The 236,004-nt window shown below is 57.6% G+C and overlaps 9 protein-coding genes across 14 annotated transcripts in view; 4 read left to right on the top strand and 5 right to left on the bottom strand.

The window, feature by feature from the left end:
• Positions 1–10,198, bottom strand: part of SLC38A3 (solute carrier family 38 member 3) — a 13,183-nt gene extending 2,985 nt beyond the window's left edge. Inside the window, exons 1-11 of the mRNA XM_070391305.1 lie at positions 10,131–10,198; positions 3,175–3,317; positions 3,009–3,090; positions 2,750–2,865; positions 2,147–2,220; positions 1,980–2,072; positions 1,798–1,879; positions 770–852; positions 621–679; positions 122–274; positions 1–44 (exon numbers count right to left, since the gene is read on the bottom strand). The exon at positions 1–44 is cut by the window's left edge and continues 36 nt beyond it. Of these exons, the coding sequence (XP_070247406.1) occupies positions 1–44; positions 122–274; positions 621–679; positions 770–852; positions 1,798–1,879; positions 1,980–2,072; positions 2,147–2,220; positions 2,750–2,865; positions 3,009–3,090; positions 3,175–3,275 (887 nt within the window). The 5' untranslated portion in view covers positions 3,276–3,317; positions 10,131–10,198. The remainder of the gene's footprint in view (positions 45–121; positions 275–620; positions 680–769; positions 853–1,797; positions 1,880–1,979; positions 2,073–2,146; positions 2,221–2,749; positions 2,866–3,008; positions 3,091–3,174; positions 3,318–10,130) is intronic.
• Positions 10,199–15,237: 5,039 nt separating this feature from the next.
• Positions 15,238–18,705, bottom strand: GNAT1 (G protein subunit alpha transducin 1). Its single transcript, XM_070390986.1, has 7 exons — positions 18,666–18,705; positions 18,396–18,537; positions 18,139–18,296; positions 17,932–18,060; positions 17,633–17,762; positions 17,305–17,458; positions 15,238–17,198 (listed from the first exon to the last, which is right to left on the bottom strand). The coding sequence occupies exons 1-7, from the start codon at positions 18,668–18,670 to the stop codon at positions 17,008–17,010; spliced, it is 909 nt and encodes a 302-aa protein (XP_070247087.1). The 5' UTR covers positions 18,671–18,705; the 3' UTR covers positions 15,238–17,007.
• A 4,454-nt stretch (positions 18,706–23,159) lies between these two features.
• SEMA3F (semaphorin 3F) lies at positions 23,160–53,247 on the bottom strand. 4 transcript variants are annotated; one of them, XM_070391302.1, is made up of 19 exons: positions 52,788–53,247; positions 48,959–49,117; positions 33,704–33,864; positions 33,555–33,617; positions 33,324–33,443; positions 32,547–32,639; positions 31,006–31,099; positions 29,730–29,849; positions 29,439–29,578; positions 29,163–29,277; positions 28,515–28,584; positions 28,220–28,364; positions 26,876–27,098; positions 26,247–26,335; positions 26,089–26,130; positions 25,771–25,928; positions 25,540–25,607; positions 25,216–25,349; positions 23,160–24,435 (listed from the first exon to the last, which is right to left on the bottom strand). In XM_070391302.1, exons 2-19 carry the CDS (start codon positions 49,068–49,070, stop codon positions 24,025–24,027), a joined length of 2,358 nt encoding a protein of 785 aa, XP_070247403.1. In that variant the 5' UTR covers positions 49,071–49,117; positions 52,788–53,247; the 3' UTR covers positions 23,160–24,024. The 4 variants fall into 4 exon arrangements, with proteins under 4 accessions (XP_070247403.1, XP_070247401.1, XP_070247404.1 ...); XM_070391300.1 differs by lacking the exon at positions 52,788–53,247 and adding an exon at positions 52,531–52,579; XM_070391303.1 differs by lacking the exon at positions 52,788–53,247 and adding an exon at positions 49,552–49,613.
• A 25,546-nt stretch (positions 53,248–78,793) lies between these two features.
• On the bottom strand, positions 78,794–102,163 carry RBM5 (RNA binding motif protein 5). Its single transcript, XM_070391297.1, has 25 exons — positions 102,065–102,163; positions 100,818–100,897; positions 99,117–99,282; positions 98,262–98,417; positions 94,633–94,702; positions 94,093–94,166; positions 91,662–91,745; positions 90,804–90,864; positions 90,294–90,359; positions 89,864–90,024; positions 89,347–89,444; positions 88,678–88,765; positions 88,476–88,553; positions 88,321–88,393; positions 87,617–87,702; positions 87,147–87,231; positions 86,859–86,950; positions 84,442–84,603; positions 83,792–83,941; positions 83,630–83,701; positions 82,448–82,627; positions 81,753–81,827; positions 80,362–80,459; positions 80,155–80,284; positions 78,794–79,354 (listed from the first exon to the last, which is right to left on the bottom strand). The coding sequence occupies exons 2-25, from the start codon at positions 100,832–100,834 to the stop codon at positions 79,229–79,231; spliced, it is 2,448 nt and encodes an 815-aa protein (XP_070247398.1). The 5' UTR covers positions 100,835–100,897; positions 102,065–102,163; the 3' UTR covers positions 78,794–79,228.
• Positions 102,164–107,360: 5,197 nt separating this feature from the next.
• RBM6 (RNA binding motif protein 6) lies at positions 107,361–175,019 on the bottom strand. Of its 2 annotated transcripts, XM_070391293.1 has the most exons (21): positions 174,918–175,019; positions 164,962–165,069; positions 161,089–162,367; positions 159,545–159,634; positions 158,401–158,470; positions 145,876–145,949; positions 121,155–121,229; positions 120,697–120,757; positions 118,512–118,787; positions 117,978–118,138; positions 117,055–117,152; positions 116,371–116,407; positions 116,147–116,228; positions 115,861–115,946; positions 115,351–115,497; positions 114,703–114,798; positions 112,783–113,043; positions 111,203–111,277; positions 110,087–110,184; positions 108,524–108,647; positions 107,361–107,603 (listed from the first exon to the last, which is right to left on the bottom strand). In XM_070391293.1, exons 2-21 carry the CDS (start codon positions 165,003–165,005, stop codon positions 107,478–107,480), a joined length of 3,360 nt encoding a protein of 1,119 aa, XP_070247394.1. In that variant the 5' UTR covers positions 165,006–165,069; positions 174,918–175,019; the 3' UTR covers positions 107,361–107,477. The 2 variants fall into 2 exon arrangements, with proteins under 2 accessions (XP_070247394.1, XP_070247395.1); XM_070391294.1 differs by lacking the exons at positions 145,876–145,949; positions 159,545–159,634; positions 161,089–162,367; positions 164,962–165,069; positions 174,918–175,019.
• A 6,465-nt stretch (positions 175,020–181,484) lies between these two features.
• MON1A (MON1 homolog A, secretory trafficking associated) lies at positions 181,485–188,570 on the top strand. Its single transcript, XM_070391290.1, has 6 exons — positions 181,485–181,567; positions 184,339–184,478; positions 185,547–186,032; positions 186,604–187,369; positions 188,066–188,213; positions 188,304–188,570. Exons 2-6 carry the CDS (start codon positions 184,352–184,354, stop codon positions 188,442–188,444), a joined length of 1,668 nt encoding a protein of 555 aa, XP_070247391.1. The 5' UTR covers positions 181,485–181,567; positions 184,339–184,351; the 3' UTR covers positions 188,445–188,570.
• A 5,832-nt stretch (positions 188,571–194,402) lies between these two features.
• Positions 194,403–206,767, top strand: MST1R (macrophage stimulating 1 receptor). 2 transcript variants are annotated; one of them, XM_070391289.1, is made up of 20 exons: positions 194,403–195,862; positions 198,542–198,730; positions 198,809–198,937; positions 199,075–199,245; positions 199,512–199,672; positions 199,908–200,073; positions 200,218–200,312; positions 200,645–200,806; positions 200,899–200,992; positions 201,161–201,370; positions 201,464–201,610; positions 201,688–201,850; positions 202,016–202,117; positions 202,191–202,397; positions 202,718–202,798; positions 202,896–203,077; positions 203,170–203,279; positions 203,543–203,708; positions 204,074–204,210; positions 205,769–206,767. In XM_070391289.1, the coding sequence occupies exons 1-20, from the start codon at positions 194,609–194,611 to the stop codon at positions 206,019–206,021; spliced, it is 4,179 nt and encodes a 1,392-aa protein (XP_070247390.1). In that variant the 5' UTR covers positions 194,403–194,608; the 3' UTR covers positions 206,022–206,767. The 2 variants fall into 2 exon arrangements, with proteins under 2 accessions (XP_070247390.1, XP_070247389.1); XM_070391288.1 differs by having other exon boundaries at positions 200,176–200,312.
• An 8,693-nt stretch (positions 206,768–215,460) lies between these two features.
• Positions 215,461–219,012, top strand: LOC138992585 (uncharacterized). Its single transcript, XM_070391440.1, has one exon. The coding sequence runs from the start codon at positions 215,461–215,463 to the stop codon at positions 219,010–219,012; it is 3,552 nt and encodes a 1,183-aa protein (XP_070247541.1).
• A 3,082-nt stretch (positions 219,013–222,094) lies between these two features.
• CAMKV (CaM kinase like vesicle associated) lies at positions 222,095–234,768 on the top strand. Its single transcript, XM_070391286.1, has 11 exons — positions 222,095–222,270; positions 230,631–230,739; positions 230,834–230,965; positions 231,130–231,204; positions 231,393–231,531; positions 231,654–231,774; positions 231,935–232,010; positions 232,103–232,239; positions 232,393–232,471; positions 232,651–232,738; positions 232,979–234,768. The coding sequence occupies exons 2-11, from the start codon at positions 230,645–230,647 to the stop codon at positions 233,504–233,506; spliced, it is 1,470 nt and encodes a 489-aa protein (XP_070247387.1). The 5' UTR covers positions 222,095–222,270; positions 230,631–230,644; the 3' UTR covers positions 233,507–234,768.
• Positions 234,769–236,004: the final 1,236 nt, after the last annotated feature.

The following is a 236,004-nucleotide window of genomic DNA, read 5'->3' as shown; positions in this document are numbered from 1 at the left end:
TGGCACACAAAGGCGAAGGCCATGATGGGGATGGTGTATGCCGTCTGGGGGAGCAGGGAGACGGTCAGGGCAGCCCCCTCCAACTCCCCCGGCCCTGCCCCCACCCTGGGCCTGTCCGAACCTGTATGTTGAGTGTGAAGTAGTTTGGGGTGCAGGAGTCTGAGCTGAAAGTCTCCCCCAGGGGCGGTGTCCCCTCCCCAAGGCTGGAGTTGCTTGTGATGTTGGCAGAGTTGGAGAGCAGTGGGCATGGCACCTGGAACTTTTTGTAGATGACCTGGTGGGGGTGGGGGAGGGGAGGGGAGGAGAGTATCAGGGCCTGGGAAGTCGCTCTGACCTAGACCAGGTGGGGACCTGGCAGAGACCTGCCTCCTCCCTCTGACAGGGGCCCTAGGGGACCTGCCTCCTCCCTCTGACAGGGGCCCTAAGGGACCTGCCTCCTCCCTCTGACAGGGGCCCTAAGGGACCTGCCTCCTCCCTCTGACAGGGGCCCTAAGGGACCTGCCTCCTCCCTCTGACAGGGGCCCTAAGGGACCTGCCTCCTCCCTCTGACAGGGGCCCTAAGGGACCTGCCTCCTCCCTCTAACAGGAGCCCTAGGGGACCTGCATGGAGGGTGACTCACTGCAACTAGGAAGAAAACCATGCAGGTGAGCGAGAAGCCGCTGGAGTAACCCAGGTAGCCTGTGGAGTCAGGGAAGGCGCTGTGAGACCGGGGCTCCTCTGGCATATCCTTCCAACACCCCCTCCCCGGCCTGGCCCTGTCACACTCACCCAGCTGCCGCATCAGTGCCAGGGGCAGAATGATGGTGACCGAGACCAGGATCACCAGGTAGTTCCCATCCATGTACCAGTCCCTGCAGGAGGGAGTGGGGGGAAGGTCAGAGCCCATGCAGCCCCGAGTGGCGCCGCCTGGCTCCACAACCGCCGGGTTCACCAGTGGTGCCCTCCCGGCACTGAGGCCCCCTGTCCCTCTGCAGCGGGCAGCCCGTCACGCTCTCCTGGGTGAGGCGAGGGCCCGGGCCCCACTCCATCAGGCTCCGCTGTTTTCTCTGGACCCGGAGGTCTGGTCTGGCCTCCCCAGGGGGCGGCCCCAGGGGCCAGGAGGCGGCTGGGATGAAAGAAGCTGGCTCTGGGGGTGGGGCCTTTCCCCTGGGTCTCGGGGACTTTCCAGCCACCTGAGCCCCTGTGGTCCCTCCTGGGGCGTGCCCGGCACCATCCTCATCCTGCAGGGAACTAAAGGGACGAGGGACAGGACCGTCCTCTGGGCAGGCCGGAAGGCCAGCTCCCGGGGAACAGCCCTGGGGAGGGGGTCCGCTATCCCCTCTTCCCAGACTGCTCTCTGCGTCAGCCCCTCTGCTCGCTGGCTGTGGCGGAGGGCACGGCCTGTCTTCTCCGCCCGACTCACCAATGTGGCTGAAGCCATCGGCTGAACCGATGATGGGCAACTGGGACACGCTGGGCTTAGTGTCCTGGGCGGGGCTCACCCCAGCCACAGCGGGACTAGCAGGCGCTTAGAGCTAAGCCGAGGCTCCCGGGTCCTCCCTGCTCACAGGCTGGGCAGGGCCAGGTGGCCCGTGTCCTCACCCCGCCCACGTGGCTCTCCCGGGGTCCCCCTAAGATCAGGTGCTTCATGGCCGGGCGTGGCTGATGTCAGTCCTGCTGGCAGCTCTCTGCCCCTCCCCCAGCCATTATGGGGTCTCTCCCTCTAGCCCCACCTGGGCTCCCAGGGCCGGGGGTGGACATGCGGGGGTAGACGGGGCCTCCCACCCTCACCCAGCCCACCCCACCCTGGGGCTCACGAAGTTTTCTCCTCCAGGTTCAGGAAGGTCTGTATGACCAGGGGCAGCTCGGACTTGATGATGTACAGGTAGCTGGACATGGCTGGGGGAGGGGCGGGCAGGCACCGGGTCAGCGGCCCGCCCTCCCTCAGACCGTGCCCCTCACCATCCGCCTGGGCCCGCCCGCCGCCCGCCCGCCGCACCTCCAATGTTCTGCAGCGTGATGGCCAGGGCGGCCGCCAGCTTGCCGGGGGTCCCGAAGGCGCGGTAGCCCAGCTGCTCGTAGGCACGGATCCCTGTGGGCCAAGGAGCCGGGTCAGGAAGGCCCTTCCCTGCCCCCCTCCCTGCTGCAGGCGGGCCCGAGGCTCACCCACGACCCCCGAGGACTTGAGCAGCAGGTGGATGGAGTAGCTGGAGAGCAGGGCCACGGCCGTCAGCAGGAACCTGGGGCGAGGGAGAGAAAAGAGCCTGGCTCCCTGGCCAGCGGAGGCGAGGAGCCCGGGAGGCCTGGGGGTGTGGGCTCGGGGACCAGGGCTGCACCCCAGAGGCACATGCTCAGCAGGCCCCAGGGGGGCGAGCCCCGGCTGGTTGGACCCAGAAGGACCGTGACCCAGAAGAGGCCGTCAGCCCGCCGCTCCTCGAGTTCTCGGAACAGACGTGTGTCCCATCGGCTGCGAGGCAGACTCCCCGGTGAGGACACGTGTGCACACAGGCCTGGCCACGGGGCTCCATCACGTGTCGCTACAGAAAGCGCAGTGGCCCCGCCGGCAGCTCAGCGGTCCGCTGGGAAGTGAGGCGCACTGGCCTGGCCGGGTTGGTCGGGCCATGGTTTGGGCTGCGTGTAGGTGGCCATGGTTTGGGCTGCGTGTAGGTGCCCACCCCTGCCACCTGGGCCTCGGGACAGGAAACTTGGGGGTCCTGGGGGTGGCCTGCCTGGGGCTCCGTCTGGGGAAGGGTGGCAGCTGGCACTCACAGGAAGAGGATGATGCCCGTGTTGGCCATGGCGAAGGCCAGCCCCAGGATGCCGCTGCCCATGATGGCGTTGCTCAGGTTGAACACCGACATCCCAAACGAGGTCTTCCCCTCAAACTGCGGCACCGCATGGGCGGGAGGGGGCGGGTCAGCATCCCTCCCTGCCCCTCGGCCTCCCTCACCCCTCCCTCACCGCCCTAGGCACCCCCTCCCTGCCCCCTCCCCCCCCAGGGTGCCCTAGCCCCTCCCTGCCCGCTCACGTCGGTGAAGTGCGGCTCCTTGCCCGGGCTTTTGTGCACGAAGCCTTCGCCCTCCACGTGGCTCCGCTGCGGGCCGTGGACCCTGCAGGCACAGGCCAGGGGGGACAGTCAGCTCAGCCCCTGCTCTGCGCTGAGCCCCGGCGGATGTGGTGCCCCCGTGGCTCACCTCTCGCTGCCCGCGGTGGGGATGCCCGCGGAGTGCAGCCCCTCCGAGTGCTTGCCGTTGGGCACCAGCTCCACCATCTCCGTCTGCAGAGGCGCCTCCATGGCTCAGGGAACAGCCTCGCTCTCACGCCGACACTCAGAAGCCTGCAGAGCGGACGGCCCCTGGGTTACCCCCGTGCCCAGGCCCAGGCCCAGCTCCCACAGGAGGTCTCAGCCCAGCACCTCCCAGGGCCACCCAGGGCACAGCGCCAGGCCACTCTGCCTCCGGCCCCTCTGGGACCTGCCTGTGGGGGACCAGAGCTTGGACGCCTGGGGTCGCCATGGCGTCCTGAGGGGCACCTCCACCGGTACCCAGGGCTCCACCCACACCCCGACACACACACAGCGGCCCAGCCAGCCCTCAAGGCCTCAGTTTCCCCATCTGGGAAGCGAGGTCAATCAATGCCCTAAGTTCAGAGCCCAGCGGCGCCAGGATGCTGAGTCCCTGGCCCCCATGTCCCACTCGGGGGGGGGGGGGGGGCCTGAACTGTCTCCTCCCTGAAGTTAACGCTGGGAGACGGTTTCCTGTGCCCGCTCCGTGTGCCAGGGGCCTCCTGGCCAACCTAGGATGGCACGGCCCGACGGCTGAAGGCTGGAGAAAGGGTGAGGGCTGTGGGCCCGGTTCCCAGCCGCCCGGCGGGCACTGCTGGCAGCCAGAACAAAGGCCCCTCTGTGGGCTCCGAGCTGGCGCTGGGAATGGCAGGCGCGGAGGCCACCCCCTCGGAGCCAGGAGGCCTGAGGCAGTGCTGGGTGCTGGACACCTGGGCCCTGCCCGCCCGCCACCCGCAAGGGGGCCCTCGGGGCCCTTCCAGGAAACGGGTGCCCTGGGCCCTGTTCTCTGGGCCACACAGGCCTCACCCTCCACCAGCCCTGGCCTCAGGCCCCGCTTTCCCTCAGGCCTCTCCTTCCCTCCAGGGAGCCCCCACCCTTAGGTGCCCACTGCCAGGGCCTTTCGAGCAGCCCCCCCTTCCTGGAGCCCCAGGCCAGCGCTCAGGGACTTACCAGCTGCAGAGGCACCTGGGCCTCGGGACCAGCCCCCTCTCCTGCCTTAGGGCGTGGCTTCGCTGGGGTTCATGGAACTAGCCCCCCATCCCCGCTCCCCACAACCAGCCTGCTCACTGCCCAGACAACTCGCTGACCCCTGTCCTGACCCTGGGGACAGGAGCCACCCACCTATGACCAGAAGGCAGCAGGGCACAGCGCCCTCAGGATCTATAAGGCCACGCTGAAGGCCAGTTGGCCAGCATGAGAGCCGAGGCCAGAGTGGTGACCAGGGAGTGGACAGCACTGCCAAGCAGGTCAGCCAGAGCTCCGTCCTGCCGCCACGGCACCCCTCTGCTTGGGAACCCTGATCCGGCCCTGAGCCCTCTGTCCCCACTCAGAACCGATGGTCTTGGGGTTGCTCTGGCACCTGGAGCACCAGGACCTCAAACCTGGGAATAGGGGAGGGGAGGGGAGGCCAGGCTTGGGCCTCGGGCCCCGTGTCCTGGGGGCCGCAGCCACACAGAGCTGATCAGAGTTCAGATGCCAGACATGTTGTTCCGGGAACCCACGCCCGGCCCTCGGACGCCCTCAATCTGCCTCTCCTTCCTCTGATGCTGGCGTCCGACCTCCTCTCCTCCAGCCCTGCCCACCCAGGGCCTTGGGTGTGAGCGTCTCTTCTCAGATCTCGTCCCGGGACCAGATCCCTGACGCCAGCCTGCTTCACGCTGCTGCCCGAGCCCCGCCACCCATGCCCTCCAAGGACCCCAGCTGCCGTGGAGGTGCCAGCACCTGGTGTCCTGAGTCACTCCAGATGCCCCCGGCTCTGAGCTGGGGTTGCCCGCCCGGGCCTCCCACCCTGGGCAGGCTGGGCCAGGCCCTGGGTGCGGAGTTGGCAGCCTGGACCAAGCGCCCTTCTCTGCCCTAATATCCCTCCCTCATAGCCAGGCACTGTCTCCAGGGAGACCACAGCCCCCAGCATGGTCATGGCCACAGTGCTGGGGGCCAGGCTCCAGGTTCCTCACCCCCAGCAGGACCTGAGCTTAGACTTTCAGGGCCTATTACTCACAACCAGGCCACACGGGTTCTTGGGCTGGCCTGGGATCCCAGAGAGGACATGGGTACGTGGACCCTCGACTGGCTTTCAGTCTGGACAAACCCCCAAGACCCTCACCACCACCTTATGGCTCTTGCTGCAACTGAGTGTGACCTGCACAATGCTGGGACTCAAAGAAGGGGAGAGCGAGGCATCACGGAAGGCTTCCTGGAGGCGGCGGCTGCGGCTGCGAGGGAGTCAGTTCTGAAATTCCAGTGGGAGTCCCCATGGTGGGGAAATAGGAGAGAGTGATTCAAGCAGAGCACACAGCTATGGGCAAACGCCCTGGGTGTGGCGTGAGGCAGGCTGTGAGGGGGAGCGAAGGTTCCATGGCCACAGGCAAGCCTGACAAAGCCCTCACGGCCAAGTCAAGGAGTCGGTACTTCATTCTAGTGCAGGGCTAAGGGCTGGGGGCCCAGGGTGGACATGAGCACTGGCCTGGCACGCGGACCCCCAGCCATCCCCTGAGGCCGGCCGCCATTTCTGACACCCTCCCCGCTCACCTCGGGCCTGCCACCTCCCAGGCTTCTCTCTACCAGGGGGTCAAGTGGACTTGGGTCTGCGCCCCCCTAAGGAAAGCGGCCCACAGACGCTCTCTGGGGAAAGCTGAGTGCACTCTGCGTCCGAGGCTGACCGCCCTGCCTCGCTGCGTGGCCGCGGGCCGGGGACTCCCCACTCAGGACTCAGCGTCTGCCCGTCCTCCTGGGGTCCCGTGAGGTCTGACCAAAGCTGGGGACACAGTGAGGAGCCTCCCTGAGGCCTCTGCCCCCAGAGCACACCCCGGGCTCGGGCTTGGGGAGTCGGGCTCTGGGCGGGGCGATCGCTGTGACCTGTGGTGGGTCATCAGGACGGCATCTGTCACGGCGAGCATGGGCTCGGGCAGGAAATCGATGGCCAGGCCACTGCCCCGGCCTGTTTGCTCTGCGGGGAGATAAGGGCGCGGGGACGGAGCAGCAGGTGACGCCCGCCCACGGCCCACGCCACCAGGGTGCGAACTCGTCAGGCGCCCTTTGCAGGTGCCAAGCTTGGCTAATTAAAGACTCCAGGCCCCGAATCAGGGCCGCATGTGTCAGCCGCTGTGGGAAGCGTTGCCTTCCTCCCGACCCCAGCGCCGGGGGCGGAGGCAGCCTCCCCGTGCCCCTTGCTCCCGTGGCCACAGCCTGGTGGATGCAAAGCCCCACGGAGCTGGCTGCCACGGCCCCCAGCCTCTCGGGCCCGGGCAGCCTAACCTGGCCCAGGGCTCCGAGGAGAGGCAACTGGCCTGGAGGGTCCTCTGTGGCTACTCCTGGGGTCTCAGGGCTGAGGGCGGCCCCAGTTCCAGCTCCCCCATCCTGATCCCTCACCCCCTTGGCTGAGACAAGGTGCCCCTGCCAGCCTGGCACCCCTCTGCCACCTGCTTCCCCAGCCTTCAGAGGGAAACACCTCCTAGGCAAGCTGCCGGCCAGCGGGGAGACGGGCTCCCGCGTCTGGATTGCGTGTTTTCAAGGCGCAACCACGTGGATCGAGGGGATCCTGCTGGCTGAGGTCAGGGGCCAGGACCAGGGCACGTGGGTGCGTGTCCAGAACAGGGAGGTGTCACACACCCGCCCCCCCCGCCCCCAGCACCGCAGCTCCCGATTTTGACCCCAGGAGACCCAGTTCTCCGTCCACGACTCCCTCCTTGTCAACAACACTGGGGCAGTGGCCAGCCTATGGCCAACACCAGCTGGTGGCACGCAGGTGGCACGCTGGTGGGCAAAGGCCGGTGACCAGAACATCGCTGCGGTGGCCACATCGACCCCCCTCCCCTGGCTCCCCGGCCCTGTGCCTGGGGCTGCGCTTCTGTTTTCTGGGCGTCCGGAAGCGGGGGCCGGAAGGTGGACTTTCCTGTGTCGGGCGGTTTTCTAGACACTCAGCTGATGCGTCGAGCTGGGCCTCGCCCCAGACACCTCGGCCTCCCCGCCCACCCAGCCCTGGACCCTCCCCGCTCAGGCTGACCCCCGAGCGGCTGTAGCTGGAACCTCTTGGCTCGAGACGGGACCGGAGCCAGCAGCAGCCCCCGCCCCGCTGCCAGCCCGCTGAGAGGGACGTGTAGCCTGGGACGTGTAGCCTGAGGCCCAGCTGAGGCAAAGGACAGGACATCACATTCCTGGGGCCCCCAGGAGCAGGGAAGACCCCGCGCCAGCCAGCCCATCCTCCTCCCTGCTGACCCGGAATCCCCTGGAGGCGGCCAAATATTTGGACAGCCGGACTTCTGGCCCCAAAGAGAGCTGGAGCAGGGGCCCGGGGCAGCTCAGGACGCACCGGAGACCCCGATGGGGGGGCTGACGGCAAGGTCAGCTTGGAGGAGAGGCTCCATCCAACGTCCAGAAGCAGCAGAGAGAGGCAGAGGGAGGGAGGAGAGGCAGAGAGAAAACACGCCCGGACACATGCTGTCCACGCACCCTGATCCGGACAGGGATAGGGGGTCGGAGAGGGGCGGATGGACACAGGGACGCAGAGAGAAGGACACAGAGGTAGGCGGCTGGCCATTCAGACAGGGAGAGGGAGACGGACAGCCAGAGCGGCTCAGCAGTCAGTGACGGCCGGATGGAGAAAGAGACAAGCGAGACAGCAAGGGACAGCGAGGAGAGGCAGAGAAGGGGAGAGGCAGCCAGAGGCCCAGGTGAGCGGGGAGCAGGCCAGGGGGCCCTGCAGGGGTGACCCGGCAGGACCCTGGAGGACCCACACAAAGGCTGCCGCTGCGTTTCCAGGTTCCCACAAAGCGGGTTGTGCCCCCCTCCGCCAGGTGCAGGGACATCCGGAGGGTGGGGCTGAGCCCACCGGGGCCGCAGGCCGGGCCCAGCTGGAAACACCGCCTGGCCAGCACCGCATCGACCACACACAATGGGAAAGATATACGGAGCCGGCGGCAGTGGGAGTGACCCCAGCCTCAAGGCCCACACGTGTGAAGACGTGCCAGCTGAGGGCTGTGCAGGACGTGGCCTGCAGAGCGGAAATCCAAAGCCCAGCCACCCCTGCCCCAGCAGCTGGGCCTTCCTTCGCCCCAAAGCCCCGCCCGGTCCCCTAGAGCACCCCACCCATCCCGCATTTGTCTTCATGTTCAGAGTCAAAGGCCAACCCTCCACCCTGCAGGCTGAGTGTGCGCAGGTCACACAGTAGGTGCTCAGTAAATGTTGTTAAACAAATAAAACGGTTCAAGGTCCTTGGCCAGCTCCCAGCCTCTCCCCCGGCTGCAATGGCAGCTGCCGGCCATGCCTGCTAGAGCATCCTCCCACAGGGCCCGGCCCACGACGGCGCAGGCCGCCCCTCCCCGCCCCCCAGGCTTCTGCACACAGACGCCAAACTCCCCCAAAACATGTCCCCCTCAAACTGAGTGCCTGTCCCACACCCAGCCCAGACTTTCAGCGTGCACTCCATTCAGCTCAAAAACCTTCCCTGGCCCCACCCACACACCATGAACCACCTGCCTGTCCCATTTCGCCTCAGTTTCCCCATTTGTCTGGGACTCTAAGCAAGCAGCCACTAAGACAGGAGCAACCAACTCTCTTGGTCGGGCCTCCCGGAGCCCTGGACTGGGGGGTTTGTGTGCTTTGGGCCAAAGGAACCAGCACTGAACAGAGGGGTGGCCTGAGAAGCCAGCGAGGGGACAGGGGCTCTCTGGGTCCAGGCAGAACAAAGTTCTGAGACACGGACCCCCACCTCCACCAGAGCCAGTCCCCGCCACCCCATGCCCAGGAGTCAGAGTTTCTCACTCCCGCTCGTCACCCCAGTCCTCTTAGAGGGGCGTCAGGCCTGGCCTCCTCTGCCCAGCTCCTGCCACCTCTGGTGCTTCCTACAGGAAGCCTTCCAGGCTTGTGCTGAAGCTGCCTCCTATAATGGCACTGTCCCCGGTCGCTTTCTATGCTCCAGACGGAGCGCCTCGGAGCAGGTGTTTGCTTTCCAGAAGGAAGGAGCCCATGCCAGCCTATGCAGGGGGGGGGCGGGGGGGCGCCCACAGGCCTCCAGGGGAGCCAGGGACCCGGGTCTTCATGGGAGGAAAGGCAGGCCTGGGAGTCTGCAGGAACGATGCCCCTGCGCTGAGGTGTCCCCACAAGGACCTGTGCCTTAGCTCCCCTCAGACCTGGAGCCTATACCTGGGCTTAGGGCTCAGGTCAGTGTGGGGGCGAGAGCGGGTCCCCACAGGCCCCGCCCCAGGGCCCCCCTCCCAGACCCGGGTGTAAACAAACGCGCATTGCGTTGGCGGCGGCCACTTCTCCCCGCCGGGCAGCGCCTGAGCCCCGGGTGGAGAGGGGCGCACCTCGAGCCCCGCCCTCACATTCGGGAGCCACCAGCGCCCGGTGCCCGCATGCCGGCCGGCCCGGCTGCAAATGGCACGGGCTCTGCAGACAGCATGTGCCCGCAGCTCCCCAGGCGGCCCGGCCCGATCCGCCCTCAACCCCCTGCCCGACGCAGCTGCGTTAAATGGACCGGCTCCCCGCCTGCGAACCGGCCGGAGTGCGCCAGGTGCCCGTCGGGGCGGCGCTCCGGGGTGGCTCCGGGCCCTCTTACCCCCCTCGGCCCGCTCCAGCCCGTCCGCACAGGCCGGGCCTCGGCAGCCCATCGGGTGCCGCCGACCTGCTGTCCCGCCCGGCCGGCCCGGCCCCGAGGCGCCCCTCCCGGGACACCGGCTCCAGCCCCGAGCGGAGTCCGCACGCGGGTCCCGGCCGGCGTCCCAGCGCGCGGGGCTGGGGGCTCGGAGGCTGGGCGCCTGCCGAGGCGGGCGGGCGGGGGAGCGGCCCGGAGCCGGCTCCGGACGGAGGGTGGACAGCAGGCTCGGCCCGTGCGGCGCCCCGGGGCTGGGTCGGGGCCCCAGGCCGTACCTGGCTTCGCGGTGGGGACGCGCGCTGCTCCGCTCTCCGGCCGCTGCCTCTGCTCCGGCCCCACGCGCTGCAGGGGATGAAGGAGCCGGCCCCGCCCCCGGCCCGGCCCGCCCCCCGCCCGCCAATCCCCGCGGCCCGAGGCGGGGCTGGTCCCGGAGAGGCCCCGCCGGCGGAGAGCAGCGTGAGCTCTAGGGAGCCCCTTCCGCGGTTCTCAACCTGTGGGTCGCGACCCCTTTGGCGGTCGAACGACCCTTTCTCAGGGGTCGCCTAAGACCATCCTGCATCTCAGATATTTACATGACGATTCATAACAGTAGCAACATTCCAGTTAGGAAGTAGCAACGAAAATAATTTAATGGTTGGGTCACAACATGAGGAACTGTATTTAAAGGGCCAGAAGGTTGAGAACCACTGCAGCCGCTGCTGGGGCGGGGGTGGGGTGGGGGTGGGATGCTTTTGTCCAAAGCAGACTCCCTGGGAGACCCCTACAGTGGTCGGCAAACTGCGGCCCCTTGAGTGTGGCTCTTCCACAAAATACCACGTGCGGGCGCCCACGTACAGTGCGATTGAAACTTCGTGGCCACACTCAAGGGGCCAAAGAGCCGCATGTGGCTCGAGAGCCGCAGTTTGCTGACCGCTGCCCTCACCTCCCTGAGCCGGATGGGCCCTCCAGCCAAGGGGAGTGGGGTCTGGGAAGGGCGACGGGCTCAGCCCAGTGAGAGACGCATGAGCATGGACTGGGGCTTACAGACACCCCGCGGCCACAAAATGCCCTTCTGCCTCCCACCTCCTCACCTCGCCAAGCAGAGGTGGGGTAGGGGTGCGTGCGGGGGCGGGGGGGGGGGGTGCCCTGCATTAATTCTGTCTTCATCCCAGACATTCAGATGCGACTGAGGCTAAACAGATGGGACAGGAGCTGCGGGGACAGAGGGAGCCAGGCTCGGCTTGGGCCTGGCTGCGCCTGCCTTGCTGGGACCCCCCTGGCCATGTCCCCCTTTCTTGATCTGAGTAGGAGACAGCTGTCGGTCTGCCCATGGGAAGTGGGCCTGGGACTTGGTGCCCTGGAACAAGGGGTTTTGGGGTGGCCCTGTTTTGGGCTGGGGGCTCCCATACCACCCTTCCCTGCTTCCCACCCAGGACTTTGGTGCCCAGAGGTGGGTGGCGGGTGTTAAGGCCCCCAGGCCCAGCCGGCAGGGAGCAGAGGGAGGCCTTGACCTCGGAGGTGAGCTGGGGGGTGCATGCCCAGAGCAGTTGTGTCCTTGCTTCTCAGCCACTGGCTCTGACCCTATGAATCCCGTGGCCTCCGCCGTCCCCAGCCTGGGTGCCTCTGTGTCTGGGTGCCCCCTGCCCTGGTGCTGGGGGACGCCTAACCCCTGTGCTCCCTGTGCGGGGAGTCAGGACTCCCGGAGTCTCTTCCTCCTGACTCACAACCTCTCTGCAGCCCAGTCTCAGTGTGCCTCAGTGTCCCTATGTCGCAGGAAACGGCTCCGTCTTTCCCATGGCCTGAGGGGGCGGCGGGAGGGGAAGCTGTGAGGAAGGGCAGGGGATCTCCTTTGGCTGGAACGCCAGAGGCCTGGGAGGCTAGAGATAGGCACCAAGGAGGGGCAATGCCTGAAAACCGCCCTCCCCACCCCCCCACTCCGCCCTCCCTCAGCTGAAGGATGGAGGGACCGGCTTTCCTCTTGATCTGGAGCTGGTGAAGTTCCCAGATCAGAGCTGACTTGGTCATGAGGGACCCCAAGACTCTCACCCTCCCAAAGGGCTTGAGGACTGCCCGGGGGACAGAGTCAGATGGAGAGGTTCTGACCAGGGTCTCGGGGTGGCCCATCTCCACCCACAGAACCCTGGGTGCTCACGGGAGCCATTTGCAAAGGGCCGGTACTTCCACTAGGGCCAGGCCTGGCCTCAAGGTCACTCAGCGTGTGGTGTTTAGGTCCTCAATCCAGAGTGCAGGGGCGGGGGGCGGCTGGGCCGGGCTGCTGTGGGAGGCCGCCCGGCATGATGTGGGGTCCCGGGGCCAGGCCAGGCGGGGGGAGGGGCTGCCTGTTTGTTGATGCTGGGCCTGGGCTGGGGCCAGGGCAAACACAGCTCCCAGCCTTTCCCGCCACCTGCCCAAGCTCCCAGCCCAGCCTGTGGTGGCCGGACAGCTGGCAGCCAGGATGTGGCTCAGAACGGCCGGCGCCTTCTCCCAGGGACCAGAGGGAATGTCCGTCTGTCCCTGCAGCCGGGCGTGGAGGTCAGCCGCCTGGAGTGGAGGCCGGGGCGGAGCTTTATGGCTTCGTCTCAGCCTTCAGCCCAGCCTCCCTCTCCTCCCCCATCTCCGACCAAGAGCCTGCCATGCCCTGAGGCCGAACTCAGGGTCCCAGGATCGCTCGGCCCTCCTTCCAGGGTCTGGACCCCTCGCTCTTATGTCCTGTGGGCCTCTGGGTAGACAGCCTCCTCTCGCCATGCCACCCTCCCCTGACACCACCATGCCGCCCCCTCCCTGGCACACCAGCCACACTCTTCACCCCACTGGTCCTCCCCAGAGCCTAGGGTCATTCACTGACCCCTCCCACAGGACCCCTGCAGGCACCCCCTCACCCCCCCCTCCCTGCTCCTCCTCCTAGTTGGCCTCTCCACCTTCACCGCCCAGCCCAGCAGGCAGCCACTTCCACTTCTGCCTTCACTTCCCCAGGCCTTTGCCCTCCTGTTCCCCACCCTATCTCACTTCCTGAGCAAACTCTTACTCATCCTTCAACACCCAGATGAAGGTCACCTGTGAGAACCTCTGGCTGTTCTCCCCTGCTGTCCCCCACAGCCCAGCCTCAGGCCTCTCTCTCCAGGCGGCTGGAGGGAGGCCCCTGCAGGTGGGCAGAAAAGCTGCTGCTGGAGGAGCTGGGGGGGGGGGGGGGCTGTCTGGGGGGCCGGGGGGCCGGGTGTGGAGGAAACAGCTCGGCCACAGGAAAACGGGAGTGTGAGCCGGGATGAGCACCCACAGGTGCAGGGCTGTATGCTGGGCAGGACATGGGCCTGGAGTCACGCTGGGGGTTTTTGGGGCTCCACGCTCCCAGGTTCAGGACCCACGCCTACAGCTCCTGACCACCCTTCCCTCCTGGTGCCTGGGACACTCCTCCTCCAGCACGAGGAGGGGCTGAGCTGGCACCACTCAGGGGAGGAGAGAGGGGACCCTCCTCTCGTCAGTCCTTCCCCAGCCACAGTCCCCGCTGGTGACCTCGTGTCCTCCAGGCTTGCGTGCCCTCCCTCTCTCCCCCGAGACCTGGCCCCCAGCTTCTCTGGCCACTGAAGCGGCTTAATGAGCCCAAGTCACACGGGCCAAGCGAGTGCCTGGGGAGGCCCAGCCCCCAGCGGCTGCCCAATCGGATCCTGACGTCAGTGGCCTTCACCGTCCGCCAGGCGCGTCTAATCTCTGCTCAGCGCTGGGCCAGGTGAGTCCCGCCAGAGCCAGAGCTGAAGGCCGCCAGGGCCCTGGGGCACCTTGACGTCGCAGGTCGGGCCGGATGGTGGCGGCCTGAGCGCCTGCAGTGGACGCCCCTGCCCACATCACCGGGCGTGGCCAGCTCGGAGCCTCTGCCGGGCTGTGGACCAGGGTGTAGTTACACTGGGGCTCTGAGTGGGCCGCGGAGGCCTGCCAGCCACGACAGGGCATTTGAGGCCAGCTATCGGCCCAGCCCTGGGACCCGGGAACAGGGGTAGGGCCAGGCATAGGGGTGAGGTTGCATGGGGGGGATCCCTGGATGGGGGTCCAGCCTGCGTGGTGTTTGGGCTTCGCTCTGAACCCCGCCCAGGAAGGCTGGGGAGCTCACTACCTTTCTTCCAAGAGCAGGCGGCTCTGGGGAGACCCCACGGGCACCCCTCCAAGCCACCACCTCCAGCTCTTCACAGCTTCGTCCTGTCCCTCCAATGAAGCCCTGGCCCGCCCACCTCACTCCAGCCGCTGTGCAGGCAGAGGGGCCCGGCTGAGAGGCGGAGACGACAGCCCCGCTCGGCCAGGCCCAAGACCACCCCGCGGGGGCCCTCACCCACTGGCCCGAGCCCCATCTTCCCCTCAGGCCTTTGAGCAGCACCAGCGTGGTGCCCACGTGTGTCCTGGGCTCTCTAACCTAGTGTCCCCCGACCCCGTCCTCAGATCCAGGCACCTCCCTCTCCCCTCTAGCCCCCCACGCCACAGGCTCACAGGCCCCCCCCCCCCGCCCCCCGCTCCAATAGCCAGCGGCCTCCTGGTTGGTGTTTCCCGTGAGCACAGGCCTGGCCATCAGCCCCTTCAGTTTCCTCTGTGGCCCCAGCTTGCCGGGGGCGTCACGTGCGCGTGGCCAATGGACCCGGATGCTATCGCTGAGCCCCACTCCTGCGGATGCTGGCCCCACGGGGGAACGAGGACACGTCTTCCCCATGGCCCCCCGGCCCACGCACACCGGCCCCAGGAAACATGTGTGCCCCTATATGTGTTTTCATCAAAAATTTTAATGGTTAGTTTCTTCTAGAAGCAGATTTGGAAAATATCACTGATGATCATGTTTGCATTAAAATCAGGAAAATAAAATTATACATGGTTTTAGGTGTAAGTGAAATATTTAAGCTTAAAGTAATATTTTACATTTTAATATACCTACTGTCAAGCGAAAAAATATATATACCTACTGTCAATTATTTCCATGTTTTTTCCAACTAAAGTTACGCGAGAAAATGAACCATTGAAAATGCATGAGCGCATACAGGAGGGTCCCCTCTCCCGCCTGGCTCCCACCTGGCGCCCGCAGCCGCCCGGGCCTCTCGGATTCGGTCTTTGCTCAGGATTCTGATATTTGGTGCACATGGGTTTTTTTGCAGCCGTTTTGATTTTTTAAAATATCGCATTAACGCATGATTTGATTATTGACATTTTTGGCCCAACCCTACCTTTCGCACCAGAGGTAACGCCTCGCTTGCCTCCCCCAGCCCCAGCCCAGCCCAGCGATGGTGTCCTCGCTTCAGGGGCTTCCGAGAGCCAGCGTCCTCTGCCGCCCAGGCCCCGGCTGGCATTTGGCACTTCCCGCTGTCCCCACCCCATGCCCCTTCCCTGCTCCTGCTCCAGGGAACTGTGTCCCCCACCCCCACCTGCCCCTGGGCCGTGTCCGCCCTGCTGTGCCCTCCAGATGCGCTTCCACCTCAAAACTCCCTCTTGACCGAAGACGGTCCCTGCGAACATTGCCCGTGGCTCCTCCTCCCCTGAACCCCCAGCAAGAGGCACCCGTTGGTCCCTGAGTGCCATGGCAGCCAGGTGCTCCCACCTGGAAGGGCCGGTCTCATGGCCGCCTGGCACCGGCACCAGCACTTCATATACACCCAGGACTCTCGATAATTAACACCCCCCTCGCCCCAAGAAAGGACAGCGGGCCGATGCGGAGGTTTACTGCCAGTGCGTCTAGCTAGGGGTGGGAGGTGAGGCCGGCCGCCAGCTCGCGGGCCGGAAGCTCCTGCCCTCGCCTGCAGTGAGGCCCGGCCCACGGGACCAGCAGGGCCGGTGCTGGAGAGAAGTCGGGGTGGGGATGAGGGGACATGGGGCTTTGTCCCTGGCGGGTCCGGCATGGCGCTGTTAAGCCTGCCAGGGAGTGAGCCCTGAACCGAAAGGGCGAGAGAAGCTGCTGGCAGCCACCAGGGTCACCTGGTTTGCTTGTGACCCCACCTGGTGGACCCTCGGGGCCTCCATCCTGTTCCAACTTCTCTGCCGGGCTGATCGATGGAGCTGGACTCTGCCCCAGCCACCCCTCAGGACAGTTCGGCCATTGGCCACCGTGGGTGTCAACAGCACCCTCCCTCACAGGCCATCCCCTTGACCGGCCGGCCGGGAGCACTGTGGGTGGGTGGGTGAGTGGGGCAGGGATCTGGTGTCCAAGGACGGAGGGGGCAGAGCTGTGGGGGAAGGGCTAGGGGCTCCTGTGAGACTGGCATGTGGGGAAGGGTCCAGCAGAGTCCCTCCCTGGCACCCAGGGGCTCCAGGCCTGGCCCCAGTCACTCATTCATGTGCAGGAGCTGCCCGGGCCAGGGCTGGCTTCGACTTTGGACCCCTGAAGCGGCTGGGAGGGACGGTCACTGGCCGCTGGGCAGACAGGTGTCAGACTTGTCACATGGAGGTGGCAGGCTGGGCCGGGCTGGTGATCAGCAGGCGGCTGGGAGGAGGGATCCCGCCTGCCCCCTGCAGTGCCTGGAACTCCGCGTGGGAGGGCTGTTTGCGGAGCCCAGACCCACCGGGTGAGTCACGGGCCCCCTGGGGCGGGAGGGCGGCAGGGGATTGGTCAGCCGGCCACTGCTGAGTCACTGTGCGCTCCAGCTGCCCCGAGTCCTGCTGGCTCCTAGCTGGGGCTGGCTGCGGTGGGTCCTGCAGCCAGTGCCGCCAGGCCGTGAAGGGCAGAGCTGGGCTTGGGGGCACCTGGCTCTGGGAGGCCCGGGAGCCTCAGGGGAAGGACAAGACTTGCAAGCTAGTGGGACGCAGGGTTTGGGGTCTGTGGCTGATGGGGCCACAGGCTGGGGCGGGTGGGGGGGGGGAAGGGGAGGGGGGGACTGGGCGACAGGGTCTCGGCACATGCATGGGTTCAGGGACCTGATCAGCACCCCAGCCCCCACATAATTGGGCTGCGGCTGAGACACTGTGCAGGTAGGTTTGGAAGCAAGGACACCTGGGGCACTGGGGCCAGGTACCAAGAGATGAACTGGGTGGGGCTTGTGGGCCAGGGGCGGGGCCTGCGGCAGGGGGTGGAGCCTGGAAGCAGAGCGGGCGGGGAGTTGGGGGTCCAGGCGGTGGAGTGGGTGGGCTGTAGTGAGGTGGCTGGGGAGTGGGGATGGGCTGGGCGTAGAGGTCAGGGGGCCCGACAGGGAACGCGGAGGGCGGGGGCGCACCTCAGAAGAGGCCGCAGTCTTTGAGGTTCTCCTTGATGATGATGTCGGTGACCGCATCGAAGACGAACTTGACGTTCTGCGTGTCGGTGGCGCACGTCATGTGGGAGTAGATCTCCTTCACGTCGCGCCGCATGTTGAGCTCCAGGAACTGCACTTTGATGTAGTTGCCCGCGTCCTCGTACGTGTTGGGCCCTGGTTGCGGGGGGAGGGCGCTCACTCCCAGCCCCACTCGCCCCGTGGAGGAGCGCGGCCGCGGCGTGGGGAGGGGCGCCGCCTGGCGGCCGGGCTGGGACCTCACCGTCGTAGTCGGGGAAGCAGATGCTAAGGTGCGCCTTTTTGATCTTCTCGGAAAACACGTCCTTCTTGTTGAGGAAGAGCACGATGGACGTGGTGGCGAAGTAGCGGTGGTTGCAGATGCTGTTGAACAGGTGCAGGCTCTCGTGCATGCGGTTCTGCGGAGGCGGGGCTGTCGGGCACCGGCCGCGGGCCGCCCACCCCTCTGCGCGCCAAGGCTTGGGGCGGCCTCCCCCTCCCCCAGCCCCTCCGCGGGGCTGCTGGCTGCCTCCGCTCCTCCTCGGACGGCGCCGAACGCGGTCCCTCCCACGCGGGCCCCGCTGGAAACCCACCACCTCGTCGTCCTCCACCAGCACCATGTCGTAGGCGCTCAGCGCCGCGATGAAGATGATGCACGTCACGCCCTCGAAGCAGTGGATCCACTTCTTGCGCTCCGAGCGCTGCCCGCCCACGTCGAACATCCTGCGGGCGGACGGGGCCTGAGCCTGAGCCTCGAGCCCCCTGGACACGCCCACAGGCCTCCCCTCGCCTCCCGAGGCTGGCGGGGGCGCCCCCAGGCCCGGGGACTTTGCGGGCGGGGCCCCGGAGCGCGGACGCCGGCGCGCGCGCGGGAGCGGGGGCGGGGGGGTACCGGAAGTTGAGGTCCTTGAAGGAGAACTGGGTCTCGATGATGCCGGTGGTCTTGACACGCGAGCGCAGCACGTCCTGTTCGGTGGGCACGTAGCCCGGCGTCACCAGGCGCTCCAGGTCGGAGAGGTAGCTGCGGAGACCCCGGGTGGCTGGGTGGGTGCAGGTGCCCCGGCCCCGCGCCCCGCGCCCCGCCTCGCCCGGCGCTCACTAGCCCGCCGAGTCGTTGAGCTGGTACTCCGAGGCGCGCTCGAAGCAGGCCTGGATGCCCGAGTCCTGCCACAGCCGCTGGATGATGTCCGACATCTCCTTGGGCATCGTGCCCTCCTCGATGGTGTCCGCCATGTGCACCAGCTTCCGGGCGTCATCCTGGGGACACAGGGGGAGTGGTCGGTCGTGACCCGGACTTGGGCCCGGGCCCGCGCCTCGAGTCCGCGGAGGCCCTGCCCAGCCCGCGCCCTGGCGCACCTGGCGCGCGGAGTCTCCGTACTGGATGTTGAGCGTGGTCATGGCGCGCACGATGGCCAGGATGGACTGCAGCGTGTTGCCGTAGATGATGGCGATGAACTCCAGGCACTCTTCCAGCGAGTACCCGTCCTGGTGGATGATCCTGCGGCCCGGGCGGGCCGGGGTCAGCGCCTCCTCGCGGTCGGGTGGGGAAGGACGGGCCCTGTGCGCACGCCCCGCCCCACCCGACCCCACCCGACCCCCGCGGCCTCCCACGGCAGGGACACTCACTTCATCTGCTTGACAATCGTGCTCTTCCCAGACTCGCCAGCACCTGGAAGGGAAGCCCCGTCGCTGAGCCGCGCTGACCGCACATCCCCCCTCCCCCTCCCCCTCCCCACCCCTGCTACCAGGCCCGGAAGACGGTCAGGCCGACCCAGAGCGCCCACCAGCCCTCGGTCCCACCTGTTTCCCCCTCACTCCCAAAGTAAGGCCCTGACACCCTGGCAGGAAAACGATTGTAAATGTCAGGAGTGTCCGGAGAAGCCTGGCGGAGGGGACTCCCCACGACCTCCGCTGTGCGGGGCACCTCCAAACCCCGGGGACGCAGGCTATTAGTTCGAGACCCAAAAGAAAGCCTGGAGCGCCACCTTGTGGACATAGTTGGTACCGCAGCACGGGATTATTTGAGCCGGGTCAGCCCAGCTTCTCCCCTGGGGGCGGGGGAGTGTCTCCCTGAGGCTCAGAGGGCATTGGCACCTTTGGGTGGGAGGGAGGGCAGCTGACAGCCCCCATAAGCCTGTTCTTGCCAGGGCGCTGGGCACAGTTAATGGGATTTCTGGCTTAGTCTCTGGATCCAGAGTGCCTGGGTGGAGCCTGCACCCTCAGAACATCTCTTCCCCTGGGGAGTGGCAGAGGCCTCCAGGCACTGGGTGCACCCCTTGTCCCCTCACTGCCATGGAGCCGTGGGCTCATCCATTCCCCCTGGGCCTCAGCACCACTCCTCCCCCTGTAGCTGCTCTGCAGGTCCACCTACAGTAAAGCTCTGGGATTGTGTGTGGCTCTAGAGAGTGGTTCTCAACCTTGGCTGCACATTAGAATCACCTGGGAATCTTTTTAAAATCCTGATTTCTGGGCCTCATCCTCCAGAAATTCTGTTTTCTTTGTTACTAATGTTGTGGCCCCACCCCATAACAAAGAAACAGAATTTCCGGAGGATGAGGCCCAGATATCAGGATTTTAAAAAGATTCCCAGGTGATTCTAATGTGCAGCCAAGGTGGAGAACCACTGCTCGAGTCTAGGTGGTTCCAGAGCAGCAGTTCTCAACCTGTGGGTCGAGACCCCTTTGGGGGTCGAACGACCCTTTCACAGGGGTCGCCTAAGACCATCGGAAAACACACATATAATTACATATTGTTTTTGTGATTAATCGCTATGCTTTAATTATGTTCAATTTGTAGCAATGAAAATACATCCTGCATATCAGATATTTACATTACGATTCATAATAGTAGCAAAATTGCAGTTATGAAGTAGCAATGAAAATAATTTTATGGTTGGGGGTCACCACAACATGAGGAGCTGTATTAAAGGGTCGCGGCATTTAGGAAGGTTGAGAACCACCGTTCTAGAGGCTGCCCACTCGCGGGAGGACTAAGACCTCCTTCCCAAGGGGGCAGCCCTGTTGTGGGCTTCCCCTGGTTCCTGAGCCCCAGCCAGAGCGAGTGTGCCCGTCACATGCCTCTGCAGGAGTGGCTAGAACACACTTCTCCAGGGCGGCCGCCTGAGGTGGGCCCTCCGGAGGGGGTTGCAGGGCATGCCCAGCCTGGGGGAGCCAGGGTGCCGCTGATCAGGGCCGGCCAGGGCCCCCACTCTGTTCCCTGCCCTGTCACAGGCTCACTCTGCTCCCCAGGAGGGAGGCTGCCTGCCCCCAGGCCTCTGACCTGTGGCGGGGGGGCCCCCCTGGGCCCACACCCCTACCCAGAAGCAGCAGCTTCACGGTTCGGGCGTCCTTCTCGGCATCTTCCTTCAGCTTCTTCTCTAGCTCCCGGGAGTGCTTCTCCTCGGCGCTGGCCCCAGCCCCCATGGCCCGCAGCCGGGAGGAAGCAGTCTGTCCGTAGGCTCTTCCAATGGAGGGCTCTCCAGAGCCAGGCTCAGGCCAGCCTCCAGCTCCCGGGACACCCTCTGGCCCCGGGACTATGCAGGCAGTCGACTGGCTCCCCAGAGCTGCGCAGGCCCTGGGGGGGGCTGCTTAGTGGATTTGGGGGCTGGGGGTACCCAGGAGCCAATCAGAGACAAGGACAGGTGAATCGAGCTCAGCCCCAGCCCTTCTAATCGGGCTAGCGTGGCCCCAATCCCCCAAATGCTGACTCTGCACCCCACTCCCCTCCCCACATCCTCCAGGAGAGACCCTGAGAGCGTCCAGCCCCTGCGTGGAGCAGGGAGACTTGTCTGTGGGGTCCAGGCTCAGAACGGGGAGCCAAGGGGTGGGGGCCGTGGGGCAGGGCTGGCAGCAGGGAGTAGAGGGAGAAGCGTGCACAGCACCTGCCCCCTGCCCAGCACTGGGCTCTGCACTCTCATTGTGTGAGCTCATGCCTGCCCTGGGGGACAGCGCCCACATCATCAGTGCCAGGTGCCAACAGAGGGGAGGGGCCGGCTGAGGGAGCTGAGGGAGGAGCTTAGGGAGCTGAGGGAGGAGGAGCTGAGGGAGGAGGAGCTGAGGGAGCTGAGGGAGGAACCCAGGATACCGATGGAGGTGACTCCCACGGGAGGAGGTGACTGACAATAGTTGGGTGACTGGCATGAGGCAGTGCTCTCCAGGCGTCAAGAGGCAAAGGCGGATATTCCGAGTGTGCCACATGGAGGCTGGCGGGACCTGGCGGCTCCCCGACCTGCCCTGATGCCATGGACTGGGTGGGGTGCACGCCTGCTATGTGTGCCTGGCGGCCTGTCTATCCTTTACTGGCACCACGTAAGGCAATGACATGACACACGTTTGCCCGTCTATACTTTAGTGCACATGTGTGCCTTTGAGTGCATGAGTGCCTATGCACACCTGTTTGTGTACAAGTGTGCATGTATGTGCTTTTGTACATTTCATGCACAGATGAGCTTATACACACGTGTGGATTGCCCTGTGTGTACGGATATATAAATGCATGTACATGTGCATGTATGTACGCATGTTAGCATGCACTTGCCTATGTGCCCGTGGGCATGTACATGTGTGCGTGTGAATACTCGTGTGCATGTAGTCACATGCCTGTTTGCATGTGTACTTCAGTGCAATATGGTCTCTGACCAGCAGGGGTGGCCAGGCTCTTCCAGAGACTGTTTTATGGGTCTGTTGTCAGCGGGTGGGGCGGGGAGGGAACAGTCCCGGGGCAGATCTGGCCCCCCATGGGGAGGGAGGGTGGGGCCATCTCTCTGCTCCTGCTCTGGACCCTGTGGTGCTCGGGACCCTGCCTAGGGGTCTCCGAGGCACGCAGCTCCGGGGTTGTGGTCTGTGCCGTGGGTTTGGGCGGGACAAGTCACGCTGCTGGGATGGGGTCCCAGGCTCTGGAGACTCCCCACCCCACATCGGAAGACCCAAACCTGGGCTCCCAAGGCTCCCTCCAGGGCCCGGAGCCTCCCGCCTGGCTCCCTCCGGAAACCTGGCTGCTTCCTCATGCCTGACTCTGTCTGCCACCAGGAGACTGAGGCGGCCAGGGCCCCGCTCAGCACTGAAGACGGTGCCTGACACGCACGTGGGTGTCGGCTCCCCACGGGTTCACCATCTCTCCTGTTGGGGGCGGGGAACCTGTCCGGGAGCCAAAGGTCATTTGTTCCATTTCAGCCTCAGATTTCATCCACCCTCCACCTCCACCCCCACCTCTGCCCAGGGGTTGGGGTGCAGGAGCCCAGGATGGTTAAGCCGCCACAAACCTGTTTTCTGCATCTTGAGTTTATTTAAAGTGAGGCCAACCCACTGCCTTCTGGTCCCCCCCGGCTCCCTGGCCACCAGGTAAGGCCTTCGCCCTGCTGGACCCACGGGCCTCCCAGAGCTTCGCTGTGGCTGCCGCTGCCGGGCTTACAACCTCTGACCCGGGACCCCAGCCCACTTGCTCCTCTCCAGGCCTCCCTCCCCAGCCACCCCGTCTCCCACCTCGGCATTTGCTCAGGCGGGACCCTCTGCAGAGCCTAGACCAGTGGTTCTCAACCGTCCTAATGCCGCGACCCTTTAATACAGCTCCTCATGGTGTGGTGACCCCCAACCATAGTTACTTTCGTTGCTACTTCATAACTGTAATTTTGCTAGTTATGAATCGTAATGTAAATATCTGATATGCAGGATGTATTTTCATTGTTATAAATTGAACATAATTAAAGCATAGTGATTAACCACAAAAACAATATGTAATTATATGTGTGTTTTCCAATGGTCTTAGGCGACCCCTGTGAAAGGGTCGTTCGACCCCCAAAGGGGTGGCGACCCACAGGTTGAGAACCGCTGGCCTAGACGCAGGCAGGCAGGATGGGGTTCTGCTGCTGGGGTGGGGCTGGTGGGGAGGGCTGTGGCTTTGCCTCGCCTCAGGGCTGGCACAAGGCTGGACACAGCTGGGTGAGGCGAGCTGGAGGATCGGACACCTCAATGAGGAAGGGAAGCCCCTGCAGGAGAGAACGTGGGAACCGGTGGCCAGGCTGCACAGGGTGTGTGTGTGGGGGTGGGGGGGCAGCAGGGGCAGATCCGGGCATGGGCTGAACCCCCACCCTCCTGCCCCTGCCAAGGAGAAGCCGAAGTCCAGTCCCAGAGCCAGTGTTTATTAACAAGATGGAACCCAGGGCACTGTGGCCAGGAGGCAAGGGCCTCCGGGAGCCCCGTCCGCCTGCCCAACTGCCCCCCAGAGCTATGTACACCCCTCATCTGAAGTGGGGGCAGGAGGGAGCCCCGGGGAGCCCCTGCTGTCCCCAGGCCTCTGCCACAGCCCCCTGTGCCCGCAGCCCCGCTTGTGCCAGCCCCTCTGCTATTCGCCAGCCCCTGAGCCAGTGGCACAGAACAGCCAAGAGGAGGGAGATGGCCGGGCAGGGAGGGCTGGACGGGCTGCCCCACCCACACAGGGTTCCTCTCCTCATCCCCAATAAATAGAGAATAAATACCTGGGCAGGGGCTGGCCTTGACCGAGTGCCCCCGCCCAGGCAGGGCCGTCCTGTGGTGGCCACACACCTTCCCTCCCTCCAGTGGGCTGCCCCCTCCCACCCCGTCCGCGAGCAGTCCTCCATCCATGGCGATGCCGGCGGCTCAGGCACAGCGCACGTTGGCGAGGGCGTATAGTCCGTGCCTGTCCAGCGCCGCTCGCTCCCTCCGTGTCCCGTGGATCCCAGTGGGGGCCGTGGAGCGGGTGACTCCCAGCTGCGTTGGGCCGTGCAGTCCTGGCCCGGCTCCCCGGCTGCTGGGCCGGCGGCCTGTTCTCTGCCGTCTCTGACCAGCACGGGGCTGTCTGCCGATGCTGCCGCCTAGGCAGGCTATGTACAACCCACCAATAAATACTGTCTCTGAGGGGCAGGGTGTGTATAGAATATAGATATTTTTATATATATATATATCTATATATCTTTTATATTAAAAGGGACAGGGCGAGGGTGGCCCGTGGCAGGGCTCAGACAGCCGCCTCATGTGTCCGGGGCGTGGTGGCGGCGATTCCGGGGCTTTTTCTGGTCCTGGGGTTCAGGGGGCCTGGGTGCCCCCGGGGCCTCCCTGGGGCTGGGGGGCACGTGGCGCCAGTAGCCCTGGCAGTACTGGTGGATGAGGCCCACTTCCGGCTGGGCCAGCAGCTGGGCCAGCTCCTGGTACGAAGGCGTCGGGGGGCCGGCGCCCGGGGGCGGCGGGGCGCTCACGGCCAGCGGCGGGAAGAGGGCGGCGTGGACGGCGTCCCGGCCCAGGACATGCAGCTGCACCCGCGTGACGATGTGCTTGAAGTTGTTCTCGGTGGCTGTGCAGGAGTACAGGCCGCGGTCGCCCAGCTGCAGGGCGCGGAGCAGCAGGCCCTGGTCCGTGCGCAGGAGGCGCTCCTCCGCGCGGATCTGCAGGGTGGGAGCGGGCTCAGGGCTGGGCCCCCCTGCTGTCCAGGCAGGGAGCGGGCTCAGGGCTGGGACCCCCTGCTGTCCAGGCAGGGAGCGGGCTCAGGGCTGGGACCCCCTGCTGTCCAGGCAGGGAGCGGGCTCAGGGCTGGGAGCCCTGCTGTCCAGGCAGGGAGCGGGCTCAGGGCTGGGAGCCCTGCTGTCCAGGCAGGGAGCGGGCTCAGGGCTGGGAGCCCCTGCCACCCCGCAGCTCTCGGTCAGGCCACCTGCGGCCATTCCATGCGGGGCACCCTGAGGAGTTCCCATAGAGCCAGAGAAACCCACAGGAAGGGTTTAACACAGAGCATCTGAGTGAGGCATCGCACACTTTCCCTTTCAGGAGGTGACCGTGGGGTTGTGTACGATGAGGATTGGGGAGCACACACGGAGAATGTCTATTCCTGAGAACACCCCCTGGGGCTCCCTCAGAGAATTTCCACATGAGGAGGGCGCCCCCGGGATTCCTATCCACTGGAGCTCACCAGTGCCGGCGCCCTGCCTGGGGGGCCCTCGGATGGTACCGTGCGGGGCTGGCACGCAGAGGCCGCCTGTGAGGCCTCACGCTGTGGGACCCCCCCCCGAGTGCCCATGTGACTCATTCACCGGTGATTCCTCCCAAGAGGGAGCCGGCGGCTTTCTTAGACAGGGGCTGCCCCAGATGGGCTCCTCCCACATTCACCCGCGTGGGATTTCCACGCACAAAGGGCTCCCGCACCACGGGGCGGGGCGGGGGGGGGCAATCACCTCGCGGCGCCGGTCGCTGGGGTCGCGCTGGAACAGCCACTTCACGGAGGCCTGGGGCGAGCGGGGCTGGCACTCGAGGAAGGCGGCGCTGCCCGCCACGCCGTACTGCACCGACTCCACCGCGTTCTTGTTGGCTGCGGGCGAGGGCAGGCTGGCGAGGGGCGAGGCGCGCGGCGCGCGGGCAGGGCCACCCACCCACTCACCGTGTGCTGGGACCCCAAGCCCCTCACCCCTGCGGGCCGTGAGACCCCTTCCCCTGGGCCCGGGAACAGCGTGGCGGCCGCGTGGGCTTTATGCTGGGGGTGGGAGGGGGGGGGCGCTCACCGTTGGAGTTGAAGCCGCGGCACTGCCTGATGGGGTTCCCGTGCCGGACGTCCTGCCGGCGGCTCCGCCTGGGTGAGGAGAGCCGCTGACGGAGCTGTCTAGGGAACTCGCCCTCCCAGGCCCTGCGCCCCGAGACCAAGGCCACAGACTCCCGCTGGGTGACTTCACCTCCACCTCCAAACCCCCAGGGTGGGGCCTGGGGCTAGGACCCCCTGGGTCTGGGGTGCACACCTCTTGGAAGACGCGGTGTAGCGGGAACAGGCCTGGCCGTCCCAGGCGCAGTAGGGGTCCCGGGCGAGGCAGCAGTCGGCACAGGCGGCCCCGTAGGCCTGGCAGCGGTGCAGGCTCAGGTGCGTGACGCCCACAGCAGAGGCCACGTACAGTTGTTGCTGGGGGAGGGGGTGGGGGGAGGGGTAGGTCAGTTCCCTCCCCCAGGCAGCCCCTTCCCTTCCTGTTCTGTGCCTCAGTTTCCCCACCCCTGTGCCCAGGGCACGACCCCAAAGGGGAGCGGGCGCCATCCTCCCCGCAGCCCGCCCCCCTGAAACTCACCCTCTTGGAGGAGATGGTCATGGTCTTTACGGGCGCTGGGTCCTGGGAGGAGAGAAGGGTCAGCCCGGGGCTCTGGGGCCTCCCCGGCCCCGCCCTGGGCTCTGAGGTCGGGCGCTGGCACTGAGGGCCCCGCGAGGACAGGACGGGGCCACACCCACCTTGAAGACCTGCACCTCCTCCAGCATGAGCTCCTCCATTTCCTGGTCGTCCTTGGGCAGCACGATGACCTTCTGCACTGTCCCGCGGTCTGGAACGGGCCGGGCAGGGCCTCAGTGGGCTGAGGGCACTGGGGAAGGGGCACCGGCCTCAGCCCCTTCCCCACCAGGGCCCGACCCCGGGGGCAGTGGTCAGCAGCTCTGTGCCAGGGCTGAAGCCTCCCCGATGGCGGGGAGGGGTCTGAGAGGACTGGCCGGGGTTGAGGGGCGCCCCTCCACCAGACCCTGGCTGGGCACCGCTCAGAGCAGGCGCTGGCGGCCCGTGCAGAGGTTGCTGGAGCTATGGGGGGTGCACTTCACGTAGTATTTGGACCCACATATCCTGGAGGTGTCTGCCATGTCCCTCCTCTCCTGCCCATACAGGGTCGCCTGTCCCCCAGGGATGAGAGTGGGGTCTGCCCACCCCTAGTCTGCTACCCTGGCAACAGGGAGGAGGCTCCACAGGATGAAGGTGGCAGAGCTGACCTTGACCAGCCTGTAGCAACCCCAACAGTGTAGGTCCCAGCCCCATGGAGAAGCCCCCTCCACCCCGCGGGCCCAGCGCAGGAGGGGCCGGGAACAGCAGTGGGTACCTGTGCCCAGGAAAAGCACCTCATAGCGCCCGTCGGCTGCATCCACCTGGTCCACGGCGACGGTGGTGAGCCGGTAGGGGGCGCCCGTGCGGACCACCAGGGGCCGCCGCTGCAGTGGGTACACGGGCTGGTACATGAGTGGGTGGCTGCGCATGAAGTTGATCACCTCGTCGGGGTAGTCCTTGGTGGACTTCATGGACGGCGTGAAGGTCCCGCCCGGGCACTGCAGGCAGGTGAGCGCATGAGGCCCAGGCCGCCCGGCGGGGCTCCCTGGACCCACGGCCGCACGAGGCCTCTGTCTGTCTGTCTGCCCACCACCTCGCCTGCTCGCTCCTCAGTGCGGCCAGGCGTCTGCCCTGTGCCAGCCCCTCTGCAGGGCCCGCTCCAGTGGAGGCCCCACGGCCACCTGCCCGGCCCCATGAGCCAGGCCTTGTGGCCACCTTCTGTAGAGCTGACCACTCCCTTTCCACGCCCCCCCCCCCCCAGCCCCCTCACCCTGTGGTCTCTTTCCTCTGGATGCTCCTCACCCCGCCCCACCCGGCCCCACCCGGCCCTGCTCAGCAGGCCTGCAGGCCCTGAACTCTAATGCCCGGCTATGCCCTCCCCTCCCTACCCCTCCCCTGCCCAGCCTCCGAGTTCACCTCCCTGACCTCAGCTGACCGCATGGAGCGGTACTGCCCGCTGCATTTAACACCCCAAGATCAAGCGAATCACCTCCCACCACCCGGCCCCTCACCTACTGTCAGCTACACGCTGACCAGCCCGCCTCCCGCTTCTGCCCTGAACTCTTCCCTCCAGCTTCCAGCTCCGGAGCAGCCCCCAGGAGCAGTCCGTCCCCCAGGAGCAGCCCCCAGGAGCAGTCCGCCCCCCAGGAGCAGCCCCCCAGGAGCAGTCCGCCCCCCAGGAGCAGCCCCCCAGGAGCAGTCCGGCCCCCAGGAGCAGCCGCCACACCGCCCACCAGCTTTGTTCCCGGACCCTGGCTGAGCTGTGTCACAGCCTGCACAGCCGTGTGTAAATGGTGTTTTTTAAAAAATTTCAGCTTTACGGTTTAGCTCAGTGGATAAAGCGTTGGCCCATGGACTGAAGGGTCCCGGGTTCAATTCTGGTCAAGGGCAGGTACCTCTGTTGCAGGTCCCATCCCCGCCCTGATGTGCGGGAGGCAACCCATCAATGTGTCTCTCCCCCTCCCTTCCACCCTCACTAAAAATCAACGGGAAAATACCCTCAGGTGAGGATTAAAAAATAATACCGACGTTTCAGCTTCACGGAGGGGGAAGGTGGGTTACTTGTGTGTGTGCTCACCTCCCCCCGGCCTCCCAGGAGGGGCAGGAGGGGCGTGCTCACCGTGCCGGGCCGCGGGTAGGGCATCTTCCCCGAGAAGGGCATCCACTGGTAGTTGGGGCCCTCCTTGTGCGCGAAAGGCCCGTTGAAGACCATGCGGATGTCGGCCATGGAGTAGACGCACACGGCGGAGCCGCGGAACACGGAGCTGCGGGCAGGGCAGGCGCTGCTGGCACCGGGCCGACCCTGGGCCCAGGCCCGCCCCGGCCCCCCACCGCACAGCTCCCCGCGGGGCGGGGTCCTCCAGGCCCAGAGCCCCCACCCCCGCCACACCCTGCTCTGCGGCGCCCGGCCTCACCCCGAGGAGGTGAAGACGGCGTAGATGACCGGGTTCCTCACGTCCTGCGTCTGCTGGACAAACACGTCCTCTGGGGACAGAGGGAGCAGCCGCTGGGAGGGACCACGGTGGAGCCCAGGGCCTGCCCACTCCCGCCCAGGGAGACCCCCCCAAAGGGGCTCTGACCAGCCTCCGCACGTCCCGCCCCGCCCCCAACGCCCAGGCCCTGCCCCCAACGCTCAGGCCCCGCCCCGGCACATAGGACCCACCCCCAGGCGCCCAGGCCCCGCCCCCGGCACATAGGACCCACCCCCAGGCGCCCAGGCCCCGCCCCGGCACATAGGACCCACCCCCAGGCGCCCAGGCCCCGCCCCCGGCACATAGGACCCACCCCCAGGCGCCCAGGCCCCGCCCCCGGCACATAGGACCCACCCCCAGGCGCCCAGGCCCCGCCCCGGCACATAGGACCCACCCCCAGGCGCCCAGGCCCCGCCCCCGGCACATAGGACCCACCCCCAGGCGCCCAGGCCCCGCCCCGGCACATAGGACCCACCCCCAGGCGCCCAGGCCCCGCCCCCGGCACATAGGACCCACCCCCAGGCGCCCAGGCCCCGCCCCCGGCACATAGGACCCACCCCCAGGCGCCCAGGCCCCGCCCCCGGGACTCACGGAGCTCATCGAAGTGCGTCTCGATGCCGTCGTGGCCGGGCACGGAGCACACCAGCCGCGCCTTCAGGAACGTGCTCCACTTGTTGACCAGGCAGCAGTGGCCGCCGTCGTCATTCTGAGGGCGGGCGGGGGGGGGGGGCAGGGCTGGTCGGACCCGGGCACCCGTCCCCACGCCCCTGCCCTGCCCACCGGTCCACACCGGTCCCCACCCGTCCCCACCCCCTGCCCCTGCCCTGCCCGAGGAGACGGGCTGTCGGGTCGGGAAGGGCCGCCTACCAGGCAGATGCGCCCGATGCGGGCGTACACGGCGGGGCTCTGCGGCGCCTCGGCCGAGCGCTCGCGGAAGAAGAAGTACAACTTGTCGTCGTTGCGCTCCGCGCTGTCGGGGATGAGCTCCGCGTGGATGAACGAGGGGTCTGCGGGCGCGCGGGGTCAGCGGGGCAGCCCTCCCACCGCCCCCTCCCCAGATCCAGGAGCACCCCGACTCCCCACCCCCCCAGGCACTGGGCTGGGGATCCCCGCGACATCCCAGACCTGCCCCCGCCCTGGGCTGGCGGGAGGCCTCACCGTTGAGCCAGCGGGAGTTGTGCTGGTCCGTGCGCATGGCCGTCTGCTTGCCGAGGGTGCGGAAGATGGCCGCGTCCGTGCCCATGAAGTCGATGTACACGCCCGCGTAGAGCTCCTCGTCTGTGGGCGGGAGGGTCATCAAGGGCCGCCCTTTGCCAGGACCCAGGCGATGTCAGGAGCCCACGTGACCTGCAGGGCAGGCCTGTCTCCCTGGGCTGCCCAGGGCCCTGGTGAGTGGGTGCCTGGCAATGCCGGTCGGGCCCTGGGAGGCGGGGCTTCATCTGCAAGGAGCTCTGATCAGAGCCAGAGCCCGTTTCTGGGGGAGAAGCTGCCAGCCCGGGGGAGGCCCACACCGCTCACAGCATTTCCACCCACAGGTGGGCACAGGCCAGCACCCTCAGGAGCAGGAGAACAGTGAACTGTAAGGTATCAGGAAGCAACGAGCTTCGAGTGCATGTGCCTTTTAAAAAGTAACTGAGTTAATTGTAACTTCATATAATTTAACTTTTAATAACAGCTCCGCCCCGGAGATGCTGACATCGGGCTCACAAAACACCTGGAGGCGTTACCCAGCCGGCCCCCAGTCTCGCCTCCAGCCTCCGGGCAGGCCCTGTCCCCGCAGCCTCTACCGTCCGGCTAGGACCTTCTCACTCGCCACGATGGGAGGAAAATGCCCATCCCCTGCCCCAGGGCCTGGCACCGCGGAGGTGGCACGGTGCCCAGCAGCTGCTCCGAGAGGCAGACTGGGGTGGGCAGCCAGAGGACAGGCACCGTGCAGGGACCAGAGTCAGCGGGGGGCTCTGGGCAGGGGCAGCAGCTGCTCCTGAGGCCCAGACAGGACCCCTCCTCAGAGAACATTCCCCCAATGCCCCCAGACACCTGGCCAGACCAAAACACTCCCCCAGTGGGTCATGGGGCCAGGAATCCCCATGGGTGCCCCCCGTCGGCCTCTCCCAGCCTCCCAGGCAAACCGAGGACATGCGATGGGATTATCGACCACCCCTACCCCCCCTTATGCCCCCCATATCGACTCAGCCTGTCCGTCCTCTCCTCCAGGTAGCCCTCGGCCACACTGGATTGCAGGGTGGGATCTGGCCCCTCCACACCATCTGCCCAGTCTCTGCCCCTCAGCTCACTCACACTGGGGTCTGTCTGTAGCCCTCTCCCCACCAGGTGGGGCCCACTGCGGGGTTCAGGGCCAGCATGTCCCTGGGGTAAGCAGAGGCCACACTTTCGGGCTGTAGGACGGGGGGGGGGGGGGGGGGCGGGCACTCACTGATGAGGGCTGAGGCTGTGTCCAGCTTGGGGTCGTATGGACACTTGCCCTTCCCTGACTCGAGTCTCTCGGGCTCCAGGTAGAAGATGTAATCCTGCAGGGCAGAGGGCGGCTCAGCATCCCAGGCCGGTCCCATGGCCGAAAGGAAGGGCAAGGTCAACAGCCCAGGGTTACCCTGAAGCCACCGCCCTTCACTCCCCAGATCCCGGGGTTTGAACTCTGTCCAGCCAGGCGGCCCAGGGCAGGGCCACACTGCAGGTTCCCAGGGAGGCGCTGCCCGGTCCCAGGTCTGAGCGCTCTGCTTTGGGGGCCACGAGAAGGGCATGGGGCGGGCTCACAGGGCTGAAGCCCCTCCACGCCCACTGGGTCAGGAAGACTGAGCTGTGGCTGTCTGCCCTGGGCCCAGGAGGACAGCCGCCTGGTCAGGGCAGGGGCACCGGCCAAAGGTCCTGTCCTTTGCCATCAGGTCCCACCAGGTCAGAGGGCTCCGAGGTCACCGTGCCCCAGGCTTTGTGCCGCACCCGTGGTCCTCAGGACCGACTAATAGGCCACGGCCTTCTGCCTGCCCCCCTCCCCCCAGGGCCTCCAGGTCTCCCCAGGGAGCCAGGCATGGAAGGGTCCCGCCCAAACCACATGGAATTCACAGAGCCTCCCGCCCTGCCCCGCAGATGCCAGGAGAGAGGCTGGTGAAGGCACGGGACCGGGAGGAGCTCCTGGGAGGAGGAGGGAGAGGAGAGGCGCAGAGGCAGGAGGTGCAGCGGGTGGCGGGGGAGGTGATGGGAGGTGTGCACAGGCCCGTCTCCAGTTTCACTCTGCACACGCGACATCCAGCACACATGGGGCTGCACACACAGCTGGGCACGCTCACTGCAGCTGCACACACGGCTGGGCACGCTCACTGAGGCACACGGCGCCCACTGTTCACACGCTGGCACACACGCAGTCCGACGGTCCCCATTCTCAGTACTGCCCGCCACAGACACACGTGTTCTCGACCAACTGCTCTCATTCACCGGCAGCCCCTGGCCCCCTGCCCGCCCCTGCCCAGCCCCAGCCCCCAGCCCCGTCCCAGGTCAGGATCAGTGACAGACAGCTCTGCCCCTCCCACCCCTGTGCCGACCGGGGACCCACGGAGGCCCGGGGCACGGACCCCTGAGAGAGATGCCGGACTGCACACATGTGCCATGTTCTCACTCGGGTGCTGAGCAAGGTGTGGGCTTGAGAGCAAATGTGTGCCCACATGTATGTTGGCATGTGCTCATGCATGTCTACACACATGTATCCTGAGGGCTCAGGCATGGCTGTCCCCAGGCTCCCGTCTTCCCCACCTGGTGGCTTCATGATTTCTCGCCTGCGGGGTGCACACAAGCGGACATGAATCCCGCTGGGGCCGTCAGAGTCACTGCAGGGGAGGGGCTGGGAGGGGCACAGAGGTAGGGCACCCTGGCCTGGGCACAGGGTCCTGGCAGGAAGGCCGGGCCCAGGAGGAGCTCAGGTCAGAGGCAGGGCTGCCTGGCGTGGGCCTGGAGTGATGAGCCCACCTGGCGTGGGGCTGTGGGCGTCGGGCGGAGGGCACCGTCCGTGGCTCTGCTGCCTCGGCCTCTGACCACCTGCATCTGGGTCCAGGGCGTGGCCTGAGGAGACGAGGAACAGGGGTTAGAGCCGGGGGTGGCAGGGGCTGGGGGAGCGGGCTCGGGCTGCCAGCCTCTCACACCACACACGCCAGGAACACACATGAGTACCTGGGCCCCCAGAGTACATAGATGCGCCTGTGCGTGCACACATACACACAACTTGGCGCACACCTGCACACACGTGCCCCTAGGTCCAGACACTCTTACATACGCTCTACGAGGTCACGCCAGCCACACACGTGCCCACATGGAAATGGAAAAGGGCAGAAGCGGGCAGGGTGGGCAGAGCTGGGGAAGGGGCAGCTCCCCCCCCCGCTCTCCCATCCCCGGCGGAGTGGCAGGAGCTGGCCCAGGCATCCGGCCTCCTGACACTGAGGCCCCGCCAGGCCCCTGGCTGGGCTGCAGGCACCATCCGCAGGCACAGCCTGGGAACCGCTGCCACGTGTGGAGCGGGTGCCTGCCACGTGCCAGGCACGTGCTAAGAGCTTTGGGAGTTAGCTCACTGCCTCCTCCTCACACCGACCTATGAGAAAGGCACTATGAGCCCATTTTCAGATGAGGAAACGGAGGCTGAGGGGCGAAAGAGGTCACTCACCCAGGGTCACGGGGGTTCACGCCCCTCCTCCCATCAGAACCCTGGATGGAGCCTCCGATGGGGACAGCTCAGGGGGTGGGCAGGCTTACCTGAGCCCGGCGGCCACGGTTTACATAGGTGCACATGGGGTTGTAGGCGCCAGTCCCACACACGTACAGGTGTGTTCGGTTCCAGGGCTGGATGAGCCTGACGAAGTTCCCGCACTCACCCTGGGGCCGGACGGAAAGCCGGGAGGTACCCACGTGCCTGCCTGGCCCCCTGCCTCCCGGGAGCCCCTGCCCGCCGCCCCCTCCCCCGCGGGCCCCACCGCACGCACTCACGTTGCCATCCTTGCCTGAGAGCACGCACTCCTCGATGCGCTGCGGGGAGGCCGCCCAGTGGATCTGCCGGACACGGGGGTGAGGTGCGGCCTGCGGGACAGCCCCTGCCCCGCGCCCCACGCCCCCCTCCCGTCTGGGCTGGCCCTTACAATGAGGGGCTCGCGGTTGATGTCGTGCAGGTCCAGGGACAGCACGTAGTCCTTGCTGCCCACGTACATGCGGTCGTGGTCCTCGTCCTTGAGCAGGATGCGGTAGTCCGTGGTGTTGAGCAGGAAGTTGAAGAAGTGGGCAGTGCCCGTGGCCTTCAGCTCTGTGGGCGGGGGCAGGGCAGCAGTTAGGGCCCTGGAGACCATCCAGTCACACCCCCCTTGGCAGAGGGGGTCCCCCACCACTCGGTCATCTTCATCCCCTGCCTCACCTCCAGGGAGCACTTAGCTTCCTCTCTAGTCCCTGACTTTATATATGTTTTTTATTGATTTCAGAGAGGAAGGGAGAGGGAGAGGGAGAGAAACATCAGTGATGAGAGAGAAGCATTGATGGGCTGCCTCCTACACGCTCCACACCGGGGATCGAGCCCGCAACCCGGGCATGTGCCCTGACTGGGAATCAGACTGTGACTTCCTGGTTCATAGGGCGATGCTCAACCACTGAGCCACACCGGCCGGGATCTAGTTATTTAGTTCAGTGGTCGGCAAACTGTGGCTCGGCAAACTTCGGCTTGCGAGCCACATGCGGCTCTTTGGCCCCTCGAGTATGGCTCTTCCACAAAATACCGACTTCTGCGCATGGGTCACGAAGTTTCAATCACACTGTACGTGTGCGCCTGCACGTGGTATTTTGTGGAAAAGCCACACTCAAGGGGCCAAAGAGCCACATGTGGCTCACGAGCCGTGGTTTGCCGACCACTGATCTAGTTGCTGACTTGCTGGGAGGAGAAAGGGACAGGTGGGTCAGCAGAGAGGGGCCACACCCAAAGCTGAAGCCCTGACTCCTCGGCAATCCCGCAGGCCTGGGCCCCACTGAAAGGACAGTGGGCGGGAGCCAGCGAGTGTGGCGGCATCAAAGCGTCTGCTCTGGTCAGGCTGATGCCAGGGCGGGGCCAGCGCCCGCAGGACCTCAAAGGGTTAATGAGCGGGCGGTGAGGGCAGGCGAGCTCAGGACAGCCCGCAGACGGCAGACGTTGGCACGGAGCCGGGTGCCCTGTCCTCACCACCAGACAGAGGGCAAAGCTAGCACTGTGTCTGAGTGGGTTAGCCAGGCCACGGGCACGCCCGACTGCGGCCACACTGCCGGACGGACGGGGCTTCCCCAGGCCACGGCTGCTAACGGTGGGATTCTCAGGCCGCTCTGAGCAGCCAGGAGCGCTTTCTCGGGAAAGAGGCCCCGGGACTGCGGCAGCCCCGGGCGGGGACAGGGGCCTCGGTTTCTCTCCTGCGTGAAGCCGGCAGCTTGGCCCTGCCTCCCCCAGGGAGCTGGGGAAGTCCTCCTCCCGGGAGGGAAGGACAGGAGGGAACTTGGCCAGTGACAGGCCAGTGGCACGCACAGGACTCAGGAAACTCCGGGAGGGAGAGAGCCAGGGGTCCCCTGGCAAGCACCCCTCCACCCCCCACCCCCCAACTATTCTTAGCTCAGCAGGAGAGGGAAGGCAGTGAGGATGATGAATATCACCAGCAGGGAGGCCTGAGATGGCAGCACACAGAGCAATGCGTGTCCGCACGGGCCCAGGCACGCACAAGTGCACACACGTCCTGAATCGAGTGAGGCATTCACCCAGGGTCAGGCCGACCCGTCTCCCTGGCTGCTAGCCCACCTCACAGCTGGTTACCCGTCTCCCCGGCTGCTAGCCCACCTCACAGCTGGTTACCCGTCTCACAGCTGGTTACCCGTCTCCCCGGCTGCTAGCCCACCTCACAGCTGGTTACCCGTCTCACAGCTGGTTACCCGTCTCCCCGGCTGCTAGCCCACCTCACAGCTGGTTACCCGTCTCACAGCTGGTTACCCGTCTCACAGCTGGTTACCCATCTCACAGGTGGTTACCCGTCTCACAGCTGGTTACCCGTCTCACAGCTGGTTACCCGTCTCACAGGTGGTTACTCATCTCACAGCTGGTTACTCATCTCACAGGTGGTAACCCATTTCACAGGTGGTTACCCGTCTCCCCAGCTGCTAGCCCACCTCACAGCTGGTTACCCGTCTCACAGCTGGTTACCCGTCTCACAGGTGGTTACTCATCTCACAGGTGGTTACTCATCTCACAGGTGGTAACCCATTTCACAGGTGGTTACCCGTCTCCCCAGCTGCTAGCCCACCTCACAGCTGGTTATCCGTCTCCCCGGCTGCTAGCCCACCTCACAGCTGGTTACCCGTCTCACAGCTGGTTACCCGTCTCACAGCTGGTTACCCATCTCACAGGTGGTTACCCGTCTCACAGCTGGTTACCCGTCTCACAGCTGGTTACTCATCTCACAGCTGGTTACCCATCTCACAGGTGGTTACCCGTCTCACAGGTGGTTACCCATCTCACAGCTGGTTAGTCATCTCACAGCTGGTTACCCATCTCACAGCTGGTTACCCACCTCACAGCTGGTTACCCGTCTCACAGCTGGTTAGTCATCTCACAGGTGGTTAGTCATCTCACAGCTGGTTACCCGTCTCATAGCTGGTTACCCATCTCACAGCTGGTTACTCATCTCACAGGTGGTTACTCATCTCACAGGTGGTAACCCATTTCACAGGTGGTTACCCGTCTCCCCAGCTGCTAGCCCACCTCACAGCTGGTTACCTGTCTCACAGCTGGTTACCCGTCTCACAGGTGGTTAGTCATCTCACAGCTGGTTACCCATCTCACAGCTGGTTACCCGTCTCACAGGTGGTTACCTGTCTCACAGCTGGTTAGTCATCTCACAGCTGGTTACTCATCTCACAGCTGGTTACTCATCTCACAGGTGGTTACCTGTCTCACAGCTGGTTAGTCATCTCACAGCTGGTTAGTCATCTCACAGCTGGTTACCCGTCTCACAGCTGGTTACCCGTCTCACAGGTGGTTAGTCATCTCACAGCTGGTTACCCATCTCACAGCTGGTTACCCGTCTCACAGGTGGTTACCTGTCTCACAGCTGGTTAGTCATCTCACAGCTGGTTACTCATCTCACAGGTGGTTACCTGTCTCACAGCTGGTTAGTCATCTCACAGCTGGTTACCCATCTCACAGCTGGTTACCCGTCTCACAGCTGGTTACCCGTCTCACAGCTGGTTACTCATCTCACAGCTGGTTACCCATCTCACAGGTGGTTACCTGTCTCACAGCTGGTTAGTCATCTCACAGCTGGTTAGTCATCTCACAGCTGCTAACCCATCTCACAGCTGGTTATTCATCTAACAGGTGGTTACCCATCTCACAGCTGGTTATTCATCTCACAGGTGGTTACCCGTCTCACAGGTGGTTACCCGTCTCACAGCTGCTAACCCATCTCACAGCTGGTTATTCATCTCACAGCTGGTTATTCATCTCACAGGTGGTTACCCGTCTCACAGCTGCTAACCCATCTCACAGGTGGTTATTTATCTCACAGGTGGTTACCCATCTCACAGCTGGTTAGTCATCTCACAGCTGCTAACCCATCTCACAGCTGGTTACCCATCTTACAGGTGGTTAGTCATCTCACAGGTGGTTGGTTACCCATCTCACAGGTGGCTACCCGTCTCAGATCTAGGAACCCATCTCACAGGTGGGACAATCAAGTGGGAGGCCTGGAGAGGGAGAACAGCTGGGATCCAAGGCCCTAAAGGGCTGCCGGAGGTGGGACCAGTAGGTGGCCCCATCCCATCAGTCAAGGTCACCTTCAGGCAGCTGCCTGGAATGGCTGGCTGCCCTGACCCCTGCTGTGTGCTGGGAGCAGCGCTGGAGGGGCCGTGGCTGAGGGCAGCCTTGGACAGAGCTCCCGGATGTGCTGGGAGGGGCCTGAGGGGGGACGGCAGCCAGGGGACTCCCTCAGCCGACCCAGAACCCACATCTGAGGGCTGAGGGCGGGCAGAGGCCTTGCCTGTCCAGCCTGACGGTGCGGCGACAAGGGAATACAGGTGATGACCTCGGCCAACCTCTGGGACGCAGGGACGCCGAGGGATCAAAGGGCCGATCCCGGCCTGGCTGCGGCCTCGCCCGCCGGTCCGGCGGCGCCTCTGAAGTCCTGGGCAGGGCAGCCTGGGCACCTGTCCTGCACCTGTTGTCGGGCCACTTGGAGTCCCCCGCCTGGCCACCCAGCCATAGTGACAACAGGAAAGTAAACACTCCCCCACCCCCAGAGCCAGGAAGTGGCCAGAGAGGAAGTGGGGCTGCCAGCAGAGCCCCCCCAGCTGGGACAGCCCGCCAGGGCTATTTATACCCTGGCTGGGGGCATGGCTGTGCCCATCCCCGTCCTGCTGGGACAGGGGGTGTTTGGGGGACAATGGAGGGGAGGGAGGCACAGGCTCAAGCTGGCACCTTCAGACACACACACTGGGAGCGGGGGGAGCTCCAAACATTTAGACCCAGGGACGCAACCAGCCACAATCCCGCCACCGCTGCCCAGCCCTGGGCCTCCAGGATCCAGGCCCTCCCGCTCGGCCCTGCTGTGGTTCCCCATGCCCGAGCCCCAAGTCCAGGTCCCCCCCTGGCTCAAAGCCCCAGCACTCCGGGCCCCACCCCTGCCTGTGAGGGGGGGAGACCCCTCACCCAGCGATGACGAAACTGACAGGCGGGCGGGAGACTAGCCTTGATCTGACATCTGCCTCTCAACTCAATTCACAGACGAGGACAGGAGGCAGATGGGAGGCGGAGACAGGAAGGTGACAGCCAGAGGGCATGGAAGGCGGGAGTCCCATCGAGGCCACGGCCCTTTGGACAGGAGGAGGGTGGCCCGGCCAAGCCAGCCCTGGGGGGGGTGGGGGACAGGACTGCCCAGGGGACAGCCAGGGCCGGAAGGTGACTGTCCTCCATCAACAGGGCACATGACTCAGGACCCTGGGAGGCTCCCAGCGGCCACGGGATGTGGCGTCAATGGCTCTGTTGTCACAGGACGCGATGTTTCGGGGCCTGGAAACTGTGGGGAGGCCTGTGGGTGGGGCAGGGGCGGACACAGGGTCAGGGACCTGGTCTGATGTGGCTTCGTGACCACGGCCAGGCTCTGCTGAGCCTCAGGTTCCCACCTACACCGTCTCCTGGGCGTTCCTAGCACCGACATTCAGGGGCCCTGGGGACAGGAAATGCTAGCGCTGAGCATTCCCCCCCCCATCCTTCTGGACCATCTCTTTCTATGGGGGGGGGGGTCCTTCCCATGGAAGCAGCCTCCTGGGGTCACCATCTACCCTGCCCGTCCCTGCCCCCACGTCCTAGTGCTGGCATGGGGAGTGCAGAGGGCAAGGGGTTCCTGCTGACGCAGCCCCGCTCTCCCTAACTCCAACCTGGCTCTCCCCCATCCGACCCACAGGAGCAGAGCAAGACCCCAAACCACCCAAGGGAGACAGGGAGAGGGCGGGAGTTTCCCAAGGCCCCAGGGTGGGTGCGGTGGGGCTCTGGCCTCGTCTCCTGGCGGAACGTTCACCCAGATCCTGGGAGAGAATTAAACAAGGCCCGCCACAGCCAGCAGGCCCGGCTCCCGGGGGGCAGTGTGCTCCCCTCAGGTCACAGCGGGGAGTACCACTGGGATCCTGTCCCCACTCCCCACCCTGCCCAGGGCAATGAACCTGGGACCTTCATTCCTCCAAGGAGCCCAGGGCAGGGCAGGGGGCCCCAGCCCAGCCCAACCTCCTGCTCTGACCCTCTGGCCGTGCCGTCAGCAGGTGTCCCAGCCCCCCTAAGGGGCAAGGACTTGGGCCAAGGATCTGGGGGCCAGGGGACATGGGTGTGTGCATGGCGGCCGCGGACCCAGCCTGGTGATGTCCTCAGGCCAGTCCCTGCACTGGTCCCAGGCCCAGCTCTGATGGCAGGGGTGCCCCCCAGGGCAATGCTGAGGGAGGGGCAGGGGTGCAATCAAGGGCTCTGTGGGTGTTGGGACTCAGCCTGGATAAGCTGTGACCTTGGGGAGGGAGGGCGATATGCCGGGGAACCTCCCGGAAGGGCGCCCTGCCCCCCGCCCTCACCCGGGCTGGGCACAGGTTGCGTGGGGCAACATCCGGGAAGGCTTTTCCCGTCATCAGGGAAGGAAGAGCCTCTTCTGGCATCAGACACCTCATTTCCGCAGCGTCCGCCTACACCTCCCCCACGGCCACTGGACGCTCAAGGTCCCAGGGTCCCGCCCAGGACGCCTGGCGAAGGGCCGCTGGCAGTGGCGGGGCTGAGCCCGGGGTCCCCGGGGCCTGCTCTCTGGGAGCCGCTGATGCTGCCTGACTTCGAGGAGGCGGTGGGCGAGGGCGGCGCTGAGGAGGCGTGTCCGCAGCCCTCCCCGCGGACCCCAAGTGCAGGGGCCCCGATCCCTGCTGCCCGTCTCCAGGACACACAGAAAGGGGCTCTGGCCGCGGAGGTGGGCGTCCGCCCCCTTGGTTACAGCTCCACAAAGCAGCGGGCGCTGACTGACAGGGCCCCTCCCCCGGCTGTGCTTGGTCCTGGGGGTGATGGACAGGTCCCCGCAGCCCAGCCTGACCTCTGACCTCACGTGGGCTGGTGCAGCCCTAATCCTGAGCTGAAAGAAATGAGGCTGGGTGCTGGCCAGGGCCTCTGAGGCCTCATCCCCTGCCCTTCTGAGGGAACCGAGGCGGACATGGAGGCGGTAGCAGTGACAATAGCATGAGTGGCAGAGTGCAGCCAGGCCCCACTAGACACCCCGGGGGCCCTAGGGAGGGGTGGCCCCCAACCCCTTCCTCCCTCCCCGACAGCGGCGAGGGGCCCCAGCCTCATCCGCTTTTACTGAGCGGCCAGCCGGAAGGCCTCAGCCCCTGGCCACAGCCCTGCAACCCAGGGAGCCCTGGCCCCTGAGCTGGAGGCAGGGCAGCCCCAAAGATTTGCACGCAGCTTCCCCCTGCTCAGCGTACCCACCCCGACTCCGAGGCCAAGACTCCAACACTGGCCAGGCCAACCCAGCCCCAGCATCCCAGGGACAGGCCAGCGGGCACCTGCCTTGTGCGCCCAGGGGCCCTCCCTCGGGCTTTCCCAGCTGTTCAGGTCCAGGTCCCCATGCTCTAGGGCAGCGGTTCTCAACCTGTGGGTCGTGACCCCTTTGGGGGTCGAATGACCCTTTCACAGGGGTCGCCTAAGACCATCGGAAAGCACATATATAATTACATATGGTTTTTGTGATTAATCACTATGCTTTAATTATGTTCACTTTGTAACAATGAAAATACATCCTGCATATCAGATATTTACATTATGATTCATAACAGTAGCAAAATTACAGTTATGAAGTAGCAATGAAAATAATTTTATGGTTGGGGGTCACCACAACATGAGGAACTGTATTAAAGGGTCGCGGCATTAGGAAGGTTGAGAACCACTGCTCTAGGAGCTGCTCTCCCACCCCACCCCCCACCATGTTCTGGATGGAAACCCCTAGAAGCCAGATCCAGGGGTTCTGCCTTGGGTCTGAGCTGCCTCCTTAAGGGCATAGGCTCTGGCCCCAAGTCCCTCAATATCTGTGCCCTCTGACCCCACCCCTGAGCCAGGCTCTCCAGACTGGAGACCCAGAGGGCTCCCCAGGAGCCACCCACACTCGCCCCCCCTCACCCCCAAGCAGGTGAGCCAGGTCGGTGCCAACAATACCAATTACAGCCGCTCTCACCCAATTAGCAACTAATTATGGCCTCTAGTCCATTCAACATAATTAACATGTAAATGACTCGGCGTGTTTATGTTCAATAACTACTCTGATTGAATTTAATTTAAATGTCTGAACTGGGGATCCAGTTACCGTATTTCACCACCTAGAGCTGCCACTTCCTGGGACTGTCTTCTCCTGGGCGGGGGGGATGGCGGAGGGACCCAGGGCCAGAGTGGAGGGGGGAGGGGCAGGGCCTCCACACTGCCAGCCTGGTGAGGGCGGGGTGGGTGCCGCCTGCTTCCCTCACATGCCTGTCCCCGGTGGAGTCCTCACGATGGGAGGCCTCTGGGATGCGGGGCCCCTTCTGAAGGGCTCTGTAAACACCCAGCTGCTCAGTAAACAGGCGGACAGGAGCCTGAGCCAGGAGAGGGCAGGCTTCCCTCCCGCCAGGAGGCTGGGGTGTGGGGCTAGGGTGGGGACTGGGCCTGGGGGCTGAGGGTTGGGGGCTGAGGCTCGGCCTGGGGTGGGGCCAGGGGCTGGGGCACGCGGTTCCCACGCCCGTTCCGCCCCAGCGCCCACCTGCTCCACCCAGGAGAGGGGAGGCAGGGGCACAGGCCAAGCCAGGAGCGAAGGGGCGCAGGGTCACGCCCTGGCACGGGCCAGCGGAACCGGAGGTCCCACCCTCTCCCCGCAGGAAGTCAGTGACTCCCCTCTGTCCCAGCTTTGGGTGCCTCCAGCCCAGGTGCCTCCCGGGCCCGGCCCACCGCCAGGCCCCAGGGCACCTGATGGGCCCAGGGCTGGGCTGGTGGCCCCAGAGGCCAGGGATCCTCGAGGGGCCACTCGGTGCGCACAGTGATGGGGGGAGCCCTGTGGGCATTCGCGGGCCAGGCAGAGGCCAGGGCCTGCCCAGCCTGGAAAGGGCTCGGTCGGCCCAGGGAGCTGCCGGGCGGAGAGTGGGAGGACGCCGGTCAGGCGAGCGGCTCGCCCAGGAATGTGCCCCAAGAAGTGGGGGGTGGGGGGTGAGGGAGGGCTGCACTGACCCACTTTCCAGGTGGGGATGGAGCCTCCAGTTCCACAGGCCGGGCCCTGCCCCTCCTCCCACATTCCAGCCCGGCCCGGAAACCCCTCGCTCCCTCCTCAGCACCTCCTCCCTGTGGCTGCAAAAGACAACAAACTCTCCACGGCTCATTTGCCATAAATCACCGCGGGAGCTCAGCCCCCCCTCTGCTCCGTCCTCCCCTTCTGCGGGGGTCCCTGCAGGATTCCCAGGTGCCCCCACGGCCTCAGCCCCTGCCCCACATCTGGTGGGGAAACGGAGGCGCCGCACAGGCAGATGTGTGCTCACGGCCGCCCTCGGGGGTGCAGTGAGGCTGAGCTCGGAGCCCACGCGGGAGGCCCGCACTGACACCGGAAGGTGCTAGACACAGGACAGTGGGCAGCCTTGGCAGAGGCCCCGAGTGCCAGCCACTGGGCCCGGCGCGAGGCCCCCACGCAGCTGCTGTCCCGCCGATGGTGCCCGGCCCACAGAGCCCCACGCAGGCTGAGCAGCGGGGACACCCCGCCTGGGAGGGATGTGGGGCATCGGCACGAGCCTGAGCGGGAAGCACTGAAGCCCTGGGCTGAGTGGGGAGACCTCAGAGGAAAGAGTGTGTCCGGGTAGGAAGCCAAGGACGGGTCAGGGTGCCGGTGAGAGGGGGGAGCGGGGGGGGGGGGGGGGAGGAAGGAAGACTGGCGGGGGGCGGTCTGCAGCTGAGGCCTCCCGCTCAGAGGGCTTCCTGGTCCCCAGAGGGGCCGTTGCTTTGGGGCTGTCCCCGCCTGTGGAGAGGGAGAGACAGCCCGTGCCTGCGGGTGGCCCAGTGCAAACGCCACACACAGGTCTGCCCGCTGAGGCCTCCCCCGCCCCCCCCCCCCCAACAGGCCGGCCTCCTGGGTCCTCCGCAGCCAGCACCCAGGCCCGGTCTCCGCTGGGTCAGAGCCAGGGGTCAGATCTGGAGCCACTCCGCTGCCCGGGGGCTGCAGACCCGGCAAGCTCAGGCGCCAGCTGAGCTGGGCTTGGGACTCAGACCGAAGCCTTCTGGCATCCAGGCCTCTGGCAAAGGCCCTCTTGCTGTTTCTAAGAAAAATGCAGCAGGAATCTTCTCTGCTTCTCAAAGCGCCAAGGGGCCCCTCGAGGCGGGGCTCGGATTCCCAGGCCAGCGCCAGGCCAGGCCAGGCCAGCTCAGGCCAGCGCTCCCGCCCAGCCATGCGGATGCCCGGCGAGCAGCCAGGCCTGGTGTCCCCGGCACAAGCTGCAGGAGCCAGGACAGCGCCCCAGGAGGGGTCCCTGCAGCGGATCGCGGGTCCAACCAGACTGGCTGCCCTCCAAGGCTTCCCCTCCCCCCACGCCTTCCTAACACTGGATTTTCCCCACAGCGGATGTCACCTCCGGGATTAAAGAGAGCTTAAAAGTCACAAGGACAAGTACAGACTGCGCCCTGGCACCAAGAACGAGACCCCCGCCAGCAGCCCCGTTCCCAGGTGCCACCGCACACACCGCCTCTGCTCCCGCTCTTCCCTCTCCCCATCTCCCTTCCCCTATTGAGACGTAGCCTCCTCCACGAAGTCTGCCAGGATGCCCACGACAGCCATTCTCCTCCTGACCCCCCTCCACCCACAGGGCTCAGGGTCCTGCCTGCAGTCCTTTCCAAAGGTCAGAAACCGGAGGGAGGGGTGAGGCCGTGCGGGGCTCCTGGGCACCCCGGACCGGCCCTCACCTGTCCGCCTCCCGCAGGGAGGCTCCCCTTGCTTCCTTTACTGGGGCCACAGCTGGACTCACGGCGAACCCTCCCAACAGCACCATGAGGTCGGTACCGCGTGTACCCCGTTTGTACCCCCATTAGGAAGTGGGGACACAGAGGGACTCAGATACTTGAGGCCCACCCATGGCCAGGATGCAAGCAGAACAGCCCGAGCCGTCGAGGCCCAGGGAGGGACCAGGGATGGGAGAGGCGAAGCCACTGGTCCGAGGTCACACTGCTGACTGACGAGGGTAGAATGGGGTCTGCCTGCCTTCCGGGCCAGTCCGCTCAACCACCACCACCCGCACCCCTGCTTTCTACCCACTTTCAGTGCCTGCTCCCTGCCCTGGGGGGCAGGGGGGCGGGGCAGGCAGGAGCTGGAGGTCTCCCAGGAGCTAGGAGCCAGGGGGCAGGGTTCTGAAGGACCCCCCCCCCCCCCCGCCCCCCGGGCCCACCCCGCCTCCGGAGGGTCACAGGGCTGGGATGCGCAGACAGGTGCAGACAGCCAGGAGCCCTCTCTCCGGCGGCTGCCTCCCAAGCCACAGGGTGAAGGATGCTTTTATGAGCGGGGTGAGATTCTTATCTTGGCGGTTTCTCTTTAAATTCTTTACGATTATGAAGCAGCGGGGGCTGCCAAGGAACATGATTTACTCCCCGAGCATGCACCAGCTCCCGCCCGGTGCCAAGGAGGGCGGGCGGGCGTTGTACCAGGGAACCCGAGACCAGGCCTGGGCTGCTGGGTCCCTGCCGACGGCAGGCCCGGCCGAAGCTTGGCTGGACCCGGCGGGCCCACAGCTGAAGGCCCAGCCCCTGGCCTGGCTGACAGGCGGGGCTCAGGCAGGACCTGTCCCTGCTCCCTCCGAGGGCAGAGGGGAGCCAACTGAGGGGCGGACGCCAGCCCCCAGGACCTGCCAACTCCCCAAGTGGCCATTTCCCAGCTCCCCCTCCGGAGGGAGGCCGCTCCCACTGCCAGGAAAGCTGATCCCAAATGCAGGGATCTGGGCTCAAGTTCACGCGTTGGGTCTTCCTTCCTCCCTCTTTCTGGCTCATCCAGGAACACACGCCCATCCTGCTGTGCCGCTCCAGGTCCCCGTGGCTGTCCCAGCACCTGAGCCTGCCCAGCTCCCCGCGCCGCTCCTGGCCTCGAGGCTCCGAAGCTGCGGGCTCCTCACCACCTCCCCTGCAACCTGGGGCTCCACGCCTGTTTGGCTGGCCCGGGAGCTCGGGGCGGGGGATGGGGGGGCCGCACGGGTGGGTCCTCTCACTCCCCAACCTCACTCCACGCCTGTGCATCAGGCCTGGGACTGGGGCAGTGCGCCAGCCAGCGAGGCTTGCACAACCCCCACCCACGGTGACCCCTCCTAACCTCCCATCTCATCCTCTCCTAACAAGGAAAGTGCAGACTCCGGCTTTCGGCTGCCACATGCAAATGATGTCAGTGGTGGCTCCGGGCGGGCGGGGCAGGCCAGCAGGGCCTCGCTGGCCCAGGAGACCTTGCCCCTCTGGGACCCGGTTTCCCTTCAGAAAAGGTGAGAGTGTCCTGGAGGGGCGAGAAGCAGCCCACAGAGACCCCAGGCCTTTCCTGGGGAAGGAGGCTGGGAAGGCGAGCGGCGCTGCAGGGCCCTGGAGCCTTGTCCCCACCCAGCTCACGGGACAGGGCTGTGCCGGCATCCTCCCGCTGCCCTCGCTCCTCCCGGAACAGGCTCCCCTCGGTCCTGCTCCTGAGAGGCCCGGGAAGCCTCCGGGTCCCCAGAAAACCAGGGGGCTGCCTCAGTTACTCCTATTGTGGGCATCTTTCCCGACCTGCTTTGGCGAGATGACCTTCTGCTCCATCTCCCTACCCCTGCCTCAGTTTCCCCAGCAGTCCAGCCCCTCATGTCATCACAAGACCTCTTTCCCCCACGGAACATTTCTTGGCCCCAAGTCCCGGCCGAATGCGGCCCAGGCAGCAGCCGTGTCCTGTGGGGCGGCTCCCTGGCACAGCGCGCATTCCCCAAGCGGAGCAAAAGCCCTGGCAGGGCCAGCACCTCCCCGCGGCAGCCAAGGTGGTGCCCTCTCAGGTGCGGGGAGGGGAGCTGTTCTCCCAGGCGCGGTCGGTGACTCTGGGGTTCCGGGGACCCAGGCCTGGCGAGGAGGGCGGAGGACAGAGGGGCCTGCGGTCCCGGCTCTCCAGGCCCGGCACCCTGACCTCAGAGAACACCCTGCCTGCTCCCGGGGTCTCCCCACATGGCCCCTCACTTCTGCCCGACCTTGGCTGTGCTGCTGATGGAAGCTCAGGGCTGGGCCACAGGAGCCCCCGACTCCGACTGAACCCCGGTCCCTTCTCCCTTCCACCCTCTTTGCTTGAGGCTTGGCAGGGGGTGCCCAGGCGGACGGGCAGGCAGCTAGCCCAAGTCTGGCCCAGTTCCTGCCTTTGTTCCTTTATCTGCCCTGGGCAGTAATGCCCCGTATGCCAGCGCCTCCCAACTGCAGCCAGACCGAGTCCCTGAGGCCTGGAGCCAGAGTGACCACCAGTGCTTCTGCGAGCAGCCCTCTCTGTGCCCAGGAGGAGCCCCCACTTTCCCAGTGCACAGCCAGGCTGTGGGACCCCAGGTTCTGCGGGAGCTGGCCCCCGCTCTCACTCCACAAACCCTCGGCGAGGACTCACTCCTCAGCGAGGGCCACTCGTGACCTGGCTGAGACCATGCAGGGGCCCAGCGCACAGTCAGAGCTGGGCTCCCAGGTGGCACAGGCGACAGGGTGCCCACTGTCTTCCAGCCGATTTGACGGCAGGTACCCCGTCCTGTTCACTGCAGACTCCCCAGGGCTCAGCACAGGGCCCGGCGCACAGTAGGCACTCAGGTATCTGTTAAACCAAGTGACGTTAACCATCAAACCAGGACATGTGATCCAGTGGAGACCAGGAAAGGCCGTTCAGGGCAGGGACACCTGCGTGTGCAAAGGCCCCGAGGCCCGGGCATGGGTGGCCCCGGCTTCCCGCAGCCCCACCCCGGCGGCCGGGGCAGTCAGCACTCCGTAGGCCGCCTGCCAGGAGCTGGGCTTTTAGTCACCGCGGTGTTGGCTTCAGAGCTAATTGAGAGCGAATCGACCTGACTGATGTGGGCGTCAGGCGTCGACAAGGCCGGGACACCAGGGTTCTATTTCTGGCCTCGCTTCTGCCTCCTGCGCGACCTTGGCCTTGCCCTTGCCGGAGCCTCGGTTTCTCTCTCTGGGAAACAGGAACAAAAGCCTTTGCCCCTTTGCCCCCCGAAGGCCAAGAAGGTTTAAGAGGAGCCTGCAGAGGGCCTCCCTGTGCGTTGTCCCTCCTGCGACCTCCCATGGTCTTCAGGGTGATGACAAAAATAACCCAGAATGGATGCCGGGCTCCAGGGTCCCCGGGGTGTGGAGACCAAGCCACCCCACCCTCGTCCTATGGGGGAAGGGGATGGTCTAACCCCCTGCCTGCACCCTGGGCTGCTGGGAAGGGGGGCAGTGGGGGAATCAGGCCCCTTCAAGATTTATTGATCTGCTCTGAGGAATTCCACCAGGAAAGGGTGGGGGTGTCAGCAGAATAAACAGCTCATCTCCCGGTCTAGGAGAGGCGCTGCCCGTTCCTCAGGCCCTGCACGGGCTGCCCTCCAGGCTCACCCTCAGAAACCCGTTCCCCACTAACCCATCCCCCCACTAACCCATCCTGCTGCCAGGGCCGGGAGGGGCTCGGCGGGGAACACGGGCACACGGTGAGGCGAGGTGAGGCGAGCTGGGCTGCAGCCAGGCTTGAGGAAGGAAAGAGCCCGGCCCAGCCTTTCACCCCGACATGTGTGCCCGGAAACCTGGCCAGCCAAGGCTGAGTCCGCCCCACCCAGGGCCGGCGGCTGGACCGAGTGACCTCGGGCCAGAGGGGGCCCACGGCTGAGAACTCGGGAGTGACCCAGGCCCCGCGGGCCCCAGCGTGGCCACTGGCCCTCACCCAGGGGCACAGGAGACTTCTGATCGCACACCCCTCCGAGGAAGGGCCCGTGAACCGCGCGTGTTCGCCTGCGTTTGCCTGCCCGGTGCCTCAGGTGATGGAGCTGCGGGGGCCGCTCTCACTCTGCAGACCCCAGCCCGTCCCTGGCTCCTCCCAGGCACTTCCGAGTGCTCACGGGGGATGCAGGAGCGCGGGCTTGTCACCACAGCACACGCTCTGCCAGAGCTCGCCAGGTGGCCTACCCTCCGGGCACAGCCACAGCACCCTCCCCAGTTCCTGGGAACCCTCCCACCTCCACCCACAGGGAGGCTCCTCAGCGCCCGCACCCCTGCAGAGCAGGTCCTGCGCCTCCACTTCCTGGAGTCGGTGTCTGCTGGTGTCTGACCCTCCACCCGGGGCTGCCCAAGGCAGGACCAGACGCAGAGCGGGCGCCAGGGCTTCTGCAAACACAAGCTGGGAGGGTGGCAGCGCCAGCGTCCAGTTCCCACTCAGAGGAGCCCCTGCAGGCCCGAGGCGAGACTCCCCTCTGCCTCTAGAACAGCGGCTCTCAACCTGGGGGTCGAACGACCCTTTCACAGGGGTCACCTAAGACCATCGGAAAACACATATATAATTACATATTGTTTTTGTGATTAATCACTATGCTTTATGTTCAATTTGTAATAATGAAATTGGGGGTCACCACAACATGAGGAACTGTATTAAAGGCTCACGGCGTTAGGAAGGTTGAGAACCACTGCTCTAGAAGGACCCAGACTCAGGACCCTGCTCCAGAATGTCTGAGTGGCCCAGTCCCCAGCCTTCCCAGCAGCCCCACCTCCTGTCCCCCCCTCACCCCCAGGCCCCCCACGCGTGGTCCTTGTTTGCAGTGACCTCTCCTCTCCCCCGTGCGGGGGGCCAGTGCTGTGCACAGAGGGGGCTGCTGGGGACCGCACCGCGGCCTCTTACCTTGGAATGAGAGCCGGACCCGGGGCGTGGCCGGCGGGTGGTCCTGGACGGGGGTGGCTGGCCAGGCCCCGGTCACTAGGGAAGCCCAGAGGAGGAGACCAGCCACAGGCATCGTGGGAGGGGCCAGGGGCCCAGGACGCAGCTCAGCGGTCTGGACACCTGGGAGGGCAGAAGCGAGATTGGAATGTGGGAGCAGACGGGGGAGCCCTGCCCCACCCACAGTCCCCCATGTAATTCTGCCAAGGACCTCAGTTTCCCTATCTGAACAAATAGGGCGACGTGTCTCCGCACTCACACCCTCGGCCCCAGTACTCAAACCTCACACACTTCCTTGTCCCTGTTTCGTCTGTGTAACCAACGGCCCTGAAGACCAGGCGGCCAGGTGCAGCCCCAGGTCAGCAGAGCTACAGGGGGCGGGCACTGGAGACTCACTCTCCCAGCCCCGGCCCCAGCCCCAGCCCCGACTGCACTCCCCACAGGCTCCTCCTCATGCCCACCCCCCACCGAACGGGCCGCCCATCCCTCTCCCACCTCAGGCTGGAGGAAGAGGGGGCCCACCCTGCCCGCTCCACCCAGTACAGGGAAATCTGGACCTGGTTATCGGGCGCGGTGCACGGAAGAGCGGAGAATGCGGGAGGCCCGCCTACGCAGCCCAAAGTGCAAGAGCGCAGCAGCCAGGAAAGGAGAAGACTCCTTCTGCTGAAACCACAGCAGGAGGGATCCAGGTCAGACCTACGGAAGGACTTCCCGCAGCAGCCTGGGCGGGCCTGCAGAACTCCCGCACCCCCGGCGGGTCCAAGTCTCAGTGCGATGTTTTCCCAATGTTGTCTCCCCAGGCAGACTGGCTGTTGGGTAAACGCAGCCCAGCACCAGTTGTCGGAACATATTGCTCCCTCCCGGCAAAAAGCAGCGCCAACTCCCCGCCCCCCCCACCCAGATGCACTGGCGGTGGGGGCACCAAGATGACCGTGCGAGCCCCACCCCCTGACCCGCTCTGTCTCCCCCTCTGCCCGTGGGAGGCAGGCCCAGGTGAATGCTGGGCCCTGGGGTGGGGTGAGGGCCTGGCACTGGCTGACACATGCTGGGTGAGGCCCCACAGGCCCCATTGGGCAGACCTGGTGCCCTCCGCTGACCCGCATCCCCAAGCCGACCTCTCCTGCCAGGGCCAACCATTCGTGGTTCCTCAGACAGGAAGTGCCCTGGGGTGGAGGAAGGCCCTCTCCTGGGAGCTGGCGCCTCTCTGTCCCCCCCCCCCCCCAAATCCCCATCACAGACGCCCCCTCCTGAGGAGTTGGGGGGAGGGGGGGTTCAGAACCAGCCCCTTCCCTGCCTGCAGGGGCACCAGGCTGGTGCTGGCTGAATGGCAGGCTGAGGGGGGCAGGTGGGGAAGGGCTGTGCAGCCACACCCCCTCGGGGTGCACCGGGAGGCCCCACTAACAATTGTGGACACACACACACACACACACACACCCTCACGTGCATGCCCACACATGTTCACACAGGCGTGTGTTTGCTCAGAAACTTGACCTGCTAGTGGGGTGGGGCTCAAAGAAGCTGGGAGACATGGTCCTGGCCTGGGAGGAGTCCCTCGGGGAGCTTTGATGCCATGTACGGGGGCAGGGGGGGTCCGGTTCTCTCCCCTCCCCTCCTCTCCATGGCCTCACTTCTCCTGCCTCCATGTTCATGGTGACAAGGTCAGGGTCACCGAGGACAGTGTTGGAGTCCCCCAAGGTGTCCACGGAGGTGGAGGGCTCTGCCCTCCCGGGCTCCTACAAGGACCTCCCACAATGCTCTAGCCCTTTAAAGGGGTGAATGTGGGAGGTTCGAGTCTTTTGGGGCCTGAGGCCCAAGTCCAGGCCCCCTCTTTAGCAGCCTGGGGTTGGAGGAGAAGAGAGGAGAGGAGCAGAAAGGAAGGAGAGGACAGAGGGAGGGTGGGGAGGGCGTTTCTGTCGTCACTCCCCCTGGCCAGCCCCTGGAGGCATCCCACTCAGCCCCAGCCCCAGAGGCTCCCCAGCAGCTGGCCCAGGTGGGTGGACAGAGGAGGAGCAGGCACCGCCACCTGGGAGCCCACCAGGAGGAGAGCAGAGAAGGAAGGAAGGAAAGAAGGCTGGTGGGAGGGAGCAAGGGAGGAAGGCAGGCGGGAGGGAGGAGGAGGAGAGAGGGAGGAGAGAGGGAGGGACAGAGAGAGACGCTCAAACAAAGAACCGAGGAGCTGGGGCTGGCAGGGGTGCAGGGAAGGGGCGGGAGATCGAGGGGGTCCGGAGGTACCTGGGGTCGGGGCGGGGGCGAGGTGGTAGAATTGTCTAGCCTGCTCCAGACCTCCCAGGCCGAGGGGGGGGGTGGGGGGGTGGACAGCCTGCCTCAGGGAAGGGAGCTTGGCTGCTCAGAGCTGGGAACTGCCTGGCTGCGAGGGAGGCAGGCGCAGGGGCTGCGGGGAACATGGGGAAGAAATTATTAACAGCACCCCACCCCCTCCCCAGCCCCTGGGTCTGCCCCCTGCGCAGGCCAGCGCTCCCCCCAGCTCCGAGGCGTTCCCCCTCCCCCAACACCCCATGGGCCAGGAAGCAGAGCCACCCCAGCAGAGCTGGGACTGACCTCCCCGCTTTCGCTCTTGGTGGGGGTTTCCCAGTCAAGGTCACCTGGGCTTGGCTCCATCCTCCCCCTCAAGGTATGCCTCGCGGAGCAGGGGGGCCGCGGGGCACCCCTGGCCCTCTCTCCCCACAGCCACACTTCCCAATCCGGCTCCTGACCTGCACTGAGGGGCAGTAGTAAGGGCAGCCGGGCCCAGGGCCCTGGCTTGCAGGACACTCCCTTGGTGACCTGGGAAAAGGCTCAGCTCATCTAACCTCCCGGCTGGGATGAGCCCCCACCCCTGGGTGCAGGTCCCGGGTCTGGAACTGTACAGAGGCTTCTGGGTGAATTCAGGACAGGAACCCCCGACCGGGCCCACCTCCAGGGCACACACACCAGTGCCCTGAGTCGGCCCCCTCCCCCAGGTGCTCTGGGCTGGTGTTCACAAGACAGTAGCTCAGGAATGAGAAGTTGTCTACCCAGCCAGGCCCAGCCCTCGGTCCAGCCCCCCTGCCTCACTCCCAGGCCAGCCTGGCACTTCCAGGTCCCACCTGCTCTAGGAGAGCCCCTCCCGGTCCTGGGGCCCCCGCCCACTTCACCACTGGGGCCCAGCGGCCCAAATGCGGGCTTGACTGCGGGTCTCCAGCTCACCCACACCCCACACACAGCTGGGTCCCTAATGGAGCAAGACTCGCTGCTGGAGAAGCAAACCCGCGCTGGCAGCAGGGGGTTCGGGTTGGCCCGGTGCTGGGAGGAAGGCCGCGGGGCTGGGGTCCCCCATGCCCTGGACCTGGGAGACCCTCCGCGTGGGGGCAGCCAGGACAGCGCTTCCTTTGAGCAGAGGACCGTCCGATGGGGCCACTGAGGCAGGCGGCGCACCCACCGGGCACAGCGCTGCCTGCGGCGCCAGTGGGAGAGGGCTGAGCCGGGAGAAGCGGCGGCCGGATTCCCGCTCCAGGAACGTGGGAGTGGCGGAGGGGGCAGGGGGGCACCCACCAGACCTTCTGGGAAAAGTTGCTCTGCACCGGGGACCCCGCAGGCCGCATCCTCCAACATCCCAGGTCGCCCCGAGGCAAAGGGTCCGGGCAGACCGACAGGTACCGCGCCCGCTCCGGTCGCGTCGCCCCGAGTCCGCGGGAGCCCCCCGACCCCCGACGCCCGCGCCGCGGACACTTCCGCAGAGTTGCAGCGCCGCGGCTCCCGGAGGACCGCGAGGTGGCCGGCCGCCGCCGCTCCCTGCCGTTCCCGCCGCACTCACCTCTTCCGCGGCGGCGGGGCCTGGGCTCCCGGGCGGGCGGCCCGCGCTAGCGCCTCCCCCGGGCCATTGCCCTGCCCGCGCCCTCTCGCCGCTGTGCCTGAACCGGTGTCGGTGCCGCGCCCCGGCTTAACGGGTTCCGAGGGCTTCGAGCGCGTCAGCAGCCGAGGCCCCGGGCCCCAGCCCGGGCCATGGGAAGGCTCAGGGGCGCTCGGGGCCGCCTCCCCCCGGGTGGGCTGCGGGCGCCCCCTGGCCGGCGCGCCGAGGGCGCATTCCCCGGCGCGGGGCGCGGGGCGCGGGGCGCGGGCGACGGCGCGCTCAGCTCCGGGCGCTGCGCTCCGCTCGCTCGGCCGGATGGCGCGGTGCCCGCTCGGTTGCTGGGCTGGGGCCCGGCGGCCGCGCGGGGGCTGCGCCGCTCCTCGCCGCACGCCCCGGCCTGGCGCTGCGCTCAGGGCTCGCCGGACCGCGGCCGATCGCTCGCTCGCTCTGCTCTCGCGGCCGCCGGCGGGACAGGGTGCTCCGAGCCGCGCGGGGAGCGCCGGCAATTGGCCGCCCGTGGGCGACATTTGCATAGCGCGGCCCCGCCCCGCCCGGCCCCACCCCCGGGGCGGGACCCGCCCGGCCGCCACCCCGCCCCCGCTCCACCTGTCCGCGGCTTCGGCTGGGGTCTCCCGGGCCGAGGGCCGCCCGCGCCGGGGAAGGCTGGTCTGCACCCCGCGCCCTCGCCCCGGCTTCGCGGGCGGCGCCCCCGCCCCGCCCCGGCTTTGTCTCTCGGTGGCTCCACCGCGCACTGCGCCTGGTGTTTACCCGGGCGCTCAACTCCCAGGCGGGAAGGGCGGGCGCGCCTGGCAGCAGGGAGCCCGGCTCACCTGCGCACCCCGGGCGGTGTCGCTCCTTCCCACTCCCCGCCGGCCGGCCGCGCGCGAGTCCCGCAGCGCAGGACCCAGGACTGCCCCGGACGCTCAGCAGGTGGCGGTGCAGCCCTTGGGACGGCTGGCACCGCTGGTGCTGCCCACACCCGCCAGCCCCCGCCGGTCCGGCTGTCCAGCCACTCGAGGGCTGCCAGCCGCCAGCCTATTCCAAGCCAGCGGCCCCAGGGACCCACCCTGCATAGTTCCATGTCCCAGAGCAGCCAGCCAGGCTGGCCTCCCCTCCTACCGGGAACATTTGCTGTCAAATGGCCTCGTGATGACCCCAGGGCCCTCCAGCCCACTCCCCAAGGTCACGGCCTCACCAGCCTGGACCAGTCTCAGCCCTGCCCAGGCACTCTGCTAAGGTCCCAAGGGGCATGGGCCCTCCAGCCTCTCCCTCCTTCCTCCCCCTTCCTCCTCCTTCCTCTCTCCTCTCTCCTTCCCTCTCTGCCTTCCCTTCTCTTTCTCCTTTCTCTCCTTTTCCCTCCTCCTTTTCTCCCTCCCCCTTCTTCCCCTCCACCTACTTTTTCTTCCTCCGGTCCCTCCTCTTCCTCCCAACTCCTTCTCCTTTCTCTATCCCCCCTCAGCTCCTCTCTCCTCCGCTTCTCCTCCTGGCTGACCAGACCCTCTAAGGAAGGCCTCCCTCCCTCTGGCCCAGTGGCTGCTTGACTGCAAAGGTGGAGTGGGGTGGGATGTTAGGGATCCTGCCCACCAGCCTCGGAGTGTGGCCCACAGGCTCCATCCGGCAGAGGCCGACCATTTGAGGCCGGAACCCCCAGCTGGAGTTACATGGCTGCAGTGACAGCACCTGCACCTCTCCTCCCTGTCACATCTCATTTAAAACACAGTGACAGCCCTGGCCGGTGTTGCTCAGTGGATAGAGCGTTGGCCTGCGGTCTGAAGGGTCCCGGGTTCGATTCCGGTCAAGGGCACATGCCTGGGTTGCGGGTTTAATCTCCTTGGGAGGCGTGCAGGAGGCAGCCGATCAATGATTCTCTCTCATCATTGATGCTTCTATCTCTCTCTCCCTCTCCCTTCCTCTCTGAAATCAATAAAAAAATATATTTTTAAAAAATAAAATAAAAACATAAAACACTGCGACAGCCATCTCTCCTCATCCCCACTCCTCTGTCCCAGGGTCACCCCTGAGGGTACCACAACCGAGCCTCCATCACCAGTGCCCCGTGTCACCATCGCCATGGATTCCAACGCCACCATCCCTTTCACCACCCCCAGCCCCGACCTCCCTCATGGCCCAGCCACCTCTGTCACCACCCCACACGTGATCAGCGTCGCAGTCACTAAAGCAGAACTGCTGGGACTTGCCAGTGGCCCCAGGGTGCTGGGCTGGGAAGGAAAGAGACTCAGTTGATTTGTCCATGGAGCTCCACTCACAGGCACAGAAGAGGCTGCGGGGGCGGGGGCCATGGACAGGAGAGGGAAGAGGCTACCGTTGAGCATGGCTACACAAGAGGAATGCCAAGCCTCCTCTAAACAAGGTGAGGAGGCCGAATAATCAATCTAAATAGGACCATCATGGCCGCACAGAGTCCGCCCTGCACCCTCGCCTGTGTCTGGGCTGGGCTACGCATTTATATCACTATATGTTGTTCTAAATCTAGACCTTATCTATGCATATAAAGTATGTACTAGTGGGAGGCAATTGTAGAGCCTCCCACGATTTTTGCCTTCCATGTCAGAGCCTGGAAGCCAGCCCAGTGCCAGGCTGGGGCCCTGTGTGCCAGGTGTGTGGTTATTCAGCACGAGGTGTCCCATGGCACTGAGGAGGCGGGAGCCTGGGAGAAGAAGGGCAGCCGCGGTACCGGTACCGAGAGCGCCGCCTTTTGGGAGCCCCCGGAAGGCTCCGGGAGGGCAGGGCCAGGCCCGAGGCCCAGTGGAGCCAAAGGCCTGCCACCCAGCCTGGGGCTCGGGGGCTGGGGGCTGGGGGCTGGGGGCTCAGGGCACTTGTGGGGGTCAATAGTCTTTATTGAATGAACAAGAGAGCAAATCTCTGCAGCACCCGATGTGAGAAGGAACCCAGCCAAGAGCCAAGTGGCCGGGAGCCAACTCCTCGCCCTGAGACCCAGCCCCCTGGACCGCTGCCCCACCCCATGCTCTCCCTGCCCCCCAGTGTCCTGTGTCTCCCCTCCAAAGGCCACTCAGCGTGCTGGCTCCACCTGAGAGCCACCCAGGACGCCTGCAGAGCGGCCCCCTGGCCCGGCCTCCCGCCTTCCTCTGCTCTGCGGGACACAGGGCCCAGGCCTGCCTCTCCAGCTCCCCCGCAGCCCACCTGGTGTCAGTCTGGACATACAGGGCACTTTGGGGGGAAGCGGGGGGCAGAGATGGCTAGGCCAGGTCTGGTTCACCCACTGAGCCAGCCTCTGGGGTCCTCCTGCTGGAGCTCCCTTCCCAGATGGGCTCTGTGTGTCTGTCACAAGGCAGGCCCTTGGGGTGACACCCTGACTGTGTGGCCCTGGGCTCCTGGCTCAGCACCTCCAGGAACTTCTGAGGGGCCGCATGCCCGACAGCGGGTGTGGCCAATGGGGAGGAATGGGCCCTGTGTCTCAGCACCCCTGGGTGACAGGTCTCCCGCGCGCACACAGCCCCCAGCCCTCAGCCTGGGCCAGTCTGTGCTGCTGGCAGTGCTCCGCCTGTTTCTTTTCCTTCTGGCTCTTCCCGGCTGAGCTGTGGGGCCTGGAGTGCAGCCCCGGCCTCCTGCGGCCTGACCCCCTCCCTCCGTCTGCCCTGTGGCCTCCTCCTCAGGTGGGGAGGGGCAGCCGCTATACTGGTGACCTTGAGACACACTTCCCTTCCGGCCTCGGCCTCTGGAAGGCTGGACTTGGGGGGCCTGGGCTTCAGAGGCCCGCATGCCCCCTGGATGAAGGTGGCGACTACAGCAGCACCCCCTCCTCTGGCCCAGTCTCCAGGGAACCTGTTTCCCTGGCCTAGCCCGCTCGGCAAGCCCCGGCCCGCCCAGCCGCAGCCCCAGCCCCAGCCCCAGCCCCAGCCCCAGCCCCAGCCCCAGCCCCAGCCTCAGCCCCAGCGTCGCTGGCTCAGGTTTCCCCTCTTTCTGGTTTTCTCATCTCCCCTGCCCCAGGCGCTGCCTGCTCGCTGGCCCAGCCCCCACTGCCGGAACTGGATCCCAGAGAGGGGGAGTGCTGAAAGGGGGCCGGGGAGGGGTGCGGAGGCTGCTCAGGCAGCGCCGGGAGGGGCGGGCACTGAGGAGTCACCGTAGCCCAGAGCGAGGAGGGGTTCGGCCCAGCGCAGCCTTTTCCTGCCCAGCCTGCCCCAGGGGCTGGCTCTGAGCCGATCAAAGCTGGAGCGACCCACCTCCTGGCAGGTTCCCAAAGCCGCCTGCAGGCCTTTCTGCTGCGTCCCCTCCACCGGGATGCTCTTCCCAGCCTCCAGTGCCAGTGTAACCGCGATTCCTCGAGCCCAGAGCCCGTGGCCACCTCCTTCCCCCACAGACACTGTCCCTTCCTGCACCAGGGCCTGGCCGCCCCTCCGAAGGCTGCCTCATCCTCCCTTCCCCACTGCAGCCTGCGGGTACCCCAGCCTCTTCCAGGGGCTCTGCACGCTCATCTCTGGTCGTTGCACACGCCAATCCGTGCCTGGAACGCCTTTCCTACTTCCTTCTAGATCCTTCTAGATTCTGGCACCCTCCAGACACTCAGAGACCCTGTCCGGCCCGGCCCCTCTTCACTCCCCCAGCGGGGCCCCCCATGCACCCATCCGATCAGCAACTGCTCCTCATAGGACGTCGGGGTCAACAAGAGAGGGGGAGTCAGGGCAGTGTGTCACCCACCCGCACCCTCTCCCTGGGTGCGTGCTCCTGCCGGGGGCTGAGGGAGGTGGGGGTCAGGCGGGCCCAAGCTCGGCTGGCTGCCAAGTGACCCATGACCGTGGGCCGCCTAAGCGTATCCTGTTTAGACAGAGGCCAGACGCACTCACCCAGGCCTGCCCGGCCCCTGCTGGGAGCCCAGGCCTTGGGTCCAGAGCTCAGTCCTCATCTGGTGGCAGAGAGGCCTCCTCACCAAGTCGGATGGGGATTCTGGGTCCCTGTCCGAGGGCCTGGGGCCTGGGGCCTGGGTGGGTGATGGCTGGGCAGCCCCAGCCACGAGGGCTCAGGTGGAGCTCGGCTGAGGAGACGGTCGGTGTGGAAAGCCTGAACCAGCCTGGACTCTCTTCCACTCACAGTTGCATCCAAACCATCAGCAAGTACTTGCAACTTTACCTTCAAAATATGGGACAGATCAGGTGACCACTTCCCGGCCAGCAGCCTGCAGCCGCTGTCCATGCAGCCACCACCTCCACAGGCGACCGGCCTCCCGCCTGACAGCGCAGGAGCCTCCTTACGCACCCCCCCCCCCCACCCCTCTCCTGCAGACTCTGCAATCCAGTCCCCCGGGACCAGAGCGACCTGCCAAGTGGGAGCCAGGTCACGTCTCCTGCCCAAAGCTCACGCTCCTGCTTCACTGGGGGTCACAGCCAAGGCCCCACCGGGGCCATCCCGTCCCCCCAGCTCCCTGCCTACCTCTCCGACTCATATCCTGCTCTGGGCTACGTCCTCCTCTCTCTTCCTCCCACATGGGCACACTCCAGCTCTGGGCTCCTGCTGACCGAATGGGAGGGGGCGCAGGCCGGGGCCCCTCTGTCCTCTGACCGGGGTCTGGGAGCTGCTTCATCCGGGGGCCCTGCTCACATCACCAGAGCTGAGGATGGAGCCCTTTTGCCGTTCCCTCCTCACCCAAGAGCTGGGCTGACCAGAGAGCGTCTCCGGCTGCAGCAGCAGGACCTCCAGGTGGACTTGGCCTTGAGTTAAAAGGCAGCGAAGTCCCAGCTGGGAGCCCCCAGGGGCAGGGAAGCCCCCGAGGCAGAGATGTCCTGAGAGCCGGAGGCCTTGCAGCCCTCGCCTCGCTGACTGCGAGGGGCTCCGTCCTGTGGGGTTTCTGGCTGTCTCCCAGGCCCACATCTGCTGCGCACACCCTCCATGTGTCTGTGTGGCCCCGGTCCGGGGGGAGGGGGCCCACGGAAGGTCCTGCAGCCAGGCCTGCGAGTGGGATCTGGACTTACTTAGCTCCAAATGACTGGGGAATGTCCCCTCGTGACAGCGGTGAGTGGCCTCCCCTGGTCCCTCACTCCAGGCCGGGGAGTGGGCCCAGGTGAAGGCAGCCCCCCGGAAGGGGAGGGGCTGGAGGGCAGACCCTGGGCACCCTGCCGCCTGGCCTCGTTGCTAAGCCTGGTTCCATGTCCTCCCCAAGGAAGGGCTGTAGTAGGAGGTCCCTGTCTGCACCCTCAGACCAGAGGCCTAAGGCCAGGGCATCCCATCTTGGCCTCCATCCCCCTTGAGCCAGGAAGCAGGATCCTGACCAGCACGGGGCGGGCCTGGGGTCTGGGCTGCAAGGCTCCCGGGGGGGCGGCACAGCGGCGCTGGGACTGGCCAAGGAGAAGGGCGCCTTGCAGAGAAACCCCCTCACAGCGCCTGGTGTCAGAGCCTCGGGGGAGGGTCGCAGGGCTAATGCCAGGGGGCGTGGAACCGGGCCTGCCCTGGCAGACCTGGTGCCAGCTAAGCACTTCACCCGCGGATGCGCCTGCTGCTCCCTGGGCTGCGGTTGGCGGGCAGCGGAGCCCAGCCCGGGCTCCCTACCCCGGGTCAGGTGCCTTCCTGTCCTGTCAGGGTTTGATCTCCGAACGTAACAGGGCCGATCCCATGGCCATCCCTGACCTCTGACCCCGCGCCCAGGGGCTGGGCCTCCATGTGTGCTATCTATGGAGTCCTAGGGAGGACCAGGCCTCTGGTTCACCTTGGCTGGAGCATCATTGTGAGCCCATTTAGCAGAAGGGAATACCAAGACCTTGAAGAGCAGGGGGCCTGGGCAACGGTGTCTGGGGATCCCAGGCCCCCTGGAGTGTTGGGGTGCAGCTTCTGATTGAGAAAAGGCCCAGGGGTGGTGAGGTGTGACATAGTCTGGTCTAGATTTTATAGGGTCCCTCTAGCTCCTAAGGGGCCACAGGGAAGCTATAGGCCTGAGAGAGAGAGGACAAGGACTCAGCCGGAGCACTGGGGGTGCCGCTGAGTAGCCTCAAACTCAGCAGGGCCCCTCATCTTGCCCTGGGAGACCAGCCACCAGATCTCACCTGAGATTTTGGGGTGGAGAGAGGCTCCTCGCTGGCCCCTGTACACCCTCCACGTAGGGCCTAGCTGGCGGCCTCCCTGCCCCCTCTCCTGACACAGTGATTTAGGATGGAATCGGAGGACAAGTTTCTGCAAAACTCATATCTGCCCCAGGAAGGAGAGGGACCAGCCTAGATGGAGGGATAAGGGAGGAGGCCAGGCCCACAAAGGAGAGATCAGGAATCTGCACTCCACCCTCAGGCTGTCTGCTCCAGCTCCCCCAGACGAATGCGGGGGACCTTGCTCCTGCTCCCAGAAGGATGCCCTCGTGTGTGCACAGCCTGCCTGAGCACCTACTGTGTGCAGCCTCCTCTTGTGAAGGTCACACCGTTGCCCCACTGGCTCCTGCCCAGCCTATGTCTGAGTCCCCGGGAGCGCCTCAGCTCCCTCCCGAGGTCAGGCTGTGGCCAGCCTCACCCTCACCCTGCTGTCCCTGCCCTCCTGCAGCTGCCCCTCAGCAATCCTGCCTCCCAGCCAAGGGCATCTGCAGCTCAGCCTGACCCGGGTGTGAATCCTGGGGGGGGCCTGGAGGCCTACTTTTCCAGCCGAGGGTCTGGCTGGGCCCTGTTCCGTGGGAGGGGCAGGCAGGGCTGGCGGAGGCCTGTTCTCTGAGTAACACTTGCCTGGCCGCGTGCTCCCTGGGTCCCTCAGGGTCCGTGCTGCCCCGGGACCTTGCCCAGGCCAGTCTCCCTGGGAGTGTCTCCTGGTCTTCCTGGCTGTCTCCCCAACAGCCCCCCGATTCCCAGCCAGTCTCTGTCCTCTGATCTTCTGGCGAAGCCCTCACTCTGCCTTGTGTCTCAGTCAAAGGCCATCCTTCCTTCCTTCCTCGTTCATCTTGCAGACATCCTGGCCCCCCTGTGCCGGGCTCTTGCCTGTGAACTCCGGGGCGGGGGGGCGTGGAGTCTCCCCTGGGCTAAGGTGCACAGGGGGCTCAGGAGGGCCGGTGGCAGGGGCTGGACTGCCACTGGGTGAGGAGCCACCAAGTCCCCACCCCCCCACTGCTGCTCTTCCAGCCCCATTTGGCCTGAAATTTAACCACATTGTCTCTAAGAAGTGGCCCCGGGAGCAGGTGCGAGGAGCGGCATGGAGGGCGCACTGCCCGCGTCACCTTTGTCACAACCCCTTGTCCATCCGCAGTGGGTGAGAGACCCTGGCGCCATCACGGGGCCCAGGGCTGGCCCCGGCCGCTCTGCACCGCTGGGCGGGTGTTCGCCTCTCGTCCAGCAGAAGGGTCCACTCAGGAGGGCGGCCTTGACCCACTGTCCCGCCATGGCCTCTGCTCACCCGGCGTCCGGAACCCGCGTCAGCACACACGCTGGCCCCGCCGAAGCCCCTACCCGCACAGGCGGCCTCGCTGGCCCCAGTGGGCTCCTGGGGTTGTCCTGGGAGCAGCGCTAGCACAGGAGGCCACCGGGACTCCCAGGACACACCTCCCTCCCTCCTCAAGCAGCAGCCCCCCCAGTAGTCCCCTCGTCCGGTCTCCCCCTGCCTCCCCTCAGCCCGGGCCCTGTCTGCCCACAGTGCCTCCAAACATGATGAACCAGTGCTGCGGTCAGTGAGGGGATGAGGCTGCCAGGCCAGCAGGCAGGGATCCTGGCAGGTGTGTGCTACCCAAAGGGCTAGGAGGGAGGCTGGGGAAGGCCATGTCGGGGAGGTGATGCTGCCGCTGGGCCTTAAAGAGCCAATTAGCGATCTCCCAGCCTGATGGATGCAGGCGACCTGGGCGGGAGCCTGGGGGCAGGACCTGTCACGGTGTGTCCTTGAGCAGGACTGAAGCGGCTAGTGGGGGAGGGAGGCAGTGGGGGGAGGAGAGGGGCAGAGGGGCCCACTCAGGGCCGAGGAGTGGCCACGGCTGAGCTAAGCAAAGAGGCACATGTGGGCCCTGGGACAGTCCCTAGGGAGGCCCCAGCCAGAGGAAGAGCCGTGAGGGGCCGCCACTGGCCCAGGCAGCTGGCGAGCTAGTCAGAAGGGGAGGCAGAGCTTCGAGGAGCCAGGGCAGCCCTACTCAGGGGCTGCTGGATCCCCGGGGGCTGGGAGCTGGGGGCCTTAGGCTGCCAGGAGCTCACAGCCGTGTCCCTCTCCAACCTCCTACCCTCCCAGCGTCCCAGCGGCCTCTACACGCTGCTGCCGTTCCCACACCTGTCCAGGACCCGGAGGCCTGGCCACTCCTCCGGACGCCCGCACACAAGCGGTGAAGGTGCCTCGGCTTTGAGGTGCCTCAGCCCTGCTCGGCCCCCTGGCCCTGTCCCTTCCCCGGCCTGGGGTTCAGAGTCTCCCCATCCAGGAGGTCCCCCCGCTGCCTGCTTCCCTGTGAGACCCCCTCTGTGCCCCTGGCCTGCTGCCTGTGGGTGAGGGTGGTCCTGTGCCCTCGGCCTGCGGACTCCCTGTCCCGTGGGTTGGCTGAACCAGGTCAGGAGAGATGGGGAGGGGCGAGGAGAGGGGCAGTGGAGGGTGCCAGCCTGCCCCCCAGCCGGTGTGTGCTCTGGGCTGCCCTGCCCCCCTCGGGTGGGGCTTCCTGCACTCAGAGGCCCTTTGTCCCTTATCTTCCCTGCCTCCTCGGTGGCAGGGCCCAGATAAGCATCCCGTTGGGGCTGAAATTCCAGCCCAGCTGCCCCCCCCCCCCCCCACGGGATCTGTGACTTGCCTGCTGAATGCTTTTCCCGGACTCACCCCCAGGAGCCCCCAGCTTTCCCAGACCCCCCCCCCCCGCCCCCCGCTTTCCCAGACCCGCCCCCAGTGCACAATCCACCCAGGAGCCCCCGAGCTGCACGCTTTCCCCGGACCTGCACCCACCTGCACCCTCGGACCTGCACCCACCCTGCCTCACGGTCACTCCCCCTGCCCCGTGGCTGACAGTGAGCCACTCTGAGGCACCCCCCACCCCCCCATCCCCCCCACCCCCGCCCATTCCCACTCTGCAGCTAGAGCTGAGGGGGTGGGAGTTCGCTGACAGCCCTGACCTGCCACTGGGAGCCTGAAGCTAAAGAGCTGGCCCCGGCGTGATCCCAGAGGCCCCCACGCCACCCCGGGCACACCCCTGGGCTTCCCGACCACCCCTCTCAGGGCTCCCTCCATCTCACGGCCCCACTCAGCCTCTCTCCTTCCCCGCTCCCCTCCCCCCTCATTAAGCCTCCTAAACCCGCCAGCTCCCTGAAGCAGGAAATTGCATTCTGCCAAGATTAAATGGACTTGAACGCCCTGCCTCTGCCCGCCAGGGAGGGAGCTGACAGGAGCCAAGTTTGCTGGGGGTGGGGCCGGGACAGGGATCGCAGGTTGGGGAGGGAGGTCCAGAAGGTGGGGTACTTCAGGGTGGGGTGGGGGTCCCTGAAGAGCCGAGGGTGAGGACAGGGACTTGGGGAGGCTGGGGCCTGCGGGGGGGCTCCCTCCTCTGCGGGAATGAGATGGGGAGAGGAAGCCACTCTGTGGGGTGGCACGTTCTGAATTGGTAGCGGAGGGGGAGAGAGAGGGGGAGGCGAGGGGAGGAGAGGGGAGGAGGGCGGTGGAACGGTGATTGGGAGGTGAGAGGGGACGCCTGTCAGGTTGAGACCCGACCTACAGGAAATGGGAAATGAACCTGGGGGCTGCGTCCCGTCCCGCTTGTTGGAGTTCCGGGGCGGGGCTGGCGCACCTCACCCCCAGGCCTCACACCAGGGCAGGCGGCTGTGGGGACCCCTGTGGGCCCGTGGGTCCTGGGGAGCTCCATGCAGTCCCTTTCAGGAGGCAGCAGCCCCGACAGGCCCTCTTGGGAAAGATGCACTGAGGTCCGGGCACCCCCTGCCCTCACCCCGAGGCAGCCAGCAAAGTGGGGGCCCGAGCGCGCGGGCTCCGGGCAGCGAGGCCCAGGTCCACTGTCCACAGCACCCCCAGCCCATGAGGTCCGCCCCCCTCGCCGTGGGCGTGAGCGCCTGGTCCCCAGGTCCTGGCGGCGCGTCATTCATCCCATTTCTCAGAGGGACCGCGGCCCACAGAGGCCGCTCCTCCCAGGCCACAGGCTCCCGCAGGGCAGTGCCCGGAGGAGCCATGACCTTCTGGACTGCGTGTGGGCCTCAGACTGGCATTCACGCCTGGGCCCAGCCCCCAGCCAGTCGGCATCAGGCCTGGGGCCTGGTGAAGCCACTGGTCCAAACTGATTGGGCGTCATCCCTGGGCCCGCTCACCCAGAGCCATGACTGCAGGCCACAGTGCTTGCTGAGCCCCCCTGGGCGCCAGCCTGGCCTGGGCCCTGGGGAGGCCCGCCAGCCCTTTGGTGTGGGGGCAGGGAAGGAGGAGAAGACAGGCTGTCTGGAGGGTCCGAGAGGCGCTGAAGGCGGTGGCAGTGGTCAGCGGCGCTGAGGGCTGGGAGGCCAGGCGGTCGTAGGCAGCCTGGGTGATGCACGGCCGTGGAGCTCCTGTGCCAGATGCTGGTGCCCGTTTCAGGCAGCCCGAGCTGGGCAGGTGGCTCCCCAGGACGGAGGCTGGTGTCCCTGGGAGGTGGGGCAGGTGTACGCCTGGCTGGTGCCCAGGGGGTCACCCTGGCAGGCCCCGGGGGAGACAAACCAGTGTCTGGGGATGGGCTGCCGCCCACGACAGCTGCGCTGTGCCTGTTGGGAAGGGACACACCTGAGTTCAGACAAGGCCCAGGTGCCAGTAGCCTCTACAGCCTGCTCCCCAGTGCTCCTGGCCTGAACGGTCCCTGCTCACTTCCTGGTTGGGTCTCAGTGTCCAGGCAGCTCTGTGGAGCCAGCGGCCGGTGAGATCTGAGCTGGCCTGTCCTCCAGGCCACTGAGGAGCCGTAACCCGAGGCCCTGCCACTGCCAGTCCTGGCTCCACATCCCCAGGCCATGCATGTGGACACGAGGTGCCTCTAGGCCATACATGTGGACACAGGGTGCCACCACGCCATACACATGGACACGGGGCACCCCCAGGCCATGCATGTGGACACGGGGCACCCCCAGGCTGTGAATGTGGATACGGGGTGCCCCCAGGCCATGCATGTGGACACAGGGCGCCCCCAGGCCATGCATGTGGACACAGGGCACCCCCAGGCCATGCATGTGGACACAGGGCGGCCCCCAGGCCATGCATGTGGACACAGGGTGCCCCCAGGCCATGCATGTGGACACAGGGTGCCCCCAGGCCATGCATGTGGACACAGGGCGGCCCCAGGCCATGCATGTGGACACAGGGCGCCCCCAGGCCATGCATGTGGACACAGGGTGCCCCCAGGCCATGCATGTGGACACAGGGCACCCCAGGCCATGCATGTGGACACAGGGCACCCCCAGGCCATGCATGTGGACACAGGGCGGCCCCCAGGCCATGCATGTGGACACGGGGTACCCCAGGCCATACATGTGGACACAGGGCACCCCCAGGCCATGCATGTGGACACAGGGCACCCCCAGGCCATGCATGTGGACACGGGGTGCCCCCAAGCTATGCATATGGACCTAAGATGCACCCCTGCCCCCTCCACTGAGACCTGCCTCTGGGAAACCTGGGGGGACAGCTCCAGCCACGGGGCTCTTCCTGGTCCTGATGTGCCTGACACGCTGGGCTGCTGACTGGACACTCCTGGGTCCGGCCACTCAGCGCAGGGTCTCTCCTTAAAGAAGCCACCTGTCCCTCCTCGGCATCTCAGAGCAGGGCCCGCCCTCCCTACCGCCCTCCCTACCGCCCTCCCTACCGCCAGGCCTCTCTGTGCCTGCCTCGTCCGCCTCGCCCAGGGCCAGAGCCTGGGAGGGTGGAGACCACCGCTGTCCGGCACACTTGTCCGGGTAGCGCTCAGCCACTGGCCCCGGGCACAGGCTCCCGAGGCTTTAAGGCAAATGCGTTGCCTCCTGCAGGGAACAGCCTGTGTGCCTCTGCCCGGGACCTCGGCGGGTGGCGGGTGGGGAGGGGGGTGGACTTTAGCCAGATAATGGTTCCTGCCTGCACAGGGCCCAGCATCTTCCCGGGGGACAGGCTGGGATGGAGGGAAGAGGTGCCCAGACAAGCCCAGAGAGACCTGCGATGGCTGGGCTATCAGAGCACCAGGGCCAGGACCGGGTGGGTGGTCAGGGTCCGGGCTCAGGGGTCAGGGGTCAGAGATGCTTCCTGCAGGGGCTCCATGGAGGGCGCAGTCATCAGGGGGCTGGAGGCTGGCCCTGTGCTCCGCCAGCGGCCCGGCCTCAGAGCCCCGCCCTGGACTCAGCTCTGCCTGTTGCTGGGCCACCTCAGTCGCTGACAGGACAGTTCACAGCCTCTGCTCCTTCGCCGCCAGCGACGTCCACCCCCAGATGGTCTGAGCCTTCGCTTCGCCCGGAGGCCTAGCCAGCCGCCCTCTCATTGACCAGCTGCCACCGGGGCCACAGCCCTGCCCTGGCACCTGAGTGATGCCCCTCAGCACCCTGCCCGCCACGCTGTGCCCTGGGTCAGGCATTGTGGGCAGATCCTGGGGGCGGGTTGGGGGGCTCCGGGTTCAGTTGGGCCTCCTGTTCTTTCTGAAACTCGGGGCCTCCCAGCTGTGGAGTGGGACCCTCAGCCCTTGGCGGGTGTGGGCCCGAGGGCACGTGTCCTGGATCCCGGCTGGCAGACACTCAGGCTATAAACATCGCTGGCTGGCGTTTCTTCAGCTTCTCCTTTAAGTGGCCCCTGGGAGGCAGCCCTCTGGCTCCTGATTCCTGGTCCGCGGCCCCAGGGACCCCTCTCCACTGAGACAAGGCAATTCGGGGTTTCTGGGTGTCAGGGGTCAGGCCGGTCCAGGGACCCCCCCCGTCAGTCTGAGTCCTGCTCCCGCAGGCGTGTGCACATGCGGGGTGGGGGACAGGGTGCTGTTCTGACCCCAGAGGAGAGGAGGTGCAGGATGAGGGGGGACGCCTGACCCGCATCCTCTGAGCCGAGGCTGGACCCGCCCTGGCCCCCTGGGCCTCACTGCACCTCCTCTGACTCTGACGGGGGCTCTGTGCTGCCCCAGCCACCAGGGCACAGACCTGCTCCCAGGATCTGCCCAGCCGGACGGGCTGTGATGCCGAGTCCCCACAACGCCTGCTGCTCACGTAGGAAGCCGCGGCCCTGCCCCGGGACCTCAGCCTGGTCCCCAGCGTGGGGGCCCTGGCGGGGCTGTAGTGGGGCTCACGGTCAGTTCCTAGTACCACAGGCTGGGGCCGGGGGGTTGGGGGGGGGGGGCAGCTCAGAGAGGAGGCGCCCAGGAGGGGAGCAGAGACTCCCAGGTGCCTGCCCACTGAGCACTGGAAAAGGTTCCAGGACCAGGGTGTCCCCATCTTGGACACCCCCACTCTCACTAGGGTTGATCCGGGCTCCCTCCTTGCCTAGCCTGGGGCTTCCCTCGTCTGGGAGCCTGGGAGGAGCAGGGGCAGAAAGAAAAGTGGGCAGGTGGTGGGTGGTGTCCACACACTCCGCTCCTCCATCCTGCCCGCCCCCACCCCCCCCCCCAGCTCTCCCACCGGCTGGGAGCACAGAGGAGACTTCACCATGTCTGCCCCCCAGAACCCTGTGGCTTTGTCTGTGCCAATGGAGCCTACGGGGCTGGTGGGAATAATAACTCAAGAAAAGTGTCCGACACAGACTTCATCATCCCGCGTGGGGGCTGCACACAGGTGTTCAGCCACTTGCGGACCCTGACGGGCCTGTGGGCAGACTCGGGCCGGGCTGCTGCTTCCCGGAGGAGGAGCGTGGGGAGGGCCAGGCTTCCGCAGACAATGCTCTGGCCTCCGGTTCCGGTTCCGCCTCGGGTCAGGGAGAAGCAGGCGTGGCAGGGCCTCAGGCAGCCTGGGCCCAAGCAGGGTTCTCTGTAGCCCATCTGTGACCCCAGCAGAGCGGTTGCTACAGGGTCTTGGCCCTTGAGCCCAAGGGCAGGGAAGCTGAGCGACTTCCCTTTGGCCTGGACACCCACCTGTCCATCCTGGGCTCTCAGCTCCTCTCCTCTCCTGCAGCCAGGAGGCTGGTGCGGGTAGGGAGGGGACGGGGCCTCATGAATTCACAATGAGCAGCCTGATGGGGCTGGAGCCTGCGAGGGCCCCAGAGGGGAGGGGGCATCAGGTAATGGACAGCGTCTGCATCCTCTTCCCTCCAACCTCAGACGCTGGCCACCCGAATCCTGCCGGTCGGCCCGGGGCCACCGGCTCAGCTCCTTAGCGCCAGGGCGCAGCATAAACAACACCGGCCCCTATAGTCCGGGTCTGGGCCAAGGTGCCTGGAGAGCCCCGCTGAGCCCTGGGGACACAGGGACACTTCGGGGCGGCTGGGGAGGGTCCCTGCTGTCTGCCCCCCCTCCCCACATAGGCACAGCCAGACAGGCTGCCCACCAGACTTCCCAGGCACCTGGCTGCCCAGCCATGAGAGCCCACACCTCTCCCTGCAAACCTGGGCCTGGAGCGGGAGCAGGAAGAGGCTGCCCTGTCCCCAGGGACCAGGCTGGCTGAAGGGGTCAGGGAGGACTGGGGCTGCGTCTGAGTTTCCCACCAGCCTCTCCGACCCTCCAGCTCTGGCTGGTGGCGGGTGTCCCCAGCCCCCTAAGATTCAGAGGGAAAAAAGAGGAGAATGAGGTGTCTGAGGATGCGGATTGAGGGGTGGAAATTACCTCAACTGAATTTTAAAAACCCTGGCTGGTTGCCATGGTAACAGAAAGGTGCATCCCATTGCTATGGCAACAGGCAAACACCGAGGTCTGCTGCTGGGATTGGGGATTTGGGATGTGGCCGGAGGGGGTGGGCGGAGGCGGCTGGGCCTGGTTGTATGTGGGTGGGGGGCGGCTATGCAGCCTGGAATCACGAATCCCCAACTTTCCAGGAGCCAGAGGCAGGCCTGGCACCTCCCCCGGCAGTGGTCTCAGAGGAGAAAGACTGTTGGGAGTAATCCCCTAGGACCCCATCACCACCCCAACCTCTCGGGTCGCCAGCCTAGGAGCCCCGGGGGACCCTGAGCCTGCTTAGCTGGGCTCCTCGCTGGGCAGAGCCATGCACTTTGCTCCTGACCTTAGGCAGTGGCGGCTGGGGGTCACATCAGTTGCTGCCCCGAAAAAGAAACGTGCACGGCCAGGAGTCAGCTCAATGAGGCCCGGAGGACAACTATGGATGCCCTGAGGACAGCCACACACCTGGAGGGTCACTGCCACCTGGACGATGACCACACACCTGGAGGATGGTCATACACACCTGGAGGAAGACCACACACCTGGAGGGTCACTGCCACCTGGACGATGACCACACACCTGGAGGATGGTCATACACACCTGGAGGAGGGCCACATACCTGGAGGATGACTCACACCTGGACGATGACCACTCACACCTGGAGGAGGACCACACACCTGGAGGATGGTCACACACACCTGGAGGAGGACCACACACCTGGAGGAGGACCACACACACCTGAAGGAGGACCACACACCTGGAGGATGGTCACACACACCTGGAGGAGGACCACACACCTGGAGGAGGACCACACACCTGGAGGAGGACCACACACCTGGAGGACGGTCACACACACCTGGAGGAGGACCACTCACCCTGGAGGATAGTCACACACACCTGGAGGAGGACCACACACCTGGAGGAGGACCACTCACCCTGGAGGATGGTCACACACACCTGGAGGAGGACCACTCACCCTGGAGGATGGTCACACACATCTGGAGGAGGACCACTCACCCTGGAGGATGGTCACACACACCTGGAGGAGGACCACACACACCTGGAGGAGGACCACACACCTGGAGGAGGACCACTCACACCTGGAGGAGGACCACACACCTGGAAGAGGACCACACACACCTGGACGATGACCACTCACCCTGGAGGATGGTCACTCACACCTGGAGGAGGATCACTCACACCTGGACGATGACCACTCACCCTGGAGGATGGTCACTCACACCTGGAGGAGGATCACTCACACCTGGAGGAGGACCACACACACCTGGAGGATGACCACTCATACCTGGAGGATGACCACTTGCACCTGGAAGATGGCTCCTCAAGGTGACAGTCGCCCCCCAGGACCTGGCCTCCAGGACTCCAGAGCCTCCGCAGGACCCGGTTCAGTACGAGGCCCAGGGAGGGGCAGAAAGGCTCCTGTCTCTGCACCGCGCACTCGGGAAGCCAGGCCACACTGCACAGGGCCTGGTGCAGGCGCAGGACTGACCTGTGAGCCATTGGTCTCAGCTGCCCTGTCACGTCCACAGGCTCCACGGACACACAGGCTCCCTGCCCCGCGGCCTGAAGCCATCATCAGTCTCCGGGGCTCCCAGCGACGCCACGAACTGCTTGGGAGACACACCTGGGAGCCTCTTGGCTCCATCTCCACTTGTCCATTAATGCATTAGCGCCGCAGCCAGAGCTGAGCGGACCCTGTAGCCTCGGAGACCTGGCTCTGTGTGCATGTGTGCATGCACACGTGTGCACGTGCGTGAGTGCACATGTGTGCATGTGTGTGTGCGTGTGCGTCAGCAGAGGAGGTGGGTGTCTGCCTCCCCACCCCGCCAGCCTCAAGCAGGCTTCTTACAACCAAGGCTCCCAGGCCAACTCCCAGTTTCCTTCCGTGAGAGCGTGGCCTGGGCACCGCATTGGGGAGACCTGGAGCGCCAGGCGGGGCTGCCGGGGTGGGAGAGGGCGGAGCCAACTGGCGAAGCCACCCTCACGCGGGTCAGAGTGCCCCCTGGCTGCCGGAGGAAGAACCCCCTCCCCAGGCCGCCTGCCCCCCAAGCGCTGCCTTGGCTGCCCTCCCGGAGGCTGCAGACCGGCGGGTGAAGGGAGGCATTCCTTCTGGGCACCCCAGCTCCAGGGCAGCTAGTGCTTCAAGCAGCCCCCACCCCACCCCACCCCACCCCTGCAGCAGAGCTGAGCCCACAGGGGCCGACCCTGTCCAGCGCCTCCTCCCAGGCCTGGGAGGGGCCCTTGGCCCAGGGCTGCCTGCTCAGGGCTCTCCCTCCCTCCCTCGTCCAGGTTAGCAAACTCCAGGGGCCCGTGGCGACAGCCATTCTGCTAAACACAGAACCGTCCTGCGGCCCGTGTGCCCCCCACAGCGTCCCGATGGCCGGGCGGGCACTCATCACCCGCCCGGAAGGCAGGCTGGAGCGATGGCTGTGGGAAGGGGGCGCTGACCCTGACCTTCCTCCGTGGGGGCGGGACCCGGGGCACCCAGGCCATGCCTCTCACGGCCACTCCACACCTGGGCACGCGGGCACAGGGACTGCAGGCACAGCTCGGGGGACCGCCAGGACTTGGGGCCTCTGGCCTCAACGCACTTCCCACGGTGGCCGACCCTCTTCAGAGCAGGCATGCTCTCATTCCCACCCTCGCCCAGCGGGTGCGTCCCTGCAGCCCCTGCTGGCATGCGGCTGCCATGTGCCCATGGGACCAGAGAAAGCTGGCCTGGACCTGAGGGCCCCGGCCCTCCCCGGTCGCCTCGGCCTCCACCTCGCACCTAAGAGAGCCTGGTGATCCTTCTCAGGGCGGGGCCAGCAGCACCCGGCTCCCAGGGACCCAGGGGCTCCCAGGCGCTGGTGGCAGAAGCCAGAAGGAGGTGGGCTCCACCCCAGGCCTCCAGGCCACCCCACCCCCTCGTCACCAGCCTGGGCCCCGGCTTGGCAGAGCTAGGCTGGCTGCTGTGGGATGGCACCCTGTGGGCAGGTTTGGAATCTGTGGGCGACCTCATGGATCGCCCCCCACCTCTAGGAATACAGCCCGTGTCTACCCTGGAGCAGGAATTCAGTGTGTCCCAGGGCGTTGTGTCCCCATGTCCCCAGGACAAGACCTGCCAGGGCGGGGCGGGGGGCGGGGGGCAGCCTTGGCCAGTGTGCACCTCGGAGGCAGTTCCCTCGCTCAGCCCGCAGTCCCGAGCTTGGCTCCTCCCAGCCCCTCCCTGGGATGGGCCGGCAGCCTAGTGCCCCAGTCAGGCCGCCCGACCCAGAACCCAGGGTCCCAAGACCCAGCTCTGCCCCCTGTGGCTTTGACCCTGCCCCTCGCTCAGGACAAAGGTTTGGGCTGGGACCCGGCAGGTCCAGCTTATTTTTTTAAAAATATATTTTATTGATTTCTTACAGAGAGGAAGGGAGAGGGATAGAGAGTTAGAAACATCGATGAGAGAGAAACATCCATCAGCTGCCTCCTGTACACCCCCCACTGGGGATGTGCCGCAACCAAGGTACATGCCCTCGACTGGAATCGAACCCGGGACCCTTCAGTCCACAGGCTGACGCTCTATCCACTGAGCCACACTGGTCAGGTCTCAGCTTATCTCGTCATAAATATTCATCAGGCTCCAGGGGCCAGAGCCTGCAGCTGGCGTGGGGGCGGGGCGGGGCAGATGCGCCAGAAGGTTGGGGCTCTTTCCTAATGAGGGTGCTGGGAGGGGAGTGCCACCTGGCTCGGGGTCCTTGGGGAGGGGGACAGATGGACAGCGGGACATCCAGCAGCCTGGGGACACGTGGCCGTGCTCCAGCCACCAGATCCCCATGCACCCCAGGAATGTGGGGGAGGAGCCAGAGGAGGCCCTGGACCCCCTCCCACAGGGGATCCCGAGAGCCCTGCTCCCCCCACACACATGGGCCCAGACTGCTCGCTCTCACAGGGCTCCCATGGCCTGAGAGCAGTGCGCCCACCCTCCTGCCTGCATCGTCCTCCCAGGGCGGTGCTCCTGCAGGGTCCCTGGCTCTGCAGAGGGTGCTCCCGGGTGCACAGTCCGCACAGAGCTGTGCCCCACGCACACTCTCCCCACCCTTGCCCTGGAGCTGGGCTCCCTGCACCCCATTCTCCCTGAACCACGCACCTCCTCTCAGCCCTCTGAGCTGTGCTCCCCAGGCGTCAGGACCCCTCACCCAGAGGGAGGCCCTCCTGCTCAGCCTCAGCCTCCTGAGCTCTGCCCCCTGCCCCCTGCCCCCTGCCCCCTGCCCCATGGCGTGCAGGTGGGACACGGGGCAATCAGCCCTGTGCTCACAGCCCGGCGGCCAGGGAGCTGGCCCCGCACCTCCCCAGTCCTGGGGCGAGAGCCAGGGGCAGAGAGGGCATATTTGGGGGCGCAGAGGCGCCTCCTCACTGCCACAGGCAGGCGCGGCTGCAGGTGAGGGGGGTGCCTGAGCCACTGAGCACCCCAGTAGCTAATGAGGGGCTGCGGGGGAAGGGACAGCCTCAGGCGTAGCCTGGGGGACGGCTGCCTCATTAGCACCAGCCCGGGAGGAAGGCGGCTAAGTGGGTCAGTCCCCTCCCCCAGCCGCCTGGCAGGTGTGGGTGGGAGCGCGGCTTGTCAGCCTATTGTCCCCACTGGAGCCTGTCCCTCCACCCCCTCCTGAGCCCTGCCCCTCCCAGCGCCCCTGCCTTCTCCCCGCCTCCCCCTTGGAGCCCCCTTTCCCTCCCTGAGCCCCCCTCTGGCCTCCTTCCCCTTCCTGAGCCCCCTCCCCACTGTCCCCATCCCCCCGCCCCAGCCAGCCTCCCCAGGCCTCCCCAGGACGGAGCGGAGCGCACCTGGGAGACACTGAAATCCTAGACGTTCTGCCGCCGGCGGAGCCCACAGCCCCGGCCTCCCCGAGGGGCAGTAAACCCGGCTCCACGGGCCCAGGCTGCGCCAGAACAAGCATCCAGATGGGGGGGTGGGTGCGGGCTCCCGCCCGGGCCCCTCGCCCACCCCCACGCCGACCCGCTCTGGGCCTCCACTTGGTCACCAGCTCCCCTCTTCGCCCCAGAGTTGTGAAGCTAATTGTCCTGGCAGATCTACCTGGGAGGGGGAGGGCGGGAGAGACGGAGGTGCGTCCTAGAGGCGGGAGGCTCAAAGAGGTCCAACCCGAGCCAGATGATGGCTGCTCTGCGCCCGCGGTGTCACTGTCCCGGCGGGACAGGTCCGGGAGGGGGCTGACGGCCTGTGTGCCCGGCCCCACCCCCGCCCCACGAGGCCGGGCCACTGCGCCTGATGGGTCTCCGTCGGCTGCACAGGAGTTAATCTCAGGGTGCCCCCACCACGTGTGCACAGTCAAATTCCAGGAACGCTTTCCATTAAGGACGCCTGGAGCAGACTTCATTTACATTAATAAGAACCAGAAAAGTGTGTGGGGGGTGGGCCGAGCCCGAGCCCGCGGTGGCTGCTCAGCTCTGCCTGAGTGTGGAGGAGCCTGAGCAGCCGGGGAGCTGGTCTCCGAGAGGCCCGGCCACGCCAGCGCTGCGGCGCCCAGTCCGAGGGAGGAGGCAGAGGCCACCAGCCTGTGGGGATCCCAGTCTCTCCCAGTCGGAGGGGCCGGCAGAGCCCGTCTTGGTGGGTAAGGCCCCACCCAGGGAAATGGCGAGGGCAGAGGCAGGCGCCCTGGGTGTCCAGGAGCTGCTGCTGGACACTGTCAGCCAGGGCTGGCTGCTGCCCGCCTCCGAGCCTCAGTTTACCAGTCTGCGTGGGAGGCTGCTCCCTCTCTCCCCACCAGGGGTGGCTGCAGGCTTTGGAAGGGAAGGTTCTGAGCTGAGCCAACCCACTTCGGACGCACACGCCCTCCCCCAGCCTCCCTCAGCCTCCCTGCCTCCAGCCCTCACTCTGGACCCTAGAGCTGAGCAGTGGGCCCTGTTCCAGAAGCCGGGAGCCTGGTGGGGGTGGAACCCCCAAGATCCCTCCAGCGAAGGAGGGAGTCCGAGTGACTGCATGCGTGCGTGAGCCTGCATGTGCCTGTGCCAGCGGCGCTTCCCCTTCCCGGCTCCCAGCTGGCTTCCTTCCTTCCTTCCTTCCTTCCCCGGGGCCGCAGGCTGCAGTGCGCACAGGTGAGCTCTCAGGGCCCCACCTGCGCTGCCTGTGCGGGTGGGCAGTCGGAGGGTATTCATTCGGGCACTTGCACGGTTGGCTCACCCATGCAGGCGGGCGGGGTGGGGCGGTCCGGGTCTGCAGGCATCTGCGTGTCCTACCCCAACACACACCTAGGTGCTGGGGAGACACGCCTGCTGCGCGGATGACTTGCAGGCCTGTGCGTGCATGCGTGTGCCTGTGAGTGCAGAGGGCTGCCCCTCGGCCCAGCCAAGGAGTACGGTGCCCCCACGAGTCAGGATCGAGCCCAGCCCTGCCTGTTGGCCCACACATCTTGACAGGGCATCCTGGGCACTGAACCCAGCCTCTGCCCCACCCCAGGGCCCAGGTAAAGAGGTGCAGGGGACACAATTACAGCCATGAATCATTCTCCAGCAGCTCTGTCCAGCCGGACTCGGGGTGGTGGGACCTGCCTGGAGCTGGGGCCCGTCCTGTGTGCATCAGCTCCAGGGCCTCAGTGGGCAGGAGAGCCGGCGGGGGTCCTGGCCCCTCCTGCCTCCCCTCTGCCTGCTGCAGCCTGGCCTGCCTATCAGCCTGCGGAATTCTCCGCTGCTACTTGCTGTCGTAGGCCGTCTTATCTGGCGGCAGCCGGGGGTGGAGCAGATCCGACTCCCCCAGACCCAGCGGCCCCCACCCTGCGTTATCTTGTCCCCGCAGCCTCCTCCCCCCCCAGCAGCCTCAGACCTTTCCGCTCCTCTTCCCAGCATCCTCTCGGCCTTGCTTTGTCTGCAGTTGTCTTTTTTCTGCCTCTCCCTGCCTGTCTTCTCTCTCTCCCCAGGGCTTTGGGGTGGGGGGTGGGCCTCCCAAGGCTGAGCTCACTCCATCCTCAACACAGCAGCTGGAGCACGTCTTGCCCAAAGCTGGAGCCAGACCCTGTGCCTGCAGCTAGGGGCCCATCTTCACCCGGTGACTCCCTTCGGCTCAGAGCCAGCTGTGGGGGAGCGGGGTGGGGTGGGGGCATCTGGGTCAGAACCAGACTCAGCACTTCCCAACCTGGTAGCCTCCAGCAGCTGCTCTTCTCTGAGCCTCAGTTTCCTTTTTAAATCAGATGGCTCAGCTGGCGTGACTCAGTGGCTGAACGTCGACCTATGAACCAGGAGGTCATGGTTGGATTCCTGGTCAGGGCACATGCCCGGGTTGCAGGCTTGATCCCCAGTAGGGGGCGTGCAGGAGGCAGCCGATCCATGATTCTCTCTCATTACTGATGTTTCTGTCTCTCGCTCCCTTCTTCTCTGAAATCAATACAAATATATTAAAAAAATAAACCGGATGAAAGTGGTGCAGGGGCTAAGCGGGAAGGGGGCTGTGCTCCTGGCTTGCACCTCCTGCGGGACCCCCTCCCGTTTCAGGAGGCTGGTGAGAGCGGTGGGCACCCCGGTCTCCATTGGAGAGCCTGGCAGCTCAGCCCCAACTCGCTGGGCTGTAGAGACAGAGGCTGTGGGTCAGCTGTGGGCCCTGCCGGGGGAGGATTCAGTCATCGGGCAGAGGTGAAGGCGTGTGAGGGGCAGAAATGCACTTTATCGACTGGACTGCAGAAGTGGCCTCCCTGTGTCGGAAAGAATTGTTAAGAGCCTGAAGCACTTAATGCGGGCCTGGCTCTGGCTCCTCAGCTGAGCAACTACCCCTTCCAACCAGGGGGTCCCTGGGGGTAGGAAACCTGTCAGGAACACGCAGGGTCAGCCAGGCTGAGTTCCAGCCAGGTTCCCCTGAATCCCAAAGACCCTGGGACCCTGGGCACCCCGACACCCCGGGACTGGGTGAGAGCCTGCTCCCCACCTGCACCAGCATTGCCCAATAGGTGATGGAGTGCTGCCACCTGGTGGTCACTAGCAGCACAGCCCCCTCCTCCAGGGTCCCGTCTGGGCAATCTCCCCCACCATGCCCCCCCTTGCTCTCCCCGCAACGCACACCCCACCTGTCTCTGAGGGTGTTCATCCCTCGGGAACCAGGGTGGCTGGTGGCTGGGCTCCGGGTGCCCTTGAGACCCCCCAGCCAGACTGCGTGCCTGGGGAGCTTAGCTCAGGCCTGGCTGCTCATCTGGGCTTTGAAACTCGTTTGATGCGTGGCCACGGCAGCTGCTCCTGGACGGCCCTCAAAGCGCACTCGCGGCAGCTGTCCCAGTCAAGGGCAGGCTGGGCTTGGAGCCCCTGGGGTTCCCGCTAGTTCAGCAGGAGACCGTCCAGATTCGGAATCTGGGTTTCCCTGTGCTGTTCTCGCCTCACCTCACCCGTTGGGCGGGGAGGGGCGGGGCACCGCCCACCCATCCTGGGCGAGGGGCGGGAGCAGACCCTGATGAGATGCGGGGGTGGCTGGCCCTTGGCCTCAGGTGCTCAGGGTGTGAGCCATTGCACACCTGCACCCGCAGGATCTCCGGAAGATGGTCTCACAGGAGATCTGGGCCAAGTGCAGCCTCGGGAAATGGGGCGCTGGTTCAGGTGCGAGGTGAGGGCCGCAGTCACGGGGCTGGGCATGTTGGTGGAGGCAGGAGAGGGGCCTGCGGCCTCCCTGAGGGACAGACAGGACCCATGTCCATAGGAAGCCTGTGGCTGAGTCCATGGGGCCTGGAACCGAGAGGGGCTGTCAGCTCCAGGCGGCGGGGCGGACTCAGATGCCTCTCCTGGCGTGGAGCCGCCGCTTTGATTCCAGGGCTGTGAGGCCTGGTTCCCTGGGGCTCCCAGGCGGGAGGCCCACCCTGGGCCTTTGCTGGGCAGGGTGGTCCCCCCCCCCCCCCCCCCCCCCCCGGGCCTTTGCTGGGCACATCCCTGCGCTCACTGGACGAGCCTCCTGGGTGGCTGTCAGGTGTCTAACAAGCTGCTTGACTTACTCAGGTGCAGGGCAGCTCCCCCGTGCTGCTCAAGGGCTCCGGGGGGCTAGACTCTCCCCAGGGCTGACCTGGGAAGACGGGGATCCCTATGTAGGTTGGACCCTCATTTGTGAGGCTCCCAAGCCCCACTCCCTGAAGCCAACTCGGGGCTTCTGCCTGTGCCTCCACATCTGCCTAGCAAAGTGGGGCTCAATCCCCCAAGGCACCTGGGAGGTGGTGGGGGGGGGGTGCCCTCCTGAGCATCTCCATTCTCAGGACCAGGCCTGCCTGAAACTAGGAAAAGGTGGCCATCCACAAGCCATGGAGTTCTGGCTTCCAAACAAGTCCCCCACCCCCACCTGACCACGTCAAACGTGGAGCCCAGCACCAGTTCAGCCAGATGGGCAGCGCGGTGCCCCATCGCCATCCCCTCTTCTGCTCTTGCTGGGAAACGAGAGGATGGTGCCATTGAGAATGGAACAGGGCGCGGTCCCTGGCACCGCAGCAGCTTAGGTGAGTGGAGGCTGCAGAGGGAGGGCCGCCTTGGCACCTGTACCTTGTACCTCGGCAGGGGCCGGCCAGGCGTCCCGTCACGGCCTGCGGAGCTGACACCCGCCCCTGCGCACCTGCAAGAGCCTGAAGCCTGGAGAAGCACAAGTGCGCACTCGCTGGTCTTCAGGGCCGGATGTGGGAATGCTCAGTTGACCGCATTTCCATGAAGTTTTAAAACTAAAACCTGAGCCTGAGGACACTGAAGTATGCGGTCGTCTAACCACTATGCTGTAGACCTGGAATAAATACTTTACGTTGGCCTGGCCAGTGTGGCTCGGCTGGGCTCGCAGGTTCGATTCCTAATCAGGGCACATGCCCAGGTTGCAGGTTCGATCCCCAGTGAGGCGTGTACAGGAGGCAACTCACTGATGTTTCTTATATCAATGTTCCACTCTCTCTCCCCTTCTCTCTAAATTCAATTTTTAAATATAGTAATATTGGCCCTGGCTCGTTTGGCTCAGTGGCTAGAGCGTCAGCCTGCAGACTGAAGGGTCCCAGGTTTGATTCCGGTCAAGGGCACAAGGCCGGCTCGATCCCCAGTGTGGGGCGTGCTGGAGGCAGCCAATCAATGATTCTCTCTTATCATTGATGTTTCTTTCTCTCTCCCTCTCCCTTCCTTTCTGAAAACAATAAAATGTATTTTTAAAAATAAGTAAAATATTGAATGTAAACTGTAATGGGGAAAAAACATCTGAGCATGACCAGAGCATGGAAAATAGTATAAAACAGCACCTCTAAGGAACTTACGTCATCACAAGGCCCGACTGGCTGACACGCTTCACCCACCCCGTCTCCCAGGAATAAAGAGACACAGCCACTCATTTTTCAAGGTATTTCTTCTGTAAAGAAGCCAGATTGGCAACTAGACTGAAAATCTTCCAAAATTCTGTACAAATGTTTAATATACAAATATACACAAGGCTTTTGCCAAGAAAAAACACAAGTAACGAGGCGGCTTTGGTGTCGCACACCACCTAGGGCATCGCCACGCCCCCGGGAAAGCGGGGCTGGCGGCCCACACGCAGGCTACACGTAACACAGTACGTGACGCTATGTACACGGAAGTATAAAAGACCAGTCCCTCGCCCGCTCACAAGCCTCCGGCAGGAAGGAGGAAGGCCATTCACCCACATCCCAGAGGGGCTCTCGGGAGCGGGGAACAGCGCAAGGCATGCCCTTAGCGACAGGAGAGTGAACTGGGCGATGGCCCATCCGTGCCCTCGGAGCTCCTCATTCTCTCTTCTCTCGGAGTCTCACTCCATCTCCGTGAAGCGGGCAAACATGGCCTTCCGGACAGCATCTTTGTAGGAATCTGCACCTGACAGTCCATATGCGCTGCCCTTGGCCCCGAGGCCAGCTCCTTTTAGCCGGACTTGAGCCTGGGGGCAGAAAACTGCTGTCAGCGCTGGCAGGCGATGGGCCGTCCAGCCCACTCCCTACCGGGCAGGACCACCCACCAGGCGCCAGAGACCAGGATTTCTGCACTGGAGACCTGGAGCCGGTATAGGGACCAGGGAATAAAATGGGCCAAGGAGACAGGCAGACTGAGCCGCCCCCTCCCCCACGCCCAGTGTCTGCTGAGCAAGCATCGGCGCCGGAAACTAGGCCCCAAGCACGACCGAAGCCGGGGAAGGCCTGGTAATTAAGGGCTCAGACAGCGGCAGGGCGGCCTGGCGCCAGCAAAGCTCCCTGCAGACCCGGCCCAGGAAGGTGTGACCTAAGTGGTGGCGCAGGTGGGGAGGGAGCGGGGTCTTGTCTAGAAGGCCAGTGGGTGGTGCCCTGATCCTGGGACTGAACCTCAATCTCACCTCCGACCAACTAGAAGATTTCTTCTCGTGAACAAAATCCTACATTTTAACTTGCTTTATGACGAAACAAAACCACTCGGAAAGAAATGAAAGCACGATACCTTTCAATAACCCAATGGCGGCTACAGGGGTCTGCGTGGTGGTAAGGGTTTGTTTGTAACCAAGGACACAGAAATACAGTCCTCAGGAGAAAACAGGTCTACCCTTAGGACAACACCAAACACCAGAGAACGCGAGCATTCCTCCCAACGGCCATCTCAGCAGAGGCGGAGTCAGGGAGGCGCAGGGAGCAGGACCCTCGTGGGGAGACCGCTGTTTTGTGTCAGGTCGCTGCCCGGGTCCCAGGCCCCGGAGCCCCGCCCCAGGCTCACCTCGATGGGGGCCGTGATGCCTTGACACTTCCTTCCGAGGCCCGAGCCTTCCCGCCAGCCCATGGCCTGCAGCATCTTGTTGCCAATGTTACTGTGGTCGATGCCGTCTTTGGTGGGCTGCTCGTAATTCCTGCCAGCGGCAAACACAGAGTTACTGAAAGGGCTCGAGCCCCCGCGGAGGAGGCGGGACGTGCTCACGACACATACACGGTGCCCGCATCCAGCTGCTTCTTGCGCTTGGGCTCTGGCGGCTCGGGGATGCCGTACTTCTCCCGTCTCTCAGCGGCGCGGTCCCGGTACTTCATCTGCGCGAGAACAAACACAGCTCGGACACCAGGCTTCAGCCTACGGCAGCCACACTCCAGGGCCTCACCAGTGGCCTGAGAAACCGCGGGCCCTGTGGAGAGCTATGTCCCCAATGAGCAGGCTTATTACTGGCCACCATGCGGCACAGCCCGCCACAGTCCTGGAGGAGGAGGAGGAGGAGGACAGAGCTATCCTCTCCCCTCAGCACTTGGACAGGCCCACCCCCGGGCCCGAGACCCGCCGGCAGTCCCTGGGGAGCTGGCACCATAAACAGTGGGGAAAAATAGGAAAACAACAAAACAGAAAACCAGCCCCTACCTACAGAACCTCCCGATTACTTGCGGGGGGAATTTCAAGTGACTTGCCCACGGGTTCATTTCTTTCTTTTTAAAAATATATATTTTGCCGAAACCGGTTTGGCTCAGTGGATAGAGCGTCGGCCTGCGGACTGAGTGGTCCCAGGTTCGATTCCGGTCGGGGGCGTGTGCCTGGGTTGCGGGCACATCCCCAGTGGGAGATGTGCGGGAGGCAGCTGATCGATGTTTCTCGCTCATCGATGTTTCTAACTCTCTGTCTCTCTCCCTTCCTCTCTGTAAAAAATCAATAAAATATATTAAAAAAAAAATTTAAAAAAAAATATATTTTTATTGATTTCAGAGAGGAAGGGAGAGGGAGATAGAAACATCAATGATGAGAGAGAATCATTGATTGGCTGCCTCCTGCACGCCCCACACTGGGGATCAAGCCCGCAACCCAGGCCTGTGCCCTTGACCGGAATCGAACCTGGGACCCTTCAGTCTGCAGGCCGACCTCTATTTACTGAGCCAAACCAGCTAGGGCCCACGGGTTCATTTCTAATCTATAGGCTTCCATTCTCCCTGCCCATTGCTGGCTGCACAGGCTTTCTGCTGCCTTCACCTGAGCCCCACCCACTGCTTCCTCCACATCCCCTGCAACCACTCAGGCCCTGCTGCCTCCTGGGCCTAATGTGAAGCCTCAGCATCGCCCAGGAAGGCTCCCCCCACTGGGCCAGAGAGAGCCCCCTGCTCCTTCCTCAAACCCGGGTCCTTCCCCTGCAAGTACCTGGCATTCAGGACCCGCGAGCAGGCCTCAGGACACCTCCTGAAGGGACCATGCACGTGTGGCCTGGGTCCCGTTTCACGAGCCACAGTGGCCGCTAAGTGTATGATCACCTTCCCTACCTTGCCCTGGACCTGGAACCAAGTGCTACCAACAGAAGCTCAAGGCAGAGGCCCCGAGACACTCTCTCCAGCAGCACACACCCCGCTCACCTCTCTCTCCCTCAGCTCCAAGGCTTCCAGCTCCTGCTCACTCAGCCTGGATCGCCGGTACATGTCCATGTTTTGCTGCAGAAGAGATTTGACACAGTTAAGAATTCAGACCATCCTCAGGTGAGACCTCCTAACGTCATCCATGTCTGCTGTGTTCGAAGCTCAACGACCCCAGCCTGAAAGCAGAGGCAGCGTGCACGGAGCCCACGCTCCTGCCCTCTCACTCCGAGGCCGCCACAAGCAGACCCAGCGCTTCAGGTGCTGACTTTACAAACTGAAGGCGAGGCCCCCGCCAGCAAGAAGCTCACAACTCGCTTCGTTGCAGTGGTCCGGAGGGACCCCGCAGTGCCTGCGGTCGCCTGTGACCAGGAACAGCCTCTAAAAGGCAATCACACCCTGGCTGGTGTGGCTCAGTGGATCGAGCGTCGGCCTGCGGACTGAAGGGTCCCGGGTTCGATTCTGGGCAAGGGCACATGCCCAGGTTGCAGGCTCAGTCCCCAGTAGGGGGCATGCAGAAGGCAGCCGATCAATGATTCTCTCTCATCACTGATGTTTCTCTCTCTCTCCCCCTTCACAATAAAAAATATATAAAAAAAAGGCAATCACACATCGTGGGCATCCACTGCGCTTTCACGGCCAGGCCCCCCAGCGCCCGGCCGCCCCCCTCCCACCCCAGAGCTGGGAGAAGCAGGCACCTTGTGCAGGTCTGAGAGCTGCTGGTGCCGGACCAGCGCGTCTCTGTTTGGGAACTGGCGCCGACAGAGCAGGCAGGCCATCTTCTTCCAGTCGGCCAGCTTCTCCTCCTCACTCTCCAGTCTCTCCACCAGCTCCTCTTCATTGTCACTGTCACCACTGTAAGCAGCCACCAGACCCCTCTGGGGACAAGAGGAGGAGGGTCGTTGGCAATGTACAATGGGCGGGTAGTATGGCTAGTATCTGGAGGCAGCAACGCATCCTCCATGGCTCTGTGCCACACCTTAAAGCAGTGGTTCTCAACCTTCTGGCCCTTTAAATAAAGTTCCTCGTGTTGTGACCCAACCATAACATTATTTTCGTTGCTACTTCATAACTGTAATGTTGCTACTGTTATGAATCGTAATGTAAATATCTGATATGCAGGATGGTCTTAGGCCACCCCTGTGAAAGGGTCGTTCGACCACCAAAGGGGTCGCGACCCACAGGTTGAGAACCGCTGCCTTAGAGTCAATCACTCTGCACCACTGCATGGAGCAGCCAGGGCCCGAGTGCTGGGGACAGCCTTCCTGGTACAAGTTCCCAGATGGCTGTCTTCAGACTACTGACTGCACAGGAAAACCCCAAACACAACAGATCAGAGACACAGCCCACACAGCCCAGTATCTAGCAAGTAAAAGACGTTTCTCACTCCGGCTGGTGTTGCTGAATGGTTAGAGCACCAGCCTACACTCTGAAGGGTCACAGGTTCAATCCCCAGCCTGGATGTGTGCATGGGAGGCAACCAATCGATGTGAGCCTCACATCTATGCTTCTCGCTCCCCCTCCCTCCCTCCCTTTCACTCTCTCTAGAAATCAATGGGGAAAATATCCCAGGGTGAGGATCATCAACACAGACATTTCTTCTTTATTCTCTTTCCACACCAAAAACTATTAACAAACGCAGTAAAATGCAATGAGCTGAGCTTAGAAACTCAGGCCTCCTTCCCGCTCCATCTCGCCTGCTCCCTCAGGGAACACAAAGCCCCGAGCACGAGTCCATGCAGAAGCCGCCACACACCCGCCCCAGCGACCACATCCTGCATCCCGCATCCCGGGTGAAGCAGGAGTCACAGCAGCCGAAAGCCGGCCACGCTGCCGAGTGAGACACAGACTCAGCCTTTAAACCCTGGCGAGCTCCTTACTTTCAGGGGATTCTCCTCGTCTCCATTCCGCACCAACTCAGGGATCAGCTGCTGCCTCTCGGCCAAGGCTCCCTGGGAAACACAGCACGTCATGTCATCAGCCTCCCGTCCCATCAGCCTCGCGTCTGAGGGAGCGCCCGCTGCCCTCCCCGCCACCCTGACCTTCTTCTCGAACAGAGCAAAGCCCGCGTCGGCTGCGGCGCTCTCTCTCCTCTCTTCTTCTCGGGAGGAGCTGACGGGCTGGAAGCTGTTTTTGAAGTTCTCTTTCTGCTTGTTCAGACTCTTAGCCCAGCGCTCCATGTCCTTGGCGATCTAATGTCCAAACCACCACCACAGAGAAACAGGCAGAGACACTTAGCATGCGCCGCACCAGGGGTCTTAGCCACATCTCTTAAAACCGCTTTTGCTCCTACTTCTAACCGCAAACCTCTCCGAGTCACCACATGAACACTGCTCCACAGTCTGAGGCCCCAACATGTCCCAAGTGCACAGGCAGCCTGACAGACACTGGCTGGTACCACTAAGATATGCAAAACGCTGGCCCCGGCCGGGCCGCTCAGCTGGTTAGAGCGCCGTTCCAATACGCTAAGGTTGCGGGTTTGATCCCCGGTCAGGGCACATACAGGAAGCAGCCAATGAATGTTCAAATAGGTGGCACAACAAATGGATGCCCCCCTTCCTCTCTCTAAACATCAACAAATCAAATTAAAGGAAAGAAAAAAAAGAATCGGACCAAAGGAAGCGGACCTAAATGCCACAGCCAGAACCCAGGATATCTCGCCCAGCGCGGGAACCGGCTGGCGGCACCTCACCTGCTGGGCCGTCTTGCTCTTGGGCTTCTCCTTCTTCTCCTTCCCCTCCTTGGCAGGAGGCAGGCCCGCCTGCTGGTGGGAGCTGGACTCGGCGGCCGGCACGTAGGTCTCCTTCTCCCCGTCCCAGTACAGGTACTGCTGCGTTAGGGAGTTGTAGTAGTACTAGAAACAGACACAGTCAATGCAGACGCTCTGCTGTCCAACAGCTTAAAGAAACAGTTTGTCAAAAGACACATCAAAGTTACTTTAAAAAAAAACAAAAATAAACATAAAACATGTTGCGGAGATCACACCTCCTGCCCACGGGGAGCTGCACAGCGTGGTGGATGAGGGCGATGAACCAGCCAGCGAAAGTGTGAAACTTCTTGAGTGAAAGTATAATCTGGTTTCTTCTCAAGAGTCTAGTTCCCATTCATTAACCCGACTCCTTTCCACAGACCGTTGAAACAAACCAAGAGGCCAAAACACATCCCGTGACAACCAGCTAACTGCTCTCAATCGGTTCAATCAGGCACAGCACTCGGACACCGAGGCCACCAAACACAGGGCTGCCAACACCAGCTCGGGGCCCGGGAGGCGGTGGCAGGTGAAGGAACCGGATCCGAAGACCGTGGGAAAGACGAGTTGCCCAGCGGAGGCGGCACCTCTCTCTCCACTTTGTTCCCTCGTCTGTCACTCTACCTGCTCAACAGGGACCCACAGCAGGGTCTGGTATGACTCTTGCTGGGAAGTGGGTGGGTCAGACACAGGCCACACCTTCTGTGTCCAGCAAGGAGAGCGGCCTGGGAAGGGGCCAGACTTCACGGAGAGGTGGAGGCAGCCCGCAGACTCGGCCTGCTCGGCCTCACACCTCGCTCTCAGACACATGGGCTCTCAATGCAAGTTCCTGTTAAAAGCACTTCTTTTGTATTCTCTGGCTCCAGCTCCTGATCATCACAGTTTTATTTACAGAGTGTTAAAGCTGCTTTCCTCTTTAAAAATCACATACACCACCCAAAATAAAACATCACTCCACAAACCTGCTAACTTCTCCCCTGAGAATGCAGAGAGGCTAAGAAAAGAAGCTGGACACAAGGTCACATCTGATTCCATTTATCTGAAATGGGAGACCAGGCAAACCCAGAGGCAGGAGCAGACAGGTTCCCGGGGCGAGGGACAAGGGCAGGGGTGGGCAAACTTTTTGACTCGAGGGCCACAATGGGTTCTTAAACTGGACTGGAGGCCGGAACAAAAGCATGGATGGAGTGTTTGTGTGAACTAATATAAATTCAAAGTAAACATCATTACATAAAAGGGTACGGTCTTTTTTTTTTTTTTTTTTTTTTAGTTTTATTCATTTCAAACGGGCCGGATCCGGCCCTCGGGCCATAGTTTGCCCACGGCTGGACTAGGGAGTGGCTGCCTAACGAGCACAGGGCTTCCATGGGATGACGGAAATGTTCTGGAATTAGATGGCGGCGATGGTCGACGACAGAGATAGACTGTGAGCACACACACCACCACTGAGCTGTACACTCTAAATGGTTAAAACAGTGAATTTTATCTCAATTAAAAAAAGATGTGGAAAAGACATACAACTGCCAACTTCTATCTGGGTCTTTTTTTTTTTTTTAAAATATATTTTTTATTGATCTCAGAAAGGACGGGAGACAGAAACATCAATGATGAGAGAAAATCACTGATCATCTGCCTCCTGCCGCCCCCCATTGGGGATCGAGCCCGCAACCCGGGCATGTGCCCTTGACTGGAATCGAACCTGGGACCCTTCAGTCCACAGGCCAACACTCTATCCACCAAGCCACACCGGCTGGGGCTCTATCTGGGTCTTTACAGAAAGGTTAAGAGCCACCTATAATGTTACTGGACAAAAGGATCCACGGTGAGAAGTCAAAGCAGCAGTGAGAGAAGGGGGGTCTTGCCATATGCTAGGGCTGTTCTCCCCTGTGCTGGTTGGTGTATGAGTGTAAACATTCAGAGAACGGCACACTTCAGTTCTGTGCATTTTTCTGTATGTATGTTATACCTCAAAACAGTTCTTCTAACCTATAAATTAAAAACTTAAATCCTTGAGCCCTGGCCAGGTGGCTCAGCTGGTTAGAGCATCATCCCCATAAGCCAAGGTTGCGGGTTCCATTTCCAGTCGGGGTGGGAGGCAATGGATCGATGTTTCTCTCTCACATCTATCGCCCGCTTCTTGCAAGTTCCCCGACCTGGGATTGAACCCGCCCCTTTGGTTACAGGATGACACTCCAACCAACCAAGTGAGCCACACAGGCTGGGGCTCGATGGCTGTGGAGAAGCTAAAACGAATCTGGGTCACCTGCTCCTTTGCAGGGGCTACTTCATCTTATGCCTCATCCAGGGACTCGATGACGCTAGGATGTGCTGAGTGGAACCAAGGAGAACAGAGCAGTTACCTGCGAGTTGGGGTCGTAGTATAGCCCTGTGGTGGGATCGTAGTAATAGCCCGAAGACTCATCGTACTGGTAAGTGGACGTGTCCGGCACCGCTGCAAAGGCAAAACCAGCAACCAGTCAGCAGGCAGACACCGCTGCACTCCAGTTCTCGGCCGCCGAGATGCAGCCATCACCGTCTTCTCTCACATCCCCAAACGTCCCTCCGACACCCACGAAGGGAGAGGAACTCGTCAAACAAAGGCAACAACCAGGACCTTCTAACTGTCAACAGCCCCACGGCTGGCTTACCGTATTTGGTACCGGGAACTACACCAGTCGGGGAAGCCGCAGGGGCCTGGGTACTTGCACTGGTGCTAGGCTGTGCTTCCTCAGTCTGCAAAGAACAGCGGCTCCAATGAGTTCACTGTACAGTCTCTCAGGATGCAATCACCACCACCCGGGAGGAAGGGACACACACACACACACACACACACACACACACACACACACACACGATGCTCTAAGGCAGCCCTGGAGCCAGACGCACGTAGCTACCACTTTCTCCCTGAAGGTCGTTAAGGCGAAGCATGCAGAAAGCACAAATACACCGTTTGGAATCTGACATTTAAAATACATGCGCACATTATTTTATTATCTAATAGCACCAGACAGAGAGAAGTAAGGTTGGGGTGTGGCCCCTGCAGCACGAAAGGATGATACTCGGCCAGCAAAACAAAGTCGCCCAACAGGCGCTATCTGCGTCTGGGAGACAGGCTTACCGGAGAGCTGGGCGGATTCGAGGTCTGATTGTAGAGCTGCGGGCTCTGGGACACCACAGCGGCCGAGGTGGTGGTCACGGCTGTGCCTGTGGCAGAAGCCCCGGGTTAGGGAGAGCCAGCACGGACGGCACTCGGAGCCGAGCATCTGCACCGCGATGCCCAGCCCAGCCTCTGTGTCTGTGCCTGTCAGATCTTAATGACTCCCATACATGCCCTGACCTACGGCCATTCCACTTGCACACCCTGCTAGAGTGAGACACAGCGCAGCCAGCCTGCTGCTGGTGCTATAAAGAAAGGAGGAGAGACCATCTCTACTCTGGAGCGGAGGAAAGATCGAGCTCCAAGGCTCTTCTGATTCTGGAACAAAACATAAGCGGAGGCCTCTAGTAGTGACCCTTCTGATGGATGTCTGGGGACCAGGCTCCGGGTCACCCTCTGTCCCGACCCTGCGTGGACACTCCTGCTTCCCGAGGACACAGAGCAGGCAATGGAGGTGAGTCCAAGAATGAACCCTCATCGAGACACGCTCTCTAAGAGGCTGTGATCAGATCTTGGTGACCACGAGCACCCTAATCTTCCCAGGCCCCTGACAACCCTGAACGTGCCCCCCAGCGTGCGGGGAATGGACTCGGAGCTCTGGGTGTCGCTGGAACATGTAGGTGCCTCTCCTCAAACAACAGAGAAAAGGGAGACGAAGTTTCTACCTGATGCAGATGCCGCATCAGATTCCAACCCTCCAGCTTGTTGCTGATAGAACTGTTGGTAGTCCTGCGAGTACTGAAGAGAAGTCCACCGTTAAGGCTGCTGTTCTCAGAACCCTCTGGAACCAGAAGTGGGATCGGTCCAAGCTACCACCTACCTGGGCGTACTGCGCATAGCCGTCCTGGCCGGGCTGCAGGTAGCTGTAGTCGACATTGCCTCCTTCGCCACTTTGAGACTAGAAAACACCAAAGACAACAAACAGACCACCTTAGTGGACACCAGGAAGGGAAATGAGGAAGGATTCCCTAAAGCCGTACGAGAGCTTCTAAGGCAGGCACCGCGGGGGAGGGCCACCGTACCTGGGTGGACGACCACTGGGCGGCAGCGATGGCTGTGCTGGCCACAGAGAAGGCGCTGACCCGGTTGCCATCGGGGAGGACCAGGTCTCTAAAACACAACGACCCAACCATGTGACCCCTCAGGATGCTCCAGGCCATCACCCCACAGGCCATGGACACAGTGATTCCCTCCAGCCTTGGTGGGAGGTCTCAAATGCCAGCAAGGCCACCTTGCAGAACGGGGAGGGGTCTCAATGGGCAAAGTCCTCAGTGGGCAAGTGTCCCTGTTCTACTGCGTAACCTGCCATCCAATGAGGCGTCTGCTGGGCGAGCAATGACACTAGACACCGGAAACCTACATGCCAGACGGGGCCCCATCCGCATGAAGCCTGGCCCGCCAGCCCGGGAGGAAGGGATTCTCTCCAGACAGGTCTGCCCTAACGCAGCTGGCACAGCCCTCACCCCCCCCGCCCAGCCCGCCCGTGTCCTGCTCTCAAGTCTTCTGGCAACTGGTGACAGAGGCCAGAAGGTACCGAGCTCTGAGGGGAGACAATGGTCTCCCTCTTGGCCTGGGTGACCGGGGAGGGGAGTGGCTCAGCGTGGAGACGCAGCTTACGGGACCATCAGCAAAGCATCCCGGACAAGCGTGCGCGGACAGCAGTTTGAAACAAGGATGCTGAAGCCACTCACTTTCTGGCACTTTTTGCAAAGTCAACCCCAATAGTCTTGCCATCAATTTTCAAAGGTGGGTGGAGACTCTGTAATATCTGCAGCAGCTGAGAAGCGTCCTGAAGGAGAAGGGGAAGAAGAAACCAACTGTGTCATGTAATTGGAAACCTCACCCTACCACCCGCCGCGTTGGAAAGAACAGAGCTTTCTCTTAAAAAAGAACAGCAGTTCATTACTGTCTGCGGCTGTGAAACCTGGAGAAAAAAACCACCTCCCTCTCCTCCAGGACAAGGAGGTGCCGTGCTATTAATGGAGTAAATGCGAAGTCAACCCACAGCAAAGCCCAGAGGACTCACTGGGGCTCAAGCATTGCCCCGCCCGCATCACACTCACCCAGGGACCGGCCTGTGACTTAGACTGCCACACGTCACTAGGTAGCCTTGAACTCTGGGCTCACAATTTATTATCACCACGGGATGAACCCCATTGCCTCTTGAGGCTCAGTTTCTTGGCAAAGGAGAGATCCCGAGCCCCTCACCATGGCGGAAGACAGCTGCACAAACGCGAAGCCCCTGTTCTGCTGCGTCTGCCTGTCTTTGATGAGGCGGATGTTGTTGACGGCCAAGGACGCGTAGGGGGACAGTGCGGTCATGATGGAGTCCACCACCGTGTGCGGGGCGATGTTCCGGAGAATGATTGCTGGGGGCAAAGGAGACACATGACATATAAGACACATGACGTATAAATGCGTCCCACCGCCAGCGCTTTTCAAGGCAGGTTCAAGTACACACACACGCACATCCATATGGGGAGGTTCCTAGTGTACCTTTCATGCGGACACGGAGGAGATTCTAAAAACCAACCTTCTATAGGACACCCTGCAGCAGCTGCTGCTGCGCATGACAAAAGGGTCGGGGAACAGAAAAGCCAAGCTCTGACGCAGAGGCCAGCAGGTGAGATGGACTTACTGTCACAGTAGTAGTCCACAGACTGAACCGACTCTGTGGTTCCTGAGGGCACTTCCTGCTCCGAGTCTGCAGGAGGAAGGAGGGAGATCAGCAACAGAAGACAAGCAGACAGCACACCAACGCATTTAGTAACGAAATATATTAACACCCCAAAGCCTTAGTGTTAAGTGAAGTCGTTCTCTTTTGTACCCACGTGTGGCTGTAAAACCTCATGAACTCTGACACGGTCAGTGTGAAATGCACAGACCGGGCCCGTGGAGGGCTAACCCGACCCCTGTGCTCAGGGAGCAGGTGCAGAGTGCACCCGGCAAGCAGACTTCCTTCTGGGAAGTAAAGGCCCCTCTGTGCCCGCTGTCACCAGCGGCACCTACCGAACCTATGGTACAGGTTTCAGGAAAGTATCCAAGTTACTTGTTTAAATGTCCTAAAACCTACACGTTCCCTCAAGTTCACAGACAACCCAGTAGTCAGGTCTTACTGCATATTCCAAACAGCTGAGCCCGGGCTTACCAAACTTGTCCGCTCCACATCGGAAGCATTTTAGTCTTTTCCTGAAATTGTTAAGGCAGCACTGGAAAAAAAAAAGTTTCACCTTAATTGCCAGGCCTACTAGGAACCATGTGGGTCAGAGCGGCAGGGCCAGGGGCTCGTCCCAGGCAGTAATGTCAACAGCAGCGAGTAATACCATGGACCCAAGACACAGGGCGTTAACCTACACACTGAGATTGCTTTGCTACGGGAATTCCTCTGAGAAAAACACATCTTTGCCTATTTTGCAATAAACTGCATTTTTATCAAGTTGGAGGAAAGTTTCAGTTCATTCAGAAACCTACAGGGAGTCACTGGCGAAGTTCTCCCGCATATCCAAGCGCCCGACACGGACCACTCCATGTCCACAGACAACGCAGACAGAGGAGTGGACACGGGACGCAGCCAGAACAGAGTGCGAGCCTCTCAGCATGTCGATGCCACACCCAAGTTCAAAGTGGTGCCCTGGACCCTGACAGGACTCACGTAACCTGAGCCCTGAGCCGGGTCACAGGACTTTTGTTCATGTCATTGGGGGGCTGCCCAAAGCTGAGAGCTCAGGAATTGAAGAAACTGTAACGTGAAACACACCTAAAACCTTAACTAAAGTGCTGGGCTGAGGACCTGGGCTGAGTAAATAAAAACATAAGTGTTCTAGGGATTCTGCCCTCTGACAGGGGGACCCAAAGAATGTCACAAAGCACAAAAATCACCCCATGACAAACACTGGTGACCGGCACTTCCGGTTCCTTGTTTGGACGAAAGGACACACACACACACACACACACACACACACTAAAACCCCGAAGGAGCCGGGTAACGTGGGAGAAACAGCCTTACCTTGTTACAAAGCCAATCTTCAAACTTGGGTCTGGGGTTGCTGTAATGCATTGCAATGTGCTTTCCTTGAATCACCAACTTTTTCTGTAAAAAAAGAAGTCATTAGTTATTCCCATTGTGGGAAACGTGTGTCCATTTTCCCAGGGCAGAGCACACTTCGGAAAAATCAGTGCTCTGGAATTAAATGGACAACATACGGGGAGGACCAACCACCGCCACCTATACTCTGCCCATCCAATCCTTCCGACAGGCAGCAAGAGAATGGGATGCGGAGTGAAGGTAAACGGAGTCAGGGATGCTGAGAACGCTGCCCAACGCTAACCGCGGACACGCACCAGGCGCGTCGCCAGCAGAGACAGGAGTCCTAACCTTCGGCAGTGACAGGCTGCCCGAGGTGACAGTCTAGTTCAAAAAGCAGAAAACACAACTCTCCCAATTCTGAGTTGTCTCCTACTTAAGCCCTTAGCACGTGTCCTCGGGCTCCGCTTCGCCTGGCCCCGTCCCCCATCCTTAGGCAACTGAGAGCCTTCACATGGCCCTGCCCCCCAACTCCTGCTTCAGGAAGAGCTGCAGGGGAGGGAAACTCGTTCTGAAAGGGAGTCTGGTCACAGCTCTTGCTCAGGAGGGACTATTCTGAATGCCATCGAGTCTAAATCAGCTAAGCGAGGCTTCTTTCTGCCAACTGCAGCCTGTAATGTCCCAGGTGACAGATGTGCTTTTCCCTGAAATAGATGGTACTCTCTCTTCAAGATGAGTAGCCAGGAGGCCAATGAAGTTTCTTCAGGGGGGTAGGAAAGATTCGTAAATGCTTGTACGCCACCTCATCCTTCAAGTCAACCACGTGACTTAGAGGGACTTAATTTGAAAAGTTTAAGACTCCCAGCTGAATCAGTCTAGCCAAGAGCACGCCCAGCACCTGCCCCCAAAGAGTCTTCATTTAACAGGTGCACCTTTTCTTTCTCTTTTTGGGGGGGAGGAGAGGGACGGGGTGATTGAAGCAGGTTAGATATCCAGATTTTTAAACGGAGTCTAACCCTCTGAACATACATACTGTTGAGCAATTTGATTCTTGCAAATCCTGGAGGATTAAGACATGCTGTGAATGTGGTCTCTGCAAGATCTAAAGGCAAGACCGCACGTCTGGCCGAGAGGAAGGAGCCGAGGGGCCACCAACTCCTTGTTGTACAGAAGCAAAAATAAAGAAGCCGGGAGAGATGGCAACAGATCACCCACTAGGAGGGGTGGGTGCTGGGGAGACTCCAAACTACCACTGAGTCCCTAATCCTATTGGCCTTTGCTTTCTGGAGTGAGTTTGAACTGTAATAAAGTATTACACTAACAGCTTTGTATACATTAAAATTGTGGAGATTTTAAAAGGTCTTACAGGCTTTTCATCCCTTAGGAGTTTGAAACTCCCAGGCAAGTCCTCAGACACAGCCACTGCAGCAGGTGATGCTGCCACGCCAAGGAGACAGACTCACAGGAGCTGATGCGCCTTCTGAAGGGACGGGGTGGTGTCCCTGTGGGAAACGCATGACACTCCCCTTTTAAAAGATCAGGTGCCACCGCTGGGTTAAGAAAACGAGGCTTAAAAATCTAACCAATCAAAATTAGTGAGTCTTGTTATAAACAGCAATATATTAATAATCAAAGAATAGAATTCTCATTTATGGGTGACAAATCATAAAATGCTGCAGAAAAGCAACAGGCGTTAAGAAAACGTCCCAGAATGCACTTGGTTAAGGCGTCAATACTGTGCTCTGGAGTTCTGGAAAAATGTCACGTCTGTGCCAAGCACTGAACGCTATCTTGACACTTCAGTTCATGCCACGTCCAAGAACCAGCAATGGTCTGCTCTGGACCGCCAGCCCAGGCGTTCCCAGGGAGATCAGAATGTTAATGCCACTCTAACCAGGTTAGACAGCAGGGCACCAGCTCCCCGCTACACTCCTCAGACTTATTGTCCACACATTCCACCAGGCCCTTAACTAGCCCTTGAAGACATGAGCAGTAATGCCTCCAGAAGGCCGTGGTCCAGGAGAAATAGGGAGTTACTTGTAAAATGCCTGCAGCAGACTTCTATTGAATTCTTTTCATCGTCAGAGAGAGTTGGAGATTCTGAGGTTACTCTCAATGACACCATGAACAAGAACACAGTCAGCAGGGGGAGGGGACGCAGAGTGTTCGGTAAGTAGCAGCTAGGTGGTCAGGGGTAGCCAAGCCCCGCCAGGCAGATACGGCTAAGGGCAGAGCGAATTCTGCCATGCATCCTCGGGACTAGATACATTCTAGTTGAATCAATTTTAATATATACAAAGCTTTTCTTTTTGTAAAGTCACTCCTTTGGAACAAACCACTCCTTCAACCTTTTTTAAAATTGTACAGACTTGTTCCATTTTCATGAATATCTAGACTTGGTGAGTGAAGCAACCTGATTGGCTTCCATCCAGCTGGTAGCATCTTGCAAGTGATAAAACTCCACGAAGGCGAAACCACGGCTTACACCTAGAGACAGCATTCAGATATAGACGGGATACTTGTGTTAGTCAGTTCCTTTATAACAGGCGAATCTCTCTCCCACTGCTTCAACACCGTGGGACAAAGCCAATTGGGAAGCAGTTTTATAAATGTGACTTGACTTGGGGATCTTCTTGATACTTTGCCATGGCAAGGAACCAAGCCGCCTGAGCTAAAAGCCACTCGATTTGATTCCACGCTTCAAAAGTAACCATGCAACCGACTACGAACAAGGAGTTTATACATCACTACTTACCGGAGGAAAGAAAAGTCCCTAAAAACAAAGTTTTTAAAAAGGTCCTCAGATGCTCTATAACATCGTTTGCAAAGAGTCACATTCCTTAGCCATGGCAAACCTGTCATTCTGAATTCATGTGCTCGAAGGCTGGGGGGTCAGGAGGGTCTTGGGGACGGGGAAGGGGAAGAGGCCCGGACAGCGGAACTCAGCTCTCACCTGTTTTCCTTTTCATGAGCCTCACATCCGCAGGCTGAGGGCCTTCGAAGGACTCCATCATTTCTCGAATCTGCACAGGGTTTTACACATTTACAGTTAAAGCTTCAGCCACAAACTGTTCCGCACCAAAGCAAGTTCAAGGACTGGGGCTGCATCTCTGCTTAATTAGCCAAGTTCTGAACTTCCATCCGCCAAATGCAATTATTCTACACATGGACTAGAAGGAGGACTCTCACAGGAACACCCGTGTCACTGCGCCCTTAAAGCTCTTTATGTGCCACCTGGGCTCTCCCTCAGGCCCCATTATTTACCTTAGGACACACGGTCTTGCTCCCAGTATCCTGTCCACCACGCCTCCCCCTTTAGCCTCATCTCACGGCCCTTTATGCTAAAGGACCAGAACCAATGGCCAAAAAACAAGAAACTCCCCGTAAGTAGTTTCTGCACATCTTAAGAAAGAGTTTTCTTGCATTTACTTTAATGATGAAAATTAACAAAGCTCATCTATTGTTAGGCCCCTAATAAATTAAAATAAACATTAACTGGGCCTAGAAGCAGCAATTCTGGCTGACCGGTTTCTCACCGATGTCACACCAAGCCCTTATTGCAAAAGGCAAAGATAAAAAATTGCATTAGTGTCTTTAGTAATAATACCAGGAAGCAATACTCTCAGGGGAAAAAACAGGAGCAAATTTGTGAAACAGGGATTCTCGGCGGCCCCCACGTGCAGAGGCTGCAGGGCCACGCCGTCGATCCTCATCATGTGTGGCTTCTGTTTGCGAACATGCCTGCTCCTAAGTCTCTGACTGCAAGTCAGCACCGCAGCGTTCGCACCCATCGCTCCTGCCTGTTCCAAACAAGGGCCCTTTCAGTCTGCTTAGCGCTGAGCGGTCCCGTTTCCGTGCTGTTGCTGACATCACTGGCTAATGACTCCCCAGTGAGTGTGAACGCGTCTGCTCTGAGCGCGAGGCCACGAGGTGCCTCCTATATGTGCCAGGTAAGCTTTGCTCAGCCATGACCTACAGTGCTGCTGGCCATGAGTTCGAGGCTGCTAAATCAACGATATATATTAAACAACTACATACAAAACAAGGTGGGCAAAAATGTGACCAGCGCTCACAAGAACCTAGCTCTGGATCACCCCTAGGAGCAGTGAATTTATAGAAAGCAGCCACCCAAAACAAGGAAAATGGACTGTATTTAATTTTTCAGAGAATGAGAAGCTACACTGACTCAGGTTCATGCTTAGTAACACAGTAACTAAAGACAGTTCCTTCCAAAGTAGTGATACAGAAACATCATGGCAACATAGTAACTAAACACAGTTACTCTAAGAATTCCCATGTCAGTGGGAGGACAAGCGAAAGAGGCAAACAAGAATGAAAGTGACAGCTGAAGCTCAGGAAAAGATGAAACACTATGCTTTTAAAGTGTTTTAAAGATCCCAACAAATTTTCTAAGACTGACTATCTATCTATCTATCTATCTATCTATCTATCTAAAAGCCTAAACTGTCTGACCGGCAGCTATGACGCACACTGACCACTAGGGGGCAGACGCTCAACGCACAGGCATGGAAACATGGTACAGACTGATGAATCTCAGAGGGAAGGGGGGAGGAGGGAGGGTGGGAAGAGATTAACCAAGGATCTTATATGCATACTAGAGGCCCGGTGGTGAGTTCCCTCAGCCTGGTCTGCGGGGATTGGGCCATAACCATGCACCAAGCCTCCAACATCTCCTGAGGGGTCCCGGATTTCGAGAGGGCGCAGGCCAGGTCGAGGGACCCTAGTTCTGTAATATTTGGGCACCTCAGAAACCCTACTTTAAAAACCAGCCTTCTATGGTGGAGACTTCTGCTTCCCCAAACAAGCCTAGAACACAAGCACGACAATCTTGTTTTGTCACCAGCAGGGAGGCCCCAGTGTCAGCTAGAGCTTGCTCTCCCCGCATCACCACTTCCCCTGGGCTCCCAGGGCCACAGGCCCCACAGACGCCTCAAGGGGATAGTCGGATGGACAGGCTCTTTCCTGAACTGGCTCCTGTGGGGCTTTTCATCCCGACGCCACATGCTCACTGCTGCGCTCTGAGCTCAGCTCTGCCCTCGCTAACCACCACGCTTCCTCCTATCGCTCCAGCCCGCACAGCTTTCGCTACCAGGCAAAACCCCCAGTAACTTCCCTTTACACTTAGCTGGGCTTCCAAAGCCTCCAGCACCTGTCCCTCCAGCACCTTCCCAGCCACCTCTCCTACCACAGCCTTCAACTTTCGTGGACACAAGCTGGGTGCAAGGTCTCGTCTAAATCCAGTATCTTTCTATTCCTAGGCCTGCTCATGTGAAGCCCTGCCTGGAGGCCCCCCACTCCCCCAGCTCTCCACCAGACAAAACACTCCTACCCCTCAAGGCCCAGCTCAGCGCCTCTCTCCCGGAAGCGCTTCCTCACCCGCCACCAGCAACACCCCCCTTGAAGCTTTCAGAGGCGCCCGAGGACCTCTCGCAACAGGACCGCTTCCAACACCGACCCGTCTCCTCAGCTTTGTCCTCACCACTGACCTGAGCTATTCACCTAAGCGTTTCCTGAGACGGGATCCATGGCTCTGCGTCACGGCAGCATCCACAGAGCACACGACAGGTGTGCAGTGGGTCCCCATTAGTGTCCCACCACTAACTCCAACGCCCCACCTCACACCGTCACCTCCAGCGTTTAGAAGACCAAAGCTGTGCGAACCCAGTATTTACCTTCAGCTTTGTTCCAAACTCATAAACACTAGTTAGAATTTTAATTTGAGTACTACAAGATGATACTGGCACAATGCTATGCATTTACATCTTTCAAAAACACTTCAAAACCTCACATCCATTTCACCACCACCATCGGCCGAGCCGTTTCCTGCACTGGAGCGTGGAAGCCTATCTCAGAGACGGCTGGTCCCGTGGGGGGGAGATGTGCTGATGTAAGTGCCACATGAATGTCACAAATACAGAGCTTGGGAAGAGGAGGAAGGCATTCCACCTGGTGGGTCAGGAAAGGCTTTGCAGAAAGTAGCCTTTGAGCAGAAAAAAGCACACGATGGACATGTCCAAGGTGGCCTTCGGGGGAGGCAGGAGGTGGATGTGCCTGGATGGAATGACAGATGCCACTGGGAACCAGGCAGTGCCCAGAGGAAAAAAACAAAAAAGAATTAAAATAAAAGAGACCAGGCAGTGCCAGGACACCAAGGCCCCAGCTGGCCAGTCTGAGGACTGGGGAGTCGGAATGGCCTTCCTGTTCAACAGGCTTCCGGATGTGTCAAATGACAGTACAATTCTCATCCAATCAAATGGGGCCAGATCAGGACAAAAGTGTTTTTACTGATACACGCTCACCAAATAAGTAATCAATTCAATAAAAATGTACTGACTACCTTGTAAGGGCTATTGAAGGAACAACACCCGATCCCTGCAGTAAAGAATGTCAAAGCCTAAATGGGAATTTATATGAATGAATGAACCAAACTGAGAGAAGTCGACCCTAAAGTCAGACCTACTTCACTAACTGAGCTATTAGCTTGAGCTCAAACAATAACACAAGACAAGGGTAGAAGCTGCTCGTGCCCAGAATGCTTGACGGAACTGCTGTTCCCCTTACGTCGCTCTCCGTGATGGTGATGGGAAGGCCGCGCAGCATGATGGTCTTGCTCTCCCGCTCGTCGCTGATGTCATGCCTGTAGTCATGCTCGCCATAGTCACCATCTGAATGGTAGCCATCTTCGGATCGGTCACTGTTCCGTCTTTCACGTTCTCTCTGATTTACAATAAACAAAACCACAATGAAAACCCACTGGGTTTATACCCCCACTCCTGGAATTTATCTTTGGGAACAATAGCGAGGATACAAGAACTCCATGACAACGTCACTGCAGTGTTTTCTAAAACAGCAGAACCAAACCAAAGAAACCCTGTCACCAATCGTTCAGTTCAGGAAGCAGTTTAACCACTCACCGTGCTGACGCCAACACAGTGAGATGCTATTGCCTGTTATGATAGGAAGATGATGTGCGAGGACACAGTGGGAAAGGAAAAAGCCAGTGCAGAATGACACGTGCAGCACGACTGCTTTAAACAGAGCCGCGCATGGAAAGGGACATGGAAAAGCTGTGCTAAGGTAACGGGAACGACGACTTTCAGGAACGCTAGCTGAGGCGCAGGGCTGGCTCAGTAGGACACCCGCATGCCGCATCCTTAAAATGGGGTACCACCCACCTCACAGGCTGGAGCGAGACCTCAGTGAGCTCACAGAAGCGAAGCACTCAAGAGCGCCCCGGACAGGGGGAGCCCTGAGTGAACCCTGGCCGATGTTTCTATGACTACAATAGAGCATCTGAATGTCAAGCCCCCGGAGAGACGTCCACACTTGGGATACTTACTTCCAGACGCCTGGACGTCTTACGCGTACAAGTCATAACGAATCCTGACAACCCCACACGCAGCTGCTGCCACTCACCTCGGGACTGTCGTAGTCTCGGTAGTCGTCGTATCGATCCCCCCTCCGGTCCTCACTGGATCTCTTGTAATCCGAGTCCCTGCGCCTGCTCCGGGGCTCCCGCTCATCACGGTCATCCCTGTCAATGATGGAGCCGTACCTTCCACTTCGCTCTGTTCTGCTCACTCTGCCAGGGAAAATAATTTGTATTTATTCTAAAGTAAATCACATTTTGTACCTTTAGAAAACATGGCTGAACACAAGATGGCTCAGTTTACAAGATATACAAATAGTTGTATGTATCCCTTAAAATTTATCACTAAATCCCAGGTCACAAAGACAACCAGTGGGAAAACATCCATATTCCTAAATGCAAAACTAAGTTTTAGGAATTCACACTAAATCTGAAAATTCAGATATCAAATGTTTGGGTTTAACATTTTTGAGATAGGGAATGTTCAAATGCATTCTGTATTTTCCCAAGCCTGTGGTCTATGCATCACCCCATTACACCTGACTTGGATCTTAGTGATCAAAAGTAGGGAGAAATAAATTATTAGCATTTCACCCAGTTTCAAAGGAGAGCACATCCTGACTCATCTGCTCTCAAGAGTATCACAACAGCCTGGATGAATTACATACATCTTTTCCCCCAGCAGGCAGTTAACAAAGTAGTTCATCTGTTAGACATACCCAGTACTGTCAGAGAACATTATTTCCTATAACATCTAGTTTATTTTTGGTTACGGGGCAGCACTGGGAAATCTAAAAACAAGAGGCTTGAACTCATTTGACCACAGATATTCATAGTTATTTCACAAGTTATGTACCAGGTTCATAAAACTGCTGTGTAAGGGTAAGACAAAGGACAGGTTTATAAGGGCGCATTGAAAGCATCCAAATAAAAAGAAATCAATGAAAACCAGTAGCCTAGGACTGTTTCAGGATGTGAAGCCTGGGGCTGACAGGCCCTAAAAAGGTAAATGTTAATTTCGTAAGTTATTTGGAACCACAGACTGCTGACACAGAATTAAAATAATGGCATCACGTGACAAGACCATTTCCCGAGTCCCGCTGGGCCATCAATTTGGTCCTTCACTGGGACTGGCCTCGACGCTAAGGAGGCAGGTGGCTGAATAAGGAAAGGCTGTGTGTTCAAATGGTCTGAGTGGGAGAACCCACAGCTGACACAGCAGCCGCAGCTCCCACCTAACCCGGCGCTAATTCTTTAGCAGTTTGTGTGTAATCCGTGGTCCAAAACTTCCCAGCCTATAAATCTGGGTCGTCTTGCCATGCAGGGGACAGGAACTGGCCCTCGGCGGTCGCTTACAGCTGCAGCCAGGCACTGACTTCTGCACAGCTGTTACCCACCCTGGGACCTTCCGACCCACCCCACCCACACGCCTTACCCACCTCATCATTTACCCTTCAGGCTCCACCTTAGATAACTTTCCCCGGGAAGCTTAACCGGCTGTTCCCAGAACCCCACGCTCCCCGTGTGCTGACAGCACCCTCGACGCCTTCCTGCAGCAGGACTCGCGCCCCACTTCCACTCCCTCCCTGCACTGCACGCTGGTGAGAGCAGGGATCACGGGAGTGCGCACAGCAGGGCCTGGCACAGACAGACACCTGCACATCTGTTTGATAAACTAAACAATTTTTTAAAAACTGCTCCGTCCCCAGGGAAACGCTGAGGTTGAAGCATGTGCAGCGGTGACTTACCGTTTGTCTGAGCCCATTGTCTGACTGCAGCTCTAGCTCGCTGCTCCGAAAGGTTCACGGTTTGTGGGGTTTGTTTTTTTCTAGAAGAAAAGAGAGACTGGTTGCTGCAGACCCGAGTCACTGTCAATCCTTCCAGGACTGGGACACTACAGAGGCTGGAACTTCATCAAAGCCTGGGGGGGGGGGGGGGGGGGGGGGAGCTGGGGACCAAACTGTCAACGTTCAAGTCACGCTGTTAACGAGGGGAACCTCCTTTCAAACAGCAGGGCCCTGCGGGGAACGAGCCCCCAGAGGGAGCGGCGGGAGGCCTTCCGGTCCCCTGCGGGTTACACAGCAGAAAGGACGGCGCGGCCGGCGCCCTGGGCTCCGCGTCGAAGGCCCGCCATCGGGGAGGCGACCCTCACAGCAGCGATCGGGCCCTGACTCAGGAGCCACGGGAGACCCGAACGTTTCGGGGGAAATCGAAAACCTTTCGGAAGGCGGGATGCTGAGCTGACTGAAATCTACTCCACTTGCGACACAACGGCGGCCCCAAAGCCGCTGCCATCCGGCCAGCGGCCAGCGTGGACACGACTTGGACTTGCTTCCCGGGCGGCACGGACCTCCGCGGCCGGGGCCCGCCGCCCATCAGGCCGCTCACGCCGCTGGGCCCGCCGCCCGCGAGGCCGGAGATTGTCCCGGGCCGCCCCCAACGAACGCCGGCGGCATCGGGAGCGGGGAGAGCCGCCCGGAGAAACAGGGGCCTGGGCAGAACCGCTGATGCCCCCGCGACGCCGGGCCGGTGCCCAGACCCACCTCCCGGGGTGTCGCGGCCGAGATGGCGGCGCCGGCGCCTGCGCGGCCGACTGGGGCGTTCGGCTCCCCCAGCTCCCGGCACACGCCCCCCCCCCCCCCGCCCCCCAGAGCAGCCATCACCAAGCAGCCTCCCGGGGAGGGCGGCTGGGGGCTGCCGAGAGGCACCCGAGGGGCCGCGACGGCTCCTCGCTCATCTGGGCTGCGGAGCGGGGCGCACTCAGAGCCCGAAGGAAGCGGGCCTGGGGCGGGGCGGGGCGGGAGGCGGCCCTCGGAAAGCTGACGGCACGGGCGGCGCCGAGGAGCGCGGGCCTCCGCCGCCTCGGGCAGTTTAGTCCGCGGAGATATCCGGCCGGAGCTGACAGCCGCGGCCCGAGCGCGGGGGCCCGGGAGGCCCCACGAGTCCCGCCCCGACAGCGGGGACCGCCGGTCGCTACGCCCGGCGCCGCACTTACTTCCAGGAAGGATCCAAGCGGCCGAGGTAGCGGTTTTGTGCCTCAGAACCTCCAACCCGGGACCACAGCTCCACAAAATGGCGCCTCCGTCGACTGCCGTCTCCTACCCACAGTGCCTCGCGCCCACCCCTCCCCCGACACGCCCCCCCGAGGAGGCGTCCAATCCGCGGAGGCGCCTGGCTGCGCGAGGGCTGCTGGGAAGTGTGGTCGCTAGGGCAGCCTGTCGGTTACTATGCCCCGCGTTAATTTCCTGCGCATTTCCCTTCTTCAAACGCGCGCCCGTTGCCAAGCTGCCCTTTGCAGACCCGGGTTAGAGCCTTTGCCGTTATTAGGCATAGCAATGCTTTGTCTTTGTTACAAGCACGTTTAACCCGGTATTAAGAGAAGGAACGCTAGTTCATCTTATGTTGCATTATTGGACGCTAAGATTATTGGGCAGGATACTTTACAAATATCTATTTCATCTTCAAAGCCTATGAAGTGGTGATTAAATCCACTTTGCACGTGAAGAAATTGAGCTTTTTGGAAATGACGAGGATTCTTGAAAGCAGGTCTAAAAAGTATCATTCCATTGATGTTCTCTTGTTACTTTAAGTGTTAATTTAATAGTTACTACTTGGATGTCTAGTAGTATCTCAAAGTTAACACAGCCAAAACCCCAGCCTCCTCTCCACTAGCTTCCCTAGCTCATAAGTGGAAACTCCCTGCTTCCAGTTACTCAGTACAAAAACCTTGGAGTAATCTGTGACTTTTTCTTGCACCCAACCTGTCAGCAAATTCTTCTCATTCTACCTTCAAAATATTTCTAGCCCTGGCCAGTTTGGCTCAGTGGATAGAGCGTCAGCCTGCAGACTGAAGGGTCCCAGGTTCGATTCCGGCCAAGGGCACATGCTCGGGTTGTGGGCTCCATCCTCAGTGGCGGGGCATGCAGGAGGCAGCCGATCAATGATTCGCTCTCATCATTGATGTTTCTGTCTCTCTCTCCCTTCTTCTCTGAAATCAATAAAGAAATATATTTTAAAAAATATTTCTAGCCGAAACCGGTTTGGCTCAGTGGATAGAGTGTCAGCCTGCGGACTGAAGGGTCCCAGGTTCGATTCCGGTCAAGGGCATGTACCTGGGTTGCGGGCACATCTCCAGTAGAAGATGTGCAGGAGGCAGCTGATCGATGTTTCTCTCTCATCGATGTTTCTAACTCTCTATCTCTCTCCCTTCCTCTCTGTAAAAAATCAGTAAAATATATTTTAAAAAATATTTCTAGAATCTGACCACTTCTAGCTGCAACTGCTGTCCACCTAGCCAAAGCCACCACTATTGTCCTTATTTTGCAGAGAGGGGAGGTCACACAGAGCTAATGTGTTGGAACTGGGATATGAACTAGTACGTTTGATCTGAGTCCATGCCCTCAGCCACTAGAATGTAAACTCCAGGAAGGCAGGGACCTTTGTCTGTTTGGTTCACTGCTCTATCCCTGGTCCCTCTACTGGTGCCAGGCACACAGCGCACTCAGTAAAGATTTGAACAGAAATGAATCCATGATCAAAGCGAAAGGCATAACATTTGTGGCAGGAAGCAGCAGAGGTCCTTGGACGATTCAGAGATGTTCTGGACTCCCGCCAGTGAGGAGGTGGTCTTTTTGGGCATCCAGTTAGCACAACTTCCCATCATTAATAAATTATTTTTAGTGGAACTTTTTCAGGTCACTTATACAAACTGAAAAATAGACCATGACAAGTCAGAGAAAGGTATCAGTTTAGTTATGGAAAACTGCACCCATACCACTCTCTTCTAGAAAACAAAGTGGAAGGATGTCAGTGAGATTCCAAACCAGAACCTTCAAATATACTAAAAATATTTTTCCTAGAAAAACATCTTTAAACATGTTCTTAAAAAATGTTTTTATTGATTTTTAGAGAGAGATGAAGGGAGAGGGAGAAGGGAGTGAGACAGAAACTCCCACCAGCTGCCTCCTGCACACCCGCTACTGGGGATGGAGCCCACCACCCAGGGAAGTGCCCTGACTTGAAGTCTAACCAACGACCTCTTGGTGCATCGGGTGTCGCTCAACAACTGGGCCACACCAGCTGGGCTAAACATGTTCTTATTATGGCTTATCCGTCTACATCAAGGGCATTAAGTGACTGACACTGGGAACTCTTTGGGTAATTAAAAATATGACAATAGGGAAAGGTAGAAATATCTGAATTCTGGAATAATGGGCCATTTATTTCTGCTCTCTCTGCCTCTCTCCAACGCTATATGTATGTACATATCTATCTCTCAACTCTGCTTGGGCTACTATAACAAAATACCAGACTAGGTAGCTTATAAACAACTTGTCATCAGAAAAAAGTAAATGTATGTGCTCCACAGAAGGCACTCAAATGTGTTTAATGGAATTTAAAAGTTAAATACAGATAGGATCAGCCCTGGCCTGTGTGGCTCAGTGGATAGAGTAGCCTGCAGACTGAAGGGTCCCAGGTTCAATTCCGGTCAAGGGCACATGCCTGGGTTGCAGGCTTGATCCCCACTCGGGGGCCTGCAGGAAGCAACTGATTAATGATCCTCTCTCATCATTGATGTTTCTCTCTCTCCCTCTCTCTTCCTCTCTCAAACCAATAACAATAAAATATATGTGTGTTTTTTTAAATCTCTTAAAAAAATACAGATGGGGTCTTTGCAAACCTGCAATGGACAAAAGGTGCCAAGAATCCCGAACCTGCCAGGCTTAATGGCCACTAGCAGTTAATTGCCTTGCTCCCAAAGCAGTTCGACAAGCATTTCTGGGCTGGGCACCTCCCCCGTCATAAAAACTATATGGAAGTTCATAAATGGCACAAAATCATTGTTGGACGTGGAGGAGATGCCTAGGAAAAAAGGTGGATGCCATTCAGAGGAAGTGCGTCCTCCAGGTCCTCTGGTCGCTGCCCTTCTGTGTGGACACTGCCTGGCTGAGTTCCAGAGCTGGGCCCCAGAGGCCTGCCTGGCAGCTGACGTGGTCTGGAAAAGCTTAAATTCCCAGCCAAGTGAGGACAATGAAGACAACAGACTGAGTTGTCTTTTAAGTAAAGCCACATGTGTTCACTACAGAATAAAGAATAGTCCTTAAAGTTGCCTTTACTACTTTTTTGATGTAAAAAAAAAAGTTCTCCACTTAATGAAATATTACTAGGCCTTCCCTGTCCCCCTTCATCTTCCACCACTTGGCAAGAGAAAAAACTAGTCCCATGTTTTGGTCCCAGGCTGGGAATGACTGCTCTAGAATATCAAGTGAAAAAAGATGTGAAAACTCGGGCCTGTACCAAGAAACAAAAATAATTTTTGTCCAGCTGGGCTTGGATGAAGTGAAAGGTGTCATTAAAATTTAATTCGACTAGTATTTTCTATAGACCTGAGCTCAGCATTCTCCACGCCCTGCTGAGCGCCTGCTGCGTGGGCCCTGTGCCAGGTGCGAGGGACACACTAATGAAGAGCACCCTCAAGACCCTGCCCTTAGGCAGCTGGCATTCTAGCCGAAGGCCTCGGGAACTTTCCAGGGACACGGCGGGGGACACATTCTTCTCACCCATTTCCACTCTCATCAATACTCACAGTATTGCTTTTAAAACGTGTTGAATACGTTAAAGCTTATTTCCAACAGCAAACTCTCCACTAAAGTGGCAAAATAAAACCAGAAAAGAACAAAAGGAGGCAATGGCCCAAACCAGTCTCTGAGGTCTGAGGTCTTCAGGAAAGATGAGAACCGAGTCCATGTCAGACCATCCCAATAGCTTGCCCTACTTCTTCCTCAAGGCTCTCATGCCAACCATTGTTCAATACTCCTCTTCCCCAGGGCAGTGTGTCTCCTAGGCACCCGGGACACGTAGAGTGGGCTCTCCACGCATTCCTGGAGTGGCCACATAACCTGGTACTCCGCTGGGCAGCCCATGCCCTGGGTCAGCTAAGTAGCCTCTACAGGAGTCAACAGTGAAGCATCTGACGTGTTCCACAGCTCACTCCAGGCCCCGCAGGTCAGTATGGAGGAAACCCTGGTCTGGTCAGCTCAGGACAAACTAGGGCCAGCTCCCAGTGTTTTGAGCCCTCCTTAGTGGCGGTCGGACAGGAAGTACTGTGATGCCGTGTGCTCCTGATGCTTGTTTTCCCTTTTAAAGGGATAAAAGAACTTATTCAAGATGAAGAGGAAGGAATTATATCTGGACACAGCATGCAAACAATTTAAGTTCACACTATCATTCTGGTTGGTGGAAATGTTTTCTCCTTGGGGTATGCCCACCTCTCCTTACATCTCGCACCCCTCCCACACCATCCATCCCCTCCAAAATGCCAGCCCCCACCCCATCTTTTTACAGAGCTCTTCTTGGTCTTGCCTTATGCTGGATCTGCCCTTAGAACAGGGGTTGGCAAACCACAACCTGCGGGCCAATTTTGGCCCGCAACCTGTTTTTGTAAATAAAGTTTTACTGGAACACAGGCACAATCACCTGTTTAGGTATTATTGTCCATGGCTGCTTTCTCAATACACAGGGCTGAGGCTAAACACAGACTCTGTCTCTTCACAGAAAGTTCACACTCTCCTGCCGTATGTCACCGAGATGCTCTTCTGAACACGCAGGTCTCTTCCTGAGAAACAATCTCTGTGACATCGGAAAAGTACAGTTCTTAGTACCATCATCTGTTATCTTGAGGAATTAGCTTTAAAAGTTTTAATAGGTTCATAGGACATAGTCCTTCAACTGCAAAGAATTAAAAACCACCACCTGTGAAATGGTGAATGACATGGTGGGGAGTTTAAGATTTGAAAGGGGCAGACACCTCTTCGGAGAGCTTGGCCATGGAGGGGAGGAAAAGCTGGGCGTGGCTGGAGAGGAGTGTGATTCTTACTGTGCTGACTTGTGACCACATGTGTGAAGCACTGAGTACACAGCAGGCACTCAGAGAGGTGTCACACCTGCCCATCCCCCCAATAAGGGAAAGTCAGAAGAGGACGTACAAGGGCCATTAGAGCAGTAAACCAATACATGGAATAGCTCAGCGTCAGCAGTTAGCCAAGAAATAGAAACAAGCGATAATGAGATGCTCGTCTCATTAATTAGATTAGAAAAGTAATTCTTAGTCTATTCACACAGGCTCGAGTTCAAGGTCACTCATACTGGCAGCAGGCAGTGCTACAGGGCTCAGTGCAGCAATCTTCACTCAGCAGCATCTCAAAGGGGCCCACAGCAAGGCCCTCTCCCCTGTCCACCATTAGTGCCAACTCGAACAAACCTACAGAGGATAAAGTTAACAACCCAAAAAATCACATTGAAAAAAAGTTTATTTAAAAAAGTTCTAGCAGCAAGAACAGTAACAAAACAAAAGGAGAGACTGACAAACAAAACAAGGAGGCTGTGTCCCCTGGGACTGTCTCCATCCTTCAATCAAGTTCTTTATATCGAGCAAACATGACTCTTCGCACAGCGTCTCGGTAAGTCTCGTTGGACTGTCTCTTGCTGGTTCTTCCAGGAGCCCCCACCCCGGGCCCCCTCATCCGGCCTTCAGTCTGTAAAAAAAGGCAAACTATGAGGCGGGTTCCCGGAATGAAATTAGCTTCTGGGCTGGTCTTTGACTATAAAAGTTTCTGAACCAGTACGGATCAGGACACAGAATTTTTTTAGGTGTTTAATAAACAAGCACCCAAAATGAATAAGGAGGGTGGTGAAGCCATCATTTCAGGACACAGAATTCAACACCAGGACTATGAGAAGCTAACCTATGCTGGCAATCCCAGGGGGGGCTAAGCCTACACAATACGGGCAATGTTTCCTCCCTCTTCTCGCCTTCTTTATTTTTCCTGAAATCTGAGGGCCAAGTCCTTCCTGGGAAACCAGGACTAACTTCATGCTCCTCAAAGACAGGACAGCATGCCCGGCCCGTGTGGCTCAGCGGTTGAGCGTCGACCCATGAACCAGGAGGTCAGTGGGTCACGGGTTTAATTCCTGGTCAGGGCACATGCACGGGATGTCGGCTTGATCTCCAGCAGGAGGTGTGCGGGAGGCAGCCAATTGATGTTTTTCTCTCATGGATGTTTCTCTCTATCCCTCTCCCTTCCTCCTCTCTCTCTAAAAATCAATAAAAACATGTTAAATGCCTTTCTACCTTTCATTGCTAGTTCCCACGTGTTTACCAAACGATTCTTCAGTCTCAAACTGCCTAATTCCCACAAGGCCTCACCTCTGACTCTGTGTAAGAATAAGATGAGCCCTATTCTAATTTCTCTCTCCCAGTCCCACCACCAAGCAAACTGCCAAGGGCAAGCATGTAGTCAAAACCCAGTAATCAAGACCGAGGGGCTCCTCGGATCCTTCGCCAGCAGTGGAGAGAGCCCAGCTCAAAGGCAGGGCCACAGCTCTGGGCCACAGAGAGAGAAAGTTAAGTATATTCCAGGTTCATGCCACCCCAACAAGACAGAAACCATGTCACCTCTTCCGCCGAAGCCAATCCAGGGTGGCCATGTCCGGGCCCCTTCCTCCAACCAGCAGCCTGTTGAGCACAGCCTCCTCTGCTGCTGTTGTCAACATCTTCTTTATCAACAGGTTTCCGGTCACTGCAAAGGAAGCAGACATTCTTAGATACCTCGCTTTCCAAGGGACTTGTTTGTGGGGACACGGAGATGACCAAGACCTGACCCTGTTCACAGGGAAGGACGTGAGAAGAATATGTCAACAGATGCTTCTGGCGCAGAGCACCCAGCCATGGGCGTGCAACAGCAGCTCTGTGCCACTGAGCTACAGCACAGGGAACACAAACCGTGAAGGGGCATCACTGGAAATGACAGAAATCCCACGAGGGGACACCTGCCTGGGTCTGACCAACGAGGGGTCGGGGAGCCGGAAGAGAGGCGCAGTGAGAGAGCGAACACGACTGCCCCGGAGAGGGGGCAGGACTGGCAAACGGCTGCTCGGGCCAGACTGCAAATGACCACTGGACATCTCCCTCCATCAGGCCTCTGGACTTCACTCCTCGGGCAAAGAAACCCCCTGAAAACCAGGCCTCCCTCCAGGCAATGTCACCTCCACACAAGAGGAGGTCGAGGAGCCTCCGGCATACAAAGGTCATGGTGCGGCAGGGAAAGGATGGACGAGGACTGCGAGCCAAGGTGCGATGGAGGAGTCCGGTTTGGAGGTGAGCTAGAAAGGGGCCCAGGCTTTATCAGGAACGTGACCACTAGCACCAGGGGATAAAGGAGGAAGACTGGGCCAGACCAGGGAGACCACGGTGCAGGCGTTATTACTCTGAACGGGAGCACAGCAAGTTCCCCAGACCCTGAGGACTGAGTATAATGTGGACTACAACACTGAGTAACTGTTTAGTGTGAGCAGCCAAGGGTGTCCGAGAGGACATGCCCAGGAGGTAAATGAAAATAGTGACTCGGCACAGGAAACAGAACTGATTCAGGGTGGAGTTACAGGACTTGTTAGCTGGTTAGTGCCGGCTGTGGCTTTGAGTACCTTGGACAGTGCAGGCCAAGAGGGTACGGCACTGAGGGCGGAGTCCTGGACAGTAATCACCCAGAAGAGGGATGAGTAGGAAAGAAGACGAGGGAGGAGGAGAGCCAGTAGAAAGCGGTGCGAAGGGCAAGGGAAGAGAGGAGGTCTCCTTCCTGCACCTTTGTCCTTGCCCAAGAGTTCAAATGGCAGAGTGACCAATGGGATGTGCCCGCCCCCACCATGTGTCACAATAAAGGTTCCCCAGAGAAAAAGTCTGAGTGTGACCCGTTTATTGGGCCCATGGCTGACGTGGGGAGAAAGGGTTCCCAACCATGGCCATGCCAGCACTGGCTTTGGCCGCGAAGCAGCCAGCCCATCTTCCAGGCAAACACGTACTCCCTGTAAAGACAGGTGGCCAGAAGGCTGGGTGACGCTCATGCTCAAGGAGCTGAGACAGCCCTGCTGCCTGAGACAGAAAGCAGCAGCACAGCTGGAGGAGGGGATGCCTCCCCGTTAGGTCTTGAGACCGAGGCTGAGTCCAGAGCTCCTGGCTTACCTGTCAGTCTCTCTGGAGTATTTAATTCGTTTTCTTTCTGGAGAGTCAAAAGATTGAAGCTTTTCTCTGCGATCATTTCCTCTTTCTTTAAACTTCCCCTGTTGGGAAGCAGAAGAACAGAGCTGAGGGGCAGAGAAGTGGGGAAGCCTCATTTTATTCCTGATTATTTCTCTGAATGTGAAGGGAGTTCATCTGGCGGCCAACCCCTGGCATCTCTCGTTCCTCCACACGCTGCCCGAGGACGCAGCGGCTGCTGGGGCAGCCAGGGAGGAACAGGGTGTGTTCCATCAGCTGCCTTTCCCACCCGAGGAGGAGGGGCTTCCCAGCAGGCTCCCAGCCGGGTTCCGGCATCAGGAGGTCTGCCCTGGGCTGGGGCAGCTCCAGGCTGGGGCCCGAGGCTGGCGAACTGTGTGGTCCAGGTGGCAGGTCCATTTGGCGGTCACAGGAAGCTACCTCCTCTAGCAGCTGCAGCAGGAAAAGGTGTTATCCCTGCAGCCCTGGCCAACACTCCTGCACTGATTTCAAGAGCTGGGCAGGACAGTGGAATGCTATTTATGTGATCTACTCAGAAACCCTTAGCACCGCCTTTAAAAATATATCGCCTTTATTAAGATGTGATTTACACACAATAAAATGCACCCGTTCCGATGGAGATGAGCATCCTTTAGGGCCTCCTGTTCGCCACCCTCAGCACAGCCCGGGAAGTCCACACCAGGCAGCACAGCCCGGGAAGTCCACACCAGGCAGCACAGCCCAGGAAGTCCACACCAGACAGCACAGCCCGGGAAGTCCACACCAGACAGCACAGCCCGGGAAGTCCACACCAGGCAGCACAGCCCGGGAAGTCCACACCAGACAGCACAGCCCGGGAAGTCCACACCAGACAGCACAGCCCGGGAAGTCCACACCAGGCAGCACAGCCCGGGAAGTCCACACCAGACAGCACAGCCCGGGAAGTCCACACCAGACAGCACAGCCCGGGAAGTCCACACCAGACAGCACAGCCCGGGAAGTCCACACCAGGCAGCACAGCCCGGGAAGTCCACACCAGGCAGCACAGCCCGGGAAGTCCACACCAGGCAGCACAGCCAAGGCCGGACGGTCCCCTGAGCTTACCTCCCGTTCTCTCCTCTCCAGGTAGGCGAGCTCCTGCTCCGACTGCTTTATCTTCCGGTGGATTTCCAGGTTTTGCTGAGAAGAGAAGGCGTTCTGAGTGCAGGTCTAGAACGAGTGGTCCAGAAACGCCTTCTGGCCTTTCCCCACAGCTGCTTCCGGACCGCGGCTCCTCTCATGACCAGTCCCCTAAGTGGCCACGATACCCTGCCAGCACCCATCCCTGACTGGTCTACTTAGGCTCAGCAACAGGAACCCCGGTTCTAACGCTGCCTGTCACACAGGTTAGTCATGTGGGTGGCACAAGAGGGGACTTCACTCTACTTCTAAGATGTAAAAGACACAACTCTGGTTTGTATCTCTTCACCTAACATACAAATTATGGGAGAGGGAACCTGGGCACACCAGGAAGAAACCAAATGCCCAGAGGCTCTGCCTACTGCCCCCCAGCATCTAACACTATTCACTTTCAAGCCCCCAGAGAAACATTAAAAGGAAGCCCTAGGCCTTCAAGGAACAGACAGACTGCTCTGAGAGTCCCTCCTCCTCGAGGGCCCCACACTGAAGCGGCTCCGTACACAACGCCCTCAGGCACATGGAAGAGAAGAAACTAGAAGGGGGTTCTCTGTGCGGGTCTCTCCAAGGAAAGGGAGTGCCAGCCTACCTTCTCCTGCCCAGGGCCAGCTCCGCCTGTGGGTTACCAGACGGCTAGCTCACAACTACCCTCTGTCCCTTTAGCCATTTAGTAGTATTTTCATCAGAAAGCTGAAACTTAAATGCCGGTCTGATGCCTCAGAATTTGAAAAGGTTGCAGGGACTTGGGAGGAAGTCAGTGGGATGGACTGTCCGAGGGGCATCCCAGAACCCCGGGGGCTGTGGGAACCTGTAGAGGCAGCGGGAGAGGAGGTGTGCCTGTTACCAAAAGCAGAGTTGCTCGGCTTCCAGCCACGTGAGACGTGGTTTGTGCGGAGAGAGTCTCATCCAGCCCCTCACCTGCCCTTGCAGCACCTGCTGCAGAAGGCTCCACAGCACGAGTCCACCTAATGGGCTTTATTTGCCCAGAATCTGGCTCCTGGTCAGTACAGGTAAATGGGAAGGCTGCAGACAAGGCCCGATACTTGTCCATTAACGCAGCATGGCTCACAGCAGCACCTCCCCACAGGGAGAGACGGCAGGATGTGACCCTGGGGGAACTGCACCGAGAGGCAGGCGAAACCAGAAGCCTCCAAGCATAAAGCAGAGGAGGGGCTTGTCTGAGGCCCAACTGCTAGGCTAGCCACAGAGCTAAGGTGAGAAGCCCAGCTTCCCACTCCACAGCCGCCTCCTGTCCTCAGCACAGGCTCCTCGCGTGGCGCCCCCGCCCCAGCCACGCTGCTCGCCGTGGGTCTGAAGCTTTCTGAAGGTGGCACAGCTTCATCCAAAGCAGCTCATGGAAAAGGGAGGAGCAGCTTATTCTGGAAGGGCCCGACTTAGCCATGGGACGGAGAGGAGGCAGCTGAGGAAGGCGGCAGGTGCGTTTTCAGTCCCCGAAATGCTCGGCGATGGCAAACGTTACCGGGTGGAAGGCCAGGGCCCCCCCATACCTTGTGCAGGTCTGAGAGCTGCTGGTGCTTGATCAGAACGTCTTTATTGGGAAACTGCCTTCGGCAGAGCAGACAGGCCAGCTTATTCCAGTCGGTGAGTTTGTCTTCCTCGTTCTCCTTCTTGCTCAGCTCCTCCTGCTGCTGGGGCTGCGCTGTGCGGGGCTGCGGAGGAGGGGGCTGCTCCTCCTCCTCCTCCTCCTCATAGTCACTGTCTCCCCCGTATTCACCCAGGAGGCCGATCAGTGGGTTAACCACCTTGGGCTGGAAGGGGAGGGCCAGGGATTAACACCAAACTTAACCTATATCTTGGGCCCGTTTTTCTGGATATTCTGAGCTGGGCATCTCATTTCTTCTTTTAGTTTGAATAGTGAACTGGGTTCAGTATACGCCCACTGACCATACTGCTCATTTCCCAGATGGAGGCAACATGGTTCGAGCGTGACTGTTCTCCGCGCTGACTGAGATAGAGACAGCACAGGGACCCTAGCAAGAGAGCGGCGAAGAGAAGGCAGAGGGAGGAGAGCTGAAGTCGAACACAGAGAAGAGTCACAACCTGACAAGTTTCAGAGGAAGAGACACAACCACCTGCAAGCACTGTGACCTGGAGGAGAGGAGGGAGGCTGAGACTGCAGCACCCCCTAGGGGTTAGGAGGCGGCTGAAAGCCATGGAGGACAGCCCTCGGGTAGAGCTATGGCTTCGCAGCAAGGGAACCGCAAAGGGGGTGAGGACAGCTGTGCTACAATGAACTGAGTTAATAATGGGGAGCGGGCAGGGCACCTACCAGTAGCTCACAGGAAGCTGTTAGGTAATAAGGTAAGGTCACTGGCCTATGATCAATCAAAAGTAAAAACTAAAGCAGGTTACTACTGTTGTGGAGAGAGAGAGGGGGGAAAGGAGGGACGAGAAGCATCAATTTGTTGTTCCACTTATTTATGCATTCACTGGCTGATTCTTTTTTTTTTAATATATTTTTTTTATTGGTCTCAGAGAGGAAGGGAGAGGGAGAGACAGAAACATCAATGATGAGAGAGAATCACTGACTGGCTGCCTCCTGCACGCTCCCTACTGGGGATCCAGCCTGCAACCCAGGTATGTGCCCTGACAGGAATCGAACCCTGACCTCCTGGTTCATAGGTCGACGCTCAACCACTGAGCCATGCAGGCCAGGCTCATTGGTTGATTCTTGTATGTGCCCTAACTGGGGACAGAACCTGCACCTTGGCATATTGGGACAATGCTCTAACCAACTGAGCTACCCAGCCAGGGGACGAGACTATCACACTAAGGCAGTGGTTCTCAACCTTGGCTGCACATTAGAATCACCTGGGAATCTTTTAAAAATCTTGATTTCTGGGCCTCATCTTCCGGAAATTCTGTTTCCTTGTTATGGGGTGGGGACACAACATTAGTCACAAAGAAACAGAATTCCCGGAGGATGAGGCCCAGAAATCAGGATTTTAAAAAGATTCCCAGATGATTCTAATGTGCAGCCAAGGTAGAGAACCACTGCACTGAGGCATCTAAAAAACAGATACCAATGTTAGCCATTGTTCATTTTGGCCAGGCAAGCAAACTACAAAAATGACCAAACATCCACGCCACACATTCTTATGCAGCACCAACGGACAGGCAACACCAGGCCAGAGCAATGGGTTTCGATCATTTAGAAGGAAAGAATTAGCAAGCCCGGTTGTAACTTAAAAAGGGCCAGCCAGGCCCGGCTCTGGGGGAATGGAGCAGAGGAGAGGGAACGAGGACAGAAAACGGCCTCTGCTTCTCCAGTTAAAGCTCTACTAGCAGTCTGCCCCACTCATACCTGCTGGGAGACAGAGCTAAAGGATCAACGTCAAAGTGAGCTGCGCCCCTGACCCTCCTTTCCCGTTCGGAACCAGCCCAGCCCGGCACCAGCTCAGCCTTACTGGGGGAGGGCTCTCTTCCTTCTTCACAGTGGGAGGCAGGGGCTTCTTAAAGACATCCTCTGGGGGGACTGTCTCCTCACTGGCATCTTCCTGAAACTGATAAAATACAAGGTAATTCTCATAAAAGTTAGGTTAAGAATTGTTATGATTTCAAAAGAAAACACACACACATTTAGTATATTATTGAGTGATTACTGTATGTCAGGAACTTAAGGGAATAATTTAAAAGGAGACCTGAAATGCTAAGTGCTGTACATGATGACACTGTAAGATCAGAAAGAAGAGACAAACAATGCCAAAATGACGAAGAAGATAAGGGTGCACTTTCCTGTGAATTTCTACTACACAGGCATGAAAATAATAGTTCAAAATGCTACCCCCGCTGCAGTGACACCACAGCGCTGTGTATAGAGTCAACACTGAAGAGGGAAGGCAGGAAACGGAAGGCAGGAAACGAAACTGGACAAAGGAGCTGGGGTTTGAGCTGAGGCCCTGTTTCACCCCCGGCTTCTGCGCTTGTAAGAGAGAGAGAGACCCCGCCTGCTCTCTGAGCAACTCCACCCTCCGACCCGAGCGCCCTCTGCAGAGACCCCTCTGTTTCCAACTGTAAGTCTCGCGGAAAAGAGGGCAGATCGCAAGTCCTCTCACCCTCGGCCCGCCGCGGTCCCTCTTCTCCTTGCCGTCCCTTTTAGACGGCTCCTTCTTGCCACTCGACTTTCCCTGACTGGCTGGCTTCTTCTCCTTGCTCTCTTCTTCCTCAGGTGAGCCAGGGTCCTGGGGCACATAGACTTCTTGCTGTAATACAGTTGGAACAGGTAAGTCTACAGGATATTTCACCTTCCCAGTAGTTTCAGGTCTTAGGAGTAGTTCCTTTCTGGGGGAAAGAACAGTTCTCTCACTCCCAAGTCTAAGAAGAGACACATCAAACAAGGTGAAAACCCACTCCAGGCAGAGGACACATCCAGGTGACGCACTGTCCCTTCTCCTAAGAGCAGCACTGTTCTAACCTGGAAGGCCGAAAGGCACTGACTTTCCACATAGGCAACAGTTAATATAAAGGTCATCATCTTTAAAATCTACCTGAATAAATAAATACCACTCAATGGAAGACCTGGACTTTTTAAATCACTGACAAAGTGAACAAAGCCCAAAACTCACCTGGGTGTTGGGGTCATAATAAGTTCCCGCCAAGGGGTCATAATAGTAGCCAGTGGCCGAGTCGTATATGTAGCAGTCCGATGACGCTAGAGGGAAGAAAACCAGGCAATGTCAGTCCCCGCCAATGACCAACCAACAATGAGGCTGGCCAACCTACACAGAGCAGGACCTGTAGGTGGTGCTCTCTCTGAATGAGCAGCCCTCTGGCCAACTTTGTGAGCACAAGATTTTAATGAGTGGTCCAGCCAAAAACACAAACAACAGAAATAAAAGAAAGGGCACTCACACTGCTGTCCTTGTCGATTTGAATCTGAAGACCAGTCGGAATTTCTGCCACCTCCCCTCCTATCTCGGAAATATTTCTTGCCCTATCACAGAAAGGCAAGTGAAAAGAATGGAACGTCCGACAGCCATTAACCTTTAAAGTCACCACTGGAGAGACTCGCAGCCACTCTTTCAGTCGCTTGAGAATCATAACAGAGCACTCACTCCCCAGCTGCTGAAGCCTACCTGATAGTAGTGGTCAGAATGGTCCCCAGAATCATTTCTGCAACAAACAACACAACATGTCATGTGCCTGCCACCAAAGGTCACCTGAGAAGTGCCCAACCCTACAGGCCACAGACACTCCCTTCCCCTGTAGGGAAGGAACCACCCCCACAGCAAGCGGTTCTGCTGGTGTGACGCCTGAGGGGAGGGGCAGCGGGGCGTCTACAGAGCCTCTGATGGAGCAAAACAGCAACTGAGCTGAGGATGCAGCAGCCAGATGTGTCCATCCCTGTAAGCCGCCTCTCTGACGTAGTTACCACTCCTGGACCACGATGAGGAAAGGAGTAAAGAGAAAGGCGAGTCCCCAGTGCTATGGGAGTGTGAACAAGGTGAGGAGAGTAGGACAGCATTTTTTTAGAATTCCAAGGGGCAACGTGGTATCAAGATTGTTCTGCACATCCAAGAGTGTAGCATCATTTGGGCCCAAAGATACCAGGCAGTCATGAAGGAAAGGACTCAAGTACCCAGTACTAAGGGGGGAAACCTAGAGTCAGAACAAGACCAGCTTCAGAAAAAGAAAACTAAGCCATCCACAAAAGGAAGGCACCATGCCTTACTCTGTCTGTCTCTCCAGCAGGAAGAGGAGTTTCCTCCCCAAATCTCAAGTGGAGGCAGCAGGGGACCCAGCCCACCGCTCTGCCTTACCTTCGTTTCCCAGTGGCCAGGTTTACAGCTACCATCTTCCCGTCAATACTAAATGGTGGATCAAGGTTCTGCAAGATCTTCACTACACGAAGAGCTTCCTGGGGACCCAAAGACACGTGTGAACCCACAGAGAGGAAAGGCCATGTCCTCCACAGGAGCCTGGATGAGGGCGTCCCTTCTCAAAGGAGAAGGTCCTGCACAGTGTGCTCTGGCCGGAAATACAAAGGGCACTGCAGACAGGCTCCTCTGAAGGAGCTGCCCAGAGCAGCCCTCCATTTCTTTTCTTTTTTAACCGGAAAACATTTCATTGTGAGAAGCACCTTTTTCTGAGTCACACAGACTTAGGGTTTGTTCCAGAAGGGGAGACAGCATAATCAATTCAGATTCATGATTTTGCTTTTTGTTTTTTATCAGTTTCTCATCTAAATGTCAGAAATTCAAATCCTTTCTTTTAGGTGCAACTGTCCTCACATCAGATCCAGTTTACAAAGTCCCTTGTGATTTCTGAGCATGAAATCTGCCATGTACCAATGATTTTTATTACTATCTTGATGTCAGTTCCATGGAAAAGGCCCCACAGCTAAAAATTCACGTCACAAGACTCTACCTACAAAAGCAACACTCTGAGGAAAAAGAGGGTGTCCTGTGACCACCAAGTAGAAAACCGCCTGTGGTGGGCAAAACACGGTGGAGAAATGAGAAAATTCACTAAACTCCTGAAAGGCTCAGTACTCGGACTCTCCAGCAGTGACTAGGCTCTCTGCGTAGTCTAACCGGAAACTGGAAATGCACAAGACAAAGTGGACTGGAAAACCACTCAGGATTTCCAAGTTCTACGGGGAGTCACTTCACCTCCATGGACTTAAGCCCAAAGGAGGGGTTTCTACACCAGCTGTCCCTAGGCCACTGCAGGGGGAACTCACGGCATGGGAGTCGAGGTCAATGAAGCCATAGGTGTGGCCCATGGGGCCGGTTCTGTTCTTGATGATCCGGACGTTGGCAGTGGTCAGGTGGACATAGGGCTCCAGCACTTCCACGATCACCTCAGGGGGCGTGGACCGATAGATGCGTTTGAGCATGATGGCTGAACAAATCCCCACAAACGGCAGAGCAGCAGAGAAAGACACAGAAAGGTTACCTTCTCAAGTCCTCACAGCCTGGTTGCTTTTTGTTGCTTTAACTGCTTTTTGTTGCTACTTGCTCTAGCGAGGCTGCTTTTGTAACCAACGCTAGTCAAACAAATGCCTCCTCCTTTCCCTCACCAACACTTAGAGATCTACACTGAGGCCCTGCTGCGTGTGAACAGCAACTTGCTACTGGAGGATGAAGGCCCCTGTGACTAGCACAGCCAGCCCACCAGGCTGAGCGGCTGTGCGAGGCTATGGGAAGCGGTGGTCCCCAGCCACACAGGCCGTCCTCCCCCACCACGGTGTCACCAGCCCCGACACAGGACTTACTTTTGCTCTCCCCATCCTGGCGCGTCTCCCCAGACCACGAATCCTTCTCTCGGTCTCTTCGGAAGCTGAGCCCTTCCCTTCGAGAGGAAGGCAGATACCGATCCGCGTCTTTCTTTTGATGCCCCAAGCGTGGTTCTTGTCCTTCTTCCCGCTTCTTGGGCTCAGGTTCCGTATCAGTGGACCTTGGGGGCTGGCTGGGTTGTTTTTCTGACGGTGGTGGGATGGGTGTTTTCTGAAGCTGAGGGTAAGTTACTAAATCTTGCTTCACATCTGTCACTAGAAGAACAGAAACAGAACCTCTGGCAAGTTTTATCCAAAAAGCACTGCTGCTCTGATTCCTCCTCTCCGCCATCCAATACTGACCCTGGAATGCTTCCAAGTCTCAGGACGCCTACAGAAAGTCCCTGACAGATTACACACAGAGCTAATGAGACAGCACATGGAACGGTTCACAGAAGAAACTATCCGAGTATTAAAAAATTTAATATTAGCCCAGCCGGCGCAGCTCAGTGGTTGAGCGTCAACCTATGAACCAGGAGGTCACGGTTCCATTCCCGGTCAGGGCACCTGCTCTGGTGGTGGACTCGATCCCCAGTAGGGGACGTGCAGGAGGCAGCTGATCAATGATTCTCTCTTCTCATTGATGTTTCTCTCTCTCTCCCCTGGCTTCCTCTCTGAAATCAATAAAAAATATTTTAAAAAATTAATATAATGAGTATTCTATCACTTCCCATTTATATATAAATCCTTCAAGAGACCCTGGACCTAACTATTATAATTAATGATAAGAACAGATTTGGTGACAAAATTACTAAAATATGACTCTTGCTAGAAGTTTGGTAGAAACATATGTGTCTAGGAGCCCTGCTCCTGCTAGGGTTATGACACAAGGACAGCTGTCTCAAATTCTGTCCACGGCCCCCCCCTCCTCTGGCGAAGCTAAGAATAGACCTAACTACATACAGGTTGTTTATACGTAAAAATTTATAGCAGGCAAATGTCTTTCAAAATATAAATGATTCATTATAAATCTTTCTACAGGAGAATCATCTATCCAGTTAATTATGGGCACATTTTTGCAATTAATCATTCTTAGAGGGTTCACAGGAAGCCATGTGACTCAAAAGGAGACATCAAGGGGCCACACAGAGATTGACGGCAGCAACGGCACCTGGTGAGCACCTGCGTTACGCTTACACGCGCAGGCCGCCTCAGCCCTGGGCTGCGCGTAACGATCATTTGTTAGAACAGACTGAGAAAGAAGTCTTTCTTGAGAGAAAAAACCATTTTGCCTCATCTGGTCACGCCAGCAGCTGACAGCTGCGTCCTCTGCTCTTTCCCGCTGGTGGGCATGCCTAGAGCAGGCCTTCCCAAGCCTGTCACAGCACCTGCGCCACAGCCTCTCAGGAGGGAGGCTCTCTGCTCAGGGCAGAGCCCGGCACGGAACTCTGCAGGCATCCTGCGTTGCAGCCGAGGAGCGGTGGGGCTGCACAGAGGCTGCTGAGTCCCGAGTGGAACTGTATTTGATGGCCATGCCTAGCTTTCCTCGAGTGGGAATGTCAGAAGGACGGCCGTGACAGTCAGTGCTACAGAGCTGCTGTTTTGGGCGTCTCTGGAAGCTGCTTTAAGGGTGCCCACCTAGAGCTTTTCTGGAAAAAGTTACTTTAAAGTCGAGTGACTGAGAAGCTGTTAGGTTTATTCCTCTATAAAAATAGCACACACCCTCAATCCTGATTACTTTCTCTTGCTTATATTTTTACTGTTACTTCAACAAATGTTTTTCTGTTGAAGATCCTGCAAAGTTTACATAGAGTGCAAATGAGAAAATGATAATGATAACAAATGATTCCCAATAACTTCAAAGAAGTGGGGAAGGGGTCACGTGGGCAAATGCCAGCAGACTCTTTCCCAACCTAACACCCTTGAATGCGCCCTGAGCCACAATGCCACCGACCTCTGTTCAGCTGCCCATTTAGCCACCTCAGTCTGAGGAGCCTGCAATCCATCTCTCTCCCTGGTGGGACTCGGAGATTTCAATCACTAGCAGGCCACCTGAGGTTAGGAGTCACACTGCACCTTTAAAATCAGCTTACATTGAGGGATGACTACCCTATAGCCCAGGAAAAGCATAAAGTGTGTCTTGCTCAGTGCACAAATGAAAACCACGGCCTCTACCCCCACTCACCTTCCCTCGGGCACTTGCAGAATGAGCATGAAGACTGGAGTCCAGCAGTGCTGGCCTTACACTGCAAGAGAAAGAAGTCAATTTGACTACAAATATTTTTAAAAACCTAATGTATACCCAACGTATGGGAATCACTTTTGGGGCCTGGGACACATTAACTCAATTTACATGATTTCTAATGGAAAAAAAAGGATTCAGTTTTCAAACAAATGGCTCTGGAACAGCCTCCTGGAATAAATTAGGTCGTTTCCAGCGTCAGGCCCGGAGCCGCTCTGGCCACAGGCAGAAGCTGGGAAACCGGGACTGTGGATGACGGTGCCGACCTCCAGTTCGTCGGAAATGAGCCAAAGAAGAGCTCTGCCCTCTGCGAGGCCGCCACCAGCTGGGTCCTAGAGCCCTTCATGGAGGAGCCTGACGCCAGGTCCTTACTTCTGGGGAGAGGAACTCCCACCACTTACCCGTTTGCAATACCAAAAATCCGGGCTGGGCACATACTCGAGGGTGACCTCTTTGTCATGGATCATGAGAGTTCCCTGCGGAGACAAAGACAGAAGCCATCGACATCAGCCCTCAGAGAAACGGAGACACAGGAAGGCACAGACAGCCTGTCCAGTCCCCAAGCTGAAACATTTTACAAGGAGTGAGCTTATTCATCAACAGAAGTCAATGGCTGTTTGAAGCCAAGACGTGGGCAGGGTGGCAGAGCAAGCACAAGCTTCGGGCAAGGGAGTGCGAGGAGGTGGCATCCGTCTTCGGCCTTGGCTCCTGCGGGTTGGGGCGCTGTCCCCGGGCAGGTGAGGCCCCGTCTGCTCCTCCAGAGCTCAGGCGTGCACTCCTCTCGCCTGTGCGCCCAGTCCCCGCTGGTAGCTAGCTCACTACCCACAGCACTCTCCCTTCTGCAGCCGGAGGCACGGAGCCCTCCATGGTCTTCTTCCCGAGGCTCACTCACAACGCCTTGGAGAGGCGGGAGGGAGGGCTCTCAACTCCGGTGCCTGGAAACTTTCTTTGGAAACTGGCTGCATGGCAAAGGCACCAGGAGAAAGAGGCCCAGCACGGCAGACAGGAAGGAAGAAGGGAGGGGACAGCTTCACGGAGCTCACATCCTCACATCTGGAAACTGAAGGGCTGGTGGCCGTGGCCGCAGCATCACCCTGGCTCGGAGCCTACAGAGTGAGCCGCCATGAGCGCTGAGAACCAACCATTGGCAAGTCAGCACTTGGGGAAAGCCTGGCACAGGACAGGGGGACGGGGCTCAACAAGCCACAGCTAGAGCTCCGCTGCCTCTGCGTAGTGGACAAGTCATGAAATCTATTTCACACCAAGATCAAAGGAGTTTTGTTTAACAAACACTAACCAGCAGATACTTGCAAAAGCAGAGGAGAAATCTCCCTGCCTAGACAGGACCCTCCCCGACACCTGAACGTGAACTAACCGAGGCTGCTACTGGAACTAGCCCCTGCGCTGCTCACTCTCCGCCCTTTAGGGCCCTGGGTCTCCTCAGACAGGGCTCTGAGTGATACAGGCTTTTCTCTGCAATTGGACCTCAGTGTCTTGCTTGGATCCATACATCTGTCATATAATGCTTTACCTCTCTGCTTTTCACACCAAAAGAGTCAAGAAAATACATAGAATCAAATTACTGTCTTGTCAAAACCAAAGGAGAACTGCCTGCCTACCCAGGCCTGAGAACCTGGTCTCTGAGAAACTGTTCCCCGGCTTAGTGTCAGGCCGGGGGACGAGGATAATAAATACTTGCTAACATTTATTAGGTGCTTATTCAGAGCCAGAAACTGTTAAATATGCTGTTGTATTTAATTCCCTAAATGATCCCATGAGGCAACATCATCTCCATCTGACAGACGAGGAAACATGTCAGAGGCAAGGCCAGCTGGGGAAAGGCAGAGCCAGGTCCACATCTGGGGTCACAGGAAGGGACCTCCTGCCCTCTTCACCAACTCCTGCTCAGATTAGGGGAGGAGCCAACCCAGGAGAAGAGTGCTGCAGGCAAGGAGGGTGGGGGGGTGGCACTGTACCCTCCCACCTAGACGCGGTGTATTGTCATTTAAACCACGGGCTCTGGGCCGGTCAGTGTGGCGCAGTGGTTGAGGCTGTCCCACACACCAGGAGGCTGTTGGTTTGGTTCAATTCCCCGTCAGGGCACATGCCCAGGTTGTGGCTCAATCCCCAATAGCGGGTGTGCAGGAGGCAGCTGATGCTTCTCTCTCTCTCCCTCTCTTTGAAATAAAAAACAACAAAACAAAAAACCCAACAATGTGGACTCTGGGTCATGTTCCCTAAATTTGAATCCTGCCTCCACTCCATGACCTTCAGCAAGATCCTTCGCTTCTTTGCACTAAGTTTCCTCTTCTGTAAAGTCGGGATGACAGTACCTACCTCATAAGGTGGTTATGACAATTAACCTATGGCCCTGACCGGTTTGGCTCAGTGAATAGAGCAGTGATGGCGAACCTATGACACACGTGTCAGAGGTGACACGCAAACTCATTTTTTGGTTGATTTTTCTTTGATAAATGGCATTTAAATATATAAAATAAATATCAAAAATATAAGTCTTTGTTTTACTGTGGTTGCAAATATCAACAAATTTCTATATGTGACACGGCACCAGAGTTAAGTTAGGGTTTTTTAAAATGCTGACACGCCGAGCTCAAAAGGTTCGCCATCACTGGGATAGAGAGTTGGCCTGCGGACTCAAGAGTCCCAGGTTCGATTCCGGTCAAGGGCATGTACCTTAGTTGCAGGCACATCCCCAGTAGGGGGTGTGCAGGAGGCGGCTGATCGATGTTTCTCTCTCATCGATGTTTCTAACTCTCTATCCCTCTCCCTTCCTCTCTGTAAAAAATTCAATAAAATATATTTTTAAAAAATTAGGTGACCATAAAATTTGTTAGGCAAACCTTTAAAAAAAAAAAAAAGAAAGAAAGAAAGAAAATTAACATATGAATGAGCTTAGCATGGAAAACAGTGGAGGCTCAGCAATGCATTTTGACCCCTCTGTGCCAGACAAGTACGAGCACGCAGGGGAGCAAGCAGGGTCAAGCAGCCCCTCACTCCATCGCCCTGCCTCGCTTGTCAGCTAGTAATGGCGCACAGCTCCTCTCACCCTGGGAAAGACCACACTTCCCCTGGGAGGGATGCTGCACGTCAGAACCTGCATTTTCATGACAACTCAGTGTTAGCTGCCAATTGCTGGGCCAAATCTTAGCATCCAGGCTCGATCTCCTGGCTTTTATTATCAGTACCTGGTACAGAAGAGGGACTAAATGCTTGTGAACAAAAGACTGAATGGCCCCAGTCTCCCCGGAAAACTGGCATGCACAGTGCACAGGAGCTCTGGAGAGAGTACCGCTGTCACAGACTACACCGGCCCCCTAGCCCATGAGACATGGGGGCTGCCATTGGAACGAGGCGCCTGGTGAGTGACAGTCAATTGCAAATTCTGACTTCACCACTTGGCATCAGTGGAAGCAGGAATTTCTAAGGCAAGGAGCACTGATGCTTCTCAGGGAGCAAACACGCTGCCCAGGAGCTGTGGACGAGCTTCTGTTGGAGGGAGGGACCCCCCGCCAGAGCACTCACTGACATATCGACTTGGAGATTACCTTCACCTTATATATTATATTATAAAGGCAATGATTCTTACTAGTATTCCTCAGAGTCCCTACAACCAAGGCAGCTAGAAACCACTGCTAAAGATAGGAAATGGCTTCAACACCACTGTTGTTTTAATAAGAACAGACACACAACTTGTAGAACCATCAGGTTCATCTCCGCTCTCACTCCCCTGCTGCTATTGTACACAGGCAGCCAGACACCAAGCATGGGCCTGAGATGCACTACCCCGCCCTCGCCCTTGCCCTCGCCCTGCAATGCCCTTTCTTCAGGCTTCACAGAGCAAATACCCACCGGTACCTCCCAGGGAAGCAACCTGGGGGTGGTGGTGGTGGTGGTGGGGTGGTGGTTAATAAATGGGTAGGATGATTTCATCACTTTTGGTTGCCCACTTTTGTCTATTACCTACCATCTTCACACAATGAATTTTTATTCATCATTTGAATTATTGGGTCACTTATTAAGCTACTGAAGTAAAGGCCCAGAAAGACCACGAGTCTGATGAACCAGGTGTGGCTCCTAAAGAGGCACCATGTATTTCAAAGTAAAGCCAAAGATACCTCCTTTCTCAGGAGTGTACTAGGAAGATTAGGTTTAAATAGAGTACAGCAGGTCCTCGGGTGACGTCGGAGATCCGTTCCTACGGCGACATAATGCGATTTTCGCCGTAAGTGTGAACCCACCTACGTCACTCACATGGAGCACACACACAGCAGTAATGAAGGGAAACAGTACAAAAAATTTAAAAGAAAGATAACAATTCCTGACCTTTACTTGTGGTAAATAATAAAAAACATAAAGCACATATGTACGTACGTCGAAATGACGGAACTTTTTTTTTTTAATAAATAAATGGGAGATGGCGACGTAACCACGAAATGACTTGCATCAAGTCCGACGTAACCCGAGGATTGCCTGTATAACCTGCTGAAATCTGACCAAGCCCAAAGCTCTCACCCGACAAAGTCCCACACAGGTAGGTGTTCCTAAGTACGTCTTAAGTCAGTGATGGCGAACCTATGACACGCTTGTCAGAGGTGACACGCGAACTCATTTTTTTGGTTGATTTTTCTTTGTTAAATGGCATTTAAATATATAAAATAAATATCAAAAATATGTCTTTGTTTTACTATGGTTGCAAATATCAAAACATTTCTATATGTGACACAGCACCAGAGTTAAGTTAGGGTTTTTCAAAATGCTGACACGCCAAGCTCAAAAGGTTCGCCATCAGTGTCTTAAGTGGTCTTCATGTGAAGCTTCAAAAAGCTAGAGATAGTCCAGCCAGTGTGGTTCAGTGGCTGGGCGTCGACCTATGTACCAGGAGGTCACAGTTCGATTCCCACAGATTGGTGTTTCTCCCTCTCCCTTCTTCTCTCTGAATTCAATGAAAATATTAAGAAAGAAAAAAAAGGTTAGAGACAATGCCCCCCTGAAGACCAAAGTAAGTCCTTACTCTCCGCCTCAGGGACACTAGGGGAGCAATCTGGGTGTGAGGCTGTTGAATTCAACATCCACATTTCCATTTCCCTTTAAAAAAATTTTTTTAAAATTGATTTCAGAGAAGAAGGGAGAGGGAGAAAGAGATAGAAACATCAACGATGAGAGAGAATCATGGATCGGCTGCCTCCTGCATGCTCCCTACTGGGGATTGAGCCCACAACCCGGGCATGTGCCCTTGACCAGAATCGAACCCAGGATCCTTCAGTCTGCAGGCCGACACCTGATCCACTGAGCCAAACCAGCCAGGGCCATTTCCTTGTTTGCTGCTGCTCTTAGAGACTTTCTAACTCCATTTTGTGACTGTCAACCTTGAAAAGGACTTGAGTGAGAAAAGCGAGACTCTCCCCTCTGCTTATGCTGGCTGATAGCCAAGCCAAGGATTGTTAAGGTAGTGGGAGGGCCAGGAGAAAATGGACACACCTTTCTGGCCAGGAGCTTCGCATCTTTGTTAAAGATCGCCCAACACAAGCACAGTCACAGGGGAACTTTGTACTGAGAACACAGCTGCTGCGGGACGTCACGGACTGTCTCGTTAATGCATGGAGAGACAGGATCAACAAGCAGGGAAAACGCACGTGAGCCTTGTGAATACCACTCACACTGGGAAATCGGCAATCCCTCTTCGCAGATTTGTGCTTCTTCCAAACACAGACGGGAGAATCGGGTTACTGGTGCTGAGAACTGGTACTGTTTATCAGCGATAGCAATCTTTATTCACAAAGCAATTACGGTTTACAAAGGCATTCTTCACAAATGTCCCCTCGCTCAAGCCTCATGAGTAGGACATAGATAAAACCTCCTTCCACACGGAAGGGATGGCTGGGGTACGTGGAGCAGCCTGCCAAGATTACGGAGCTTGTTAGCAACACAGAGGACTAAGGGCAGGTTTTCTTCTCACCATATTGCTTTTTTGTTTGATTCCGTTTTTAAACTTCCAGGGAGTCAGCCAACTCATCATACTTGCCACACCAAAATGACTTCTGATAAAAAGACACACAAGGTAAAGGCTGAAGAAATTCACAAGCAATGGACCCACAGGGGGTTTAGAGAGACCTGCTTCTTGACAGCTCTGCCCCCCAACACCACCCGCCCCGGCCTCTCCAGGTGGTCTTCACGCTCTCCAGCACCTACACTTACTTAGGTGCTCTGCCTAAGACACAGAGGCCTGCCAGGAAGTAGCTGCTAGCAGAAGTTTCAACCATCGTGACAGAAAGAATAAGACAAGCGGAACCAAACAGCAGGTATAAAACAGTAGTGTCATTTCTCTTAGTGTAAAAGAGTAGTTTTAATATAAATCTTTCGCAAAGCAACTAAGCGCATTCTTGTTGGTGCAAAGATAATGTTCGATTTCAAACATTCTGTGAGACTCACTATTCCCCAAGGCCAAATCCAAAATGAGGCAGAACAAGGAAAGGAGAGGGAGGGGAAAGCAGAGGCCGAGACCCTGAGGGAAGCTTGCAAATAAATGCTCTGTGACAGCGGGCTCCGACCCTCTGCTTAGACTGGCCTCTCACCCGCAGGATCTGCGCTGCCCTCTGAGCAGCGAGGAGACGAGGCCCTGACGGGACCGCCTCTGGAAAGAGAACCCACTTCAGGATCCAGTTAAGATCGACGGGCAGGAAGATTGCCTTCCTGGCTGCTACTTATCTTGAGATGTCTTTTCTCGTCCAGACAGAAACACAACAAAAACATTTTCTAAAATCCTCCCGAACACTTCTTCTCACTGCCTGACCAGTTTCTCTGTCATTTCCTAAGAAAACACACCAGCGCCTGTGGAAGCCATGCTGTGCTCTGTGAGGGGCATGGCGGGCCTGTGCTGCCCCAAGCCCCCCAGCAGCTGAGCTGCCCCGAGGCTGGGTCTCCGACGAGCTCTGCTCCAGGACCACAATCCCCTCCAGACCAGGCCCTGGCGGATAGCGACTTGGTTATTTAAAGGCTTAACAGCGTCTGGTGCTGAGAACACATCCCACTCACTCCACCACCGCTCCCTGCCGGTCTTGTGTGTATTTAAGGTAAGATCCCAGTTCCTCCAAAAAAGGTCTCTTGTCTAAATGAACACCTATCAGTGATCTGTGGTCTTGGAGATAATTTCATTAACCGAGGCCCAGACTTCAGAAGAATGGACTCGTCTGCCCAGGGATCCCCTGGACTCTCCCATCCTATGAGGCACGTGAGTCAAAAACAGACACAATATAAACACACACACAGACAAATGAGTAGGCAGGTAAGTAGTAAAACAGCCAAAGTCTCTCTCCTTTGAGAAAAGGAGGCTCCACCATGGGGAGACTGCCAGGCAGGTGGGGCACGCAGCCAATTCCTTCCCCACGAACACTGTACTCTACAGAAAAGATTGACAAGCTCCAGCTCTTACACCTAGAATCTCCAAACAACTGTGAACCACCAACATGCAAATATTTTTTAAACTTTCAGTTTGTTAACTCTATACGTTTTATTTTTGTTATTATGTTTTTAATCCTCACCCAAGGACATGTTTCCACTGATTTTTATAGAGAAAGGAAAGGAAAGGAGAGAGAGAGACGAGGAACATCTATGTGAGAGAGAAACATTGACCAGTTGCCTCCTGCATGTACCCTGACCGGAAACTGAACCCACAACCTTTTGGTGCATGAACGACACTCCAACCAGCTGAGCCACTCCGGCCGGGGCAACTTTACATGTTTTAGAGCAATGTTTCATCAAATGCTTGAAAGGACCTCAGTCTAGTTAAGATTTTCCTAGTTAACAATAAATTTATTTCCCAACAAAGATCTGACCTAGCTCTTAGTGGGAGTAGACTAGACTTGAACATATCTTACTGATAATTCTCAGGATTCCCTTCAGAGCTCAGGTCTCTGTAACCGCCGCTTCATTTCGTTTTTCTCCTCTCAGTTGGTTTCAATCACGCCGTAAGGGAATGGAAGTGCTCATAAAGTAGAAGACAGAAACACGGCACAGACACAGCTTGTCCGGGCCTCAGGATTTTCTCAGTTAACCCCAAAATAACTGTGGGCTGGGCAGGGCAGAGGTTCTGAATCCCAGTTACGGGAGCTCCCGCCACGGCAGGTAGGACCATTCTCTCCCGCATGTTTGGGCAGCTCTGTGACCCGCTCATGTTCTGAGGTGACTCCTGTTCCAGCTCCCCTGGCTCTTCTCTTCTGGAAAAAGTGGACCTAAACTCAACACACACACACACACACACACACACACACACACACACACACACGCCTCATTGTCTAGGTCAGCGGTTCTCAACCTGTGGGTTGCGACCCCTTTGGTGGTCAAACGACCCTCTCACAGGGGTCGCCTTAGACCATCCTGCATATCAGATATTTACATTACGATTCATAACAGTAGCAACATTAAAGCTATGAAGTAGCAACGAAAATAATGTTATGGTTGGGTCACAACATAAGGAACTGTATTTAAAGGGCCAGAAGGTTGAGAACCACTGGTCTAGGTTCTCTAAATCGAATCACTAAGGCGGGAGGGAGTTCCTAAGACCAATGTGGAAAATGCAAAGCTCCTTACTTTGCTGTTTATTGAATAATGGAACCAGCAGCTACTCTTCTGGCCTCACCATTGAAAAGAGGTGTTATCTACTGGCTCTTTACCTACTACCTCCCACCCAAGACCCTTAGCTCTCCTGAAGACAGTCTCAATTGGCCTCACTGGTTTCAATGTCCTTGCTCGGACATTCCAGAGAATCCTGCTGACACCCATCCTACAAAAACAGCACCCTGAAAAGATAAACAAAATACAGAGCCACCAGATCTCTGAACTCACACTGTTCAACCACCGTTTCAGGGAGGTAACCATCCATTATACTTTTTTCTTAGGCAAAAAGCTATAGAGCCAGTATCACTCTGACAGAAGCTACAAGACTAAGAACAGAAGCTTCGAGTGAGAAAAGGTCCTCATCATTTTAGGTCTACCCGTTCTCACCTGCAAATAGCACCGAAGCACCAAACTTCAACTCCTAATATAAACAGGCGGTGGACTTCACATCTGAGACCTGCTTGAGTTAACTTAGTTCATAGTGAGGAAGCAATATTCGTGAACGGTAGGCTTGTGGCAGCCCCTACAGCAGATACGATAGAGAATGAAGAATGGTCTCAGCACAGGGCAGAAACCTCTGGTAACCCAGGAGTGTGGGAGAAGACAAAGCCAAGGTCTCTAACGATCCTCTAACTAGAGTTGCTGCCAAGTCTAAAAAGGCATAGCCCACAGCTATCCAGAAACCCTCCGCTAGGCCCTAGAAATCTAACACTTAACCCTTAGATGCCTTTAAACACCCTCGGACCATCTAAAACATCAAAAGGCATTTCTCAGCGCGGTCAGCATAGCTCAGCGGTTGAGCATCAACCTATGGACCAGGAGGTGATTTTTTCCTTATTATGGAGAGAAAAAAAATCCCCAAGGGCTATGAAGGTGGAAGATGGCATCTGTGATTCTCTCCCATCATTGATGTTTTCATCTCTCTCTCTCCCTTCCTCTCTGAAATCAATTTAAAAAAAGGCATCCCTTAGATTTGCTTGAAGGTTATCACAATAACCAAAGTGACCATATAATTAAAATTTTCTTATCTCTTTATAAGAAAAACTGGGGGAAATACACTTAAAAAGGGAGAACTTTGGGTAATGTTAGGAAGCACCTTGAGATTTCTGTTAGAACAAACGACATGCCCAGGCTTTCCAAGGTAATCCCAACTTCCGGTTCCATCCTGTTGAAAGGCCATGTGTTGGGCAGCGCAGACCAACTGAGGCTGCAGAAGATAGTCAGCATTGCCATACACCACTGGCTTCTCTCACAAAGATTTCAAGTCAATGTACTAAGACTGTTTCTTCTTGTGGGAAGACTTAGAGTTTCATAGATTTTAAAATGCCTTGACCTTTTCCCCTACCACCTCCTCATCCCTCAAAATCACTAGCCAGAACAGGATATGTATTCTTTTTAAAATTTATTTATTATCAATTTAGGGAGAGAGAGAGAGCGAGAGAGAGAAACATCGATATGAGAGAGAAACATCAATCGGCTGCCTCCTGCACGCCCCACACTGGGGATGGAGCCTGCAACCCAGGCCTGTGCCCTGACCGAGAACTGAACCAGTGACCTCTTGGTGCATGGGACAATGCTCAATCTACTGAGCCACACCAGCCGGGCAGGATATGTATTCTTTATTCAACAACAAATATGTCTCCTCAGCTGACTAGGCATAGGGATGATATTTTAAAGCATGAGGACAATAAACAGGCACACTTTTAAACAAAGAAGCACATATCTCTATCTGAAATTCTTATCAGGAAACGTACAGAATGGAAAGAGTTCTTTAATATTGTCAGAAGTGAAGAGAAACAAAACGAGTGAGACATTATGCTGAGAAGGCCAGTGTGCTGACAGTTCACCAACAGTTTAGGCATAAGGTGCATTATGAGCTGCATGTACAATAGACAAAGCCGGATGTGACCCAGAGAGGAGAAAATGACCAACCACACTTAAGAAAAGTGAGAGTCCAGAAATAAGTAAGATCCAGATATGTTCTTGCTAAGATATACCTGGCAGAAATGCTGATGCTTTTATTCTTTCTGTACTTTAAAAAAATACATTTTTATTGATTTCAGAAAGGAAGGAAGAGAAAGACAGAAACATCAATGAGAGAGAATCATTGATCGGCTGCCTCATGCACGCCACCTACTGGGGATCGAGCCCACAACCCGGGCATGTGCCCTGATGTGGAATTGAACCATGATCTCCTGGTGCATAGGTCAACGCTCAACCATTGAGCCACACCAGCCGGGCAGGAGGTATTCTTAAAGGGAAGGCCAAGTCCATTTTCATCCCTTCTTCTGTCCCATTGGTTGGCAAGTCAAAGTGATGGCTGACACTCCAGCAGCCATCCTGGACAGTGAGGCAGAAGTCACATGTTGAGGACTGAAGGGGCCTGGGCTCCTGATGTTCATGGCACCGCTGTAAGAAAGCCTGGATGACTTAGACCTTGCTCATTAGAGAGGAATAAACTCATTTAAGCCACAATTCTTTTTAGTGTTCTGTCACTCACAGCCGATTCTAATCCTAACTGATATAGAAGAGTTCTTTCCAGTGCCATTTTAGTTTTGTTACATTCTTATAGCTCTCCCATGTCTTCAAATTCAAGACTAAATGCAAGCCCCTAGACAACCTACCTGCACTTTCCAAATTATTCCTTTCACTACTTCCCAGGGTATGAGGACAAGAATCAGACAGGAAATTTGGAAGAAACAACATGTGGCCATCTCTGTCAGAACAGAAACAGTAAACAGTATCACTATCTGCTATAGAAGATTATAGAAGTACTGGCTCCCTGGCATATGTTGTCAGTTTGGCTCAAAGAAACTTATACACATTTTTAAAAAATTATAGAAGTACTAGTACCAGAATTTGGAAAGTCGAGAGATTGTTCAGGTTGGGAGGATTAGAGCCTTCTTCATTATGAAGAAAAAAACCCCGAGGGCTATGAAGATGGAAGATAGCATCAGAAACACTTTATCCAACAGTTACTGATCCAGTTGACAAGTATTTACTTAGTGCATCCTCTGCTGCAGGTCCAGCTCTACACCATGTGGGTAGCTAAGGGAAAAAAGAACCAGTCCCTGTCCTCAGGGGTCTTTCTAAGTAGCAATGTCTGGCTTTACCTGGCGACAGCTGCTTTAATGGGCATGATCTTTGCTAGTCATTTGCCCAGACACTTGGTCCGGTCCAGCTATTTACTCGGGGCTCCAATACTACCTAGAAACGACAGAAGCAAAGTGATCCTGTAGTTGCTCCCGCTCCTGTGCCCAGTTCCTGGGCACTTGAGTTTAAAGGTGTAGGGTAAGGGTCTTGGCTGTTCTTTGACTCGACTCCTGTGTTGTGACTCCAATGCGGGTTTAGCGGGCTCCTGTGCCCTGGAAGGTGCGAGCTCAGAGCATGCCTGTGCTTGTTCCTAGCAGGGGTATAAGCTCAGGAACCTCTTTCAGGGCGGAGAACATCAGTTTGGGGGCCTTGCTCAGGAAAACGCTCCTTGGGGCTCTTCTGAGTGCTTGGGATGAAGGGGCCCCAGGGTCAGGTGTTAGGGGCAGGAACAATGCATGTGCCATAAGGGTGGACTCTGAGAACCTGTAAGGCCGGGAAAGAAAAAACTAGCTGCAAATCCCGGCTGTGCTCCAAACCCAAACAACAAAGACTGACCACGTCCAGGGCAGCAGTGTCCTGAGGCATCTGGTGAAACATAACCCACAGCCGAGGGAGAATTCAAAATGGCTACGTGAATGCCCTCAGCAGCCAGGCAGAATGGAACCTGGCCACTGGATCTGTGCATATTCAAACAGGGCCTAACAGGCTGTCCATGTGCAGAAAGCACACAAAAAACCGAAAGCTTCAGCATTTTCACTTTTAGATATTGACCCAAGACAACTGAAATATACATCTACACTAGCGGTTCTCAACCTGTGGGTCGCGACCCCTTTGGGAGTCGAATGACCCTTTCACAGGGGTCGCCTAAGACCATGGGAAAACACATATAATTACATATTGTTTTTGTGATGAATCACTATGCTTTAATTATGTTCAATTTGTAACAATGAAATTGGGGGTCACCACAACATGAGGAGCTGTATGAAAGGGTCGCGGCGTTAGGAAGGTGGAGAGCCACTGAAAACGTGCACATGAATGTTCACAGCCGCATTAACCACAACAGCCCAAAGTGAAACAATCCAAATGCCCATCAACCAGTTAATGAATAAAGAAAATGTGCTCCATCCACACAATGGAATGTTCAACTATTAAAGGGAATGAAGTACTGATTCATAGTATAATGTGAACTTTGAAAACACTAGGTTAAGTAAAAGAGACCAGTCACAAAAATGTGTATGGCCCCATTTATATGAAACATCTCAGACAATCTATAGACAGAAAATTGATCAGTGGAAATTTAGAGCATGTGCGGAAGAGTAGAGGGACATGGGGTGTGTCTGCTAAGGGCTACAGGATTTGTTTTAGGGGTGATGGAAAAGTTCAGGAATTAATGGTGATGGTTGTACAACCTTGTGAACATATTAAAACCCACTAAATTATATACTTTGAAAGGATACATTTTATATTATAAGAATTACACATCAATTAAAACAAAGACAAGAAAACAACAACCAAAAAGCTTTCAGGACTGGACGGCTATTGCCAGAACAAGGAAATGCAGTTCTTTTTCTTCCCTCTCTGCCACACCCTGGCCCACCTAACCGCCCCGCCCTACAGCCTCTCAGTGAGCACTCTGCCTCTAGCCATTTCCCCTTGAACCAGGTTCACCCCTGCCACACAGTCCTTACTACACCCTGATTCTTGCCAAAGCTCTGGTCCCTGATGACAATACACAACTGAAAATGAGAGGACTCTATTTAGACAGGAACATCCATTTTCCCAACAAAAAGATGGTCAAAAAGCAATCTGACTGCCTTGAATGAATAAATTTTTAGAAATATGAATGAAATTAGTCATACGTCTACCTACTTACACTTAATTTATTAATTTAATTAATCTTGGACATTTAAGTTTAGAATAATGTGGTCTTAATTATGACTGTCCCAATACACTGGCAAATATATAAACATACGTAGTCCCCATTATCTCTGGGGATACATTCCAACACCCCCAGTAGATGCCTGAAACCATGGAGAGTACTGAACCCATATATATATTCCACCCCAAAATGTATACACACTTAACAGTTGATAATTCAATTGATGTTTCTTTCTTTTCAAGTTTAACCCACTGAAATTAATAATTATTCAAAGTGTGTATACATTTCCTGCAGACACCCTGTATATTATGGTTTTTCCTACATATACATTCTTATGATAGTTTCATTTATAAATTAGGCACAGTAAGAGATTAATGAAAATAATAATAAAATAGATTAATTAGAACAATCCTATATAATTAAAGCCTAATATGCAAATCTACCAAACAGCAGAATGACCAGTCGCTATGACACACACTGACCACCAGGGCCCCCCTGCCCCCCGCTCGCCCTGCTGGTCGCCCCACAGAGGGAGGCGACTGGCGTGGCAGTGGGGGGTGGGGGATGGGGCCGGCGCCAGGCCAGCCAAAGCGGATGCCAGCAGGGGCCCCCGATCACCCTGCCAGTCGCCCTGCAGAGGGAGGTCACCAGCGAGGGGGGGGGGGGGGCGGGGGGGGGGGGGGAGCCAGTGAGCAGGCAGCATCAGGCCAGCCAAGGTGGGTGCCAGCGGGGGCCAATCGCCCTGCCAGTCGCCCCACAGATGGGCCGTGATTGCCGGCCAGGCCTAGGGACCCTACCCGTTTATGAATTTCGTGCACCGGGCCTCTAGTATACTATAATAAAAGTTATGTGAATGTGGCATTATTATGTAAAATAGGAGTCACTTGAACATGAGCACTTAGATACCACAACATTCTGGTAACCAAGACAGCTACCAAATGACTAACAGGCGCACCTACAGTGTGAGGATGCGAGACAAAGAAATGATTCACGACCCAGGTGGGACTGAGCAGGAGGCATGAGATTCCAGAACATTACGCAGAACGGCACCGTTTAAACCTTATGAATTGTTTATTTCTGTTATTTTTCATTTAATATTTCTGGACCATGGGTTACTGAAATTAATGAAAGCGAAACCACACATAAGGGAAACTACTATAGTATGGGGATGGTAGTTACTGAATGACTGCATGTAGGTAATAATCAATGAAAGTTTAAACAATTAGGCGAAAGACTGAAGACACACAAAATTCAACAAGTCCACTCATGGGTATATATTAACAGAGGAGTATACCTATTCATTAAGCACAATAACAACTTTGAAATAGCCCCAAATGGGAAAAAAAGCAAAACAAAACAAGACATTTCCTTTAACAGTAGAACTAATGAATACATTGTGATACCTATATTTGTATACTGAAAGACCTGTACAACAATGAAATGAACACATCCTAGTTATACCCTAGATCAGCGGTTGGTAAACTGTGGCTCGCCAGCCACATGCGGCTCTTTGGTCCCTTGAGTGTGGCTCTTCCACCAAATACTGGCTCTTCCACAAAATACCGACTTCTGTGCATGGGCCACGAAGTTTCAATCGCACTGTACGTGCGCAACCGCACGTGGTATCTTGTGGAAAAGCCACACTCAAGGGACTAAAGTGCCGCATATGGCTTGCGAGCTGCGGTTTACCGACCACAGGCCTAGATAAATTTCAAAAATAATACTAAGCATAAAAGTCAAGTAGAAGAATGCATCCTGTGTGATTCCATATACATAAGACTCAAAAGCAATTCAAAAAAACTATAGCTTAGCCCTACTTGGTTTGGTTCAGTGGTTACAGCTTCGGCCCTTGTACTAAAGGGTCCTGGGTTCGATTCCCAGTCAAGGGCACGTACCTTGTACCTCGGCTCCATCCCCAGCCCCTGTAAGGGCATGTGCAGGAGGCAACCAATTGATATGTCTCTCTCACATCCATGTTTCTCTCTCTCCCCCTCACTTCCACTCACTCTAGAAAAATCAATGGAAAAAATATCCTCTGGAGAGGATTAACAGAACAAAAACACACACAAAAAGACTACAAGCTTAGAACTAGAAGAGTGACTACTTCTGGGGATGGTGGAAATGGTAAAGACCCAGAGAAGCAGGACGGGCTTCTGCATAGGAAGCAGAGTTCTGTTTCTTTAACCTGGTGGTGGTGGAGCCCTTGTGAATGGGATCAGTGCCCTAACAGACAAGAGAGATGACCCTGCTAAATAAATGCCCAATGGTTGGGGAGGGGAGGAGAGGGTGTCAACATCGCCTCCCTTCTCCTTCCCTCCGCTGTTGAGAACCTGTCTCACAAAACACATTCCAGTGGTGTTTGCTCCCCTTTCCTCTGGCTGCTCTTGTTTCCTGGTCTAATGCTGACTAGCCCATAGTCTCTCTTTGTGTATCAGGCATCTAAATGACAGCTCTCTCATGGGGGAACACAACTAAAACCTCACAGTGCCCAGGAGAGGGAGGTCTGATTCTGACCCTCCTTCCCATCCCCAACCTCAGCCCCTGCCTAGCAGGGGACTCCCTTGGGAGCACTGACAAGAGAGCTTAAGCTATCACCTTCCAGAGCATCCTCTCAATCCACCAGAAGAGCACCTCACCACGTGAGATAAAAAAATAATTAATCCAGGTAAGATTATCCATGGTTATCAGTCATACGATCAATACTTTTTAAAAAACTAACCCTCACCTGAGGATATTTTCCCACTGATCTTTAGAGACAGTGAAAGGAGGGAGAGAGACAGAATAAGAGAAACATCGATTGGTTGCCTTCTGCACACGCCCCAACCAGGGCTGGGGATTGTTTACAACTGAGGTATGTGCCCTTGACTGGAATTAAACCCAGGACTCTTCAGTCTGCAGGCCAACACTATCCACTCAGCCAAACCGGCGAGGGCCCATCAATACTCTTAATAAAAAATATGTACAGCCGAAACCGGTTTGGCTCAGTGGATGGAGCATCGGCCTGCGGACTGAAGGGTCCCAGGTTCGATTCCGGTCAAGGGCATGTACCTGGGTTGCAGGCACATCCCCAGTGGGAGATGTGCAGGAGGCAGCTGATCGATGTTTCTCTCTCATCGATGTTTCTAACTCTCTCTCTCTCTCCCTTCCTCTCTGTAAAAAAATCAATAAAATATATTTTTAAAAAAGAAATATGTACATATTATACATATACATTTTATTATATATAATACTAGAGGCCCAGTGCACAAATTCGTGCACCACTCGGCCTGGCCTGTGTGATTGGGCCAAAATTGGCTCTCTGGTATCCCCTGAAGGGTCCCAGATTGCAAGAGGGTGCAGGCCAGGCTGAGGGACCCTACTGGTGCATGATCGGGGCTGAGGAGGGACACAGGAGATTGGCCAGCCAGAAAGGGACCGCAGGAGGGCTCCAGGGCATGTCCGGCCTGTCTCGCTCAGTTCTGATCGGCCGGACCCCAGCAGCAAGCTAATCTACCGGTCGGAGCATCTGCTCCCTGGTGGTCAGTGCACGTCATAGTGCCTGATCGCCCGGTCGACTGTTTTCCCCTTGGTGGTCTGTGGACGTCATAGCGAGCAGTTGAGCAGGCTTAGCATATTATTAGCATATTACACTTTGAGTGGTTGAACAGACAACTGGACACTTAGCATATTAAGCTTTTATTATATAGGATTTATCTAGCTCATATAAAACGAGCGAGAGGCTATAATGACAATGTTATTGGTAGGGACAGGTCCTCGTCACCACCGGTTACTGGTGAGGGTAGATTTCTTAAGATATGCCAAGAAAAATAATTTTCTGAGATTAGCACAGGAGGATGAGGTTGCAGAAAACTTTATTTCTGTGGAATTACACCCCTGAGCTCCAAGGTCCCATTTCCCCTTGTCCCACCAAGGAAGAAGTGCAGATGGAGCTGGAGTCAAAGCCAGTGTCCAGAGTTTCCTTTCCATGTTGGAGTGGAGTCCAGTCTAGCACCAGGCCAGCTCAGCTTGTGTTCCCCCTGCATTCCATCAGTCCACTGTATGTGGGGTCAGCATGACCACATGACTATGTGTCTATGGAGGGAACACAGGCAGGAGCAAAGCCAAAAGAACCAGAGAGCCAAGAGAGGGAGCTCCTTTGCTTTGGGGGATGATGTATTCCCAAATGTTGGCAGGTTTGCAGTGGCCTTGCCCACGCTGGCCAATGCAGTTCCCCAGGCTGGACTATAGGCAAGTACCTTCCCTATGTTACTCCAACTTCACTGTGCATGCATCCACCTTCCCCTTGGTTGGGCCTCTTCCCCCAGTGGCCTGCAGAGATGAATGGGCTGGTGGCTCCCTGGGGAGTGTGAAACGGCAGCTTCCTGGTGAAGCTGCTCAAATGACACGCCTATAAAGTCTGGCCTTCTCTTTGCTCCTTTTCTATTATTAATAACTAGAGGCCTGGTGCAGTGCACGGGGGGCGGGGAGGGGGGGATGGCCTCAGCCCGGCCTGCGCCCTCTTGCAGTCCGGGACCCCTAGGGGGATGTCCGGGGATCGGGCCTAAGCTGGCAGTCACACATCCCACTCGCAGTCCGGGGCTCTTGCAGTCCAGGACCCCCTAGCTCTATACCAGCTACCTGCAGCGGAGGTGGGAGAGGCTCCTGCCACTGCCACAGCGTTGGCCAGACGTGAGCCCGGCTTCTGGCTGAGTGGCGCTCCTCCTGTGGGAGCGCACTGACTACCAGGGGGCAGCTCCTGTGTTGAGCGTCTGCCCCGTGGTGGTCAGTGCGCATCATAGCGACTGGTCATTCCGCCATTCGGTCGATTTGCATATTATCCTTTTATTATATATGATGACTAGCTAATTACAACAGTATCAACAACACCTGAACACTTGGCTCTGTGGAGAATAAGACACTTTATTATATTACTAGAGGCCCAGTGCACAAAATTTGTGCACGGGGGGGGGGGGGGGGGTGGTGTCCCTCAGCCTGGCCTGCACCCTCTCCAATCCGGGACCCCTCGGGGGATGTCTGACTGCCTCTCGCAATCCGGAACCGCTGGCTCCTAACCACTCGCCTGCTTGATTGCCCCTAACACCTCTGCCTGCCTGCCTGATTGCCCCCAACCACCTCTGCCTGCCTGCCTGATCACCCTTAACTGCTCCCCTGCTGGCCTGATCGCCCCTAACCGCCTCTGCCTTGCCCTGCACCCGGGACCCAGGATTCCCTCCTCCGGCCGGTTGCAGGCACCCGGGACCTGGGCTTCCCTCCCTCTGGTTGGCCACAGGTACCCAGGATCTGGGCTGGCCGCAGCCACCAGGGACCGTGGGCGGGCAGCTTCACCTGGGCTGCAGCCACAGGCGCAGGTGCCCAGGACCGCAGGGCGGGCGGCTTGTCCCTCTCCTAGGCCATGGGTACAGCCACTGGCACCTGGGACCACACGGCATGCGGCTTGTCCCTCTCCTGGGCTGCAGGCACAGCCGCTGGCGCCCGGGACTATGGGGTAGGCGGCTTGTCCCTCTTCCGGGCTTCAGCCTGGCTGGTCCCCATTCCTCTCTGGCGAGCTCATTTGTGCCTAGCTGGTCCCCATTCCTCTCTCCCCAGTGTTCAGTGTCTGAGCTGTTACGGCATGAGGGCGTGATGACCATTTGCATATTAGCTCTTTATTATATAGAATAACCTGCAAGTTCAACGCAGATGGAGAAGATGCCTAACAACATCAATGCCACCTGTAGCCTAAGAAAATTTAGTGATAAAAGAACTATCAGAAACAACAAGGCTCTCCAGTGCAGAAGTGCTGGAATGGCATGGTCCTCTGCCCTCACATGCCTGGGTGCTGTGCATGCATCCCTCAGAGGCCGCAGGAGGGCTACCCAGCCTGTTTCCCTTTTAGTCTAGACATCCCAGTGTCATGGGAGGCCATGGGAGCAGCACCAGGGGAATCAGCTGCCACCCAAGCAGTGCTGCTGCTTTTCAGGATCTGATTCTCAAGAGGTGGTTAAGCAGCCAAGGAAAGGGGGACCACCAAGCAGAGCCCACTGTTCTAGAATCACTTTACTACTGAGCACCACATGCTCGCCACTGTACCAAGCCCTTCACACACATTACAGAGGCTAACCTCACAACTGCTCTGAGGCAGGCACGATGGTTATTCCTCTTCTAGTATTTTACAGATGAGGAAACAGATGCAGAAGTTACAAAAGAGCTAGGAAGTGATGAAGATGGAGACCTTCCTGAGTCAACCTTACTGTCTGGGGGTAAATAAAGTCATAAACCAAAGTTATAATCAAGATCACAAACTGAACTGTGCCTTCCTATAGCCCCTGAGCTAGTTACTTAGAATGACACATATCCTGCCTGTTTCCTCAATAATTGCATATAATCAAGTTCCAAAAACCCACAAAGATTGAAAATTAGTACTTTGCACATCAACTCACAGAAATGAACCATAAATGTCTGGCAAAAATATTAAAAACCTCATCATAGGAGACACATTGGAAGTTCCTCTTAACGCACTGGAAGTTCCAAATGATGTGTTTATTTTTCAAATTCAGGACAATTAAACTGAATCCATTTTAGAGCACCTCGTATAATTACAGGAGAAAGTCTGAGGCATGGCAAAGCCAGGGGCTGCTTGTCAGAGCTTAGAGTTTTAAAGCCACAGGCTAGATTTCCAGGCCCTGACCACACTCACACGACAGCCAACAGGAACCCTGTAAGGCAGGGACGGCGACCCTTCTGAGCTCGGCGCCAGCGTTTGGAAAAACCCTAACTTCACTCTGGTGCCGGGTCACATAGAGACATTTTTTGATATTTGCAACCATAGTAAAACACTTATATTTTTGATATTTATTTTATATATTTAAATGCCATTTAACAAAGAAAAATCAACCAAAAAAATGAGTTCGCGTGTCACCTCTGACAGCGTGTCATAGGCTCGCCATCACTGCTGTAAGGGGATATGCTCCTACCCCAGTCGCTCTCTGAGGACCTGGCAGTATTTCTACTGCTAACAGTCTCCCACGCCCCCAAGCTAAGCTTTCCACAAGTGATCTCATCTTCATCACAAGGACAGATCCCACCTAAGATGTGGCTTCCTTCACGTACCTTCAGCAACACCCTGGCCATCCTGGTATTCTCAAAAACCCAAACTTTCTTAACTTTGTTGGCACAATAACACTTTCATAAATTTTCATGTATTCCACAACCTTTTGCTCCCACACCAGAAAAGGCCAGCATCTCTCAGAATTTCCATGTCAGGTGATAAGAGAAACCTTTGCCTTGCACTTCATGAAGTCAAGCTGATTACATCATAGAGCCAAGTTATCTTTGGCTACAAAAGGCCACTAAGATGCTAAGAAAACTGAGTAAAAATTCCAGGGAAATTAATTCTTCTCCCAGAGCTATCATTTATAGGAGAATTTTAGTGAATATTTGATCGAATATGAACAGGCAGCAAACATCACACCTGCAAATTTGAGAAAATAAAATGCTAATTCCTACAGAACAAATGGCAACAGTTTGAGGGCGCAAGGACTCCACTGCAGGGACCATTCTCTACACAATGCTTCTAGCTCCCCTCCCAAGTCCCCCCTGCAATGGTACACCCATCAAAAGGAGATAATATTCACCCTCAATCTCCAGGGCCTGGGACAACAAAGAAAGCCAAGGCAATAGGACACTGCTAGAAGCAAATCCCCCAGGAGGGGCTGGAATACAAGGGCTGCCTCCAGGTGCTGGCTGGCTTCCCATCTCTTCCTAGACCAAGGTGAAGGCCTGAGGTGACAGACAGCCTGGCTAAGCGATGCCCCAGGGGCCCCGGCCTGTGCTGCTGCAGAGCACACTGCAGCTGGATGCCTCTGTGACGGCACTGGGAAAGGGCTGGAGGGGCCTTGGTCACCACATAGACAACCTCGTTAAGGCATACATAGTATCTGATAAAGCAAGCTGGCAGACGTATAAGTGTCAGTCAATGATAAATAAAAATAATTTCACATCGAGAGTCAGGCTAGCAGAGTTATAAAAACTCAACCCAGCCCAGCTGGTGTGGTCTGGTGGTTGAGCTTCGCCCTATGAACCAGGTCACCAGTTGGATTCTGGGTCAAGGCACATGCCTGGGATCAGGCTTCATCTCCAGTAGGGGAAGTGCGGAAGGCAGCCCATCGATATTTCTCTCTCATCCATCTATCTCTATATCCCTCCCCCTTCCTCTCTCTAAAAAATAAAAAAACATATTAAACAAAAAAACCTCAATCCCAAGATTTCACTGAAACCTCCTCAGAAGCAAACAGACTCTACTCAGAGGTGTCCAGCAGAGGTCTCAGCATCTGCACGATCTGGTCTGTAAGTGAAACCTGAGGGGAGGAGGATGGGTGAACAGACAGACGTTCATCTCCCATGAACCCTGGCTTACGCACCTGAAGGAGTAAGCACTTATTCCCTCACATTGTTATACCTCGCAGAAGATTTTGAACTACTGTGTTCTTGGGAGCTTGATCCACATCCATTTCCTTAAAGAATATCCAGATATGAACACTTATTTTCCTAGAATTATGATTGGAAATTACTTGACATGAAGAAGGGGGAGGAGGAGGAGATGTCTGATTTCAGATGCTTACTAGTACCAGGAGCTATGCAAAACGTTCTGTACATTTTTCACCAGGAGTCACTCCTCAGGAAGCGCCCCTGAGCGCTCCATCTGAAGTCTTCCATGAACCCAGCACGCGTCTCTCATCGCCGTGCTCATATCTTTATAGTGCTCAGCACTATCATGTTTTGTTTTAATCTGTCTACTTGCTTATGCACTAAAACAGAAGCTATATGATTTGTCGTGTTTACTGCAGTATCTCCAACATCCAGAAAGGTGAGCCTGGCACACAGCAGGCATCATGAACCACCTCACCTACTCCACACAGGAGCCCCGTGAGGTACTGAACACACAGGGAACGGGGCTGAGGAAGGTTAAAAAACTTGCCAGAGACAACCCAGCTAGGAAGTAATACCAGGAGGCAGAGCCTACACTCACTCCTCTCTTCTATGCTATATACAAATTTCACTGAAGATCCCATTCTCAAAAAATTACCCATAAAAACAAACTGCACACATGCCAAGCTGCGGTAAAGGCTATTAAAAGAATGCTGATTGGACGGTGAAGGCTATGTTGCTCAGCAAGAGGATACTGCTGGGGGGCAGTGCTAGCAGGAAGCCCTCCGTCCCATGACCAGGAGAAGAAGAAGTATCTAGAAGAAGTCGAATGGATGTGGTGATGTCTCATTAAGAAATAACTCCAAAGAACATTGAAAATGGTATCAGACAAAAATTTGGAGTTTGAGAGGACATTTATGGGATCCTGAGTACCTCATAATCTCTGTCACCTTTCTTAGTCTGAGATTATAAGGCCCTACAAGACAGGGCTGCCCTTACGTTTACTCCTGCAGAGAGCTGTATGGAACCCTAGGCATGAAAATGTCTACCTGTCGCCCTGGCAGGTGTGGCCAGTTGGCTGAATGTTGTCCTGTGCAGCGAGAGGTCCCTGGTTTGATTCCTGGTCAGGTCACATGCTGGGGTTGCTGTGCTCCATCTCCGAAGGGGGCATGCAGGAGGCAGCTGACTGATGTTTCTCTCTCTCCCCCTTTCTCTCTAAAAATCAGTAAGAACATGTTTAAAAAAGAAAACGTTTACTGTCCAAACACTGTTTCACGCCTGAGAGAACCCTGGGCCTGCTCCTGCTTCGTTCTGCCATCCCATCCACTGGGCAAGGATCACTCAGCAGGGACCCAGAGTCCCCGAGTGGCCACAGACTGGGTGGTAGGGGTGAGAAGAGAGATACTGTGTGTGTAAATGCACATTTTCCCAGGTGTGGCTCTAAGAGAAACCCTAAGGATAAACATTGTTTTTAGAGAAGACCGCACTACTTCTATTTGGCACTACTCTTTAGGGGGCTGGGTACCTTCGATAAGATTTTTTGGTAGGGATGGAGGGAAGCAGCAGTTAAGGCACAACACTGCTTTATGTTTTGAGAGCAAAGGTTAAACAGCTCTAATATAAAGCAACACCTCTCTAGGAGAAATGAGGGAATGGTACAAAAGCGATGGCATCTGCCATAGCCCCCACTTATGTTTCCACCACTCAAAGTATTGCTCAGTGCAGAGGCAAAGGACTTAAAGACTATTCACTGATCAGAACAAGATGATTATGAATTAAATGAATGTTCTCGAATTAGGACAGATTGTCAGGAAGAAATCAACCATAAGGATACAGATTAGACCTTCATTCTTCTCTCCCAATACTGGAAGGTAGAAGTTTCTGACACATAATTAGTGTCTGTTAAATGACTGATTCAATGATGGACACGGAACAATCAGTCAACAAGAACTCTGCCCAGGGAGTATGGTCCGAACCCAGTCATTCTCTGAGGATCCCGCAATATTTCTGTCGCTGACAATGGAGATGGACACGTCAAGTTTCCTTCTAATCAGTGCTTCTCCCACAGGATGGAGAGCATGTCATGTCCATAAGGGAGAAGACGGCCTAAGAAGGGAAAGGTTCGGTGTGTGAGCCGCTGAACGGGACAAAGCCGACGAAAGGGCCTGAAGCTACCCAAGAGGAGCCGCTCTCGAGCGCACTGCTCTTCTCCAGCAGAGCCTGCTTTTAAGGCTCTGGGAGCACTGCCCTCACCCCATTAAGGACAGGCAGTGGGTACCTGAAATCAAACTGTATCGCTACGCTTCTTTCTCCCACTTTACAGTTGGAGGAACTAAGACACCACAAAAAAACAAACAAACAAAAAACTTTCCCCAAGGAAACACCAAGACAAGAAAGATTCTATCCATTTCCTAATTCTTCCCAAAACTACCAGGCAGGGTTTAATTAAGACTCAGATAAGAGATCGAGGTGGCAAGCTGAATACATCTGGGTGTTTCAAGCATGAGGGAAGTACAGATTCAGATTCACCAGCTTTGACATATGCAGCCAAAACCTGGAGTACAAAACTCCCATCTGCAGAGGGCAACCATTAATGCAACACACACGAACAAGCCGTGACGCTCTCCTCCCCGACGGCCCTCATAGGAAAGGAGCACATGCAGGCAGGACCGAGTGCCATCGACATTGCCATCAGCGGTCTGGGCCCGAGGTCTGGGTAAGAGTACGGACCCAGAATTCCTGTGCCAGGCAGGTCCTTGAGATCACAGACACTCAAGGATCATTCTTTGCATCAGGATCCCCATCTCAGTCACACTCCACAGGGAGGAAGCACTCCAGACCTGTCATTTTCCCCATCTACTGTCTTTGAAATATAGTCCAACCACAACTGGGCTTTGGTTTTTAAAATACACTCTGCGCCCATTAACTCCTCCAGAGGACCCTTCCGGCCTCTTTTAAAGTTTCTCCTCATCATCGCTTTTTGGTTGGCATGTGGTGTGCTGCAAACATGAATTTCTGGCACCTTTCCAAAGTTTAATCACTTGAAACCCTCCCTCCCCATACATAGAAATAGATCCTTCCAGCATCATTTGACCGAAGTATAAAGCAACCTGGTTGGCCTCCATGCATCCGATGGCATCTTCCAAGAGTGAAAACTCCACGCAGACATAGCCATAGTCGTAACCTGGGGACAGCATTTAAATACAGACGGGAGTGGTGTTAGTGCCTTGCAAAAACAAAAAACACACTTCAATCCCCTGTTTCTGAACCCCTTAAACACAAGCCCTCCCAGCTGGCCCCTCCCTCCCCTAAACTAGGCAAAGCTGCTACCCCAAACAGAAAAAAGTACTGAAGGAAAGTCTGGATGTTTCTGGATAGTCATTCCCAAAAGGACTTTTCCTATGAACCAAGAAGATCCTCTGTGCTCTTTAGCACTGACGCTCCGAGAGGGTCATCCCACGGAAAGTTTAAGTGGGGACCCAAAACATTTTAACCACAAGCTGAATCTTCTGGGGAAAAAGTCAGTAAGAACAGGAAAGTATCTGAGGAAAAAAAAGCATCCCGAGAGAGGAGTAGAAGCAATTATCCCAAAGCTATGCTAATAGTCACCACTTTTCAAGCAGAAACCACCTTCAAAGACAGAAGTGCTGACAGACTGAGGCAACTATTCTGTTTGGATGCCACGGGAGGCTTCTGGCTGGCAGGGGGCAGACCATTTCAGGCCTCCTCTTTTTTTTCTTGTTTCAACTCAAGTCATAAACCAGCTAAATCTTTACAAAAGGAAGAAGGTGTAAAAGCATAAGTAAGTACAAAGAGCTGGGTCCAAAATTGTGCTTATGCACCAAGATCTGCGGTGGGTAGGCTGGGGGAGAGACAGCTGTGGTTAGCAATGAATACACATTGAAGAACTGTACGTACCATTAGTTAGCACACCCTTCACCTTTCTCCTGATCAAGTGCCATCTGCGGCTCTCATGACCCATGAAACTGCTGTCATGGGATTTACAGGCTGCTGAACTCTAACCCCAACCTCCCTGCAGTTTCCCTGCGGTGCCAGCATCTGACTATACAAATACACTTGTCAATGCTCCACAAGGGGCTCCCATGCTTCCTCCACTGCCTCACAGGATAAAGCTCATCTTTAGGAGGACACTGTACAGACGGAACAGCAAGAAAAAGATATGGTTTGTTCCGATGAGAAATAAAACTCAAGGAAAGAAAAACAACACAAAACCCAGGGCAATTTTGAGTACAAAGTGTGTGTGTGCGTGTGTGTGTGTGTGTGTGTGTGTATATATATATATATATAATAGGAAACTGCTATCATTGATTCAAGACAGCAAGGGCCGAGGGTCAATGGGGGAAAAGGAGACAAATGTAATACTTTAAACAAAACAAACAAACAAAAAAGACATCAACAGCCAAAAATCAAATCATATTAAATTACAATAAAAAACACACCTACGGTAATAGAAAATATAGCTTAAAAAGTAGACCAAAGTTGGTAAAATGGGTTGGATTCCTTGTCGTGTGGAATGAATGGCCTGAAATGTTTCATGATAGTAATATGGTTATAACTTAAGATCTGTTAAATACTTCAGGTTCATTAAGAATACGACGGTATAAGTTGATTCTTGCTTTGAATTTTAGGAAATGACCAGGAAGAATAAAAAAAACTGCTAGAAATCTCAAATTTTCTACCCAATTTCAAAGTTTTGACCATAACCCCTGCAACCTCTACTTAAACTTACCACAAAATCAGGCTCCTCTGATTAGTAACTACTGGAAGAGATGAAACTACCTTAGAGAAAAGGTGTGAGTATATCTGTATATATCCTATTAAGCAAGGGAAATTGTTTCATTACTTACTTTCTTTCAATGGAATGGATTCTCTTGATCAAACTCAGTGCACATCTCATACATAAAACATTCTGCATTGTGTAAAGGGCTCTGAGTGTTCCTGGGAAACATTGTAGAATAACAAGAGCAACTAAGTTGCTTTTTATCACCAAACTAGAGGCCCGGTGCACGGATTCAGGGTCCCTGAGGGGGTCCCAGATTGCAAGAGGGCACAGGCCAGGCCGAGGGACCCCACCGGAGCATGATCGGGGCCAGGGAGGGACCATGGGAGGGCTCCAGAGCATATCCGGTCCATCTCGCCCAGTCCCGATAGGCTGGACCCCAGCAGCAAGCTAACCTACTGGTTGGAGCGTCTGTCCCCCGGTGATCAGTGAGCATCATAGCGACTGGTAGAACGAATGGTCAGACACTCAGCACATTAGGCTTTTATTATATAGGATATCTACTGCAAACACTCAAATGCATGTTTACAGTCAGAAAGGGATAAGGGGTAGCCACGGAACAAGCAGAGGTGCCCTCAAGTATGTGATGGCTGCTACATGACACACCAAGAAAGAGTGCAGGAGTGTGGTTAGCAACTCACAGCTGCCGAAATGAAAATAGGAACTAACACACCAAACTAGCAAAGCCTTGAGCTTCCTTCCTATGCTCACAGAAGTAAGTATTGTGGCCCAAAGGAGCATACAGAATCTGGAGAGAGAGAGAGAGAGAGAGAGAGAGAGAGAGAGAGAGGGGGAACATTCTTGATAACATTCATACTTCACTAAAGGACAAACAGACTTTGATCATAAGTCACTGGGAAGGAAAAGATACGGTCCACAGGAGACATTAAGAGCATCTAATAACATCTTTATACATCAACCCTGCAATACTGTATGCTGACAATGTACTTTAGATTTAATATTAAATTCACAAGCTCAACGCTCTGCTCAATTTCTCCTGCCCACAACTTTAGCTATCAAACAAGAACAGAAGTTTAAAGTTTAATTATAATGCCTAAAACGTATGCTCTACCCACTAAGCCAAGCTGGCTAGGGCGATCCCAGGCATTTTGTATGTCCAAGACTCATGGTTATACCGTAAGAATTTTCAGTAATTAACAAAATTAATGATGATGCTAAGTTATATTTACTTTACATACATTAATTGAATCCTCACAAGAGTACCCTATAAGGCAAGTATTACTAACCTCATTTTACCCATGTGAAGCAGGCAAAGAAAGAACGGTTTGCTTAAACTCACCTAGACTTCAAACGCAGGCAGTCACATTCAAACTGATGCTATGAACTGCTACACCGTATGGCCTCACCCTTTAACACTGATGTAAGTAATATGAATTCCAAACTCCCTGCAGCCCATTTACAGAAAGGGTCCCACATCTTTTTTTTTTTTTAATGTATTTTATTGATTTTTTACAGAGAGGAAGGGAGAGAGATAGAGAGTTAGAAACATCAATGAGAGAGAAACACCGATCAGCTGCCTCCTGCACATCTCCCACTGGGGATGTGCCCGCAACCCAGGCACATGCCCTTGACCGGAATCGAACCTGGGACCCTTCAGTCCGCAGGCCGACGCTCTATCCACTGAGTCAAACCGGTTTCGGCAGGGTCCCACATCTTGAGCACAGACAAGACCACGTCTATAGTTAAGAAATACTGAAATTTGCAGCACAACAAATTATTCTTAATGCACAATGTCAACGGCAAAACCATTAGGAGTGGGCCTGAGTACGCAAATTAGAAAGCAGTCATTCACAGACTGACTTATACGGGCTGTCAAAGTTCTGAAAAGACAAAAACCCAAAGTCTTATTACAAATGATGGCTATAAAAATTACAGACCTAGCCAGTTTGGCTCAGTGGATAGAGCATCAGCCCGTGAACTGAAAGGTCCTGGGTTTGATTCTGGTCAAGGGCACATACCTTGGTTACAGGCCCAATCCGCAGCCCTGGTTGGGACACACGTGGAAGGCAACCAATCAATGTGTCTCTCTCACATCGATGTTTCTCCCCCTCCCTTCCACTTCCTCTAAAAATCAAAGGAAAAATATCCTCAGGGGAGGATTAAAAAAAAACAACAAAAATGACAATATGGTAAAATACTTAATATAGTATACTTAATATATTTTAAAAGCTCTAAAAATGAGGACAATTATATATGAAAATATGTGACTTGAAATAACAGAATCACAGCCAGCACAGTGAATGCTCACGCTCAGAGAAACCTGGCAATAGAGAGCATCTGAAGCCCCAGCCGAGTCACCCCCTGCCTCCCATGCTAACTTCATGAGAGGGAAGGTGAGGTGTAGGATGGAGGAGAGGGGTTGAGCAAGCACAGGTGAATACATAGAAATTTAAAAATGAAATAGGCAACACAACTGCATACAAAAATAATTACAGTGGTTGGATTGTTACACTGAGAAAATTAAGCTTTTATAATCCACAGGAAAAGTTTTATTAGACACAGAAGGTATTCATTCCACCCAGAGACCTAAACATTCTGAAGACGACCAACCAACCTTGCAGTCAGAACCATGTGGAACCATCAAGATGACAACTCAAAAATAAAAACTAAAAAAAAAAAGATGGCAAACTCCGTGTTCATTGTCACACAGACAGATGTGTTCTTACCGAGAGGAACAAAAGGTCTCTTTTATTTCCTTTTCCTTCCTCCATCATACGCTGGGAAGAAGTCTGGTGGGCTGATGGGTCTTAGTGCTATTTCCATGACTATTCAAAAGCACATCTTACTCCATTTCTAACCTGAAACTATCCATTTCTCATAGAAATGCGAATGAATGCTCTTATACTTTTTTTTTGGCAGCTGAGAATGAGAACAAGGCAAAGGGAGAACATCTATAAGGATAAAATTAATATTTTGACTCTTGTCTCTTCATTAACCATGTGGTTGCATGTTCCCCAAAAAAGTATCTGTGAGAAAAGCTAACCAGGTGCTTATGGGGGAACAAGGTACAGAAAACAAAGCCCTGATAAATAATATCAACTCCAGAACCAATTCTTTAGTCTCTGCCCACCCAAAAGCTGACCTGGTGATGCTGACAGACATGGCTCCCTCATTCAAGTCTGCTAGTCCACACCAAGCAATTACACAGCAATGTTTATTGAGGCAAATGAGATGAGCAGCCCTATGTTCAAATTGACCTAGAAAACCCAACTAACATAGAGAAGTGTGGTTGAATTTCACATTTGGAGAATACTGACTGACTGAAAAAGCCCAGAATATATATAGCAAATACAAAATGTAAAAGGAATCAGGATATTAAAGGACAGAGGCAGAGAGAAAAGAAATTATTTTATTGGGGATCTTTGAGGGAAATGAATGCAGTTTTTTTCCTCTAAACAAGGAGTGTTATTTCTGTGGGAAGAAGCATTACGAATATAAAAAGCACCATGAGAAATCCTAATAGAGATTCAAGAGGGCGTGGTTCTATAGATCCTGTTTCCCTAATTCCATTTCATTGGGGAATATAGGTTTTGAGAAGAAAAGTAAAATATTACCAAGTTAGAGATTTTAGCAAGAACCAAAACAGAATCGATCCAGGCATCTGAATTTCTATCAAGAATGAAAGAACAGCCCTAACTGGTTTGGCTCAGTGGATAGAGCGTTGGACTGCAGACTGAAGAATGAAAGAACTGAGGAGGCTGCGCACACTGCCAACCGCCACTCTGCTGCTGAGAACCTCACCAGAACGTACCCGGCTGCATTCATCAGGAAAATGAGGGACATACCGGATCTACAGGTCAAACTACCCTCTGGGAAAGCTGGAATTGGCCCGTATGAAATCCATCTCTCTGACACTTACAAGCACTTTCAGATCTCTCCCCCTCAACCATGCATGTGAGTTGCTGGTTTATAATAAAACACACGAAACAAGGAAGATGTGCATTATGATTACTTGGTAAATTTTTGAAAACTGCATTATGGTTCTATTTTATTTAGTTTTCCATCTGTACCAACTGGCTATTTTTAAGAATTTTGTTGTTGTTTGTATTTTCAAGGAGTTTTCAAAGTCCAAAATTAATCATAGGGTCACTTCATCCATGATGGTTTTCTGGGCCAAACTAAAAGATGCTCCGGATATGAGCAGATCACGCTGGCCAGCCGCTCATCTATTCCAGAAGTGAACTAGCATCCAGAGAAGGGTCAGACAACAGGCATTTTGTGACATTTGGCCAGAACATGAGCCTAGGTCACGTATGCTCTATAACAGAGAACTGGTGCTCAACTAACGGTACTAGCAACCAACCAGATCCAGTTTGGGGATCCCCATCTGTGGTATCATCAAAAAATATTTGGGCCCTGGCTGGTTTGGCTCAGTGGATAGAGCGTCGACCTGCGGACTCAAAGGTCCCAGGTTCAATTCCGATCAAGGGCACAAGCTCGAGTTGCGGGCTCAGTCCCCAGTAGGGGGTGTGCAGGAGGCAGCCGATCAATGATTCCCTCTCATCACTGATGTTTCTCTCTCACTCTCTCTGAAATCAATAAAAAAATATTTTTAAAAATATATATTTGGTCTTTGTTCCAGTTTCTTGCTGCAGAATTCCTAAAACTCTTGGAATTTCCTGAGCAATAAGGGTGTATGACTGTCTTTTGTTCTAATGAGGCGACTCTTGATGGATAGTTCCAGGATGGAGACTGGTCATCAGAGAGACCAAGCCCTGATCAGAAGCTTGGAACTTTCAACCTCATTCCCCAACTCCAAGGAGGAAAAGGGCTACAGATCGAGTCAATGATCAACGACCAATGACTTAATCAATAATATTTACATAATGGAACCTCCATAAATGATGGCATTTGGAAAGCTTCCAGGTTGGTTTACAAATCCATATTCCAGGATACTTGCAGACCCTTTACAATAAACTGTTTTCCTGAATCTTGTGAGCCATTCTAGCACATTCTCAAACCTGAAGGGGGGATGTGAGACCCTCCAGCAGAAGTGTGGGTGATCTCGGTGCATGTGTGACTGGCACCTGAAGTAAGGGCAGTCTTACGGGGCTGAGCCCTTAAACCTATGGGGTCTGATGCTAACTCTGGGTAGTGTCAGAACGGAACTGAACTACAGGATGACCACTTGGTGCCAGAATTGGTTGGTGTCAGGAGCAAAAAAACCTCTCATCATCTCTCTGCCTATGACATGGGAGGCAAACACTGCTTTCCACTGATGTCATTCCTGAACATGTTCAAACCTCTGCCTCTCAATGTACCTGAAGTTTGCCCCCCGCCCATTTTCTGCCAAGTTCAATGGCAAGCACTACCATAATCAGGAACTTCACTGACAGCACTTGTCCTCCAAGCAGCCATTTTAAAATACAGGACTATTGAATGGAATTTTTTTAAAAGAAAAAATAAAAATAATAAAATAAAATACAGAACTATTTTCGATTAAGGTTTCCCCAAAAAAAGTCCATTTCATCAGATATGCTTGTACATTTGCCAAGATATTCATTGTATGATAAGTGAGCACTGTCTAGGGTTTGGTATTAGTCCAAAAGCTAAAATGAAAATTTTTCATTTTCTAATAAATATAGAATTTTAAATTACTTATAACAGGGGTGGGGAACCCCTGGCACGCGTGCCAAACATGGCACGCGAAACCCTCTCTTATCTTCCATTTACAATTTTTTTTATTAATATCGACTTTTTTATTTTTCAGATAAATTCAGTGTAGGTGCATCTTAGATAAATAAAAAATTTTACATAACAAGTTATCTTAAAGACCATAGACATGGATTGACGAGAGAGGTGAAGAGCAATTTCTATGCCTCTGCCTTAACTCTCCCTGCCTTCCTAGATCCGACCAGTGTTTTGGTTTCATCCACATACACTTGTGAATCTTTGTTCTCAGTGATGAATTTTGTTAAATCTCGTAACAGGAGTAGCCTGATGGATGAAAGTATAGCTCGTGCATCTCTCTGAAGGTCACGAAATATAAACCTATGTAAAATCTCTGTTATCAGTGATGCAGCAGCAAAAGTCCCACTGATAACATCAAACGGAGTCATAAAGTTTTCTGTCGGACTATCAGTGTACATGTATACATTAAAAAATAAATGCATTTTTCATCATCATATACTGTGTTTTTGTCGCTCGAATGAATTTTATTATTTCTTCAAGGTTCTTCACATACGTACACCTTAAGAGATATCAAGTAGGCGTAACACGTTCTCAAAAAATTAGGGTTGGCACGCAGAAGAATTTTGAGTCAGAGGTTTTGCTGGTTTTGGCACGCACTCACAAAAAGGTTGCCCACCCCTGACTTATAATGATATGAACAACAAAATAGAAAACTCTACTCCCTCAACATAACACTACTGAACAGTTTTCAAAACTAAACTTGAGTGTGACAGTACCATTTTGGGGAAATTTTTCTTCGTAGGTTCTATTCATCCAATGTTTTATTTCCAGAGTTTGCACATACACATCTCAATATTTAGACAAATATTATTTAACTACCAATTCATACATAATCTACATTGCTGCCAGGAATTTTTATAGCATGGAGTGTGATAGAAGACAGCATGACTAATGTCTTCTTTGATTTGGAGGCAAGCAAAGGCAGGAAATCATTTAGTTTGTGGCACAAATCCAGCTGATAGGTTACGAGGAGAAACCTAATGAAGCTTACACCATGCAATGATTTCTCTACCCTGTCACCATCGTTCAGGAACATTCGATTCATTTTTTAAAAATTGAGTTTTAGAGAGAGAAAGGGAGAGGGAGAGGGAGAGACAGAGAAACATCAATTAGTTGCCTCCCGTATGCACCCTGACTGGGGATAGAACCCACAACCTTGGCATGTGCCCTGAGTAGGAATCAAACCTGCGACCCTTCAGTGCACAGGACGACACTCCAACCAACGGAGCCACACCAGCCAGGGCTGATTCTTTTGTGTGTGTTAAGTGACATTATCTAGTCACTTGACCTCAGCAGAGCTGTGAAGTACTCCTCCCCAGCCCCCTCCCCAGCTTCTGCCCCAAGGGATGGTCTAACAGTGGACATGCGCAGAAACCGCAGCATCTTCAGGGCTTCGTTTCCCTTCATGTCAGTGTGCACGGCCTGAGTCGTTTCCTCCACTCAGCGTGATGCCATGAGCCTTATCCCTGCTGTCACGTGCATGAGCAGTTTCTTCGATGGCTGTTAGAGTGTGGCACTGTATGCACGCACAGAGTTTGTCCAGTCACCCAAAGACATTTCACTCCTGATACTTCCCCAGGAATATAATCATGTAACTCAAGGTACTTTACAATGAAGGGGGTTATAATATATTTGAAAATGGCAAAAGAAAAACTCAAATATACGCAGCATATATAGGTGCACAATCCCTTAAATGCAACTCCAAAATCCAAAAATTTCTTAAATATCAAGTTTTTGGTATATTTTCAGTCAAGTCATCTGGAGACAAATCCAGACCTCCACTATACTGAGTCTCCTCCTAGTCTTTTTTAAGTCCTCTTAGTGAGAGTAGTCATACATTTTGCTGTAGAAATATTACGTCTAATATACATCCCACTAGAGCAGTGGTTCTCAACCTTCTGGCCCTTTAAATACAGTTCCTCATGTTGTGACCCAACCATAAAATTATTTTTGTTGATACTTCATAACTGTAATGTTGCTACTGTTATGAATCGTAATGTAAATATGATATGCCGGATGGTCTTAGGCGACCCCTGTGAAAGGGTCATTCAACCGCCAAAGGGGTCTCGACCCACAGGTTGAGAACCGTTGCACTAGGGTATTAATTCATATATGATCTATACATCGCATTACCTTTCCATATTCAGAAACATTTATGCGCTCATCCGAACCCGCAGATTTGGGATCAAAGTCGTGGCGCTGTCCTTACACAGCTCTGAACGAGACAGCGATTCCAAGGCTCTCACTGGAGTCTGTGATGAATCTGCTATAGACTGGCTCCCCATTACATCAACTAAAGGGTGAGCCCCACCCCACACACCCCTCTTGTGAGCAATAGCAATCCTGATGGTCTTTGCCGGTTAGCAGGCAGCTTTAGAAAAGTGACTGCCATTTATAAAATCACCTTTTCTACTGAAATTCACACAATCTTTTTAGAAGTAAATGTTAAAGTTCTCTAACCCTGACTGTCCCAAGCACATTCATCCCATGCACACTGGGAACCCCTCAGTGCCAGGCAGGGTGTAAGCACTGAGGATTAGGACGGACCAAGACACACAGGCTCCTGCTGTTCCGGAGCGAACTGTCCAGTGGGAGAAATAGGACACACAAACCCCTGAGAAAAACATCAGTGATGGATCCTATGACAATAAACTAGGATATAATGAAAAACGACGAAGGGGGGAGTTTAGATTGGGATGGTGAGGCAAGGCCTCTGCGAAGTGAAACTGAAGCCAAGAGCTAAACCCCAGAAGACAAGTGAGGATCACAGGGACGAGCAGTACAAAGGCCCCAGCAGAGAAAGAAGCCTGTATTGGTCAAGGACTAGAGAAAAGGTGGGGCTGGCTAGAGCATAATAAGAAAGGTGGAGAGCAGTACAGGATGAGGCCAAACAGCCAAAGGCCGGCTCATGCAGGACAGAGTTGGGAATTTCTTCCAAGTGAGGTGGGAGGCCAGGAGAGGATTATGGGCAAGGGTGTAACATGATCTAACTGGTGTTTTCAAAAGTTCACTCTACTTGCCACACAGAGATGTAATGCAGACAGTATGGGACTGGTAATCTAATCCTTTCATTAAAAAAAGAAATATTATCTACCTACTACATTATCACTTCATATAAGAAAATGCCAAGAAAGGATTGCAGTTCCTGAAAGGTGTATTTTTCTAAACCAATGTCCTGAATGATTTTACATGCGTGTCAATGCCTTCGGTCAGCCCGTTATGATTCTAATGGCTACCACAGCCAGCACATTTAGGAAATACTGTATAATGTGCTCTACTCTGCTAATAAATCTGACAACATAGAAGGAAACCAGTAAGTACTAAAGAAATGAAGAGTTTAAATTGCTGTTATTTAACATCAAGATATCTCTACTTTCCTGCAACAGCACGGATGGAACTGGCGAGCATTATGCTAAGCGAAATAAGCCAGTTGGAGAAAGATAAGTATCACAGGATCTCACTCATATGTGGAATAAAATGATCAACATAAAATGATGAACAAAAATAGATCCAGAGACAAATGGCGGGGGTGGGGAGATCAACTAAAGGACTTGTATGCATGCACATTAGCATAACCAATGGACACAGACACTGGGGCAGTGGGGGCTTGCCCTTGAGGGTGGGAGTGACGGGGGAGATCAATGGGGGAAAAAGGAGACATATGTAAAACTTTAAACAATAAAAAAATAAAAAAGAAGATATCTCTACTTTCCTAAATAGGCCAGTGCCTGATGGAAGCAATGCATAAACCAAGATGAAAGCTGAGGTTATTGCCCTATTGCAGTTAAAAAGCGACTGCAGCCTATAAACTCTAATCCCCAAGATAACAGTAAACCGCGAAAGTGTGTGTGAGACACGTGCAAAACAAACAAAAACAGTAGGTGAAGTGTGCAAGAACAGAAGAGCGCTTAGTCATGTCTCCACAAATCCAGTTGCTTTTAAAACAAAGAAATGATTAGCTTTCTGAGAAATAATGCTTCTGAGTGTGTTCTCAAATTACAGAAACGATATTTCTGGATTTCATGTAAATTTACTTCAGCACCAGACTATTTCAAGCAGAAAAATTTATTTTTGTGGACAGTTTCCCTCTGCAGAACCAATCTGAAGAAGCAGCTATCTAGTTAAAGCAAACATTTTATTCCATGGTAAACTGTTTAAAAGTAAACTATATCCTCAAAAATATGGCATGCTCTTACTTGAAGAGTTCCTTAACTTGGATTTCTGAAATCTAAATTCTGTGAAAAGATTAATGCTCTACTTTCTTCAATGTAAAATTCTGCAAATTAGATCACTTAAATATTACCTTATTTTTAAGCCATTTCATATTATGTAGTCCTAAAAATATTGGTCAATACTTTAAGTGTTTGGCACTTCCCTTTTGACTACATTTCCGTACTAGTAAGCATGTGCTGGGGGGTAGGGGAGGCAGGGGGAGGTCAATGGGGGGAAAAAAAGGGAGACATATGTACTACTATTTGTAATACTTCAAACAATAAAATTAAATAAAAAAAAAAGATCTGAAGGAACTGATGAAATTTGGTACTCTCAAATATTAGGAGGATATTCTGAAAAGTTTAACCTGCAGTTAAGACCACAGAACAGAGGTCAAAGAGACAGTTCTTCTGGATCTATTTGTGGATTTCAACAAACTAGTTATTGCAGGACTTTGTTCTCCAAGCAAGACTGGAAAGAAACCACTAATTTGTACAATTTCTCTGGAAAGTTGTAATTTCATGCTGAAGCAATAAGACATAAACTTTTACATACTGTAAGTTTATTAAATTCTACTAGGCTCCATTGTAAACACCCCCCCACCATGAAGAACATAAACAGCCAGCTTCATGAGCTAATTCCATGAAATGTATTCGGGGAGAAGTCCTGCAGCGCTCCCTTTCTATCTCCTAGGCGCTCAGAAGAACTGGGGCGCGCATCCTCACCCGGTGGACAAAGCATCCACAAGAATCCCAGCGGAGACTAAAGCTGGCTGTTGTTTGGAGGCACCAACAGAGGCTTCCGGGAATCTTAATGGTGGTTTCTTAAACATTTTTTGAGTGGCACACATTGCAGAGATCTGACAAAGTCCCTTCCTGACCCAAGGCCACATGCACAACAAGAAGCTCACCTGTGTTATACCCCTTCAGCTGCACGTCCTTTACAGGCATGTCATCAGGAGTCCGAAAGGCGTTAAGAATCTGCAAGAATATGGTACTTACAATGATGATACAAATCATAATCCAATACTGAATATTATATTTTCCATCCTGGTTTTTACTCAACATAATTTAAAACTATGATTACTTTATAAATGCACTTTGGCATTCAAAGACCATTGAATGAGTCTCACCTAATTCCTCAAAAGTCCCCCAATATATAAAGAAGGCAGAGAGCAGAACTGTCTTGAGCTCACGCTCGAGCCCTGCAACCGGCCCGAGTCTCTCCTGCTCACCTGCTAAGGAGCCTTGCAATGGCCGGTTTTTGTCTGTTAAACAGACGACATACACTGACTCGTTCAATCCAGGGCCACGGCCTTAACTCCTCAGCCTGGTCAGATCTTTCCCCATCTTCTGGACTGTTTGTCCTCTCACTGCATTCAGTCCTGGCTCAAATGTCACTTCCTCAGGGATGGCCTTCTAACTACCCGATCGGAAACAGTCCTCACCCGTGGCGCTCTAAAGCTTTGCTTTAGCTTTCTCCAGAGCATTTATCACTGCCTGAGGTTGTCTACCTTTTGCTTACTTTTTTATTAACCTCAGAGGCAGTGACTTTATAATATTCACTGCTATTGCGCTCAGTGCCTAGCATGCAAAATCGCTTAATATCCGAAGAGAGTGGATTAAGAGCACCTACTCATAGTATGCTGTAATACTTAAATGAACTAATGCTGTAAGCATCACATAATGCCTGGCACAGAATGAACATTAAGTCCTGTTTGCTCTTACAATGATTATCAGGCCTGAGGACTGCGATCACTGCCTTAATATTTTTTACAACTCTCACCTCACTGAGCACATGCACAGCTGGTGGAAGCTGAATGAGCTCTGTGATGGTACCAGAGCCAGTTTCCTGGTTGAGCTATTGTACTACTAATACAAGATGTAAACATTGCCCGGAGCTGGGTGAAGAATACCCAAGGCTTCCCTGTACATTTCTTTGCACCTTCCTGTGAATCTGTAATTTTTCAAAATAAAGTTTAAAAAACAATTTTTAACTGACCAAAAAAAAAAAAAAAAAAGCAAAAGGAACAATGAAAAGAAAAAGATACTCACCTCCTCTTTTGTGGTATTTTCAGGCACCCCATTTAATCGAATAAGCTTGCTTGCTTTCTCCTCACTTGGGGCAGGCCTATAATCTTGATCCTTGAACCCAGAATAAAAGATTATTCAGAAATGAATATATGTTAGTACAAAATGAAACTGAACGTAAAATACAGGTACTCAGAATCAAAAATCAAATTGACTTGCATCATATGAAGCTGTGAAAAACGGTAATTTTTTGTTTTTCTGTGTGCCAAAATTTGATCTCAAATCATTAGAATACACCTGTCCTAAAACCAAGGCTCAGTGAAGGAGCCTTGAAAGCATAAAGCAGAATGTTAAGCGAAACAACATTGAACAGGACTTTTATAATCAGGAAAAAAACACACAAATAAAACATCCTCAAGACTATCATTTTCTTTTCTTGAATGAGAAAACAGGAAAAAAATTTAAGCCAGATCTATAAACGAATACCAGAACAAAGTCAAAAAGTGCCATCTGAACATACTACTCAGTTCAGTTCAGAGAAATCTGCATTTTCCACATTCATAAAAGTCTCAGCTCCAACTGATTTCTCTTTATTTCAAAATTTTTATCAAGAATTTAACTTTTGAGAAAAAGTCTCCTAATACTAAGGGACCGCACTTCCCAGTTATGTCTACTGTCCTGGAATAACTGTCAATAGTATTCTCTTTTACTCTTAAAAGTGTCCTAATTTGAACAATAAATTATATGGTCACTCACCTCTAACATTCTCAAAAGCTATTATTGGGTTAGCATGTCTTAGGATTACTGTCTAAAATAACAGAAACCTGAGTAGACATGGGTAAAATCTAGTTAAAAAGATAATATTTTCATTGTCCAACTGCAAACATAACTCTCCTCACTTAGATTATATGTATGTTAGATTATATATTATATAGAGAGAAATTCAACATTTTTAAAAATGTTTTTTAATTGATTTTGAGAGAGAGAGATAAACACTGACTGGCTGCCTCCTACATGTCCTCCATCAGGGATTGAGCCCGCCACCTGGGCATGTGCCCTGACCAGGAATTGAACCGGCAACCTCTTGGTTCATAGGTCGACACTCAACCAACTGAGCCACACCAGCCGGGTGAAATTCAACATTTAATCAACTGATTTAGCTGCAAGAAGATACTTGCAACATTCATATCACCTCCTCGTGACTACAGAAAGATTCCTAGGTACTTCCTAAATAAATTTAAATAAGAAAATGATCCCAAAACAGCCACAAGGCCTGATTCTGCAAAAGTTGAGAGAATCAACTCACAAAAACAGATACTTTCAAAGTAAATCATTCCAAGGCATTTAAATCAGCACCATAAAGCAAAATACTGAATAAACACACATCAAAAATATGATTTGAGCTGAGGGCCCTTTCTGTGGAGATGTACGTTCCATCCCTGAGGACACATTTTGCTTTTTAATGGTTATACAAGGAGAGAGCCAGGACTAATGGTCCTGAACTTTACACTTCATCCCTCAGAAAAGCCTTATGTAAAAGCAAAAAGCCATTCACTCCACTGGCATACCTGAAGCTCCGGTGGGGCACCTCGAGGAGTTTTGCCCTCGGGAAAGGACTTGCTCTGGCCATAGCCGAAGAGCTGGCTTCCTGGCAGCCTGTGATCCACGTCACGGTACTCCATGCTTCTGTAATCTGTGTCTTGCCGCCCAAGAAAGTCCAGACCACCTTCTTCTTTAAACAAACCAGAATCAGAACTCTGTTTTTCACCTCCAGAAGGCTGCGACTTGTCTTGGTCTTGAAGCGGACTTTGGCTGTTCTGAAAGTCTGACGAAGACTCATGTTCAAAGGCTACCCCTTGTGTTTCTCCTTCTCTCGTTTCTGAAAGCTCAAATTCTCCCTTCTGAATGCCAAAAGCAGGCCTTTCTGCTGTATGGTCATGTGTGGATTCTTCTCTCTTGTTCACATTCATACCAGAATGTTCTCTGTCTTGTGTAGAGGGTTGAATGTAATCCAAAATATTTGGATCCACAGAGGGCATCTCCCTACCCTTAAATTCCATACACGTTCCCACATCCCTGCCCCTAAAGTCCTGGTCAGTCCTGGACCGGTGTCTACCTCTGAAATCTGAGTGCGGTGTCTCCCTGTCCCTAAAGTCGAGATCACTAGTACCTGAACCTCGGCCTCTAAAGTCCACCTGTGTTCCGTCTTTGTCCCTGAAGTCCAAATCAGATACATCTCTGTTCCTAAAATCAGAACGAGACTGATCTCTGGTCCTGAAATCCAAATCTGACAAATCCCTTCCCCTAAAATCTGCATGAGCTCCATCCCGGCCTCGGAAATCTAAATCATAAGCGCCCCGGCCCCTGAAGTCAGGTGGAGGAGCGTCCCTACCTCTGAAGTCGACAGTGTGAGCATCCCTGTCTCTGTAGTTCATGTGAGATGTTTCCCTGCTTCTGTAGTCCACAGCAGTCCCATTGCCACCCCTGTAGTCCAGAGGTGGTCCCTCTCTATCCCGAAAATCCCCAGAATGTATGTCCCTACCTCTGAAGTCCAACTGTGATGAATCTCTGCTCTGGAAATCAGAAGATGAAAAATCTCCGCCCCTGAAGTCATGTCCAGATCCCTCCCCTCCTGGATAGTCACCAAGCAGTCCGTCTCTAGCTCCATAGCTGAAAGGGTGCTCCTCTACATTTGCAAAGGGAGGCCCCGAATGCCCCTGGAAATCAAAGGGAAGTGAATCTCTGCCAGGAAAGTTGCCAGAGTGTCTCTCTTGAGCATGACTCTTAAGGGGAGGAGGAGGATAATCCCTGTTCCACCCGGGAGCAAACCTTTCTTCTTGGCTCCCACTGTAGAAACAAAGACAGCGTTATTCATATTGTCCAGAGTTTCAAATCTACACACCAGCACATTCTTCTCTAATCACAGCACATTCTTCTGTAAATATATTTTTTTTGGCAGAGTTCTGTAACAAGGTCCTAGATCTGCAGAAACAGCAAGGGTTTGCTATTTTAGGACGAAGTGGTGGAGTAAACTTTTACGCTCCCATTTCAGAACACGAGGAAAGTCAACACAAGGTTTTCAACATGACTGCTGCAGAAAAAGCTTTCACCCAGTCCTGCAACAGGGAAAATCCGCAACACCAGATAAGCTAGCAATGGTGACACGCTACAGAAATTTCCATTTCCTATAGCCAGGGAACTTAGAATTCCAAGATCAACATGATGATTCCTATGCATCAGAAAAATCAATGCACTGTAAATTTCTTACAGTAAGTTTCAGGAGGTGTCTTCCTCATTGCTGCGTACAGGAGGAACATTCCAAAATATTTTATCACAGCTACAGCACGGACACCACCCAATCAGAATGGATGCAGGCCCCAAATGAAGAAACACTGGCTGGAAATAACCAGCAGGAGCACACTGCTGTATGCCAGCTGACTGCCAGCCCTGGCTGCTTCTAAATCCCAGGTCTCCAGTGGCTCCACCTAGAAGCACCCGCACGGGGTCCCTGCTATTGCAACTACCCTGGGCATCACGGCAGGCAGTGTGAGCCAGGCCAGAAACATGTGTACGTTGACTAAGCCAAGCAACAGCATCGAGGAGCTTAACGCTGAAAGGGACCTAGAGACAGCGTTAGGCCTTCAAGCGTTATTCACATGTCCCGAATAAAGCTGCTATTCCAGATTCTAATGCTTTATGCTAATTTGTCATGGTAATAAGCATATTTTAAAATAGTATAGTATTAAAGTCATATTAGTTTACAGAACTCAAGCGATAAATGATAACTGGCCCCATCTTTTATGCTACCCAACTCTGCCTTTGCCTAACCTCCTCCAGGTCACCTTACTTTTACTTTATTTTTTCCCCAGGTCGTTTCACATTGTTTTGGCTTTGATGAAAGTTTAGAGAGTTTAAGTAAACAATTAGGCACCCAGAATTTTGACTTTGAGGGGAATAGGAGGATGTGAAAAGGGAAAACATAAATGATCTGAAGGGTTAAAAATGATCTGAAGGGTTATCTGCTATTTAGCAGTAAAACAAAAATATTAAGAGAGCAAGTTCAACTCAGTAGCCCTCTCGTCCCAGAATATACAGGTTCTATTATACGACCCTTCTGAACTCAGACTACACCATTATACTAGACAGATTCACAGGACTGATGCTGGGTCACTCAGTTCAAGAGAAACAGTTACAATGCCAAACCCTCTCTTAAATAGGAATTTAACAGCAGCAACCTAAACATCAGAGTTATGCATATTTAATGAATTTTCAGAACATGATGACATCCGTGAGTTCTCATTAACATTAGTTATGTCTATGTGGTTCAACATAAGAGAAGCAAATTCAAATGTTCTTCATAAGTAATACAATTTAACATTAAAATTAGGACAGTACCACTAACTCTAATGTCTCCCATGTTTAAAACCACTCAAATCCCAATGGTTAGCTTGCAGGAGGATTTAAGGGTGAGTGCTAAGATATCTAAAACTACATGTTTTCTGACCATAACACATCCAACACTGTCTTTAAATACTGCCCTAAGGATTATCTTACCCTCTTGAGTTGAGACGATCAATAGTTCTAGAATAATGTACTGCATTAGGGTTGTTAGAACTGTATTATATGTAGACTATTCAAGAAACAGTTCTATTTATATAAAACCAAATAAAAAAAATGTAAGAAGTTGTTAAAATGATATATAATATCATTTTCCTACAAGTACCTTTTTAAAAAATCCAAATTAGTCCGCCAAAAAGTTATGCTTTTTAAATTATATTTCCTAGTCAAAGATCTTTAAAAAAGCATGTAATAGCCCAGCCTGCATGGCTCAGTAGTTAAGCATTGGCCTATGAACCAGGAGGTCATGGTTCAATTCCTGGTCAGGGCACATTCCCAGGTTGTGGCTCGATTCCCAGTGTGGGGCGTGTAGGAGGCAGCCGATCAATGATTCTGTCTCATCATTGCTGTTTCTCTCTCTCCCTTCCTCTCTGAAATCAATTTAAAAATACATTTTTTTAAAAAGCATGTAATGACTTATAGTTAAACTAAAATCAAGGTGAGAAAATATAAATAAGTTGGTCAAAGAAAAAAATGTTCTGAAAATTTTAGAAAGTTAGGCAATAGAGCTAAAGTTACCTAACATTTCTGATGGCTTACCTAAGCCATCAGAACGGGTTAATTCTATAAGAAACAGCCTTACTTGTAAAGTAGTCATCCATAAATATAAATAAAATGCTACAACACAAAACACTTGGCATGCTGGATATTTAGTCTCAGAATCACTTCAGAAATGACTAAAAATTTTTAAATGTTTTTATTTTTTAAAAACCAGAGCTATTTCTACACACACCAAAATATCCACATTAATGGTAGTCCATAAGAATGTTATACTAAATCATTAAAATATTAACAATTTCAATATTCATTATTTTAAGACTTACCGATAAGGTCCTGTTCTATTAGCAGATCGAGAATCCCCCCACATCTCTTAAGTCAAGAGGGCCCAATAAGCAGATCCTTTCGCTACCAAACGTTGGTTATAGCAGTACCTGTACAAAACAAGCCACATAAAATGAGTACATTAGAATATGAAGTAAAGCTAGCCTAACTTCTCCTGCTTAGTTTATGAGGGACCACAGCAGCAGGGATATTTTTGGAAGTCACTTTTAAACATTCACTTATTAACTTATAACAAAAAATATATATTTTTAAAATTAGAAATGCACATTCCAGGCCACTACAAACTTCTCAGTGTACTAAGAATGCTTCACATTTATAAATATTGACTAATTTTTCTAGTAGCCATTCTGGAAACAGCATCTTAATTAGCATGAACACCAGTCCTACCCCATCCAGCCTGTCCAACTACAATAGTCTACATAACCCAAGAGAAGCTAAGAAGTCGTTGGTAGACCTTTGCTGCAGCTACTAAAAAAGAGGCACACTTTCATGGCCTTGGATTTGGCAATGGTTTCTTAATGACATCAAAGGCACAAAAGACAAAACAGATGAGACACTTCATCAATTTTAAAAACTTTAGTGCATCCAAGTACACTATCGAGAGGGTGAAAAGATAACCTATAGGTCAGTAAAATGAGAGACGAAGGCATTCCCCCCCCAAAAGCAGTAACTGTCTGAATCAACTTTGTTGGAGCGTTACAAAACAATCAAAGTTTTATAACAACGAAGCAAATGCTCATTCAAGAAAAAGCATCTTCAAAATAATAGCAAAGTTTTATGTCTTTACTCATCCCTGCCCCATGCTCTCTCTCACATGGCAGTGGTTTTCGTCTTGAAGTAGTGGCAGCCCAGTTCCCACCTTCCTCCATCAAATCAAAAGGAAACGTGATCTGTGAATGTTTGGCACATCTGTTCTAACCTGTCTGGGCGATATCTGAAGGACGGACGCAAGGTGCTTGTTTCTATTTTACCTAACTCAGAACTCTGTGGTGGGGGGTGGGGGGAAGCAGCAGGCATTGCTAATAAAAGCTGCAAAGCAAACTATAGACTCACACTAGAGGCCCGGTGCATGAAATGCGTGCATGGGTAGGGTCCCTAGGCTTGGCAGGCGATCAGAGCCAATCTATGGGGTGACCAGCGGGGCAATCAGGGAGCCCCCCACTGGCACCCGCCTTGGCCGGCCTGGGTCCTGCGGGCTGGAGGCAGCTCTAGTGTTGAGCATCTGCCCCCTGGTGGTCAGTGCATGTCATAGCACCGGGTCGTTCCACTGGGGGTTCCATTGATCGGTCAATTTGCATATTAGGCTTTTATTATATAGGCTATTTAGAGAAGTTGGGGTGAAAAACTCTGGGAAATAAGGACACTTCAAGGCAACATATATACGGAAAAATGTAGAAAGCCACATGCATATCCAGGCAAGACACATGATCAGACAAGACTTGAGAAGCTTTGACCTGGGCTAATCCCTAGGCTCGGAGCAAGCACAGCCAGGTGCTGAGGGGGTGCCCCATCACAAAACCAATCTGCAGAAGCAGAGAGGAGTTCATTTTCTGCTTTTCTCTTTTTTGTTTGTTGGTGGGGTTTGTTTGAACTCCTGGCACTCAAGGAAATCTTTTTTAAAATATTAGATGAACAAGTGCTTAAAAAAAAAAAGCAGCCCAGTGGTGTGGCTCAGTGGTTGAACGTCGACCCTTGAACCAAGAGGTCACTGGTTCAATCCCTGGTCAGGGCACAATGCCTAGGGTCCTATTCTATTTGTTGGCTGCAGTATGCAGCAGTTTTATTCTGCTTTAAACACTAATTTTTTCCAAAATAAATCCTTTGGGCCCCAAGGGACACTCAGCTAAAAGCATAAACAGGGCACGGAAGGCAAAGGTTGGTTTGAACACCTAGCCAACTAAGAAAATGTTTTTTTATTGATTTGAGAGAAGTAGGGAGAGGGCAGGAGGGAGGAGGAGGGAGGAGGAGGGGGAGAGGGAGAGGGAGAGGGAGAGGGAGAGGGAGAGGGAGAGGGAGAGGGAGAGAGAGAGAGACATCAATTTGTTGTTCCATTCAGTAGTTGATTCTTGTATGTGCCCTGACCAGGATTGAACATGCAACCTTGGATACTGGGAGGGTATTTTAACCAACTGATCTATTGGGTCAGGGCCCCAACCATGAATTTTTAAATAATAGCAGCTCTAGCCCTGGCCAGGTAGCTCAGTAGGCTAGTGTTCTCCCGATACGCCAAGGTTGCAAGTTGGATCCCAGTTAGGACACATACAAGAATCAACCAATGAGCTCTAGCCAGTTTGGCTCACGAGATAGAGCGTCGGCCTGCAGACTGAAGGGTACCAGATTCGATTCTGGTCAAGGACATATGCCCAGTTGCAGGCTCGATCCCCAGTAGGGGGCGTGCAGGAGGCACCTGATCAATGATTCTCTCTCATCATTGATGTTTATATCTCGCTCTCCCTTTCCTTCCCTCTCTGAAATCAATAAAAAATATATATATATAAAGAATTAACCAGTGAATGTGTAAATGGGTGGAGCAAAGACGGATGTTCCCCCCTCTCTAAATAAATACATAAAGCCCTAGCTGGTTTGGCTCAGTGGATAGAGTGTTGGCCTGCGGACTGAAGGGTCCCGGGTTCAATTCCAGTCAAGGGCACATGCCCAGGGTGTGGGCTCAATCCCCACTAGGGGATGTGCAGGAGGCAGCCAATCAATGATTCTCTCTCATCATTCATGTTTCTATCTCTCTCTCCCCACTCTCCCTTACTCTCTGAAATCAATAAAAATATATTTAAAAATAAATACATAGCCAAAACCGGTTTGGCTCAGTGGATAGAGTGTCAGCCTGCGGACTGAAGGGTCCCAGGTTCGATTCTGGTCAAGGGCATGTACCTTGGCTGCGGGCACATCCCCAGTAGGGAGTGTGCAGGAAGCAGCTGATCGATGTTTCTCTCTCATCGATGTTTCTAACTCTCTATCTCTCTCCCTTCCTCTCTGTAAAAAAATCAATAAAATATATTTTAGAAAAATAAATAAAAATAAAAATAAGTACATAAAAATTGAAAAGAAAAAAAGACCAGTAGCAATTTTAAAATGCACTATTGGAACTGGAATTAGTGGCTGCTGATAGCACTCTTATCCCCACCAAAAAATTCCCATTAAGATTTTAAGTGTCGCCGAAACCGGTTTGGCTCAGTGGATAGAGCGTCGGTCTGTGGACTGAGGGGTCCCGGGTTCGATTCCGGTCAAGGGCATGTACCTGGGTTGCGGGCACATCCCCAGTGGGAGATGTGCAGGAGGCAGCTGATCAATGTTTCTCTCTCATCGATATTTCTAACTCTCTATCTCTCTCTCTCTTCCTCTCTGTAAAAAATCAAAAAAATATATTAAAAAAAAAAGATTTTAAGTGTCTTCCCTCCAATTACAGGGCTTCAGACTGAAGTGGGAATTTGTGTGCCGCTGTCTTCTCTGGATGTGGCAGCAGTTTCTCAGGCTCCATCTCCAGAATCACATCCTGATTCCCCACCGATGGCACTTGCTTGTGGACCACCATACCACAATCAAAAGTTAATTGGAAGCCCTGGCTGCTTTGCCTCAGTGGATAGAGCGTCGGCCTGTGGACTGAAGGGTCCTGGATTTGATTCTGGTCAAGGGCACAGGCCCAGGTTGTGGGCTCGATCTCCAGTGGGGGCATGGAGGCAGCCGATCCATGATTCTCTCTCATCATTGATGCTTCTATCTCTCTTTCCCTCTCCTCTCTCTCTGAAATCAATAAAAATATATATTTAAAAAGTTAATTAGAAAAACAAGTTAGTTGAAAATGGATCAGACATAATGTAGCAGCTAAACAATAAGCTGCTAAAAAAAAACCAGAGGAGAAAGTCTCCCTGAGCGTGGTGTCAGCAGACACTCCTACGAAGGGTCCGGGAAGCACTACCATAGAGATTAAAATGAGAACCTGTTCTTCAGAAGACTCTGTTTACGAAAATGAGCAGGCAAACTAGGGAACGGGGAATAAATATCTGCAAGACGTACCTGGAAAATGTTCACTATTATTAGTCCTAAAAAAAACCACAATCACAATACACACCCACTAGAACTGCTAAAATTAGCAAAAAGACTCACTAAATCAAATACACATGGGTTTCCAGGAACCAGAACTCTCATACATTGCTGGAAAGATGGCAAAATAGTACAAGTATTTGAGAAATTGCTCTGACAAATGTCACTCTAAGACGCAGTAATTCCACTAAGTATTTACCTGAGGTAAATGAAAACAAAATACTTGTACGAATATGTTCATAACAGCTTTATTCATAATAGCTCTGAAAATGGAAAGAAGCCAAACAGCCTTCAGTAGGATATAAACATTGTTTGGTGTCCTGAAGGGCTTTCCTCAATTAAGTAGTTTACTTCCGTCTGATTTCTAATAGAGAGGTGCCTTCTGGTCAAGTGGAAGAGGAGTCAGTAAGAAACAGGGCATGGGAAAGTGGAATCAATAAGATCCATTCTTATTTTAAAATTATGTATTTTTAAAAATTGTTGTAAAATACACATTGTAAAACTTGCTATTTGCCTTTTTTTTAAAAATATATTTTATTGATTTTTTTTTTTTACAGAGAGGAAGGGAGAGGGATAGAGAGTTAGAAACATGGATCAGCTGCCTCCTGCACGCCCCCCAGTGGGGATGTGCCCGCAACCAAGGTACATGCCCTTGACCGGAATCGAACCTGGGACCCTTGAGTCCGCAGGCCGACGCTCTATCCACTGAGCCAAACCGGTTCGGCTATTTGCCATTTTTAAGTATACATTTCAGTGGCATGAATTACATTCACACTGTTGTGCAACCATCACCACCATCCATCCACAGAACTTTTTTCATCTTGCAAAACTAAAACTCCATATTCATTAAACAGGAGCTCCCCATTTCCCTCTACCTAGCCCTTGACAACCAACATTCTATTTTCTGTCCTATGATTTTTTTTAATGTTTTTATTAATTTGAGAGAGAGAAACATGGATCAGGTGCCACCCGCATGCCCCCTACTGGAGATTAAGCCTGCCACTCAGCAGGTGCCCTAACCAGGAATCAAACCAGCAACCTCCAGGTGCACAAGACAAGGTTGAGCCGCACCAGCCAGGGCTGTCTCTATAATTTTGACCACCCTAATGTACCTCTCATGATACTAGTGGAATCATACAATATTTGTCCTTCTGTCACTGGCTTATTCACTTAGCATATTGTCTTTAAGGTTCATCCATATTGCAGAATCTATTAGAATTTCATTCCTTTTTATTTTTATTTTATTGATTTCAGAGAGGGAGGGAGAGGAAGAGAGAGATAAAAACATAAATGATGAGAGAATCATTGATCGGCTGCCTCCTGCATGCCCCCTACTGGGGATCAAGCCCGCAACCCAGGCATGTGCCCAGACCGGGAATCAAACCGTGACCTCCAGGTTCATAGGTCAATACTCAACCACTGAGCCACACTGGCCGGGCTCCTTTTTAAGACTGAATAACATTCTATAGTATGAATATACCACATTCTATCTATTCATCCACTGATGGACACTTGGGCTACTTTCATCTGTTAGCTGTTGTGACTAATATCTCTGAGTCCCTCACATATATGGTGTCAAGGGATTTTCAACAAGGGTGCCAAGACCATGCAATGGAGAAAGGACACATTTCAGCAAATGGTCATAGGAAAGCTGGATACCCATATGCAAAAGAATGGGGAGGGGCCCTTACTGAACATCAGATACAAAAGTTAAAAGGGGGAGCTTCGTGCATTGGATTTGGCAATGATCTCCTGAATGACACCAAAAATATACACAACAAAAGAAAAATAGACAAATTGGACTTTATCAAAGGGCCCTGGCCGGTGTTTGCAATGGTTAGAGCAGCGGCCAGCACACCAAAGGGTCGAGGGTTCAATTCCCGGTCAGAGGGAGTGCAGGAGGCAACCAATTGATGTGTCTCTCTCACAGTGATGTTTCTCTCTCTGTCTGTCTCTTTCTCCCTCCTCCCTTTCTCCCTTCCACTCTAAATATCAATGGAAAAAAATCCTTAGGTGAGGATTAATAACAACAATAACAACCAACCAACACAGAGAAAATAACAAGTATTGGCAAAGATGTAGAAGAACTGGAACCCTTGTGCACTGCTGATGGAAATGTAAAATGATGTTGCAAATGCTGTGGAAAAACAGTATGGCAGTTCCTCAAAACCCAAACACAGAATTATCCTATGACCCACTTCTAGGTTTATACCCAAAAAAATTGAAAAGAGGGACAGGAAGAGATATTTGGATACCCATATTCATAGCTGCATTATTTACAATAGCCAACAGGAGGGAACAACACCAATAGAATATTATTCAGCCTTAAAAGAGAATGAAGAGCCCCAGCTGGTTTGGCTCAGTGGATAGAGTGTCGGCCTGTGGACTAAAGGACCCAGGTTCGATTCCCAGCAAGGGCACATGCCCAGGGTTGCAGGCTGGAACCCCAGTAGGGAGCGTGTAGGAGGCAGCTGATCAATGATTCTCTCTCATCACTGATGTTTCTATCTCTCTCTCTCTCCCCCTTCCTCTCTGAAATCAATAAAAATGTACTTTTTAAAAAAGATGAAGATATCAATCATACCTCAATCAAAATTTTGTTTTTAGATTTTAAAAAAAGGAATGAAGTTTGGATACATGCTATGACATGAATTAACTCTGAAAACATTATGTTAAAGTGAATTAAGTCAGACACAAAAGCACAAATATTGAATGATTCCACTTACATGGAGTACCTAGAACAGGCAGATTCATAGAAATAGGATATAGATTAGATGTTACCAGGTGCTGACAGTAGGGGAAATGGGAGTTATTTGCTTAATGGTTAGAGTTTATGTTTGGGATGATGAAAAAGTTTTGGAAATAGTGGTGACTGCACTATATTGTGCGTGTAATGAACACTCTGAATGTAACTAAATGGTTTAGCCCTAGCTGGTTTGGCTCAGTGGATAGAGCATCAGCCCTCGGACTGAAGGGTCCTGGATTTGATTCCAGTCAAGGGCACATACAGGTTACAGCTTGTTCCCTGGCCCTGGTCAGGGCACATGCAGGAGGACAGAAATCGATGTCTTTCTCTCAAATCGTTGTGTCTCTCTGTCTCTCCCTCTCCTTTCCACTCTCTCTCTAAAAAACAATAGGAAAAAGTGCTCATTAACAAACAAACAGCCCTAACCGGTTTTGGCTCAGTGGATAGAGCATCGGCCTGCGGACTCAAGGGTCCCAGGTTCAATTCCGGTCAAGGGCATGTACCTTGGTTACAGGCACATCCCCAGTAGGAGGTGTGCAAGAGGCAGCTGATCGATGTTTCTCTCATCGATGTTTCTAACTCTCTATCCCTCTCCCTTCCTCTCTGTAAAAAAATCAATAAAATAAAAAATAAAATCTCTTAAAAAAATATTCACATTGTTTAAAAAAAACACACACAAATGGTTTCAATAGCCTGGCCGGTGTTCCTCAGTGGTTGAGCATCGACCTATGAACCAGGAGCTCACAGTTCATTTCTAGTCCGGGCACATGCCCAGTTTGTGGGCTCCATCCCCAGTACGGGGCATGCAGGTGGCAGCCAATCAATGATTCTCTCTCATCATTGATGTTTCTCTCTCTCTCCCTCTCCCTTCCTCTCTGAAATCAATAAAAATCTATTTTTTTAAAAATGGTTTAAATGATGCCCCAGCCATGTGGCTCAGTTGGCTGGAGCGTCACCCCGTGCACTAAAAAGGTTGTGGGATCAATTCCTGGTCAGGGCACATACCTATGTTTCGGGTTCAATCCCCAGTGAGGGAGCATCCAGGAGGCAACTGATCAGTTTCTCTTTCACATTGATGTTTCTCTCTCTTTCTCCCTCCTCCCTTCTTCTCTAAAAAATAAAATAAAATAAAAAAGTCAATACACATATCCTTAGGTGAGGATTAAAAAAAATGGTTTAAATGGTAAATTTTGTTACTATATATCACAACATTTAAAAATTTTTAAATTGATTTTTAGAGAGAGAGGAAGAGAGAGGGAAAAACATTGATCAGCTGCCTCTTGCACGGGGGCCACTGAGATGGGGCCCATGACCTTGGTATGTGCCTGACCAGGAATCAAACTGGCAATGTTTTGGTGCACGGATGACATCCAACCAACTGAGCCACACCAGCCAGGGCTATCACAACGTTGTAAAAAAAAAATATATAGTGATATGCAAAAAACATGACTTATACACCTTAAATAAGTTAACTGTCAGATGTGTGAGTCCTATCTCAACAAAGCTGTAAAAAAAAAGGTAACAGTGGCGGCTCACATGTATTACATTAACCTCGCAACAATCTGTGAGGTGGCTACATTTCTTAGCCTCATTTCACATATTGAAGAAACTGAAATTAGGTAGTTTGCCAAATGTCCCCGAGTTAGTGGAGTCGTCAGGGAATCAAACACTATCACATTCTAGAGCTCCTACAGTTATGGGGGGGGGAGGGTCTAACAGAAAAATTAATCCTAAGCACTTGGTGTTTAGCTAGAAGAGCCCATTCAAGAAATGACACGGTTTTTAGAATTTAAAAACTTTCCCATAGTTTTCATCTCAATGTCACTCTGAACTAAGTCATTCCCACCAGTAAAACAATAACCACTGGCAGAGGAACATAACCCCGCCCCCGAGCACAGGCAATAAGACGGTGGGTCCTCCTGGACAGTCCTCCTCTGAGGGGCTCCCAGAACCTAGGATACAAAGGGCAACAAACACCCAGGTCTGACAACAGCACTGGGAACGAAGGACGCTGCAGATGTGCAGGACGGACAGAGACCCGGTGCCCACTCCCGGGTCAGGCACCTCCCGGGGGCGAGTCCACGAGGGGAGGTGCAGGTTCCACTGCCTCACCAACCCGGCGGGCACCTCTCGGGAGTGACTGCGGACTCTGCCAGGCCTGCGTGTCTCACCCGCTGGGGACAACCCTCCCCACAGCCCTCACAATTCGCCGAGGCCGACACGATGAAACCATCCACGCGGGTGGCGTCGCTCAACAGGGAGTGGACAACAGACCCAGGGCACACTCCAGAGTTCAGAAGCCGAGACAGGCGACCGGGCGCATCGGAGTCCGCGGGACTCCTGCACCCACATCCCGCCTCTCTGACCTTCCCAAGCAACAGCCTGGAACACGCAAAAGACACGGTTACCCTCGCAGCGGACGGGCCCTGCCAGACCAGGCCCTTCCTATGGGAAACGCGCTCCCCGAGCGGAACGCGGCAGCCACGCGTCCCTTCTCCAGCTGGAAGGAAACCCACTTGCAAAGCCAACCGGGATCTAAAATCTGAAAAGAGGGGCTACGAGGGAAAATCCCGCGCTCCCCACATTCGTCCAACGGGCGCAGAACCCACCAGCCCCCGCCCAGCCTCCGGGTTCTACTGCCCAGGACGCCGGGGTCGGAGCTCTAGCGCCCGGTGGGGTCCCGCCGAGCCCGCTCGTGTCCGTCCGGGTCCGAGGGCCGGGCTACGTGCTGGGCACAGAAGACTCCCCCTCGAGCGACACCTCAGAAAAGCAGGAAAAAGGAAGGAACCGAAGGCCGGCCGCCTGCGGCCCGGCAGACCGGGAACCCCGACCCGCCACCACGCGCCAGTGCCCGACCCGCAAGCCGGCCGCCCCGAGGCCGGACCGGTAATCCTACCGCCCGGCCGGGGCCCGCCCCAGGCCCGCGACCGTTCTGGGGCGCTCCTCCCGGGGGCGGCGCCTCGCTCTCCACACCAGCGCTCGGCGCTCTCCTTCCCGAGCCAAGTCGCGGCCGCCCCGCGACCCCGAAGGCGCAGCGTCCAGGCCGCGCGGGCCCTCGACGTCCAGGGCGGCCTGGGAGGCCGGCTTCCTCCCCTCAGGCTCCAGCGCGTCCACTCGCCCGCCCCGGGTCCTTACCGAGGCAGCGCGGCCTCCGCGGCCCGCTCCTCCGAATCCTCAGCCGCCTCCACCGACCCAGTGTCGCGGAGACCGGAACTTCCTCCGCGCCCGGCCGCTGCCTCCACAAAGGCGCCGCGCCGCCGCCTGGAGCGCTCGGCCTGCTGGGATATGGAGTAGAGCGGCGGGTCGCGCCGACTCCCCTCCCGCCGTGCCCCGCGCGTGGGGGGGCGGGGCAGGTGTGTGTGCGGGGGCGGGGCGTGAGGGCACGCTGCTTGTCGGCGTCCAATGGGAGGGCACGCTTTCCCGCCGCTGTGTGTGGGACCCGCGGGGGGTGTGGCTTGGCTTCTAGTGGGCGGCCACTGGTCCTCCAGCTCCCGGGGTTCGCTCGGGCAGGGGCGAGGGGACAACCCTGGCCGGAGCAGCTCGAGGCTGCCTTCTTCTTTTTTTTTAAATATATTTTATTGATTTTTTACAGAGAGGAAGGGAAAGGGATAGAGAGTTAGAAACATCGATCAACATGAATACCTAGTAAATTCAAAAAAAGAACAAATACAAAACATACCTTCTTGTGTTTTGTCATATGCTACAGCAGCAAAAACTGAATTTGAAATAATACATATTTAAATCAGGTTCCTTTTTAATAGATTTCAGAATAACAGAATAGAAAAATAAACTGAAAATGTGACATCTACAATCAAACCATAGATTTCCTCTAAAGAATTGCCCTGGCCAGCTTGGCTTGGTTGGTTGGACATCGTCCCATGCACCAAAAGGTTGCCGGTTCCATTTCCCATCTGGGAAAAAAAAAAAAAAAAAGAAAAGAAAGAAACATCGATCAAATCAAGGTACATGCCCTTGACCAGAACCGAACCTGAGACCCTTGAGTCCGCAGGCCAATGCTCTACCCACTGAGCCAAACCGGTCAGGGCAAGGCTGCCTTCTTGTGAAGGGAAAGAAAGGGAGCCAGAGGCTGAGGATAGAGAGTCAGAGAAGCAGTGGTCACACGGGTTCGTCCCTCTAGGCATCCCCCGCTGTGTGAGCTACATTTAAGGTTCAGGAGGAAGCCCTGCCTGCCTCTGAAGGAGAGTCAGCCCAGCTGCCACAGGGCCTGGCTAGTTCTCAGCAATAAACTGGCTCAGAGTGACTTGCGCGAGGTCACAGAGAAGCTGGAAGCTGCCTGCACATCAGCGTTCTGGCGGGACGCGGGGCATCGCAGTTTTAGCGAATGCTCTTGCAGTGGCCGGCTCCAGGCTGCCAGGTGGATTGTCTGCACCTGAAATGCTTGCTGATTCCAGCCACCTGGTGTCCCTGTCAGTGGATCCTTAGAGAAAGAAATCTGATTTTATAGCCTAAATTCAACTTCAGGGGATGAAAAGTCTGCTGCAAGAAAAACCTATAAAGCATTCTCAAATAAAGCAAGCCTCATCTAGAGAAAGGAGGTGGTTGGGGTAAGCAGTCTTTAAAGTTTGCCCTACCTGGTTTGGCTCAGTGGATAGAGCGTCGGCCTGGGGACTGAAAGGTCCCAGGTTCGATTCCGGTCAAGGGCATGTACCTTGGTTGCGGGCACATCCCCAGTAGGAGGTGTGCAGGAGGCAGCTGATTGATGTTTCTCTCTCGTCGATGTTTCTAACTCTCTATCCCTCTCCCTTCCTCTCTGTAAAAAATAAAAAAAAAAAAATATATATATATATATTAAAAAAATAAAAAATAAAGTTACCTTCCCACTTTTCAGGCATCTTGTCTGCAAGTCAGTTCTTCAAGAATTGTATGAAGTACCTACCGTATGTCAAGCACTGTATCAGGTGCTGGAGATACAGGGAAAAAGCCAAAGCTTATAAAAGTTCTGCCCTAGCGGAGATGCAGATGGGGGCGGTTATTAAACAAGATACACACCCTCTGCTGAAATCAGTTTGGTTTCTGTAAGAAGGGAGATGAAAAGCTGTTGGAAGGCTCTAAATCTATAATAATAAAAGGGTAATATGCTAATTAGGCCCCGGGCTGGAGGGAAGCCGGTGCCGGCAGCCGGGGAAAGGAAGGCCTACTCTTGCACGAATTTTCATGCATTGGGCGGGCCTCTAGTAAGATAATATGACTTGCCTTCCATGCCAATAGGATCCCACTGGCTGCTGTGTGAATAGGCTGAAGGTAGGAAGGTCATAAGCAGGGCATTCGGTTAGGAGTTTTGTGATAACATAACCACAACAGGATGGTACTTGTGTGGTCACAGTGGTCATAGTAGACAACTAGGATGAGGAAAGAGAGGGCAGAATGTGGGAGGAGCAGTTTTGGTAGAAAGAGCACGAGTCAGTGGGAGTTTTCCATGCCTAGTGGCACCTGGAGTTGTCAGTTGGATACATCAGCCGGGAGTTCAGGGTAAAGGTCAGAGTTAGAGATACAAATCTGGGCGGTATCAACGAATCTAGTGCTGGTATCTAAAGCCCTGGGCTTGGATGAGAAGGCCAAGGCCATAAGGGAGGGAGTGTGTGCAGATAGATCAGAGTCCCAGCCCTGGGCCCCGAGGCACATCAGCACTAAAGAGGGTCCAGAGAAGAGGAGGAACAGCTACAAAGTACTGTGAGTACTTGGACTTTCCTTCCCAAACTGGGCCATTTTTAAGAATATATATTTTGAGTGATTTCATGGAGGAAGGGAAAGGGAGGGAGAGATAGAAACATCAATGATGAGAGAGATTCATTGATTTGCTGACTCTTGCACTCCCCCACCAGGGATTGAGCCTGCAACACAGGCATGTGCCCTGACCAGGAATTGAACCATTGAACTGTGACCTCTGGTTCAAGGTCAACTCTCAACCACTAAGCTACACCAGCTGGGCCAAACTGGGTCATTATCGATGCATTGTTCCTTATCAGATAGTACTTTATCTTCTAAAGAGGTAAACCATATTAAGGAACTAATTATTCTTGCCTATGTTCAATGTCCTTGGGAAATAATAATTGCTACCCTTCATCACACTACATGCCTGGCATTGTGCTAGCATTTTGCTATCTCATCTTATCTTCACAGTAGGCCGACCGGCGTGGCTCAGAGGTTGAGCGTCCACTTATGAACCAGGAGGTCATGGTTCGATTCCTGATCAGGGCACGTGCCAGGGTTGCCGGCTCAATCCCCAGTAGGGGGCGTGCAGGAGGCAGCCGATCAATGATTCTCTCTCATCATTGATGTTTTTGTCCCTCTCTCCCTCTCCCTTCCTCTCTGAAATCAATAAAAATATATTTTAACAAATAAATAATCTTCACAATAACCTTATGATAGACCCTTTTCCAGTTAAGGAAACCAAAGCCCAGAAAGACGAAGTCATTTGCCCACAGCAGGAAAGTAGAGGGTGTGGGGGTAAACCCAGGTCTGTACTCGTCCAAGGCTCATGCTACTGAGTACTTTGCCCTTTTCATTAAGGTACTTACTGAGGGTTTTCAGAAGAAGCATCTGGAATTTTTTTTAATTACATGGGCCCATAGTATCTGTAAGGTTGTATTTACTGCCTAAGATCAAGAAGTATGAGCAATTTAAAAGGGCTGATTCAAAGCAGTGTCCTACTTGGAATAGGGAGTACAGGGTCCAGCAGATAGGTGGGCTCTTTCAGCACCGACGTCTTTCTCAGAGAGAAAGACATCATTGCCTCAGTCTCCTTCGGGGTCATGGCTCAAATATTAAAATGAGAGGCCGTAAGCAGGAGAGAGAGATGAGGGAAGGCCACAGTGAGGTTTCCCAGCAGAGCAAGGAAACCAGCTGCCTGCCGGGAGCTGCGAAGCAATGAAGACAGGAAGGATCCTGTGCGGAAGGTCCAGGGAAGGACGGGCTGTCACTATTAGCTCCGAATACCCCGCCTTAGCTGTCTTGCGTGTGTGTGAGTGGAAAACTGCTGAAGACACTCAAAGACTCATGAAAGGGTCTGTCCTGTCACATAAGCAAGAGAGCGACAGGGCTGGGGACAGACTGCAGTCAGGGCACATCATCACAGCCGCAACCTCGGGTTCTGAACCGTCCATGCAAGCGATGGAAGAAAAGAAACATGGGGAAGAACAAGAGGTTTGTGGAGATGACATGCTGGCTCCGTGAAAACCCTGGGCCTACACATCAGCGAGCAAAGGTTTCGAGGAACCCCAAACCTGGAGGGCCACAGAAGGCACAGGGGAGCCTGCAGGGTTGTTGGCGGCAAAGCCCAAAGTTTGCAGCAGCACCATACAAGGCAGCACAGCCATCATGGGATTGAAATATATATTTTTGTTCCAAAAGACCAGGATTTGTTTCTTTTATATTTTAAAATATATTTTTATATTTTTAAAATATATTTTATTGATTTTTTACAGAGAGGAAGGGAGAGGCATAGAGAGTTAGAAACACCGATGAGAGAGAAACATTGATCAGCTGCCTCCTGCACACCTCCTACTTGGGGATGTGCCCGCAATCAAGGTACATGCCCTTGACCGGAATCGAACCTTGGACCCTTCAGTCCTCAGGCCGACGCTCTATCCAGTGAGCCAAACCAGTTAGGGCAAAATATATTTTTATTGATTTCAGAGAGGAAGGGAGAGAGAGATAGAAACATCAATGATGAAAGAGAATCATTGATTAGCTGCCTCCTGTATGCCCCCCACTGGGGATCTAGCGTGATACCTGGGCATGTGCCGAGACCAGGAATCAAACCGGGACCTCCTGGCTCATAGTCGGTGCTCAACCACTGAGCCACACCAGTTGGGTCAGGATTTATTACTTGGTAATCCTATCAGCAAACAAGTAAAGGAAGGGGTTGTCCCAATATTTAAATATAATTCAATAAGTGGGTTAAATGAAGTTTTTTTTATTATTGATTGGTTTTTAGAGACAGAAACATTGATTTGTTGCTCCACTTATTTATGCACTCTGGTTGATTCATTTTTTTTTATTGTTTAAAGTATTACATATGTCTCCTATACTCTGGTTTCTCTTCAGATCCTATAAATCTTTCGCTTTTTACATATGTCTCCTTTTTGCGGATTAACCCCCACCCCCGCCACTCCCACTCCCCAGGACAAGCCCCCACCGCCCCAGTGTTCATGTCCTTTGATTGATCTCTTGAGTTATGTGCAAGGGTCTAAGATCCCTGTGCAAAGCCATCTCGGTAAAAGGCCACAGCTTCGTCATCGCCATGTGATCACAGGCCAGTGTGTGGAGGGAGGTTACCGAGTGGCAGCCCTCTGGGACCACAAGAGGAGCGCAGGGCAGAGCACTGCACTGGGACCTTGAACAGCGAGCGGAATCGAAGGAGTGCTTTCAGACTCTCCCTGCACCCAGAACTGTCGGGCCAGTGGACTACCAGGCTGTAAAGTGATTTAATTGCTTCGGAGAACACATGAGCAGTATTGTTGTCAATCCCTAATTTTACATCTTTCAACTGTTCTCCAAAAATAAAGTTGTTTGGGGAAGCTTAATGTCTTCCTGTTTTTATTGCTTTGCATCTAGGAAAGTACAAATTCTGTAGCAGTTCCTGGCCCTGGCAAATCACCTGGGAAGCGTTTAAAAAGATACTCTCCCAGGAGACCTATCCCAATCCAATTAGATCAGATTCTCTAGGGGTGGGGTCCAGGCATTAGTGTTTTGTTTTTTAATTATTATTTATTGACTTGAGAGAGAGGAACATCGGTTCGTTGTTCTGCTTATGTATGCATTCATTGTTTGATTCCTGTATGCGCCCTGACCAGGGGTTGAACCGGCAACCTGCCCGGAGGGGGTAGAGAGGAAATCCTGCGATGCTCTGGCCAACGAGCCCTCAGGGTCTGGCGTTCGTGTTTTGTTTCTGTTTTAAGCTCCCCAGGCCACTCTTTGTGGAGCCTCATAGTATAGTTTAAAACGTGGCTAAAAGGATGTTTTTCTTAGCAACAACTGATGTGCTTATATCCTTTACAACCCGCCAAAGACATTTATAACGCTCTCCACGCTCCAGGTCCTCCCACAGGCAGAGAAGAGACCAAGGCCAACGTGTCTCTCTCCCTGGACATAAGGCTCTAGCTGCGTAGGGCGGAGGCCAGGGGGTCTGGGTCTCTGGTCCACTCGGGACTGGGACTCGGAGGAAGTGGGGGGCCGGGGGGTCTGGGTCTCTGGTCCACTCGGGACTGGGACTCGGAGGAAGTGGGGGGCCGGAGGGGTCTGGGTCTCTGGTCCACTCGGGACTGGGACTTGGAGGAAGCGGGGGGCCGGGGGGTCTGGGTCTCTGGTCCACTCGGGATTGGGACTCGGAGGAAGCGGGCGCGGGGAGCGGACAGGACGCAGGAGAAGGCGGGCGGGCGGGGTGAGACAGCCCCACCCAGATCTCGCCCGGCCGGGGCCCTGCTGGCCCGGATGCCCCGCCCCCCGGCACCGCTGGCGGCCGCGCTCTGCGGACTACATTTCCCATCGTGCAGCCCGAGACGGGCAGGGTCGGGCCAAGAGGCTGGAGCCGGGCCTCCGCGGGGAGAGGCGGGCGAGGGCCGGCTTCCTGGGCCGGCGGCCGGGCGACGGGCGGTGGGCGGGGGCGGTGGTCCGCGCTGTGGCCATGTCGGTGTCCACAGGGTGTCGTGGCCCCGCGAACCTGCGCTCTCAGTCCCGGCCCGGCCCGATCCCGGTGCCCTCCCGGGGGTCCGGCAGAGGGCAGTGACCGGCGATCTGTGCGTCCGGGGGCCCCGGAGAAACCGGTAGGTCCGACTGCCAACCCACGTGGCCTGGGGGCGCCGGGAGACTGGCGAGCTGTCATCCGTGGAGGGAGGGGCTTGGAGACGGCAGGTCAGAGAAGGGGTCCTGCCGTCTGCGCTGCCTTTTGCGGTCGGAGGACAGGTTCTCCCCGGGGTCCTTTAGCCGGTTGGTCCCCAGCTGGGGGATACAAAAGGCGAGGCCTGGAGCCCCCCGTTGGCGGGGAGGGCGAAGTCCGGGAGCGGGCAGTGGCCAGGAAGGACCCGCCCCCCAATGCACACTTGCCGCCCGCGGAGTTCTCTCCAGGATCCGCAGAGGTGACTGGGCTGAGCGGGGCAGCCCCTGAACGTGCCTTGGGCCTTGGGACTTGCCCACCGGGGTGCTCTGACTCCGGCTGTTGGGCCGCCCCTCGTCCTGGGTGAGCCCCCTTTCTGGGCTCGAGTTCGCTAGGGCTGAGCGCGCAGCCTTTGTCAGGGAGGGGAGTGGCCAGCTCCAGCCCAGCTCTCAGTCCCGAGTCAGCATCCTGCGGAAGCGCCTCCACTCAGCCTCACCTGGGCCCTGTCTGCGCCTCTCTCCCCGAGGCCACTCCCCAAAGGGTCAAGGCTGGATGGAACTCGCTCTAAGCAGGAAGAGGGAGCCAGCTGGGAGGGGCTTTGGCCAGGCTGTCTCCCCTTCAGGGCGGGCGCCTGCGGGAGGGAGGTGCCTGCTGGCCTGGCTCCTGTCACAGCTGAGCACCTTTAGGCAAAGTAGCCCGGCGGCCCGAGAAGCAGCTTGAGGGGGGCCCCAGGGAGCCCCTGGGACTGGTTCCAAGCGCCCGCTCTTGCTCAGCGCTTCAGGCTCAGCCTCGCAGGAGCCTCACTGTCCAGGTTAGGGACCCAGGGGCGGGCGGGGTGGGCTTCGCTCCCTGCCTAGTGTCCAGGGTAAGTGTCTGGAGAGCTGTTTGCTTCATCAGGGCTTCTGCCTGGGTCCCCAGATTGGCCGTGGAGATGCTGAGATGTTGCATGGTCTCAGGTGGCAGGGGAGCTGTGGTGAAGGGGGCGTCCACAAGCCCCGGCCAGCGGACCCTACCCCCACTCCATGTGGGTACTACTCAGCCAGGCTTGACTCAGACACCTGAAGCCACAAGGTGTCAGTGGGTAGTGGCCCCAGGGGCCATTGGGTAAGCTGCTGTAGACCACGTGGGTGTGTGAGCCCGAGATGCAAGGCCAAAGGGCAGGAACATGGGGCAGACCAAGGAGTTCCACTTGGGAGAGACTTCCAGGAGCAGCAGAGAGCGAATGAATGGTCTGTTCTTGCGCGTCCAGGGCCCAGGAGGAGCCAGGTAGGCTGGAGGAACGCCCAGCCCTAGTCCCATAGACTGCTCTTTGGGTCACTTCAGGCCAGAGCTCACTGGCTTCAGAAGGTCAGAAACAGGTTTTCCCAGGCCGGTTCCCTCTGGGCCTGGCTCGGGGGGAGCAAACTCTCAGAGTGTTTTCCAGGGCAGAGACCACGGGGGGATCCGTGTAAGTACAGCTGCACGTGGTCTGAATGCTAAGTAAGAACAGTCCTGATGTGCGAGTGGTGTACCGTGCCTACTCCAGATTGCATGGATGATCTCATTTAATTCTCCACAACCCGATGAGTCTGTATTATCACTGTCCCCATTTTATAGATGAGAAAACTGAGACTGATAAAAGCAAACCAGGTCAACCCAGGTCCCTCTCCAGCGACGTTCCTGACACTCGATTCCTAGCGGGGACAAGTCTCCCTGCAGGCAAGGCCCCCAGAGAACACACTGCAAGTGCCTACATATCCAAAAGAAAACTATTGCTCAACTCCGTTTTTCTAAAAATATACTTTTATTGATTTCAGAGAGGAAGGGAGAGGGAGAGATAGAAACATCAGTGATGAGAGAGAATCATTGATTGGCTGCCTCCTGCACACCCCACACTGGGGATAGAGTCCGGAACCCGGGCATGTGCCCTGACTGGGAATTGAACTGTGACCTCCTGGTTCATAGGTCGATGCTCAACCACTGAACCACCCGGCCAGGCTCAACTCCGTTTTGAATGGAGGAATGTTAGGATGTTCAGTGAAAGGTATCAGGACAGAGAATTGTTTCAATCCCCAGCCCTCATGCCTCCTTCCTGCGGTGACATGGGGCCAGGTACTTCCTCTCCCAGCCGAGTTCCTTCGTCTCTAGAGCTGGCCCGGGAGGAGCGCCCGCCTTGAGAGCAGTGACCGGGAATAGCTGACTTAATTAATCCACGGCACCTTAGCAAGCTGCCTGGGCATTCAATGCGCTTCACCTGCTGATATCAGTTTGTTAAAAAAGTTACATTTTATATACATTAAAAAAAAGACCAGAAGGAAATACACTAAAGTGTGAACAGTGGGAAATGTGTGTGGTGGGAAAATGACATCTTTTCTTTATACTTTTTTGTCCTTTCCAAGTTTTCGACAATGAATAGATACCATGAATTCCTCCTTTTATGATCAGGAAAAGAACAACAAGAGAGAGAGAGACAGACAGACAGACAGACACCACAACCTGTGCATGTGCTCTGGCCGGGAATCGAACCTGCGACCTTTCAGTGCACAGGATGTTACTCAACCACTGAGCCACATAGGTCAGGGCAACCAACTTCACTTTCCAGGGGGGAATCCTCAGAGCCCATCCCCAGAGGACTGAGTTAGCGGGTCCTGGGAGGGACACTTACTCGTTGTTAAGGAGGCCGGTGTTCCCTGCCAACAGCCACCCCCCTCCCTCTGATGATGCCTTTCGTTTGCCCCACAGGAGGTCTGAGGGGATGGCCGCTGACATGCAGAGGAAGAGAAGCAGCGAGTGCCCCCACAGCACCTTGGCTCCTGCTGATGGGCAGAGTGTGGAGAGAGCCGAGAGCCCCACCCCGGGGCTGGCCCAGGGAATGGAGCCAGGTACGGGCAGGGTGTGCAGAGCTGGCCGCTAGAGCCCGGATGCCCGCCACTCTCTCCCTCCCATGCAATCGCGTGTGTGCTCAGCTCACTGGGCGTTTGTCAGAGGCAGGGGTCCTGCAGGGGACCGAGCTCAGTCCTCTGCGAGCACATCGGCCACGCGCCTCGGGCTGTCTGCCGCCAGCTGGGCCCTCCTCCCTCCCGCATCTGCAGTGAACCTGTGGCCTCCTCGAGAGGCAGGCCTGCTCTGTACAGAACACTCGTTATTTTGTAATTTTATTTTTTATGTACGTATTGCCCATCTCGCTCTGAGCGCAGAGAAGTTGTGTCCTCAATGCCTACTACAGAGCTGAACTCATAATAGAGACCCAAAATATATCTGTTGAGTTATTCTGTCAAAAAAAAAAAATCAGAAATCAGAAGAGGAAGACTGACAAGGTCCCTGGGGGAGTCCAGGCTAGTGGCCCTTTCAGTGGCGTAGCCTCTCCCAGGGGGAGACTCACTGAGCACAGGAGGCATCCAGGGCAGGGGGCCTGGGCACACAGCAGTGAACAGCCAGCTCCGGCCTGTGGGGGGGCCCCATCACAGTTAGGGAGGGGACAGTAACCAACCGACAAGTGTCACAGGAGACACTCGGGAGGGAGGCATACAGTGCTGGGCTGGGAGTTCGGGTGAGGAGGCAACGAGCATCTTTGCTGAGCGCTGACAGAGCCAGCCCTGCGAGGGGCCCGGTGCCTTCCGGGCGGAGGGAAGAGCAGGTGCGGTAGCCCTGGGGTAGGTGGCGGTGTTGAGTGTGGCGGAGGAGCAGGTGGACAGAGGCCCTTGTGCCTGGGATGTCAGATGAGAGTGAGAGAGGCGGGCAGACAGCAGCTGCCCCCCCCACCCCCCGCCCCCGTGTGATTGGTGGAGGAGCCTGGTGGCCTGTAAGTCGCAGGCGGACAGTGAGTCGCAGAGGGAAGAGGGACTTGCTCATGGAGACAGGCAGTCATGTGAGGGCATCTGGGAGACACCTTGCTGGTGAGGGGTCTGCCAGCGGCTGCTGCTCTAAGCACTGGTGCTCTTGGCTGGCAGGTGCCGGGCAGGAGGGTGCCATGTTCGTCCACGCCCGTTCCTATGAGGACCTGACTGAGCCGGAGAATGGGGCGGCTCCTGGGGAGAGTCCCGAGGAGGGTGCCGGGGGGCCACCCCCGCTGCCTGCGGACATGCGCCAGATCAGCCAGGACTTCAGTGAGCTGAGCACCCAGCTGACAGGCGTGGCCCGGGACCTGCAGGAGGAGATGCTGCCAGGAAGCTCCGAGGACTGGGCGGAACCCCCGGGGGCCTCCGGGAGACCGGCCACAGAGTCCTCCAGGGAGGGCGCGGGAGACGGGGATGAGGAGGAGGCCGCGGAGGCCTGGCGGCTGCACCAGAAGCATGTGTTCGTGCTGAGCGAGGCGGGGAAGCCCGTGTACTCCCGCTACGGGTCCGAGGAAGCCCTGTCCAGCACCATGGGGGTCATGGTGGCCCTGGTGTCCTTCCTGGAGGCCGACAAGAACGCCATTCGCTCCATCCACGCGGGTGAGCCACCTGAGGGGGCTGGGAGGGCTCCCCTGGCCGTGGTCGGTTCCCAGCGGGTTTGGGACTCCAGGGGCCTAGAGGACCGGCTGTGCGGTGTGGCCCAGGGCAGGCCCGCCACTCACTGTCTCCAGGTGTTCATCTGATCAGCGAACAACCACCCTGACCGCCCCCTAGGGCTGTTAAGGCCAAAGGTGGCTCTGATCTGGGTTTTGCCCTTGGAGAGGGTAGGAAGCCTGGGGAGGTGACCCAAAAACCCCAGGTCTTGACCCCCCCCCCCCGCCCCCGCCCAGATCTTTTTGCCATTTAGCTCAGGAAGCATGTTTTTCTGAAGTGCTTCCCGCTTTCAGCTGGTGCTAGTCGGCGGCTCCCTCAGGGAAAGGGGGCTGTGAGCGGCTGTTTCTCTCACCATCCTGAAGCCCCTACTGTGTGCAGAGCTCAGAGGAAGGGTGGAGAGGATGTGGAAAGCGACAAGCTGCCAGGAGGCAGGGCTCTGAGGGAGTTGGGGGAGGCCAGTCCAGGAGGGCTTCCTGGAAGGGGCTGCAGCCGACATCCCCCCTCCCCTCCCCCCCAGATGGCTACAAGGTCGTGTTCGTGCGCCGGAGCCCCCTGGTGCTGGTGGCGGTGGCGCGCACGCGGCAGTCGGCGCAGGAGCTGACGCAGGAGCTGCTCTACATCTACTACCAGATCCTCAGCCTCCTCACGGGCGCGCAGCTGAGCCACATCTTCCAGCAGAAGCAGAACTACGACCTGCGGCGCCTGCTCTCGGGCTCGGAGCGCATCACCGACAACCTGCTGCAGCTCATGGCGCGGGACCCCAGCTTCCTGATGGGCGCGGCGCGCTGCCTGCCCCTGGCGGCGGCCGTGCGGGACGCGGTGAGCGCCAGCCTGCAGCAGGCCCGCGCGCGCAGCCTCGTCTTCTCCATCCTGCTCGCCCGCAACCAGCTCGTGGCGCTCGTGCGGCGCCGGGACCAGTTCCTGCACCCCATCGACCTGCACCTGCTCTTCAACCTCATCAGCTCCTCCTCGTCCTTCCGCGAGGGCGAGGCCTGGACGCCCGTGTGCCTGCCCAAGTTCAACGCGGCCGGCTTCTTCCACGCGCACATCTCCTACCTGGAGCCCGACGCCGACCTGTGCCTGCTGCTCGTGTCCACCGACCGCGAGGACTTCTTCGCCGTGTCCGACTGCCGCCGCCGCTTCCAGGAGCGCCTGCGGCGGCGCGGGGCCCACGTGGCGCTGCGGGAGGCGCTGCGCACGCCCTACTACAGCGTCGCCCAGGTGGGCATCCCCGACCTGCGCCACTTCCTCTACAAGTCCAAGAGCTCCGGACTCTTCACCAGGTGAGGGAGGCCCCGGGAGCCGGGCTGGGGAGCGGGCTGGTGGGGCCTGAGCCCCGAGGTGGCGCTGAAACTGACGACCCTCAGGGCACAGACCGCGGACCCTCTGGGAAGGACCGACACCCTGGGTCTGTTTTACTCTGATAGCCGGGCCCAGACTCCCTATTGCCCTCCCCCGCACGGGCACACACCTCTCTATTCCCCGGGCGGCCCGGAAACGCCCGATGCACTGGGAAGGAAGCCGGAACAGAAGCCTCGGGCCCCTTGTCCTGGAGGAACTCTGCCTTAGGGGTCACTGGTCCAGCCCAGGATTCGGGGCTCCTCCCCTCCTCCAGCAGAGGGGCTGAGGCCAGGCGGGCGCTGTCGCCCCTTCACCCCTTTGCGGTTCAGAGAGTTCCCAGCTCGCCTTCCCTCCACTTCAGACCTGTCCCTCCATCTTGGACACTTAAACTCCGACTGGCCTCTCTCAGGGACGGTCAGCAAAGATGCCATGAACTTGAGGGAGAACAGGCCTCTAGTCTGGGTGGGCCCAGCCGTTCCTGGGGCGTCTTCTGCGGTGGGGAGACAATGCCCTGTCCTGGGGGAGCATTCGGAGGGTAGGACACGTGGCGGCGTCGCCCTGGCCAGGAGTAGGTGTTTCTAGATCTGCAGAGCAGGCAATGACAGTGGTGCCTTTGGAACCCACTCCCCCCCCTCCAGCCCTGAAATGGAGGCCCCGTACACCAGTGAGGAGGAGCAGGAGCGGCTGCTGGGCCTCTACCAGTACCTGCACAGCCGAGCCCACAACGCGTCCCGCCCCCTCAAGACCATCTACTACACAGGCCCCAACGAGAACCTCCTGGCCTGGGTAAGGCAGCCGGGCCGGCCGGGCTTCGGGGTCCTGGCAGGGACCGCAGGGCGTGTCTAACCCGATGATCACCCTGTGCCCCTCCTTCAGGTGACAGGTGCCTTTGAGCTCTACATGTGCTACAGCCCCCTGGGCACCAAGGCGTCTGCCGTGGACGCCATCCATAAGCTGATGCGCTGGATCCGCAAGGAAGAAGACCGCCTCTTTATCCTGACGCCCCTCACCTACTGATGAGGATCCTGAGCCCGCGGGGCCGTGGGAGCACGGGAGCCATGGGAACTCCAGGCGGGGCTGGCCCTCTCTTGCCCAGGCAGCAGGCAGGGACTGTGGGTGCGTGCATTAAAGTGCTTTGGGGAAGACACGTGTCGGGCCTGGTCATTGGCTCCTTTGCTCACTCACTCTCGCTCACAGACACCGGGTCCTCCGCCCTAGCCCCTGCCCTCCTTCCCTCCCTCCTTCGACCAGCACCAGGCTGCACGAGCTCAGAGTTGGACCCTGGGCTTGAGCTGTTTGCATTCCGCCGAAGTCCCACCACACATAAAGGTTTCTCTAGCATCGCCCTGGCTTTGCCCCCGCCAGCCCTTCCCCCACACTCAGTCCGAGTCCCCTGTGCCTCCCCTCCTCCTGAGTGGGCCCCCAAGGACCACCTACCCACCTGGAAGCCCTGGCTGGGGCTCTGCGCCATGGGCTGCTGTTGCTGGGCAGAGGCAGGGCTGAATAAGATGGGGACGGTCAGCCCTGGCACAGCCGGGAGCCCCAGGACGCTGAGCAGGGAAGGCCCAGCCTCAGCCACTCTCCTGAGACCTCTCTGGGCAGAGCTCAGGGCCCAGTGCAGGAGCCCCTCCCTGCTGCCCAGGGGCCTCTCCTTGTTCTGCCACAACGTGACCACCTCACTGTTGGGGAGTGGAAGACAGGAAGTGTTTATCAGAGAACAGCGTCCACTGTATATGTCTTCAGACCAGCATGAGTCACGCTCACCAGTCTGAGAGCTGCGCCAAAATATCTGCACGGAAAGCAAGCCGTGTGGGGAGCGTGGCCATGTGGGTGGGCTGGGGCAAAGGCGCACTGGAAGGGTCCGACTTCACTGTCCCGGGAAATGGCAGCATAGCTCCTGCCCGTGGCCCCTCCCTGCTCCCGTGAGGATGAGGATGGCAGCAGGCCATCTGCCTAGATCCCCAAAGCCCTCGGGAGCAGCCACAGCTTCGCTTGCCCGGCACAAAGGCCCTGAGCTGCTTTTCTGCCTGTTCCCTGCTCTGTTCCCCTCTGCAGACCACTGCCTCCAGGGCGGATGAGGCCAATGAGTCCCCAGCTGCTCCCAGTGTTCGGTGTTCGGTCAGCAGTCGGCCCGAGGCGCCCTTGTTGGCGGGACTCGGCTTCTCATACCTGTTCTGGTGGGAAGAGGGGTGGTCCCAATGAGAGGAGTGTGTGTACCTAGGACAGCAGACACCTAGGAGTGGGGGGTTTAATGGGGGTGGAAGGAGGGATGGCAGCAAGCAGGGAAGGTGCTCCTGGTGGAGGAACCAGCCTGTGCAAAGGGAAGGACCTGGCGGGACTGGTTTACAGCGAAGCCGGGGAGTCTTCAAGGCCTAGGGCTCTCGACTCCAGGTAGAAGCCTGGCAGCGGGGAGCCACTGAGGGTGCTGCAGCCGAGGTTAGAGCGGTCCCCCTGCTGCCTCTAAGGTGGTCCCTGGGCTGGAGGAAGAGGCGGGCGCTAGTTGTCTGGAGTGTTGTTCGAGGGGGCGGAATGGCCAGCGCTCCTTTGAGGTGGCAGCTGCTGCGAGCCAAACCGAGGCCAGGCTTTGTGAGTTCGCCTTGGGGCGACATGTGCAGGGCGCTGCAGGGCCCCTGAGCTGGCTTCCCCCAGGGCGTGCCTGCCTCGGCCTGTACAGCTGGGGAGGGGACAGGCGCTCCTGCGGACACCTGCTGCCGGGTGACCCAGCTGTGGGCGAGGAGACGCTGGCCTGGGGCAGCCAGCAGCGTGGCCACACGGTGGCAGCAGAGAGCCAACTGTTAACTGCTGCACTCCACCCCCGAAGGGGAGGACAGGGTGACTAAGTGTCTGGAGGCGGATACAGGTCCCAGGAACCCGGGTCTCGCCCTGGCTGGCATGACTCAGTGGTGAGAGTGTCAGCCTGCACGCAAAAGGGTCTCGGGTTCGATTCCAGGTCAAGGGCTGGCCAGGGTCCAGTGCGGGAGGCAACCAATCTGTGTGTCTCCATCCATGTTTCTCTCTCTCCCCTTCCCTCCCTCGTCTCTGCTCCAGGCAGAGAAAGTTTCATTCCGGTTTGGAACACGGGAGCCATGCCGTGATTTTCCAAGCTTGCGTACTCATTTCCGGCCGATTCAGGTTAGAGGAGGGAGTGCCTTTTACATGACCTCAGGTACTGGGTTCCCCGGGCCCTGGGTGTGGCCACACAGGTGCTCCTTCCACGCTCTGTCACCACGTGCTCAGCGTGGAGGCAGAGTCCAGCACTAGGAATGGGGGAGGGGGTCAGTTATCCAGAATGAACTCTGCCGGGGTGGATGGAGCATAACATCTGTGAGACCCCCAAAATGGGACTGGCACTGCCTGGGCCAGGAAGGCTTCCTGGAGGAGGAGCAAAGAGGAGGGGCTGGGCGGGAGCGGAAATTACAGCTCCTCCGGGGTGGGGGGGGGGGGGGCGCGCGTAGAATTCTGCTGGGCTGCGGGCTCCTCTCTCGACCACTCCCCTCACTCTTCAAAGCCCTGGTGTTGGCGGCAGAGCAAGGACCATGGGCCAGGTGCCTAGCAAAGGACAGTTGTCGGGGACCCTCTCCCCCAGGTGCCTTTCCCTTCCTCGCACATCGCTGGCTTGGACCCCCTGACCTTTTCTCTCTAGAGATAGAACGTCTAGGCCTCAGTTGTAGTTCAGCTCCAGGCCCCGATAAGCGACAAAACCAGCTGACCGGTGACATCAGGAACAGCTGCATTGACGAACCACCCCTGCGGGGAAAGGACTCCCGGGAAAGCTGCTGAATGATCTTCCGATGGGACCTCCCGTAGCATCTCCACCCTTAAAACCCTCAGGCCCAGGCCCCAGGCCGGTCCCTTTCTCTTTCCCTTCCCTCCCTCCCTCCTCCTCCCTGCCCCGGGCACTTTACCATCAGCTCCCTCACTCCCAAGCTCCAAGGGCCCTTCCTTTACCGCAACTCCTCTCCTGAACCCATTTCTTCTAGGAATTACTTTTCTCCCTCTGTGACTCCAAACAAATGTTCTCTTACGGTTTGGGTCTTGGCTCTGAATTCTTTCCAAGCCGGAACCCAAGACCGAGGTGGCTGCACCCGGTTTGGTCCCACCCCATTGGCAAGACAGACCCAGGACTCACAGGTCCTCAGACCAAGGCCATCCCCAATTTCCCCCACCCTCCAGGGTCCAGGCCCCCATGGCTGAGGGGGCTGCGAGGTGGAGGGTGTCCCCCAGGGCCCCTCTTTAGTGTTGGGGGGACCAGTGTCAATGTAAGAAATGTTCAAACCTGTAGAGAATTTGTATGAGTTTATTTGAGCCAAACTGATGACAATTGCCAGGAGGTAAAATCTCAATGGATTGAGAAAATGCTCCAGTAAACGGCAGTTTTGTGGCTTATTTTATACATTTAGAATGTAAACGCAAGAAATGACCAAACCCTGTAAAAATTTTTGAGTTTATTTGAGCCAAACGGACAACAATTGCTGGGAACCAAAATCTCAATAGATTGAGAAAAAAAATCTCAATGGATTGAGAAAATGGCAGTTTTGCACTTTATTTTAAATATATTTTTGTTGATTTCAGAGAGGAAGGGGGAGGTAGAGAGATAGAAACATCAATGATGAATCATTGATTGGCTGCCTCCTGCACACCCCCTACTGGGGACCCAGCCCACAACCAGGGCATGTGCCCTTGACCAGAATGGAACCGGGACCCTTCAGTCTGAGGGCAGACGCTCTATCCACTGAGCCAAACGAGCTAGGGCGCACTTTATTTTATACATTACAACTAAAGGAGGAGGCATAAGGAAGGTTATATGAAATTCATTGGTGATAGATTAGGGAGACGGGAGGAAGCAAAGTGGGGAAATCTCTGGAATGGATGAAGATACGATGAAGAGGCTAATCCTCCTTTTACGTTGGTGGGTATGACAGTTAACAATGACCATGGACAGCGCATCGGGAGGGCGACAGGTAACAGCGAGGGGTCTGGAGAAAGGGATTACTCAGACCAAAGGTATGTGCTTTTAGGTGCAAAAAGAAAACAGACTCAGTTAAGGTAAAGATTAACCTTCCTCAAATATCCCGGCCTCGGACAGGACACCATCAGGACTCAGGGTCAGTTGGGAAGTTCTCATTTCGGACCATCCTTGTAGTTACTTTTGGCCTCTGAGTGTGTGAGGCCACCATGCAGGCCTCCCCTGAGCTTGTCAGGGTTAGTGTGTGGCCCCCTTTCCCCACAAGAATCAAATAAGAAGTCGTAGGGAAGGTTACATGAAATCCATTGGTGGCAGATTACGGGGGAGGGAGAAAGCAGAGACACAAACTTCTTTTGTTTTCTTTTTGGGATCCTCACCCAAGGATATGTTCTTACCGATTTACTTATTTATTTATTTTTTTAGAGAGACAGGGAGAGAAACATAGATCAGTTGTTGAAACCCACAACCTAGTATGTGCCTTGATCTAGAACTGAACCCGAAACCTGCTGGTGTACAGGATGACGCTCCAACCAGCTGAGCCGCCCACCCGGGGCCAAACTTCTTTACGTGGATAGTTATTAATTAACGTGTACAGCACACAGAGCTGGTATTTGGGGAACCAGCTCACAATGGGGTTCTGGGGTCCCGTGCTCTGTGCTGTGGCTGTGCCCTGAGGGGTCTCAGATGCACAGAGACAATAGGACCACTTCCGGGAAGACTGACCTTTGTCAAGGCAGCTCCAGGCCTAGGCTGACTACCCACCATGACCCACCTCCAGTGGGAATTTTTATATTCACACCATCCGATGTGCTTACTTTCAGTCTCTGAGTTTGTAGGGCCCACTCTGCTGGCTACCCCTGGGCTTGTCAGGCCAGTTAAGGAGGGACAAGGGGGGGGAGGGGGCTGAGGTCCAGGTGAGAGATGGCAAGAGCAGACATAAGTTACCTCCGCCCCCCCCCCCCCCCCCCTTTCATCCAGTCTGAAGAGAGAGCTCTGGGCTACCACTTAGTGAGACTACATCCTCATTAAAAAAATATATATATATATATATATATATTCATTTATTTCAGAGAGGAAGGGAGAGAGGGATAGAAACATCAATGATGAGAGAGAATTATTGATTAGCGTCTCCTGCACGCCCCAGACTGGGGGTTGAACCTACCACCCGGGCATGTGCCCTGACCAGGAATTGAACCATGACCTCCTGGTTCATAGGTCAGTGCTCGACCACTGGGCACACCGGCCGGGCTGCACCCTCATTTTAGGAAGGGAGAGACTTGGGACCCAGCAGGTTAGAGGTGCCTCCGCTTCCCTCAGAGCAGAGGCTGCCCTCGCAGAGCCGAGAGGAGGGCCAGCATTGTTTCCTGTCCCATATTACGGCCTCCACACCCTGAGGCACCCATAAGGGGGACCAGAACTAAGGTTGGGCCTCCACATCAGCCCCTCCTGGCTCCACTGTCCAGCCAGCCCGCCTGGCCTCCCCGGATAACCCCTCCGTCCACAGGCGGGCAGGGTGCAGCCCACCTTCCTCTGACCACATCCTATTGCTGACAGCCCAGGGCAAGCCAGGAAGGAGGGCCCCGCCCGCAGAGGATGGGGTCACTCCGGGGCCCCTCACCTCTCTCCTCGGATCCTTCGCCCATTCCTGGTCTCTTCCCCACACGGTGGGTTCCCCAGGCGCTGCCCGGGAACCAGCGTGGAGGGTGTTGCTGAAACAATGGCACCAAGAGAAGAAATGAGTCAGGGGGTCCTCGAAACCTCACCGCCCCTCCTCCCTGCGGCCCAGGGCCTCGGGTCCGGGATGGGCCCGCTTACCTGCTCCAGGCCATCCCGGCGCAGCCAGCCCCCAGCTGCTAAGGAAGCGGCGGGGAGACGGAGCAGGACTTCCCCCGGCCTGAGAGCCGGCGGGGCGGGGCGGGGCGGCTCCCCACAGGCCCCGCCTCCGCCCCGCCCGCCTCCGCCGTCTCTAGGCGCCCGGCTGGGAGCGGCTGGGCTGCAGGTGAGTCCGACTTCCTGCGCGGCGGTGGGTGTGCCCCGGCGCCAAGTGCCTTGATCAGCGGCACGGCCGGAGGGGGAAGTAGCGCAGGAGCCCAGGGCTGGGAGCCGGTGCCCGCGGGCTGCCAGACCTGCGCCGGGCGCCGGTCCCAGCCCACGAGTCTGCGCCCCGCCGAGCCCTTGTCCTCGGGGATCCCCGCCGGACCCCAGCGCCGCCTCGATGGAGCTCCGCCCGCCGCCCTCGACCTCGCTGTCGCTGTCGCTGTCGCTGCTGCTGCTGCTGCTACTGCTGCTGCCGGCGGTGCCCGCGGCCGGCGGCTCCTGGCAGTGCCCGCTCATCCCCTACACCGCCTCCCGCGACTTCGACGTGGAGTACTCGGTGCCCCGCTTCTCGGCCGGCGGCCCGGTGCAGGCGCTGGCCACCTACGAGGGCGGCGAGGACGGAAGTGCAGTGTTCGTGGCCACGCGCAACCGCCTGCACATGCTCGGACCCGACCTGCAGCCCCTCGAGAGCCTGGCCACGGGCCCCGCCGGCGACCCCGGCTGCCAGACGTGTGCGGCCTGCGGCCCGGGCCCCCACGGCCCGCCGGGGGACACCGACGCCAAGGTGCTGGTGCTGGACCCGGTGCTGCCCGCGCTCATCAGCTGCGGCTCCAGCCTGCACGGCCGCTGCTTCCAACTCGAGCTGGAGCCGGGCGAGACGGCCCCGCGCCTGGCGCCGCCTGCCTGCCTCTTCGCCGCCGAGCGCAACCGGCCCGAGAACTGCCCGGACTGCGTGGCCAGCCCCCTGGGCACCGTGGCGACCGTGGTGGAGCAGGGCCGCGCCTCCTACTTGTACGCGGCGTCTTCGCTGGACGCGGAGGTGGCCGCGCGCTTCAGCCCCCGCTCCGTGTCCATCCGCCGCTTCAGGGCCGACGCCTCGGGATTCGCACCCAACTTCGAGGCCCTGTCGGTGCTGCCCGCCTACCTGGCTTCCTACCGCATCGAGTACGTGCACAGCTTCCACGCGGGGGACTTCGTCTACTTCCTGACCGTGCAGCGGGCCAGCGTGTCCGCCGCGCCCGGCGTCCTGCACACGCGCCTGGCCCGGCTCAGCGCCGTCCAGACCGACGTGGGCAACTACCGCGAGCTGGTCCTGGACTGCCGCTTCGAGCCCAAACGCCGGCGCCGCCGGGCGGCCGAGGGCGGGCAGCCCTACCCGGTGCTGCGAGCAGCGCACACGGCCCCCGTGGGCGGCCGCCTGGCCGGCGAGCTGAGCGTCTCCGAGGGCCAGGCGGTGCTGTTCGGCGCCTTCGGGGCCGGCAGAGGCGGCGGAGGCCGCGCGGGCCCCAGCTCCGTGGTCTGCGCCTTCCCCATCCAGCAGGTGGACGCGCTTATCGAGCAGGGCGTGGAGCGCTGCTGCGAGGCGCGCTCCCCCCAGGGCCTCCGGCGAGGCCTCGACTTCTTCCAGGCGCCCATTCTGTGCCCCAACCCGGTGAGCAGCGAGCAGGGGCCCCCGTCTGAGAGCGGCGTGCCCGTGGGTGAATCCCGGCCGCTTCCCTCCCATCGCCCGCGGGTCTGGGAGCCCGAGGCCGAGAGAAGGCGTTTTCTCTTCCACCCAACCCCTGAGTGCGGGGCGCTGAGGGAACCAGCCGCACAAAGGCCGCGGCGGCGCCTCCGCTCCCACCCCGTTCTGCGCTGCCCTCACCTACCACCGCCTCCGATTTCTTAGGCAGTTTCCCTGGTTATGTGAGCACTGGGTTGCATCCTAGCCATCTCTCCGCCAGGCACGCTGCCAAACTGGGTAGAGGGATGGGCTCCCCACCCACCCGCAGGGACAGACAGCACCCTCCCCGCAGGGCCAGACAGTATCCAGACAGGCCCTGCTGCACCCGGGCAGATACGCACAGATGCACAGGGGCTCAGCGCTCCCAATAGTTTCACTTTCCCTCGGGGAGCACTTGTTTTGTTCTGCTTTCCAAAGAGGGAGGGGCAGGAGTGGCCGACCGAGCCCCTCCCCCAGCTCCTGGGCCTTGGAACTGCCCGGGCTGGGAAGTTGGGGGGTTTGTCAGGGAGTCTGCAGGTCACTCTAATTCGGATTGATTGTTCTCCGTGGGTGGGGTGATTGCGGGAGGCCCCGGGTCTGGGGGGGGGGGGGGAGGTGGCTTGGCTCTAAGTCGCTTCCAGGAGGCTCACCCTAGTCTTGTGCAAGCAACTGTAAACATCTGGGGAGGAGTACAGACTTAGGAGGGGCTGGGGGAACTGGGTCACCACGCAGGACTCTCGGACACTTTCCACTATAGTTGGGCCCTGCGGGAGCGAGTCCCCCTTCTCAGCCCAGGCAGGAGGTGTCCCAGCCCAGGCTGGGTTCTGGGCCCCTTCCAGCAGACCCTCCCCCGGCTCCCCAGCGGTGTCGGGGAGCTGGAGCACAGACAAGCAGGACATTCCTTCAGATGCTGAGCACAGAGCCCAAACTGATTCCTGGGAGCCGCGGAAACAGTCCACCCTCGGTTATAAGGAATTAAACCAGGGACACGGGTGAAGGGTCCCTCAGCAAGCGACACACAGGCACTGCTCTCGCAGCCTTTGGCTGCCCTGTGGCCCTGGCCTTGTTGCAACATCACCGCTGACTCCTGTCCGGCTGCTATTATGGCCCAGAGGTGGGGGGAGCTCTACACGAGGTGGGGGTCTTCAGCCCCCCTCCCTGCCCTCAGCTGAGTTCATGGAGGCTGAGGAGGCCTAGGGCTGGGGCTCCCTTGTTTGGGCCTGACAGCCCTGCCTGCCCCCCTCCTCTTCCCTCTGCGGAGCCTGAACCTCTCCCCACTGGGCTAGTGGCCAGTGGACCAGAAAGCACCCAGCAAGGCCTGGCAGTGCCTGGCTCTAGGAAGCCTAACCTACAGCTCTGCCCACAGGCTGGCCCGGCCCCTGGGAGGTGTGTGAACCAGCTGGCACCATGTTTGTCCAGTGACTGGGCTGGCACCCTCCAGGGCAACCCCCCTGCTCACGGGGCTGGCCTCGGGAAGCCGGGGGCTCGGCGCTGTTGGCTGCCCTCCCTGGCCCCAGGAGCCACGGGCCACCAGACCAGCCTGGGGAGCCAGAGCTGAGGCGTGGGGAGCCAAGCAAGCAGGCAGGGGTGTGGCCCCACTGGAGTAGGGCCTCTTCCCACCCCCCAGCCCCACCCGCCCCTGAGTCATGCTGGAAACACCGAACTGACTTCCGGTGAGGAACGGGCCTCCGTTTCCTTCCTCAGTGAGGACAGAGTCCCCGTCCTCACCCACCAGGCCGCAGACCCAGCGAGTGGGCTGCTGGGCCCAGCTCTGCACCTGCTCGTGCCCCCCGATCAGTGCTGAGGTCTGATGACTGGGTTCCGCATCCTTGGTCTGATGGAGACTTCAGGGGCTCCAGCCCTGAGCGCCCCCGAAGCTAGCCGGGTCCCAGGCAGCTAGGATGACCCAGCCCTTGCCTGCACTTTGCACTCAGCAAACACCTTGCGTTCACACCCTGGCTTCCTGGTTTCCAGAAGCCTCCGCAACCCTGCCCTGAGGGCAGCCCCAAACACCCTCGTTAAGAGCAGGGAGATGTTGGCGCCTCCGGACCCTGGGACCGCGCTTGGCACCCAGGCCTTCTGACCCTGGCTTGTCTGAAGGAGGTGCAGGTAGCGCTGAAAGTGTGGGAAGCCCCCTGGAGTTCTGGGGAGGACCATGTGGCCACCCGGGGCGGACAAGTTAACCCCGAGTTTAGTGCCCTCAGCTGGTGGAGAAACCCCTAAGAGGGGCAGGGCTTGCTGAAGTGCAAGGCAGAGCCAGCAGGAGGCAGGAGAGGGCGCTGCTCAAGAGCTCAGGCTTCCCACCTGGCCCATCAGGGCCTTTAAGTCCCGCCTGTTTCCTTGTCTGTAAGGAGTGGGGAGTGGTTGTGAAAGAGAATGGGGTTGGGTCTGTAGGACTCAGTACTCACTGTCAGAATGGACATGACGGGGGAGGGCCAGGCCTAGGGGGAGCTGGCCTTGCTGCCTCTGAGAGCCCCCCTGGTGGGGAGGTAGGGGGAGGGGGGGAGGGCAGAGTGGTGGGCCTGGGTCTCCTCCAGGCAGGCCGGGTGAGGGCGGGAGCTCGGGCTGCTGTGGCCCCTGACAGGCACTGTGTGTGATGAGCCCTGACGCCCTCCCCGGTTCCCCCAGCCGGACCCCATGGCGTCCAGCTCCAACGGCAGCTGCTACCACTTCCCTCTGCTGGTCAGCAGCAGCTTCTCCCGCGTGGACCTGTTCAACGGTCTGTTAGGACCGATGCAGATCACTGCGCTGCACGTGACGAGCCTGGACAACATCACAGTGGCCCACATGGGCACGAGTGACGGGCGTGTCCTGCAGGTAGGCCCCCGTCTCCACAGCCCTGTGTCCTGCGTCCTCCTCCCCATCTCCTTGCTGCTCACAGCGGTCCTGTCCCAGGTGGAGCTGGCCCGGTCTCTCGGCTACTTGCTGTATGTCTCCAACTTCTCGCTGAGCAGCAGCAAGCAGCCCGTGCAACGGGATGTCAGTCGCCTTGGGAACCACCTGCTCTTTGCCTCTGGGGACAAGGTAAGGTGGGCAGGGGCAGGGGCAGGGCCCGGCGCGAGAGAGGCACTAACACCCAGGTCTCACCACGCTGCTCTACAACGGGGCCCGGGCTCCCAACCTCCTCCCGTCACCCCCAGCCACCTTTCCGCCACCCCAAGGTCTTCCAGGTGCCCATTGGAGGCCCCGGCTGCCGCCACTTCCTCACCTGCGGGCGCTGTCTGCGGGCACAGCGTTTCATGGGCTGTGGCTGGTGTGGGAGCATGTGTGGCCGGCAGAAGGAGTGTCCTGGCTCCTGGCAACAGGACCACTGCCCGCCTGAGCTGATTGAGGTATGGCCTGCCTGGCCGGGCACAGGTGAGGGTGAGGCAAGCTGGGCCTGGGGTGGGAGCAGCAGGTCTTGACCGTGACCTTCCTCGGCCCTGGGATGTCCTCAAGGAAGGCACTCTGAGAAGAGAAGGTGGCACGTGTAGATTTGGAGGCAGAACAGTGATCGGGGACTAGCCATGACTTAGAATGAATGGAGCGGGGCGGGTGAGGGGTACAACAGGGAAGTTGGGGGGAAGCAGCCGGGGCTGAGGTCCTGCTCCCCCTCCAGTTCTATCCTCACAGTGGACCCCTCCGGGGCAGCACCAGGCTGACCCTGTGTGGCTCCAACTTCTACCTGCACCCTGGCGGTCTGGTGCCTGAGGGCACCCACCAGGTCACCGTAGGCCGAAGTCCCTGCCGACTGCTGCCCAAGGAGAGCTCAGAACCCAGGTACCACGGTCCCCCGCCCTTCCTCTCCTCAGGGGGCAACCCAGCGGCCCCTCCCCTTGAGCCCTAGCCTTTGCCTGTGGGGCAGGGAGGTGAGGCAAGCTGCATGTGCCCTGGCGTCATGGAGCGGGCAAGGCTGGCCCCCGGCCCCGCCAGTTCCTCCTGCCCTGGAGCCGGTGGTGGGCATGCAGCCCGGCCTGTGTGACCTCTGGCTGACCTTGAGCTCCCGGGGCTCTAGCCCAGTGTCCTGGAAGGGCTTCATAGAGGTGCTTGCATGTGAGCTGCAGCCCCCGGGCACGCAGGCAGCGGGGCCTGCCAACGTGAGCCTCACCGTGACCAACATGCCGCGGGGCAAGCTCTTCCGGGTGGACGGCGCCTCCTCGCTGCCAGGCTTCTCTTTCATGGTGAGGCGCCTGGTCTTGTCTGTGCCCTTGGCCGCTGGGCAGGGAAGGGCTTGGAGTGGAGGGTCTCCGGGCCCCAGCTAAGCCGCCGCCACACCCCCTCAGGAGCCGGTGCTGAAGGAAGTGCACCCCCTCTTTGGCCCGCAGGCCGGGGGCACCCGCCTCACCCTGACGGGCCAGGGCCTGTCCATAGGCACCAGCCGGGCTGTGCTGGTCAACGGGAGCGAGTGCCTGCTGGACGGGTGAGTGCTGGCGGCGGGGGCGCGGAGGCCACCGGGCCTCCCCCAGGGAGCCCTCGCCACTGGGACTTGGGTCTGTCAGGGCGGAGGGAGAGCGGCTCAGTCACACGGTCAGGCCCGGGAAGAGGCGGTTTGGGGATGGCAAGAGAGACCACCACCAAGTCCCCTGCCTCCAGCCACGGCTGTGAGGAGCCTGCTCCGCCCTGTCTTCTTGGGGTCTGACTGGGGCCGCCCGCCTTTGGACAGACCCGTGGAGTGGGGGGGGGGCATGACCAACAGGGGGCTGGGAGGCAGACCCCTGGAGGGTGGCCCTGACCCAGCCCTCTGTCCTGCAGGGTCAGCGAGGGGCAGCTTGTATGCACCACGCCGCCCGGTGCTGCCCCGGCCAGCGTTCCCATTCGCCTGCAGGTGGGGGGCGCCCCGGTGCTGGGCGCCTGGACCTTCCACTACCGGGAAGACCCCGTCGTGCTGGGCATCAGCCCCAACTGCGGCTACACGTAAGTGCCACCTCCTTCCCCCTCTGGTCTCCCAGGAACAAGGGAGCCACCCCCAGAGCACCCCAAGCCCACCGGCCTGCTCTCCTCCTCAGTGGCTCCCACGTCACCATCCATGGCCAGCATCTGACCGCAGTGTGGCGCCTGGCGCTGTCATTCCACGACGGGCTTACGGCCGTGGAAAACCTGGTGAGCGGGGCTGGCGGTTGCCACGTGGGCACTGGCCAGGAGGGAGGAAGGCCAGCCCGTCCCCTGAGCCCAGCCCCCCCCCTCCCCCCCCCCCCCCCGCTGGGCTGAGGAGACTGGGATGGCCACGGTGGGATGCCCGCCTAACCACTCTCGCCTGGGCCCCGGCAGTGTGCGGGGCAGCTCCCGGAGAAGCAGTGGTGCCGCCTGCCCGAATACGTGGTCCGAGGCCCCCAGGGGTGGGTGACAGGGAACCTGAGTGCCCGGGGGGATGGAGCTGCTGGCTTCACACTGCCTGGCTTTCGCTTCCTGCCCCCGCCCCACCCACCCAGCACTGGCCTGGCCCCACTGAAGCCTGAAGAGCAATCTGTTAAGTTCGAGGTGAGTGTGGGGGCGGAGGTGGGTATAGCGGAGGGTGGGGCTGAAGCCTGCCCCAGGCAGAGGGACCAGCCAGGCCTCACGCTGTCTCCGCAGTACATCGGCCTCGGAGCCGTGGCCGACTGTGTGGACGTGAACGTCACCGTGGGTGGCCAGAGCTGCCAGCACGAGCTCCGGGGCGATGTGGTCATCTGCCCTCTGCCCCCCACCCTGCCGCTGGGCAAGGACGGCGCCCCCCTGGAGGTAGGCAGCTCGGCCGGCCCTTCGCCGCAGACGTGGCTGGGGTCTGCGGGCGGGGCCTGAACTGCCACCTCCCCCAGGTCTGCGTGGATGGCGAATGTCAGGTCCTGGGCAGAGTGGTGCGGCCAGGCCCAGGGGGTCCCCTCCAGAGGACGCTCCTGGGTGTCCTGCTGGCCCTGGTCCTGCTCGTGGCTCTCCTGGCCATTGCGCTGGTCTTCAACTACCGGAGGAGGAAGCAGCTGGGTGAGCTCCCCGCCCACACCCGGCCGACTCAGCCGCCACCTCCACCATGGCATCCCCCAGCCCCTGTCCCCTGTCTTCCCAGGCCGGCGTCTCCCCACACCTCCTAGGTAGGGCTCGGCCTCCAGGAGCGGGGCAAGGCTGCCTACCAGGGCTCTTCTTCCACAGCCTTCTCTCCGAACCTGGACGACCTGGCTTCTCTGGACCACAGCCCCGAAGGCCTGCCTCTGTCTCTGTTCCAGGCAGGCTCTGACTACAGACATGGCCCTGGTGAGACGGGGCCCTCCGCAGCCGGGGCCAGTGCCCTGCCCCCGCCCCTCCCCTCACTCCCTTTCCTCCGCAGCCTCTCCCGCCTGGGACAGTCTGGATGCCACCTGTCGGGGCCACAGAGCGTCCTTCTCTGACAGCGGGGACGGGTCCTGTGTCCCGCTGCTTCGGACAAAGTCCATCCAGCTTGGGGATCTGGACCCCGTGCTCCTGGCCGAGGTCAAGGATGTGCTGATTCCCCATGAGCGTGTCATCACCCACAGTGACCGAGTCATTGGCAAAGGTATGGGGCCAGGCCAGGGGGGCTGTGACGTGACACAGGCTCAGGGGACAGTTGGGCAGGACAGTCGCCTTCTCACCTTCCTGTGTGACCTTGGGCACACCAGGGAGCCTCTCTGAGCCTCCAGCTGCTCTTCTGTGGGGTAGGAATTTGTTTTTAGTGGGTTCTGGTGCAGCTCATGCGGGCTGGGCGGCTGGGGGCTGTGCCGTGGTGCAGCTGCTGCTGGCGTTTAATGCCAGTCGGTGCTCTGGGGTCTGGTCGCCACGAGAGGGTGTGGTGTGGGCCCTGGGCGCTGGGCCCCTCTCACCACCTCCCCTCGCCAGGCCACTTCGGGGTTGTCTACCACGGAGAGTACATAGACGAGGCCCAGAATCGAATCCACTGCGCCATCAAGTCATTGAATCGTAAGTGGGGCAGAGGCTGGGCGGTCCCGGTCCCTGCTGTGTTCCCCCCTCGCCGAGGGGCCCTGAGCGGGAGACCCTCCCCCTCGTGTCCCCGCAGGCATCACGGAGGTGCAGGAGGTGGAGGCCTTCCTGCGCGAGGGGCTGCTCATGCGCGACCTGCACCACCCGCACGTGCTGGCCCTCGTGGGCATCGTGCTGCCGCCCGAGGGGCTGCCCCGCGTGCTGCTGCCCTACATGCGCCACGGAGACCTGCTCCGGTTCATCCGCTCGCCCCAGCGGGTCAGCGCTCCTGCGGCCCTGGGTCGGGAGGCCGGGCAGCAGCGGGGAGGGAGCCCTCCTGCCCTCGCCTCCTGACCTGCCTGTCCCCCCAGAACCCCACGGTGAAGGACCTGGTCAGCTTCGGCCTGCAGGTGGCCCGCGGCATGGAGTACTTGGCAGAGCGGAAGTTCGTGCACAGGGACCTGGCCGCTCGGAACTGCATGTGAGGGGCTGGAGCCGCGGGGGCGGGGCGAGGGGGCAGGTGCGGGGCCACAGCTGCCCCAAAGGTGCCTCTGGGAAGGGAAGGTTCCGGGCTCCAGCCCCTGCTGCTCGGCCCCGGCCTGTCGCCCCGCTGCGGGCCGCAGTTGTCCTGTCTGCCCAGTTCAGGCTCAGAGGGGACTCTGGCTCTGAAACGCTGTGAGGACATGGAACAGGGGGGCTCGGAGCCAGGTGGGGGCAGCTCTGAGTGCGACGTCCCTCTCCCAGGCTGGATGAGTCTTTCACGGTCAAGGTGGCCGACTTCGGCCTGGCCCGCGGCGTCCTGGACAAGGAATACTACAGCGTGCAGCAGCACCGCCACGCCCGCCTGCCGGTCAAGTGGATGGCGCTGGAGAGCCTGCAGACCTACCGCTTCACCAGCAAGTCGGACGTGGTGAGGCCCCGGCCCGCAGCCCATGTGGCCTCCGTGTCCTGGGAGACACCCCGCCTTGCCCCTCCGGCTTCGATGGTGACCGGCCCGGAGACTCGCCAGCTGGGGAGCCCCCCCCCCCCCAGCCTCTCGGACAGGAGGTGGCTGTGGGCTCACTGGCTCCTCACCTCTCTGGGCCCCACCCAGTCTCCCCTCAGGCCTGGCTCGGGCGGTGAGAGGAGACAGCGAACGTGCTCGTGGGGTATTGAGGAACAGGCTCTGATTGGGGGGTGGAGCCCCCATTTCCAGTGAGAGGGCTCGGGGAGGTAGGAGACCTGGGGGTCCTCCTGGGTTGAGAGTTGAATCACCTCCACCCCCACCCTCCACAGTGGTCGTTTGGTGTGCTGCTATGGGAGCTGCTGACACGGGGTGCCCCGCCGTACCCCCACATCGACCCTTTTGACCTCACTCACTTCCTGGCCCAGGGTCGCCGCCTGCCCCAGCCTGAGTATTGCCCGGATGCTCTGTGAGTATGGGGAGGTGGTGGGGGCGGGAGCTGGGCCCCGGAGGCCGGCGGGTGGGGGGACAGGAGACAGCGTTCCGGCCTCACCCTCGGCCTCTGGTGACCTGGGAAGGGACCCTCTCAGAGCCTTGGTTTCCTCATCTGTGGACCGGTTCTGCCCCCATTCAGGGCTGGGTGCGGGGAAGATATCATGGTCGCCATGGTAACAGCATTCCCATCTTGGTGTCTGGGCTGCGGCCAGTGATTTGATTTCCCGGCACTCCTCTCCCCACAGCCCTGCCAAGGGGGCTGTTTTCCATCTTCCCGCTCGCTCAGCCTCAGGAAAGGTTCCATTAGCTCCCACACCGCCCCCCGCATCTCCCATCAGATGTTTTCTTCACGGGATCCGGTTTCCGATCCCCGTCCTGGGAGGCATGGCGGCGGCAGCTGTGCTGTCCTCGTGCCCGGGGATGGGTTTGGTGCTGAGGTTCATCTCCGTCAGCAGCGGGCGCTCGGCTGCGCCCAGGCCTTTGCGGTGAGGACAGGCAGGCCCAGGCCGCACGGAGGAGTGGCCCTTGCACGCCCGCCCGCCTGGGGCTCCTGTGATTACCCACCTCACTGATGCCTCTGGTCGGAGCGAGGCCCTGAAGCAGACCCTGAGATGGAGTTTCATGTGCAGGGGGCTTATTGGGAGGTGGGGGCGAGGGGAGCAGGACTGGGCAGGCAGAGAAGTGGGCATCGATGCAGACCCACAGGGGCCGCAGCCCATCCGGGGACTGCTGGGGCTGACGGCCCTGCGGAGTTTTGCAAAATTAAGATCAAGGTGCCAGGTCTTGGTACCAGATGCTAGTCAGTCACCGGTCACAGCTGTCCCTGGAGAGGGTGTGACCTCGACCTCGGGGGAGGCGGTTCTTTCCTGACTAGGACCTCAGCCTTGAGCAGTCGGCAGCCGTGGGAGAATGAAGGGGGATCTGGGCAGCGCAACGCCATCCCAGAGCAAGTCGCTCCTCCTCTCTGGGCCTCAGTTTTCTCATCTGTAAATTGGGATGATAATAGACCCGCCCTTAGGGAGTCTGAGAATTATGTGAGGTTATTGCGTGTAGGGCACTTAAAGCGTCGTTTAAGGCAGGGATGACATTCCCAAGATAAAGGGGCAGTTTCCCTGGCAACCAGAGGAACTGCTGGTACCGCCCCACACGTCCTTGTGTCTGGGCTTCCTCCCTGCAGCCTGTGAGCTGGGCCCCGCATGGGCATCCTGTCTCCTTACGCCCCCGATAGCTTTGGGATCAGAGGAGGATCCAGAGGCACAGAGAGGTTAAGGAACTTGACCCAAATCACACAGCTCAGGGCACGAGAGCACAGGAACCCAAGCTCTTAACCTCTAAGGCATTTCGACCTCTAAGGGTGGGAAGGCAGGACGGGAGCAGCCATCACAAGATGAGAAGGGCTGTCCTTGCTGGGCTGAGCTAAGCGTGAGGCCCTGTCACCATCCTCATGCCCACGTGCCTGTCAGGGGACAACAGTGGGCAGCCCAGAGTCTGTGGGTGGAGGCATGCCCTGCCTGACACTCCCCACCCTGCAGGTATACAGTGATGCAGCGCTGCTGGGCAGCGGACCCCGCGGCGCGCCCCACCTTTGGGACGCTGGTGGGAGAAGTGGAGCAGGTGGCCACGGCCCTGCACGGGGACCACTACGTGCAGCTGACCGTGGCCTACGTGAACCTGGGCCTCGCCGCCTCCAACGAGCCCACGTCCCCGGAACTGCCACTGTCCCCACCTGTGCACAGGAGCACCAGCCGGCCTCGGCCCCTCTCAGAGCCACCGAGGCCCACGTGACCTCGGCCCCAGGCAGGCCCCGAGGGCCTGGACCTGCATCACCCCGCCAGGGAGTTAACCCCAGGCCACGCCAAGGGGGGGCCCCAGCTGCCCACTGCTCTGTTCCTGACCCTTAACCTTCTGGCTCTAGCAGGGGGACAAGGCACACGGGCCCCTCACGCCACAGAGGGAGCCATTGCGGGTGATCCTTGAGCACTTACGGAGTGCCTGCTGCGTGCCTGGCCTCTGGGCGCAGGGGACTCAACTGTGACGCTGGCCCATGAAGCAGCCAATGAATGACTTCAAGCATAAATTCTGGTAAATGCTCTGAAAGAAAAAGACAGGTGGCCCTGGCCAGTGTGGCTCAGGTGGTTGAACGTCATCCCGTGTACCAAGAGGTTGCTGGTTCAATTCCTGGTCGGGACACATGCCTGGGGTTGCGGGCTCAATCCCTAGTAGGGGGCGTGCAGGAGGCAGCCGACTGATGTTTCTCTCTCGCATTGGTGTTTCTCCCTCCCCCGCCTCTCTAAAATCAATAAAAATATATCTATTTAAAAAAACAAACCAGGTGGCTTTGGGGGAATGGAAGACAGCATCAGATGGACGGACAGGTGAATACAGCCCTGGCTGGTGTAGCTCAGTGGATAGAGCGCCAGCCTGCAGACTGAAGGTCCCAGCTTTGATTCTGGTCAAGGGCACAGGCCGGGGTTGTGGGCTCGATCCCCGGTGTGGGGCGTGCAGGAGGCAGCCGATCAATGATTCTCTCTCATCATTGATGTTTCTGTCTCTCCCTTTCTCTCTGAAATCAATAAAAATATATTTAATAACGGTGAATGCAGAGGTGAGGGAGGTCTGCAGGAGGTGATGTTTTGGCTAAGGCCCTGCCAAGTGGAAGCTGCGCAGAAGCAGAGCTGGAAGAGAGACCCCGAGGCTGGGAAGGAGCTGGGTCAGTGAGCAGCCTCCAGAGAACAGGAGGGTAGCGAGACTCAGACCCAGGGTGCAGGGCCCTGGGGACTCGGGTGGACCCCAGAGGGCGGAGGAGCACCCAGGATTGCAGCAGCCAGGATGGCTGGCCCCGCCCCTGGCTCAGCCCCTCTCCGGGGCTGTCTGCTCCACCTGCAGCCCCCCCGCCAGGCACTGTCAGGCATGGACACTTGTCCCTCCTCCCACGCTGCCAGCCTTGTCCTCGCAGCCTTGAGAGACGAGCCAGCAGCAAGGCCTCAGCGGCACCGGCTTCGAGGTGCTGCTGCCGGCGGCTATTTATACCCGTCAAGGCCACTCGACAATGGCCCCGAGGGCCGGCTCCGGAGGGAGAACCGGTCCCGCGCAGCCCTCTCCGCAGCCTCCATGCTGAGGGGGAGCGGGTGCCGGCTGATGGCCCAGCACCTACATCGTGGTGGTCCCCGGTCTTGTTCAGGACCCCATTGTCCCTGCCCTGCCAGTGTGGGGGCCCCCGTCCACCCTAAAGGGAGTACGTTCCCTCTCCTGCGAGTCCCAGCTCTGCCCTTTCTCACATGGAACCCTGGGTTTGGGGCAAGTGGATGGAGCCTGATGACCGAAGGGTCCCGGGTTCGATTCCGGTCAAGGGCACGGACCTCGGTGGCAGGCTCCTCCCTGGCCCGGGCCGTGGTCGGGGCGTGCGCAGGAGGCAACCCATCGATGTGTTTCTTCTACATCATATTTCTCTCTGCCTCTCCCTCCCTCTTCCACGCTCTCTAAACCTCAGTGGAAAAATATCCTCAGTGAGGATGAAAGGGAAAGCTCCCTGGGAAGCAATGGGGTCTCCAGGGGACTGACGCTGCCCAGTGCTCTCTACGCCCACCCCCAGTGGGGGGCCCAGCGGGGCCCTGAGGGCAGGTAGGGAAGCTGACACAGGGACTCTGCTCCTCAGGTGCAGGGGTGCCGAGACCAGGGGCCCATGAGCTGGGGGGGGGGGGGGACGGCTCTGCCTTTCACCTCTGCACCCCTGCTGCCCCTCAGTGCGGGACCCCTGGTCTCTGTGAGAGGGGACAGCTGTGTTGCCCCCGAGGCTGGGAGCGAGGTGAGGAATGTCCTGGAGCCCCCCTCCCCCCAGCTGTGGTCCCCACACCCGCTGGCAAGGACTGTCTCAGTCCCTCTCACTTGCGCTCCTCATACCCTGACCTCGTCCTGGGGGCCTAAGGGTCCCCCTGAGCACCAAGCCCGGGGGGAGGGGGGGCGCGAGGTTGCTTCCCACGGAGCCTCTGCGGCTCAGGGGCCCCTGGCTCATGTTCATGGGAGAGGAGCTCAGAGGGGATGGGGTCTCCGGATGGGGCTTGGCAAGGAGGGGGGGTCCCTCAGAAGGGGGTGGGAGCACGCCCCAGGGGGTCAGGGTTCCTGTGCAGCCGAGTGGCGCTCAGGCCTGTTTCGGGGCCGAGGCCCCGGGCCAGGACCCTCCAGGGAGGGGCCCCCGGTCAGCCCGAGCCGGGCTCCTGGACGGGGACACCGTTGTCCTCCAAGGCCGCTGAGCGTCAGGAGCTGGGGCTGCTTCGGGGTTTCAAACCCCTGACGGGGCCGCCAGGGAGGGGAGGAAAGAAGGCCAATTCTAGGTCCCGATGGGCTGGGGGCCAGGAGGGGCTTTAGAAACAAATGCTTCTATTGGTTTTTCAGAGAGAGAGGAAGGGAGAGGAATAGAAGATGGAAACATCCATCAGCTGCCTCCTGCACGCCCCCTACTGGGGGTCTAGCCCACGACCCGGGCATGTGCCCCTGACCCGAATCCACCCATGACCTCTTGGTTCATGGGTCAACGCTCAACCACTGGGCCACACCGGCCGGGCTGGGAGACTGTGGGCTTCCAGGGCTGGCAAAGGCTGGGCTGCCTTCCTGCTGGGGGGCCGGAGCGGTGCCTCAGGCATGAGGGGTGGCCATGGTGGGCCCGAGCCTGCCGTCAGGGTGGGGTGGCATGAGCGGGGGGCTCTCCAGGGCTGGGGGAGTCCAGCCTTCCCCCCACGAGTGTGGAGAGCGACCAGCTCCTCCCTCACCTCTCTCCCTCGCTGCCCAGCGGGGCCGGGGCAAGCAGGAGCCGGGAGAGCGGAGGGAGGCCAGGCTGGAAGCAGCGATGACTCACCCTCCTCGGCCGCTAGTGTCACTGCTGTCTGGCACCTGGACGCCTGCATGGGGTCCACGGACCTGCTTTGAGGGGAACCGGGGCCTGGTCTGAAACGCCCCTGGCACCTGGGCCCCAGTCTCCTGGGGAGTTTTCCCAGGGACCAGGCACCTGCGTGGGCTGATCCCTGGGAGGCTCCGGATGTAGCCCCATCTCCAGCCCTGGGACCTTCTGGACAGTGGCTTCTCCTCACCCACGGCCTCTCCTCACCCACAGCCTCTCTCTGCCCCAGTGAGAGTCCAACCAGCCTGAGGGGCACTCCAGCCTGGAGGAAGGGGGATGACTCTGTGCAGCACCCCGGCATTCCCCGTCCGCATAGTGGGGGCCAACAGAGCCTCGGTCTTTCGGGGTTTGCTCCAGTGGGGGTTTAACCCAATGAGCACCGTGCCCGGAGAGCCGGGGCAGCTGTGGGCACGACTGGGCGGTGGCCCTGGGTAGGCTGGTTCTTTACGTCTAAGAAGGGCGGCCGGGAGCATGGTCTGTGGCGAGCCGGCACGGCCATGGCACACTCAGCCCCACACTGGGCGCCTTATGTGCCGAGCCAGCTCAGCCAGGTTCGGGAGCCTGAGAGGGGTGGTGAAGGATGGAGAAAAGACAGACAAGAGAAGAAAGCTGGGTCTGGGTGGGACGCTGCCCTCTCTGATGGAGAGACAGCGCCACAGACTACAAGCCGAGTCTTTATTTTATAGCAGATTCCACGAGGCAAAGTAAGGGCGTGGTCAAGATGTTTACAACATTCTCGTGGGTTTCGATCCTACTCAATTACATGCACCTGAACTCTATCAAGCCCACGTCACTCAGACACGTGGGGCCACGTGTTCAGACCACAGGTCCAAGCTCACAACTACAGCTGTTGGCTATCACTGTGCTGGGAGGGCTCTGCCCTCCACGCTGGGACTTGCACGTGGCCATGAGAGGACTGTGCCCTCTCATTAGTCCGAGGCTTGAACCTGTCCAAACACTGTAGCCACTTTCCACAATTGTCTTCACACTGGTCCTCTCTTGATGGGAGTCCTTAGCCCAGTGGTCGGCAAACTGCAGCTTGCGAGCCACATGCGGCTCTTTGGCCCCTTGAGTGTGGCTCTTCCACAAAATCCCGACTTCTGGGCATGGGCCACGAAGTTTCAGTCGCACTGTACATGCGCGCCTGCACGTGGTATTTTGTGGAAGAGCCACACTCAAGGGGCCAAAGAGCCACATGTGGCGCGCGAGCTGCAGTTTGCCGACCACTGCCTTAGCCCAAAGTTAGGCAGCAGGTGCCCAGCAGCGGCAGAGCCTGCCTGGCTCAGCTCAGTCCAGAGGTGTGGCCCCTGGGTCCCAGCCACCCCAACGGATACCCCGGGACACTCAGAAATGACTGTTTCTCCAGAAGCCCCGGCCCTGTCAGTTTATCCCAGAGTACGGCTCTCTCTCACGCCTCCCTCTCACCACACAGCCCCCCCTCCGCCCCCCCCCCCCCGGCCTCTGCAAGGAAGGGCGGCTCTGCTCCTTCACCTCCCATGGCCCTGCATCTCGCTCTCCAGTCCTTCAGTCCGTGCCCTCAGCATCCGCTGTCCCTGGTCCCAGGATGCTCAGCTCAGGCCAGGGACTGCCGGGCTGCCCTGAAGAGGGAGGCAGCGAGGGCACGGTCTCTCCTCGCTTGGTCGGGTGAGGAGCACAGGAGCAGCCCTGTCCCTCCATGGCTCCCCGTGCCCCAGCCTCCCCCATCCGCAGCCCTCATCTTGGAAAGCCAGCAGAGGGACCACGGCCCTGGCAGGCGGCTCGCTGCTGGGAAGATGGCAAGAGGCTCCGTGTTGGGCCTCCCCAGTCTCGCTGATGCTGGCGAGGAGCTGGGGACCAGGCTGGAGCTCGGGTGGGGGAGCTGAGAGAAGCTGCTGCGTCCGGGGCTCAGCATGGGCAGGCAGAGGGGGCACGAGAGGCTCTGGTGCCAGGGCGTCCCGCCCTCTCCTCTCCGCTGGCTTTCACGTTGGTTAGGCCGCCTGCACACTGCGGTCGGCCTCGGCCTGGGCACCGGGGACGCAGAATGCACCGGGGAAGGCAGGGACTCCACGCAGCAGTGGCCACGGTCACGGAGTTCCATCCGCTCTGATGCCAGCACCCTGCCGCCTGGACCACGGAGTCAGCCAAGGAGGCAGCCCAGCCCTGGCCTCCATGGCAGTGCCCGCTTCCGCCAGGCCTGTCCTGCTGACACGTTCCTCTGAGCTGGGGACCCCCCCTTCAAAGAGGGAGAGACATCCTTTGAGCAGCCCCACTCACCCTGCCCACATGGGCTCCTGCCTTGGTGAAGCCGCCCCCACCCCCACCCCCCTGACACTGGGCCTGGGCTCCTGGCGTCCCCTTCGGGGCATGGCTGGAGGTCGCTTCTCCGCGGGCATGAAGCCCCCGTGCTTCTGGCAGCACTGGCTGCCCCCACCTCTGCTGGCTCCCGGGTGGGGACGGCTCCCAGGGAGGGGAGTGCCCACCCAGCTCCTCAGCCAGCGGCCGTGGCTGTGCGGCCCTCCCTGCGGGCTGGGGCGCTGGCCATGGTTCACGCAGTTACGTAAGCTTGAGCCAGTCGGGGCTCAGAGCGGCTCACTGTGGCTATTTATAAGCTGCAACATCACCGCAGAGGGGTCAGTGCGCCGCGGCTGGCAGGGATGGCTGCTTCACCGTCCACGTTCCCCTGGTGCCACTCCACGGAGGCCGTACCCTCCACGCCTCCTGCCTCGGGGCTCCTGGGTTCTGCCCCCACAGCCTAGATCTGGAGGGATTTGCACCCTCACGCCCTGCAGGGCCCGCAGGACGGGGCTCTGCACCCTGGCTGTCTGCCTGAGGGTCAGGTGGGGGCCAGGGAAGAGGGGGCAGCTCTTTAGAGGGTGCTGCCTCGATGGAACGGTGCCCCCTGGCCAGGAGCTCCAGGACCAGGGGGCCAGGCTCAGGTCTGGGTGGGAAACAGACAGTGCTGGGTGCGGAGCTGGAGACCAACAGGGCGTCCCTCCTCCTCGGGCCTCGGTTTCCCCTCAGGACCCAGAGAGGACAGCAGCGCAGGACTCGTCTGGGTCTTCCCAGAGGCTGGCCTTTGCCTGGGCTGCGCTCCGACCCGGAACGCCCGCCCTCCACAGACCCGAACCGCCCCATCTGAGCGGCTGGGCTGAGGGCGGCGGCCCCTGGACCACAGACAGGGGGCCCTTGGGGAGGCGGGCTGAGTTCCCGCCATCGCCAGGGTGGCTGCAGGGAGCCCTTCCAGACTCCTCTGCTGTTTTGTTTTTTTTTTTTCAGATTTCTTCAGATCCTAGATTGTTTTAATCTAGATTAAGAACATTTTTTTAATGTTTTATTGATTTTGAGAGAGAGAAGAAGGGAGAGGGAGCGGTAGAAACATTGGCTGCCCCCTGCACGCCCCCTACTGGGGGTTGAGCCCCAAACCCTGGCCATGTGCCCTAGCTGGGAATTGAGCCCCCTTGGTGCATAGAACGACGCTCACCACTGAGCCACGCCGGCCGGGCTGCACTTTTGTTGCCTGCTGTTCTCCGTTTCAGGCTTGTTCTGACCCTAGATCTACGGCGAGGCCCAGAGTCTCCCCGGGGCCCGAGGAGCAGGCTGGTGGCCAGGGACTTGCAGAGCTGCGTTCTGAGGACACAGCAGGACCGTCTGCCCTGGAGAAGCGGGGTACCCGTCCCGATGCCCTCTGTCCCCCCCTCGGGCCAGTCAAGCCCCCTCCACAGGAAAGAAGGCTCTCGGAGGGGCCGCCTCTCCCCATCTCCTGAAGTCTCTCCGCCAGGGTGGGGGCCGTCCCCCCAAACCTGCCAGGAGGTGCCAGGTGAGCCTGAGGAGGCGATGATGCCATACCTGCTCTCAGGGGAGACGCTGCGGGGCCTCGCCCTCAGACCGAGCCCTTCCAGGACCCGCGAGGCCCCTCCACCGCCCACAGCCCGAGCCTGGGGGAGGGGCTCAGCCTGGGGGAGGGGCTCGCAGGTTGCCGTGGCAACACGTTGGCCCTCCTCACTTTCCAGGATCAGAAATAGCATTGGATGCCCTTCTTCCTGGTGAGAGACTATTTAAAACATGTGGGGGGGGGGGAATGTGCTTGCTTGATCCCCAGGGGCTGGCAGAGGGACCTGCCCGCGCCTCTCCAGCTGCCCCTGACCCCCCCAACCCCGCCACCCCCCCCCCCCTCAGGTGGATGGACGGGAGCCGGCTCTGGCGGCCGCGAATTCCGGGTACAAAGGACTCGCCTGGCCTCTCGGTGTGTAGCTGGCCCCTGCTCAGCACCGCCAGGTTCCTGGGAGGGCACTGGCTTCATGGTGCCAACGGGAAAATGCCCCTCCCAGGCCCGGGCCACCTGCTGAGCTGGGGGGGGGGGCAGGCCGCTGGGGGACACCTGCTGGGGTGGGGCTGCCGCTCAGGAGCGAGACCTGCTGGCTTCCCTCCCCCAGGGCGGGACAGACGGTCAGGGGGCTCCCGTGGCCTCCTGCCCCGCCTCCCCCGCCTCTCAGTGCAGCCCACCCCAAGGGCTGCACAAGTCCTAGCATCTCTGTTGTGGGGAAAACCAACCCCCAAAAGTAGTTTCCTTGGGGTCAGAGATGAATGAAGTCAACCGTGTTCAGCGTGTGTGCGTGTGTGTGTGTGTGTGTGTGTGTGCCCGTGTGCAGGCCACAGGCCCTTGGGCTCTGCTACTGTCCTGGGCTATAGTGTATGGTGAGAGCAGTGTACAGAGGCCCCCGTTCATTCATGTTTACATACATATATGTTTCAGAGAGGGAGGGAGAGGGGGAGAGAGAGAAACATCAATGAGAGAGAATCATTGATTGGTTGCCTCCTGCACGCTCCCCTACTGGGGTTGGAGCCCAAAACCCAATCGGGAATTGAACCGGCAACCTTTTGGTGGGCAGGACAACACCCAACCGGCCAGGGCCTGTGCCCATTCTTAAATGAAGGCAGCACCTAGGGAAGGGGTGGGGCCCAGGGGGCTGAGACCTGGCTGTGTCAGCCTCTGCCCGGTGCTGAGTCAGGAAGCTGCAGGCGCAGCTCAGTGCTAGCCTTGGTCCCGGTCACACCGCTTCACACCCCACGGCCAACTGTAAGCACTATTTTTAACTTCTGTGAAAACACACGGCATCAGAGGCCCAGCCTGCAGCTGCCTCCTCCACAAACCTGTTTCCTGGGCAGAAAGACTGAGGCCTGAGAGGACCCGGCGCTGGAGGACAGAGGGAGGAGGCCCAGAGCTCTTGGCTGGGGGACAGAACCTCCAGGCACAGGCCTCTGGCCGTGAGCAGCTCCCAGAGGGCTGCCTAGGCCTGTCCTCTGTGGTCGCAGGCTCGCCAGGGCCTGGGCTGGCGGTCTAGGCAGGTCCCATCCTCCCGGCCCCTCTGTTTGCCCATCTAAGAAATGGAGAGCGGAGCTGCCCCCGCATTTCCTAGGTGCCCGCCCTACGTCCAGTCCTTTGTCCGACTCGGCCCGCCCCCCCCGTGTCAGCAGCTGTGCCCACTGTGTGCGCAGCCCTGCACCCCCCATGCCCCGCTGTGCACCACCCTGTGTGCGCTGTGTGGAGGGCTCTGTAACCACGATGTCCTTACTGTGCCCCCACTTGTCCTTGCACTTGGCTGGCCCGTGTCCACTGTGACCTCGCCCTGCGCCCAGTGCTCCAAGCCCCCTCCGGCCACCACGGGGAAGCTGACACAATGTGACAAGAGCTAGAACCCTGGGACTTGAGAATTCTGAGCCGAGTCCCCACCGCCAGCTCCGTGGGATCCCAGCCCCAGGTTTCACGGATGTGGCTCTGGGAGGGGGCTCTGAGGCACAGACAGAGGGGAGCCATCTGGAGCAGAGCCACTGCCAAGGAGCGTCTGTCCCCCGAGCAGAACCTGGGGAGCCTGGGGTGGGGCCTGGGCCCGCCCCCTCCCCTGCCTCCAGGGCTGAGTGGGGAAGAGGCCTCATGTCACACCTGGAACTGCAGCCGGGGGCCAGGGCTCCGTCTCAGGTGGCCACCTGGAAATGAGGGGAAAGGAAGGGCCCGTCTTGCCTGGGAGGTAGGCGGGGGAGCCCTGGCTTCCTCAGCGCCTCCCCGCCCGCCTTCCTCCCCGGGGCTTCCCCTGCCCTCCGGCTCCCAGGCACTGCCCTCTCCCGGCACCCCGCACCACCGCCTGAGCAGAGGCCCCCTGGCCGGGAGGGGAGAGGAGCAGCCGAGGCTCGGCAGGCTTTCCTGGGCGACCTGGGCCTTTCTGTCTCCACAGGCGGGTGGGGCCCCTGGTTTCCCACACTCTGTCACCCCCACCCAGGTCACTGGGGGCTGTGATGTGTGGGGTCGTCATGGCAATAAAGTGGGGGCAGGGCGCCTAGGCATGGAGCAGGACTATGGAAGTCACCAAGCAGGTGGGGGACCCTGATCCATCGGACCCCCAGGGCCACCCCTCAGCCAGGAGCCAGCAGCTGCTGTGGGGTGGCCTCAGAGAGTCTCAGGGACCGTGGATAAACTCGGGGCCCATATGCTTTAGGCAGCGGCTGTCATGGTCCCCCGAGGCCGTCACTGATGGGGCCTGTGGCCCAGCCGCCCAGGCCCACGGCCCTGAGCCTGTTCACCAGCTCCCCTGGGGCCCCGCTGAGGGTGGCGCACAGTGTGGCTCGGAGCAGGCCTCCCAGGACACCCCGAGACTCTCCTCCACCGGCCCGCGTCCCAGCCCCCTCGTGGAAGCCCAAGTGCATCTCGTCCTGGAGAATGAGACCCTGCCCCTGCCCTGGGGCACGCCCAGGGACAGCTCCGATGGCCTGGCCCAGCTCGGGGGCCGCAGCTCCTGGCTTCAGGTGCAGGCTGCGAGGGAGGGCAAGGCTCCGGCTAAAGTCCTGGTAGGCTGGGGCAAAGGCCCCTGCAGCACCCACCAGAAAGACCCCTGGGGCTTGGCAAGGAGCCAGCAGGTCCCCTGTTTCCTTGCAGGGGAGATTGGCTCAGCTGCAGCCCCAGGTCCTCCTCACACTCCAGCCCAAGATCAGGGTCGGTGCTGGTGGCCGGCTCAGGCACCTCCAGCTCCAACGCGGGCCAACACTCCAGCTCTGCAGACGACCCTCACGCCGGCAGCAGTGGCACGTGACACCTGCAGCCTCGACCACCTGCCCGGGAGCCTCGCCACCGCCAAGGACTTGTCCCGGGACCTGCTCAGGGAGAGTGGCCACCAGTGGTCAGGCCTCTTGGAGACTTCCAAGGTGGTCACATTCTGCCAGGACAACGTGATCTTTGGTTCTCAGCCGCTCCCCACCCCAGGAGCCACTCCGAGAGAGTCCCCAGACCACGCCCCCGAGCTCGAAGCTGCCAGAAGGCCGGTGCTGCCGAAGCAGCCTGAGACTCCAGCAGAGAAGCCGCTGTTCTATACCTTCAACCTAGACAGCCCGGGCACCCCCACACCCCAGAGGAGCCACCAGGAGGTCAGCTCGCAGCCAGAACGGCAGCCCCTCAGGGTCTGCAGCAGCACCTGCACCAGGGCGCCGCTCCCCGCCTGCCTGGTGACCTGCCGCGGGCAGCGCCCGGCCCAGCCTCCCGGGGAAGCCACGCAGAGGCCCGCCTCCGGCGCCCCCACCTGCCAGCTCCAGGACCCTGCGGAAGGCCACGTGCTGGTGTTTGACATGGACACGGGCAGCACCAGGATGGGACTGCTGTGCCAGGACCCCCTGGGCTCACGGGCGGTACTGGTGGGCCTCGTGCCCAACCCTCCGCCCGTTTATGCCCCTGAGAATATGCCGTCCACCCGGCCATTGGCCGTGCCCGTCGCCTCCCCTAACCGCGATCGCTCCAGCTTCGGGCCCGTCTCGTCGGTGCTGTCCAGCCCGGTGCCCTCCAGCCTCTCCTCTGGCAGCTACCGCGAGGTGGCCCTGGCCCACAAGGGAGCGAAGATCAACCTGGAGTCACAGGACTCCCCTGGTACCGAGACACCCATCAGGGTGAGCCTGCTCCCCGCGCCCCTTCCACTGCGAGGGCCCCTCCAGTTTGGAGAGAGGACACTGAGCCGCGTCCAGGATCCTGGCTGGTCCAAACCTGCGGCTGAAAAAAGCGAACCCACTCACGCCATCTGGATCCTGGATGCGTCCGCAATGCAGGATGCCTCTGCGGGCCAGGCCAGGAGGCTGCAGGTGACCATCCCGGAGCCGGCCCCCGCAGCCACAGCCCAGGAGGCAGCCAGAGCCCTGCTCCTGGCGGATACAGGCAGCCACACCCGGAAGGAGGCCAGGACTGCTCACCCTAACTACCCTCGGGCTGAAGGGACTAGGCAGGCCCCCCTCAGCGGTTGGCCCCCACTCGCTGAGCAGCACCCCCTCTCTGGACAGCCCCCTCTCACTGGGACCCCTCTCGCCAGGCAACTCTCTCTCACTGGGCAGCCTGCCTTTTGCCAAGAGCCCACCATCTCCAAAGAGCCCATCCTCTCAAGAGGCCCCCCCTCCACCAGGGAGGCTGGCCAGGCCCCGACCCCGTGCCAGGAAGGGGAGGCCTTGGGTCTGCCCACCCACGTGGGGATACTTCGGGTGCCCCTGGCCCAGGAAAAGACCTGCGTCTATGTGAGCAGAGAAACGGTGGGCCTCAGTGCCCCTCCCACCTCCAACTCCCATCGGCTCTCCTCCTGGCCGCCCGGCAGCTCTCTCAGGGCCCCGGGGGAGCAGCTCTCCCTGGTCACATTCACCACACCTGGCACCAGCCACAAGGTCTTGCCCATGGCCATGGTGGGCACTGCGCCCCAGGGTCCCGGGCTCAAGCTGACAGCGGAGGACATTACCGACTCGCCGGTGGTCACGGGCCTGGGCCTGCTCAGCGGGGCCTACTATGCTCTGCCGGGACCGTCCCCCGGGCTCTCGCTGGGCCACTTCCAGAGCTCGGCGGCCGTGGTGATCGACACAGGCTCCGGCTTCACCAAGTGCGGCATGGCCGGGGAGGACCACGTCCTCAGCGTGGTGCCCTCCCAGGTGCAGCTGCTGCAGCAGCCCGCCCAGGACCCGCCCCGGTACGCGATGCTGGGCGCCGGCGGCGGCTCTTACACGGTGCTGAACCGGGGAGTGGTCTCCGACTGGGACGCGCTGGAGGTGCTGTGGCAGCACCTGTTCTACTGCAAGCTGGGCAGGCGGCCCGAGGAGCTGGCCGTCCTGGTGGCCGACTCGCCCATCTCCCCGCGCACCAACCGCGAGAAGGTGGCCGAAATCCTCTTTGAGTGCTTCCACGTGCCGGCCATGCAGACCGTGCACCAGGCCCTGCTGGCGCTCTATGCTTACGGGCGTACCACCGGGCTGGTGCTGGGCAGCGGCCACGGCACCTCCTACGTGGCGCCCATCCTCACCGGGGATCTGGCCCCACTGGACACCTACAGGCTGGATGTGGCCGGGGCTGACCTCACGGAGTACCTGGCCGAGCTGTTGCTGGCCGGCGGCCACTCGATGCCCAAGGCAGGGCTGGTCGACCACCTGAAAGAGACCTGCTGTTACGTCGCTCTGGATGTGAAAGCGGAGATGGCCCGCTCGAAGGACCAGTCCCGGGTGAGCTTCCTGCTTCCCGACCAGCAGGTCATCACCCTGGGCTCCGAGCGCTTCCGCTGCCCCGAGGCCCTCTTCCAGCCGCACCTGCTGGGCCTCAACCAGCCAGGCCTCCCGCAGCTGGCCCTCCTGAGCATCAGCCGGCTGGAGGCCCAGCAGCAGGAGCAGCTGCTGGCCAACGTGGTGCTGGACGGGGGCAGCACGCTGGTGAGCGGCTTCCCTGAGCGGCTGCGACAGGAGCTGGGCCCTCGTGCCACCGTGCTGGGCTCCCCGCACCGCGCCGTGGCCGCCTGGCTGGGAGGCTCCATCATGGCATCCCGGGACTCCTTCCAGAGCCTGTGGCTCAGCCGCCGGGAGTACGAGGAGGAGGGCCCGTGGGCCATCTACAAGTACCATCTATGAGCACATAAAGTTCTGGTGCTGTGGGCTTCGAGTGCTGTGGCGTGCTTTCGGCCCAGGGAGGTGTGGAGAGGATGGGGTCCCGGCAGGGGTTCAGGGCTGGGGCCCCTGGCACACCTGAGTCACACCCGCCTCCACGCACTGCAACTCCGCAGGTCCCGGCAGTCTCTCCCTCCTAGAGCCCCCGAGCCCCTCGGCATTGGCTCTGGTCTAACCTGACCTTTATTGCACCCCAAGGGCAAACACAGAGAGTGGCTGCTGTGGGTTTTGCCCCGTTGCCCTGGCGACAAGTGCAATTACCCTTGATTGCCAGCTGGTTGCCATGGCAATTTCAAACATAATGTAATAACCCACACAGCCTGGAGTGAGTCATGGTGGGGGCAGCCCCCTCCCCTAGCTCCAGAGGAAAAGACTATTTGCCCTCCCCCATCCTGGGCTCTATTCAGGGGGCTGAGGCCGGCAACATAGACAGCAGCCACATAGTCCCACGGTGGCTGGGGACCGACCGGGAGCATGGCTTGCCCCCCCAGGGACAGTGCCTGTCAGGGTGTGGGCTTCTTGGGGGAGCTGGCCTGGGAGTGAGTGATCTCCTATCGTTGGAACTTGGCTGGGGCTCAGTGCTGATTGGCAGGGGGGTGGGAGTGCTGGCCTTTGGTGTCTTGGGACAGGAAGTGCGGGTGAGGGGGCAGATAAGGCCTGGCTCCGGGAGTGGCGTGGAGGGGTACACCTGAGCTGTGGATGGGACTTGGGCCTGTTTTGTAGGTTCTGTGGATATGGAGGCTCGCACCTCATCCTGCCTCTCTGACCTCCCAGCCCGAGTGGGAGCCAGAATAGTCAACTTTGGGCTCCCTTCTCCCCTTTAGCCCCCCCAGCCCAGGCAGCTCCTGCCTCCCCAGGAGGTCTCATAGGGGCTACTGGGCAATGCCAATGCCAATGCCAATTGCCCCTGCTCTTGTCCCAAACTCTGCCCTGCGCTGGGGCCTCCCGCCGTCCCTCTGGCCAGGGTGGTGGCTAGAAGCCACGGCTCCTGACCTCGTCTGGCTCTGAAAGGGGGGGGTAGAAATGGACCTGTCCCCTGAGCCCGTGGCTGGAGAGTTGAAGGGATGGCGTGGAGCTGGTGTGGCTACTTCCTCCCCAGAGGGCAGCTTGAGATTGAGCCAAGACGAGGAAGCCCCCCTCTCCTGAGCTGCTCTAGCTGGAGGCTGGAGGGATGGGCTATGCCCAGCCCAACCCTGGGCTCTGTCTTTAGGTTGCTCGCTGCACAAAAGACAAAGACAGGGCTTCATCTCCCGCCACGAACACACAGGCACGCGCGCACACACACACAGGCACACGCACACACACCTGAGAGTGAGGGGCTGCTCTAAGTGTAGAGACTAGAAACAGCCAGTAGCATAGGGTTACACAGCCCTGCCCACCGCCAGCCATGGTCCGGTCTCTTCCCATTTCCTGTCCCCACACCCTGATTGTCTCCACAGTCCTGAGGCCTGTGTCATACAGGAAGGGGACCAGAGTCCCCAGGGACCCGTGGCTCCAGGGACCCATGGCTCCACAGTCTTGCTACCGCATCCATGCGCACACGTGAGCGAGCACGCCTGAGTGCACACAGAAGGCAGACACACGTGCCCCCGGGCACCACTGCACACACAGTGCCGTTGCCTTCTCCGTCAACAACAGAAGAGCTCACGCACACACACACACACACACACACACACACACACGTGTGCACACACCCTGCCACGTGCTCTCACCCACAGGCACATGGAGTGTGCACAGGACCCAGAAGGGGTGGAGCCCTGCCAGCAGCCAGCCGGGCCCCAGCAGCCACCTCTTCCCCTGCCTCTAACCCCCATCCCAGCCTCTGCTTAGCCCCGCCTCTCCATGCCCAGATATGCATGCCCTTCGGGAAACACAGAAAACATGGTGACACGTGTGACACGTGTGACCTGTGTGAGGTCAGCAGCCCATTGCCCAGCTGTCCATACAGCTCGGAGAACCATGGTTTCGGGGACAGCGGGCGGACAGCAGGAAGGACCGCGTGCGGGCTGCGTTCACTCTGCAGACAGAGCTAAGCCTCCTGGGAGAAGACACGGGCTCTGCGCTGCAGACACCAGCTTGCCGGCAGATGCCTGCCCACAGGTGGCATCAGGCTGCCCTAGAAGAGGTGACCCAAAGCCCGGGCAGGGTGGGAAGGGGAGGAAGGTAGCCAGGGGCAGTCATTCCCCAGGCAGCCTTCCAGCCCCGCCCCACCCTCCGCACGTGGGGAGTCACTCCCCTGGGCATCCAAGAGGAGACTCAACATGGCAAAGGGTTGGAGCTGACCCCTCCCAAGATGGGGTTGGCAGGCTCCCTGGGAGGGGTGGGCTGAGTGGAGAAGCCTAAGTCTGCCCTCCAGATAGAGGCCTCGGGGCTTGTGAGGGGAACGGGCCAGCATTGGCCCACATGCCTCCCAGACAAGGGACAGAGGATGGCCACGGACTTCCCTTAGCGCTTCTGCCGGGCAGCTCTCAGCCCCTCCAGCCGGGGCCAGCCCCGCAGTCCACCCAGGCCGTGCTGGGCTCCCTTGCCTGGGCTCGATCTCCAGCTGCCCTCTGGGCGGAGGTAGGTCCGAGTCCCCAGAGCCCAGCCCAGGCCGCTGATGGTGACCCTGCGCTGGCTGGTGAGTTTGAGGACGACATGACTGGGAAGAAGGCGGAGTCCACACCACTCCATAGGTGACTCCCCTAGTTTGGGGAATTCAGGGCCATAGAGGAGAGGGCAGACTGGGCCACCATCCTGGCCCAGACTTGCGGACGGCACACGCTGTGGCCTGGCAGGAGTGGGGGTTGGGGTGGAAGGCGAGTCTGCCTGGGGGTCTTGGACCCTCACTGGCCACCTGCGCGCCCCCCCCCACCCCCCCGTCTTTATACTCCGTCGCCCAGCCAGGTGGAGGCCCTACGGGAGCCTCTGAGCGTTGGCCGGGCCTGCTCGGCACGGGCACCCGGTGGAGTGGGGTTTCAGCCTCAGGCTCCTCGGGGTCGGGGCGGAGCCGGCGGAGAGAGGCCCCGCCCCCAGCCCGCCCCCGGCCCGCCCCCGGCCCGGGATGCGAATTCGGTGCCGCCGAGCGGCGGGAGATGCTGAGGGTTCGCGAGCCGGAGCGGCTGCAGCTGGCGCCGCGTCTGCCCCGCGTGTCCGGAGCGGATCCTGCCCGCCGCCCCCGGAGCCCTCGGCGCCCCGCTGAAGCCGCGGCCGCCGCCTCCCCGTGATCTCCCGGCGCTGCAGGTGCGGGGCGGGCGGGCGGGCGCCCCGAGCGCGCGGTGTGGTCCCGGAGGACCGGGTCTCCGGCTCGAGGTGCGGGGCGCCGAGTGCGCGGGGACCGCGAGGGCTGTGGCCCCGGCGCGGGCAGAGCTCGCGGGCTCTGCAGATCCGGGGTCGGGTGCGGGGTTGGGCTGAAGTTCCCCGTCACCTCTGACAGCTCGGGGTCCCGGGGGGAGCCCCGGAGCCCCCAGTCCCCGCGAATCGCCTCTACTCGCCCCCCCTTTGTGTACCCCCCGTCTCGCTAGGCTCCTAATTGTGCGAACATTACCCCGCAGGCACTGGGGGTGTCCCATGGGGGCAGGGGCCAGGCCGAGCGGTCCCTCCGGACTCCCGGAGCCGCCGGCCTCCCCGCTGCCCTGGGCTCCCTCCCTCCCGCGCAAAGCAGCCACTAATTCCCCTGACAAGGGGGAGTTTGGGGGCATTTATTTATTATTTATTTTTCATGGACGACAACCTGGAGGGGGCTGGGCGGGCTGCCGGGAGCGGGGAGGGGTCCCCCCAGCCGCTGGGGACCACCAGCCCCTGAGCCCAGACCCAGCTTCCAGGGCTCAGCCCGGACCCAGGGCCGACCCAGCGCTGGGCGGTGGGTGGGGGACCACGCGCTTCCGCTGGGAGGTGCGGGCTCGGCGCTCACACGTGTGCCTCCCGCATGTGCGCTGCTGTGCCAGCGGGGGCGAGTCAGCAGCCCCGGGGAGGAGGTCGGGGGGCACCCGGTGGGAGCAGGGCCCTGGCTCAGGGGGCGGTGGGCGGTGAGCCGGGAGGTTCTGCCTTCCCAGCCTGTAGCTTGTGGCGGAGACCGGGGCGCCCCCAGCCCCCACAGCTCTGCAAACGCTTTGTCCGCACCTCCTGGCAGAGCCTGCTCCCCCAGATTCTCCCTTAGGGAGCAGGCCCTCTCCCTCACCGAAAGCTCAGCCCCTTCTGGCCACCCTCCTCCAGGCCCAGGCTTCGAGCCCCCCAAGGACCCCCAGGGGACCGGGTGCCCCCCCCCCCCAGTTGATTCCTGTCAGCTTTAGCCACCTGCCCGGCCTCGGTTTCCTCACGTGGGGTACTGGAGCTTCCACTTCTCTCCGTGCCAGGCTCTCCTCTCCTCTGCCCCGTTTGGTGCGGACACCCAGGGGCCGTGGGCTGCGTCCCCGTGCCGGCTGCTGGGCCTCCTCTCCGGCCCGTGCCCTGGCCACCACTCACTAGCAGCCCATCAGTCCCTGCCCTGGAGGAGGCCAGAGTCTGGCCTCCAGCCGAGGAAACTGAGGCAAGGGGGGGCGTGCAGCTGTTATCCTGTTTCTAGGTTGCTTCGGGGGCCGTCCTGACAGGACGCCCCGGCGGGAGGGGGCCGCGGTGGCAGGGAAGCAGGCTGAGCTGCCAAGGGGCCCGGGGCCCCGGAGAGGATAGCAGAAGGGGGAGGGGCAGCGCTGGGCAGCTGAGAGGAGGGGCTGTGAAGGGAGCAGCCAGGTCTCCACGGTTTGTTTCCATCCCCCACACCTGCGCCTTCCACACGGGACCCGCCTTCCTAAGCCGGGGTGATGCCAGGGAGGGGCTTTGACGGAGGGGGCGGCACTGCAGCAGCAGGCCTCTTCCCAGGGTGAGGCTGGGCCCCCCCTCTAATTAGCTGAATGCCCGGGACCCAGGAGGGTTCAGTCTCAAAGGTCCAGGCACCTGGCGGTTCCTCAGGGCGCTCTGGGCACCCTCAGGCCCTCAGAACCCCCTGCCCCTGCCTCTCCCGTATCCTTGTGGCTGCCTCCCTTCACTCCTTCGCCTCGATGCTCCCTTCCTTCCCAGGCTGTGCCTTTGTCTCTGTGTCCCTGCCCCACTCCCTCCCTCTTAGTCCCCCCACCTCCCCATCGGCTAGGGACCAGGGTCACGGAACCCCTGGGGAGGGAACCCGGCCAAAGCCCCAGGGAATTCATGAAGGGGTTTGGCCACCACCTCTCCCCTCCCCCTCCCCTTGTTTTAAAACTTCCATCACCATAGCAACCCCTTGCTCGCAGAGACTTCCCTGCATTCCCCCTCCTCCACCCGCAGGGAAGCAGGGCCCCCAGTGGGTTTTCTTTCAGGGGTTCAAAGACTGGGACCCTTTGGCTCTGCTGCATGTCGAGGACTGAACTTTCTAGAGGTGACCCTGGGCTGTCTGCCACCCCTGAGGTTGGAGAGGCCCCTCTCTCTGCAACACCTCATTGGACAGGAGGGAGTCGGCTGCAGGAACTATGGACGGTGGGTTAGCCGGGGCTGAGGCCCAGCCAGGGCATCCGGGGTCCACCCCCCACAGCAGGTGGACGGTGGCCTGGAAGCCTAGCTCTGCCGCCTGATGCCCGGTCCTGGTCCTGGCGGAGGAGAGCCGGGGAGGGAGGGGTGTCTGCAGCTGGCTTCACAGATGCCACTAAATTAGGAGGTGTTGCCTGCAGTTGTCAGAAGGCAGCCGAGGCCCCCCGCCCCTCCTCCCCGCGCCCTCCCAGCCCCCCGGGGTCGCTGGAAGCGTGGAACCCTGCATGACAGGGGAGCCCGTGGCAGGAAACTCCCATTTGTGGCTGAGAAAGGTGGGGCCTGACCCTAGTGAAAAGGAGGGGACAGGACTCCGTTGTGGGACTTCGGGACCTCTGCTGCAGTAGGGCCCCAGGGGGACCTTTATTAGCAGGGCACCTGCAGTCAGAGGCTTCCTCCGGGGCCTCAGGCTCCATTGGGGGGCGGGTCAGGCTGAGCAGAGTGTGGCTTCAGGCTCCAGGGAGGAACAGCTGGAGGCTGGTGGCAGCAGTGCCTGGGGCAGCCCTGAGCACACCATTCCGTTTCTCTGCAGAGAGAGGGGAGGGCCACGTCTCTAGGGAACCGCAGCTCTGAGGCTCCTGCGCCCTCCGGGCCCCAGGGCGGACCTGGGGCAGAGCCCAGGTTCTGGGTCGCTGGCAGGAGAGCTCCCCCCTCTGGGTGTTGAGTCTGGGCCACGGGGTGAGAAATGCAAACCCCTTTTTGCAGCTTCCGGTTCTGGAAGCTGCTCCTTGCTGTTCCAGCTTTGGGGCCAGCCCTCTCCCCCGTTGTCGCAGGCAAGTGCTAGGGGCTTGGAGCGCCAGCAGCCTCCCAGGTGGCAGCAGTGGGTGGCAGATGGCAGAGCGGTGGGGGTGGAGGGGACCAAGGCACTCATCCACGGGGGGCCCCTTTCTTCTCTCCCCGCCCTGGGCCCAGGTTGGGGGTGGAAGCGAGTGAGCACAGTCAGGCTGGTGAGAAGCAGCACCTGGCTGAGACCAGGCAGCCCTGGGGGCGGGCGGGTGGGCAGATCGGCCCCTGCCCTGCCCACGAGGCTTTAGGAGGGCTCCCGGCTGCCGAGACTGTGAGCACAGTCCTGGGTCCCTGTGGGCACAAGTGCATGTGCACGGCCAAAAGCTGGGCCGAGATCAGGGACAGGCACATACGAAGCCTCCCACGCCGTGCGTCAGAGCAGGAGCGGAGCGGTGGGGTGGGGTGGGGTGTGCGGAGCGGGAGGCTGTGGACGGCATTTCAGGGAAGGGCCATTTTGACTCTGAGCATCGGGATGCTTCTAGACAGTCTGTGCACAGACCACCTGGTCAGAGATCACGATGAAAGAATGGAGGCAGCCCCAGGGCCGGCACCTGGGGCCGTGGAGGCTGCTGGGCACGGAGGCCAGGTGGGCAGTGCCCACACTCCCTGCCCGGAGGGGACTCTGCCGGGCTGGCCGGTCGGTCACCTGTTGGTGGATGTTTTGGTAGTTGCCGGTTGCATGTTATAAATAACTCTGGCGTGACAATAGGAGACCGATGGGAGCCTGGGGGGAGGGCACTCCTGCCAGAGGGAGCGGTGTAGGCAGAGCCACAGAGCTGAGTGCCTCCCTGTGGCACCAAGCACGCGCCTCGACTCCAGCCCGAAGGCGGTCACCGCACACCAGGGGGACCCCCGCCGCCCCCCTGCCCCTTGTTAGGGCACAGAGATGGGTGCCGGCAGGGTGGGTGGCTGGGCCTCTGCCGCCAGCTGTGGGAGTGGGATTCCAGCCACACGCTGACGGTGGCGACAAGGACACAGTCGGGGATGCTCTTCAAAGCCCGTGCTCCCCTCTGCAGCGCCTCCAAGATGGCTTAAGCCCGGCCTGACTCACGCTGGTGAAAGCGATCGCCATCCCTGAGCCCAAGCAGCCCAGACGAGGGGCTGCTGGCATTCGTTCCCTGATGCTGAGGGCAGATTTGAGGGAGACCTGCCGGGACTGGGACCCCTGGGAAGCGGGTGGCCCCTGCCTGGGAGGAAGCAAGCAGCCAGGGCTGGCGTGGGCTGTGCGGGTCCTGGCCTTGAGCCCCTCTGACCACGCTCCTTCCTCTGGAGGTGGCTTCCTCCCTCTGCACTGCCTGGTGGCTGTGAGTGACTCCAGCAGGGGAGCATCTGGGCGGGCAAGGCCCAGGCCCGGCCCTGCGGGCAGCAAGTGGAGGGACGGGGTGCAGCCGGCAGAACAGGTTGGATGCAGCCTCGGTGCAGAGCTCGGTGCAGCCCGTGTCCGGGGCCGGGGGTTTTGGAGGCCGACTCTGAGTATAGCCTTTCCTTGGGGCGATGGAACCAGTCCCCGCAGCACCTCAGGTGCCAGGCCCAGGTGCTGGAATGCCTAGAGCCCACCGCGGTCAGCTGCGTGAGGTCACCCTTGTGCCTGGAACTCCGACCCTGGCCAGGGGCTGCTCCCTGGACCGGCAGCGAGCCCCAGGCAGGCTCGTCTCACTTTTCCGGACCTTTCCCCCTGCGTGGCTCCTGGCAAACCCTCCCCTCTCAGGCCCAGCCCTGAGCTGCTTCTCCCTCAAAGCCTCTCCTTGCTCCTCTACCAGGATGGGGGTTCTCCTTCCGGGGACCCCCCTGAGCACTGTACCCGAATGCAGCAGTGATTACAGCAATAAAAGTAATCAGAGTACGTGGTGGGCCGGCTCGGCCATGACATACTCAGCCCCACGTTGGGCGCCTTATGTGCCGAACCAGCTCAGCCAGGTTCGGGAGCCCGAGTGGGGGCGGTGAAGGATGGAGAAAAGACAGGCAAGAGAAGAAAGCTGGGTCTGGGTGGGACGCTGCCCTCTCTGATGGAGAGACAGCACCACGGACTACAAGCCGAATCTTTATTTTATAGCAGATTCCACGAGGCAAAGTAAGGGCGAGGTCAAGATGTTTACAACGTTCTCGTGGGTTTCAATCCTACTCAATTACATGCACCTGAACTCTATCAAGCCCACATCACTCAGGCACGTGGGGCCACGTGTTCCGACCACAGGTTCAAGCTCACAACTACAGCTGTTGGCTATAATTGTGCTGGGAGGGCTCTGCCCTCCAAGGTGGGACTTGCACGTGGCCATGAGAGGACTGTGCCCTCTCATTAGTCCGAGGCTTGAACCTGTCCAAACACTGTAGCCGCTCTCCACAAGAGTAAAAACCCTAACAGAAAGTTCCTAAACAAAAAGTATAAGCCTGCCCCTCTGACACCAGTTCTTTGCCCCAAAGAGAACTCTCACTTTCCTAGTTGTCCTTCTGGAACAGATCATAAACTGGCGTATAAGCTTTTAAAAATGTAGCCCTGGCCGGTGTGGCTCATTTGGTTGCGTGTCATCCCATGAAAGGTCGCCGGTTCGGTTCCCCGTCAGGGCACTTACCCACATCAAGGATTTGATCCCCGGTCGGGTGTGTGTGGGAGGCGACCGATCAATGTTTCTCTCTCACACTGACATTTCTCTCCTCCCTTCCTTTTTCTCTACAAAAATCAATAAAACATATTTAAAAAAAATAACAGAAGTGATATTTTAAAAAAAAACCTTTAAAAAATTTACCCAAATAGCAGCACCCTTTACCCACCACTCTGTTCCTTGCTTTCTCACTTCACGACATATCTCAGACTGTCCACAGCAGTACATTCAATCTTCTTTGTTCTTTTTATTTATTTGTAAATATATCACTTGGAGTGCGGGTGAATTTCCCGCCAAAATATAAGATGGCTCTGTCTTTTGGTTTTGTTCCATCCACCAAAAGGGTGGATTACAAACAAATATTTGGTAATACGCAGTTACAATCGGCCCGAGTTTACACGTTTCCCGCACTCCACCGCAAATCTATATGAACCGAGTTAAAGACGGCTCCCGCGGAGTACGCGCAATTCACGCGAGCCGACCTAACTCGTTTCCCGCACTCCAAGTGATATTTTTATTGATTTCAGAGAGGAAGGGCGAGGGAGAGAGAGATAGAAGCATCAATGATGAGAGAGAATCATGGGTTGGCTGCTTCCTCCATGCCCCCCACTGGGGATTAATACTTTATTCTTTTTAATAGCCACCAGGTAGTCATTACTTTGGATGGCCATATTTTTCTAAAAGATTGATTTTAGACAGAGAAGAAAGGAGAGGAACATTGATTTCTTGTTCCACTTATTTATGCATTCATTGGATGATTCTTGTATGTGCCCTGGCTGGGGAATCGAACATGCAAACTTGGTGTATCAGGATGATGCTCTGACCAACTGATCAACTAGGCCAGGGTCAGCTGGCCATCATATTTTTAAATCTTATTTTTAAATATATTTTTATTGATTTCAGAGAGGAAAGAAGAGGGAAAGAGAGATAGAAACATCAGTGGTGAGAGAGAATATTGACTGGCTGCCTCCTGCACGTCCCCCACTGGGTATCGAGCCCGCAACCTGGGCATGTGCCCTTGACCGGAATCGAACCTGGGACCCTTCAGTCCGCAGGCTGATGCTCTATCCACTGAGCCAAACCAGTTAGGGCTGGCCATAATTTTTATTAACAGTTTTAATTTGAAACATAACAGAAATTTAGGAACGTGTCAAACGTGTATGTACATTTTTACAAATTATTATAAAGCTGTGAAACGACCACTTAGGTTCAGAAATAGGCCCAACAGAATACCCCCAGGTGTCCTGACGCAATCACAACCCCTTCTTCCTCTTAGATCAGTGGTTCTCAACCTTGGCTGCACATTAGAATCACCTGGGAAATCTTTTTAAAATCCTGATTTCTGGGCCTCATCCTCCAGAAATTCTGTTTCTTTGTTACTAATGTTGTGGCCCCACCCCATAACAAAGAAACAGAATTTCCGGAGGATGAGGCCCAGAAATCAGGATTTTAAAAAGATTCCCAGGTGATTCTAATGTGCAGCCAAGGTGGAGAACCACTGCCTTAGAAGGACTCAAGGTGTTCATTTCCTAGCTTTTCGTTGTAGTTCTTCCAGTGTGTTTATATCCTTAAACAGCACAAGTTAGTTCTGCCTGTTTTGAATGTTACATTGATTCTGTAATTGAATAACATTGATTATAGATTATATAGTCACACACACTATATACATGTGTGTATATGTATTTATATTCACTTGTCTTTTTCACTCAACACTGTGTGTGTGAGTTTCACCTTGTGGTTGGGCAGAGCTATACCCACGTCATTCCCATTGTTGTGTAGTATTACATTGTGTGATTATGTCACAATAAATACACAATATAACAATGTTGATGGATATTCGGTTGTCTCTCGTTTTGGGCAATTATGAATATTGCAACTGTGAGCATCCTCTATGAGTATCCCTGACGCACAAGTACGTGTATTTCAGCAGTGCAGTTGCGGGTTCATGGGGTATATTTGACTTCTATCGTTTTAGCAGCTGGTTCCCAAAGGGGAGGCTTGCCCTCCACCAGCGGTGCCCATGTTCTCCTCATCTTTGCCAACACCTGCATCTTCAGACTTTCAGAGATGACTATCTGACGAGTGGGTAGTGCCAGCCTTGTCATCTGTAAAATAGCTGAAATGTAAAGAAACCACTTTTTGTTGTTGTTGTTAATCCTCAGCCAAGGGTATTTTTCCATTGATTTTTAGAGAGAGTGGAAGGGCGAGGGAGAGACAGAAACTTCGATGTGAGAGACACACATCGATTGGTTGCCTCCTGCACAAACCCCGACCGGGGCCTGGGCCCTGCAACCGAGGTACATGCCCTTGACCAGAAGCGAACCTGGGACCCTTCAGTCTGCAGGCCGACGCTCTACCCACTGAGCTACACTGGCCAGGGCTAAAGAAATCATTTGATCCATCTTTTCAGTGTGTTCATTACACAGTGACTCCCTGATATATCCTTTTGGTACACTTTTCATGAGCGGGCGATTGCGGTTCAGGTAGCCAAGCTGAGTGGCTGGAGGGCTGGGCAGACAAGCAGCTAGGAGCTGAGTCTGACCACCCTCCAGCCCTTCCTGCGTTGGCCTCTGCCTCTGGCGTGGCCTGAGCCGGCTGGGGCCTCCCGGAGGCGGCCTGGGTGCTGTGGGGAGAAGTGGGGAGCGAGCGGCACCGCTGAGCCAGACCCCATCCTGCCTGCAGCTCAGAGCCTGGCAATGCCGTTTGGGTGTGTGACTCTGGGCGACAAGAAGAACTATAACCAGCCGTCGGAGGTGACGGACAGATATGATTTGGGACAGGTCATCAAAACGTGAGTGCCGTGCTGGCGGGCAAGGGTCGGGGGGAGGGGAGTGGGGTGCAGCCTGCACCGAGGCCGGGGCTGAGTGGGGTGGCCACTGCTGCAGGGAGGAGTTCTGCGAGATCTTCCGGGCCAAGGACAAGACCACGGGCAAGCTGCACACCTGCAAGAAGTTCCAGAAGCGGGACGGCCGCAAGGTGCGGAAGGCGGCCAAGAACGAGATCGGCATCCTCAAGATGTAAGTGAGGCCTGGGGTGGGAGGGAGCAGGGCAGGGGCTGGCGGGCAGGGGCCTCAAGCAGTGCGGGCCTCTGGCCAGTTAGTCTGCTGCGGCCACAGTGGCACCGAGAGCCTCTCTTCGGGGCTCACTCAGCCCTGACGATTGGTTCTCCTCTCGCTGCCAGGGTGAAACACCCCAACATCTTGCAGCTGGTGGATGTGTTTGTGACCCGCAAGGAGTACTTCATCTTCCTGGAGCTGTGAGTGTGGGCCTGGGGTCCCAGGGTTCTCCCACACTCCGCCGCCAGGGAGCGCCCCTTCTCGGACCCTTGGGTCCCGGTCTCTGTGCCTTGCCCAGCCAGCTACCCGGTGTAGGTAGCCTGCCCAAGTGCTCCTGCCCCACCCCCCCGTCCTGCCCACGCCGGGCTCAGGGGCTGGTGTCCCTCAGGGCCACGGGGAGGGAGGTGTTTGACTGGATCCTGGACCAGGGCTACTACTCGGAACGAGACACGAGCAACGTGGTGCGGCAGGTCCTGGAGGCCGTGGCCTACCTGCACTCGCTCAAGATCGTGCACAGGAACCTCAAGGTGAGGCAGGAGCCTGGTCGAAGGGTCGGTGGGCAGCTGGCCTGGGACCCCGGACCAGCCTCTGAGGCCCGCTCCTCACGAGTCTGTCTCTGCCACCCCCATGCTATTCCTGGCCGGAGCAGCTGGAGAACCTGGTGTATTACAACAGGCTGAAGAACTCCAAGATTGTCATCAGCGACTTCCACCTGGCTAAGCTGGAGAACGGCCTCATCAAGGAGCCCTGCGGGACCCCCGAGTACCTGGGCAAGCAGAGGGGGCAGGGGTGGGGCGGAGGGGGGCGAGGGGAGACGGCCTTCCAGGAGTGGCTCTGGGTCGGGAGGGAGGAGGTCCCCAGGAAGGGGTGTGAACGGTACCGGGCCTGGCAGGCCTGATCCTGACCAGCCGGTTGGAACTGTGTTGGCAGCCCCGGAGGTGGTAGGCCGGCAGCGGTACGGACGCCCCGTGGACTGCTGGGCCATTGGAGTCATCATGTACATCCTGTGAGTGGACGGGCAAACGGAGGGGCGTACAGCCAGGGGGTGGGGCCTGTGCCATGGCCTTCCTGGCTGACCTGGGCCTCCGGCCCCCGCAGGCTTTCGGGGAACCCGCCTTTCTACGAGGAGGTGGAGGAGGACGACTACGAGAACCACGACAAGAATCTCTTCCGCAAGATCCTGGCTGGCGACTATGAGTTTGACTCTCCGTACTGGGACGACATCTCGCAGGCGGGTGAGGAGCGCCCGGCATCTGGGCAGAAGGAAGGCTTGGTGCGGGGGACCTGCTCTTGGCCTCCTCTCTGGGCTCTGCTCCTGCCCCGGCCCATCCATCACCTTGAGGTAGAGATGGGCGCCATGCCTAGCCTCTGCCTGGCTTTGTCCCCAGCCAAAGACCTGGTCACGAGGCTGATGGAGGTGGAGCAGGACCAGCGCATCACCGCAGAAGAGGCCATCTCCCACGAGTGGTGAGCGGGGCCCAGGGAGGATGGGAGAGGCCGGGGCTCCGTCCTCCTCACACCTAGCAGCCCCCATCCCTGAGACCCTGATGGGGGTTGGGGGCAGCCAGAAGGCCTGCCTGGTGACCCCTGGGTCTTACAAGGCTGGACAGAGTGAAGGCCACACTTCAGACGCATTCACTTTCCAGGATTTCTGGCAATGCCGCTTCCGATAAGAACATCAAGGACGGTGTCTGTGCTCAGATTGAGAAGAACTTCGCCAGGGCCAAGTGGAAGGTAGGGCCTGGGTGGCCCTTCCGTGGACTGACTCCAGGTGCTCCTCTGGAGCCTATAGCTGCTTGCCTGTCTCACTCGCAGGCTTTTCGCCACCCACGCGTAGCCGAGTGGCTGGGTGCCTAGCCCTGGGGTGATCAGAGGCAGCCAGGGTACCCTGGGGGGGTGGCCTGGGCTTGGCCTTGGCCAGGGAGTGGACTCAGCTCCCGTAAGCCGCCCTGAGCCTCTCTCTCCTCCTTTCAGAAAGCTGTCCGAGTGACCACGCTCATGAAGCGGCTGCGGGCGCCAGAGCAGTCCAGCGCCGCGGCCGCCCCGTCGGCTCCAGCCACAGACACTGCAGCACCTGGGGCTGCAGGTGGGGCTGCCCCGGCCCTTGGGGGCAGTGCCACCTCAGCCACAGCAGGTGACACTGCAAAGAGTGATAGTGCAGTCCCTGCAGACCGCAGTGCCACCCCAGCCACTGATGGGAGCATCACCCCGGCCACCGATGGGAGCGTCACCCCAGCGACCGATGGGAGCATCACCCCAGCCACCGACGGGAGCGTCACCCCAGCCACTGACAGGAGCGCCACGCCAGCCACGGATGGGAGAGCCACGCCAGCCACGGAAGAGAGCACTGTGCCCACCAGCCAAAGCAGTGCCACCCCCGAGCCAGCTTCGGCCCAGCCGGACAGCACAGCCTCAGGGGGCGCAGCAGGCCAGGCTCCGCCCTCTAGCGAAGGGGAAGAGGCTGCTGGCTCTGCCGAGTCCCGCAGGGAGGAGACCAGCTGAGTGGGCAGGCTAGTGGGGGGCAGGGACGGGCAGGAGGGTGGGAGAGTGGATGAGGGGCTTTTCACTGTACATAGAGTCACTGGCATGATGCCCTCGCACCCCTCCCCAGCCCCTGCCTCTCACTGTGGGGCATGTCTGGGGGCCACGGGGGAGCAGTCTCGTCTCCCGTGTGTATGTGTGAGTGGGGGGCAAGCCAGAGGCAGGACCGGCCCCAGCCCCTGCATGGATTCCTGTGGCTTTTGTCTTTCGCTAGCTTCACCAGTTCTGTTCCTGTGGGATACTGCTCTAGGGATCCTCAGGAGGCCCCTGCGCCTCTTCCCTTCAGCCTCAGACCCCCCCCAGGCAGGCCCTGCAGTCCCATTCCCTCCCAGGCCCTAAACTTGGGTGGCCTTGCCCTGAGAGCTGGTCCTCCAGCGAGGCCCTGTCAGCGGTCTTAGGCTTCTACACACGGAGGTATGTGCCTGTGGTACTGGGCGACTCTAGGAGTGGACACAGGCTGGTCCAGGGAATGCAGAAATCTAGAGCAGTATGCTTTAGGACAAGACTGGGCGTGTGGCTGGGGGCACTGCTCGGTAGCTGTGGGGTCCTCAGAAGTGAAAAGGAGTGAGGAGGGTAGAAGCTTCCATCTTTGTCCCTGGGAAGCCCCTCCCGAGACCCTCCCTGCCTCCTGGGTCCTGCAGTGGGTTGCCATGTGCCCTGAGTCCAGGAGCCTGAGTGGGGAAGGAGCAGCTAGGAGGTGGTCATGAGAACCGGGAGGACAGAGCGCAGGCCCAGCACTAGTGCACCAGCCTAGCTGGGTCCTTGCCACTAGCCAGATGGGAAGGGCTGATATCCCTGGCTCTCCCCAGACGGCCACCCTCTGGATCAGTTGACGGTCCTCACCATCCCGGGGGCCTGCTGCATGGCAGTGTCCCACTTCAACCCCGAAAAAGAGAGGCGTTCCCGTGATGTCTGACCCGCTCCCCTTCCTATGGGGGCCGAGAGAGGCCCAGGTGCCTCTGAGCAGTGCTGAGATGAGGAGGTGGGACGAGGCTCCCCAGTTTCCTGATGGAGGCTCCTGGTAGGTGCACTTGTCAGACCCCACCACGGCCTGGGCAGGCAGCCGCACTGGTCCCGGCCCGCTCGGCACTCTGGTGGCGGCCCTGCCCTTCTCCCTGCATGCCTGTGGGTCTGCTCTGGTGTATGAAGATCAGTGGGTGAACTGTGCCTGCTGAACCTGGCAAATAAATGTCACCCTGCCAACGCCTCTGGCCACCCTCTCACCTCTGCTTCCTCTGTCTTACTGGGGAGGGGCCCCGGCAGGCAGGGGGGAGGGGAGGCTGGAAGCAGGCGCACAGGTAGCAGCCTGTGCTGGGGGCCACGGGGCTTGCTTGGCCGAGAGTGCATCACCCTCCCCGGTGTGTCCCTTGATGGCGGTGACGGGTTCCTTTGGACTGTAACCCACGTGGATGGTGGGTCCTGGGTTGGACTTGTGCCAAGGAATACCCTCTGGGCTGCTGTCACGACACGTCCTATGTGACAAGGAGTCTCTGGTTTGCCCTAGTTGGTGTGGCTCAGTGGATGGAGCGTCAGCCTGCGGACCGAAGGGTCCCGGGTTTGATTCGGGTCAAGGGCATGTACTTTGGTTACAGGCTCCTCCCCAACCTGGGCCCTGGTCAGGGCGCGTGCAGGAGGCAACCAATCGACGTGTTTCTCCCACATGGATGTTTCTCTGTTATTCCCTATCTCTTCCACTCTCTCTAAAAATCAATGGGAAAAATATCCTCAGGTGAGGATTAAAACAACAACAACAAATACCCCCACAAAGGAGTCCTTGTTTTAACTTAGGCATAGAACTGGAACCCACCAAAAGCCAACCACCATGGACAGAGACCCTGCCTGTAGCCAAGGTGGGCTTCCCTGGACTGGGGAGAGGTCCCAGGGTGGGCAGCGCACAAGGGTTCTAGCTGCCCTTCGTGCAGGTCCTTCTTCCTGGGAGCAACGCCCGAGCTTCCCATTGGGCCCAGAAGGTTCCAGAGTCTCCTTCAGGCAGACGAGCCAGCTGTGCATCCTGCGGCTCCGCATGGGCAGGGGCGGGGTGGGGGTGGGGGTAACGCTGCTGAAATCAGTTGAGTGACAACTCCTGGGAAGACCTGTTCCATCCCCTGCCGCCCAGGGGGGCTCACCAGGGAGGCCGCTGACCCGCAGGGAAGACCCAAAGGTAACTGATGTGATGTGGGAGGAAGAAAATGGGGTGTGTGAGTCACTGGACCATGGAGCATCCGGGCCTCCAAAATTCCAACGCGACTACTGACAGGTCAGGGGCATAACCGATCCTCCGGGCGCGAGGAGCAGCCGTCAGGGTGCTGGCCCTGCGCCCGCAAACCTGGGGACCGTCCGTCATGCGGGGTGAGGACCCGTGTCCATCTTTCTAGGACGACTCTACGGCCAAGGGCCGGGAGGGCGGGGCGTCCTTTGGGTCTGTGGGAACTGTGGGCTTCCAGCGCGCGGGCCATCAC

Source organism: Myotis yumanensis, unplaced genomic scaffold, assembly GCF_028538775.1.
Source record: "Myotis yumanensis isolate MYYU_CA2020_CCGP unplaced genomic scaffold, mMyoYum1.0.hap1 SCAF_14, whole genome shotgun sequence".
Classification (NCBI taxonomy): Eukaryota; Metazoa; Chordata; class Mammalia; order Chiroptera; family Vespertilionidae; genus Myotis; species Myotis yumanensis.
The sequence above is the reverse complement of the archived record's forward strand: the minus strand, read 5'-3'. Positions and strand labels throughout refer to the sequence as shown.

What these genes read in the sequence shown, in the direction of transcription:
- SEMA3F (XM_070391302.1), bottom strand. Translation starts at nt 49,070, where the DNA reads ATGCCTGTGGCTGGTCTCCTCCTCTGGGCTTCCCTAGTGACCGGGGCC. An exon ending in GCATCGGGCGCATCTGCCTG is followed by an intron (nt 29,278 to 29,438) that starts GTAGGCGGCCCT and finishes GCCCGCCCTCAG; the next exon opens with AATGACGACGGCGGCCACTG. An exon ending in TACACCGCGTCTTCCAAGAG is followed by an intron (nt 25,608 to 25,770) that starts GTGTGCACCCCA and finishes CTCCTCACCCAG; the next exon opens with GCGGAGCCGCCGGCAGGACG.
- CAMKV (XM_070391286.1), top strand. Translation starts at nt 230,645, where the DNA reads ATGCCGTTTGGGTGTGTGACTCTGGGCGACAAGAAGAACTATAACCAG. An exon ending in TTGGGACAGGTCATCAAAAC is followed by an intron (nt 230,740 to 230,833) that starts GTGAGTGCCGTG and finishes CCACTGCTGCAG; the next exon opens with GGAGGAGTTCTGCGAGATCT. An exon ending in TACTTCATCTTCCTGGAGCT is followed by an intron (nt 231,205 to 231,392) that starts GTGAGTGTGGGC and finishes GGTGTCCCTCAG; the next exon opens with GGCCACGGGGAGGGAGGTGT.
- RBM6 (XM_070391293.1), bottom strand. Translation starts at nt 165,005, where the DNA reads ATGTGGGGGGATTCTCGATCTGCTAATAGAACAGGACCTTATCG. An exon ending in ATTCTGACCACTACTATCAG is followed by an intron (nt 116,229 to 116,370) that starts GTAGGCTTCAGC and finishes TTTCTGTGATAG; the next exon opens with GGCAAGAAATATTTCCGAGA. An exon ending in ATTATGACCCCAACACCCAG is followed by an intron (nt 115,498 to 115,860) that starts GTGAGTTTTGGG and finishes ACTGTATTACAG; the next exon opens with CAAGAAGTCTATGTGCCCCA.
- MST1R (XM_070391288.1), top strand. Translation starts at nt 194,609, where the DNA reads ATGGAGCTCCGCCCGCCGCCCTCGACCTCGCTGTCGCTGTCGCTGTCG. An exon ending in TGACTACAGACATGGCCCTG is followed by an intron (nt 202,118 to 202,190) that starts GTGAGACGGGGC and finishes TTTCCTCCGCAG; the next exon opens with CCTCTCCCGCCTGGGACAGT. An exon ending in TCACCAGCAAGTCGGACGTG is followed by an intron (nt 203,709 to 204,073) that starts GTGAGGCCCCGG and finishes CACCCTCCACAG; the next exon opens with TGGTCGTTTGGTGTGCTGCT.
- GNAT1 (XM_070390986.1), bottom strand. An exon ending in ACGGAGACTCCGCGCGCCAG is followed by an intron (nt 18,297 to 18,395) that starts GTGCGCCAGGGC and finishes CTGTGTCCCCAG; the next exon opens with GATGACGCCCGGAAGCTGGT. An exon ending in CTCAACGACTCGGCGGGCTA is followed by an intron (nt 18,061 to 18,138) that starts GTGAGCGCCGGG and finishes GGGTCTCCGCAG; the next exon opens with CTACCTCTCCGACCTGGAGC.
- RBM5 (XM_070391297.1), bottom strand. An exon ending in AGTTCCCGGTACCAAATACG is followed by an intron (nt 86,951 to 87,146) that starts GTAAGCCAGCCG and finishes TTGCCTTTGCAG; the next exon opens with CGGTGCCGGACACGTCCACT. An exon ending in AGAGCAAGACGGCCCAGCAG is followed by an intron (nt 83,942 to 84,441) that starts GTGAGGTGCCGC and finishes TTTGGACATTAG; the next exon opens with ATCGCCAAGGACATGGAGCG.
- LOC138992585 (XM_070391440.1), top strand. Translation starts at nt 215,461, where the DNA reads ATGGAAGTCACCAAGCAGGTGGGGGACCCTGATCCATCGGACCCCCAG.
- MON1A (XM_070391290.1), top strand. Translation starts at nt 184,352, where the DNA reads ATGGCCGCTGACATGCAGAGGAAGAGAAGCAGCGAGTGCCCCCACAGC. An exon ending in GGCCCAGGGAATGGAGCCAG is followed by an intron (nt 184,479 to 185,546) that starts GTACGGGCAGGG and finishes CTTGGCTGGCAG; the next exon opens with GTGCCGGGCAGGAGGGTGCC. An exon ending in CATTCGCTCCATCCACGCGG is followed by an intron (nt 186,033 to 186,603) that starts GTGAGCCACCTG and finishes CCTCCCCCCCAG; the next exon opens with ATGGCTACAAGGTCGTGTTC.